The 288358-nt window shown below is 40.3% G+C and overlaps 2 pseudogenes; both read right to left on the bottom strand.

The window, feature by feature from the left end:
- Window positions 1-199775: 199775 nt before the first annotated feature.
- On the bottom strand, window positions 199776-199875 carry LOC120009983 (annotated as a pseudogene).
- Window positions 199876-282346: 82471 nt separating this feature from the next.
- Window positions 282347-282446, bottom strand: LOC120009982 (annotated as a pseudogene).
- Window positions 282447-288358: the final 5912 nt, after the last annotated feature.

The following is a 288358-nucleotide window of genomic DNA, read 5'->3' as shown; positions in this document are numbered from 1 at the left end:
TAGATCAAGTTATGTCTCAAATTGCACAAAAACGTGAAAGCTCCTCTATGGAGGGAGTTGAGTAATTCCAAAGCATCAATGTGGGCCGTTGTACTCTATTGAGTGATCTTATAAGTCTAACTTGCTAGTTGAGCCTTCGTACCACGTTTCGTAAGGTAAAGATGCAAATAGATCAAGTTATGTTTGAAATTGCACAAAAACGTGAAAAGCTCCTCTATGGAGAGAGCTGAGCAATTCCAAGGCATCAATCTGCACCGTTGTACTCTATTTAATGTTCTTAGAAGTCTAACTTGCTAGTTGAGCCTTCGTGCCACGTTTCATAATGTAAAGACGCAAATAGACCAAGTTATGTCTCAAATTGCACAAAAATGAGAAAAGCTCCTCTATGGAGAGAGTTGAGCAATTCCAAGGCATCAATATCGACCGTTGTACTTTATTTAGTGCTCTTGAGAGTCTAACTTGCTAGTTGAGCCTTCGTGCCACGTTTTGTAAGGTAAAGACGCGAATAAACCAAGTTACATCTGAAATTGCTCAAAAACTTGAAAAGCTTCTCTACGGAGAGAGTTGAGCAATTCCAAAGCATCGATGTAGACCGTTGTACTCTATTTAGTGCTCTGAAAAGTCTAACTTGCTTGTTGAGGCATCGTGCCACGTTTCGTAAGGTAAAGAGGCGAATAGATCAAGTTATGTCTCAAATTGCACAAAAACGTGAAAAGCTCCTCTATGGAGAGAGTTGAGCAATTCCAAAGCATCAATGTGTCCCTTTGCAATCTATTTAGTGCTCTTAAAAGTCTAACTTGCTAGTTGAGCCTTCGTGCCATGTTTTGTAAGGTAAAGACGCGAATAAACCAAGTTACATCTCAAATTGCTCAAAAACTTGAAAAGCTCCTCTACGGAGAGAGTTGAGCAATTCCAAAGCATCGATGTAGACCGTTGTACTCTATTTAGTGCTCTTAAAAGTCTAACTTGCTAGTTGAGCCTTCGTGCCACGTTTCGTAAGGTAAAGACGCAAATAGACCAAGTTATGTCTCAAATTGCTCAAAAACTTGAAAAGCTCCTCTATGGAGAGAGTTGCACAATTCCAAAGCGTCGATGTGGACCGTTGTACTCTATTTAGTGCTCTTAAAAGTCTAACTTGCTAGTTGAGCCTTCGTGCCACGTTTTGTAAGGTAAAGACGCGAATAAACCAAGTTACATCTCAAATTGCTCAAAAACTTGAAAAGCTCCTCTACGGAGAGAGTTGAGCAATTCCAAAGCATCGATATAGACCGTTGTACTCTATTTACTGCTCTGAAAAGTCTAACTTGCTTGTTGAGGCATCGTGCCACGTTTCGTAAGGTAAAGAGGCGAATAGATCAAGTTATGTCTCAAATTGCACAAAAACGTGAAAAGCTCCTCTATGGAGAGAGTTGAGCAATTCCAAAGCATCAATGTGGCCCTTTGCAATCTATTTAGTGCTCTTAAAAGTCTAACTTGCAAGTTGAGCCTTCGTGCCACGTTTCGTCAGGAAAAGACACGAATAGACCACGTTATGTCTCAAATTGCTCAAAAACTTGAAAAGCTCCTCTATGGAGAGAGTTGAGCAATTCTAAAGCATCAATATCGGCCGTTCTACTCTATTTAGTGCTTTTAAAAGTCTAACTTGCTAGTTGAGCCTTCGTGCCACGTTTTGTAGGGTAAAGAAGCGAATGGACCAAGTTCTGTGTGAAATTGCACAAAAACGTGAAAAGCTCCTCTATGGAGAGAGCTGAGCAATTCCAAAACATCAATCTGAACCGTTGTACTCTATTTAATGTTCTTAGAAATCTAACTTGCTAGTTCAGCCTTCGTGCCACGTTTCATAAGGTAAAGATGCAAATAGACCAAGTTATGTCTCAAATTGCACAAAAACGTAAACAGCTCCTCTATGGAGTGAGTTGAGCAATTCTAAGGCATCAATATCGGCCATTGAACTCTATTTAGTGCTTTTAAAAGTCTAAGTTACTAGTTGAGCCTTCGTGCCACATTTTGTAGGGTAAAGACGTGAATGGACCAAGTTCTGTGTGAAATTGCACAAAAAAGTGAAAAGCTCCTCTATGGAGAGAGTTGAGCAATTCCAAGGCATCAATATCGACCGTTGTACTTTATTTAGTGCTCTTAACAGTCTAACTTGCTAGTTGAGCCTTCGTGCCACGTTTCGTAAGGTAAAGACGCGAATAGACCAAGTTATGTTTGGAATTGCACAAAAACTTGAAAAGCTCCTCTATGGAGAGAGTTGAGCAATTCCAAAGCATCAATGTGGACCGTTGTACTCTATTTAGTGCTCTTAACAGTTTAACTTGCTAGTTGAGCCTTCGTGCCACGTTTCGTAAGGTAAAGACGCGAATAGACCAAGTTATGTTTGGAATTGCACAAAAACGTGAAAAGCTCCTCTATGGAGGGAGTTGAGTAATTCCAAAGCATCAATGTGGACCGTTGTACTCTATTGAGTGCTCTTATAAGTCTAACTTGCTAGTTGAGCCTTCGTACCACGTTTCGTAAGGTAAAGATGCAAATAGACCAAGTTATGTTTGAAATTGCACAAAAACGTGAAAAGCTCCTCTATGGAGAGAGCTGAGCAATTCCAAAACATCAATCTGGACCGTTGTACTCTATTTAATGTTCTTAGAAATCTAACTTGCTAGTTCAGCCTTCGTGCCACGTTTCATAAGGTAAAGACGCAAATAGACCGAGTTATGTCTCAAATTGCACAAAAACGTAAACAGCTCCTCTATGGAGTGAGTTGAGCAATTCTAAGGCATCAATATCGGCCATTGAACTCTATTTAGTGCTTTTAAAAGTCTAAGTTGCTAGTTGAGCCTTCGTGCCACATTTTGTAGGGTAAAGACGTGAATGGACCAAGTTCTGTGTGAAATTGCACAAAAAAGTGAAAAGCTCCTCTATGGAGAGAGTTGAGCAATTCCAAGGCATCAATATCGACCGTTGTACTTTATTTAGTGCTCTTAACAGTCTAACTTGCTAGTTGAGCCTTCGTGCCACGTTTCGTAAGGTAAAGACGCGAATAGACCAAGTTATGTTTGGAATTGCACAAAAACGTGAAAAGCTCCTCTATGGAGAGAGTTGAGCAATTCCAAAGCATCAATGTGGACCGTTGTACTCTATTTAGTGCTCTTAAAAGTATAACTTGCTAGTTGAGCCATCGTGCCATGTTTCGCAAGGTAAAGACGCGAATAGACCAAGTTATGTCTCAAATTGCTCGAAAACGTGTAAAGCTCCTCTATGGAGAGAGTTGCGCAATTCCAAAGAATCGATGTGGACCGTTGTACTCTATTTAGTGCTCTTAAAAGTCTAACTTGCTAGTTGAGCCTTTATGCCACGTTTCGTAAGGTAAACACGCGAATAAACCAAGTTACGTCTCAAATTGCTCAAAAACTTGAAAAGCTCCTCTATGGAGAGAGTTGAGCAATTCCAAAGCATCAATGTGGACGTTTGGAATCTATTTAGTGCTCTCAAAAGTCTAACTTGCAAGTTGAGCCTTCGTGCCATGTTTCGTAAGGAAAAGACGCGAATAGAGCAAGTTATGTCTCAAATTGAACAAAAACAAGATAAGCTCATCTATGGAGAGAGTTGAGCAATTCCAAAGCATCAATGTGGACCGTTGTACTCTATTTAGTGCTCTTAAAAGTCTAACTTGCTAGTCGAGCCTTCGTGCCACGTTTCGTAAGGTAAAGAGAAAAATAGATCAAGTTATGTCTCAAATTGCACAAAAACGTGAAAAGCTCCTCTATGGAGGGAGTTGAGTAATTCCAAAGCATCAATGTGGACCGTTGTACTCTATTGAGTGCTCTTATAAGTCTAACTTGCTAGTTGAGCCTTCGTACCACGTTTCGTAAGGTAAAGATGCAAATAGACCAAGTTATGTTTGAAATTGCACAAAAACGTGAAAAGCTCCTCTATGGAGAGAGCTGAGCAATTCCAAAGCATCAATCTGGACCGTTGTACTCTATTTAATGTTCTTAGAAGTCTAACTTGCTAGTTCAGCCTTCGTGCCACGTTTCATAAGGTAAAGACGCAAATAGACCAAGTTATGTCTCAAATTGCACAAAAACATGAACAGCTCCTCTATGGAGTGAGTTGAGCAATTCTAAGGCATCAATATCGGCCATTGAACTCTATTTAGTGCTTTTAAAAGTCTAACTTGCTAGTTGAGCCTTCGTGCCACGTTTTGTAGGGTAAAGACGCGAATAGACCAAGTTCTGTGTGAAATTGCACAAAAACGTGAAAAGCTCCTCTATGGAGAGAGTTGAGCAATTCCAAAGCATTAATATGGACCGTTGTACTCTATTTAGTGTTCTTGGAAGTCTAACTTGCTAGTTGAGCCTTCGTGCCACGTTTCATAAGGTAAAGACGCAAATAGACCAAGTTATGTCTCAAATTGCACAAAAACGTGAAAAGCTCCTCTATGGAGAGAGTTGAGCAATTCTAAAGCATCAATATCGGCCGTTGTACTCTATTTAGTGCTCCTGACAGTCTAACTTGCTAGTTGAGCCTTCGTGCCACGTTTCGTAAGGTAGAGACGCGAATAGACCAAGTTATGTTTGGAATTGCACAAAAACGTGAAAAGCTCCTCTATGGAGAGAGTTGAGCAATTCCAAAGCATCAACGTGGACCGTTGTACTCTATTTAGTGCTCTTAAAAGTCTAATTTGCTAGTTGAGCCATCGTACCACGTTTCGCAAGGTAAAGACGCGAATAGACCAAGTTATGTCTCAAATTGCTCAAAAACTTGAAAAGCTCCTCTATGGAGAGAGTTGAGCAATTCTAAAGCATCAATCTCGGCCGTTCTAATCTATTTAGTGCTTTTAAAAGTCTAACATGCTAGTTGAGCCTTCGTGCCACGTTTTGTAGGGTGAAGACGCAAATGGACCAAGTTCTGTGTGAAATTGCACAAAAACGTGAAAAGCTCCTCTATGGAGAGAGTTGAGCAATTCCAAAGCATCAATATGGACCGTTGTACTCTATTTAGTGTTCTTAGAAGTCTAACTTTCTATTTGAGCCTTTGTGCAACGTTTCGTAAGGTAAAGACGCGAATAGACCAAGTTATGTCGCAAATTGCACAAAAACCTGAAAAGCTCCTCTATGGAGAGAGTTGAGCAATTCCAAAGCATCAATGTGGACCGTTGTACTCTATTTAGTGCTCTTAAAAGTATAACTTGCTAGTTGAGCCATCGTGCCATGTTTCGCAAGGTAAAGACGCGAATAGACCAAGTTATGTCTCAAATTGCTCAAAAACGTGAAAAGCTCCTCCATGGAGAGAGTTGCGCAATTCCAAAGCGTCGATGTGGACCGTTGTACTCTATTTAGTGCTCTTGAAAGTCTAACTTGCTAGTTGAGCCTTCGTGCCACGTTTCGTATGGTAAAGACGCGAATAGACCAAGTTATGTCTCAAATTGGTCAAAAACTTGAAAAGCTCCTCTATGGAGAGAGTTGAGCAATTCCAAAGCATCAATGTGGACCTTTGCAATCTATTTAGTGCTCTTGAAAGTCTAACTTGCAAGTTGAGCCTTCATGCCACGTTTCGTAAGGAAAAGACGCGAATAGACCAAATTATGTCTCAAATTGCTCAAAAACTTGAAAAACTCCTCTACGGAGAGAGTTGAGCAATTCCAAAGCATCAATGTGGACCTTTGCAATCTATTTAGTGCTCTTAAAAGTCTAACTTGCAAGTTGAGCCTTCGTGCCACGTTTCGTAAGGAAAAGACGCGAATAGACCAAGTTATGTCTCAAATTGCTCAAAAACTTGAAAAGCTCCTCTATGGAGAGAGTTGAGTCATTCCAAAGCATCAATATGGACCGTTGTACTCTATTGAGTGCTCTTATAAGTCTAACTTGACAGTTGAGCCTTCGTACCACATTTCGTAAGGTAAACATGCAAATAGACCAAGTTATGTGTGAAATTGCACAAAAACGTGAAAAGCTCCTCTATGGAGAGAGCTGAGCAATTCCAAAGCATCAATCTGGACCGTTGTACTCTATTTAATGTTCTTAGAAGTCTAACTTGCTAGTTGAGCCTTCGTGCCACGTTTCATAATGTAAAGACGCGAATAAACCAAGTTACCTCTCAAATTGCTCAAAAACTTGAAAAGCTCCTCTATGGAGAGAGTTGAGCAATTCCAAAGCATCACTGTGGACCTTTGCAATCTATTTAGTGCTCTTAAAAGTCTAACTTGCAAGTTGAGCCTTCGTGCCACGTTTCGTAAGGAAAAGACGTGAATACACCAAGTTATGTCTCAAATTGCTCAAAAACTTGAAAAGCTCCTCTACGGAGAGAGTTGAGGAATTCCAAAGCATCGATGTAGACCGTTGTACTGTATTTAGTGCTCCTAAAAGTCTAACTTGCTAGTTGAGCCTTCGTGCCACGTTTCGTAAGGTCAAGACGCAAATAGACCAAGTTATGTCTCAAATTGCACAAAAGCGTGACAAGCTCCTCTATGGAGAGAGTTGAGTAATTCCAAAGTATCAATGATAACAGATATGAAATTGTGTCACAAATGAGTAATACATGAGTATATAGACAAGAGAATGAAGAGAAGACCATACTACCCTTCTATACTAAAAATATACAAAATACACATCTCTAACACCCCCCCTCAAACTCAAGGTGGGTCAAACACCGAGAGTTTGCCAATAAGAAGCTGATGACGAGAAACAGTGTGAGACTTCGTGAAGAAATCCGGCAACTGTGCAACAGAATAAGTGAAAGGCAAGGAGAGAACATCCGATAGAAACTGCTCACGAACAAAGTGACAATCAATCTCAATGTGTTTCGTCCTCTCGTGAAAAACAGGGTTGCTGGCAATATGGATAGCACTCCTGTTGTCACAATGCATCGGTGTGGGTCCAGAAATATGGACACCCAAGTGACTAAGGAGACGACGTAGATGAACAATCTCCTTAGCCGTAGTGGCCATGGCACGATATTCCGCCTCCGTGCTAGAAAGAGAGACTACATTCTGTTTCTTGCTGCGCCAAGAGATGAGAGAGTCACCAAGAAACACACAGTAGCCTGTAATAGAGCAACGAGAAGTAGGATCACCTGCCCAATCAGCATCTGAGTATGCCTGAAGAGTGAGAGGCGAGGATGATGATAAGTACAAGGACCTAGTCATAGTCCCACTGAGATACCTAAGAATCCGAAGGAGAGCACCATAGTGAACTGAGCTGGGAGCAGACATAAACTGACTCACAATACTCACAGCATGAGCAATATCCGGACGAGTGATGCATAGGTACACAAGCTGACCAACAATCTGCCTGTAGCGAGTCGGATCAGGAAGAGGCTGACCATCAGTCGGACGGAGCTTCACATTAAGCTCAAGAGGAGTGTCAACACTGCGAGTATCTGAGAGAGCAGCCCGACTGAGGATGTCAGAGAGATACTTCTGTTGGGACAGCAGAATGCCATGATCAGAACGAGTAATCTCAATACCAAGAAAATACCTGAGAGAACCAAGATCTTTCATCCGAAACTGAGACTGAAGGTGTCGCTGAAGATACTGTATGGCAGCGGTATCATCACCTGTAATGATCATATCATCCACATACAACAGCAGAATCGCCCGCCTCTGAGGGGATGACCGAACAAATAGAGAGTGATCCTGAGAACTCTCAGTAAATCCAGCCTGAGTCACCACCTGACGAAAACGCTCAAACCAAGCCCGAGGGGCTTGTTTGAGACCATTGATAGCCCGACGAAGGCGACAAACATGCTGAGGAGGAGTCCGAAGTCCAGGAGGGGGTTGCATGTAAACAATTTCTGAGAGATCACCATTGAGAAAGGCATTCTTCACATCCATCTGAAGAAGAGGCCATTTACTAACTGCCGCAACTGCCAATAAAGTGCGAACTGTAGTCATCTGAGCAACTGGAGCAAAGGTCTCATCATAATCAATACCATGCACCTGAGAAAAACCTCTAGCTACAAGACGCGCCTTATAGCGCTCAATGGACCCATCAGGTCGACGCTTGACCCGGTAAATCCATTTGCAGCCAATAGGCCTAACACCAACAGGAAGAGGAACCACATCCCAAGTCCGAGTCTCCCTAAAAGCCTCAAACTCCTCAGCCATAGCCTGCTTCCACTGAACGGACTGAGATGCCTCACTGTATGTACTAGGCTCAGACTCCGAATGAAGAGCAGTAAGAAAAGCAGTAAACTGTGGAGCATAAGTGGAAACAGAACTATAACCATACCTCTCCACAGGACGTCGCTCGCGCTGAGGATAGCGAGGTGCAGGAGGATCCGTACTAGCAGATGATGGACAAGTGATCGAGGAGGATGAGGTAGTATCAAAACTAGAAGATGGGACATAGTCAAGATCACGGGTGTAGTGAAGAGGATAAGGAGTAATACCAGATGAAGGAGGAGGAGGAACAATATCAGTCGAGGACGATGATGAAGATGGAGATGGAGGATCAGGTACAGGGGGAACGTGATCAGGGCCAACAGAGGACGAGGAAGATGGAGGATTAGGCTCAGTAGGAGTAGAATCCGAGGGAGTGGAAGAGATTGAAATATCTAGAATGGAGGTAGAAGAAATAGGAGGAGAGAGAGTAGAAATTTCAGGAGTGGGTAAAGGCGGAAGCGTAAGAAAGGTAAGATCCTGAGATGTCGAGAAGAAATAAGGAACATCCTCAAGAAAGGAGACATGACGAGAGATACGGACGCGCCGAGTCAAGGGATCGTAGCAACGATAACCCTTGTGTTCAGCACTGATACCGAGGAGAACACATTTGACAGAAACAGGAGACAATTTGGAACGCTCAGGAGGAGGTAATAGGACAAAACAAGTGCAGCCAAATGTGCGAAGACGAGAGTAGTCAGGTGGGGAGCGGAAGAGCCGCTCATGAGGAGAGATACGATCAGGGAGAACTGAAGAGGGAGTAATGTTGATAAGATTGACTGAAGTGAGAACAGCCTCAGCCCAGTAAGAACGAGGCACAGAAGCCGAAAGTAGAAGTGCCCGAGTAGTCTCTAGAATGTGTCGATGCTTCCTTTCAGCAACACCATTCTGCTCATGTGTGTGAGGACATGAGTGTTGAAAAATGGTACCGTGAGAGGAGAGCAATGACCGCATACTAGAAGACAAGTACTCAAGAGCACAATCAGAGCGAAGCGTCTTGATGCGACGACCGAACTGGGTGAAAATCATAGTGGTAAAGTGCTCATACACAGAGAGAATCTCAGAGCGATGTTGTAAGAGATAGACCCAAGTATAGCGAGTAAAGTCATCAATAAAGGAAACATAATAACGATAACCACAAATAGAAGGGAGAGGTGCAGGGCCCCAAATATCTGAATGTAATAGATCAAAAACACTAGAAGTTTGGGATACACTGGGGGAAAAGGGGAGTGCTGTAGCTTTAGCAAGCTTACAACCAAGACAAGGACTCAAAGCAGAAAAAGGACCACGACCGAGAGCTCCAGACAGGGAGAGACTCTTCAGTCGCGATTCAGAAATATGACCTAATCGTCTATGCCAGATATCAGGAGTATGAGAGGCAAGACCACAAAAACTGGGACGCGAGGAGGGAATGTGGAGGGACTGGAGATGATAGAGGCCACCCACTCTACGACCACTGCCAATCACCTGGCTGGTAGACGGATCCTGCACACGACAAGAAGAGGGTGTGAATAAAACATCATAGCCAAAATCACATATACCACCAACAGAAATAAGGTTCATGCTCAATTGAGGAGCATGAAGAACAGAGGGTAGAGAGAGATGGCCTGAGGGCTCTGAGGTAGTAGTAATAGAGCCAGCCTGAGAAACTCTCAATGGAGAACCATCAGCAGTGTAAATAGAGGGAATAGGAGGTGAGGGACTACAATCAGTCAACAGTGAGGCATCAGAGGTCATATGATGAGAGGCCCCAGAGTCAAAAATCCAAGTACTAGACATACCAGTGGCTGAGAAAGCAGAGGGTGCAGGAGTGCTACCAGTGCTAGAAGAAGTAGTCATCTGCTCAAGACGCTGTTGATACTGCTGGAACTGCTGGAACTGCTGAAATTGCTGAATATCAATCTGAGGCAAAGAAAGAGCAGGAGCAGGAGCAGGAGAAGGAAGTGCATGAGTAACAGCCGCAACAGTGGAAGTGGAGGCACGGCGGCCGCGGCCACGAGGTCCAACACGACGCTCGGGGTGGAGCTTCCAACAGTCATCTATAGTATGACCTGGCCGCATGCAATGAGGGCAAGTAGGACGACCAGAGGGAGCTGTGGAAACACTAGAGGGAGCTGCAGCAAGAACACCGGAGAAACTAGAGGGTGCAGGAGTAGACTTGACCCCACCTAGTAGGCGAAGACGAGTCTCCTCGGCGACTAACTCAGCAACTGCAGTCTCGAGGCTGGGAGGGGGGTCACGATGTATAAGCCGACCAACCAGAGGACCAAACTCGGGGCGGAGAGCCATCAGAAACTCGTACATGTGACGCATATCCCAAAAAATCACATCAGCAGCAATATGACTGCCAGCAGGGAGAAAAACCTCCAACTCACGCCAAAAACCACGCATGTGGTGATAGAACTGCTGAATAGACCGATCATCCTGACGAGCAGTAGCAGCCTGAGTGAGAAGTGAATACTGACGAGCCCCACTGCGTTCAACAAAACGAGAGGTAAGAGATCTCCAAACAACATGGGCAGCTTGAGTAACTAGATCAGGACGGAGAGCCGGGTCGAGAGACTCAATCAGATAACTGGAGACTCGGTTAGTTCGAAGAGTCCAAGCAGTTAAAACATCATCAGAACCATCAACAGGTGGACCATCTGTGAGATAAGATAAGAGCCCTCGGCCAAACAAGGCATTACGAACCGTGGCACTCCAAGTAGGCCAGTCACCGGCTGAAGTGAGCCGAAAATCAGTCGAAGTGGGAAGAAAATCCCGAGGAAGGTCAAGGGTGGTCAAACCAACGGTCGTCGATGATGTAGCCGAGGTCGACAAAGACCGAGTGGCAGAGGAACCAGTCCTCGTCAAAGGTGGAAAATCAGCACCAAGAGTTGCCATCAATACAAACTACAATTTAAAAAAAATCTGTAGGGACTAAACTGTAAGTTCAGAAAGCTGGAGGGACCAAACTGCAATGTCACAAAGCTGGAGGGACCAAACTGCAATTTCAGAAATATGGAGGGCCAAACTGCAATGTCAGAAAGCTGGAGGGATCAAACTGCAATGTCAGAAAGATGGAGGGACCAAATTGCAATTTCAGAAATATGGAGGGCCAAACTGCAATGTCAGAAGATAAAAAAAAACAGATCTGGCTGGGTTGGCAGAGTGGACCAAACAAGGCAGAGAGCACCGATCTGGACAGTGCTGGTCGGCAGAGAACTGGGCCGAGAGAGATGAGAGTAGAGGCACACTAGAAGAAGCTCGCCGGCAGCTGAGAGATCGGAGCTGGGAGCTGGCAGCTGGGTTGGCAGAGTGAACCAAAGCTGGTCGGTAGAGAACTGGGCAGTGCTGGTCGGCAGCAGAGATCTCGCCGGAGCTGGACTGAGAGAGCTGAGAACAATGGCGCACTGGGAGGAGCTCGTCGGAGAAGAGTGCCGCACGAAAAAAAAAATTGTAGAGAAAAAAAACTTAGCTCGATACCATGACAACAGATATGAAATTGTGTCACAAATGAGTAATACATGAGTATATAGACAAGAGAATGAAGAGAAGACCATACTACCCTTCTATACTAAAAATATACAAAATACACATCTCTAACAATCAATACGGACTGTTGTACTCTATTGAGTGCTCTTATAAGTCTAACTTGACAGTTGAGCCTTCGTACCACGTTTCGTAAGGTAAACATGCAAATAGACCAAGTTATGTGTGAAATTGCACAAAAACGTGAAAAGCTCCTCTCGAGAGAGAGCTGAGCAATTTCAAAGCATCAATCTGGTCCGTTGTACTCCATTTAATGTTCTTAGAAGTCTAACTTGCTAGTTGAGCTTTCGTGCGACGTTTCATAATGTAAAGACGCAAATGGACCAAGTTATGTCTCGAATTGCACAAAAACGTGAAAAGCTCCTCTATGGAGAGAGTTGAGCAATTCCAAAACATCAATGTGGACCGTTGTACTCTATTTACTGCTCTTAAAAGTCTAACTTGCCAGTTGAGTCTTTGTGCCATGTTTCGTAAGGCAAAGACGCGAATAGACCAAGTTATGTCTCAAATTGCACAAAAACGTGAAAAGCTCGTCTATGGAGAGAGTTGAGCAATTCCAAAGCATCAATGTGAACCGTTGTACTCTATTTAGTGCTCTGAAAAGTCTAACTTGCTTGTTGAGGTATCGTGCCACGTTTCGTAAGGTAAAGAGGCGAATAGATCAAGTTATGTCTCAAATTGCACAAAAACGTGAAAAGCTCCTCTATGGAGAGAGTTGAGCAATTCCAAAGCATCAATGTGGACCGTTGTACTTTATTTAGTGCTCTTAAAAGTCTAACTTGCTAGTTGACCCTTCGTGCCACGTTTCGTAAGGTAAGGACGCGAATAGACCAAGTTATGTCTCAAATTGTACAAAAACGAGAAAAGCTCCTCTATGGAGAGAGTTGAGCAATTCCAAAGCATCAATGTGGACCGTTGTACTCTATTTAGTGCTCTTAAAAGTCTAACTTCCTAGTTCAGCCTTCGTGCCACGTTTCGTAAGGTAGAGACGCGAATAGACCAAGTTATGTCTCAAATTGTACAAAAACGAGAAAAGCTCCTCTATGGAGAGAGTTGAGCAATTCCAAAGCATCAATGTGGACCGTTGTACTCTATTTAGTGCTCTTAAAAGTCTAACTTGCCAGTTGAGTCTTTGTGCCATGTTTCGTAAGGCAAAGACGCGAATAGACCAAGTTATGTCTCAAATTGCACAAAAACGTGAAAAGCTCGTCTATGGAGAGAAATGAGCAATTCCAAAGCATCAATGTGAACCGTTGTACTCTATTTAGTGCTCTGAAAAGTCTAACTTGCTTGTTGAGGTATCGTGCCACGTTTCGTAAGGTAAAGAGGCGAATAGATCAAGTTATGTCTCAAATTGCACAAAAACGTGAAAAGCTCCTCTATGGAGAGAGTTGAGCAATTCCAAAGCATCAATGTGGACCGTTGTACTTTATTTAGTGCTCTTAAAAGTCTAACTTGCTAGTTGAGCAGTCGTGCCACGTTTCGTAAGGTAAAGACGCGAATAGACCAAGTTATGTCTCAAATTGCTAAAAAACGTGAAAAGCTCCTCCATGGAGAGAGTTGCGCAATTCCAAAGCATCGATGTGGACCGTTATACTCTATTTGGTGCTCTTAAAAGTCTAACTTGCTAGTTGAGCCTTCGTGCCACGTTTCGTAAGGTAAAGGCGCGAATAGACCAAGTTATGTCTCAAAATGCTTAAAAACGGGAAACGCTCCTCTATGGAGAGAGTTGAGCAATTCCAAAGCATCAATGTGGACCATTGTACTGTATGTAGTGCTCTTAAAAGTCCAACTTTCTAGCTGAGCCTTCGTGCCACGTTTCTTAAGGTAAAGATGCGAATATACCAAGTTATGTTTGAAATTGCACAAAAATGTGAAAAGCTCCTCTATGGAGAGAGTTGAGCAATTCCAAAGCATCAATCTGGACCGTTGTACTCTATTTAGTGTTCTTAGAAGTCTAACTTGCTAGTTGAGCCTTCGTGCCACGTTTCGTAAGGTAAAGATGCGAATAGATCAAGTTATGTCTCAAATTGCACAAAAACGTGAAAAGCTCCTCTATGGAGAGAGTTGAGCAATTTCAAAGCATCAATGTGGACCGTTGTACTCTATTTAGTGCTCTTAAAAGTCTAACTTGCTAATTGAGCCTTCGTGCCACGTTTCATAATGTAAAGAGGCGAATAGATCAAGTTATGTCTCAAATTGCACAAAAACGTGAAAAGCTCCTCTATGGAGAGATTTGAGTAATTCCAAAGCATCAATGTGGACCGTTGTACTCTATTGAGTTGTCTTAAAAGTCTAACTTGCTAGTTGAGCCTTCGTGCCACGTTTCGTATGGTAAAGATGCGAATAGACCAAGTTATGTTTGAAATTGCATAAAAATGTGAAAAGCTCCTCTATGGAGAGAGTTGAGCAACTCCAAAGCATCAATCTGTACCGTTGTACTCTATTTAGTGTTCTTAGAAGCCTAACTTGCTAGTTGAGCCTTCGTGCCACTTTTCATAAGGTAAAGACGCAAATAGACCAAGTTATGTCTCAAATTGCACAAAAACGTGAAAAGCTCCTCTATGGAGAGAGTTGAGCAATTCCAAAGCATCAATGTGGACCGTTGTACTTTATTTAGTGCTCTTAAAAATCTAACTTGCTAGTTGAGCCGTCGTGCCACGTTTCGTAAGGTAAAGACGCGAATAGACCAAGTTATGTCTCAAATTGCTAAAAAACGTGAAAAGCTCCTCCATGGAGAGAGTTGCGCAATTCCAAAGCATCGATGTGGACCGTTATACTCTATTTAGTGCTCTTAAAAGTTTAACTTGCTAGTTGAGCCTTCGTGCCACGTTTCGTAAGGTAAAGCCGCGAATAGACCAAGTTATGTCTCAAAATGCTTAAAAACGGGAAACGCTCCTGTATGGAGAGAGTTGAGCAATTCCAAAGCATCAATGTGGACTGTTGTACTGTATGTAGTGCTCTTAAAAGTCCAACTTTCTAGTTGAGCCTTCGTGCCACGTTTCTTAAGGTAAAGATGCGAATATACCAAGTTATGTTTGAAATTGCACAAAAATGTGAAAAGCTCCTCTATGGAGAGAGTTGAACAATTCCAAAGCATCAATCTGGACCGTTGTACTCTATTTAGTGCTCTTAAAAGTCTAACTTGCCAGTTGAGTCTTTGTGCCATGTTTCGTAAGGCAAAGACGCGAATAGACCAAGTTATGTCTCAAATTGCACAAAAACATGAAAAGCTCGTCTATGGAGAGAGTTGAGCAATTCCAAAGCATCAATGTGGACTGTTGTACTTTATTTAGTGCTCTTAAAAGTCTAACTTGCTAGTTGAGCCGTCGTGCCACGTTTCGTAAGGTAAAGACGCGAATAGACCAAGTTATGTCTCAAATTGCTAAAAAACGTGAAAAGCTCCTCCATGGAGAGAGTTGCGCAATTCCAAAGCATCGATGTGGACCGTTATACTCTATTTAGTGCTCTTAAAAGTCTAACTTGCTAGTTGAGCCTTCGTGCCACGTTTCTTAAGGTAAAGATGCGAATATACCAAGTTATGTTTGAAATTGCACAAAAATGTGAAAAGCTCCTCTATGGAGAGAGTTGAACAATTCCAAAGCATCAATCTGGACCGTTGTACTCTATTTAGTGCTCTTAAAAGTCTAACTTGCCAGTTGAGTCTTTGTGCCATGTTTCGTAAGGCAAAGACGCGAATAGACCAAGTTATGTCTCAAATTGCACAAAAACGTGAAAAGCTCGTCTATGGAGAGAGTTGAGCAATTCCAAAGCATCAATGTGGACTGTTGTACTTTATTTAGTGCTCTTAAAAGTCTAACTTGCTAGTTGAGCCGTCGTGCCACGTTTCGTAAGGTAAAGACGCGAATAGACCAAGTTATGTCTCAAATTGCTAAAAAACGTGAAAAGCTCCTCCATGGAGAGAGTTGCGCAATTCCAAAGCATCGATGTGGACCGTTATACTCTATTTAGTGCTCTTAAAAGTCTAACTTGCTAGTTGAGCCTTCGTGCCACGTTTCTTAAGGTAAAGATGCGAATATACCAAGTTATGTTTGAAATTGCACAAAAATGTGAAAAGCTCCTCTATGGAGAGAGTTGAGCAATTCCAAAGCATCAATGTGGACCGTTGTACTGTATGTAGTGCTCTTAAAAGTCCAACTTTCTAGTTGAGCCTTCGTGCCACGTTTCTTAAGGTAAAGATGCGAATATACCAAGTTATGTTTGAAATTGCACAAAAATGTGAAAAGCTCCTCTATGGAGAGAGTTGAACAATTCCAAAGCATCAATCTGGACCGTTGTACTCTATTTAGTGCTCTTAAAAGTCTAACTTGCCAGTTGAGTCTTTGTGCCATGTTTCGTAAGGCAAAGACGCGAATAGACCAAGTTATGTCTCAAATTGCACAAAAACGTGAAAAGCTCGTCTATGGAGAGATTTGAGCAATTCCAAAGCATCAATGTGGACTGTTGTACTTTATTTAGTGCTCTTAAAAGTCTAACTTGCTAGTTGAGCCGTCGTGCCACGTTTCGTAAGGTAAAGGCGCGAATAGACCAAGTTATGTCTCAAAATGCTTAAAAAGGGGAAACGCTCCTCTATGGAGAGAGTTGAGCAATTCCAAAGCATCAATGTGGACCGTTGTACTGTATGTAGTGCTCTTAAAAGTCCAACTTTCTAGTTGAGCCTTCGTGCCACGTTTCTTAAGGTAAAGATGCGAATAGATCAAGTTATGTCTCAAATTGCACAAAAACGTGAAAAGCTCCTCTATGGAGAGAGTTGAGCAATTTCAAAGCATCAATGTGGACCGTTGTACTCTATTTAGTGCTCTTAAAAGTCTAACTTGCTAATTGAGCCTTCGTGCCACGTTTCATAATGTAAAGAGGCGAATAGATCAAGTTATGTCTCAAATTGCACAAAAACGTGAAAAGCTCCTCTATGGAGAGATTTGAGTAATTCCAAAGCATCAATGTGGACCGTTGTACTCTATTGAGTTGTCTTAAAAGTCTAACTTGCTAGTTGAGCCTTCGTGCCACGTTTCGTATGGTAAAGATGCGAATAGACCAAGTTACGTTTGAAATTGCACAAAAATGTGAAAAGCTGCTCTATGGAGAGAGTTGAGCAATTCCAAAGCATCAATCTTGACCGTTGTACTCTATTTAGTGTTCTTAGAAGTCTAACTTGCTAGTTGAGCCTTCGTGCCACGTTTCATAAGGTAAAGACGCAAATAGACCAAGTTATGTCTCAAATTGCACAAAAACGTGAAAAGCTCCTCTATGGAGAGAGTTGAGCAATTCCAAAGCATCAATATCAGCCGTTGTACTCTATTTAGTGCTCTTGAAAGTCTAACTTGCTAGTTGAGCCTTCGTGCCACGTTTTGTAGGGTAAAACCGAGAATTTACCAAGTTATCTTTGAAATTGCACAAAAACGTGAAAAGCTCCTCTATGGAGTGAGTTGAGCAAGTCCAAAGCATCAATATGGACGTTGTACTCTATTTAGTGTTCTTAGAAGTCTAACTTGCTAGTTGAGCCTTTGTGCCACGTTCCATAAGGTAAAGACGCAAATAGACCAAGTTATGTCTCAAATTGCAGAAAAACATGAAAAGCTCCTCTATGGAGAGAGTGGAGCAATTCCAAAGCGTCAATATCGGACGTTGTACTCTATTTAGTGCTCTTAAAAGTCTGACTTGCTAGTTGAGCCTTCGTGCCACATTTTGTAGGGTAAAGACGTGAATAGACCAAGTTATGTTTGAAATTGCACAAGAACGTGAAAAGCTCCTCTATGGAGAGACTTGAGCAATTCCAAAGCATCAATATGGACTGTTGTACTCTATTTAGTGTTCTTAGAAGTCTAACTTGCTAATTGAGCCTTCGTGCCACGTTTCATAAGGTAAAGACGCAAATAGACCAAGTTATGTCTCAAATTGCACAAAAACGAGAAAAGCTCCTCTATGGAGAGAGTTGAGCAATTCCAAAGCGTCAATATCGGCCGTTGTACTTTATTTAGTGATCTTAACAGTCTAACTTGCTAGTTGAGCCTTCGTGCCACGTTTCGTAAGGTAAAGACTCGGATAGACCAAGTTATGTTTGAAATTGCACAAAAACGTAAAAAGCTCCTCTATGGAGAGAGTTGAGCAATTCCAAAGCATCAATGTGGACCATTGAACTCTATGTACTGCTCTTAAAGGTCTAACTTGCTAGTTGAGCCTTCGTGCCACGTTTCGTAAGGTAAAGACGCGAATAGATCAAGTTATGTCTCAAATTGCACAAATACGTGAAAAGCTTCTCTATGGAGAGAGTTGAGCAATTTCAAAGCATCAATGTGGACCATTGTACTCTATTTAGTGCTCTTCAAAGTCTAACTTGCTAATTGAGCCTTCGTGCCACGTTTCGTAATGTAAAGAGGCGAATAGATCAAGTTATGTCTCAAATTGCACAAAAACGTGAAAAGCTCCTCTATGGAGAGATTTGAGTATTTCCAAAGCATCAATGTGGACCGTTGTACTGTAATAAGTGCTCTTAAAAGTCTAACTTTCTAGTTGATCCTTCGTTGAACGTTTCGTAAGGTAAAGACGCGACTAGACCAAGTTATGTCTCAAATTGCTCAAAAACGTCAAAAGCTCCTCCATGGAGAGAGTTGAGCAATTCGAAAGCATCATTGTGGACCGTTCTACTATATTTAGTGCTTTTAAAAGTCTAACTTGCTAGTTGAGCCTTCGTGGCACGTTTCGTATGGTAAAGACGCGAATACAACAAGATATGTCTCAAATTGCTTAAAAACGTGAAACGATCCCCTATGGAGAGAGTTGAGCAATTCCAAAGCATTAATGTGGACCGTTGTACTCTATTTAGTGCTCTTAAAAGTCTAACTTGCTAGTTGAGCCATCGTGCCATGTTTCGTAAGATAAACAGGCGAATAGATCAAGTTATGTCTCAAATTGCACAAAAACATGAAAAGCTCCTCTATGGAGAGAGTTGAGTAATTCCAAAGCGTCAATGTGGACCGTTGTACTCTAATAAGTGCTCTTAAAAGTCTAACTTTCTAGTTGATCCTTCGTGCAACGTTTCGTAAGGTAAAGACGCGACTAGACCAAGTTATGTCTCAAATTGCTCAAAAACGTCAAAAGCTCCTCCATGGAGAGAGTTGAGCAATTCGAAAGCATCATTGTGGACCGTTCTACTATATTTAGTACTTTTAAAAGTCTAACTTGCTAGTTGAGCCTTCGTGGCACGTTTCGTATGGTAAAGACGCGAATACACCAAGATATGTCTCAAATTGCTTAAAAACGTGAAACGATCCCCTATGGAGAGAGTTGAGCAATTCCAAAGCATTAATGTGGACCGTTGTACTCTATTTAGTGCTCTTAAAAGTCTAACTTGCTAGTTGAGCCATCGTGCCACGTTTCGTAAGATAAAGAGGCGAATAGATCAAGTTATGTCTCAAATTGCACAAAAACGTGAAAAGCTCCTCTATGAGAGATTTGAGTATTTCCAAAGCATCAATGTGGACCGTTGTACTCTAATAAGTGCTCTTAAAAGTCTAACTTTCTAGTTGATCCTTCGTGCAACGTTTCGTAAGGTAAAGACGCGACTAGACCAAGTTATGTCTCAAATTGCTCAAAAACGTCAAAAGCTCCTCCATGGAGAGAGTTGAGCAATTCGAAAGCATCATTGTGGACCGTTCTACTATATTTAGTGCTTTTAAAAGTCTAACTTGCTAGTTGAGCCTTCGTGGCACGTTTCGTATGGTAAAGACGTGAATACACCAAGATATGTCTCAAATTGCTTAAAAACGTGAAACGATCCCCTATGGAGAGAGTTGAGCAATTCCAAAGCATTAATGTGGACCGTTGTACTCTATTTAGTGCTCTTAAAAGTCTAACTTGCTAGTTGAGCCATCGTGCCACGTTTCGTAAGATAAAGAGGCGAATAGATCAAGTTATGTCTCAAATTGCACAAAAACGTGAAAAGCTCCTCTATGGTGAGATTTGAGTATTTCCAAAGCATCAATGTGGACCGTTGTACTCTAATAAGTGCTCTTAAAAGTCTAACTTTCTAGTTGATCCTTCGTGCAACGTTTCGTAAGGTAAAGACGCGACTAGACCAAGTTATGTCTCAAATTGCTCAAAAACGTCAAAAGCTCCTCCATGGAGAGAGTTGAGCAATTCGAAAGCATCATTGTGGACCGTTCTACTATATTTAGTGCTTTTAAAAGTCTAACTTGCTAGTTGAGCCTTCGTGGCACGTTTCGTATGGCAAAGACGCGAATACACCAAGATATGTCTCAAATTGCTTAAAAACGTGAAACGATCCCCTATGGAGAGAGTTGAGCAATTCCAAAGCATTAATGTGGACCGTTGTACTCTATTTAGTGCTCTTAAAAGTCTAACTTGCTAGTTGAGCCATCGTGCCACGTTTCGGAAGATAAACAGGCGAATAGATCAAGTTATGTCTCAAATTGCACAAAAACATGAAAAGCTCCTCTATGGAGAGAGTTGAGTAATTCCAAAGCGTCAATGTGGACCGTTGTACTCTAATAAGTGCTCTTAAAAGTCTAACTTTCTAGTTGATCCTTCGTGCAACGTTTCGTAAGGTAAAGACGCGACTAGACCAAGTTATGTCTCAAATTGCTCAAAAACGTCAAAAGCTCCTCCATGGAGAGAGTTGAGCAATTCGAAAGCATCATTGTGGACCGTTCTACTATATTTAGTGCTTTTAAAAGTCTAACTTGCTAGTTGAGCCTTCGTGGCACGTTTCGTATGGTAAAGACGCGAATACAACAAGATATGTCTCAAATTGCTTAAAAACGTGAAACGATCCCCTATGGAGAGAGTTGAGCAATTCCAAAGCATTAATGTGGACCGTTGTACTCTATTTAGTGCTCTTAAAAGTCTAACTTGCTAGTTGAGCCATCGTGCCATGTTTCGTAAGATAAACAGGCGAATAGATCAAGTTATGTCTCAAATTGCACAAAAACATGAAAAGCTCCTCTATGGAGAGAGTTGAGTAATTCCAAAGCGTCAATGTGGACCGTTGTACTCTAATAAGTGCTCTTAAAAGTCTAACTTTCTAGTTGATCCTTCGTGCAACGTTTCGTAAGGTAAAGACGCGACTAGACCAAGTTATGTCTCAAATTGCTCAAAAACGTCAAAAGCTCCTCCATGGAGAGAGTTGAGCAATTCGAAAGCATCATTGTGGACCGTTCTACTATATTTAGTACTTTTAAAAGTCTAACTTGCTAGTTGAGCCTTCGTGGCACGTTTCGTATGGTAAAGACGCGAATACACCAAGATATGTCTCAAATTGCTTAAAAACGTGAAACGATCCCCTATGGAGAGAGTTGAGCAATTCCAAAGCATTAATGTGGACCGTTGTACTCTATTTAGTGCTCTTAAAAGTCTAACTTGCTAGTTGAGCCATCGTGCCACGTTTCGTAAGATAAAGAGGCGAATAGATCAAGTTATGTCTCAAATTGCACAAAAACGTGAAAAGCTCCTCTATGAGAGATTTGAGTATTTCCAAAGCATCAATGTGGACCGTTGTACTCTAATAAGTGCTCTTAAAAGTCTAACTTTCTAGTTGATCCTTCGTGCAACGTTTCGTAAGGTAAAGACGCGACTAGACCAAGTTATGTCTCAAATTGCTCAAAAACGTCAAAAGCTCCTCCATGGAGAGAGTTGAGCAATTCGAAAGCATCATTGTGGACCGTTCTACTATATTTAGTGCTTTTAAAAGTCTAACTTGCTAGTTGAGCCTTCGTGGCACGTTTCGTATGGTAAAGACGTGAATACACCAAGATATGTCTCAAATTGCTTAAAAACGTGAAACGATCCCCTATGGAGAGAGTTGAGCAATTCCAAAGCATTAATGTGGACCGTTGTACTCTATTTAGTGCTCTTAAAAGTCTAACTTGCTAGTTGAGCCATCGTGCCACGTTTCGTAAGATAAAGAGGCGAATAGATCAAGTTATGTCTCAAATTGCACAAAAACGTGAAAAGCTCCTCTATGGTGAGATTTGAGTATTTCCAAAGCATCAATGTGGACCGTTGTACTCTAATAAGTGCTCTTAAAAGTCTAACTTTCTAGTTGATCCTTCGTGCAACGTTTCGTAAGGTAAAGACGCGACTAGACCAAGTTATGTCTCAAATTGCTCAAAAACGTCAAAAGCTCCTCCATGGAGAGAGTTGAGCAATTCGAAAGCATCATTGTGGACCGTTCTACTATATTTAGTGCTTTTAAAAGTCTAACTTGCTAGTTGAGCCTTCGTGGCACGTTTCGTATGGCAAAGACGCGAATACACCAAGATATGTCTCAAATTGCTTAAAAACGTGAAACGATCCCCTATGGAGAGAGTTGAGCAATTCCAAAGCATTAATGTGGACCGTTGTACTCTATTTAGTGCTCTTAAAAGTCTAACTTGCTAGTTGAGCCATCGTGCCACGTTTCGGAAGATAAACAGGCGAATAGATCAAGTTATGTCTCAAATTGCACAAAAACATGAAAAGCTCCTCTATGGAGAGAGTTGAGTAATTCCAAAGCGTCAATGTGGACCGTTGTACTCTAATAAGTGCTCTTAAAAGTCTAACTTTCTAGTTGATCCTTCGTGCAACGTTTCGTAAGGTAAAGACGCGACTAGACCAAGTTATGTCTCAAATTGCTCAAAAACGTCAAAAGCTCCTCCATGGAGAGAGTTGAGCAATTCGAAAGCATCATTGTGGACCGTTCTACTATATTTAGTGCTTTTAAAAGTCTAACTTGCTAGTTGAGCCTTCGTGGCACGTTTTGTATGGTAAAGACGCGAATACACCAAGATATGTCTCAAATTGCTTAAAAACGTGAAACGATCCCCTATGGAGAGAGTTGAGCAATTCCAAAGCATTAATGTGGACCGTTGTACTCTATTTAGTGCTCTTAAAAGTCTAACTTGCTAGTTGAGCCATCGTGCCACGTTTCGTAAGATAAAGAGGCGAATAGATCAAGTTATGTCTCAAATTGCACAAAAACGTGAAAAGCTCCTCTATGGAGAGATTTGAGTATTTCCAAAGCATCAATGTGGACCGTTGTACTCTAATAAGTGCTCTTAAAAGTCTAACTTTCTAGTTGATCCTTCGTGCAACGTTTCGTAAGGTAAAGACGCGACTAGACCAAGTTATGTCTCAAATTGCTCAAAAACGTCAAAAGCTCCTCCATGGAGAGAGTTGAGCAATTCGAAAGCATCATTGTGGACCGTTCTACTATATTTAGTACTTTTAAAAGTCTAACTTGCTAGTTGAGCCTTCGTGGCACGTTTCGTATGGTAAAGACGCGAATACACCAAGATATGTCTCAAATTGCTTAAAAACGTGAAACGATCCCCTATGGAGAGAGTTGAGCAATTTCAAAGCATTAATGTGGACCGTTGTACTCTATTTAGTGCTCTTAAAAGTCTAACTTGCTAGTTGAGCCATCGTGCCACGTTTCGTAAGATAAAGAGGCGAATAGATCAAGTTATGTCTCAAATTGCACAAAAACGTGAAAAGCTCCTCTATGGAGAGATTTGAGTATTTCCAAAGTATCAATGTGGACCGTTGTACTCTAATAAGTGCTCTTAAAAGTCTAACTTTCTAGTTGATCCTTCGTGCAACGTTTCGTAAGGTAAAGACGCGACTAGACCAAGTTATGTCTCAAATTGCTCAAAAACGTCAAAAGCTCCTCCATGGAGAGAGTTGAGCAATTCGAAAGCATCATTGTGGACCGTTCTACTATATTTAGTGCTTTTAAAAGTCTAACTTGCTAGTTGAGCCTTCGTGGCACGTTTCGTATGGTAAAGACGCGAATACACCAAGATATGTCTCAAATTGCTTAAAAACGTGAAACTATCCCCTATGGAGAGAGTTGAGCAATTCCAAAGCATTAATGTGGACCGTTGTACTCTATTTAGTGCTCTTAAAAGTCTAACTTGCTAGTTGAGCCATCGTGCCACGTTTCGTAAGATAAAGAGGCGAATAGATCAAGTTATGTCTCAAATTGCACAAAAACGTGAAAAGCTCCTCTATGGTGAGATTTGAGTATTTCCAAAGCATCAATGTGGACCGTTGTACTCTAATAAGTGCTCTTAATAGTCTAACTTTCTAGTTGATCCTTCGTGCAACGTTTCGTAAGGTAAAGACGCGACTAGACCAAGTTATGTCTCAAATTGCTCAAAAACGTCAAAAGCTCTTCCATGGAGAGAGTTGAGCAATTCGAAAGCATCATTGTGGACCGTTCTACTATATTTAGTGCTTTTAAAAGTCTAACTTGCTAGTTGAGCCTTCGTGGCACGTTTCGTATGGCAAAGACGCGAATACACCAAGATATGTCTCAAATTGCTTAAAAACGTGAAATGATCCCCTATGGAGAGAGTTGAGCAATTCCAAAGCATTAATGTGGACCGTTGTACTCTATTTAGTGCTCTTAAAAGTCTAACTTGCTAGTTGAGCCATCGTGCCACGTTTCGTAAGATAAACAGGCGAATAGATCAAGTTATGTCTCAAATTGCACAAAAACATGAAAAGCTCCTCTATGGAGAGAGTTGAGTAATTCCAAAGCGTCAATGTGGACCGTTGTACTCTAATAAGTGCTCTTAAAAGTCTAACTTTCTAGTTGATCCTTCGTGCAACGTTTCGTAAGGTAAAGACGCGACTAGACCAAGTTATGTCTCAAATTGCTCAAAAACGTCAAAAGCTCCTCCATGGAGAGAGTTGAGCAATTCGAAAGCATCATTGTGGACCGTTCTACTATATTTAGTGCTTTTAAAAGTCTAACTTGCTAGTTGAGCCTTCGTGGCACGTTTCGTATGGCAAAGACGCGAATACACCAAGATATGTCTCAAATTGCTTAAAAACGTGAAACGATCCCCTATGGAGAGAGTTGAGCAATTCCAAAGCATTAATGTGGACCGTTGTACTCTATTTAGTGCTCTTAAAAGTCTAACTTGCTAGTTGAGCCATCGTGCCACGTTTCGTAAGATAAACAGGCGAATAGATCAAGTTATGTCTCAAATTGCACAAAAACATGAAAAGCTCCTCTATGGAGAGAGTTGAGTAATTCCAAAGCGTCAATGTGGACCGTTGTACTCTAATAAGTGCTCTTAAAAGTCTAACTTTCTAGTTGATCCTTCGTGCAACGTTTCGTAAGGTAAAGACGCGACTAGACCAAGTTATGTCTCAAATTGCTCAAAAACGTCAAAAGCTCCTCCATGGAGAGAGTTGAGCAATTCGAAAGCATCATTGTGGACCGTTCTACTATATTTAGTACTTTTAAAAGTCTAACTTGCTAGTTGAGCCTTCGTGGCACGTTTCGTATGGTAAAGACGCGAATACACCAAGATATGTCTCAAATTGCTTAAAAACGTGAAACGATCCCCTATGGAGAGAGTTGAGCAATTTCAAAGCATTAATGTGGACCGTTGTACTCTATTTAGTGCTCTTAAAAGTCTAACTTGCTAGTTGAGCCATCGTGCCACGTTTCGTAAGATAAAGAGGCGAATAGATCAAGTTATGTCTCAAATTGCACAAAAACGTGAAAAGCTCCTCTATGGAGAGATTTGAGTATTTCCAAAGCATCAATGTGGACCGTTGTACTCTAATAAGTGCTCTTAAAAGTCTAACTTTCTAGTTGATCCTTCGTGCAACGTTTCGTAAGGTAAAGACGCGACTAGACCAAGTTATGTCTCAAATTGCTCAAAAACGTCAAAAGCTCCTCCATGGAGAGAGTTGAGCAATTCGAAAGCATCATTGTGGACCGTTCTACTATATTTAGTGCTTTTAAAAGTCTAACTTGCTAGTTGAGCCTTCGTGGCACGTTTCGTATGGTAAAGACGCGAATACACCAAGATATGTCTCAAATTGCTTAAAAACGTGAAACTATCCCCTATGGAGAGAGTTGAGCAATTCCAAAGCATTAATGTGGACCGTTGTACTCTATTTAGTGCTCTTAAAAGTCTAACTTGCTAGTTGAGCCATCGTGCCACGTTTCGTAAGATAAAGAGGCGAATAGATCAAGTTATGTCTCAAATTGCACAAAAACGTGAAAAGCTCCTCTATGGTGAGATTTGAGTATTTCCAAAGCATCAATGTGGACCGTTGTACTCTAATAAGTGCTCTTAAAAGTCTAACTTTCTAGTTGATCCTTCGTGCAACGTTTCGTAAGGTAAAGACGCGACTAGACCAAGTTATGTCTCAAATTGCTCAAAAACGTCAAAAGCTCCTCCATGGAGAGAGTTGAGCAATTCGAAAGCATCATTGTGGACCGTTCTACTATATTTAGTGCTTTTAAAAGTCTAACTTGCTAGTTGAGCCTTCGTGGCACGTTTCGTATGGCAAAGACGCGAATACACCAAGATATGTCTCAAATTGCTTAAAAACGTGAAATGATCCCCTATGGAGAGAGTTGAGCAATTCCAAAGCATTAATGTGGACCGTTGTACTCTATTTAGTGCTCTTAAAAGTCTAACTTGCTAGTTGAGCCATCGTGCCACGTTTCGTAAGATAAACAGGCGAATAGATCAAGTTATGTCTCAAATTGCACAAAAACATGAAAAGCTCCTCTATGGAGAGAGTTGAGTAATTCCAAAGCGTCAATATGGACCGTTGTACTCTAATAAGTGCTCTTAAAAGTCTAACTTTCTAGTTGATCCTTCGTGCAACGTTTCGTAAGGTAAAGACGCGACTAGACCAAGTTATGTCTCAAATTGCTCAAAAACGTCAAAAGCTCCTCCATGGAGAGAGTTGAGCAATTCGAAAGCATCATTGTGGACCGTTCTACTATATTTAGTGCTTTTAAAAGTCTAACTTGCTAGTTGAGCCTTCGTGGCACGTTTCGTATGGCAAAGACGCGAATACACCAAGATATGTCTCAAATTGCTTAAAAACGTGAAACGATCCCCTATGGAGAGAGTTGAGCAATTCCAAAGCATTAATGTGGACCGTTGTACTCTATTTAGTGCTCTTAAAAGTCTAACTTGCTAGTTGAGCCATCGTGCCACGTTTCGTAAGATAAACAGGCGAATAGATCAAGTTATGTCTCAAATTGCACAAAAACATGAAAAGCTCCTCTATGGAGAGAGTTGAGTAATTCCAAAGCGTCAATGTGGACCGTTGTACTCTAATAAGTGCTCTTAAAAGTCTAACTTTCTAGTTGATCCTTCGTGCAACGTTTCGTAAGGTAAAGACGCGACTAGACCAAGTTATGTCTCAAATTGCTCAAAAACGTCAAAAGCTCCTCCATGGAGAGAGTTGAGCAATTCGAAAGCATCATTGTGGACCGTTCTACTATATTTAGTGCTTTTAAAAGTCTAACTTGCTAGTTGAGCCTTCGTGGCACGTTTTGTATGGTAAAGACGCGAATACACCAAGATATGTCTCAAATTGCTTAAAAACGTGAAACGATCCCCTATGGAGAGAGTTGAGCAATTCCAAAGCATTAATGTGGACCGTTGTACTCTATTTAGTGCTCTTAAAAGTCTAACTTGCTAGTTGAGCCATCGTGCCACGTTTCGTAAGATAAAGAGGCGAATAGATCAAGTTATGTCTCAAATTGCACAAAAACGTGAAAAGCTCCTCTATGGAGAGATTTGAGTATTTCCAAAGCATCAATGTGGACCGTTGTACTCTAATAAGTGCTCTTAAAAGTCTAACTTTCTAGTTGATCCTTCGTGCAACGTTTCGTAAGGTAAAGACGCGACTAGACCAAGTTATGTCTCAAATTGCTCAAAAACGTCAAAAGCTCCTCCATGGAGAGAGTTGAGCAATTCGAAAGCATCATTGTGGACCGTTCTACTATATTTAGTGCTTTTAAAAGTCTAACTTGCTAGTTGAGCCTTCGTGGCATGTTTTGTATGGTAAAGACGCGAATACACCAAGATATGTCTCAAATTGCTTAAAAACGTGAAACGATCCCCTATGGAGAGAGTTGAGCAATTCCAAAGCATTAATGTGGACCGTTGTACTCTATTTAGTGCTCTTAAAAGTCTAACTTGCTAGTTGAGCCATCGTGCCACGTTTCGTAAGATAAAGAGGCGAATAGATCAAGTTATGTCTCAAATTGCACAAAAACGTGAAAAGCTCCTCTATGGAGAGATTTGAGTATTTCCAAAGCATCAATGTGGACCGTTGTACTCTAATAAGTGCTCTTAAAAGTCTAACTTTCTAGTTGATCCTTCGTGCAACGTTTCGTAAGGTAAAGACGCGACTAGACCAAGTTATGTCTCAAATTGCTCAAAAACGTCAAAAGCTCCTCCATGGAGAGAGTTGAGCAATTCGAAAGCATCATTGTGGACCGTTCTACTATATTTAGTGCTTTTAAAAGTCTAACTTGCTAGTTGAGCCTTCGTGGCACGTTTCGTATGGTAAAGACGCGAATACACCAAGATATGTCTCAAATTGCTTAAAAACGTGAAACGATCCCCTATGGAGAGAGTTGAGCAATTCCAAAGCATTAATGTGGACCGTTGTACTCTATTTAGTGCTCTTAAAAGTCTAACTTGCTAGTTGAGCCATCGTGCCACGATTCCTAAGATAAAGAGGCGAATAGATCAAGTTATGTCTCAAATTGCACAAAAACGTGAAAAGCTCCTCTATGGAGAGATTTGAGTATTTCCAAAGCATCAATGTGGACCGTTGTACTCTAATAAGTGCTCTTAAAAGTCTAACTTTCTAGTTGATCCTTCGTGCAACGTTTCGTAAGGTAAAGACGCGACTAGACCAAGTTATGTCTCAAATTGCTCAAAAACGTCAAAAGCTCCTCCATGGAGAGAGTTGAGCAATTCGAAAGCATCATTGTGGACCGTTCTACTATATTTAGTGCTTTTAAAAGTCTAACTTGCTAGTTGAGCCTTCGTGGCACGTTTCGTATGGTAAAGACGCGAATACACCAAGATATGTCTCAAATTGCTTAAAAACGTGAAACGATCCCCTATGGAGAGAGTTGAGCAATTCCAAAGCATTAATGTGGACCGTTGTACTCTATTTAGTGCTCTTAAAAGTCTAACTTGCTATTTGAGCCTTCGTGCAACGTTTCGTAAGCTAAAGACGTGAATAGACCAAGTTATGTCTCAAATTGCTTAAAAACGTGACAAGCTCCTCTATGGAGAGAGTTTAGCAATTCCAAAGCATCAATGTGGACCGTTGTACTCTATTTAGTGCTCTTAAAAGTCTAACTTGCTAGTTGAGCCTTCGTGCCACGTTTCGTAAATTAAAGACGCGAATAGACCAAGTCATGTCTCAAATTGCTCAAAAACGTGAAAAGCTCCTCTATGGAGAGATTTGAGCAATTCCAAAGCATCAATGTGGACCGTTCTACTGTATCTAGTGCACTTGAAAGTCCAACTTTCTATTTGAGCCTTCGTGCCACGTTTCTTAAAGTAAAGATGCGAATATACCAAGTTATGTTTGAAATTGCACAAAAACGTGAAAAGCTCCTCTATGGAGAGAGTTGAGCAATTCCAAAGCATCAATGTGGACCGTTGTACTCTATTTAGTGCTCTTAAAAGTCCAACTTGCTTGTTGAGCCTTCGTGCCACGTTTCGTAAGGTAAAGACGCGAATAGACCAAGTTATGTCTCAAATTGCTTAAAAACGTGAAAAGCTCCTCTATGGACAGAGTTGAGCAATTCCAAAGCATCAATGTGGACGTTGTACTCTATTTAGTGCTCTTAAAAGTTTAACTTGCAAGTTGAGCCTTCGTGCCACCTTTTGAAAGGTAAAGACGCCAATGGACCAAGTTATGTCTCAAATTGCTCAAAAACGTGAAAAGCTCCTCTATGGAGAGAGTTGAGCAATTCCAAAGCATCATTGTGGACCGTTGTACTCTATTTAGTGCTCTTAAAAGTCTAACTTGCTAGTTCAGCCTTCGTGCCACGTTTCGTACGGTAAAGACGCGAATAGACCAAGTTATGTCTCAAATTGCACAAAAACGTGAAAAGCTCCTCCATGGAGAGAGTTGAGAAATTCCAAAGCATCCATGTGGACCGTTGTATGCTATTTAGTGCTCTTAAAAGTCTAACTTGCTAGTTGAGCCTTCGTGCCACGTTTCGTAAAGTAAAGACGCCAATAGACCATGTTATGTCTCAAATTGCTCAAAAACGTGAAAAGCTTCTCAATGGAGAGAGTTGAGTAATTCCAAAGCATTAATGTGGACCGTTACACTCTATTGAGTGCTCTTAAAAGTCTAATTTGCTTGTTGAGCCTTCTTGCCACGTTTCGTAAGGTAAAGATGTGAATAGACCAAGTTATGTCTCAAATTGCTCAAAAACGTGAAAAGCTCCTCTATGGAGAGAGTTGAGCAATTCCAAGGCATCGATGTGGACCGTTGTACTCTATTTAGTGCTCTTAAAAGTCTAACTTGCTAGTTGAGCCTTCCTGCCACGTTTCGTAAGGTAAAGACGCGAATAGACCAAGTTATGTCTCAAATTGCTTAAAAACGTGAAAAGCTCCTCTATGGAGAGAGTTGAGGAATTCCAAAGCATCGATGTGGACCGTTGTACTCTATTTAGTGCTCTTAAAAGTCTAACTTGCTAGTTGAACCTTCGTGCCACGTTTCGTAAGGTAAAGACGCGAATAGACCAAGTTATGTCCCAAATTGCTTAAAAACGTGAAAAGCTCCTCTATGGAGAGAGTTGGGCAATTCCAAAGCATCAATGTGGACCTTTGTACTCTATTTAGTGGTCTAAAAAGTCTAACTTTCTAGTTGAGCCTTTCTGCCACGTTTCGTAAGGTAAAGACGCGAATAGACCAAGTTATGTCTCAAATTGCTTAAAAACGTGAAAAGCTCCTCTATGGAGAGAGTCGAGCAATTCCAAAGCATCAATGTGGACCGTTGTACTCTATTTAGTGCTCTTAAAACTCTAACTTGCTAGTTGAGCCTTCGTGCCATGTTTCGTAAGCTAAAGACGTGAATAGGCAAAGTTATGTCTCAAATTGCTTAAAAACGTGATAAGCTCCTCTATGGAGAGAGTTGAGCAATTCGAAAGCATCAATGTGGACCGTTGTACTCTATTTAGTGCTCTTAAAAGTCTAACTTGCTATTTGAGCCTTCGTGCCACGTTTCGTAAGCTAAAGACGTGAATAGACCAAGTTATGTCTCAAATTGCTTAAAAACGTCATAAGCTCCTCTATGGAGAGAGTTGAGCAATTCCAAAGCATCCATGTGGACCGTTGTATGCTATTTAGTGCTCTTAAAAGTCTAACTTGCTAGTTGAGCCTTCGTGCCACGTTTCGTAAAGTAAAGACGCCGATAGACCATGTTATGTCTCAAATTGCTCAAAAACGTGAAAAGCTTCTCAATGGAGAGAGTTGAGTAATTCCAAAGCATTAATGTGGACCGTTACACTCTATTGAGTGCTCTTAAAAGTCTAATTTGCTTGTTGAGCCTTCTTGCCACGTTTCGTAAGGTAAAGATGTGAATAGACCAAGTTATGTCTCAAATTGCTCAAAAACGTGAAAAGCTCCTCTATGGAGAGAGTTGAGCAATTCCAAGGCATCGATGTGGACCGTTGTACTCTATTTAGTGCTCTTAAAAGTCTAACTTGCTAGTTGAGCCTTCCTGCCACGTTTCGTAAGGTAAAGACGCGAATAGACCAAGTTATGTCTCAAATTGCTTAAAAACGTGAAAAGCTCCTCTATGGAGAGAGTTGAGGAATTCCAAAGCATCGATGTGGACCGTTGTACTCTATTTAGTGCTCTTAAAAGTCTAACTTGCTAGTTGAACCTTCGTGCCACGTTTCGTAAGGTAAAGACGCGAATAGACCAAGTTATGTCCCAAATTGCTTAAAAACGTGAAAAGCTCCTCTATGGAGAGAGTTGGGCAATTCCAAAGCATCAATGTGGACCTTTGTACTCTATTTAGTGGTCTAAAAAGTCTAACTTTCTAGTTGAGCCTTTCTGCCACGTTTCGTAAGGTAAAGACGCGAATAGACCAAGTTATGTCTCAAATTGCTTAAAAACGTGAAAAGCTCCTCTATGGAGAGAGTCGAGCAATTCCAAAGCATCAATGTGGACCGTTGTACTCTATTTAGTGCTCTTAAAACTCTAACTTGCTAGTTGAGCCTTCGTGCCATGTTTCGTAAGCTAAAGACGTGAATAGACAAAGTTATGTCTCAAATTGCTTAAAAACGTGATAAGCTCCTCTATGGAGAGAGTTGAGCAATTCGAAAGCATCAATGTGGACCGTTGTACTCTATTTAGTGCTCTTAAAAGTCTAACTTGCTATTTGAGCCTTCGTGCCACGTTTCGTAAGCTAAAGACGTGAATAGACCAAGTTATGTCTCAAATTGCTTAAAAACGTCATAAGCTCCTCTATGGAGAGAGTTGAGCAATTCCAAAGCATCAATGTGGACCATCGTACTCTATTTAGTGCTCTTAAAAGTCTAACTTGCTAGTTGAGCCATCGTGCCACGTTTCGTAAGGTAAAGACGCGAATAGACCTAGTTATGTCTCAAATTGCTTAAAAACGTGAAAAGCTCCTTTACGGAGAGAGTTGAGCAATTCCAAAGCATCAATGTGGACCGTTGTACTGTATCTAGTGCACTTAAAAGTCCAACTTTCTATTTGAGCCTTCGTGCCACGTTTCTTAAGGTAAAGATGCGAATATACCAAGTTATGTTTGAAATGGCACAAAAACATGAAAAGCTCCTCTATGGAGAGAGTTGAGCAATTCCAAAGCATCAATGTGGACCGTTGTACTCTATTTAGTGCTCTTAAAAGTCTAACTTGCTAGTTGAGCCTTCGTGCCACCTTTCGAAAGGTAAAGACGCCAATAGACCAAGTTATGTCTCAAATTGCTCAAAAACGTGAAAAGCTCCTATATGGAGAGAGTTGAGCAATTCCAAAGCATCATTATGGACCGTTGTACTCTATTTAGTGCTCTTCAAAGTATAACTTGGTAGTTGAGCCTTCGTGCCACGTTTCCTACAGTAAAGACGCCAATAGAGCAAGTTATGTCTCAAATTGCACAAAAACGTGAAATGCTCCTCTATGGAGAGAGTTGAGAAATTCCAAAGCATCAATGTGGACCGTTGTACGCTATTTAGTGCTCTTGAAATTCAAACTTGATAGTTGAGCCTTCGTGCCATGTTTCGTAAAGTAAAGACGCCAATAGGTCAAGTTATGTCTCAAATTGCTCAAAAACGTGAAAAGCTCCTCAACGGAGAGAGTTGAGTAATTCCAAAGCATTAATGTCGACCGTTACATTCTATTGAGTGCTCTTAAAAGTCCAACTTGCTTGTTGAGCCTTCTTGCCACGTTTTGTAAGGTAAAGATGCGAATAGACCAAGTTATGTTTGAAATTGCATAAAAACGTGAAAAGCTCCTCTATGGAGAGAGTTGAGCAATTCCAAAGCATCATTCTGGACCATTGTACTCTATTTAGTTCTCCTAAAAGTCTAACTTGCTATTTAAGCCTTCGTGCCACGTTTCGTAAGGTAAAGACGCGAATAGACCAAGTTATGTCTCAAATTGCTAAAAAACGTGAAAAGCTCCTCCATGGAGAAAGTTGAGCAATTCCAATACATCAATGTGGACCGTTGTACTCTATTTAGTGCTCCTAAAAGTCTAACTTGCTAGTTGAGCCTTCCTGCCACGTTTCGTAAGGTAAAGACGCGAATAGACCAAGTTATGTCTCAAATTGCTTAAAAACGTGAAAAGCTCCTCTATGGAGAGAGTTGAGCAATTCCAAATCATCAATGTGGACCGTTGTACTCTATTTAGTGCTCTTAAAAGTCTAACTTGCTAGTTGAGCCTTCGTGCCACGTTTCGTGAGGTAAAGACGCGAATAGACCAAGTTGTGTCTCAAATTGCTTTAAAACGTGAAAAGCTCCTCTATGGAGAGAGTCGAGCAATTCCAAAGCATCAATTTGGACCGTTGCACTCCATTTAGTGCTCTTAAAAGTCTAACTTGCTAGTTGAGCCTTCTTGCCACGTTTCGTAAGGTAAAGACGCGAGTAGACCAAGTTGTGTCTCAAATTGCTTAAAAACGTGAAAATCTCCTCTATGGAGAGAGTTGAGCAATTCCAAATCATCAATTTGGACCGTTGTACTCTATTTAGTGCTCTTAAAAGTCTAACTTGCTAGTTGAGCCTTCGTGCCACGTTTCGTGAGGTAAAGACGCGAACAGACCAAGTTGTGTCTCAAATTGCTTTAAAACGTGAAAATCTCCTCTATGGAGAGAGTCGAGCAATTCCAAAGCATCAATGTGGACCGTTGCACTCCATTTAGTGCTCTTAAAAGTCTAACTTGCTAGTTGAGCCTTCGTGCCACGTTTCGTAAGATAAAGACGCGAGTAGACCAAGTTGTGTCTCAAATTGCTTAAAAACGTGAAAATCTCCTCTATGGAGAGAGTCGAGCAATTCCAAAGCATCAATGTGGACCGTTGTACTCTACTTAGTGCTCTTAAAAGTCTAACTTGCTAGTTGAGCCTTCGTGCCACGTTTCGTGACGTAAAGACGCGAATAGACCAAGTTGTGTCTCAAATTGCTTTAAAACGTGAAAATCTCCTCTATGGAGAGAGTCGAGCAATTCCAAAGCATCAATGTGGACCGTTGCACTCCATTTAGTGCTCTTAAAAGTCTAACTTGCTAGTTGAGCCTTCGTGCCACGTTTCGTGAGGTAAAGACGCGAACAGACCAAGTTGTGTCTCAAATTGCTTTAAAACGTGAAAATCTCCTCTATGGAGAGAGTTGAGCAATTCCAAAGCATCAATGTGGACCGTTGCACTCCATTTAGTGCTCTTAAAAGTCTAACTTGCTAGTTGAGCCTTCGTGCCACGTTTCGTAAGGTAAAGACGCGAGTAGACCAAGTTGTGTCTCAAATTGCCTAAAAACGTGAAAATCTCCTCTATGGAGAGAGTCGAGCAATTCCAAAGCATCAATGTGGACCGTTGTACTCTATTTAGTGCTCTTAAAAGTCTAACTTGCTAGTTGAGCCTTCGTGCCACGTTTCGTGACGTAAAGACGCGAATAGACCAAGTTGTGTCTCAAATTGCTTTAAAACGTGAAAATCTCCTCTATGGAGAGAGTCGAGCAATTCCAAAGCATCAATGTGGACCGTTGCACTCCATTTAGTGCTCTTAAAAGTCTAACTTGCTAGTTGAGCCTTCGTGCCACGTTTCGTAAGGTAAAGACGCGAGTAGACCAAGTTGTGTCTCAAATTGCTTAAAAACATGAAAATCTCCTCTATGGAGAGAGTCGAGCAATTCCAAAGCATCAATGTGGACCATTGTACTCTATTTCATGCTCTTAAAAGTCTAACTTGCTATTTGAGCCTTCGTGCCACGTTTCGTAAACTAAAGACGTGAATAGACAAAGTTATGTGTCATATTGCTTAAAAACGTGATAAGCTCCTCTATGGAGAGAGTTGAGCAATTCGAAAGCATCAATGTGGACCGTTGTACTCTATTTAGTGCTCTTAAAAGTGTAACTTGCGATTTGAGCCTTTGTGCCACGTTTCGTAAGGTAAAGACGCGGATAGACCAAGTTATGTCTCAAATTGCTAAAAAACGTGAAAAGCTCCTCCATGGAGAAAGTTGAGCAATTCCAATACATCAATGTGGACCGTTGTACTCTATTTAGTGCTCCTAAAAGTCTAACTTGCTAGTTGAGCCTTCCTGCCACGTTTCGTAAGGTAAAGACGCGAATAGACCAAGTTATGTCTCGAATTGCTTAAAAACGTGAAAAGCTCCTCTATGGAGAGAGTTGAGCAATTCCAAATCATCAATGTGGACCGTTGTACTCTATTTAGTGCTCGTAAAAGTCTAACTTGCTAGTTAAGCCTTCGTGCCACGTTTCGTGAGGTAAAGACGCGAATAGACCAAGTTGTGTCTCAAATTGCTTTAAAACGTGAAAATCTCCTCTATGGAGAGAGTCGAGCAATTCCAAAGCATCAATGTGGACCGTTGCACTCCATTTAGTGCTCTTAAACGTCTAACTTGCTAGTTGAGCCTTCGTGCCACGTTTCGTAAGGTAAAGACGCGAGTAGACCAAGTTGTGTCTCAAATTGCTTAAAAACGTGAAAATCTCCTCTATGGAGAGAGTCGAGCAATTCCAAAGCATCAATGTGGACCGTTGTACTCTATTTAGTGCTCTTAAAAGTCTAACTTGCTATTTGAGCCTTCGTGCCACGTTTCGTAAGCTAAAAACGTGAATAGACAAAGTTATGTGTCATATTGCTTAAAAACGTGATAAGCTCCTCTATGGAGAGAGTTGAGCAATTCGAAAGCATCAATGTGGACCGTTGTACTCTATTTAGTGCTCTTAAAAGTGTAACTTGCAATTTGAGCCTTCGTGCCACGTTTCGTAAGGTAAAGACGCGAATAGACCAAGTTATGTCTCAAATTGCTCAAAAACGTGAAAAGCTCCTCTATGGAGAGAGTTGAGCAATTCCAAGGCATCGATGTGGACCGTTGTACTCTATTTAGTGCTCTTAAAAGTCTAACTTGCTAGTTGAGCCTTCCTGCCACGTTTCGTAAGGTAAAGACGCGAATAGACCAAGTTATGTCTCAAATTGCTTAAAAACGTGAAAAGCTCCTCTATGGAGAGAGTTGAGGAATTCCAAAGCATAGATGTGGACCGTTGTACTCTATTTAGTGCTCTTAAAAGTCTAACTTGCTAGTTGAACCTTCGTGCCACGTTTCGTAAGCTAAAGACACGAATAGACCAAGTTATGTCCCAAATTGCTTAAAAACGTGAAAAGCTCCTCTATGGAGAGAGTTGGGCAATTCCAAAGCATCAATGTGGACCCTTGTACTCGATTTAGTTCTCTTAAAAGTCTAACTTGCTAGTTGAGCTATCGTGCCACGTTTCGTAAGCTAAAGACGTGAATAGACAAAGTTATGTCTCAAATTGTTTAAAAACGTGATAAGCTCCTCTATGGAGAGAGTTGAGCAATTCGAAAGCATCAATGTGGACCGTTGTACTCTATTTAGTGCTTTTAAAAGTCTAACTTGCTATTTGAGCCTTCGTGCCACGTTTCGTAAGCTAAAGACGTGAATAGACCAAGTTATGTCTCAAATTGCTTAAAAACGTGATAAGCTCCTCTATGAAGAGAGTTGAGCAATTCCAAAGTATCAATGTGCACCGTCGTACTCTATTTAGTGCTCTTAAAAGTCTAACTTGCTAGTTGAGCCATCGTGCCACGTTTTGTAAGGTAAAGACGCGAATAGACCAAGTTATGTCTCAAATTACTTAAAAACGTGAAAACTCCTCTATGGAGAGAGTTGAGCAATTCCAAAGCATCAATGTGGACCGTTGTACTGTATCTAGTGCACTTAAAAGTCCAACTTTCTATTTGAGCCTTCGTGCCACGTTTCTTAAGGTAAAGATGCGAATATACCAAGTTATGTTTGAAATGGCACAAAAACGTGAAAAGCTCCTCTATGGAGAGAGTTGAGCAATTCCAAAGCATCAATGTGGACCGTTGTACTCTATTTAGTGCTCTTAGAAGTCTAACTTGCTAGTTGAGCCTTCGTGCCACCTTTCGAAAGGTAAAGACGCCAATAGACCAAGTTATGTCTCAAATTGCTCAAAAACGTGAAAAGCTCCTCTATGGAGAGAGTTGAGCAATTCCAAAGTATCATTATGGACCGCTGTACTCTATTTAGTGCTCTTCAAAGTATAACTTGGTAGTTGAGCCTTCGTGCCACGTTTCGTACGGTAAAGACGCGAATAGAGCAAGTTATGTCTCAAATTGCACAAAAACGTGAAAAGCTCCTCTATGGAGAGAGTTGAGAAATTCCAAAGCATCATTGTGGACCGTTGTACGCTATTTAGTGCTCTTAAAAGTCTAACTTGATAGTTGAGCCTTCGTGCCACGTTTCGTAAAGTAAAGACGCCAATAGACCAAGTTATGTCTCAAATTGCTCAAAAACGTGAAAAGCTCCTCAATGGAGAGAGTTGAGTAATTCCAAAGCATTAATGTCGTCCGTTACACTCTATTGAGTGCTCTTAAAAGTCCAACTTTCTTGTTGAGCCTTCTTGCCACGTTTTGCAAGGTAAAGATGCGAATAGACCAAGTTATGTTTGAAATTGAACAAAAACGTGAAAAGCTCCTCTATGGAGAGAGTTGAGCAATTCCAAAGCATCATTGTGGACCATTGTACTCTATTTAGTGCTCTTAAAAGTCTAACTTGCTATTTAAGCCTTCGTGCCACGTTTCGTAAGGTAAAGACGCGAATAGACCAAGTTATGTCTCAAATTGCTAAAAAACGTGAAAAGCTCCTCTATGGAGAGAGTTGAGCAATTCCAAATCATCAATGTGGACCGTTGTACTCTATTTAGTGCTCTTAAAAGTCTAACTTGCTAGTTGAGCCTTCCTGCCACGTTTCGTAAGGTAAAGACGCGAATAGACCAAGTTATGTCTCAAATTGCTTAAAAACGTGAAAAGCTCCTCCATGGAGAGAGTTGAGCAATTCCAAATCATCAATGTGGACCGTTGTACTCTATTTAGTGCTCTTAAAAGTCTAACTTGCTAGTTGAGCCTTCGTGCCACGTTTCGTGAGGAAAAAACGCGAATAGACCAAGTTGTGTCTCAAATTGCTTAAAAACGTGAAAATCTCCTCTATGGAGAGAGTCGAGCAATTCCAAAGCATCAATGTGGACCGTTGTACTCTATTTAGTGATCTTAAAAGTCTAACTTGCTAGTTGAGCCTTCGTGCCACGTTTCGTAAGGTAATGACGCGAGTAGACCAAGTTGTGTCTCAAATTGCTTAAAAACGTGAAAATCTCCTCTTAGGAGAGAGTTGAGCAATTCCAAAGCATCAATGTGGACCGTTGTACTCTATTTAGTGCTCTTAGAAGTCTAACTTGCTAGTTGAGCCTTCGTGCCACCTTTCGAAAGGTAAAGACGCCAATAGACCAAGTTATGTCTCAAATTGCTCAAAAACGTGAAAAGCTCCTCTATGGAGAGAGTTGAGCAATTCCAAAGTATCATTATGGACCGCTGTACTCTATTTAGTGCTCTTCAAAGTATAACTTGGTAGTTGAGCCTTCGTGCCACGTTTCGTACGGTAAAGACGCGAATAGAGCAAGTTATGTCTCAAATTGCACAAAAACGTGAAAAGCTCCTCTATGGAGAGAGTTGAGAAATTCCAAAGCATCATTGTGGACCGTTGTACGCTATTTAGTGCTCTTAAAAGTCTAACTTGATAGTTGAGCCTTCGTGCCACGTTTCGTAAAGTAAAGACGCCAATAGACCAAGTTATGTCTCAAATTGCTCAAAAACGTGAAAAGCTCCTCAATGGAGAGAGTTGAGTAATTCCAAAGCATTAATGTCGTCCGTTACACTCTATTGAGTGCTCTTAAAAGTCCAACTTTCTTGTTGAGCCTTCTTGCCACGTTTTGCAAGGTAAAGATGCGAATAGACCAAGTTATGTTTGAAATTGAACAAAAACGTGAAAAGCTCCTCTATGGAGAGAGTTGAGCAATTCCAAAGCATCATTGTGGACCATTGTACTCTATTTAGTGCTCTTAAAAGTCTAACTTGCTATTTAAGCCTTCGTGCCACGTTTCGTAAGGTAAAGACGCGAATAGACCAAGTTATGTCTCAAATTGCTAAAAAACGTGAAAAGCTCCTCTATGGAGAGAGTTGAGCAATTCCAAATCATCAATGTGGACCGTTGTACTCTATTTAGTGCTCTTAAAAGTCTAACTTGCTAGTTGAGCCTTCCTGCCACGTTTCGTAAGGTAAAGACGCGAATAGACCAAGTTATGTCTCAAATTGCTTAAAAACGTGAAAAGCTCCTCCATGGAGAGAGTTGAGCAATTCCAAATCATCAATGTGGACCGTTGTACTCTATTTAGTGCTCTTAAAAGTCTAACTTGCTAGTTGAGCCTTCGTGCCACGTTTCGTGAGGAAAAAACGCGAATAGACCAAGTTGTGTCTCAAATTGCTTAAAAACGTGAAAATCTCCTCTATGGAGAGAGTCGAGCAATTCCAAAGCATCAATGTGGACCGTTGTACTCTATTTAGTGATCTTAAAAGTCTAACTTGCTAGTTGAGCCTTCGTGCCACGTTTCGTAAGGTAAAGACGCGAGTAGACCAAGTTGTGTCTCAAATTGCTTAAAAACGTGAAAATCTCCTCTTAGGAGAGAGTTGAGCAATTCCAAAGCATCAATGTGGACCGTTGTACTCTATTTAGTGCTCTTAAAAGTCTAACTTGCTATTTGAGCCTTCGTGCCACGTTTCGTAAGCTAAAGACGTGAATAGACAAAGTTATGTCTCTAATTGCATAAAAACGTGATAAACTCCTCTATGGAGAGAGTTGAGCAATTCGAAAGCATCAATGTGGACCGTTGTACTCTATTTAGTGCTCTTAAAAGCGTAACTTGCAATTTGAGCCTTCGTGCTACGTTTCGAAAGGTAAAGACGCGAATAGACCAAGTTATGTCTCAAATTGCTAAAAAACGTGAAAAGCTCCTCTATGGAGAGAGTTGAGGAATTCCAAAGCATCGATGTGGACCGTTGTACTCTATTTAGTGCTCTTAAAAGTCTAACTTGCTAGTTGAGCCTTCGTGCCACGTTTCGTAAGGTAAAGACGCGAATAGACCAAGTTATGTCCCAAATTGCCTAAAAACGTGAAAAGCACCTCTATGGAGAGAGTTGGGCAATTCCAAAGCATCAATGTGGACCCTTGTACTCGATTTAGTTCTCTTAAAAGTCTAACTTGCTCCTTGAGCTTGCGTGCAACGTTTCGTAAGCTAAAGAAGCTAATAGACCAAGTTATGTCTCAAATTGCTCAAAAACGTCAAAAGCACCTCTATGGAGAGAGTTGAGCAATTCCAAAGCATCAACGTGGACTGTTGTACTCTATTTAGTGCTCTTAAAAGTCTAACTTGCTAGTTGAGCCATCGTGCTACGTTTCGTAAGGTAAAGACGCGAAGAGACCAAGTTATGTCTCAAATTGCTTAAAAACGTGATAAGCTCCTCTATGAAGAGAGTTGAGCAATTCCAAAGCATCAATGTGCACCGTCGTACTCTATTTAGTGCTCTTAAAAGTCTTACTTGCTACTTGAGCCATTGCCCACGTTTCGTAAGGTAAAGACGCGAATAGACCAAGTTATGTCCCAAATTGCTTAAAAACGTGAAAAGCTCCTCTATGGAGAGAGTTTAGCAATTCCAAAGCATCAATGTGGACTGTTGTACTCTATTTAGTTCTCTTAAAAGTCTAACTTGCTAGTTGAGCCTTCGTGCCACGTTTCGTAAGGTAAAGACGCGAATAGACCAAGTTATGTCTCAAATTGCTAAAAAACGTGAAAAGCTCCTCTATGGAGAGAGTTGAGGAATTCCAAAGCATCGATGTGGACCGTTGTACTCTATTTAGTGCTCTTAAAAGTCTAACTTGCTAGTTGAGCCATCGTGCCACGTTTCGTAAGGTAAAGACGCGAATAGACCAAGTTATGTCCCAAATTGCCTAAAAACGTGAAAAGCTCCTCTATGGAGAGAGTTGGGCAATGCCAAAGCATCAATGTGGACCCTCGTACTCGATTTAGTTCTCTTAAAAGTCTAACTTGCTAGTTGAGCTTTCGTGCCATGTTTCGTAAGCTAAAGACGCTAATAGACCAAGTTATGTCTCAAATTGCTCAAAAACGTCAAAAGCACCTCTATGGAGAGAGTTGAGCAATTCCAAAGCATCAACGTGGACTGTTGTACTCTATTTAGTGCTCTTAAAAGTCTAACTTGCTAGTTGAGCCATCGTGCCACGTTTCGTAAGGTAAAGACGCGAAGAGACCAAGTTATGTCTCAAATTGCTTAAAAACGTGATAAGCTCCTCTATGAAGAGAGTTGAGCAATTCCAAAGCATCAATGTGCACCGTCGTACTCTATTTAGTGCTCTTAAAAGTCTTACTTGCTACTTGAGCCATTGCCCACGTTTCATAAGGTAAAGACGCGAATAGACCAAGTTATGTCCCAAATTGCTTAAAAACGTGAAAAGCTCCTCTATGGAGAGATTTTAGCAATTCCAAAGCATCAATGTGGACTGTTGTACTCTATTTAGTTCTCTTAAAAGTCTAACTTGCTAGTTGAGCCTTCGTGCCACGTTTCGTAAGGTAAAGACGCGAATAGACCAAGTTATGTCTCAAATTGCTAAAAAACGTGAAAAGCTCCTCTATGGAGAGAGTTGAGGAATTCCAAAGCATCGATGTGGACCGTTGTACTCTATTTAGTGCTCTTAAAAGTCTAACTTGCTAGTTGAGCCATCGTGCCACGTTTCGTAAGGTAAAGACGCGAATAGACCAAGTTATGTCCCAAATTGCCTAAAAACGTGAAAAGCTCCTCTATGGAGAGAGTTGGGCAATGCCAAAGCATCAATGTGGACCCTCGTACTCGATTTAGTTCTCTTAAAAGTCTAACTTGCTAGTTGAGCTTTCGTGCCACGTTTCGTAAGCTAAAGACGCTAATAGACCAAGTTATGTCTCAAATTGCTCAAAAACGTCAAAAGCTCCTCTATGGAGAGAGTTGAGCAATTCCAAAGCATCAACATGGACTGTTGTACTCTATTTAGTGCTCTTAAAAGTCTAACTTGCTAGTTGAGCCTTCCTGCCACGTTTCGTAAGGTAAAGACACGAATAGACCAGGTTATGTCTCAAATTGCTTAAAAACGTGAAAAGCTCCTCTATGGAGAGAGTTGAGCAATTCCAAAGCATCAATGTGGACCGTTGTACTCTATTTAGTGCTCTTAAAAGTCTAACTTGCTAGTTGAGCCTTCGTGCCACGTTTCAAAAGGTAAAGACGCGAATAGACCAAGTTATGTCCCAAATTGCTTAAAAACGTGAAAAGCTCCTCTATGGAGAGAGTTTAGCAATTCCAAAGCATCAATGTGGACCGTTGTGCTCTATTTAGTGCTCTTAAAAGTCTAACTTGTTAGTTGAGCCTTCGTGCCACGTTTCGTAAGGTAAAGACGCTAATAGACCAAGTTATGTCTCAAATTGCTCAAAAACGTCAAAAGCTCCTCTATGGAGAGAGTTTAGCAATTCCAAAGGATCAACGTGGACTGTTGTACTCTATTTAGTGCTCTTAAAAGTCAAACTTGCTAGTTGAGCCTTCGTGCCACGTTTCGTGAGGTAAAGACGCGAATAGACCAAGTTGTGTCTCAAATTGCTTAAAAACGTGAAAAGCTCCTCTATGGAGAGAGTTGAGCAATTCCAAATCATCAATGTGGACCGTTGTACTCTATTTAGTGCTCTTAAAAGTCTAACTTGCTAGTTGAGCCTTCGTGCCACGTTTCGTGAGGAAAAAACGCGAATAGACCAAGTTGTGTCTCAAATTGCTTAAAAACGTGAAAATCTCCTCTATGGAGAGAGTTGAGCAATTCCAAAGCATCAATGTGGACCGTTGTACTCTATTTAGTGCTCTTAAAAGTCTAACTTGCTAGTTGAGCCTTCGTGCCACGTTTCGTAAGGTAAAGACGCGAATAGACCAAGTTATGTCCCAAATTGCTTAAAAACGTGAAAAGCTCCTCTATGGAGAGAGTTTAGCAATTCCAAAGCATCAATGTGGACCGTTGTGCTCTATTTAGTGCTCTTAAAAGTCTAACTTGTTAGTTGAGCCTTCGTGCCACGTTTCGTAAGGTAAAGACGCTAATAGACCAAGTTATGTCTCAAATTGCTCAAAAACGTCAAAAGCTCCTCTATGGAGAGAGTTGAGCAATTCCAAAGGATCAACGTGGACTGTTGTACTTTATTTAGTGCTCTTAAAAGTCAAACTTGCTAGTTGAGCCTTCGTGCCACGTTTCGTGAGGTAAAGACGCGAATAGACCAAGTTGTGTCTCAAATTGCTTAAAAACGTGAAAAGCTCCTCTATGGAGAGAGTTGAGCAATTCCAAATCATCAATGTGGACCGTTGTACTCTATTTAGTGCTCTTAAAAGTCTAACTTGCTAGTTGAGCCTTCCTGCCACGTTTCGTAAGGTAAAGACGCGAATAGACCAAGTTATGTCTCAAATTGCTTAAAAACGTGAAAAGCTCCTCCATGGAGAGAGTTGAGCAATTCCAAATCATCAATGTGGACTGTTGTACTCTATTTAGTGCACTTAAAAGTCTAACTTGCTAGTTGAGCCTTCCTGCCACGTTTCGTAAGGTAAAGACACGAATAGACCAAGTTATGTCTCAAATTGCTTAAAAACGTGAAAAGCTCCTCTATGGAGAGAGTTGAGCAATTCCAAAGCATCAATGTGGACCGTTGTACTCTATTTAGTGCTCTTAAAAGTCTAACTTGCTAGTTGAGCCTTCGTGCCACGTTTCGTAAGGTAAAGACGCGAATAGACCAAGTTATGTCCCAAATTGCTTAAAAACGTGAAAAGCTCCTCTATGGAGAGAGTTGAGCAATTCCAAATCATCAATGTGGACCGTTGTACTCTATTTAGTGCTCTTAAAAGTCTAACTTGCTAGTTGAGCCTTCGTGCCACGTTTCGTGAGGTAAAAACGCGAATAGACCAAGTTAGTGTCTCAAATTGCTTAAAAACGTGAAAATCTCCTCTATGGAGAGAGTTGAGCAATTCCAAAGCATCAATGTGGACCGTTGTACTCTATTTAGTTCTCTTAAAAGTCTAACTTGCTAGTTGAGCCTTTCGTGCCACGTTTCGTAAGCTAAAGACGCTAATAGACCAAGTTATGTCTCAAATTGCTCAAAAACGTCAAAAGCTCCTCTATGGAGAGAGTTGAGCAATTCCAAAGCATCAACATGTGACTGTTGTACTCTATTTAGTGCTCTTAAAAGTCTAACTTGCTAGTTGAGCCTTCCTGCCACGTTTCGTAAGGTAAAGACACGAATAGACCAAGTTATGTCTCAAATTGCTTAAAAACGTGAAAAGCTCCTCTATGGAGAGAGTTGAGCAATTCCAAAGCATCAATGTGGACCGTTGTACTCTATTTAGTGCTCTTAAAAGTCTAACTTGCTAGTTGAGCCTTCGTGCCACGTTTCGTAAGGTAAAGACGCGAATAGACCAAGTTATGTCCCAAATTGCTTAAAAACGTGAAAAGCTCCTCTATGGAGAGAGTTTAGCAATTCCAAAGCATCAATGTGGACCGTTGTGCTCTATTTAGTGCTCTTAAAAGTCTAACTTGTTAGTTGAGCCTTCGTGCCACGTTTCGTAAGGTAAAGACGCTAATAGACCAAGTTATGTCTCAAATTGCTCAAAAACGTCAACAGCTCCTCTATGGAGAGAGTTGAGCAATTCCAAAGGATCAACGTGGACTGTTGTACTCTATTTAGTGCTCTTAAAAGTCAAACTTGCTAGTTGAGCCTTCGTGCCACGTTTCGTGAGGTAAAGACGCGAATAGACCAAGTTGTGTCTCAAATTGCTTAAAAACGTGAAAAGCTCCTCTATGGAGAGAGTTGAGCAATTCCAAATCATCAATGTGGACCGTTGTACTCTATTTAGTGCTCTTAAAAGTCTAACTTGCTAGTTGAGCCTTCGTGCCACGTTTCGTGAGGAAAAAACGCGAATAGACCAAGTTGTGTCTCAAATTGCTTAAAAACGTGAAAATCTCCTCTATGGAGAGAGTCGAGCAATTCCAAAGCATCAATGTGGACCGTTGTACTCTATTTAGTGCTCTAAAAAGTCTAACTTGCTAGTTGAGCCATCGTGCCACGTTTCGTAAGGTAAAGACGCGAATAGACCAAGTTATGTCCCAAATTGCCTAAAAACGTGAAAAGCTCCTCTATGGAAAGAGTTGGGCAATTCCAAAGCATCAATGTGGACCCTCGTACTCGATTTAGTTCTCTTAAAAGTCTAACTTGCTAGTTGAGCTTTCGTGCCACGTTTCGTAAGCTAAAGACGCTAATAGACCAAGTTATGTCTCAAATTGCTCAAAAACGTCAAAAGCTCCTCTATGGAGAGAGTTGAGCAATTCCAAAGCATCAACATGGACTGTTGTACTCTATTTAGTGCTCTTAAAAGTCTAACTTGCTAGTTGAGCCTTCCTGCCACGTTTCGTAAGGTAAAGACACGAATAGACCAAGTTATGTCTCAAATTGCTTAAAAACGTGAAAAGCTCCTCTATGGAGAGAGTTGAGCAATTCCAAAGCATCAATGTGGACCGTTGTACTCTATTTAGTGCTCTTAAAAGTCTAACTTGCTAGTTGAGCCTTCGTGCCACGTTTCGTGAGGAAAAAACGCGAATAGACCAAGTTGTGTCTCAAATTGCTTAAAAACGTGAAAATCTCCTCTATGGAGAGAGTCGAGCAATTCCAAAGCATCAATGTGGACCGTTGTACTCTATTTAGTGCTCTAAAAAGTCTAACTTGCTAGTTGAGCCATCGTGCCACGTTTCGTAAGGTAAAGACGCGAATAGACCAAGTTATGTCCCAAATTGCCTAAAAACGTGAAAAGCTCCTCTATGGAAAGAGTTGGGCAATTCCAAAGCATCAATGTGGACCCTCGTACTCGATTTAGTTCTCTTAAAAGTCTAACTTGCTAGTTGAGCTTTCGTGCCACGTTTCGTAAGCTAAAGACGCTAATAGACCAAGTTATGTCTCAAATTGCTCAAAAACGTCAAAAGCTCCTCTATGGAGAGAGTTGAGCAATTCCAAAGCATCAACATGGACTGTTGTACTCTATTTAGTGCTCTTAAAAGTCTAACTTGCTAGTTGAGCCTTCCTGCCACGTTTCGTAAGGTAAAGACACGAATAGACCAAGTTATGTCTCAAATTGCTTAAAAACGTGAAAAGCTCCTCTATGGAGAGAGTTGAGCAATTCCAAAGCATCAATGTGGACCGTTGTACTCTATTTAGTGCTCTTAAAAGTCTAACTTGCTAGTTGAGCCTTCGTGCCACGTTTCGTAAGGTAAAGACGCGAATAGACCAAGTTATGTCCCAAATTGCTTAAAAACGTGAAAAGCTCCTCTATGGAGAGAGTTTAGCAATTCCAAAGCATCAATGTGGACCGTTGTGCTCTATTTAGTGCTCTTAAAAGTCTAACTTGTTAGTTGAGCCTTCGTGCCACGTTTCGTAAGGTAAAGACGCTAATAGACCAAGTTATGTCTCAAATTGCTCAAAAACGTCAAAAGCTCCTCTATGGAGAGAGTTGAGCAATTCCAAAGGATCAACGTGGACTGTTGTACTCTATTTAGTGCTCTTAAAAGTCAAACTTGCTAGTTGAGCCTTCGTGCCACGTTTCGTGAGGTAAAGACGCGAATAGACCAAGTTGTGTCTCAAATTGCTTAAAAACGTGAAAAGCTCCTCTATGGAGAGAGTTGAGCAATTCCAAATCATCAATGTGGACCGTTGTACTCTATTTAGTGCTCTTAAAAGTCTAACTTGCTAGTTGAGCCTTCCTGCCACGTTTCGTAAGGTAAAGACGCGAATAGACCAAGTTATGTCTCAAATTGCTTAAAAACGTGAAAAGCTCCTCCATGGAGAGAGTTGAGCAATTCCAAATCATCAATGTGGACCGTTGTACTCTATTTAGTGCTCTTAAAAGTCTAACTTGCTAGTTGAGCCTTCGTGCCACGTTTCGTGAGGAAAAAACGCGAATAGACCAAGTTGTGTCTCAAATTGCTTAAAAACGTGAAAATCTCCTCTATGGAGAGAGTCGAGCAATTCCAAAGCATCAATGTGGACCGTTGTACTCTATTTAGTTCTCTTAAAAGTCTAACTTGCTAGTTGAGCTTTCGTGCCACGTTTCGTAAGCTAAAGACGCTAATAGACCAAGTTATGTCTCAAATTGCTCAAAAACGTCAAAAGCTCCTCTATGGAGAGAGTTGAGCAACTCCAAAGCATCAACATGGACTGTTGTACTCTATTTAGTGCTCTTAAAAGTCTAACTTGCTAGTTGAGCCTTCCTGCCACGTTTCGTAAGGTAAAGACACGAATAGACCAAGTTATGTCTCAAATTGCTTAAAAACGTGAAAAGCTCCTCTATGGAGAGAGTTGAGCAATTCCAAAGCATCAATGTGGACCGTTGTACTCTATTTAGTGCTCTTAAAAGTCTAACTTGCTAGTTGAGCCTTCGTGCCACGTTTCGTAAGGTAAAGACGCGAATAGACCAAGTTATGTCCCAAATTGCTTAAAAACGTGAAAAGCTCCTCTATGGAGAGAGTTTAGCAATTCCAAAGCATCAATGTGGACCGTTGTGCTCTATTTAGTGCTCTTAAAAGTCTAACTTGTTAGTTGAGCCTTCGTGCCACGTTTCGTAAGGTAAAGACGCTAATAGACCAAGTTATGTCTCAAATTGCTCAAAAACGTCAACAGCTCCTCTATGGAGAGAGTTGAGCAATTCCAAAGGCATCAACTGTGGACCTGTTGTACTCTATTTAGTGCTCTAAAAAGTCTAACTTGCTAGTTGAGCCTTCGTGCCACGTTTCGTGAGGTAAAGACGCGAATAGACCAAGTTGTGTCTCAAATTGCTTAAAAACGTGAAAAGCTCCTCTATGGAGAGAGTTGAGCAATTCCAAATCATCAATGTGGACCGTTGTACTCTATTTAGTGCTCTTAAAAGTCTAACTTGCTAGTTGAGCCTTCGTGCCACGTTTCGTGAGGTAAAAGACGCGAATAGACCAAGTTATGTCTCAAATTGCTTAAAAACGTGAAAATCTCCTCTATGGAGAGAGTTGAGCAATTCCAAAGCATCAATGTGGACCGTTGTACTCTATTTAGTGCTCTTAAAAGTCTAACTTGCTAGTTGAGCCATTCGTGCCACGTTTCGTAAGGTAAAGACGCGAATAGACCAAGTTATGTCTCAAATTGCCTAAAAACGTGAAAAGCTCCTCTATGGAGAGAGTTGAGGCAATTCCAAAGCATCAATGTGGACCTGTTGTACTCGATTTAGTTCTCTTAAAAGTCTAACTTGCTAGTTGAGCCTTCGTGCCACGTTTCGTAAGGTAAAGACGCTAATAGACCAAGTTATGTCTCAAATTGCTTCAAAAACGTCAAAAGCTCCTCTATGGAGAGAGTTGAGCAATTCCAAAGCATCAACATGTGACCGTTGTACTCTATTTAGTGCTCTTAAAAGTCTAACTTGCTAGTTGAGCCTTCCTGCCACGTTTCGTAAGGTAAAGACACGAATAGACCAAGTTATGTCTCAAATTGCTTAAAAACGTGAAAAGCTCCTCTATGGAGAGAGTTGAGCAATTCCAAAGCATCAATGTGGACCGTTGTACTCTATTTAGTGCTCTTAAAAGTCTAACTTGCTAGTTGAGCCTTCGTGCCACGTTTCGTGAGGTAAAAGACGCGAATAGACCAAGTTGTGTCTCAAATTGCTTAAAAACGTGAAAATCTCCTCTATGGAGAGAGTTGAGCAATTCCAAAGCATCAATGTGGACCCTTGTACTCTATTTAGTGCTCTTAAAAGTCTAACTTGCTAGTTGAGCATTCGTGCCACGTTTCGTAAGGCTAAAGACGCGAATAGACCAAGTTATGTCCTCAAATTGCTCAAAAACGTGCAAAAGCTCCTCTATGGAAGAGTTGAGGCAATTCCAAAGCATCACATGTGGACCTGTTGTACTCTATTTAGTTCTCTTAAAAGTCTAACTTGCTAGTTGAGCCTTCGTGCCACGTTTCGTAAGGTAAAGACAGCTAATAGACCAAGTTATGTCTCAAATTGCTTAAAAACGTGAAAAGCCCCTCTATGGAGAGAGTTGAGCAATTCCAAAGCATCAATGTGGACCGTTGTACTCTATTTAGTGTTCTTAGAAGTCTACCTTGCAAGTTGAGCGTTCGTGCCACGTTTCGTAAGGTAAAGACGCGAATAGACCAAGTTATGTCTCAAATTGCTTAAAAACGTGAAAAGCTCCTCTATGGAGAGAGTTGAGCAATTCCAAAGCATCAATGTGGACCGTTGTACTCTATTTAGTGCTCTTAAAAGTCTAACTTGCTAGTTGAGCCTTCGTGCCACGTTTCGTAAGGTAAAGACGCGAATAGACCAAGTTATGTCCCAAATTGCTTAAAAACGTGAAAAGCTCCTCTATGGAGAGAGTTTAGCAATTCCAAACCATCAATGTGGACCGTTGTGCTCTATTTAGTGCTCTTAAAAGTCTAACTTGCTAGTTGAGCCTTCGTGCCACGTTTCGTAAGGTAAAGACGCTAATAGACCAAGTTATGTCTCAAATTGCTCAAAAACGTCAAAAGCTCCTCTATGGAGAGAGTTGAGCAATTCCAAAGGCATCAACTGTGGACTGTTGTACTCTATTTAGTGCTCTTAAAAGTCTAACTTGCTAGTTGAGCCTTCGTGCCACGTTTCGTGAGGTAAAGACGCGAATAGACCAAGTTGTGTCTCAAATTGCTTAAAAACGTGAAAAGCTCCTCTATGGAGAGAGTTGAGCAATTCCAAATCATCAATGTGGACCGTTGTACTCTATTTAGTGCTCTTAAAAGTCTAACTTGCTAGTTGAGCCTTCGTGCCACGTTTCGTGAGGAAAAAACGCGAATAGACCAAGTTGTGTCTCAAATTGCTTAAAAACGTGAAAATCTCCTCTATGGAGAGAGTCGAGCAATTCCAAAGCATCAATGTGGACCGTTGTACTCTATTTAGTGCTCTTAAAAGTCTAACTTGCTAGTTGAGCCTTCGTGCCACGTTTCGTAAGGTAAAGACGCGAGTAGACCAAGTTGTGTCTCAAATTGCTTAAAAACGTGAAAATCTCCTCTTAGGAGAGAGTTGAGCAATTCCAAAGCATCAATGTGGACCGTTGTACTCTATTTAGTGCTCTTAAAAGTCTAACTTGCTATTTGAGCCTTCGTGCCACGTTTCGTAAGCTAAAGACGTGAATAGACAAAGTTATGTCTCAAATTGCATAAAAACGTGATAAGCTCCTCTATGGAGAGAGTTGAGCAATTCGAAAGCATCAATGTGGACCGTTGTACTCTATTTAGTGCTCTTAAAAGCGTAACTTGCAATTTGAGCCTTCGTGCTACGTTTCGAAAGGTAAAGACGCGAATAGACCAAGTTATGTCTCAAATTGCTAAAAAACGTGAAAAGCTCCTCTATGGAGAGAGTTGAGGAATTCCAAAGCATCGATGTGGACCGTTGTACTCTATTTAGTGCTCTTAAAAGTCTAATTTGCTAGTTGAGCCTTCGTGCCACGTTTCGTAAGGTAAAGACGCGAATAGACCAAGTTATGTCCCAAATTGCCTAAAAACGTGAAAAGCTCCTCTATGGAGAGAGTTAAGCAATTCCAAAGCAACAATGTGGACCCTTGTACTCGATTTAGTTCTCTTAAAAGTCTAACTTGCTCCTTGAGCTTGCGTGCAACGTTTCGTAAGCTAAAGAAGCTAATAGACCAAGTTATGTCTCAAATTGCTCAAAAACGTCAAAAGCACCTCTATGGAGAGAGTTGAGCAATTCCAAAGCATCAACGTGGACTGTTGTACTCTATTTAGTGCTCTTAAAAGTCTAACTTGCTAGTTGAGCCATCGTGCCACGTTTCGTAAGGTAAAGACGCGAAGAGACCAAGTTATGTCTCAAATTGCTTAAAAACGTGATAAGCTCCTCTATGAAGAGAGTTGAGCAATTCCAAAGCATCAATGTGCACCGTCGTACTCTATTTAGTGCTCTTAAAAGTCTTACTTGCTACTTGAGCCATCGCCCACGTTTCGTAAGGTAAAGACGCGAATAGACCAAGTTATGTCCCAAATTGCTTAAAAACGTGAAAAGCTCCTCTATGGAGAGAGTTTAGCAATTCCAAAGCATCAATGTGGACTGTTGTACTCTATTTAGTTCTCTTAAAAGTCTAACTTGCTAGTTGAGCCTTCGTGCCACGTTTCGTAAGGTAAAGACGCGAATAGACCAAGTTATGTCTCAAATTGCTAAAAAACGTGAAAAGCTCCTCTATGGAGAGAGTTGAGGAATTCCGAAGCATCGATGTGGACCGTTGTACTCTATTTAGTGCTCTTAAAAGTCTAACTTGCTAGTTGAGCCATCGTGCCACGTTTCGTAAGGTAAAGACGCGAATAGACCAAGTTATGTCCCAAATTGCCTAAAAACGTGAAAAGCTCCTCTATGGAGAGAGTTGGGCAATTCCAAAGCATCAATGTGGACCCTCGTACTCGATTTAGTTCTCTTAAAAGTCTAACTTGCTAGTTGAGCTTTCGTGCCACGTTTCGTAAGCTAAAGACGCTAATAGACCAAGTTATGTCTCAAATTGCTCAAAAACGTCAAAAGCTCCTCTATGGAGAGAGTTGAGCAATTCCAAAGCATCAACATGGACTGTTGTACTCTATTTAGTGCTCTTAAAAGTCTAACTTGCTAGTTGAGCCTTCCTGCCACGTTTCGTAAGGTAAAGACACGAATAGACCAAGTTATGTCTCAAATTGCTTAAAAACGTGAAAAGCTCCTCTATGGAGAGAGTTGAGCAATTCCAAAGCATCAATGTGGACCGTTGTACTCTATTTAGTGCTCTTAAAAGTCTAACTTGCTAGTTGAGCCTTCGTGCCACGTTTCGTAAGGTAAAGACGCGAATAGACCAAGTTATGTCCCAAATTGCTTAAAAACGTGAAAAGCTCCTCTATGGAGAGAGTTTAGCAATTCCAAAACATCAATGTGGACCGTTGTGCTCTATTTAGTGCTCTTAAAAGTCTAACTTGTTAGTTGAGCCTTCGTGCCACGTTTCGTAAGGTAAAGACGCTAATAGACCAAGTTATGTCTCAAATTGCTCAAAAACGTCAAAAGCTCCTCTATGGAGAGAGTTGAGCAATTCCAAAGGATCAACGTGGACTGTTGTACTCTATTTAGTGCTCTTAAAAGTCAAACTTGCTAGTTGAGCCTTCGTGCCACGTTTCGTGAGGTAAAGACGCGAATAGACCAAGTTGTGTCTCAAATTGCTTAAAAACGTGAAAAGCTCCTCTATGGAGAGAGTTGAGCAATTCCAAATCATCAATGTGGACCGTTGTACTCTATTTAGTGCTCTTAAAAGTCTAACTTGCTAGTTGAGCCTTCGTGCCACGTTTCGTGAGGAAAAAACGCGAATAGACCAAGTTGTGTCTCAAATTGCTTAAAAACGTGAAAATCTCCTCTATGGAGAGAGTCGAGCAATTCCAAAGCATCAATGTGGACCGTTGTACTCTATTTAGTGCTCTTAAAAGTCTAACTTGCTAGTTGAGCCTTCGTGCCACGTTTCGTAAGGTAAAGACGCGAGTAGACCAAGTTGTGTCTCAAATTGCTTAAAAACGTGAAAATCTCCTCTTAGGAGAGAGTTGAGCAATTCCAAAGCATCAATGTGGACCGTTGTACTCTATTTAGTGCTCTTAAAAGTCTAACTTGCTATTTGAGCCTTCGTGCCACGTTTCGTAAGCTAAAGACGTGAATAGACAAAGTTATGTCTCAAATTGCATAAAAACGTGATAAGCTCCTCTATGGAGAGAGTTGAGCAATTCGAAAGCATCAATGTGGACCGTTGTACTCTATTTAGTGCTCTTAAAAGCGTAACTTGCAATTTGAGCCTTCGTGCTACGTTTCGAAAGGTAAAGACGCGAATAGACCAAGTTATGTCTCAAATTGCTAAAAAACGTGAAAAGCTCCTCTATGGAGAGAGTTGAGGAATTCCAAAGCATCGATGTGGACCGTTGTACTCTATTTAGTGCTCTTAAAAGTCTAATTTGCTAGTTGAGCCTTCGTGCCACGTTTCGTAAGGTAAAGACGCGAATAGACCAAGTTATGTCCCAAATTGCCTAAAAACGTGAAAAGCTCCTCTATGGAGAGAGTTAAGCAATTCCAAAGCATCAATGTGGACCCTTGTACTCGATTTAGTTCTCTTAAAAGTCTAACTTGCTCCTTGAGCTTGCGTGCAACGTTTCGTAAGCTAAAGAAGCTAATAGACCAAGTTATGTCTCAAATTGCTCAAAAACGTCAAAAGCACCTCTATGGAGAGAGTTGAGCAATTCCAAAGCATCAACGTGGACTGTTGTACTCTATTTAGTGCTCTTAAAAGTCTAACTTGCTAGTTGAGCCATCGTGCCACGTTTCGTAAGGTAAAGACGCGAAGAGACCAAGTTATGTCTCAAATTGCTTAAAAACATGATAAGCTCCTCTATGAAGAGAGTTGAGCAATTCCAAAGCATCAATGTGCACCGTCGTACTCTATTTAGTGCTCTTAAAAGTCTTACTTGCTACTTGAGCCATCGCCCACGTTTCGTAAGGTAAAGACGCGAATAGACCAAGTTATGTCCCAAATTGCTTAAAAACGTGAAAAGCTCCTCTATGGAGAGAGTTTAGCAATTCCAAAGCATCAATGTGGACTGTTGTACTCTATTTAGTTCTCTTAAAAGTCTAACTTGCTAGTTGAGCCTTCGTGCCACGTTTCGTAAGGTAAAGACGCGAATAGACCAAGTTATGTCTCAAATTGCTAAAAAACGTGAAAAGCTCCTCTATGGAGAGAGTTGAGGAATTCCGAAGCATCGATGTGGACCGTTGTACTCTATTTAGTGCTCTTAAAAGTCTAACTTGCTAGTTGAGCCATCGTGCCACGTTTCGTAAGGTAAAGACGCGAATAGACCAAGTTATGTCCCAAATTGCCTAAAAACGTGAAAAGCTCCTCTATGGAGAGAGTTGGGCAATTCCAAAGCATCAATGTGGACCCTCGTACTCGATTTAGTTCTCTTAAAAGTCTAACTTGCTAGTTGAGCTTTCGTGCCACGTTTCGTAAGCTAAAGACGCTAATAGACCAAGTTATGTCTCAAATTGCTAAAAAACGTCAAAAGCTCCTCTATGGAGAGAGTTGAGCAATTCCAAAGCATCAACATGGACTGTTGTACTCTATTTAGTGCTCTTAAAAGTCTAACTTGCTAGTTGAGCCTTCCTGCCACGTTTCGTAAGGTAAAGACACGAATAGACCAAGTTATGTCTCAAATTGCTTAAAAACGTGAAAAGCTCCTCTATGGAGAGAGTTGAGCAATTCCAAAGCATCAATGTGGACCGTTGTACTCTATTTAGTGCTCTTAAAAGTCTAACTTGCTAGTTGAGCCTTCGTGCCACGTTTCGTAAGGTAAAGACGCGAATAGACCAAGTTATGTCCCAAATTGCTTAAAAACGTGAAAAGCTCCTGTATGGAGAGAGTTTTGCAATTCCAAAGCATCAATGTGGACCGTTGTGCTCTATTTAGTGCTCTTAAAAGTCTAACTTGTTAGTTGAGCCTTCGTGCCACGTTTCGTAAGGTAAAGTCGCTAATAGACCAAGTTATGTCTCAAATTGCTCAAAAACGTCAAAAGCTCCTCTATGGAGAGAGTTGAGCAATTCCAAAGCATCAACGTGGACTGTTGTACTCTATTTAGTGCTCTTAAAAGTCAAACTTGCTAGTTGAGCCTTCGTGCCACGTTTCGTGAGGTAAAGACGCGAATAGACCAAGTTGTGTCTCAAATTGCTTAAAAACGTGAAAAGCTCCTCTATGGAGAGAGTTGAGGAATTCCAAAGCATCGATGTGGACCGTTGTACTCTATTTAGTGCTCTTAAAAGTCTAACTTGCTAGTTGAGCCTTCGTGCCACGTTTCGTAAGGTAAAGACGCGAATAGACCAAGTTATGTCCCAAATTGCTTAAAAACGTGAAAAGCTCCTCTATGGAGAGAGTTGGGCAATTCCAAAGCATCAATGTGGACCCTTGTACTCGATTTAGTTCTCTTAAAAGTCTAACTTGCTAGTTGAGCTTTCGTGCCACGTTTCATAAGCTAAAGGCGCTAATAGACCAAGTTATGTCTCAAATTGCTCAAAAACGTCAAAAGCTCCTCTATGGAGAGAGTTGAGCAATTCCAAAGCATCAACGTGGACTGTTGTACTCTATTTAGTGCTCTTAAAAGTCAAACTTGCTAGTTGAGCCTTCGTGCCACGTTTCGTGAGGTAAAGACGCGAATAGACCAAGTTGTGTCTCAAATTGCTTAAAAACGTGAAAAGCTCCTCTATGGAGAGAGTTGAGGAATTCCAAAGCATCGATGTGGACCGTTGTACTCTATTTAGTGCTCTTAAAAGTCTAACTTGCTAGTTGAGCCTTCGTGCCACGTTTCGTAAGGTAAAGACGCGAATAGACCAAGTTATGTCCCAAATTGCTTAAAAACGTGAAAAGCTCCTGTATGGAGAGAGTTTTGCAATTCCAAAGCATCAATGTGGACCGTTGTGCTCTATTTAGTGCTCTTAAAAGTCTAACTTGTTAGTTGAGCCTTCGTGCCACGTTTCGTAAGGTAAAGTCGCTAATAGACCAAGTTATGTCTCAAATTGCTCAAAAACGTCAAAAGCTCCTCTATGGAGAGAGTTGAGCAATTCCAAAGCATCAACGTGGACTGTTGTACTCTATTTAGTGCTCTTAAAAGTCAAACTTGCTAGTTGAGCCTTCGTGCCACGTTTCGTGAGGTAAAGACGCGAATAGACCAAGTTGTGTCTCAAATTGCTTAAAAACGTGAAAAGCTCCTCTATGGAGAGAGTTGAGGAATTCCAAAGCATCGATGTGGACCGTTGTACTCTATTTAGTGCTCTTAAAAGTCTAACTTGCTAGTTGAGCCTTCGTGCCACGTTTCGTAAGGTAAAGACGCGAATAGACCAAGTTATGTCCCAAATTGCTTAAAAACGTGAAAAGCTCCTCTATGGAGAGAGTTGGGCAATTCCAAAGCATCAATGTGGACCCTTGTACTCGATTTAGTTCTCTTAAAAGTCTAACTTGCTAGTTGAGCTTTCGTGCCACGTTTCATAAGCTAAAGGCGCTAATAGACCAAGTTATGTCTCAAATTGCTCAAAAACGTCAAAAGCTCCTCTATGGAGAGAGTTGAGCAATTCCAAAGCATCAACGTGGACTGTTGTACTCTATTTAGTGCTCTTAAAAGTCAAACTTGCTAGTTGAGCCTTCGTGCCACGTTTCGTGAGGTAAAGACGCGAATAGACCAAGTTGTGTCTCAAATTACTTAAAAACGTGAAAATCTCCTCTATGGAGAGAGTCGAGCAATTCCAAAGCATCAATGTGGACCGTTGTACTCTATTTAGTGCTCTTAAAAGTCTAACTTGCTAGTTGAGCCTTCGTGCCACGTTTCGTAAGGTAAAGACGCGAGTAGACCAAGTTGTGTCTCAAATTGCTTAAAAACGTGAAAATCTCCTCTATGGAGAGAGTCGAGCAAATCCAAAGCATCGATGTGGACCGTTGTACTCTATTTAGTGCTCTTAAAAGTCTAACTTGCTAGTTGAGCCTTCGTGCCACGTTTCGTAAGGTAAAGACGCGAATAGACCAAGTTATGTCCCAAATTGCTTAACAACGTGAAAAGCTCCTCTATCGAGAGAGTTGGGCAATTCCAAAGCATCCATGTGGACCCTTGTACTCGATTTAGTTCTTTTAAAAGTCTAACTTGCTAGTTGAGCTTTCGTGCCACGTTTCGTAAGCTAAAGACGCGAATAGACCAAGTTATGTCTCAAATTGCTCAAAAACGTGAAAAGCTCCTCTATCGAGAGAGTTGAGCAATTCCAAAGCATCATCGTGGACTGTTGTACTCTATTTAGTGCTCCTAAAAGTCTAACTTGCTTGTTGAGCCTTCCTGCCACGTTACGTATGGTAAAGACGCGAATAGACCAAGTTATGTCCCAAATTGCTTAAAAACGTGAAAAGCTCCTCTATCGAGAGATTTGAGCAATTCCACAGCATCAATATGGACCGTTGTACTCTATTTAGTGCTCTTAAAAGTCGAACTTGCTAGTTGAGCCTTCGTGCCACCTTTCAAAAGGTAAAGACGCCAATAGACCAAGTGATGTCTCAAATTGCTCAAAAACGTGAAAAGCTCCTCTATGGAGAGAGTTGAGCAATTCCAAAACATCATTATGGACCGTTGTACTATATTTAGTGCTCTTCAAAGTCTAACTTGGTAGTTGAGCCTTCGTGCCACGTTTCGTACCGTAAAGACGCGAATAGAGCAAGTTATGTCTCAAATTGCACAAAAACGTGAAAAGCTCCTCTATGGAGAGAGTTGAGTAATTCCAAAGCATCAATCTGGACCGTTGTACTCTATTCAGTGCTCTTAAAAGTCTAACTTGCTAGTTGAGCCTTCGTGCGACGTTTCGTAAGGTAAAGACGCGAATAGACCAAGTTATGTCCCAAATTGCTTAAAAACGTGAAAAGCTCCTCCATGGAGAGAGTTGAGCAATTCCAAGGCATCGATGTAGACCGTTGTACTCTATTTAGTGCTCTTAAAAGTCTAACTTGCTAGTTGAGCCTTCCTGCCACGTTTTGTAAGGTAAAGACGCGAATAGACCAAGTTATGTCTCAAATTGCTTAAAAACGTGAAAAGCTCCTCTATGGAGAGAGTTGAGGAATTCCAAAGCATCGATGTGGACCGTTGTACTCTATTTAGTGCTCTTAAAAGTCTAACTTGCTAGTTGAGCCTTCGTGCCACGTTTCGTAACGTAAAGACGCGAATAGACCAAGTTATGTCCCAAATTGCCTAAAAACGTGAAAAGCTCCTCTATGGAGAGAGTTGGGCAATTCCAAAGCATCAATGTGGACCCTTGTACTCGATTTAGTTCTCTTAAAAGTCTAACTTGCTAGTTGAGCTTTCGTGCCACGTTTCGTAAGCTAAAGACGCTAATAGACCAAGTTATGTCTCAAATTGCTCAAAAACGTCAAAAGCTCCTCTATGGAGAGAGTTGAGCAATTCCAAAGCATCAACGTGGACTGTTGTACTCTATTTAGTGCTCTTAAAAGTCAAACTTGCTAGTTGAGCCTTCGTGCCACGTTTCGTGAGGTAAAGACGCGAATAGACCAAGTTGTGTCTCAAATTGCTTAAAAACGTGAAAATCTCCTCTATGGAGAGAGTCGAGCAATTCCAAAGCATCAATGTGGACCGTTGTACTCTATTTAGTGCTCTTAAAAGTCTAACTTGCTAGTTGAGCCTTCGTGCCACGTTTCGTAAGGTAAAGACGCGAGTAGACCAAGTTGTGTCTCAAATTGCTTAAAAACGTGAAAATCTCCTCTATGGAGAGAGTCGAGCAATTCCAAAGCATCAATGTGGACCGTTGTACTCTATTTAGTGCTCTTAACAGTCTAACTTGCTATTTGAGCCTTCGTGCCACGTTTCGTAAGCTAAAGGAGTGAATAGACAAAGTTATGTCTCAAATTGCTTAAAAACGTGATAAGCTCCTCTATGGAGAGAGTTGAGCAATTCGAAAGCATCAATGTGGACCGTTGTACTCTATTTAGTGCTCTTAAAAGTGTAACTTGCAATTTGAGCCTTCGTGCCACGTTTCGTAAGGTAAAGACGCGAATAGACCTAGTTATGTCTCAAATTGCTCAAAAACGTGAAAAGCTCCTCTATGGAGAGAGTTGAGCAATTCCAAGGCATCGATGTGGACCGTTGTACTCTATTTAGTGCTCTTAAAAGTCTAACTTGCTAGTTGAGCCTTCCTGCCACGTTTCGTAAGGTAAAGACGCGAATAGACCAAGTTATGTCTCAAATTGCTTAAAAACGTCAAAAGCTCCTCTATGGAGAGAGTTGAGGAATTCCAAAGCATCGATGTGGACCGTTGTACTCTATTTAGTGCTCTTAAAAGTCTAACTTGCTAGTTGAGCCTTCGTGCCATGTTTCGTAAGGTAAAGACGCGAATAGACCAAGTTATGTCCCAAATTGCTTAAAAACGTGAAAAGCTCCTCTATGGAGAGAGTTGAGCAATTCCAAAGTATGAATGTGGACCGTTGTACTCTATTTAGTCCTCTTAAAAGTCTAACTTGCTAGTTGAGCCTTCGTGCCACGTTTCGTAAGGTAAAGACGCGAATAGACCAAGTTATGTCTCAAATTGCTTAAAAACGTGAAAAGCTCCTCTATGGAGAGAGTTGAGCAATTCCAAAGCATGAATGTGGACCGTTGTACTCTATTTAGTCCTCTTAAAAGTCTAACTTGCTAGTTGAGCCTTCGTGCCACGTTTCGTAAGGTAAAGACGCGAATAGACCAAGTTATGTCCCAAATTGCTTAAAAACGTGAAAAGCTCCTCTATGGAGAGAGTTGGGCAATTCCAAAGCATCAATGTGGACCCTTGTACTCGATTTAGTTCTCTTAAAAGTCTAACTTGCTAGTTGAGCTTTCGTGCCACGTTTCGTAAGCTAAAGACGTTAATAGACCAAGTTATGTCTCAAATTGCTCAAAAACGTCAAAAGCTCCTCTATGGAGAGAGTTGAGGAATTCCAAAGCATCGATGTGGACCGTTGTACTCTATTTAGTGCTCTTAAAAGTCTAACTTGCTAGTTGAGCCTTCGTGCCACGTTTCGTAAGGTAAAGACGCGAATAGACCAAGTTATGTCTCAAATTGCTTAAAAACGTGAAAAGCTCCTCTATGGAGAGAGTTGAGCAATTCCAAAGCATGAATGTGGACCGTTGTACTCTATTTAGTCCTCTTAAAAGTCTAACTTGCTAGTTGAGCCTTCGTGCCACGTTTCGTAAGGTAAAGACGCGAATAGACCAAGTTATGTCCCAAATTGCTTAAAAACGTGAAAAGCTCCTCTATGGAGAGAGTTTCGCAATTCCAAAGCAACAATGTGGACCGTTGTGCTCTATTTAGTGCTCTTAAAAGTCTAACTTGCTAGTTGAGCCTTCGTGCAACGTTTCGTAAGGTAAAGACGCGAACAGACCAAGTTATGTCCCAAATTGCTTAAAACGTGAAAAGCTCCTCTATGGAGAGAGTTGAGTAATTCCAAAGCATCAATGTGGACCGTTGTCCTCTATTCAGTGCTCTTAAAAGTCTAACTTGCTAGTTGAGCCTTCGTGCTACGTTTCGTAAGGTAAAGACGTGAATAGACCAAGTTATGTCCCAAATAGCTTAAAAACGTGAAAAGCTCCTCTATGGAGAGAGTTGAGCAATTCCAAAGCATCGATGTGGACCGTTGTACTCTATTTAGTGCTCTTAAAAGTCTAACTTGCTAGTTGAGCCTTCGTGCCACGTTTCGTAAGGTAAAGACGCGAATAGACCAAGTTATGTCCCAAATTGCTTAAAAACGTGAAAAGCTCCTCTATGGAGAGAGTTGGGCAATTCCAAAGCATCCATGTGGACCCTTGTACTCGATTTAGTTCTCTTAAAAGTCTAACTTGCTAGTTGAGCTTTCGTGCCACGTTTCGTAAACTAAAGACGCGAATAGACCAAGTTATGTCTCAAATTGCTCAAAAACGTGAAAAGCTCCTCTATCGAGAGAGTTGAGCAATTCCAAAGCATCATCGTGGACTGTTGTACTCTATTTAGTGCTCTTAAAAGTCTAAATTGCTAGTTGAGCCTTCGTGCCACGTTTCGTATGGTAAAGACGCGAATAGACCAAGTTATGTCTCAAATTGCTTAAAAACGTGAAAAGCTCCTCTATGGAGAGAGTTGAGCAATTCCAAAGCATCAATGTGGACCGTTGTACTCTATTTAGTGCTCTTAAAAGTCTAACTTGCTAGTTGAGCCTTCGTGCCACGTTTCATAAGGTAAAGACGCGAATAGACCAAGTTATGTCCCAAACTGCTTACAAACGTGAAAAGCTCCTCTATGGAGAGAGTTGAGCAATTCCAAAGCATCATTGTGGACCGTTGTGTTCTATTTGGTGCTCTTAAAAGTCTAACTTGCTAGTTGAGCCTTCGTGCCTTGTTTCGTAAGGTAAAGACGCGAATAGACCAAGTTGTGTCTCAAATTGCTTAAAAACGTGAAAATATCCTCTATGGAGAGAGTCGAGCAATTCCAAAGCATTAATGAGGACCGTTGTACTCTATTTAGTGCTCTTAAAAGTCTAACTTGCTAGTTGAGCCTTCCTGCCACGTTTCGTATGGTAAAGACGCGAATAGACCAAGTTATGTCTCAAATTGCTCAAAAACGTCAAAAGCTCCTCTATGGAGAGAGTTGAGCAATTTCAAAGCATCAACGTGGACTGTTGTACTCTATTTAGTGCTCTTAAAAGTCTAACTTGCTAGTTGAGCCTTCCGGCCACGTTTCGTAAGGTAAAGACGCTAATAGACCAAGTTATGTCTCAAATTGCTTAAAAACGTGAAAAGCTCCTCTATGGAGAGAGTTGAGCAATTCCAAAGCATCAATGTGGACCGTTGTACTCTATTTAGTGCTCTTAAAAGTCTAACTTGCTAGTTGAGCCTTCGTGCCACGTTTCGTAAGGTAAAGACGCGAATAGACCAAGTTATGTCCCAAATTGCTTAAAAACGTGAAAAGCTCCTCTATGGAGAGAGTTTCGCAATTCCAAAGAATCAATGTGGACCGCTGTGCTCTCTTTAGTGCTATTAAAAGTCCAACTTGCTAGTTGAGCCTTCGTGCCACGTTTCGTAAGGTAGAGACTCGAATAGACCAAGTTATGTCCCAAATTGCTTAAAACGTGAAAAGCTCCTCTATGGAGAGAGTTGAGTAATTCCAAAGCATCAATGTGGTCCGTTGTACTCTATTCAGTGCTCTTAAAAGTCTAACATGCTAGTTGAGCCTTCGTGCTACATTTCGTAAGGTAAAGACGCGAATAGACCAAGTTATGTCCCAAATTGCTTAAAAACGTGAAAAGCTCCTTTATGCAGAGAGTTGAGCAATTCCAAAGCATCGATGTGGACCGTTGTACTCTATTTAGTGCTCTTAAAAGTCTAACTTGCTAGTTGAGCCTTCGCGCCACGTTTCGTAAGGTAAAGACGCGAATAGACCAAGTTATGTCCCAAATTGCTTAAAAACGTGAAAAGCTCCTCCATGGAGAGAGTTGAGCAATTCCAAAGCATCAATGTGGACCGTTGTACTCTATTTAGTGCTCTTAAAAGTCTAACTTGCTAGTTGAGCCTTCGTGCCTTGTTTCGTAAGGTAAAGACGCGAATAGACCAAGTTGTGTCGCAAATTGCTTAAAAACGTGAAAATATCCTCTATGGAGAAAGTTGAGCAATTCCAAAACATCAATGTGGACCGTTGTACTCTATTTAGTGCTCTTAAAAGTCTAACTTGCTAGTTGAGCCTTCGTGCCACGTTTCGTAAGGTAAAGACGCGAATAGACCAAGTTATGTCCCAAATTGCTTAAAAACGTGAAAAGCTCCTCTATGGAGAGAGTTGAGCAATTCCAAAGCATCATTGTGGACTGTTGTGTTCTATTTGGTGCTCTTAAAAGTCTAACTTGCTAGTTGGACCTTCGTGCCTTGTTTCGTAAGGTAAAGACGCGAATAGACCAAGTTGTGTCTCAAATTGCTTAAAAACGTGAAAATATCCTCTATGGAGAAAGTTGAGCAATTCCAAAGCATCAATGTGGATCGTTGTACTATATTTAGTGCTCTTAAAAGTCTAACTTGCTAGTTGAGCCTTCCTGCCACGTTTCGTATGGTAAAGACGCGAATAGACCAAGTTATGTCTCAAATTGCTCAAAAACGTGAAAAGCTCCTCTATCGAGAGAGTTGAGCAATTCCAAAGCATCAATGTGGACCGTTGTACTCTATTTAGTGCTCTTAAAAGTCTAACTTGCTATTTGAGCCTTCGTGCCACGTTTCGTAAGCCAAAGACGTGAATAGACCAAGTTATGTCTCAAGTTGTTTAAAAACGTGATAAGCTCCTCTATGGAGAGAGTTGAGCAATTCGAAAGCATCAATGTGGACCGTTGTACTCTATTTAGTGCTCTTAAAAGTGTAACTTGCTATTTGAGCCTTCGTGCCACGCTTCGTAAGGTAAAGACGCGAATAGACCAAGTTATGTCTTAAATTGCTCAAAAACGTGAAAAGCTCCTCTATGGAGAGAGTTGAGCAATTCCAAGGCATCAATGTGGACCGTTGTACTCTATTTAGTGCTCTTAAAAGTCTAACTTGCTAGTTGAGCCTTCGTGCCACGTTTCGTAAGCCAAAGACGTGAATAGACCAAGTTATGTCTCAAGTTGTTTAAAAACGTGATAAGCTCCTCTATGGAGAGAGTTGAGCAATTCGAAAGCATCAATGTGGACCGTTGTACTCTATTTAGTGCTCTTAAAAGTCTAACTTGCTAGTTGAGCCTTCCGGCCACGTTTCGTAAGGTAAAGACGCTAATAGACCAAGTTATGTCTCAAATTGCTTAAAAACGTGAAAAGCTCCTCTATGGAGAGAGTTGAGCAATTCCAAAGCATCAATGTGGACCGTTGTACTCTATTTAGTGCTCTTAAAAGTCTAACTTGCTAGTTGAGCCTTCGTGCCACGTTTCGTAAGGTAAAGACGCGAATAGACCAAGTTATGTCCCAAATTGCTTAAAAACGTGAAAAGCTCCTCTATGGAGAGAGTTTCGCAATTCCAAAGAATCAATGTGGACCGCTGTGCTCTCTTTAGTGCTATTAAAAGTCCAACTTGCTAGTTGAGCCTTCGTGCCACGTTTCGTAAGGTAGAGACTCGAATAGACCAAGTTATGTCCCAAATTGCTTAAAACGTGAAAAGCTCCTCTATGGAGAGAGTTGAGTAATTCCAAAGCATCAATGTGGTCCGTTGTACTCTATTCAGTGCTCTTAAAAGTCTAACATGCTAGTTGAGCCTTCGTGCTACATTTCGTAAGGTAAAGACGCGAATAGACCAAGTTATGTCCCAAATTGCTTAAAAACGTGAAAAGCTCCTTTATGCAGAGAGTTGAGCAATTCCAAAGCATCGATGTGGACCGTTGTACTCTATTTAGTGCTCTTAAAAGTCTAACTTGCTAGTTGAGCCTTCGCGCCACGTTTCGTAAGGTAAAGACGCGAATAGACCAAGTTATGTCCCAAATTGCTTAAAAACGTGAAAAGCTCCTCCATGGAGAGAGTTGAGCAATTCCAAAGCATCAATGTGGACCGTTGTACTCTATTTAGTGCTCTTAAAAGTCTAACTTGCTAGTTGAGCCTTCGTGCCTTGTTTCGTAAGGTAAAGACGCGAATAGACCAAGTTGTGTCGCAAATTGCTTAAAAACGTGAAAATATCCTCTATGGAGAAAGTTGAGCAATTCCAAAACATCAATGTGGACCGTTGTACTCTATTTAGTGCTCTTAAAAGTCTAACTTGCTAGTTGAGCCTTCGTGCCACGTTTCGTAAGGTAAAGACGCGAATAGACCAAGTTATGTCCCAAATTGCTTAAAAACGTGAAAAGCTCCTCTATGGAGAGAGTTGAGCAATTCCAAAGCATCATTGTGGACTGTTGTGTTCTATTTGGTGCTCTTAAAAGTCTAACTTGCTAGTTGGACCTTCGTGCCTTGTTTCGTAAGGTAAAGACGCGAATAGACCAAGTTGTGTCTCAAATTGCTTAAAAACGTGAAAATATCCTCTATGGAGAAAGTTGAGCAATTCCAAAGCATCAATGTGGATCGTTGTACTATATTTAGTGCTCTTAAAAGTCTAACTTGCTAGTTGAGCCTTCCTGCCACGTTTCGTATGGTAAAGACGCGAATAGACCAAGTTATGTCTCAAATTGCTCAAAAACGTGAAAAGCTCCTCTATCGAGAGAGTTGAGCAATTCCAAAGCATCAATGTGGACCGTTGTACTCTATTTAGTGCTCTTAAAAGTCTAACTTGCTATTTGAGCCTTCGTGCCACGTTTCGTAAGCCAAAGACGTGAATAGACCAAGTTATGTCTCAAGTTGTTTAAAAACGTGATAAGCTCCTCTATGGAGAGAGTTGAGCAATTCGAAAGCATCAATGTGGACCGTTGTACTCTATTTAGTGCTCTTAAAAGTGTAACTTGCTATTTGAGCCTTCGTGCCACGCTTCGTAAGGTAAAGACGCGAATAGACCAAGTTATGTCTTAAATGACGGATCGAGTTTAACACAAGAGGGGGGGGTGAATTGTGTCCCCAAATTCCAATTGGAATCCCTTTTTCAATTTAAACAAATTAATGGCAATTAACAAGTAGCACACAAATTTGGACTCTAATGATTTTCCTAATCAATATTCAATCCAATGCAAGATGTGATACAATATAGTGAATGAACAAATATCAAATAATCAAGAATTGCACAAAACAGATTTTCAAGCAACACACTGCACACAGATTTTTCAACTCAGATTTTACCTATCAAATGATGTCAAAATGCAACGAAATTTTATATGCAATGTCACAACACCTTAATAAACACTATATCAAAATTTCAGATCAAAATTCAAAGTTTAAGGCAGCCTGCTAATCTCGGACAGATTAGGGTTTTGAAAATCCTGCAGTTTGAAACAAGTAGTAAATATAAACAAGTAAACAAAGAAATCAACACAGCGATTTATAGTAGTTCGGAGACCCTTCTCCTACGTCTACTACCTAGATTCACCAACCTAGGATTTTCCCAACTCCACTAAGGTGTGGTTTTAAGAGACCCACAAAACTCCTTACACCAAGGGTTTCTAAGAACTCCCTCAAACTTCAATGTTTACAATTTCCCTTAACAAAGGGAATTTTTCAATGGGATTTTCAACCAAGGTTCTCACAGGTTACCTCAAAGGTATTTGGTGTGGAACTCTCAAGATTACAGCAACACTCTCAAAGATAGGATTTTAAGAACAAGAGAGGTTTAGATTGTAAGTAAACAAAGCCTAAAGGATATAGGAACTTCCCTTTTGCAAAAGCAAGAGTAGTGAGAAGTCCTTGATTGTAGAGGCTTGTATTGGAGAAGATTGTTGTAGCAAATAGCAAGAAGGCTTGATGATTGATGAACTTGATAGCAAGAGGTTTCTCTCAAGGATAATTTTTCAATTTGCTTCTCCAAGTTGTATGAAAGGGAAGATCCTCTTTTAAAGGCAATTCTCTCCTATGCTTGTAGCCATTGGATCAAACTTCAAGAGTTGATCTCTACCATCCATTGCAGCTCCTAATCTTGGTCATTGATGATTTGAGCAAACAAATCTCCACCATAGAGCATATAGACGTTGCACATGCTCCCTTTTTTTAAGTCAAAAATTACAAGCAAGAAAGTTGTCTTATGCACAACCATTTGATCAATGTATGTCTTCAAATCTTGACCATTCAAACTCTATTTAATTCTCAGCCATGGATGTAGATTGTACTATGCCATCTTGTCCCTTCATTTTGAATCAAAGACTTCAAAAGTGATCCCTTAGTCAATGATCTTGTTTGATTGCACCAACATAACTTTCTTGGTAGCACATGTCTTGAGTGAAAATGTCAAGGATCTTGTTTGATTTCACCAACCTAACTTTCTTGGTAGCACATGTCTTGAGTGAAAATGTCAAACAAGAATATATCACTAATGATAGAGAGGACAAGGTTTGTCTCATATGATTGAAAAGAGTTGTATCTCCATGAAGACCACAACCAATAGCCTCAATGTTTGATTCATTCAACTTGATAAAGTGCCTTAGTGGAAAGTTGGCAAATATAGGATTTTTCATAGTTTCCTAGAGCTCCAAGCTCATTCTTAGAAACTGGACTTCGACCACTCTTGAACATACTGAATTCTGAGCCATATGAGACCACAATGATGATTAACCTACAAGGAAATAGGAGGTAGAACTCCCCAATTGCATGTAAGCTCAAAGAGCTTCATATAGAGCGCATAGGTTAATTATATTAGAAAAACAACCCAGAAAATTCATATTACTGCATGATAAATCATTTTATATGTATTAGAATGTCCATGTAAAATTTCATAACAATCGGAAATCGTTTGGTCACTCAACCAAGCAATTTGATCACTAATAGTGAAACCGATAAATTCTAAGTGTAAATTCAAAGTCATTTTGCTAACTCAGTGTAAATGACCTTTTCTCTTGAACTTTACTAAATCAAATATGTTCATAGTGATGAAACTAAGATGCACACGAAATTTCATTTAAATCGGAGTTCATTTGGTTCACCACGTTCACAAAGAACACATATGCACAAAATTAGGTAAAACCTAGTTTTGGCGGAATTTAAGCATATGACCAAATATATATGTGATGCACTTAATTTCTCATGATTATAGTCCTAGAACATATATTAAACCTTCATGTATATGTGATTCAAGTTTCAAGTCATTTGGACCTAAGTTGGTTAAGATATGATAATTGGAAAATTGATGCTCTAACTTAGTCCATGTATGTTTGTTTTCAAAACTTAATTTCCAGCACTATCTAAAAAATATATAGTCATTTAAATTCAATTCATATAAATCAAATATTGCTTTAATGTTTCATTATGATTTATAAATGATTTAATATCATCAAAATTAGACATATAGGACCATAGGTCCAACAATCTCCCCCTTTTTGATGATTACAAAACATGCATGATATAAATGTCTATTTGATTGTAATTGAATTTAATATCAATTCAAAGTGCATTAAAAAGTTTAATGATATCAATTTAAAACACTTTTGAAACTCATATACAACTTTAGTTAAGTAAGCTTAGCTCCCCCTTACTTTAACATCTATTCTCTCCCAATCATGGCATATAAACTCCCCCTTAAGTTATGCCTATATATGCATTTTGGCAAATGATTTTAATGCAATTTATCATCATGTCTCTCCCCCTTTTTGTAATAAATCAAAAAGTGGAGAACTAAGGGGTTGATGCAAGTTTTGAAAAAGATTTATAAGCATTTTTGAGATTTTATCACAAAAGTGATTTAAGACCATAAACATACTTCAAATAATATCAAAACTAGTTCTCATCAACAAATAGTCATGGCAACACACCAATTGAACTAATAGAACCTAAGTGACCTAATTTGGAGCCTATCACACTAAGTGACCCATGGCCTCCTAATGACACTAGGTTACTCCCCCTTCAATCATGCATACCAATTTATACATTTAGCTTATAAGCACATATCACCAAGAAAATATAATAAGCATTCAAGTTCAATCTTGGGATATCAATCAAACAAGGATATGCATTCAAGAAATATGCTCTCAAGGTGCTTCACACAAACCCAATGCATTTCTTAGTTTTATGAATCTATCCTTAGCTAAAGGTTTAGTGAACAAATCGGCAATATTATGTTCCCCTTCTACATGTTCAAGCACAATGTTCTTTTTAGCAACATGATCTCTAATGAAATGATGTCTAATGTCTATATGCTTAGCTTTACCATGATATCTAGGATTCTTAGACAAATGTATGGCACTTATGTTATCACAAAGAATTGGAATGTTTGAAAATTCCATATTAAAATCAAGCATTTGTTGTTTAATCCAAAGCAATTGGCAAGTACAACTACCAATAGCCATATATTCGGCTTCGGTAGTGCTCAAAGCAACACATGTTTGCTTCTTGGAGAACCAAGATATGAGCATATTTCCTAGGTATTGACAAGTACCACTAGTACTTTTCCTATTTATTTTGCAACCCGCAAAGTCGGCATCTACAAATGAATGCAAGTCAAATGAAGATTTCTTATCATACCACAACCCTAGGGACGGTGTGTCTTTTAAGTACCTAAGAATCTTCTTTATGGCCATGAGATGTGTTTGCTTAGGATTAGATTGAAATCTTGCACACATGCAAACACTAAACATAATATCGGGCCTAGATGCGGTCAAGTAAAGTAAACTACCAATCATTGACCTATATCTCTTTTGATCAACATCATTACCATCTAGGTCGGGTTCTAATTTGGTTCCCACTCCCATAGGTGTGGATGAACCTTTAGAAATATCCATGCCAAACCTTTTTAATATCTCATTTGTATACTTAGTTTGACTAATGTGAGTGCCAAGTGGGGTTTGTTTAATTTGTAAACCTAGAAAGTAAGTCAACTCACCCATCATACTCATTTCAAATTCATTCTTCATGCATAATGCAAAATCTTCACACATAGATTCTAATGTAGCACCAAACACAATATCATCAACATATATTTGCACAATTAGCATATCAAGACCTTTGTATTTAATAAACAAAGTATCATCAATACTACCACATTGAAAACCATTTTCAAGCAAGAACTTAGACAATCTTTCATACCAAGCTCTAGGAGCTTGTTTTAAACCATATAAAGCCTTGTCTAGTTTGTAAACATGGTTTGGAAATTTCTTACTTTCAAATCCGGGAGGTTGTTTAACATAAACTTCCTCATTTATCACACCATTTAAAAATGCACTTTTCACATCCATTTGAAAAAGTTTGATATTTTTGTAACATGCAAATGCAAGCAATAATCTAATAGCCTCTAACCTTGCAACCGGTGCAAAGGTTTCATCAAAGTCAATGCCCTCTTCTTGGCAATATCCTTGGGCCACTAATCTAGCTTTGTTCCTAGTTACATTACCATTTTCATCCATCTTATTCCTATAGACCCATTTTGTTCCTATAATGGTGTGGTCTTTAGGTTTAGGACAAAGAGTCCAAACCTTACTTCTCTCAAATTGTTCTAACTCCTCTTGCATGGCATACACCCAATCATCATCATGCAAAGCATCACGTACATTTTTAGGCTCTACTAAAGAAAGCATGGCAAAAGAGTTTAAAGGATTAGAATTGACCGTAGAGTCCCTTTTGGCTCTTAGTTGCCTTCCTTGATGCAAGTCTCCAATAATTAGTTCTTTTGGATGAGACTTCATCACCTTGTATTTGTGAACACCCGGTTGTTCCATAGCATTTTCAGCTTCTTTTGGTTCTTCATTTCCCTCGGGTTCACCTTCACTTTCTTCATTTGGTGGTGTTTCTTCATTTGAGATATTTATCTCCCTTAAGTTCTCCACCAAAGGGACATCATCTTCATTTTCTTCTAGCAATTGTACTCCATGTGTACCTTCATTTTTGTGCTTCAAAGGATGTTCCAAATCTGAAAAATCATTTTCTACACGCACATTTGGAGCAAGTGTGGTCATATCATCGAATTTAACATTTACACTTTCTTCCACAATTTTAGTTCTAGAGTTAAATACTCTATATGCTTTAGATGATGATGAATATCCTAAAAATATTCCAATGTCACTCTTTGCATCAAATTTATCCAAATTGTCTTTGGTATTTAAAATAAAACATTTAGCACCAAAAACCTTAAAGTAATCTACTTTAGGTTTCTTGCCATACAAGAGTTCATAAGGAGTTTTCTTTAATCCTTTTCTAATGCTAAGTCTATTACTCACATAACATGCATTACTAGTAGCTTCGGCCCAAAAATATTTAGGAAGATTATATTCTAAAAGCATGGTTCTTCCTAGTTCTTGTAAAGTTCTATTCTTTCTTTCTACAACCCCATTTTGTTGAGGTGTCCTAGGAGCACTAAACTCGTGTTTAATACCAAAAGAAGCACACAAAGAATCAAAATTAGCATTTTCAAATTCACCTCCATGGTCACTTCTAATCTTTGAAACTTTTAAGTTATGCTCATTTTGCAATCTTCTAAGTAAGTTTTCAAAAGCATGCAATGCATCACTTTTATGCACAAGAAGCAAACACCATGTAAATCTAGTATAATCATCCACAATAACAAATGCATAGTATTTTCCACCTAGACTCCTAACTCTACTAGGACCAAATAAATCCATATGTAACAATTCTAGAGGCCTAGAAGTACTAATATCAAGTTTAGGCTTAAAAGACTCTTTAGTTTGTTTACCCCTAACACAAACATCACAAACATGCTCAACATTGAAATTTAACTTAGGCAATCCTCTAATAAGTTCATTGGCACACAACTTTTTCAATGTAGACATTCCGATATGACCTAATCTTCTATGCCAATGCAAAGCATCATCATTCTTAGCAAGCAAGCAAGATATTTTAGAATTTTTCATAGCATCAAAATGCATTACATACATATCACCACTTCTACTTCCTAATTTCACAACATTACCATAAACATCAAACACATAACATTTATCATTTTTGAAAAGAATATCAAAGCCTTTATCGGCTAAATGACTAACACTCAATAAATTAAAAGATAAATTTTCAACCAATCTTACTTCACTAAGGGAGAAAGAAGAGTTACCTATGGATCCCAAGCCTAGGATCTTACCTTTGACCTTGTCTCCAAAGGTCACAAATCCTCCATTCTTATTTGCTTCAAAGGATGTGAATAATGAAGCATCTCCCGTCATGTGTCTAGAACAACCACTATCCAAATACCATTTGCATGATTCGGATTTGGATTTTAAGCACACCATCTCATCCGAATTTGATGAGGACACTTCCTCTTCCTCATTTGCCATGAGACACAAGTTGGCTTGGAGTTCCTCTTCACTATCACTTGAAGATGATGATGAAGAATCATCCCAAGTGGCCTTGAATGCCTTCTTCTCCTTCTTGCCTTTGTCCTTCTTCTTCTCTTTCTCTCTATATTCCTTATGCTTCTTCTTTTGAAGCTTAGGGCAATCGGCCATAAAGTGACCTACTTTGCCACACTTAAAGCAAGTACTCTTTTCTTTCTCTTTCTCCTCTCTCTTTTCTTTAAAAGCCTTTCTATTCTTGAATCCTCCACGTTTGTTCATCTTCAAGAACTTCTTGAAATGCTTAGCTAATAGGGCTGCCCCTATTTCACTATCATCATCACTAGAATCCGAACTAGTGTCACTATTGATCCTAAGAGCTAAGCCATTTTTCTTAGGTGGTGCATCTTCCTCATCTAATCTTGACATCTCCAACTCATGTGTCATTAGACTTCCTATTAATTCCTCTATCTTAAGCTTCCTAAGATCTTTAGCCTCTTTAATGGCTACTACCTTATCTTTCCAAATCCTAGGTAAACTCCTAAGGATCTTTTGGACCTTATCAACTTCCTCATATGGTTTGTTTAAGGCTTCTAATTCATTACATATGCAAGTAAGTCTAGAAAACATCTCCCTAATGCTCTCACCCTTCTTCATTCTAAAGGTCTCAAACTCGGTGACTAGCATGTTTATCTTAGAGTCCTTCACTTGACTTGTTCCTTCATGCTTCAACTCTAACATATCCCAAATCTCCTTTGCACTCTTACATTGAGCTATGTAATCAAATTCACTCCTAATAAGTGCAATGTGCAAAGTGTTGATTGCCTTATTATTTAGGCTAAGTAATCTCTTATCTTCCTTAGTAAACTCACTCTTTTCCTTATCTACCATCTCATCACCCAAAAGTTTCTTAGGAACATAAGGACCATTCTCTACAACTTCCCACAAATCATAATCAATGGAATTTATAAAAATTTTCATCCTATTTTTCCAAAAACCATATTGCAAGCCATTGAAAAATGGTGGTCTATTCATGGATAGGCCTTCGGCCTCACCATAAGAATTTATATTTGCCATAAATATGCCAAATAGGATATAACTCCTAGTTTTAGCTAACCTGGCTCCGATACCAATTGACGGATCGAGTTTAACACAAGAGGGGGGGGGGGTGAATTGTGTCCCCAAATTCCAATTGGAATCCCTTTTTCAATTTAAACAAATTAATGGCAATTAACAAGTAGCACACAAATTTGGACTCTAATGATTTTCCTAATCAATATTCAATCCAATGCAAGATGTGATACAATATAGTGAATGAACAAATATCAAATAATCAAGAATTGCACAAAACAGATTTTCAAGCAACACACTGCACACAGATTTTTCAACTCAGATTTTACCTATCAAATGATGTCAAAATGCAACGAAATTTTATATGCAATGTCACAACACCTTAATAAACACTATATCAAAATTTCAGATCAAAATTCAAAGTTTAAGGCAGCCTGCTAATCTCGGACAGATTAGGGTTTTGAAAATCCTGCAGTTTGAAACAAGTAGTAAATATAAACAAGTAAACAAAGAAATCAACACAGCGATTTATAGTAGTTCGGAGACCCTTCTCCTACGTCTACTACCTAGATTCACCAACCTAGGATTTTCCCAACTCCACTAAGGTGTGGTTTTAAGAGACCCACAAAACTCCTTACACCAAGGGTTTCTAAGAACTCCCTCAAACTTCAATGTTTACAATTTCCCTTAACAAAGGGAATTTTTCAATGGGATTTTCAACCAAGGTTCTCACAGGTTACCTCAAAGGTATTTGGTGTGGAACTCTCAAGATTACAGCAACACTCTCAAAGATAGGATTTTAAGAACAAGAGAGGTTTAGATTGTAAGTAAACAAAGCCTAAAGGATATAGGAACTTCCCTTTTGCAAAAGCAAGAGTAGTGAGAAGTCCTTGATTGTAGAGGCTTGTATTGGAGAAGATTGTTGTAGCAAATAGCAAGAAGGCTTGATGATTGATGAACTTGATAGCAAGAGGTTTCTCTCAAGGATAATTTTTCAATTTGCTTCTCCAAGTTGTATGAAAGGGAAGATCCTCTTTTAAAGGCAATTCTCTCCTATGCTTGTAGCCATTGGATCAAACTTCAAGAGTTGATCTCTACCATCCATTGCAGCTCCTAATCTTGGTCATTGATGATTTGAGCAAACAAATCTCCACCATAGAGCATATAGACGTTGCACATGCTCCCTTTTTTTAAGTCAAAAATTACAAGCAAGAAAGTTGTCTTATGCACAACCATTTGATCAATGTATGTCTTCAAATCTTGACCATTCAAACTCTATTTAATTCTCAGCCATGGATGTAGATTGTACTATGCCATCTTGTCCCTTCATTTTGAATCAAAGACTTCAAAAGTGATCCCTTAGTCAATGATCTTGTTTGATTGCACCAACATAACTTTCTTGGTAGCACATGTCTTGAGTGAAAATGTCAAGGATCTTGTTTGATTTCACCAACCTAACTTTCTTGGTAGCACATGTCTTGAGTGAAAATGTCAAACAAGAATATATCACTAATGATAGAGAGGACAAGGTTTGTCTCATATGATTGAAAAGAGTTGTATCTCCATGAAGACCACAACCAATAGCCTCAATGTTTGATTCATTCAACTTGATAAAGTGCCTTAGTGGAAAGTTGGCAAATATAGGATTTTTCATAGTTTCCTAGAGCTCCAAGCTCATTCTTAGAAACTGGACTTCGACCACTCTTGAACATACTGAATTCTGAGCCATATGAGACCACAATGATGATTAACCTACAAGGAAATAGGAGGTAGAACTCCCCAATTGCATGTAAGCTCAAAGAGCTTCATATAGAGCGCATAGGTTAATTATATTAGAAAAACAACCCAGAAAATTCATATTACTGCATGATAAATCATTTTATATGTATTAGAATGTCCATGTAAAATTTCATAACAATCGGAAATCGTTTGGTCACTCAACCAAGCAATTTGATCACTAATAGTGAAACCGATAAATTCTAAGTGTAAATTCAAAGTCATTTTGCTAACTCAGTGTAAATGACCTTTTCTCTTGAACTTTACTAAATCAAATATGTTCATAGTGATGAAACTAAGATGCACACGAAATTGCATTTAAATCGGAGTTCATTTGGTTCACCACGTTCACAAAGAACACATATGCACAAAATTAGGTAAAACCTAGTTTTGGCGGAATTTAAGCATATGACCAAATATATATGTGATGCACTTAATTTCTCATGATTATAGTCCTAGAACATATATTAAACCTTCATGTATATGTGATTCAAGTTTCAAGTCATTTGGACCTAAGTTGGTTAAGATATGATAATTGGAAAATTGATGCTCTAACTTAGTCCATGTATGTTTGTTTTCAAAACTTAATTTCCAGCACTATCTAAAAAATATATAGTCATTTAAATTCAATTCATATAAATCAAATATTGCTTTAATGTTTCATTATGATTTATAAATGATTTAATATCATCAAAATTAGACATATAGGACCATAGGTCCAACATTAAATTGCTCAAAAACGTGAAAAGCTCCTCTATGGAGAGAGTTGAGCAATTCCAAGGCATCAATGTGGACCGTTGTACTCTATTTAGTGCTCTTAAAAGTCTAACTTGCTAGTTGAGCCTTCGTGCCACGTTTCGTAAGCCAAAGACGTGAATAGACCAAGTTATGTCTCAAGTTGTTTAAAAACGTGATAAGCTCCTCTATGGAGAGAGTTGAGCAATTCGAAAGCATCAATGTGGACCGTTGTACTCTATTTAGTGCTCTTAAAAGTCTAACTTGCTAGTTGAGCCTTCCGGCCACGTTTCGTAAGGTAAAGACGCTAATAGACCAAGTTATGTCTCAAATTGCTTAAAAACGTGAAAAGCTCCTCTATGGAGAGAGTTGAGCAATTCCAAAGCATCAATGTGGACCGTTGTACTCTATTTAGTGCTCTTAAAAGTCTAACTTGCTAGTTGAGCCTTCGTGCCACGTTTCGTAAGGTAAAGACGCGAATAGACCAAGTTATGTCCCAAATTGCTTAAAAACGTGAAAAGCTCCTCTATGGAGAGAGTTTCGCAATTCCAAAGAATCAATGTGGACCGCTGTGCTCTCTTTAGTGCTATTAAAAGTCCAACTTGCTAGTTGAGCCTTCGTGCCACGTTTCGTAAGGTAGAGACTCGAATAGACCAAGTTATGTCCCAAATTGCTTAAAACGTGAAAAGCTCCTCTATGGAGAGAGTTGAGTAATTCCAAAGCATCAATGTGGTCCGTTGTACTCTATTCAGTGCTCTTAAAAGTCTAACATGCTAGTTGAGCCTTCGTGCTACATTTCGTAAGGTAAAGACGCGAATAGACCAAGTTATGTCCCAAATTGCTTAAAAACGTGAAAAGCTCCTTTATGCAGAGAGTTGAGCAATTCCAAAGCATCGATGTGGACCGTTGTACTCTATTTAGTGCTCTTAAAAGTCTAACTTGCTAGTTGAGCCTTCGCGCCACGTTTCGTAAGGTAAAGACGCGAATAGACCAAGTTATGTCCCAAATTGCTTAAAAACGTGAAAAGCTCCTCCATGGAGAGAGTTGAGCAATTCCAAAGCATCAATGTGGACCGTTGTACTCTATTTAGTGCTCTTAAAAGTCTAACTTGCTAGTTGAGCCTTCGTGCCTTGTTTCGTAAGGTAAAGACGCGAATAGACCAAGTTGTGTCGCAAATTGCTTAAAAACGTGAAAATATCCTCTATGGAGAAAGTTGAGCAATTCCAAAACATCAATGTGGACCGTTGTACTCTATTTAGTGCTCTTAAAAGTCTAACTTGCTAGTTGAGCCTTCGTGCCACGTTTCGTAAGGTAAAGACGCGAATAGACCAAGTTATGTCCCAAATTGCTTAAAAACGTGAAAAGCTCCTCCATGGAGAGAGTTGAGCAATTCCAAAGCATCATTGTGGACTGTTGTGTTCTATTTGGTGCTCTTAAAAGTCTAACTTGCTAGTTGGACCTTCGTGCCTTGTTTCGTAAGGTAAAGACGCGAATAGACCAAGTTGTGTCTCAAATTGCTTAAAAACGTGAAAATATCCTCTATGGAGAAAGTTGAGCAATTCCAAAGCATCAATGTGGATCGTTGTACTATATTTAGTGCTCTTAAAAGTCTAACTTGCTAGTTGAGCCTTCCTGCCACGTTTCGTATGGTAAAGACGCGAATAGACCAAGTTATGTCTCAAATTGCTCAAAAACGTGAAAAGCTCCTCTATCGAGAGAGTTGAGCAATTCCAAAGCATCAATGTGGACCGTTGTACTCTATTTAGTGCTCTTAAAAGTCTAACTTGCTATTTGAGCCTTCGTGCCACGTTTCGTAAGCCAAAGACGTGAATAGACCAAGTTATGTCTCAAGTTGTTTAAAAACGTGATAAGCTCCTCTATGGAGAGAGTTGAGCAATTCGAAAGCATCAATGTGGACCGTTGTACTCTATTTAGTGCTCTTAAAAGTGTAACTTGCTATTTGAGCCTTCGTGCCACGCTTCGTAAGGTAAAGACGCGAATAGACCAAGTTATGTCTTAAATTGCTCAAAAACGTGAAAAGCTCCTCTATGGAGAGAGTTGAGCAATTCCAAGGCATCAATGTGGACCGTTGTACTCTATTTAGTGCTCTTAAAAGTCTAACTTGCTAGTTGAGCCTTCCTGCCACGTTTCGTAAGGTAAAGACGCAAATAGACCAAGTTATGTCTCAAATTGCTTAAAAACGTGAAAAGCTCCTCAATGGAGAGAGTTGAGCAATTCCAAAGCATCGAGGTGGACTGTTGTACTCTATTTAGTGCTCTTAAAAGTCTAACTTGCTAGTTGAGCCTTCGTGCCACGTTTCGTAAGGTAAAGACGCGAATAGACCAAGTTATGTCCCAAATTGCCTAAAAACGTGAAAAGCTCCTCTATGGAGAGAGTTGAGCAATTCCAAAGCATCAATGTGGACCCTTGTACTCGATTTAGTTCTCTTAAAAGTCTAACTTGCTAGTTGAGCTTTCGTGCCATGTTTCGTAAGCTAAAGACGCGAATAGACCAAGTTATGTCTCAAATAGCTCAAAAACATGAAAAGCTCCTCTATGGAGAGAGTTGAGCAATTCCAAAGCATCAACGTGGACTGTTGTACTCTATTTAGTGCTCTTAAAAGTCTAACTTGCTAGTTGTGCCTTCCTGCCACGTTTCGTAAGGTAAAGACGTGAATAGACCAAGTTATGTCTCAAATTCCTTAAAAACGTGAAAAGCTCCTCTATGGAGAGAGTTGAGCAATTCCAAAGCAGTAATGTGGATCGTTGTACTCTATTTAGTGCTCTTTAAAGTCTAACTTGCTAGTTGAGCCTTCGTGCCACCTTTCGAAAGGTAAAGACGCCAATAGACCAAGTTATGTTTTAAATTGCACAAAAACGTGAAAAGCTCTTCTATGGAGAGAGTTGAGAAATTCCAAAGCATCAATGTGGACCGTTGTACGCTATTTAGTGCTCTTAATAGTCTAACTTGCTAGTTGAGCCTTCGTGCCACGTTTCGTAAAGTAAAGACGCCAATAGACCAAGTTATGTCTCAAATTGCTCAAAAACGTGAAAAGCTCCTCTATGGAGAGAGTTGAGCAATTTCAAAGCAGTAATGTGGATCGTTGTACTCTATTTAGTGCTCTTTAAAGTCTAACTTGCTAGTTGAGCCTTCGTGCAACGTTTCGTATGGTAAAGACGCGAATAGACCAAGTTATGTCTCAAATTGCACGAAAAAGTGAAAAGCTCCTCTATGGAGAGTGTTGAGCAATTCCAAGGCATCAACGTGGACCGTTGTACTCTACTTAGTACTCTTAAAAGTCTGACTTGCTAGTTGAGCCCTCGTGCTACGTTTCGTAAAGTAACGACGTGAATAGACCAAGTCATGTCTCAAATTGCTAAAAAACGTGAAAAGCTTTTCTATGGAGAGAGTTGAGCAATTTCAAAGCATCAATGTGGACCGTTGTACTCTATTTAGTGGTCTTAAAAGTCCAACTTGTTACTTGAGCCTTCTTGCCACATTTCGTAAGTTAAAGACGCGAATAGACCAAGTTATGTCTCAAATTGCTTAAAAACGTGAAAAGCTCCTCTATGGAGAGAGTTGAGCAATTCCTAAAAATCAATGTGGACCGTTGTACTCTATTTAGTTCTCTTAAAATTCTAACTTGCTAGTTGAGCCTTCTTGCCACGTTTCGTACGGTAAAGACGTGAATAGACCAAGTTATGTCTCAAATTGCACAAAAAGGTGAAAATTTCCTCTGTGGAGAGAGTTGAGCAATTCCAAAGCATCAATGTGGACCGTTGTACTCTATTTAGTGCTCTTAAAAGTCTAACTTGCTAGTTGAGCCTTCGTGCCACGTTTCGTACGGTGAAGACGCGAATAGACCAAGTTATGTCTCAAATTGCACAAAAACGTGAGAAGCTCCTCTATGGAGAGAGTTGAGCAATTCGAAAGCATGAATGTGGACCGTTGTACTCTATTTAGTGCTCTTAAAAATCTAAGTTGGTAGTTGAGCCTTCGTGCCTTGTTTCGTACGATAAAGACGCGAATAGACCAAGTTATGTCTCAAATTGCACAAAAAGGTGAAAAGTTCCTCTATGGAGAGAGTTGAGCAATTCCAAAGCATTAATGTGGACCGTTGTACTCTATTTAGTGCTCTTAAAAGTCTAACTTGCTAGTTGAGCCCTCATGCCACGTTTCGTAAAGTGAAGACGCGAATAGACCAAGTTATGTCTCAAATTGCACAAAAACGAGAAAAGCTTCTCTATGGAGAGAGTTGAGCAATTCCAAAGCATCAATATGGACCGTTGTACTCTATTTTGTGCTCTTCAAAGTCTAACATGCTAGTTGTGTCTTCGTGCCACATTTCGTACGGTAAAGACGCGAATAGACCAAGTTATGTCTCAAATTGCAGAAAAACGTGAAAAGCTCCTCTATGGAGAGAGTTGAGCAATTCCAAAGCATCAATGTGAACCGTGGTACTCTATTTAGTGCTCTTAAAAGTCTAACTTGCTAATTGAGCCATCGTCCCTCGTTTCATATGGTAGAGACGCGAATAGACCAAGTTATGTCTCAAATTGCTCAAAAACGTGAAAAGCACATCTATGGAGAGAGTTGAGCAATTCCAAAGCATCAATGTGGACCGTTGCACTCCTTTTAGGGCTCCTAAAAGTCTAACTTGCTAGTTGAGCCTCCGTGCCACGTTTCGTAAGGTAAACATGCGAATATACCAAGTTATGTTTGAAATTGCAAAAAAACGTGAAAAGCTCCTCTATGGAGAGAGTTGAGCAATTCCAGAGCATCAATGTGGACCGTTGTACTCTATTTAGTGCTCTTAAAATTCTAACTTGCTAGATGAGCCTTCATGTCACGTTTCGTAAAGTAAGGACGCGAATAGACCAAGTTATGTCTCAAATTGCACAAAAACGTGAAAGACTCCTTTAAGGAGAGCGTTGAGCAATTCCAAAGCATCAATGTGGACCTTTGTACTCTATCTAGTGCTCTTAAAAGTATAACTTGCTAGTTGAGCCTTCGTGCCACGTTTCGTAAGGTAAAAATATGAATAGACCAAGTTATGTTTGAAATTGCACAAAACATGAAAAGCTCCTATATGGAGAGAGTTGAGCAATTCAAAAGCATCAATGTTCACTGTTGTACTCTATTTAGTGCTCTTAAAAGTCTAACTTGCTAGTTCAGCCTTCGTGCCACGTTTCGTAAAGTAAAGACGCGAATAGACCAAGTCATGTCTCACATTGCTCACAAACGTGAAAAGCTCCTCTATGGAGAGAGTTGAGTAATTTCAAAGCATCAATGTTGACCGTTGTACTCTATTTAGTGCTCTTAAAAGTCTAACTTGCTAGTTGAGCCTTCGTGCCACGTTTCGTAAAGTAAAGACGCGAATGGACCAAGTTATGTCTCAAATTGCTCAAAAACGTGAAAAGCTCCTCTATGGAGAGAGTTGAGCAATTTCAAAGCATCAATGTGGACCGTTGTACTCTTATTAGTGCTATTAAAAGTCTCACTTGCTATTTGAGCCTTCGTGGCACGTTTCGTAACGTAAAGACGTGAATAGACCAAGTTCGGTCTCAAATTGTTCAAAAACGCGAAAAGCTCCTCAATGGAGAGAGTTGAGTAATTCCAAATCATCAATGTGGACCATTGCGCTCTATTGAGTGCTCTTAATAGTCTAACTTGCTAGTTGAGCCTTCGTGCCACGTTTCGTAAGGTAAAGATGCGAATAGACCAAGTTATGTTTGAAATTGCAGAAAAACGTGAAAAGCTCCTCTATGGAGAGAGTTGAGTAATTCCAAAGCATCAATGTGGACCGATGTACTCTATTTAGTGCTCTTAAAAGTCTAACATGCTATTTGAGCCTTCATGCCACGTTTCGTATCGTAAAGATGCGAATAGACCAAGTTATGTCTAAAATTGCTCAAAAACGTGAAAAGCTCCTCTATTGAGAGAGTTGAGCAATTCCAAAGCATCAATGTGGACCGTTGTACTCTATTTAGAGCTCTTAAAAGTCTAACTTGCAAGTTAAGCCTTCGTGCTACGTTTCGTAAAGTAAAGACGCGAATAGACCATGTTATGTCTCAAATTGCACAAAAACGTGAAAAGCTCCTCTATGGAGAGAGTCGAGCAATTTCAAAGCATCAATGTGGACCGTTGTACTCTATTAAGTGTTCTTAGAAGTCTAACTTGCTAGTTAAGCCTTCCTGCCACGTTTCGTAAGGCAAAGACGCGAACAGACCAAGTTATGTCTCAAATTGCACAAAAACGTGAAAAGCTCCTCTATGGAGAGAGTTGAGCAATTCCAAAGCATCAATGTGGTCCATTGTACTCTATTTAGAGCTCTTAAAAGTCTAACTTGCTAGCTAAGCCTTCGTGCCACGTTTCGTAAAGTAAAGACGCGAATAGACCAAGTTATGTCACAAATTGCATAAAAACGTGAAAAGCTCCTCTATGGAGAGAGTTGAGCAATTTCAAAGCATCAATGTGGACTGTTGTACTCTATTTACTGCTCTTAAAAGTCTAACTTGCTAGTTGAGCCTTCCTGCCACGTTTCATAAGGTAAAGACGCGAATAGACCAAGTTATGTCTCAAATTGCACGAAAACGTGAAAAGTTCCTCTATGGAGAGAGTTGAGCAATTCCAAAGCATCAATGTGGACCGTTGTACTCTATTCAGAGCTCTTAAAAATCTAACTTGCTAGTTGAGCCTTCGTACCACGTTTCGTAAAGTAAATACTCGAATAGACCAAGTTATGTCTCAAATTGCTCAAAAACGTGAAAAGCTCCTCTATGGAGAGAGTTGAGCAATTCAAAAGCATCAATGTGGACCGTTGTACTCTATTTAGTTCTCTTAAAAGTCTAACTTGCTACTTGAGCCTTCGTGCCACCTTTCGTAAGGTAAAAATGCGAATAGACCAAGTTATGTCTCAAATTGCTCACAAACGTGAAAAGCTCCTCTATGGAGAGAGTTGAGAAATTCCAAAGCATCAATGTGGACCGTTGTACTCTATTTAGTGTTCTTAGAATTCTAACTTGCTAGTTGGGCCTTCCTGCCACGTTTCGTAAGGTAAAAATGTGAATAGACCAAGTTATGTTTGAAATTGTACAAAAACATGAAAAGCTCTTCTATGGAGAGAGTTGAGCAATTTCAAAGCATCAATGTGGACCGTTGTAATCTATTTAGTGTTCTTAGAAGTCTAACTTTCTAGTTGAGCCTTCCTGCCACGTTTCGTAAGGTAAAAACGCGAATAGACCAAGTTATGTCTCAAATTGCACAAAAACGTGAAAAGCTCCTCTATGTAGAGAGTTGAGCAATTCCAAAGCATCAATGAGGACCATTGTACACTATTTAGTGCTCTTAAAAGTCTAACTTGCTACTTAAGCCTTCGTGCCACGTTTCGTAAAGTAAAGACGCGAATAGACCAAGTTATGCCTCAAATTGCAGAAAAACGTGAAAAGCCTCTCTATGGAGATAGTTGAGCAATTCCAAAGCATCAATGTGGACCGTTGTGTTCTATTTAGTGCTCTTAAAAGTCTAACTTGCTAGTTGAGCCTTCGTGTCACGTTTCGTAAGGTAAAAATGCGAATAGACCAAGTTATGTTTGAAATTGCACAAAAACGTGAAAAGCTCCTCTGTGGAGAGAGTTGAGCAATTTCATAGCATCAATGTGGACCGTTGTACTCTATTTAGTGTTCTTAGAAGTCTAACTTGCTAGTTGAGCCTTCCTGCCATGTTTCGTAAGGTAAAGACGCGAATAGACCAAGTTATGTCTCAAATTGCTTAAAAACGTGAAAAGCTCCTCTATGGAGAGAGTTGAGTAATTCCAAAGCATCCATATGGACTGTTGTACTCTATTTAGTGCTCTTCAAAGTCTAACTTGCTAGTTGAGCCTTCGTGCCACGTTTCGTAACGTAAAGACGCGAATAGACCAAGTTATGTCTCAAATTGGTTAAAAACGTGAAAAGCTCCACAATGGAGAGAGTTGAGCAATTTCAAAGCATCAACGTGGACCGTTGTACTCTATTTAGTGCTCTTAGAAGTCTTACTTGCTAGTTGAGCCTTCCTACCATGTTTCGTAAGGTAAAGACGCGAATAGACCAAGTTATGTCTCAAATTGCTTAAAAACGTGAAAAGCTCCTCCATGGAGAGAGTTGAGTAATTACAAAGCATCAATGTGGACCGGCGTACTCTATTTAGACCTCTTAAAAGTCTAACTTGCTAGTTGAGCCTTCGTGCCACGTTTTGTAAAGTAAAGACGCGAATAGACCAAGTTATGCCTCAAATTGCTCAAAAACGTGAAAAGCTCCTTTATAGAGAGAGTTGAGCAATTCCAAAGCATCAGTGTGGACCGTTGTACTCTATTTAGTGTTCTTAGAAGCCTAACTTGCTAGTTGAGCCTTCCTGCCACGTTTCGTAATGTAAAAATGCGAATAGACCAAGTTAAGTTTGAAATTGCACAAAAACGTGAACAGCTCCTCTATGGAGAGAGTTGAGCAATTTCAAAGCATCAATGTGGACCGTTGTTTTCTATTTAGTGTTCTTAGAAGTCTAACTTGCTAGTTGAACCTCCCTGCCCCGTTTCGTAAGGTAAAAACGCGAATAGACCAAGTTATGTCTCAAATTGCACAAAAACGTGAAAAGGTCCTCTATGGAGAGAGTTGAGCAATTCCAAAGCATCAATGTGGACCATTGTACTCTATTTAGAGCTCTTTAAAGTCTAACTTTCTAGTTAAGCCTTCGTGCCACGTTTCGTAAAGTATAGACGCGAATAGATCAAGTTATGTCTGAAATTGCACAAAAACATGAAAAGCTCCTCTATGGAGAGAGTTGACCAATTCCAAAGCATTAATGTGGACCGTTGTACTATATTTAGTGCTCTTAAAAGTCTAACTTGCTACTTGAGCCTTCGTGCCACCTTTCGTAAGGTAAAAATGCGAATAGACCAAGTTATGTCTCAAATTGCTCACAAACGTGAAAAGCTCCTCTATGGAGAGAGTTGAGAAATTCCAAAGCATCAATGTGGACCGTTGTACTCTATTTAGTGTTCTTAGAATTCTAACTTGCTAGTTGGGCCTTCCTGCCACGTTTCGTAAGGTAAAAATGTGAATAGACCAAGTTATGTTTGAAATTGTACAAAAACGTGAAAAGCTCTTCTATGGAGAGAGTTGAGCAATTTCAAAGCATCAATGTGGACCGTTGTACTCTATTTAGTGTTCTTAGAAGTCTAACTTGCTAGTTAAGCCTTCCTGCCACGTTTCGTAAGGCAAAGACGCGAACAAACCAAGTTATGTCTCAAATTGCACAAAAACGTGAAAAGGTCCTCTATGGAGAGAGTTGAGCAATTCCAAAGCATCAATGTGGTCCATTGTACTCTATTTAGAGCTCTTAAAAGTCTAACTTGCTAGCTAAGCCTTCGTGCCACGTTTCGTAAAGTAAAGACGCGAATAGACCAAGTTATGTCACAAATTGCATAAAAACGTGAAAAGCTCCTCTATGGAGAGAGTTGAGCAATTTCAAAGCATCAATGTGGACCGTTGTACTCTATTTACTGCTCTTAAAAGTCTAACTTGCTAGTTGAGCCTTCCTGCCACGTTTCATAAGGTAAAGACGCGAATAGACCAAGTTATGTCTCAAATTGCACAAAAACGTGAAAAGTTCCTCTATGGAGAGAGTTGAGCAATTCCAAAGCATCAATGTGGACCGTTGTACTCTATTCAGAGCTCTTAAAAATCTAACTTGCTAGTTGAGCCTTCGTACCACGTTTCGTAAAGTAAATACGCGAATAGACCAAGTTATGTCTCAAATTGCTCAAAAACGTGAAAAGCTCCTCTATGGAGAGAGTTGAGCAATTCAAAAGCATCAATGTGGACCGTTGTACTCTATTTAGTTCTCTTAAAAGTCTAACTTGCTACTTGAGCCTTCGTGCCACCTTTCGTAAGGTAAAAATGCGAATAGACCATGTTATGTCTCAAATTGCTCACAAACGTGAAAAGCTCCTCTATGGAGAGAGTTGAGAAATTCCAAAGCATCAATGTGGACCGTTGTACTCTATTTAGTGTTCTTAGAATTCTAACTTGCTAGTTGGGCCTTCCTGCCACGTTTCGTAAGGTAAAAATGTGAATAGACCAAGTTATGTTTGAAATTGTACAAAAACGTGAAAAGCTCTTCTATGAAGAGAGTTGAGCAATTTCAAAGCATCAATGTGGACCGTTGTACTCTATTTAGTGTTCTTAGAAGTCTAACTTTCTAGTTGAGCCTTCCTGCCACGTTTCGTAAGGTAAAAACGCGAATAGACCAAGTTATGTCTCAAATTGCACAAAAACTTGAAAAGCTCCTCTATGTAGAGAGTTGAGCAATTCCAAAGCATCAATGAGGACCGTTGTACACTATTTAGTGCTCTTAAAAGTCTAACTTGCTACTTAAGCCTTCGTGCCACGTTTCGTAAAGTAAAGACGCGAATAGACCAAGTTATGCCTCAAATTGCACAAAAACGTGAAAAGCCTCTCTATGGAGATAGTTGAGCAATTCCAAAGCATCAATGTGGACCGTTGTATTCTATTTAGTGCTCTTAAAAGTCTAACTTGCTAGTTGAGCCTTCGTGTCACGTTTCGTAAGGTAAAAATGCGAATAGACCAAGTTATGTTTGAAATTGCACAAAAACGTGAAAAGCTCCTCTGTGGAGAGAGTTGAGCAATTTCATAGCATCAATGTGGACCGTTGTACTCTATTTAGTGTTCTTAGAAGTCTAACTTGCTAGTTGAGCCTTCCTGCCATGTTTCGTAAGGTAAAGACGCGAATAGACCAAGTTATGTCTCAAATTGCTTAAAAACATGAAAAGCTCCTCTATGGAGAGAGTTGAGTAATTCCAAAGCATCCATATGGACTGTTGTACTCTATTTAGTGCTCTTCAAAGTCTAACTTGCTAGTTGAGCCTTCGTGCCACGTTTCGTAACGTAAAGACGCGAATAGACCAAGTTATGTCTCAAATTGGTTAAAAACGTGAAAAGCTCCACAATGGAGAGAGTTGAGCAATTTCAAAGCATCAACGTGGACCGTTGTACTCTATTTAGTGCTCTTAGAAGTCTAACTTGCTAGTTGAGCCTTCCTACCATGTTTCGTAAGGTAAAGACGCGAATAGACCAAGTTATGTCTCAAATTGCTTAAAAACGTGAAAAGCTCCTCCATGGAGAGAGTTGAGTAATTACAAAGCATCAATGTGGACCGGCGTACTCTATTTAGACCTCTTAAAAGTCTAACTTGCTAGTTGAGCCTTCGTGCCACGTTTTGTAAAGTAAAGACGCGAATAGACCAAGTTATGCCTCAAATTGCTCAAAAACGTGAAAAGCTCCTCTATGGAGAGAGTTGAGCAATTCCAAAGCATCAGTGTGGACCGTTGTACTCTATTTAGTGTTCTTAGAAGCCTAACTTGCTAGTTGAGCCTTCCTGCCACGTTTCGTAAGGTAAAAATGCGAATAGACCAAGTTAAGTTTGAAATTGCACAAAAACGTGAACAGCTCCTCTATGGAGAGAGTTGAGCAATTTCAAAGCATCAATGTGGACCGTTGTTTTCTATTTAGTGTTCTTAGAAGTCTAACTTGCTAGTTGAACCTCTCTGCCCCGTTTCGTAAGGTAAAAACGCGAATAGACCAAGTTATGTCTCAAATTGCACAAAAACGTGAAAAGGTCCTCTATGGAGAGAGTTGAGCAATTCCAAAGCATCAATGTGGACCATTGTACGCTATTTAGAGCTCTTTAAAGTCTAACTTTCTAGTTAAGCCTTCGTGCCACGTTTCGTAAAGTATAGACGCGAATAGATCAAGTTATGTCTGAAATTGCATAAAAACATGAAAAGCTCCTCTATGGAGAGAGTTGACCAATTCCAAAGCATTAATGTGGACCGTTGTACTATATTTAGTGCTCTTAAAAGTCTAACTTTCTAGTTGAGCCTTCGTGCCACATTTCGTAAGGTAAAAATGCGAATAGACAAAGTTATGTTTGAAATTGCACAAATACCTGAAAAGCTCCTCTATGGAGAGAGTTGAGCAATTTCAAAGCATCAATGTGGACCGTTGTACTCTCTTTAGTGTTCTTAGAAGTCTAACTTGCTGGTTGAGCCTTCCTGCCATGTTTTGCAAGGTAAAGACACGAATAGACCAAGTTATGTCTCAAATTGATCAAAAACGTGAAAAGCTCCTGTATGGAGAGACTTCAGCAATTCCAAAGCATCAATGTGGATCGTTGTACTCTATTGAGTGCTCTTACAAGTCTAACTTACTCGTTGAGCCTTCGTGCCATGTTTCGTAAGGTAAAAATGCGAATAGACAAAGTTATGTTTGAAATTGCACAAAAACGTGAAAAGCTCTTCTATGGAGAGATTTGAGCAATTTCAAAGCATCAATGTGGACCGTTGTACTCTGTTTAGTGTTCTTAGAAGTCTAACTTGCTAGTTGAGCCTTCCTGCCCTATTTCGTAAGGTAAAGACGCGAATAGAGCAAGTTATGTCTCAAATTGCACAAAAACGTGAAAAGCTCCTCAATGGAGAGAGTTGAGCAATTCCAAAGCATCAATGTGGACCGTTGTACTCTATTTAGTGTTCTTAGAATTCTAACTTGCTAGTTGAGCCTTCCTGCCACGTTTCGTATCGTAAAGAAGCGAATAGACCAAGTTATGTCTCAAATTGCTCAAAAACGTGAAAAGCTCCTCTATGGAGAGAGTTGAGTAATTCCAAAGCATCAATGTGGACCGTTGTACTCTATTTAGAGCTCTTAAAAGTCTAACTTGCAAGTTAAGCCTTCGTGCCACGTTTCGTAAAGTAAAGACGCGAATAGACCATGTTATGTCTCAAATTGCACAAAAACGTGAAAAGCTCCTCTATGGAGAGAGTCGAGCAATTTCAAAGCATCAATGTGTACCGTTGCACTCTATTTAGTCTTCTTAGAAGTCTAACTTGCTAGTTAAGGCTTCCTGCAACGTTTCGTAAGGTAAAGACGCGAACAGACCAAGTTATGTCTCAAATTGCACAAAAACGTGAAAAGCTCCTCTATGGAGAGAGTTGAGCAATTCCAAAGCATCAATGTGGACCATTGTACTCTATTTAGAGCTCTTAAAAGTCTAACTTGCTAGCTAAGCTTTCCTGCCACGTTTCGTAAAGTAAAGACGCGAATAGACCAAGTTATGTCACAAATTGCATAAAAACGTGAAAAGCTCCTCTATGGAGAGAGTTGAGCAATTTCAAAGCATCAATGTGGACCGTTGTACTCTATTTACTGCTCTTAAAAGTCTAACTTGCTAGTTGAGCCTTCCTGCCACGTTTCATAAGGTAAAGACGAAAATAGACCAAGTTATGTCTCAAATTGCACAAAAACGTGAAAAGTTCCTCTATGGAGAGAGTTGAGCAATTCCAAAGCATCAATGTGGACCGTTGTACTCTATTTAGTTCTCCTAAAAGTCTAACTTGCTACTTGAGCCTTCGTGCCACGTTTCGTAAGGTAAAAATGCGAATAGAACAAGTTATGTCTCAAATTGCTCACAAACGTGAAAAGCTCCTTTATGGAGAGAGTTGAGAAATTCCAAAGCATCAATGTGGACCGTTGTACTCTATTTAGTGTTCTTAGAATTCTAACTTGCTAGTTGAGCCTTCCTGCCACGTTTCGTAAGGTAAAAATGTGAATAGACCAAGTTATGTTTGAAATTGTACAAAAACGTGAAAAGCTCTTCTATGGAGAGAGTTGAGCAATTTCAAAGCATCAATGTGGACCGTTGTACTCTATTTAGTGTTCTTAGAAGTCTAACTTTCTAGTTGAGCCTTCCTGCCACGTTTCGTAAGGTAAAGACGCGAATAGACCAAGTTATGTCTCAAATTGCACAAAAACGTGAAAAGCTCCTCTATGTAGAGAGTTGAGCAATTCCAAAGCATCAATGTGGACCATTGTACTCTATTTAGTGCTCTTAAAAGTCTAACTTGCTACTTAAGCCTTCGTGCCACGTTTCGTAAAGTAAAGACGCGAATAGACCAAGTTATGCCTCAAATTGCACAAAAACGTGAAAAGCCTCTCTATGGAGATAGTTGAGCAATTCCAAAGCATCAATGTGGACCATTGTACTCTATTTAGTGCTCTTAAAAGTCTAACTTGCTACTTAAGCCTTCGTGCCACGTTTCGTAAAGTAAAGACGCGAATAGACCAAGTTATGCCTCAAATTGCACAAAAACGTGAAAAGCCTCTCTATGGAGATAGTTGAGCAATTTCATAGCATCAATGTGGAGCGTTGTACTCTATTTAGTGTTCTTAGAAGTCTAACTTGCTAGTTGAGCCTTCCTGTCATGTTTCGTAAGGTAAAGACGCGAATAGACCAAGTTATGTCTCAAATTGCTTAAAAACGTGAAAAGCTCCTCTTTGGAGAGAGTTGAGTAATTCCAAAGCATCCATATGGACTGTTGTACTCTATTTAGTGCTCTTAAAATTCTAACTTGCTAGTTGAGCCTTCGTGCCACGTTTCGTAACGTAAAGACGCGAATAGACCAAGTTATGTCTGAAATTGCTTAAAAACGTGAAAAGCTCCACAATGGATAGAGTTGAGCAATTTCAAAGCATCAATGTGGACCGTTGTATTCTATTTAGTGCTCTTAAAAGTCTAACTTGCTAGTTGAACCTCCCTGCCCCGTTTCGTAAGGTAAAAACGCGAATAGACCAAGTTATGTCTCAAATTGCACAAAAACGTGAAAAGGTCCTCTATGGAGAGAGTTGAGCAATTACAAAGCATCAATGTGGACCATTGTACTCTATTTAGATCTCTTAAAAGTCTAACTTGCTAGTTAAGCCTTCGTGCCACGTTTCGTAAAGTAAAAATGCGAATAGACAAAGTTATGTTTGAAATTGCACAAAAACCTGAAAAGCTCCTCTATGGAGAGAGTTGAGCAATTTCAAAGCATCAATGTGGACCGTTGTACTCTCTTTAGTGTTCTTAGAAGTCTAACTTGCTGGTTGAGCCTTCGTGCCATGTTTTGTAAGGTAAAGACACGAATAGAGCAAGTTATGTCTCAAATTGATCAAAAACGTGAAAAGCTCCTCTATGGAGAGACTTCACCAATTCCAAAGCATCAATGTGGATCGTTGTACTCTATTGAGTGCTCTTAAAAGTCTAACTTACTCGTTGAGCCTTCGTGTCAGGTTTCGTAAGGTAAAAATGCAAATAGACCAAGTTATGTTTGAAATTGCACAAAAACGTGAAAAGCTCTTCTATGGAGAGATTTGAGCAATTTCAAAGCATCAATGTGGACTGTTGTACTCTATTTAGTGTTCTTAGAAGTCTAACTTGCTAGTTGAGCCTTCCTGCCCTATTTCGTAAGGTAAAGACGCGAATAGACCAAGTTATGTCTCAAATTGCTTAAAAACGTGAAAAGCTCCTCTATAGAGAGAGTTGAGCAATTCCAAAGTATCAATGTTGACAGTTGTACTCCATGTAGTGTTCCTAGTAGTCTAACTTGCTAGTGGAGCCTTTCTGCCACGTTTCCTAAGGTAGAGAAGCGAATAGACCAAGTTATGTCTCAAATTGCACAAAAACGTGAAAAGCTCCTCTATGGAGAGAGTTGAGCAATTCCAAAGCATCAATCTGGACCGTTGTAGTCTATTTAGTGTCCTTAGAAGTCTAACTTGCTGGTAGAGCCTTTCTGCCACGTTTCGTAAGGTAAAAATGCGAATAGACCAAGTTATGTCTCAAATTGCACAAAAACCTGAAAAGCTCCTCTATGGAGAGAGTTGAGCAACTCCAAAGCATCAATGTGGACCGTTGTACTCTATTTAGTGCTCTTAAAAGTCTAACTTGCTAGTTGAGCCTTCGCGCCACGTTTCGTAAGGTAAAGACACGAATAGACCAAGTTATGTCCCAAATTGCTTAAAAACGTGAAAAGCTCCTCCATGGAGAGAGTTGAGCAATTCCAAAGCATCAATGTGGACCGTTGTACTCTATTTAGTGCTTTAAAAGTCTAACTTGCTAGTTGAGCCTTCGTGCCTTGTTTCGTAAGGTAAAGACGCGAATAGACCAAGTTGTGTCGCAAATTGCTTAAAAACGTGAAAATATCCTCTATGGAGAAAGTTGAGCAATTCCAAAACATCAATGTGGACCGTTGTACTCTATTTAGTGCTCTTAAAAGTCTAACTTGCTAGTTGAGCCTTCGTGACACGTTTCGTAAGGTAAAGACGCGAATAGACCAACTTATGTCCCAAATTGCTTAAAAACGTGAAAAGCTCCTCTATGGAGAGAGTTGAGCAATTCCAAAGCATCATTGTGGACCGTTGTGTTCTATTTGGTGCTCTAAAAAGTCTAACTTGCTAGTTGGACCTTCGTGCCTTGTTTCGTAAGGTAAAGACGCGAATAGACCAAGTTGTGTCTCAAATTGCTTAAAAACGTGAAAATATCCTCTATGGAGAAAGTTGAGCAATTCCAAAGCATCAATGTGGACCGTTGTACTATATTTAGTGCTCTTAAAAGTCTAACTTGCTAGTTGAGCCTTCCTGCCACGTTTCGTATGGTAAAGACGCGAATAGACCAAGTTATGTCTCAAATTGCACAAAAACGTGAAAAGCTCCTCTATGGAGAGAGTTGAGCAATTTCAAAGCATCAATGTGGACCTGTTGTACTCTAATTAGTGTGCTTAGAAGTCTAACTTGTTAGTTGAGCCTTCCTGCCCTATTTCGTAAGGTAAAGACGCGAATAGACCAAGTTATGTCTCAAATTGCTTAAAAACGCGAAAAGCTCTTCTATGGAGAGAGTTGAGCAATTCCAAAGCATCAATGTGGACCGTTGTAGTCTATTTAGTGTTCTTGGAAGTCTAACTTTCTAGTTGAGCCTTCGTGCCACGTTTCGTAAGGTAAAGACGCGAATAGGCCAAGTTATGTCTCAAATTGCACAAAAACGTGAAAAGCTGCTCTATGGAGAGAGTTGAGCAATTCCAAAGCATCAATGTGGACCGTTGTACTCTATTTAGAGCTCTTAAAAGTCTAACTTGCTAGTTGAGCCTTCGTGCCACGTTTCGTAAAGTAAAGACGCGAATAGACCATGTTATGTCTCAAATTGCTCAAAAACGTGAAAACCTCCTTGATGGAGAGAGTTGAGCAATTTCAAAGCATCAATGTGGACTTGTTGTACTCTAATTAGTGTGCTTAGAAGTCTAACTTGTTAGTTGAGCCTTCCTGCCCTGTTTCGTAAGGTAAAGACGCGAAAAGACCAAGTTATGTCTCAAATTGCTTAAAAACTCGAAAAGCTCTTCTATGGAGAGAGTTGAGCAATTCCAAAGCATCAATGTGGACCGTTGTAGTCTATTTTGTGTTCTTAGAAGTCTAACTTTCTAGTTGAGCCTTCGGTGCCACGTTTCGTAAGGTAAAGAGACGAATAGACCAAGTTATGTCTAAAATTGCCTAAAAACAAGAAAAGATCCTCTATGGAGAGAGTTGAACAAGTCGAAAGCATCAATGTGGACCGTTGTACTCTATTTAGTGTTCTTAGAAGTCTAACTTGCTAGTTGAGCCTTCCTGCCATGTTTCGTAAGGTAAAGACGCGAATAGACCAAGTTATGTCTTACATTGCACAAAAACATGAAAAGCTCCTCCATGGAGAGAGTTGAGCTATTCCAAAGAATCAATGTGGACCATTGTACTCTATTTAGAGCTCTTAAAAGTCTAACTTGCTAGTTGAGCCTTCGTGCCACGTTTCGTAAAGTAAAGACGCGAATAGACCATGTTATGTCTCAAATTGCTCAAAAATGTGAAAAGCTCCTCTATCGAGAGAGTTGAGCAATTCCAAAGCATCAATGTGGACCGTTGTACTCTATTTAGTGCTCCTAAATGTCAAACTTGCTATTTGAGCCTTCGGGCCACGTTTCGTAAGGTAAAGACGCGAATAGACCAAGTTATGTCTCAAATTGCTCAAAAACGTGAAAAGCTCCTCTACGGAGAGAGTTCAGCAATTCCAAAGCATCAATGTGGATCGTTGTACTCTATTTAGTGCTCCTAAAAGTCTAACTTGCTAGTTGAGCCTTCGTGCCACGTTTCGTCAGGTAAAAATGCGAATAGACCAAGTTATGTTTGAAATTGCACGAAAAGGTGAAAAGCTCCTCTATGGAGAGAGTTGAGCAATTTCAAAGCATCAATGTGGACCGTTGTACTCTATTTAGAGCTCTTAAAAGTCTAACTTGCTAGTTGAGCCTTCGTGCCACGTTTCGTAAAGTAAAGACGCGAATAGACCATGTTATGTCTCAAATTGCTCAAAAACGTGAAAAGCTCCTGTATGGAGAGAGTTGAGCAATTTCAAAGCATCAATGTGGACCTGTTGTACTCTAATTAGTGTGCTTAGAAGTCTAACTTGTTAGTTGAGCCTTCCTGCCCTGTTTCGTAAGGTAAAGACGCGAATAGACCAAGTTATGTCTCAAATTGCTTAAAAACGCGAAAAGCTCTTCTATGGAGAGAGTTGAGCAATTCCAAAGCATCAATGTGGACCGTTGTAGTCTATTTAGTGTTCTTGGAAGTCTAACTTTCTAGTTGAGCCTTCGTGCCACGTTTCGTAAGGTAAAGACGCGAATAGGCCAAGTTATGTCTCAAATTGCACAAAAACGTGAAAAGCTGCTCTATGGAGAGAGTTGAGCAATTCCAAAGCATCAATGTGGACCGTTGTACTCTATTTAGAGCTCTTAAAAGTCTAACTTGCTAGTTGCCTTCGTGCCACGTTTCGTAAAGTAAAGACGCGAATAGACCATGTTATGTCTCAAATTGCTCAAAAACGTGAAAACCTCCTCTATGGAGAGAGTTGAGCAATTTCAAAGCATCAATGTGGACCTGTTGTACTCTAATTAGTGTGCTTAGAAGTCTAACTTGTTAGTTGAGCCTTCCTGCCCTGTTTCGTAAGGTAAAGACGCGAATAGACCAAGTTATGTCTCAAATTGCTTAAAAACTCGAAAAGCTCTTCTATGGAGAGAGTTGAGCAATTCCAAAGCATCAATGTGGACCGTTGTAGTCTATTTTGTGTTCTTAGAAGTCTAACTTTCTAGTTGAGCCTTCGGTGCCACGTTTCGTAAGGTAAAGAGACGAATAGACCAAGTTATGTCTAAAATTGCCTAAAAACAAGAAAAGATCCTCTATGGAGAGAGTTGAACAAGTCGAAAGCATCAATGTGGACCGTTGTACTCTATTTAGTGTTCTTAGAAGTCTAACTTGCTAGTTGAGCCTTCCTGCCATGTTTCGTAAGGTAAAGACGTGAATAGACCAAGTTATGTCTTACATTGCACAAAAACATGAAAAGCTCCTCCATGGAGAGAGTTGAGCTATTCCAAAGAATCAATGTGGACCATTGTACTCTATTTAGAGCTCTTAAAAGTCTAACTTGCTAGTTGAGCCTTCGTGCCACGTTTCATAAAGTAAAGACGCGAATAGACCATGTTATGTCTCAAATTGCTCAAAAATGTGAAAAGCTCCTCTATCGAGAGAGTTGAGCAATTCCAAAGCATCAATGTGGACCGTTGTACTCTATTTAGTGCTCCTAAATGTCAAACTTGCTATTTGAGCCTTCGGGCCACGTTTCGTAAGGTAAAGACGCGAATAGACCAAGTTATGTCTCAAATTGCTCAAAAACGTGAAAAGCTCCTCTACGGAGAGAGTTCAGCAATTCCAAAGCATCAATGTGGATCGTTGTACTCTATTTAGTGCTCCTAAAAGTCTAACTTGCTAGTTGAGCCTTCGTGCCACGTTTCGTCAGGTAAAAATGCGAATAGACCAAGTTATGTTTGAAATTGCACGAAAAGGTGAAAAGCTCCTCTATGGAGAGAGTTGAGCAATTTCAAAGCATCAATGTGGACCGTTGTACTCTATTTAGAGCTCTTAAAAGTCTAACTTGCTAGTTGAGCCTTCGTGCCACGTTTCGTAAAGTAAAGACGCGAATAGACCAAGTTATGTCTCAAATTGCACAAAAACGTGAAAAGCTCCTCTATGGAGAGAGTTGAGCAATTCCAAAGCATCAATGTGGACCGTTGTACTCTATTTAGAGCTCTTAAAAGTCTAACTTGCTAGTTGAGCCTTCGTGCCACGTTTCGTAAAGTAAAGACGCGAATAGACCATGTTATGTCTCAAATTGCTCAAAAACGTGAAAAGCTCCTATATGGAGAGAGTTGAGCAATTTCAAAGCATCAATGTGGACCTGTTGTACTCTAATTAGTGTGCTTAGAAGTCTAACTTGTTAGTTGAGCCTTCCTGCCCTGTTTCGTAAGGTAAAGACGCGAATAGACCAAGTTATGTCTCGAATTGCTTAAAAACTCGAAAAGCTCTTCTATGGAGAGAGTTGAGCAATTCCAAAGCATCAATGTGGACCGTTGTAGTCTATTTTGTGTTCTTAGAAGTCTAACTTTCTAGTTGAGCCTTCGGTGCCACGTTTCGTAAGGTAAAGACACGAATAGACCAAGTTATGTCTCAAATTGCTTAAAAACAAGAAAAGATCCTCTATGGAGAGAGTTGAACAAGTCGAAAGCATCAATGTGGACCGTTGTACTCTATTTAGTGTTCTTAGAAGTCTAACTTGCTAGTTGAGCCTTCCTGCCACGTTTCGTAAGGTAAAGACGCGAATAGACCAAGTTATGTCTTAAATTGCACAAAAACATGAAAAGCTCCTCCATGGAGAGAGTTGAGCTATTCCAAAGAATCAATGTGGACCATTGTACTCTATTTAGAGCTCTTAAAAGTCTAACTTGCTAGTTGAGCCTTCGTGCCACGTTTCGTAAAGTAAAGACGCGAATAGACCATGTTATGTCTCAAATTGCTCAAAAATGTGAAAAGCTCCTCTATCGAGAGAGTTGAGCAATTCCAAAGCATCAATGTGGACCGTTGTACTCTATTTAGTGCTCCTAAATGTCAAACTTGCTATTTGAGCCTTCGGGCGACGTTTCGTAAGGTAAAGACGCGAATAGACCAAGTTATGTCTCAAATTGCTCAAAAACGTGAAAAGCTCCTCTACGGAGAGAGTTCAGCAATTCCAAAGCATCAATGTGGATCGTTGTACTCTATTTAGTGCTCCTAAAAGTCTAACTTGCTAGTTGAGCCTTCGTGCCACGTTTCGTCAGGTAAAAATGCGAATAGACCAAGTTATGTTTGAAATTGCACGAAAAGGTGAAAAGCTCCTCTATGGAGAGAGTTGAGCAATTTCAAAGCATCAATGTGGACCGTTGTACTCTATAAAGTGTTCTTAGAAGTCTGACTTGCTAGTTGAGCCTTCCTGCCACGTTTCGTAAGGTAAAGACGCGAATAGACCAAGTTATGTCTCAAATTGCACAAAAACGTGAAAAGCTCCTCTATGGAGAGAGTTGAGCAATTCCAAAGCATCAATGTGGACCGTTGTACTCTATTTAGAGCTCTTAAAAGTCTAACTTGCTAGTTGAGCCTTCGTGCCACGTTTCGTAAAGTAAAGACGCGAATAGACCATGTTATGTCTCAAATTGCTCAAAAACGTGAAAAGCTCCTCTATGGAGAGAGTTGAGCAATTTCAAAGCATCAATGTGGACCTGTTGTACTCTGATTAGTGTGCTTAGAAGTCTAACTTGTTAGTTGAGCCTTCCTGCCCTGTTTTGTAAGGTAAAGACGCGAATAGACCAAGTTATGTCTCAAATTGCTTAAAAACTCGAAAAGCTCTTCTATGGAGAGAGTTGAGCAATTCCAAAGCATCAATGTGGACCGTTGTAGTCTATTTTGTGTTCTTAGAAGTCTAACTTTCTAGTTGAGCCTTCAGTGCCACGTTTCGTAAGGTAAAGACACGAATAGACCAAGTTATGTCTCAAATTGCTTAAAAACAAGAAAAGATCCTCTATGGAGAGAGTTGAACAAGTCGAAAGCATCAATGTGGACCGTTGTACTCTATTTAGTGTTCTTAGAAGTCTAACTTGCTAGTTGAGCCTTCCTGCCACGTTTCGTAAGGTAAAGACGCGAACAGACCAAGTTATGTCTTAAATTGCACAAAAACATGAAAAGCTCCTCCATGGAGAGAGTTGAGCTATTCCAAAGAATCAATGTGGACCATTGTACTCTATTTAGAGCTCTTAAAAGTCTAACTTGCTAGTTGAGTCTTCGTGCCACGTTTCGTAAAGTAAAGACGCGAATAGACCATGTTATGTCTCAAATTGCTCAAAAATGTGAAAAGCTCCTCTATCGAGAGAGTTGAGCAATTCCAAAGCATCAATGTGGACCGTTGTACTCTATTTAGTGCTCCTAAATGTCAAACTTGCTATTTGAGCCTTCGTGCCACGTTTCGTAAGGTAAAGACGCGAATAGACCAAGTTATGTCTCAAATTGCTCAAAAACGTGAAAAGCTCCTCTACGGAGAGAGTTCAGCAACTCCAAAGCATCAATGTGGATCGTTGTACTCTATTTAGTGCTCCTAAAAGTCTAACTTGCTAGTTGAGCCTTCGTGCCACGTTTCGTCAGGTAAAAATGCGAATAGACCAAGTTATGTTTGAAATTGCACGAAAAGGTGAAAAGCTCCTCTATGGAGAGAGTTGAGCAATTTCAAAGCATCAATGTGGACCGTTGTACTCTATAAAGTGTTCTTAGAAGTCTGACTTGCTAGTTGAGCCTTCCTGCCACGTTTCGTAAGGTAAAGATGCGAATAGACCAAGTTATGTCTCAAATTGCACAAAAACGTGAAAAGCTCCTCTATGGAGAGAGTTGAGCAATTCCAAAGCATCAATGTGGACCGTTGTACTATGTTTAGAGCTCTTAAAAGTCTAACTTGCTAGTTGAGCCTTCGTGCCACGTTTCGAAAAGTAAAGACGCGAATAGACCAAGTTATGTCTCAAATTGCTTAAAAACGCGAAAAGCTCTTCTATGGAGAGAGTTGAGCAATTCCGAAGCATCAATGTGGACCGTGGTAGTCTATTTTGTGTTCTTAGAAGTCTAACTTTCTAGTTGAGCCTTCGGTGCCACGTTTCTTAAGGTAAAGACACGAATAGACCAAGTTATGTCTCAAATTGCTTAAAAACAAGAAAAGATCTTCTATAGAGAGAGTTGAACAAGTCGAAAGCGTCAATGTGGACCGTTGTACTCTATTTAGTGTTCTTAGAAGTCTAACTTGCTAGTTGAGCCTTCCTGCCACGTTTCGTAAGGTAAAGACGCGAATAGACCAAGTTATGTCTTAAATTGCACAAAAACATGAAAAGCTCCTCCATGGAGAGAGTTGAGCTATTCGAAAGAATCAATGTGGACCATTGTACTCTATTTAGAGCTCTAAAAAGTCTAACTTGCTAGTTGAGCCTTCGTGCCACGTTTCGTAAAGTAAAGACGCGAATAGACCATGTTATGTCTCAAATTGCTCAAAAACGTGAAAAGCTCCTCTATCGAGAGAGTTGAGCAATTCCAAAGCATCAATGTGGACCGTTGTACTCTATTTAGTGCTCCTAAAAGTCTAACTTGCCAGTTGAGCCTTCGTGCCACGTTTCGTCAGGTAAAAATGCGAATAGACCAAGTTATGTTTGAAATTGCACGAAAAGGTGAAAAGCTCCTCTATGGAGAGAGTTGAGCAATTTCAAAGCATCAATGTGGACCGTTGTACTCTATAAAGTGTTCTTAGAAGTCTGACTTGCTAGTTGAGCCTTCCTGCCACGTTTCGTAAGGTAAAGACGCGAATAGACCAAGTTATGTCTCAAATTGCACAAAAACGTGAAAAGCTCCTCTATGGAGAGAGTTGAGCAATTCCAAATCATCAATGTGGACCGTTGTACTCTATTTAGAGCTCTTAAAAGTCTGACTTGCTAGTTGAGCCTTCGTGCCACTTTTCGAAAAGTAAAGACGCGAATAGACCAAGTTATGTCTCAAATTGCACAAAAACGTGAAAAGCTCCTCTATGGAGAGAGTTGAGCAACTCCAAAGCATCAATGTGGACCGTTGTACTCTATTCAGTGCTCTTAAAATTATAACTTGCTAGTTGAGCCTTCGTGCCACGTTTCGTAAGGTAAAAATGCGAATAGACCAAGTTATGTTTGAAATTGCACAAAAACGTGAAAAGCTCCTCTATGGAGAGAGTTGAGCAATTTCAAAGCATCAATGTGGACCTTTTGTACTCTATTTAGTGTTGTTAGAAGTCTAACGTGTTAGTTGAGCCTTCCTGCCTTGTTTCGTAAGGTAAAGACGCTAATAGACCAAGTTATGTCTCAAATTGCTTAAAAACGCGAAAAGCTCCTCTATGGAGAGAGTTGAGCAATTCCAAAGCATCAATGTGGACCGTTGTAGTCTATTTAGTGTTCTTAGAAGTCTAACTTTCTAGTTGAGCCTTCGTGCCACGTTTCTTAAGGTAAAGACACGAATAGACCAAGTTATCTCTCAAATTGCTCAAAAACGTGAAAAGCTCCTCTATGGAGAGAGTTGAGCAAATCAAAAGCATCAATGTGGACCTGTTGTACTCTATTTAGTGTGCTTAGAAGTCTAACTTGTTAGCTGAGCCTTCCTGCCCTGTTTCGTAAGGTAAAGACGCGAATAGACCAAGTTATGTCTCAAATTGCTTAAAAACACGAAAAGCTCCTCTATGGAGAGAGTTGAGCAATTCCGAAGCATCAATGTGGACCGTTGTAGTCTATTTGGTGTTCTTAGAAGTCTAACTTTCTAGTTGAGCCTTCGTGCCACGTTTCGTAAGGTAAAGACACGAATAGACCAAGTTATGTCTCAAATTGCTTAAAAACAAGAAAAGATCCTCTATGGAGAGAGTTGAACAATTCGAAAGCATCAATGTGGACCGTTGTACTCTATTTAGTGTTCTTAGAAGTCTAACTTGGTAGTTGAGCCTTCCTGCCACATTTCGTAAGGTAAAGACGCGAATAGACCAAGTTATGTCTTAAATTGCACAAAAACATGAAAAGCTCCTCCATGGAGAGAGTTGAGCTATTCCAAAGCATCAATGTGGGCCGTTGTACTCTATTTAGAGCTCTTAAAAGTCTAACTTGCTAGTTGAGCCTTCGTGCCACGTTTCGTAAAGTAAAGACGCGAATAGACCAAGTTATGTCTCAAATTGCTCAAAAACGTGAAAACTCCTCTATGGAGAGAGTTGAGCAATTCCAAAGCATCAATGTGGACCGTTGTACTCTATTTAGTGCTCCTAAATGTCAAACTTGCTATTTGAGCCTTCGTGCCACGTTTCGTAAGGTAAAGACGCGAATAAACCAAGTTATGTCTCAAATTGCTCAAAAACGTGAAAAGCTCCTCTACGGAGAGAGTTGAGCAATTCCAAAGCATCAATGTGGATCGTTGTACTCTATTTAGTGCTCCTAAAAGTCTAACTTGCTAGTTGAGCCTTCGTACCACGTTTTGTCAGGTAAAAATGTGAATAGACCAAGTTACGTTTGAAATTGCACAAAAACGTGAAAAGCTCCTCTATGGAGAGAGTTGAGCAATTTCAAAGCATCAATGTGGACCTTTGTACTCTATATAGTGTTCTTAGAAGTCTAACTTGCTAGTTGAGCCTTCCTGCCACGTTTCGTAAGGTAAAGATGCGAATAAACCAAGTTATGTCTCAAATTGCACAAAAACGTGAAAAGCTCCTCTATGGAGAGAGTTGAGCAATTCCAAAGCATCAATGTGGACCGTTGTACTCTATTTAGAACTCTTAAAAGTCTAACTTGCTAGCTAAGCCTTCGTGCCACGTTTCGTAAAGTAAAGACGCGAAAAGACCAAGTTATGTTTCAAATAGCTCAAAAACGTGAAAACTCCTCTATGGAGAGACTTGAGCAATTCCAAAGCATCAATGTGGACCGTTGTACTCTATTTAGTGCTCTTAAAAGTCTAACTTGCTAGTTGACCCTTCGTGCCGCGTTTCGGACGGTAAAGACGCGAATAGACCAAGTTATGTCTGAAATTGCACAAAAACGTGAAAAGCTCCTCTATGGAGAGAGTTGAGCAATTCCAAAGCATCAATGTGGACCGTTGTACTCTATTTAGTGCTCTTAAAAGTCTAACTTGCTAGATGAGCCTTCGTACCACGTTTCGTAAGGTAAAGACGCGAATAGACCAAGTTATGTCTCAAATAGCTCAAAAACGTGAAAAGCTCCTCTATGGAGAGAGTTGAGCAATTCCAAAGCACCAATGTGGACTGTTGTACTCTATTTAGTGCTCTTAAAAGTCTAACTTGCTAGTTGAGCCTTCGTGCCACGTTTCGTAAAGTAAAGACGCGAATAGACCAAGTTATGTCTCCAATTGCTCAAAAACATGAAAAGCTCTTCAATGGAAAGGCTTGAGTAATTCCAAAGCATCAATGTGGACCGTTGCACTCTATTGAGTGCTCTTAAAAGTGTAACTTGCTAGTTGAGCCTTCGCGCCACGTTTCGTAAGGTAAAGATGCGAATAGACCAAGTTATGTTTGAAATTGCACAAAAATGTGAAAAGCTCCTCTATGGAGAGAGTTGAGCAATTCCAAAGCATCATTGTGGACCGTTGTAGTCTATTTAGTGTTCTTAGAAGTCTAACTTTCTAGTTGAGCCTTCGTGCCACGTTTCGTAAGGTAAAGACACGAATAGACCAAGTTATGTCTCAAATTGCTCAAAAACGCGAAAAGCTCCTCTTAGGAGAGAGTTGAGCAATTTCAAAGCATCAATGTGGACCGTTGTACTCTATTTAGTGCTCTTAAAATTCTAACTTTCTAGTTGAGTCTTCGTGCCTCGTTTCGTAAGGTAAAGACATGAATAGACTAAGTTATGTCTCAAATTGCTTAAAACCGTGAGAAGCTCCTCTATGGAGAGAGTTGAGCAATTGCAAAGCATCAATGTGGGCCGTTGTACTCTATTTAGTTCTCCTAAAAGTCTAACTTGCTAGCTAAGCCTTCGTGCCACGTTTCGTAAAGTAAAGACGCGAATAGACCAAGTTATGTCTCAAATAGCTCAAAAACGTGAAAACTCCTCTATGGAGAGACTTGAGCAATTCCAAAGCATCAATGTGGACCGTTGTACTCTATTTAGTGCTCTTAAAAGTCTAACTTGCTAGTTGACCCTTCGTGCCGCGTTTCGGACGGTAAAGACGCGAATAGACCAAGTTATGTCTGAAATTGCACAAAAACGTGAAAAGCTCCTCTATGGAGAGAGTTGAGCAATTCCAAAGCATCAATGTGGACCGTTGTACTCTATTTAGTGCTCTTAAAAGTCTAACTTGCTAGATGAGCCTTCGTACCACGTTTCGTAAGGTAAAGACGCGAATAGACCAAGTTATGTCTCAAATAGCTCAAAAACGTGAAAAGCTCCTCTATGGAGAGAGTTGAGCAATTCCAAAGCACCAATGTGGACTGTTGTACTCTATTTAGTGCTCTTAAAAGTCTAACTTGCTAGTTGAGCCTTCGTGCCACGTTTCGTAAAGTAAAGACGCGAATAGACCAAGTTATGTCTCCAATTGCTCAAAAACATGAAAAGCTCTTCAATGGAAAGGCTTGAGTAATTCCAAAGCATCAATGTGGACCGTTGCACTCTATTGAGTGCTCTTAAAAGTGTAACTTGCTAGTGGAGCCTTCGCGCCACGTTTCGTAAGGTAAAGATGCGAATAGACCAAGTTATGTTTGAAATTGCACAAAAATGTGAAAAGCTCCTCTATGGAGAGAGTTGAGCAATTCCAAAGCATCATTGTGGACCGTTGTAGTCTATTTAGTGTTCTTAGAAGTCTAACTTTCTAGTTGAGCCTTCGTGCCACGTTTCGTAAGGTAAAGACACGAATAGACCAAGTTATGTCTCAAATTGCTCAAAAACGCGAAAAGCTCCTCTATGGAGAGAGTTGAGCAATTTCAAAGCATCAATGTGGACCGTTGTACTCTATTTAGTGCTCTTAAAATTCTAACTTTCTAGTTGAGTCTTCGTGCCTCGTTTCGTAAGGTAAAGACATGAATAGACTAAGTTATGTCTCAAATTGCTTAAAACCGTGAGAAGCTCCTCTATGGAGAGAGTTGAGCAATTTCAAAGCATCAATGTGGACCGTTGTACTCTATTTAGTGTTCTTAAAATTCTAACTTTCTTGTTGAGCCTTCGTGCCACGTTTCGTAAGGTAAAGACGAGAATAGACCAAGTTATGTCTCAAATTGCTTAAAACCGTGAAAAGCTCCTCTATGGACAGAGTTGAGCAATTGCAAAGCATCAATGTGGGCCGTTGTACTCTATTTAGTTCTCCTAAAAGTCTAACTTGCTAGTTGAGCCTTCGTGCCACGTTACGTAAGGTAAAGACGCGAATAGATCAAGTTATGTCTCAAATTGCAGAAAAAATGTGACAAGCGCCTCAATGGAGAAAGTTGAGCAATTCCAAAGCATCAATGCGGACCGTTGCACTCTATCAGTGCTCTTAAAAGTCTAACTTACTAGTTGAGCCTTCGTGCCACGTTTCGTAAAGTAAAGACGCGAATAGACCAAGTTATGTCTCAAATTGCTCAAAAACGTGAAAAGCTCCTCTATGGAGAGAGTTGAGCAATTGCAAAGCATCAATGTGGAGCGTTGTGCTCTATTTAGTGCTCTTGAAAGTCTAACTTGCTAGTTGAGCCTTCATGCCACGTTTGGTAAGGTAAAGATGCGAATAAACCAAGTTATGTCTCAAATTGCACAAAAACGTGAAAAGCTCCTCTATGGAGAGAGTTGAGCAATTCCAAAGCATCAATGTGGACCGTTGTACTCTATTTAGAACTCTTAAAAGTCTAACTTGCTAGCTAAGCCTTCGTGCCACGTTTCGTAAAGTAAAGACGCGAATAGACCAAGTTATGTCTCAAATTGCTCAAAAACGTGAAAAGCTCCTCTATGGAGAGAGTTGAGCAATTCCAAAGCATCAATGTCGACCGTTGTACTCTATTCAGTGCTCAAAAAAGTCTAACTTGCTAGTTGAGCCTTCGTTCCACGTTTCGTAAGGTAAAGACGCGAATAGACCAAGTTATGTCTCAAATTGCTCAAAAACGTGAAAAGCTCCTCTATGGAGAGAGTTGAGCAATTCCAATGCACCAATGTGGACTGTTGTACTCTATTTAGTGCTCTTAAAAGTCTAACTTGCTAGTTGAGCCTTCGTGCCACGTTTCGTAAAGTAAAGGCGCGAATAGACCAAGTTATGTCTCCAATTGCTCAAAAACATGAAAAGCTCTTCAATGGAAAGACTTGAGTAATTCCAAAGCATCAATGTGGACCGTTGCACTCTATTGAGTGCTCTTAAAAGTGTAACTTGCTAGTTGAGCCTTCACGCCACGTTTCTTAAGGTAAAGATGCGAATAGACCAGGTTATGTCTCAAATTGCACAAAAATGTGAAAAGCTGCTCTATGGAGAGAGTTGAGCAATTCCAAAGCGTCAATGTGGACCGTTGTACACTATTTATTGCTCTTAAAAATCCAACTTGCTAGTTGAGCCTTCATGCCACGTTTCGTAAAGTAAAGACGCGAATAGACCAAGTTATGTCTCAAATTGCACAAAAACGTGAAAAGCTCCTCTATGGAGAGAGTTGAGCAATTTCAAAGCATCAATGTGGACCATTGTACTCTATTTAGTGCTCTTAAAATTCTAACTTTCTAGTTGAGCCTTCGTGCCACGTTTCGTAAGGTAAAGACGTGAATAGACTAAGTTATGTCTCAAATTGCTTAAAAACGTGAGAAGCTCCTCTATGGAGAGAGTTGAGCAATTCCAAAGCATCAATGTGGATCGTTGTACACTATTTAGTGCTCTTAAAAATCTAACTTGCTAGTTGAGCCTTCATGCCACGTTTCGTATAGTAAAGACGCGAATAGACCAAGTTATGTCTCAAATTGCTTAAAACCGTGAAAAGCTTTTCTATGGACAGAGTTGAGCAATTGCAAAGCAACAATGTGGGCCGTTGTACTCTATTTAGTTCACTTAAAAGTCTAACTTTCTAGTTGAGCCTTCGTGCCACGTTTCGTAATGTAAAGACGAGAATAGACCAAGTTATGTCTCAAATTGCTCAAAAACGTGAAAAGCTCCTCTATGGAGAGAGTTGAGCAATTGCAAAGCATCAATGTGGGGCGTTGTGCTCTATTTAGTGCTCTTGAAAGTCTAACTTGCTAGTTGAGCCTTCATGCCACGTTTGGTAAGGTAAAGATGCGAATAAACCAAGTTATGTCTCAAATTGCACAAAAACGTGAAAAGCTCCTCTATGGAGAGAGTTGAGCAATTCCAAAGCATCAATGTGGACCGTTGTACTCTATTTAGAACTCTTAAAAGTCTAACTTGCTAGCTAAGCCTTCGTGCCACGTTTCGTAAAGTAAAGACGCGAATAGACCAAGTTATGTCTCAAATTGCTCAAAAACGTGAAAAGCTCCTCTATGGAGAGAGTTGAGCAATTCCAAAGCATCAATGTCGACCGTTGTACTCTATTCAGTGCTCTTAAAAGTCTAACTTCCTAGTTGAGCCTTCGTTCCACGTTTCGTAAGGTAAAGACGCGAATAGACCAAGTTATGTCTCAAATTGCTCAAAAACGTGAAAAGCTCCTCTATGGAGAGAGTTGAGCAATTCCAATGCACCAATGTGGACTGTTGTACTCTATTTAGTGCTCTTAAAAGTCTAACTTGCTAGTTGAGCCTTCGTGCCACGTTTCATAAAGTAAAGGCGCGAATAGACCAAGTTATGTCTCCAATTGCTCAATAACATGAAAAGCTCTTCAATGGAAAGACTTGAGTAATTCCAAAGCATCAATGTGGACCGTTGCACTCTATTGAGTGCTCTTAAAAGTGTAACTTGCTAGTTGAGCCTTCACGCCACGTTTCTTAAGGTAAAGATGCGAATAGACCAGGTTATGTCTCAAATTGCACAAAAATGTGAAAAGCTGCTCTATGGAGAGAGTTGAGCAATTCCAAAGCGTCAATGTGGACCGTTGTACACTATTTATTGCTCTTAAAAATCCAACTTGCTAGTTGAGCCTTCATGCCACGTTTCGTAAAGTAAAGACGCGAATAGACCAAGTTATGTCTCAAATTGCACAAAAACGTGAAAAGCTCCTCTATGGAGAGAGTTGAGCAATTTCAAAGCATCAATGTGGACCATTGTACTCTATTTAGTGCTCTTAAAATTCTAACTTTCTAGTTGAGCCTTCGTGCCACGTTTCGTAAGGTAAAGACGTGAATAGACTAAGTTATGTCTCAAATTGCTTAAAAACGTGAGAAGCTCCTCTATGGAGAGAGTTGAGCAATTCCAAAGCATCAATGTGGATCGTTGTACACTATTTAGTGCTCTTAAAAATCTAACTTGCTAGTTGAGCCTTCATGCCACGTTTCGTATAGTAAAGACGCGAATAGACCAAGTTATGTCTCAAATTGCTTAAAACCGTGAAAAGCTTTTCTATGGACAGAGTTGAGCAATTGCAAAGCAACAATGTGGGCCGTTGTACTCTATTTAGTTCACTTAAAAGTCTAACTTTCTAGTTGAGCCTTCGTGCCACGTTTCGTATTGTAAAGACGAGAATAGACCAAGTTATGTCTCAAATTGCTTAAAACCGTGAAAAGCTCCTCTATGGACAGAGTTGAGCAATTGCAAAGCATCAATGTGGAGCGTTGTGCTCTATTTAGTGCTCTTGAAAGTATAACTTGCTAGTTGAGCCTTCGAGCCACGTTTCGTAAGGTAAAGACGCAAATAGAGTATGTTATGTCACAAATTGCTCAAAAACGTGAGAAGCACCTTTATGGAGAGAGTTGAGCAATTCCAAAGCATCAATGTGGACCATTGTACTCTATTTCGTGCTCTACAAAGTTTAACTCGCTAGTTGAGCCTTCGTGCCACGTTTCGTAAGGTAAAGATGAGAATAGACCAAGTTATGTCTCAAATTGCTTAAAACCGTGAAAAGCTCCTCTATGGACAGAGTTGAGCAATTGCAAAGCATCAATGTGGGCCGTTGTACTCTATTTAGTTCTCTTAAAAGTCTAACTTGCTAGTTGAGCCTTCGTGCCACGTTTCGTAAGGTAAAGACGCGAATAGACCAAGTTATGTCTCAAAATGCACAAAAACGTGACAAGCTCCTCTATGGAGAAAGTTGAGCAATTCCAAAGCATCAATGTGGACCATTGCACTCTATTCAGTACTCTTAAAAGTCTAACTTACTAGTTGACCCTTCGTGCCACGTTTCGTAAAGTAAAGACGCGAATAGACCAAGTTATGTCTCAAATTGCTCAAAAACGTGAAAAGCTCCTCTATGGAGAGAGTTGAGCAATTGCAAAGCATCAATGTGGAGCGTTGTGCTCTATTTAGTGCTCTTGAAAGTCTAACTTGCTAGTTGAGCCTTCGTGCCACGTTTCGTAAGGTAAAGACGCGAATAGACTATGTTATGTCACAAATTGCTCAAAAACGTGAGAAGCACCTCTATGGAGAGAGTTGAGCAATTCCAAAGCTTCAATGTGGACCGTTGTACTCTATTCAGTGCTCTTAAAAGTCTAACTTGCTAGTTGAGCCTTCGTACCACGTTTCGTAAGGTAAAGACGCGAATAGACCAAGTTATGTGTGAAATTGCACAAAAATGTGAAAAGCTCCTCTATGGAGAGAGTTGAGCAATTCCAAAGCATCAATGTGGACCGTTGTACACTATTTAGTGCTCTTAAAAGTCTAACTTGCTAGTTGAGCCTTCATGCCACGTTTCGTAAAGTAAAGACGCGAATAGAACAGGTTATGTCTCAAATTGCACAAAAACGTGAAAAGCTCCTATTTGGAGAGAGTTGAGCAATTCCAAAGCATCAATGTGGACCGTTGTACTCTATTTAGTGCTCCTAAAAGTCTAACTTGCTAGTTGAGCCTTCGTGCCTTGTTTCGTAAAGAAAAGACGCGAATAGACCAAGTTATGTCTCAAATTGCTCAAAAACGTGAAAAGCTCCTCTATGAAGAGAATTGAGCAATTTCAAAGCATCAATGTGGACCGTTGTACTCTATTTAGTGCTCTTAAAATTCTAACTTTCTAGTTGAGCCTTCGTGCCATGTTTCGTAAGGTAAAGACGTGAATAGACTAAGTTATGTCTCAAATTGCTTAAAAACGTGAGAAGCTCCTCTATGGAGAGAGTTGAGCAATTTCAAAGCATCAATGTGGACCGTTGTACTCTTTTTAGTGCTCTTAAAATTCTAACTTTCTTGTTGAGCCTTCGTGCCACGTTTCGTAAGGTAAAGACGCCAATAGACCAAGTTACGTTTGAAATTGCACAAAAAGGTGAAAAGCTCCTCTATGGAGAGAGTTGAGCAATTCCAAAGCATCAATGTGGACCAATGTTCTCTATTTAGCGCTCCTAAAAGTCTAACTTGCTAGTTCAGCCTTCGTGCCACGTCTCGTATAGTAAAGACGCGGATAGACCAAGTGATGTCTCAAATTGCACAAAAACGTGAAAAGCTCCTCTATGGAGAGAGTTGAGCAATTCCAAAGCATCAATGTGGACCGTTGTACACTATTTACTGCTCTTAAAAATCTAACTTGCTAGTTGAGCCTTCATGCCACGTTTCGTATAGTAAAGACGCGAATAGACCAAGTTATGTCTCAAATTGCACAAAAACGTGAAAAGCTCCTCTATGGACAGAGTTGAGCAATTCCAAAGCATCAATGTGGACCGTTGTACACTATTTAGTGCTGTTAAAAATCTAACTTGCTAGTTGAGCCTTCATGCCACGTTTCGTACAGTAAAGATGAGAATAGACCAAGTTATGTCTCAATTTACACAAAAACGTGAAAAGCTCATCTTTGGAGAGAGTTGAGCAATTCCAAGCATCAATGTCGACTGTTGTACTCTATTTAGTGCTCTTAAAAGTCTAACTTCCTTGTTGAGCCTTCGTGCCACGTTTCGTAATGTAAAGATGAGAATAGACCAAGTTATGTCTCAAATTGCTTAAAACCGTGAAAAGCTCCTCTATGGACAGAGTTGAGCAATTGCAAAGCATCAATGAGGGCCGTTGTACTCTATTTAGTCCTCTTAAAAGTCTAACTTGCTAGTTGAGCCTTCGTGCCACGTTTCGTAAGGTAAAGACGCGAATAGACCAAGTTATGTCTCAAATTGCACAAAAACGTGACAAGCTCCTCTATGGAGAAACTTGAGCAATTCCGAAGCGTCAATGTGGACCATTGCACTCTATTCAGTACTCTTAAAAGTCTAACTTACTAGTTGAGCCTTCGTGCCACGTTTCGTAAAGTAAAGACGCGAATAGACCAAGTTATGTCTCAAATTGCTCAAAAACGTGAAAAGCTCCTCTATGGAGAGAGTTGAGCATTTGCAAAGCATCAATGTGGAGCGTTGTGCTCTATTTAGTGCTCTTGAAAGTCTAACTTGCTAGTTGAGCCTTCGTGCCACGTTTCGTAAGGTAAAGACGCGAATAGACTATGTTATGTCACAAATTGCTCAAATACGTGAGAAGCACCTCTATGGAGAGAGTTGAGCAATTCCAAAGCATCAATGTGGACCGTTGTACTCTATTTAGTGCTCTTCAAAGTCTAACTTGTTAGTTGAGCCTTCGTGCCACGTTTCGTAAGGTAAAGATGAGAATAGACCAAGTTATGTCTCAAATTGCTTAAAACCGTGAAAAGCTCCTCTATGGACAGAGTTGAGCAATTGCAAAGCATCAATGTGGGCCGTTGTACTCTATTTAGTTCTCTTAAAAGTCTAACTTGCTAGTTGAGCCTTCGTGCCACGTTTCGTAAGGTAAAGACGCGAATAGACCAAGTTATGTCTCAAATTGCACAAAAACGTGACAAGCTTCTATATGGAGAAAGTTGAGCAATTCCAAAGCATCAATGTGGACCATTGCACTCTATTCAGTACTCTTAAAAGTCTAACTTACTAGTTGAGCCTTCGTGCCATGTTTCGTAAAGTAAAGACGCGAATAGACCAAGTTATGTCTCAAATTGCTCAAAAATGTGAAAAGCTCCTCTATGGAGAGAGTTGAGCAATTGCAAAGCATCAATGTGGAGCGTTGTGCTCTATTTAGTGCTCCTGAAAGTCTAACTTGCTAGTTGAGCCTTCGTGCCACGTTTCGTAAGGTAAAGACGCGAATAGACTATATTATGTCACAAATTGCTCAAAAACGTGAGAAGCACCTCTATGGAGAGAGTTGAGCAATTGCAAAGCATCAATGTGGAGCGTTGTGCTCTATTTAGTGCTCTTGAAAGTCTAACTTGCTAGTTGAGCCTTCGTGCCACGTTTCGTAAGGTAAAGACGCGAATAGACTATGTTATGTCACAAATTGCTCAAATACGTGAGAAGCACCTCTATGGAGAGAGTTGAGCAATTCCAAAGCATCAATGTGGACCGTTGTACTCTATTTAGTGCTCTTCAAAGTCTAACTTGTTAGTTGAGCCTTCGTGCCACGTTTCGTAAGGTAAAGATGAGAATAGACCAAGTTATGTCTCAAATTGCTTAAAACCGTGAAAAGCTCCTCTATGGACAGAGTTGAGCAATTGCAAAGCATCAATGAGGGCCGTTGTACTCTATTTAGTCCTCTTAAAAGTCTAACTTGCTAGTTGAGCCTTCGTGCCACGTTTCGTAAGGTAAAGACGCGAATAGACCAAGTTATGTCTCAAATTGCACAAAAACGTGACAAGCTCCTCTATGGAGAAACTTGAGCAATTCCGAAGCGTCAATGTGGACCATTGCACTCTATTCAGTACTCTTAAAAGTCTAACTTACTAGTTGAGCCTTCGTGCCACGTTTCGTAAAGTAAAGACGCGAATAGACCAAGTTATGTCTCAAATTGCTCAAAAACGTGAAAAGCTCCTCTATGGAGAGAGTTGAGCAATTGCAAAGCATCAATGTGGAGCGTTGTGATCTATTTAGTGCTCTTGAAAGTCTAACTTGCTAGTTGAGCCTTCGTGCCACGTTTCGTAAGGTAAAGACGCGAATAGACTATGTTATGTCACAAATTGCTCAAATACGTGAGAAGCACCTCTATGGAGAGAGTTGAGCAATTCCAAAGCATCAATGTGGACCGTTGTACTCTATTTAGTGCTCTTCAAAGTCTAACTTGTTAGTTGAGCCTTCGTGCCACGTTTCGTAAGGTAAAGATGAGAATAGACCAAGTTATGTCTCAAATTGCTTAAAACCGTGAAAAGCTCCTCTATGGACAGAGTTGAGCAATTGCAAAGCATCAATGTGGGCCGTTGTACTCTATTTAGTTCTCTTAAAAGTCTAACTTGCTAGTTGAGCCTTCGTGCCACGTTTCGTAAGGTAAAGACGCGAATAGACCAAGTTATGTCTCAAATTGCACAAAAACGTGACAAGCTTCTATATGGAGAAAGTTGAGCAATTCCAAAGCATCAATGTGGACCATTGCACTCTATTCAGTACTCTTAAAAGTCTAACTTACTAGTTGAGCCTTCGTGCCATGTTTCGTAAAGTAAAGACGCGAATAGACCAAGTTATGTCTCAAATTGCTCAAAAATGTGAAAAGCTCCTCTATGGAGAGAGTTGAGCAATTGCAAAGCATCAATGTGGAGCGTTGTGCTCTATTTAGTGCTCCTGAAAGTCTAACTTGCTAGTTGAGCCTTCGTGCCACGTTTCGTAAGGTAAAGACGCGAATAGACTATATTATGTCACAAATTGCTCAAAAACGTGAGAAGCACCTCTATGGAGAGAGTTGAGCAATTCCAAAGCATCAATGTGGACCGTTGTACTCTATTTAGTGCTCTTAAAAGTCCAACTCGCTAGTTGAGCCTTCGTGCCACGTTTCGGACGGTAAAGACGCGAATAGACCAAGTTATGTCTCAAATTGCACAAAAACGTGAAAAGCACCTCTATGGAGAGAGTTGAGCAATTCCAAAGCTTCAATGTGGACCGTTGTACTCTATTCAGTGCTCTTAAAAGTCTAACTTGCTAGTTGAGCCTTCGTACCACGTTTCGTAAGGTAAAGACGCGAATAGACCAAGTTATGTCTCAAATTGCACAAAAACGTGAAAAGCACCTCTATGGAGAAAGTTGAGCAATTCCAAAGCTTCAATGTGGACCGTTGTACTCTATTCAGTGCTCTTAAAAGTCTAACTTGCTAGTTGAGCCTTCGTACCACGTTTCGTAAGGTAAAGACGCGAATAGACCAAGTTATGTCTCAAATTGCTCAAAAACGGGAAAAGCTCCTCTATGGACAGAGTTGAGCAATTGCAAAGCATCAATGTGGACCGTTGTACTCTATTTAGTGCTCTTAAAAGTCTAACTTTCTTGTTGAGCCTTCGTACCTTGTTTCGTAAAGTAAAGACGCGAATAGACCAAGTTATGTCTCATATTGCTCAAAAACGTGAAAAGCTCCTCTATGAAGAGAGTTGAGCAATTTCAAAGCATCAATGTGGACCGTTGTACTCTATTTAGTGCTCTTAAAATTCTAACTTTCTAGTTGAGCCTTCGTGCCACGTTTCGTAAGGTAAAGACGCGAATAGACCAAGTTATGTCTCAAATTGCACAAAAACGTGACAAGCTTCTATATGGAGAAAGTTGAGCAATTCCAAAGCATCAATGTGGACCATTGCACTCTATTCAGTACTCTTAAAAGTCTAACTTACTAGTTGAGCCTTCGTGCCATGTTTCGTAAAGTAAAGACGCGAATAGACCAAGTTATGTCTCAAATTGCTCAAAAATGTGAAAAGCTCCTCTATGGAGAGAGTTGAGCAATTGCAAAGCATCAATGTGGAGCGTTGTGCTCTATTTAGTGCTCTTGAAAGTCTAACTTGCTAGTTGAGCCTTCGTGCCACGTTTCGTAAGGTAAAGACGCGAATAGACTATGTTATGTCACAAATTGCTCAAAAACGTGAGAAGCACCTCTATGGAGAGAGTTGAGCAATTCCAAAGCATCAATGTGGACCGTTGTACTCTATTTAGTGCTCTTAAAAGTCCAACTCGCTAGTTGAGCCTTCGTGCCACGTTTCGGACGGTAAAGACGCGAGTAGACCAAGTTATGTCTCAAATTGCACAAAAACGTGAAAAGCACCTCTATGGAGATAGTTGAGCAATTCCAAAGCTTCAATGTGGACCGTTGTACTCTATTCAGTGCTCTTAAAAGTCTAACTTGCTAGTTGAGCCTTCGTACCACGTTTCGTAAGGTAAAGACGCGAATAGACCAAGTTATGTCTCAAATTGCTCAAAAACGTGAAAAGCTCCTCTATGGAGAGAGTTGAGCAATTTCAAAGCATCACTGTGGACTGTTGTACTCTATTTAGTGCTCTTAAAAGTCTAACTTGCTAGTTGAGTCTTCGTGCCACGTTTCGTAAAGTAAAGACGCGAATAGACCAAGTTATGTCTCCAATTGCTCAAAAACATGAAAACCCCTTCAATGAAAAGACTTGAGTGATTCCAAAGCATCAATGTGGACCGTTGCACTCTATTGAGTGCTCTTAAAAGTGTAACTTGCTAGTTGAGCCTTCGCGCCACGTTTCGTAAAGTAAAGATGCGAATAGACCAAGTTATGTTTGAAATTGCACAAAAATGTGAAAAGCTCCTCTATGGAGAGAGTTGAGCAATTCCAAAGCATCAATGTGGACCGTTGTACACTATTTAGTGCTCTTAAAAATCTAACTTGCTAGTTGAGCCTTCATGCCACGTTTTGTAAAGTAAAGACGCGAATAGACCAGGTTATGTCTCAAATTGCACGAAATCGTGAAAAGCTCCTCTTTGGAGAGAGTTGAGCAATTCCAAAGCATCAATGTGGACCGTTGTACTCTATTTAGTGCTCTTAAAAGTCTAACTTTCTTGTTGAGTCTTCGTACCTTGTTTCGTAAAGTAAAGACGCGAATAGACCAAGTTATGTCTCATATTGCTCAAAAACGTGAAAAGCTCCTCTATGAAGAGAGTTGAGCAATTTCAAAGCATCAATGTGGACCGTTGTACTCTATTTAGTGCTCTTAAAATTCTAACTTTCTAGTTGAGCCTTCGTGCCACGTTTCGTAAGGTAAACACGTGAATAGACTAAGTTATGTCTCAAATTGCTTAAAAACGTGAGAAGCTCCTCTATGGAGAGAGTTGAGCAATTTTAAAGCATCAATGTGGGCCATTGTACTCTATTTAGTTCTCTTAAAATTCTAACTTGCTAGTTGAGCCTTCGTGCCATGTTTCGTAAAGTAAAGACGAGAATAGACCAAGTTATGTCTCAAATTGCTCAAAAACGTGAAAATCTCCTCTATGGAGAGAGTTGAGCAAATTCAAAGCATCAATGTGGACCAATGTACTCTATTTAGTGCTCTTAAAATTCTAACTTTCTAGTTGAGCCTTCGTGCCACGTTTCGTAAGGTAAAGACGCCAATAGACCAAGTTATGTTTGAAATTGCACAAAAAGGTGAAAAGCTCCTCTATGGAGAGAGTTGAGCAATTCCAAAGCATCAATGTGGACCGTTGTACTCTATTTAGTGCTCTTAAAATTCTAACTTTCTAGTTGAGCCTTCGTGCCACTTTTCGTAAGGTAAAGACGCCAATAGACCAAGTTATGTTTGAAATTGCACAAAAACGTGAAAAGCTCCTCTATGGAGAGAGTTGAGCAATTCCAAAGCATCAATGTGGACCGTTGTACACTATTTAGTGCTCTTAAAAATCTAACTTGCTAGTTGAGCCTTCATGCCACGTTTCGTAAAGTAAAGATGCAAATAGACCAAGTTATGTCCCAAATTGAACAAAAACGTGAAAAGCTCCTCTATGGAGAGAGTTGAGCAATTCCAAAGCATCAATGTGGACTGTTGTACTCTATTTAGTGCTCTTAAAAGTCTAACTTGCTAGTTGAGCCTTCGTGCCATGTTTCGTAAAGTGAAGACGCGAATAGACCAAGTTATGTCTCGAATTGCTCAAAAACATGAAAAGCTCTTCAATGGAAAGACTTGAGTAATTCCAAAGCATCAATGTGGACCGTTGCACTCTATTGAGTGCTCTTAAAAGTGTAACTTGCTAGTTGAGCCTTCGTGCCACGTTTCGTAAGGTAAAGATGCGAATAGACCAAGTTATGTTTGAAATTGCACAAAAATGTGAAAAGCTCTTCTATGGAGAGAGTTGAGCAATTCCAAAGCATCAATGTGGACCGTTGTACACTATTTAGAGCTCTTAAAAATATAACTTGCTAGTTGAGCCTTCATGCCACGTTTCGTAAAGTAAAGACGCGAATAGACCAAGTTATGTCTCAAATTGCACAAAAACGTGAAAAGCTCCTCTTTAGAGAGAGTTGAGCAATTCCAAATCATCAATGTGGACCGTTGTACTCTATTTAGTGCTCTTAAAAGTATAACTTGCTAGTTGAGGCTTCGTGCCAGGTTTCGTAAAGTAAAGACGCGAATAGACCAAGTTATGTCTCAAATTGCTAAAAAACGTGAAAAGCTCCTCTATGGAGAGAGTTGAGCAATTTCAAAGCATCAATGTGGACCGTTGTACTCTATTTAGTGCTCTTAAAATTATAACTTTCTAGTTGAGCCTTCGTGCCACGTTTCGTAAGGTAAAGACGTGAATAGACTAAGTTCTGTCTCAAATTGCTTAAAAACGTGAGAAGCTCCTCTATGGAGAGAGTTGAGCAATTTCAAAGCATCAATGTGGACCGTTGTACTCTATTTAGTGCTCTTAAAATTTTGACTTTCTAGTTGAGCCTTCGTGCCACATTTCGTAAGGTAAAGACGCCAATAGACCAAGTTATGTTTGAAACTGCATAAAAAGGTGAAAAGCTCTTCTATGGAGAGAGTTGAGCAATTCCAAAGCATCAATGTAGACCGTTGTTCTCTAGTTAGTGCTCTTAAAAGTCTAACTTGCTAGTTGAGCCTTCGTGCCACGTTTCGCATAGTAAAGACGCGAATAGACCAAGTTATGTCTCAAATTGCACAAAAACGTGAAAAGCTCCTCTATGGAGAGAGTTGAGAAATTCCAAAGCATCAATGTGGACCGTTGTACACTATTTAGTGCTTTTAAAAGTATAACTTGCTAGTTGAGCCTTCATGCCACGTTTCGTAAAGTAAAGACGCGAATAGACCAAGTTATGTCTCAAATTGCACAAAAACGCGAAAAGCTCTTCTTTGGAGAGAGTTGAGCAATTCCAAAGCATCAATGTGGACCGTTGTAGTCTATTTAGTGCTCTTAAAAGTCTAACTTGCTAGTTGAGCCTTCATGTCATGTTTCGTAAAGTAAAGACGCGAATAGACCAAGTTATGTCTCAAATTGCTAAAAAACGTGAAAAGCTCCTCTATGGAGAGAGTTGAGCAATTTCATAGCACCAATGTGGAACGTTGTACTCTATTTAGTGCTCTTAAAATTCTAACTTTCTAGTTGAGCCTTCGTGCCACGTTTCGTAAAGTAAAGACGCGAATAGACCAAGTTATGTCTAAAATTGCTCAAAAACGTGAGAAGCTCTTCAATGGAAAGACTTGAGTAATTCCAAAGCATCAATGTGGACCGTTGCACTCTATTGAGTGCTCTTAAAAGTGTAACTTGCTAGTTGAGCCTTCGTGCCACGTTTCGTAAGGTAAAGATGCGAATAGACCAAGTTATGTTTGAAATTGCACAAAAATGTGAAAAGCTCTTCTATGGAGAGAGTTGAGCAATTCCAAAGCATCAATGTGGACCGTTGTACACTATTTAGAGCTCTTAAAAATATAACTTGCTAGTTGAGCCTTCATGCCACGTTTCGTAAAGTAAAGACGCGAATAGACCAAGTTATGTCTCAAATTGCACAAAAACGTGAAAAGCTCCTCTTTTGAGAGAGTTGAGCAATTCCAAATCATCAATGTGGACCGTTGTACTCTATTTAGTGCTCTTAAAAGTATAACTTGCTAGTTGAGGCTTCGTGCCAGGTTTCGTAAAGTAAAGTCGCGAATAGACCAAGTTATGTCTCAAATTGCTCAAAAACGTGAAACGCTCCCCTATGGAGAGAGTTGAGCAATTTCAAAGCATCAATGTGGACCGTTGTACTCTATTTAGTGCTCTTAAAATTCTAACTTTCTAGTTGAGTCTTCGTGCCACGTTTCGTAAGGTAAAGACGTGAATAGACTAAGTTCTGTCTCAAATTGCTTAAAAACGTGAAAAGGTCCTCTATGGAGAGACTTGAGCAATTCCAAAGCATCAATGTGGATCGTTGCCCTCTATTGAGTGCTCTTAAAAGTCTAACTTATTGGTTCAGCCTTCGTGCCACGTTTCGTAAAGTAAAGACGCGAATAGACCAAGTTATGTCTCAAATTGCTAAAAAATGTAAAAAGTTCCTCTATGGAGAGAGTTGAGCAATTGCAAAGCATCAATGTGGAGCTTTGTATTCTATTTAGTGCTCTTCAAAGTCTAACTTGCTAGTTGAGCCTTCATGCCACGTTTCGTGCGGTAAAGACGCGAATAGACCAAGTTCTGTCTCAAATTGCACAAAAACGTGAAAAGCTCCTCTATGGAGAGAGTTGAGCAATTTCAAAGCATCAATGTGGACCGTTGTACTCTATTTAGTGCTCTTAAAAGTCTAACTTGCTAGTTGAGCCATCGTGCCACGTTTCGTAAGGTAAAGAACTGAATAGACCAAGTTATGTCTCAAATTGCTTAAAAACGTGAAAAGCTCCTCCATAGAGAGAGTTCAGCAATTGTAAAGCATCTATGTGGACCGTTGTAATCTATTTAGTTCTCTTAAATGTCTAACTTGCTAGTTGAGCCTTCGTGCCACGTTTCGTAAGGTAAAGACGCGAATAGACCAAGTTATGTCTCAAATTGCACAAAAACGTGAAAAGCTCCTCTATGGAGAGAGTTGAGCAATTGCAAAGCATCAATGTGGACCGTTGTGCTCTATTTAGTGCTCTTAAAAGTCTAACTTGCTACTTGAGCCTTCGTGCCACGTTTCGTAATGTAAATACGCGAATAGACCAAGTTACGTCTCAAATTGCACAAAAACGTGAAAAGGTCCTCTATGGAGAGAGTTGAGCAATTCCAAAGCATCAATGTGGACTATTGTACTCTATTTAGGGCTCTTCAAAGTCTAACTTGCTAGTTGAGCCTTCGTGCCACGTTTCGTAAAGTAAAGACGCGAATAGACCAAGCTATGTCTCAAATTGAACAAAAACGTGAGAAGCTCCTCTATGGAGAGAGTTGCGCAATTTCAAAGCATCAATGTGGACCGTTGTACTCTATTTAGTGCTCTTAAAAGTCTAACTTGCTAGTTGAGCCTTCGTGCCACGTTTCGTAAGGTAAAGATGCGAATAGACCATGTTATGTCTCAAATTGCTCAAAAACGTCAAAAGCTCCTTTATGGAGAGAGTTCAACAATTCCAAAGCATCAATGTGGACCGTTGTACTCTATTTAGTGCTCTGAAAAGTCTAACTTTCTGGTTGGGCCTTCGTGCTATGTTTCAGACGGTAAAGACGTGAATAGACCAAGTTATGTCTCAAATTGTACAAAAACGTGAAAAACTCCTCTATGGAGAGAGTTGAGCAATTCCAAAGCACCAATGTGGACCGTTGTACTCTATTTAGTGCTCTTAAAAGTCTAACTTGCTAGTTGAGCCTTCGTGCCACGTTTCGTAAAGTAAAGACGCGAATAGACCAAGTTATGTCTCAAATTCCACAAAAACGTGAAAAGCTCCTCTATGGAGAGAGTTGAGCAATTCCAAAGTATCAATGTGGACTGTTGTACTCTATTTAAGGCTCTTAAAAGTCTAACTTGCTAGTTGAGCCTTCGTGTCACGTTTCGTAAAGTAAAGACGCGAATAGACCAAGTTATGTCTCAAATTGCACAAAAACGTGAAAAGCTCCTCTATGGAGAGAGTTGCGCAATTTCAAAGCATCAATGTGGACCGTTGTACTCTATTTAGTGCTCTTAAAAGTCTAACTTGCTAGTTGAGCCTTCGTGCCACGTTTCGTAAGGTAAAGACGCGAATAGACCAAGTTATGTCTCAAATTGCTCAAAAACGTGAAAATCTTTTTTATGGAGAGAGTTCCGCAATTCCAAAGCATCAATGTGGACCGTTGTACTCTATTTAGTGCTCTTAAAAGTCTAACTTGCTGGTTGAGCCATCGTGCTACGTTTCGGACGGTAAAGACGCGAATAGACCAAGTTATGTCTCATATTGCACAAAAACGTGAAAAACTCTTCTATGGAGAGAGTTGAGCAATTCCAAAGCACCAATGTGGACCGTTGTACTCTATTTAGTGCTCTTAAAAGTCTAACTTGCTAGTTGAGCCTTCGTGCCACGTTTCGTAAGGTAAAGATGCGAATAGACCAAGTTCTGTCTCAAATTGATCAAAAACGTGAAAAGCTCCTCTATGGAGAGAGTTGAGCAATTCCAAAGCATCAATGGAGACGGTTGTACTCCATTGAATGCTCTTAAAAATCTAACTTGCTAGTTGAGCCTTCATGCCACGTTTCGTAAGGTAAAGACGCGAATAGACCAAGTTATTTCTCAAATTGCACAAAAACGTGAAAAGCTCCTCTATGGAGAGAGTTGAGCAATTTCAAAGCATCAATGTGGACCGTTGTACTCTATTTAGTTCTCTTAAAAGTCTAACTTGCTAGTTGAGCCTTCGTGCCACGTTTCGGACGGTAAAGACGCGAACAGACCAAGTTATGTCTCAAATTGCACAAAAACGTGAAAAGCTCCTCCATAGAGAGAGTTGAGCAATTCCAAAGCATCAATGTGGACCATTGTACTCTATTTAGTGCTCTTAAAAGTCTAATTGCTACTTGAGCCTTCGTGCCACGTTTCGTAAAGTAAATACGTGAATAGACCAAGTTATGTCTCAAATTGCACAAAAACGTGAAAAGCTCCTCTATGGAGAGAGTTGAGCAATTCCAAAGCATCAATGTGGACTGTTGTACTCTATTTAGTGCTCTTAAAAGTCTAACTTGCTAGTTGAGCCTTCGTGCCACGTTTCGTAAGGTAAAGATACGAATAGACCATGTTATGTCTCAAATTGCTCAAAACGTGAAAAGCTCCTTTATTGAGAGTGTTCAGCAATTCCAAAGCATCAATGTGGACCGTTGTACTCTATTTAGTGCTCTTAAAAGTCTAACTTTCTGGTTGGGCCTTCGTGCTACGTTTCAGACGGTAAAGACGCGTATAGACCAAGTTATGTCTTAAATTGCACAAAAACGTGAAAAACTCCTCTATGGAGAGAGTTGAGCAATTCCAAAGCACCAATGTGGACCGTTGTACTCTATTTAGTGCTCTTAAAAGTCTAACTTGCTAGTTGAGCCTTCGTGCCACGTTTCGTAAAGTAAAGACGCGAATAGACCTAGTTATGTCTCAAATTGCACAAAAACGTGAAAAGCTCCTCTATGGAGAGAGTTGAGCAATTCCAAAGCATCAATGTAGACTGTTGTACTCTATTTAGGGCTCTTAAAAGTCTAACTTGCTAGTTGAGCCTTCGTGTCACGTTTCGTAAAGTTAAGACGCGAATAGACCAAGTTATGTCTCAAATTGCACAAAAACGTGAAAAGCTCCTCAATGGAGAGAGTTGCGCAATTTCAAAGCATCAATGTGGATCGTTGTACTCTATTTAGTGCTCTTAAAAGTCTAACTTGCTAGTTGAGCCTTCGTGCCACGTTTCGTAAGGTAAAGACGCGAATAGTCCAAGTTATGTCTCAAATTGCTCAAAAACATGAAAAGCTTTTTTATGGAGAGAGTTCAGCAATTCCAAAGCATCAATGTGGACCGTTGTACTCTATTTAGTGCTCTTGAAGGTCTAACTTGCTTGTTGAGCCCTCGTGCTACGTTTCGGACGGTAAAGACGCGAATAGTCCAAGTTATGTCTCAAATTGCTCAAAAACATGAAAAGCTTTTTTATGGAGAGAGTTCAGCAATTCCAAAGCACCAATGTGGACCGTTGTACTCTATTTAGTGCTCTTAAAAGTCTAACTTGCTAGTTGAGCCTTCGTGCCACGTTTCGTAAGGTAAAGACGCGAATAGACCAAGTTCTGTCATCAAAAACGTGAAAAGCTCCTCTATGGAGAGAGTTGAGCAATTCTAAAGCATCAATGGAGACGGTTGTACTCCATTGAATACTCTTAAAAATCTAACTTGCTAGTTGAGCCTTCATGCCACGTTTCGTAAGGTAAAGACGCGAATAGACCAAGTTATGTCTCAAATTGCACAAAAACGTGAAAAGCTCCTCTATGGAGAGAGTTGAGCAATTTCAAAGCGTCAATGTGGACAGTTGTACTCTATTTAGTTCTCTTAAAAGTCTAACTTGCTAGTTGAGCCTTCGTGCCACGTTTCGGACGGTAAAGACGCGAATAGACCAAGTTATGTCTCAAATTGCACAAAAACATGAAAAGCTCCTCCATAGAGAGAGTTGAGCAATTCCAAAGCATCAATGTGGACCATTGTACTCTATTTAGTGCTCTTAAAAGTCTAATTGCTACTTGAGCCTTCATGCCACGTTTCGTAAAGTAAATACGTGAATAGACCAAGTTATGTCTCAAATTGCACAAAAACGTGAAAAGCTCCTCAATGGAGAGAGTTGCGCAATTTCAAAGCATCAATGTGGATCGTTGTACTCTATTTAGTGCTCTTAAAAGTCTAACTTGCTAGTTGAGCCTTCGTGCCACGTTTCGTAAGGTAAAGACGCGAATAGTCCAAGTTATGTCTCAAATTGCTCAAAAACATGAAAAGCTTTTTTATGGAGAGAGTTCAGCAATTCCAAAGCATCAATGTGGACCGTTGTACTCTATTTAGTGCTCTTGAAGGTCTAACTTGCTGGTTGAGCCCTCGTGCTACGTTTCGGACGGTAAAAACGCGAATAGGCCAAGTTATGTCTCATATTGCACAAAAACGTGAAAAAACTCTTCTATGGAGAGAGTTGAGCAATTCCAAAGCACCAATGTGGACCGTTGTACTCTATTTAGTGCTCTTAAAAGTCTAACTTGCTAGTTGAGCCTTCGTGCCACGTTTCGTAAGGTAAAGACGCGAATAGACCAAGTTCTGTCATCAAAAACGTGAAAAGCTCCTCTATGGAGAGAGTTGAGCAATTCTAAAGCATCAATGGAGACGGTTGTACTCCATTGAATACTCTTAAAAATCTAACTTGCTAGTTGAGCCTTCATGCCACGTTTCGTAAGGTAAAGACGCGAATAGACCAAGTTATGTCTCAAATTGCACAAAAACGTGAAAAGCTCCTCTATGGAGAGAGTTGAGCAATTTCAAAGCGTCAATGTGGACCGTTGTACTCTATTTAGTTCTCTTAAAAGTCTAACTTGCTAGTTGAGCCTTCGTGCCACGTTTCGGACGGTAAAGACGCGAATAGACCAAGTTATGTCTCAAATTGCACAAAAACATGAAAAGCTCCTCCATAGAGAGAGTTGAGCAATTCCAAAGCATCAATGTGGACCATTGTACTCTATTTAGTGCTCTTAAAAGTCTAATTGCTACTTGAGCCTTCATGCCACGTTTCGTAAAGTAAATACGTGAATAGACCAAGTTATGTCTCAAATTGCACAAAAACGTGAAAAGCTCCTCAATGGAGAGAGTTGCGCAATTTCAAAGCATCAATGTGGATCGTTGTACTCTATTTAGTGCTCTTAAAAGTCTAACTTGCTAGTTGAGCCTTCGTGCCACGTTTCGTAAGGTAAAGACGCGAATAGTCCAAGTTATGTCTCAAATTGCTCAAAAACATGAAAAGCTTTTTTATGGAGAGAGTTCAGCAATTCCAAAGCATCAATGTGGACCGTTGTACTCTATTTAGTGCTCTTGAAGGTCTAACTTGCTGGTTGAGCCCTCGTGCTACGTTTCGGACGGTAAAAACGCGAATAGGCCAAGTTATGTCTCATATTGCACAAAAACGTGAAAAAACTCTTCTATGGAGAGAGTTGAGCAATTCCAAAGCACCAATGTGGACCGTTGTACTCTATTTAGTGCTCTTAAAAGTCTAACTTGCTAGTTGAGCCTTCGTGCCACGTTTCGTAAGGTAAAGACGCGAATAGACCAAGTTCTGTCATCAAAAACGTGAAAAGCTCCTCTATGGAGAGAGTTGAGCAATTCTAAAGCATCAATGGAGACGGTTGTACTCCATTGAATACTCTTAAAAATCTAACTATCTAGTTGAGCCTTCATGCCACGTTTCGTAAGGTAAAGACGCGAATAGACCAAGTTATGTCTCAAATTGCACAAAAACGTGAAAAGCTCCTCTATGGAGAGAGTTGAGCAATTTCAAAGCATCAATGTGGACCGTTGTACTCTATTTAGTTCTCTTAAAAGTCTAACTTGCTAGTTGAGCCTTCGTGCCACGTTTCGGACGGTAAAGACGCGAACAGACCAAGTTATGTCTCAAATTGCACAAAAACGTGAAAAGCTCCTCCATAGAGAGAGTTGAGCAATTCCAAAGCATCAATGTGGACCATTGTACTCTATTTAGTGCTCTTAAAAGTCTAATTGCTACTTGAGCCTTCATGCCACGTTTCGTAAAGTAAATACGTGAATAGACCAAGTTATGTCTCAAATTGCACAAAAACGTGAAAAGCTCCTCTATGGAGAGAGTTGAGCAATTCCAAAGCATCAATGTGGACTGTTGTACTCTATTTAGTGCTCTTAAAAGTCTAACTTGCTAGTTGAGCCTTCGTGCCACGTTTCGTAAGGTAAAGATACGAATAGACCATGTTATGTCTCAAATTGCTCAAAACGTGAAAAGCTCCTTTATGGAGAGTGTTCAGCAATTCCAAAGCATCAATGTGGACCGTTGTACTCTATTTAGTGCTTTTAAAAGTCTAACTTTCTGGTTGGGCCTTCGTGCTACGTTTTAGACGGTAAAGACGCGAATAGACCAAGTTATGTTTTAAATTGCACAAAAACGTGAAAAACTCCTCTATGGAGAGAGTTGAGCAATTCCAAAGCACCAATGTGGACCGTTGTACTCTATTTAGTGCTCTTAAAAGTCTAACTTGCTAGTTGAGCCTTCGTGCCACGTTTCGTAAAGTAAAGACGCGAATAGACCTAGTTATGTCTCAAATTGCACAAAAACGTGAAAAGCTCCTCAATGAAGAGAGTTGCGCAATTTCAAAGCATCAATGTGGATCGTTGTACTCTATTTAGTGCTCTTAAAAGTCTAACTTGCTAGTTGAGCCTTCGTGCCACGTTCCGTAAGGTAAAGACGCGAATAGTCCAAGTTATGTCTCAAATTGCTCAAAAACATGAAAAGCTTTTTTATGGAGAGAGTTCAGCAATTCCAAAGCATCAATGTGGACCGTTGTACTCTATTTAGTGCTCTTAAAAGTCTACCTTGCTGGTTGAGCCCTCGTGCTACGTTTCGGACGGTAAAGACGCGAATAGACCAAGTTATGTCTCATATTACACAAAAAAGTGAAAAAACTCTTCTATGGAGAGAGTTGAGCAATTCCAAAGCACCAATGTGGACCGTTGTACTCTATTTAGTGCTCTTAAAAGTCTAACTTGCTAGTTGAGCCTTCGTGCCACGTTTCGTAAGGTAAAGACGCGAATAGACCAAGTTCTGTCATCAAAAACGTGAAAAGCTCCTCTATGGAGAGAGTTGAGCAATTCCAAAGCATCAATGGAGACGGTTGTACTCCATTGAATGCTCTTAAAAATCTAACTTGCTCGTTGAGCCTTCATGCCACGTTTCGTAAGGTAAAGACGTGAATAGACCAAGTTATGTCTCAAATTGCACAAAAATGTGAAAAGCTCCTCTATGGAGAGAGTTGAGCAATTTCAAAGCATCAATGTGGACCGTTGTACTCTATTTAGTTCTCTTAAAAGTCTAACTTGCTAGATGAGCCTTCGTGCCACGTTTCGGACGGCAAAGACGCGAACAGACCAAGTTATGTCTCAAATTGCACAAAAACGTGAAAAGCTCCTCCATAGAGAGAGTTGAGCAATTCCAAAGCATCAATGTGGTCCATTGTACTCTATTTAGTGCTCTTAAAAGTCTAATTGCTACTTGAGCCTTCGTGCCACGTTTCGTAAAGTAAATACGTGAATAGACCAAGTTATGTCTCAAAATGCACAAAAACGTGAAAAGCTCCTCTATGGAGAGAGTTGAGCAATTCCAAAGCATCAATGTGGACTGTTGTACTCTATTTAGTGCTCTTAAAAGTCTAACTTGCTAGTTGAGCCTTCGTGCCACGTTTCGTAAGGTAAAGATACGAATAGACCATGTTATGTCTCAAATTGCTCAAAACGTGAAAAGCTCCTTTATGGAGAGTGTTCAGCAATTCCAAAGCATCAATGTGGACCGTTGTACTCTATTTAGTGCTCTTAAAAGTCTAACTTTCTGGTTGGGCCTTCGTGCTACGTTTTAGACGGTAAAGACGCGAATAGACCAAGTTATGTCTTAAATTGCACAAAAACGTGAAAAACTCCTCTATGGAGAGAGTTGAGCAATTCCAAAGCACCAATGTGGACCGTTGTACTCTATTTAGTGCTCTTAAAAGTCTAACTTGCTAGTTGAGCCTTCGTGCCACGTTTCGTAAAGTAAAGACGCGAATAGACCTAGTTATGTCTCAAATTGCACAAAAACGTGAAAAGCTCCTCAATGGAGAGAGTTGCGCAATTTCAAAGCATCAATGTGGATCGTTGTACTCTATTTAGTGCTCTTAAAAGTCTAACTTGCTAGTTGAGCCTTCGTGCCACGTTTCGTAAGGTAAAGACGCGAATAGTCCAAGTTATGTCTCAAATTGCTCAAAAACATGAAAAGCTTTTTTATGGAGAGAGTTCAGCAATTCCAAAGCATCAATGTGGACCGTTGTACTCTATTTAGTGCTCTTAAAGGTCTAACTTGCTGGTTGAGCCCTCGTGCTACGTTTCGGACGGTAAAGACGCGAATAGACCAAGTTATGTCTCATATTGCACAAAAACGTGAAAAAAACTCTTCTATGGAGAGTTTTGAGCAATTCCAAAGCACCAATGTGGACCATTGTACTCTATTTAGTGCTCTTAAAAGTCTAACTTGCTAGTTGAGCCTTCGTGCCACGTTTCGTAAGGTAAAGACGCGAATAGACCAAGTTCTGTCATCAAAAACGTGAAAAGCTCCTCTATGGAGAGAGTTGAGCAATTCCAAAGCATCAATGGAGACGGTTGTACTCCATTGAATGCTCTTAAAAATCTAACTTGCTAGTTGAGCCTTCATGCCACGTTTCGTAAGGTAAAGACGCGAATAGACCAAGTTATGTTTGAAATTGCACAAAAATGTGAAAAGCTCCTCTATGGAGAGAGTTGAGCAATTTCAAAGCATCAATGTGGACCTTTGTACTCTATTTAGTTCTCTTAAAAGTCTAACTTGCTAGTTGAGCCTTCGTGCCACGTTTCGGACGGTAAAGACGCGAACAGACCAAGTTATGTCTCAAATTGCACAAAAACGTGAAAAGCTCCTCCATAGAGAGAGTTGAGCAATTCCAAAGCATCAATGTGGTCCATTGTACTCTATTTAGTGCTCTTAAAAGTCTAATTGCTACTTGAGCCTTCGTGCCACGTTTCGTAAAGTAAATACGTGAATAGACCAAGTTATGTCTCAAAATGCACAAAAACGTGAAAAGCTCCTCTATGGAGAGAGTTGAGCAATTCCAAAGCATCAATGTGGACTGTTGTACTCTATTTAGTGCTCTTAAAAGTCTAACTTGCTAGTTGAGCCTTCGTGCCACGTTTCGTAAGGTAAAGATACGAATAGACCATGTTATGTCTCAAATTGCTCAAAACGTGAAAAGCTCCTTTATGGAGAGTGTTCAGCAATTCCAAAGCATCAATGTGGACCGTTGTACTCTATTTAGTGCTCTTAAAAGTCTAACTTTCTGGTTGGGCCTTCGTGCTACGTTTTAGACGGTAAAGACGCGAATAGACCAAGTTATGTCTTAAATTGCACAAAAACGTGAAAAACTCCTCTATGGAGAGAGTTGAGCAATTCCAAAGCACCAATGTGGACCGTTGTACTCTATTTAGTGCTCTTAAAAGTCTAACTTGCTAGTTGAGCCTTCGTGCCACGTTTCGTAAAGTAAAGACGCGAATAGACCTAGTTATGTCTCAAATTGCACAAAAACGTGAAAAGCTCCTCAATGGAGAGAGTTGCGCAATTTCAAAGCATCAATGTGGATCGTTGTACTCTATTTAGTGCTCTTAAAAGTCTAACTTGCTAGTTGAGCCTTCGTGCCACGTTTCGTAAGGTAAAGACGCGAATAGTCCAAGTTATGTCTCAAATTGCTCAAAAACATGAAAAGCTTTTTTATGGAGAGAGTTCAGCAATTCCAAAGCATCAATGTGGACCGTTGTACTCTATTTAGTGCTCTTAAAGGTCTAACTTGCTGGTTGAGCCCTCGTGCTACGTTTCGGACGGTAAAGACGCGAATAGACCAAGTTATGTCTCATATTGCACAAAAACGTGAAAAAACTCTTCTATGGAGAGTTTTGAGCAATTCCAAAGCACCAATGTGGACCATTGTACTCTATTTAGTGCTCTTAAAAGTCTAACTTGCTAGTTGAGCCTTCGTGCCACGTTTCGTAAGGTAAAGACGCGAATAGACCAAGTTCTGTCATCAAAAACGTGAAAAGCTCCTCTATGGAGAGAGTTGAGCAATTCCAAAGCATCAATGGAGACGGTTGTACTCCATTGAATGCTCTTAAAAATCTAACTTGCTAGTTGAGCCTTCATGCCACGTTTCGTAAGGTAAAGACGCGAATAGACCAAGTTATGTTTGAAATTGCACAAAAATGTGAAAAGCTCCTCTATGGAGAGAGTTGAGCAATTTCAAAGCATCAATGTGGACCTTTGTACTCTATTTAGTTCTCTTAAAAGTCTAACTTGCTAGTTGAGCCTTCGTGCCACGTTTCGGACGGTAAAGACGCGAACAGACCAAGTTATGTCTCAAATTGCACAAAAACGTGAAAAGCTCCTCCATAGAGAGAGTTGAGCAATTCCAAAGCATCAATGTGGTCCATTGTACTCTATTTAGTGCTCTTAAAAGTCTAATTGCTACTTGAGCCTTCGTGCCACGTTTCGTAAAGTAAATACGTGAATAGACCAAGTTATGTCTCAAATTGCACAAAAACGTGAAAAGCTCCTCTATGGAGAGAGTTGAGCAATTCCAAAGCATCAATGTGGACTGTTGTACTCTATTTAGTGCTCTTAAAAGTCTAACTTGCTAGTTGAGCCTTCGTGCCACGTTTCGTAAGGTAAAGATACGAATAGACCATGTTATGTCTCAAATTGCTCAAAACGTGAAAAGCTCCTTTATGGAGAGTGTTCAGCAATTCCAAAGCATCAATGTGGACCGTTGTACTCTATTTAGTGCTCTTAAAAGTCTAACTTTCTGGTTGGGCCTTCGTGCTACGTTTTAGACGGTAAAGACGCGAATAGACCAAGTTATGTCTTAAATTGCACAAAAACGTGAAAAACTCCTCTATGGAGAGAGTTGAGCAATTCCAAAGCACCAATGTGGACCGTTGTACTCTATTTAGTGCTCTTAAAAGTCTAACTTGCTAGTTGAGCCTTCGTGCCACGTTTCGTAAAGTAAAGACGCGAATAGACCTAGTTATGTCTCAAATTGCACAAAAACGTGAAAAGCTCCTCAATGGAGAGAGTTGCGCAATTTCAAAGCATCAATGTGGATCGTTGTACTCTATTTAGTGCTCTTAAAAGTCTAACTTGCTAGTTGAGCCTTCGTGCCACGTTTCGTAAGGTAAAGACGCGAATAGTCCAAGTTATGTCTCAAATTGCTCAAAAACATGAAAAGCTTTTTTATGGAGAGAGTTCAGCAATTCCAAAGCATCAATGTGGACCGTTGTACTCTATTTAGTGCTCTTAAAGGTCTAACTTGCTGGTTGAGCCCTCGTGCTACGTTTCGGACGGTAAAGACGCGAATAGACCAAGTTATGTCTCATATTGCACAAAAACTTGAAAAAACTCTTCTATGGAGAGAGTTGAGCAATTCCAAAGCACCAATGTGGACCGTTGTACTCTATTTAGTGCTCTTAAAGGTCTAACTTGCTGGTTGAGCCCTCGTGCTACGTTTCGGACGGTAAAGACGCGAATAGAACAAGTTATGTCCCATATTGCACAAAAACGTGAAAAACTCCTCTTTGGAGAGAGTTGAGCAATTCCAAAGCACCAATGTGGACCGTTGTACTCTATTTAGTGCTCTTAAAAGTCTAACTTGCTAGTTGAGCCTTCGTGCCATGTTTCGTAAGGTAAAGACGCGAATAGACCAAGTTCTGTCTCAAATTGCGAAAAAACATGAAAAGCTCCTCTATGGAGAGAGTTGAGCAATTCCAAAGCATCAATGGTGACCGTTGTACTCTATTGAATGCTCTTAAAAATCTAACTTGCTAGTTGAGCCTTCATGCCACGTTTCGTAAGGTAAAGACACGAATAGACCAAGTTATGTCTCAAATTGCACAAAAACGTGAAAAGCTCCTCTATGAAGAGAGTTGAGCAATTTCAAAGCATCAATGTGGACCGTTGTACTCTATTTAGTTCTCTTAAAAGTCTAACTTGCTAGTTAAGCCTTCGTGCCACGTTTCGGACGGTAAAGACGCGAATAGACCAAGTTATGTCTCAAATTGCACGAAAACGTGAAATGCTCCTCTATGGAGAGAGTTGAGCAATTCCAAAGCATCATTGTGGACCGTTGTACTCTATTTAGTGCTCTTAAAAGTCTAACTTGCTAGTTGAGCCTTCGTGCCACGTTTCGTAAGGTAAAGACGCGAATAGACCAATTTATGTCTCAAATTGCACAACAACGTGAAAAGGTCCTCTATGGAGAAACTTGAGCAATTCCAAAGCATCAACGTGGATCGTTGCTCTCTATTGAGTGCTCTTAAAAGTCTAACTTATTGGTTCAGCTTTCGAGCCACGTTTCGTAAAGTAAAGACCCGAATAGACCAACTTATCTCTCAAATTGCTAAAAAATGTGAAAAGCTCCTCTATGGAGAGAGTTGAGCAATTGCAAAGCATCAATGTGGAGCGTTGTATTCTATTTAGTGCTCTTAAAAGTCTAACTTGCTAGTTGAGCCTTCGTGCCACGTTTCGTAAGGTAAAGACGCGAATAGACCAAGTTATGTCTCAAATTGCTAAAAAATGTGAAAAGCTCCTCTATGGAGAGAGTTGAGCAATTGCAAAGCATCAATGTGGAGCGTTGTATTCTATTTAGTGCTCTTGAAAGTCTAACTTGCTAGTCGAGCCTTCATGCCACGTTTCGTAAGGTAAAGACGCGAATAGTCCAAGTTATGTCTCAACTTGCTCAAAAACGTGAAAAGCTCCTCCATGGAGAGAGTTGAGCAATTCCAAAGCATCAAAGTGGACCGTTGTACCCTATTTATTGCTCTTAAACGTCTAACTTGCTAGTTGAGCCTTCGTGCCACGTTTCAGACGGTAAAGACGCGAATAGACCAAATTATGTCTCAAATTGCACAAAAACGTGAAAAGCTCCTCTATGGAGAGACTTGAGCAATTCCAAAGCATCAATGTGGAGCGTTGTATTCTATTTAGTGCTCTTGAAAGTCTAACTTGCTAGTCGAGCCTTCATGCCACGTTTCGTAAGGTAAAGACGCGAATAGTCCAAGTTATGTCTCAACTTGCTCAAAAACGTGAAAAGCTCCTCCATGGAGAGAGTTGAGCAATTCCAAAGCATCAAAGTGGACCGTTGTACCCTATTTATTGCTCTTAAACGTCTAACTTGCTAGTTGAGCCTTCGTGCCACGTTTCAGACGGTAAAGACGCAAATAGACCAAATTATGTCTCAAATTGCACAAAAACGTGAAAAGCTCCTCTATGGAGAGAGTTGAGCAATTGCAAAGCATCAATGTGGAGCGTTGTATTCTATTTAGTGCTCTTGAAAGTCTAACTTGCTAGTCGAGCCTTCATGCCACGTTTCGTAAGGTAAAGACGCGAATAGTCCAAGTTATGTCTCAACTTGCTCAAAAACGTGAAAAGCTCCTCCATGGAGAGAGTTGAGCAATTCCAAAGCATCAAAGTGGACCGTTGTACCCTATTTATTGCTCTTAAACGTCTAACTTGCTAGTTGAGCCTTCGTGCCACGTTTCAGACGGTAAAGACGCGAATAGACCAAATTATGTCTCAAATTGCACAAAAACGTGAAAAGCTCCTCTATGGAGAGACTTGAGCAATTCCAAAGCATCAATGTGGACCGTTGCCCTCAATTGAGTGCTCTTAAAACTCTAACTTACTTTTTAAGCCTTCGTGCCACGTTTCGTAAACTAAAGACGCGAATAGACCAAGTTATGTCTCAAATTGCTCAAAAACGTGAAAAGCTCCTCTATGGAGAGAGTTGAGCAATTGCAAAGCATCAATGTGGAGCGTTGTATTCTATTTAGTGCTCTTGAAAGTCTAACTTGCTAGTTGAGCCTTCGTGCCGCGTTTCGTAAGGTAAAGACTCGAATAGACCAAGTTATGTCTCAAATTGCTGAAAAACATGAAAAGCTGCTCTATGGAGAGAGTTGAGCAATTCCAAAGCATCAATGTGGACCATTGCACTCTATTTAGTGCTCTTAAAAGTCTAACTTGCTACTTGAGCCTTCGTGCCACGTTTCGTACGGTAAAGACGCGAATAGACCAAGTTATGTCTCAAATTGCACAAAAACGTGAAAAGCTCCTCTATGGAGAGAGTTGAGCAATTCCAAAGCATCAATGTGGACCGTTGTACTCTATTTAGTGCTCTTAAAAGTCTAACTTGCTAGTTGACCCTTCCTCCCACGTTTCGTAAGATAAAGATGCGAATAAACCGAGTTATGTCTCAAATTGCTCGAAAAGGTGAAAAGCTCCTCTATAGAGAGAGTTAAGCAATTCCAAAGCATCAATGTGGTCCGTTGTACTCTATTTAGTGCTCTTAAAAGTCTAACTTGCTAGTTGAGCCTTCGTGCAACGTTTCGGACGGTAAAGACGGGAATAGACCAAATTATGTCTCATATTGAACAAAAACGTGAAAAACTCCTCCATGGAGAGAGTTGAGCAATTCCAAAGCACCAATGTGGACCGTTGTACTCTATTTAGTGCTCTTAAAAGTCTAACTTGCTAGTCGAGCCTTCGTGCCACGTTTCGTAAGGTAAAGACGCGAATAGACCAAGTTCTGTCTCAAATTGCTCAAAAACGTGAAAAGCTCTTCTATGGAGAGAGTTGAGCAATTCCAAAGCATCAATGGGGACCGTTGTACTCTATTGAATGCTCTTAAAGATCTAACTTGCTAGTTGAGCCTTCATGCCACGTTTCCTAAGGTAAAGACGCGAATAGACCAAGTTATGTCTCAAATTTAACAAAAACGTGAAAAGTTCCTCTATGGAGAGAGTTGAGCAATTTCAAAGCATTAATGTGGACCGTTGTACTCTATTTAGTTCTCTTAAAAGTCTAACTTGCTAGTCGAGCCTTCGTGCCACGTTTCGAACGGTAAAGACGCGAATAGACCAAGTTATGTCTCAAATTGCACAAAAACGTGAAAAGCTCCTCTATGGAGAGAGTTGAGCAATTCCAAAGCATCATTGTGGACCGTTGTACTCTATTTAGTGCTCTTAAAAGTCTAACTTGCTAGTTGAGCCTTCGTGCCACGTTTGGTAAGGTAAAGATGCGAATAGACCAAGTTATGTTTGACATTGCACAAAAACGTGAAAACCTCTTCTATGGAGAGAGTTGAGCAATTCCAAAGCATCAATGTGGACTGTTGTACTCTATTTAGTGCTCTTAGAAGTCTAACTTGCTAGTTGAGCCTTCGTGCCACGTTTCGGACGGTAAAGACGCGAATGCACCAAGTTATGTCTCAAATTGCACAAAAACGTGAAAAGCTCCTCTATGAAGAGAGTTGAGCAATTCCAAAGCATCAATGTGGACCGTTGTACTCTATTTAGTGCTCTTAAAAATCTAACTTTCTAGTTGAGCCTTCGTGCCACGTTTCGTAAGGTAAAGACGCGAATAGTCCAAGTTATGTCTCAAATTGCTCAAAAACGTGAAAAGCTCCTCTATGGAGAGAGTTGAGCAATTCCAAAGCATCAATGGGGACCGTCGTACTTTATTGAATGCTCTTAAAGATCTAACTTGCTAGTTGAGCCTTCATGCCACGTTTTGTAAGGTAAAGACGCGAATAGACCAAGTTATGTCTCAAATTGCACAAAAACGTGAAAAGCTCCTCTATGGAGAGAGTCGAGCAATTTCAAAGCATCAATGTGGACCGTTGTGCTCTATTTAGTTCTCTTAAAAGTCTAACTTTCTTGTTGAGCCTTCGTGCCACGTTTCGTAAGGTAAAGACGCGAATAGTCCATGTTATGTCTCAACTTGCTCAAAAACGTGAAAAGCTCCTCTATGGAGAGAGTTGAGCAATTCCAAAGCATCAAAGTGGACCGTTGTACCCTATTTATTGCTCTTAAACGTCTAACTTGCTAGTTGAGCCTTCGTGCCACGTTTCAGACGGTAAAGACGCGAATAGACCAAGTTATGTCTCAAATTGCACAAAAACGTGAAAAGCTCCTCTATGGAGAGAGTTGAGCAATTTCAAAGCATCAATGTGGACCGTTGAGCTCTATTTAGTTCTCTTAAAAGTCTAACTTTCTAGTTGAGCCTTCGTGCCACGTTTCGAAAGGTAAAGACGCGAATAGTCCAAGTTATGTCTCAAATTGCTCAAAAACGTGAAAAGCTCCTCTATGGAGAGAGTTGAGCGATTCCAAAGCATCAATGGGGACCGTTGTACTCTATTGAATGCTCTTAAAAATCTAACTTGCTAGTTGAGCCTTCATGGCACGTTTCGTAAGGTAAAGACGCGAATAGACCAAGTTATGTCTCAAATTGCACAAAAACGTGAAAAGCTCCTCTATGGAGGGAGTTGAGCAATTCCAAAGCATCAATGTGGACCGTTGTACTCTATTGAATGCTCTTAAAAATCTAACTTGCTAGTTGAGCATTCATGCCACGTTTCGTAAGGTAAAGACGCGAATAGACCAAGTTATCTCTCAAATTGCACAAAAACATGAAAAGCTCCTCTATGGAGGGAGTTGAGCAATTCCAAAGCATCAATGTGGACCGTTGTACTCTATTGAATGCTCTTAAAAATCTAACTTGCTTGTTGAGCCTTCATGCCACGTTTCGTAAGGTAAAGACGCGAATAGACCAAGTTATGTCTCAAATTGCACAAAAACGTGAAAAGCTCCTCTATGGAGAGAGTTGAGCAATTCCAAAGCATCAATGTGGACCGTTGTACTCTATTTAGTGCTCTTCAAAATCTATCTTTCTAGTTGAGCCTTCGTGCCACGTTTGGTAAGGTAAAGATGCGAATAGACCAAGTTATGTTTGAAATTGCACAAAAACGTGAAAACCTCTTCTATGGAGAGAGTTGAGCAATTCCAAAGCATCAATGTGGACCGTTGTACTCTATTTAGTTCTCTTAAAAGTCTAACTTGCTAGTCGAGCCTTCGTGCCACGTTTCGAACGGTAAAGACGCGAATAGACCAAGTTATGTCTCAAATTGCACAAAAACGTGAAAAGCTCCTCTATGGAGAGAGTTGAGCAATTCCAAAGCATCATTGTGGACCGTTGTACTCTATTTAGTGCTCTTAAAAATCTAACTTGCTAGTTGAGCCTTCGTGCCACGTTTGGTAAGGTAAAGATGCGAATAGACCAAGTTATGTTTGAAATTGCACAAAAACGTGAAAACCTCTTCTATGGAGAGAGTTGAGCAATTCCAAAGCATCAATGTGGACCGTTGTACTCTATTTAGTGCTCTTAAAAGTCTAACTTGCTAGTTGAGCCTTCGTGCCACGTTTCGGACGGTAAAGACGCGAATGCACCAAGTTATGTCTCAAATTGCACAAAAACGTGAAAAGCTCCTCTATGAAGAGAGTTGAGCAATTCCAAAGCATCAATGTGGACGTTTGTACTCTATTTAGTGCTCTTAAAAATCTAACTTTCTAGTTGAGCCTTCGTGCCACGTTTCGTAAGGTAAAGACGCGAATAGTCCAAGTTATGTCTCAAATTGCTCAAAAACGTGAAAAGCTCCTCTATGGAGAGAGTTGAGCAATTCCAAAGCAGCAATGGGGACCGTCGTACTTTATTGAATGCTCTTAAAGATCTAACTTGCTAGTTGAGCCTTCATGCCACGTTTTGTAAGGTAAAGACGCGAATAGACCAAGTTATGTCTCAAATTGCACAAAAACGTGAAAAGCTCCTCTATGGAGAGAGTCGAGCAATTTCAAAGCATCAATGTGGACCGTTGTGCTCTATTTAGTTCTCTTAAAAGTCTAACTTTCTAGTTGAGCCTTCGTGCCACGTTTCGTAAGGTAAAGACGCGAATAGTCCAAGTTATGTCTCAAATTGCTCAAAAACGTGAAAAGCTCCTCTATGGAGAGAGTTGAGCAATTCCAAAGCATCAATGGGGACCGTCGTACTTTATTGAATGCTCTTAAAGATCTAACTTGCTAGTTGAGCCTTCATGCCACGTTTTGTAAGGTAAAGACGCGAATAGACCAAGTTATGTCTCAAATTGCACAAAAACGTGAAAAGCTCCTCTATGGAGAGAGTTGAGCAATTTCAAAGCATCAATGTGGACCGTTGTGCTCTATTTAGTTCTGTTAAAAGTCTAACTTTCTAGTTGAGCCTTCGTGCCACGTTTCGTAAGGTAAAGACGCGAATAGTCCAAGTTATGTCTCAACTTGCTCAAAAACGTTAACAGCTCCTCTATGGAGAGAGTTGAGCAATTCCAAAGCATCAAAGTGGACCGTTGTACCCTATTTATTGCTCTTAAACGTCTAACTTGCTAGTTGAGCCTTCGTGCCACGTTTCAGACGGTAAAGACGCGAATAGACCAAGTTATGTCTCAAATTGCACAAAAACGTGAAAAGCTCCTCTATGGAGAGAGTTGAGCAATTTCAAAGCATCAATGTGGACCGTTGAGCTCTATTTAGTTCTCTTAAAAGTCTAACTTTCTAGTTGAGCCTTCGTGCCACGTTTCGAAAGGTAAAGACGCGAATAGTCCAAGTTATGTCTCAAGTTGCTCAAAAACGTGAAAAGCTCCTCTATGGAGAGAGTTGAGCAATTCCAAAGCATCAATGGGGACCGTTGTACTCTATTGAATGCTCTTAAAAATCTAACTTGCTAGTTGAGCCTTCATGGCACGTTTCGTAAGGTAAAGACGCGAATAGACCAAGTTATGTCTCAAATTGCACAAAAACGTGAAAAGCTCCTCTATGGAGGGAGTTGAGCAATTCCAAAGCATCAATGTGGACCATTGTACTCTATTGAATGCTCTTAAAAATCTAACTTGCTAGTTGAGCATTCATGCCACGTTTCGTAAGGTAAAGACGCGAATAGACCAAGTTATGTCTCAAATTGCACAAAAACATGAAAAGCTCCTCTATGGAGGGAGTTGAGCAATTCCAAAGCATCAATGTGGACCGTTGTACTCTATTGAATGCTCTTAAAAATCTAACTTGCTAATTGAGCCTTCATGCCATGTTTCGTAAGGTAAAGACGCGAATAGACCAAGTTATGTCTCAAATTGCACAAAAACGTGAAAAGCTCCTCTATGGAGAGAGTTGAGCAATTCCAAAGCATCAATGGGGACCGTTGTACTCTATTGAATGCTCTTAAAAATCTAACTTGCTAGTTGAGCCTTCATGGCACGTTTCGTAAGGTAAAGACGCGAATAGACCAAGTTATGTCTCAAATTGCACAAAAACATGAAAAGCTTCTCTATGGAGGGAGTTGAGCAATTCCAAAGCATCAATGTGGACTGTTGTACTCTATTGAATGCTCTTAAAAATCTAACTTGCTAGTTGAGCCTTCATGCCACGTTTCGTAAGATAAAGACGCGAATAGACCAAGTTATGTCTCAAATTGCACAAAAACGTGAAAAGCTCCTCTATGGAGAGAGTTGAGCAATTCCAAAGCATCAATGTGGACCGTTGTACTCTATTTAGTGCTCTTCAAAATCTAACTTTCTAGTTGAGCCTTCGTGCCACGTTTCGTAAGGTAAAGACGTGAATAGTCCAAGTTATGTCTCAAATTGCTCAAAAACGTGAAAAGCTCCTCTATGGAGAGAGTTGAGCAATTCCAAAGCATCAATGGGGACCGTTGTACTCTATTGAATGCTCTTAAAGATCTAACTTGCTAGTTGAGCCTTCATGCCATGTTTCGTAAGGTAAAGACGCGAATAGACCAAGTTATGTCTCAAATTTAACAAAAACGTGAAAAGCTCCTCTATGGAGAGAGTTGAGCAATTTCAAAGCATCAATGTGGACCGTTGTGCTCTATTTAGTTCTCTTAAAAGTCTAAGTTGCTAGTTGAGCCTTCGTACCACGTTTCGGACGGTAAAGACGCGAATAGACCAAGTTATGTCTCAAATTGCACAAAAACGTGAAAAGCTCCTCTATGGAGAGAGTTGAGCAATTCCAAAGCATCATTGTGGACCGTTGTACTCTATTTAGTGCTCTTAAAAGTCTAACTTGCTAGTTGAGCCTTCGTGCCACGTTTGGTAAGGTAAAGATGCGAATAGACCAAGTTATGTTTGAAATTGCACAAAAACGTGAAAACTTCTTCTATGGAGAGAGTTGAGCAATTCCAAAGCATCAAAGTGGACCGCTGTACTCTATTTAGTGCTCTTAAAAGTCTAACTTGCTAGTTGAGCCTTCGTGCCACGTTTCGGACGGTAAAGACGCGAATGCACCAAGTTATGTCTCAAATTGCACAAAAACGTGAAAAGCTCCTCTATGGAGAGAGTTGAGCAATTCCAAAGCATCAATGTGGACCGTTGTACTCTATTTAGTGCTCTTAAAAATCTAACTTTCTAGTTGAGCCTTCGTGCCCCGTTTCGTAAGGTAAAGACGCGAATAGTCCAAGTTATGTCTCAAATTGCTCAAAAACGTGAAAAGCTCCTCTATGGAGAGAGTTGAGCAATTCCAAAGCATCAAAGGGGACCGTTGTACTCTATTGAATGCTCTTAAAGATCTAACTTTCTAGTTGAGCCTTCATGCCACGTTTCGTAAGGTAAAGACGCGAATAGACCAAGTTATGTCTCAAATTTAACAAAAACGTGAAAAGCTCCTCTATGGAGAGAGTTGAGCAATTTCAAAGCATCAATGTGGACCGTTGTGCTCTATTTAGTTCTCTTAAAAGTCTAACTTGCTAGTTGAGCCTTCGTGCCACGTTTCGGACGGTAAAGACGCGAATAGACCAAGTTATGTCTCAAATTGCAAAAAAACGTGAAAAGCTCCTCTATGGAGAGAGTTGAGCAATTCCAAAGCATCATTGTGGACCGTTGTACTCTATTTAGTGCTCTTAAAAGTCTAACTTGCTAGTTGACCCTTCCTCCCACGTTTCGTAAGATAAAGATGCGAATAAACCGAGTTATGTCTCAAATTGCTCGAAAAGGTGAAAAGCTCCTCTATAGAGAGAGTTAAGCAATTCCAAAGCATCAATGTGGTCCGTTGTACTCTATTTAGTGCTCTTAAAAGTCTAACTTGCTAGTTGAGCCTTCGTGCAACGTTTCGGACGGTAAAGACGGGAATAGACCAAATTATGTCTCATATTGAACAAAAACGTGAAAAACTCCTCCATGGAGAGAGTTGAGCAATTCCAAAGCACCAATGTGGACCGTTGTACTCTATTTAGTGCTCTTAAAAGTCTAACTTGCTAGTCGAGCCTTCGTGCCACGTTTCGTAAGGTAAAGACGCGAATAGACCAAGTTCTGTCTCAAATTGCTCAAAAACGTGAAAAGCTCTTCTATGGAGAGAGTTGAGCAATTCCAAAGCATCAATGGGGACCGTTGTACTCTATTGAATGCTCTTAAAGATCTAACTTGCTAGTTGAGCCTTCATGCCACGTTTCCTAAGGTAAAGACGCGAATAGACCAAGTTATGTCTCAAATTTAACAAAAACGTGAAAAGCTCCTCTATGGAGAGAGTTGAGCAATTTCAAAGCATTAATGTGGACCGTTGTACTCTATTTAGTTCTCTTAAAAGTCTAACTTGCTAGTCGAGCCTTCGTGCCACGTTTCGAACGGTAAAGACGCGAATAGACCAAGTTATGTCTCAAATTGCACAAAAACGTGAAAAGCTCCTCTATGGAGAGAGTTGAGCAATTCCAAAGCATCATTGTGGACCGTTGTACTCTATTTAGTGCTCTTAAAAGTCTAACTTGCTAGTTGAGCCTTCGTGCCACGTTTGGTAAGGTAAAGATGCGAATAGACCAAGTTATGTTTGAAATTGCACAAAAACGTGAAAACCTCTTCTATGGAGAGAGTTGAGCAATTCCAAAGCATCAATGTGGACCGTTGTACTCTATTTAGTGCTCTTAAAAGTCTAACTTGCTAGTTGAGCCTTCGTGCCACGTTTCGGACGGTAAAGACGCGAATGCACCAAGTTATGTCTCAAATTGCACAAAAACGTGAAAAGCTCCTCTATGAAGAGAGTTGAGCAATTCCAAAGCATCAATGTGGACCGTTGTACTCTATTTAGTGCTCTTAAAAATCTAACTTTCTAGTTGAGCCTTCGTGCCACGTTTCGTAAGGTAAAGACGCGAATAGTCCAAGTTATGTCTCAAATTGCTCAAAAACGTGAAAAGCTCCTCTATGGAGAGAGTTGAGCAATTCCAAAGCATCAATGGGGACCGTCGTACTTTATTGAATGCTCTTAAAGATCTAACTTGCTAGTTGAGCCTTCATGCCACGTTTTGTAAGGTAAAGACGCGAATAGACCAAGTTATGTCTCAAATTGCACAAAAACGTGAAAAGCTCCTCTATGGAGAGAGTCGAGCAATTTCAAAGCATCAATGTGGACCGTTGTGCTCTATTTAGTTCTCTTAAAAGTCTAACTTTCTAGTTGAGCCTTCGTGCCACGTTTCGTAAGGTAAAGACGCGAATAGTCCAAGTTATGTCTCAAATTGCTCAAAAACGTGAAAAGCTCCTCTATGGAGAGAGTTGAGCAATTCCAAAGCATCAATGGGGACCGTCGTACTTTATTGAATGCTCTTAAAGATCTAACTTGCTAGTTGAGCCTTCATGCCACGTTTTGTAAGGTAAAGACGCGAATAGACCAAGTTATGTCTCAAATTGCACAAAAACGTGAAAAGCTCCTCTATGGAGAGAGTTGAGCAATTTCAAAGCATCAATGTGGACCGTTGTGCTCTATTTAGTTCTGTTAAAAGTCTAACTTTCTTGTTGAGCCTTCGTGCCACGTTTCGTAAGGTAAAGACGCGAATAGTCCATGTTATGTCTCAACTTGCTCAAAAACGTGAAAAGCTCCTCTATGGAGAGAGTTGAGCAATTCCAAAGCATCAAAGTGGACCGTTGTACCCTATTTATTGCTCTTAAACGTCTAACTTGCTAGTTGAGCCTTCGTGCCACGTTTCAGACGGTAAAGACGCGAATAGACCAAGTTATGTCTCAAATTGCACAAAAACGTGAAAAGCTCCTCTATGGAGAGAGTTGAGCAATTTCAAAGCATCAATGTGGACCGTTGAGCTCTATTTAGTTCTCTTAAAAGTCTAACTTTCTAGTTGAGCCTTCGTGCCACGTTTCGAAAGGTAAAGACGCGAATAGTCCAAGTTATGTCTCAACTTGCTCAAAAACGTGAAAAGCTCCTCTATGGAGAGAGTTGAGCGATTCCAAAGCATCAATGGGGACCGTTGTACTCTATTGAATGCTCTTAAAAATCTAACTTGCTAGTTGAGCCTTCATGGCACGTTTCGTAAGGTAAAGACGCGAATAGACCAAGTTATGTCTCAAATTGCACAAAAACGTGAAAAGCTCCTCTATGGAGGGAGTTGAGCAATTCCAAAGCATCAATGTGGACCGTTGTACTCTATTGAATGCTCTTAAAAATCTAACTTGCTAGTTGAGCATTCATGCCACGTTTCGTAAGGTAAAGACGCGAATAGACCAAGTTATCTCTCAAATTGCACAAAAACATGAAAAGCTCCTCTATGGAGGGAGTTGAGCAATTCCAAAGCATCAATGTGGACCGTTGTACTCTATTGAATGCTCTTAAAAATCTAACTTGCTAGTTGAGCCTTCATGCCACGTTTTGTAAGGTAAAGACGCGAATAGACCAAGTTATGTCTCAAATTGCACAAAAACGTGAAAAGCTCCTCTATGGAGAGAGTTGAGCAATTCCAAAGCATCAATGTGGACCGTTGTACTCTATTTAGTGCTCTTCAAAATCTATCTTTCTAGTTGAGCCTTCGTGCCACGTTTGGTAGGGTAAAGATGCGAATAGACCAAGTTATGTTTGAAATTGCACAAAAACGTGAAAACCTCTTCTATGGAGAGAGTTGAGCAATTCCAAAGCATCAATGTGGACCGTTGTACTCTATTTAGTTCTCTTAAAAGTCTAACTTGCTAGTCGAGCCTTCGTGCCACGTTTCGAACGGTAAAGACGCGAATAGACCAAGTTATGTCTCAAATTGCACAAAAACGTGAAAAGCTCCTCTATGGAGAGAGTTGAGCAATTCCAAAGCATCATTGTGGACCGTTGTACTCTATTTAGTGCTCTTAAAAATCTAACTTGCTAATTGAGCCTTCGTGCCACGTTTGGTAAGGTAAAGATGCGAATAGACCAAGTTATGTTTGAAATTGCACAAAAACGTGAAAACCTCTTCTATGGAGAGAGTTGAGCAATTCCAAAGCATCAATGTGGACCGTTGTACTCTATTTAGTGCTCTTAAAAGTCTAACTTGCTAGTTGAGCCTTCGTGCCACGTTTCGGACGGTAAAGACGCGAATGCACCAAGTTATGTCTCAAATTGCACAAAAACGTGAAAAGCTCCTCTATGAAGAGAGTTGAGCAATTCCAAAGCATCAATGTGGACCGTTGTACTCTATTTAGTGCTCTTAAAAATCTAACTTTCTAGTTGAGCCTTCGTGCCACGTTTCGTAAGGTAAAGACGCGAATAGTCCAAGTTATGTCTCAAATTGCTCAAAAACGTGAAAAGCTCCTCTATGGAGAGAGTTGAGCAATTCCAAAGCAGCAATGGGGACCGTCGTACTTTATTGAATGCTCTTAAAGATCTAACTTGCTAGTTGAGCCTTCATGCCACGTTTTGTAAGGTAAAGACGCGAATAGACCAAGTTATGTCTCAAATTGCACAAAAACGTGAAAAGCTCCTCTATGGAGAGAGTCGAGCAATTTCAAAGCATCAATGTGGACCGTTGTGCTCTATTTCGTTCTCTTAAAAGTCTAACTTTCTAGTTGAGCCTTCGTGCCACGTTTCGTAAGGTAAAGACGCGAATAGTCCAAGTTATGTCTCAAATTGCTCAAAAACGTGAAAAGCTCCTCTATGGAGAGAGTTGAGCAATTCCAAAGCATCAATGGGGACCGTCATACTTTATTGAATGCTCTTAAAAATCTAACTTGCTAGTTGAGCCTTCATGCCACGTTTTGTAAGGTAAAGACGCGAATAGACCAAGTTATGTCTCAAATTACACAAAAACGTGAAAAGCTCCTCTATGGAGAGAGTTGAGCAATTTCAAAGCATCAATGTGGACCGTTGTGCTTTATTTAGTTCTGTTAAAAGTCTAACTTTCTAGTTGAGCCTTCGTGCCACGTTTCGTAAGGTAAAGACGCGAATAGTCCAAGTTATGTCTCAACTTGCTCAAAAACGTTAACAGCTCCTCTATGGAGAGAGTTGAGCAATTCCAAAGCATCAAAGTGGACCGTTGTACCCTATTTATTGCTCTTAAACGTCTAACTTGCTAGTTGAGCCTTCGTGCCACGTTTCAGACGGTAAAGACGCGAATAGACCAAGTTATGTCTCAAATTGCACAAAAACGTGAAAAGCTCCTCTATGGAGAGAGTTGAGCAATTTCAAAGCATCAATGTGGACCGTTGAGCTCTATTTAGTTCTCTTAAAAGTCTAACTTTCTAGTTGAGCCTTCGTGCCACGTTTCGAAAGGTAAAGACGCGAATAGTCCAAGTTATGTCTCAAGTTGCTCAAAAACGTGAAAAGCTCCTCTATGGAGAGAGTTGAGCAATTCCAAAGCATCAATGGGGACCGTTGTACTCTATTGAATGCTCTTAAAAATCTAACTTGCTAGTTGAGCCTTCATGGCACGTTTCGTAAGGTAAAGACGCGAATAGACCAAGTTATGTCTCAAATTGCACAAAAACGTGAAAAGCTCCTCTATGGAGGGAGTTGAGCAATTCCAAAGCATCAATGTGGACCGTTGTACTCTATTGAATGCTCTTAAAAATCTAACTTGCTAGTTGAGCATTCATGCCACGTTTCGTAAGGTAAAGACGCGAATAGACCAAGTTATGTCTCAAATTGCACAAAAACATGAAAAGCTCCTCTATGGAGGGAGTTGAGCAATTCCAAACATCAATGTGGACCGTTGTACTCTATTGAATGCTCTTAAAAATCTAACTTGCTAGTTGAGCCTTCATGCCACGTTTCGTAAGGTAAAGACGCGAATAGACCAAGTTATGTCTCAAATTGCACAAAAACGTGAAAAGCTCCTCTATGGAGAGAGTTGAGCAATTCCAAAGCATCAATGGGGACCGTTGTACTCTATTGAATGCTCTTAAAAATCTAACTTGCTAGTTGAGCCTTCATGGCACGTTTCGTAAGGTAAAGACGCGAATAGACCAAGTTATGTCTCAAATTGCACAAAAACGTGAAAAGCTCCTCTATGGAGAGAGTTGAGCAATTCCAAAGCATCAATGGGGACCGTTGTACTCTATTGAATGCTCTTAAAAATCTAACTTGCTAGTTGAGCCTTCATGCCACGTTTCGTAAGATAAAGACGCGAATAAACCAAGTTATGTCTCAAATTGCACAAAAACGTGAAAAGCTCCTCTATGGAGAGAGTTGAGCAATTCCAAAGCATCAATGTGGACCGTTGTACTCTATTTAGTGCTCTTCAAAATCTAACTTTCTAGTTGAGCCTTCGTGCCACGTTTCGTAAGGTAAAGACGTGAATAGTCCAAGTTATGTCTCAAATTGCTCAAAAACGTGAAAAGCTCCTCTATGGAGAGAGTTGAGCAATTCCAAAGCATCAATGGGGACCGTTGTACTCTATTGAATGCTCTTAAAGATCTAACTTGCTAGTTGAGCCTTCATGCCATGTTTCGTAAGGTAAAGACGCGAATAGACCAAGTTATGTCTCAAATTTAACAAAAACGTGAAAAGCTCCTCTATGGAGAGAGTTGAGCAATTTCAAAGCATCAATGTGGACCGTTGTGCTCTATTTAGTTCTCTTAAAAGTCTAAGTTGCTAGTTGAGCCTTCGTACCACGTTTCGGACGGTAAAGACGCGAATAGACCAAGTTATGTCTCAAATTGCACAAAAACGTGAAAAGCTCCTCTATGGAGAGAGTTGAGCAATTCCAAAGCATCATTGTGGACCGTTGTACTCTATTTAGTGCTCTTAAAAGTCTAACTTGCTAGTTGAGCCTTCGTGCCACGTTTGGTAAGGTAAAGATGCGAATAGACCAAGTTATGTTTGAAATTGCACAAAAACGTGAAAACCTATTCTATGGAGAGAGTTGAGCAATTCCAAAGCATCAAAGTGGACCGCTGTACTCTATTTAGTGATCTTAAAAGTCTAACTTGCTAGTTGAGCCTTCGTGCCACGTTTCGGACGGTAAAGACGCGAATGCACCAAGTTATGTCTCAAATTGCACAAAAACGTGAAAAGCTCCTCTATGGAGAGAGTTGAGCAATTCCAAAGCATCAATGTGGACCGTTGTACTCTATTTAGTGCTCTTAAAAATCTAACTTTCTAGTTGAGCCTTCGTGCCCCGTTTCGTAAGGTAAAGACGCGAATAGTCCAAGTTATGTCTCAAATTGCTCAAAAACGTGAAAAGCTCCTCTATGGAGAGAGTTGAGCAATTCCAAAGCATCAAAGGGGACCGTTGTACTCTATTGAATGCTCTTAAAGATCTAACTTGCTAGTTGAGCCTTCATGCCACGTTTCGTAAGGTAAAGACGCGAATAGACCAAGTTATGTCTCAAATTTAACAAAAACGTGAAAAGCTCCTCTATGGAGAGAGTTGAGCAATTTCAAAGCATCAATGTGGACCGTTGTGCTCTATTTAGTTCTCTTAAAAGTCTAACTTGCTAGTTGAGCCTTCGTGCCACGTTTCGGACGGTAAAGACGCGAATAGACCAAGTTATGTCTCAAATTGCAAAAAAACGTGAAAAGCTCCTCTATGGAGAGAGTTGAGCAATTCCAAAGCATCATTGTGGACCGTTGTACTCTATTTACTGCTCTTAAAAGTCTAACTTGCTAGTTGAGCCTTCGTGCCACGTTTGGTAAGGTAAAGATGCGAATAGACCAAGTTATGTTTGAAATTGCCCAAAAACGTGAAAACCTCTTCCATGGAGAGAGTTGAGCAATTCCAAAGCATCAATGTGGACCGTTGTACTCTATTTAGTGCTCTTAAAAGTCTAACTTGCTAGTTGAGCCTTCGTGCCACGTTTCGGACGGTAAAGACGCGAATGCACCAAGTTATGTCTCAAATTGCACAAAAACGTGAAAAGCTCCTCTATGGAGAGAGTTGAGCAATTCCAAAGCATCAATGTAGACCGTTGTACTCTATTTTGTGCTCTTAAAAATCTAACTTTCTAGTTGGGCCTTCGTGCCCCGTTTCGTAAGGTAAAGACGCGAATAGTCCAAGTTATGTCTCAAATTGCTCAAAAACGTGAAAAGCACCTCTATGGAGAGAGTTGAGCAATTCCAAAGCATCAATGGGGACCGTTGTACTCTATTGAATGCTCTTAAAGATCTAACTTGCTAGTTGAGCCTTCATGCCACGTTTCGTAAGGTAAAGACGCGAATAGACCAAGTTATGTCTCAAATTGCACAAAAACGTGAAAAGCTCCTCTATGGAGAGAGTTGAGCAATTTCAAAGCATCAATGTGGACCGTTGTACTCTATTTAGTTCTCTTAAAAGTCTAACTTTCTAGTTGAGCCTTCGTGCCACGTTTCGTAAGGTAAAGACGCGAATAGTCCAAGTTATGTCTCAAATTGCTCAAAAACGTGAAAAGCTCCTCTATGGAGAGAGTTGAGCAATTCCAAAGCATCAATGGGGACTGTTGTACTCTATTGAATGCTCTTAAAAATCTAACTTGCTATTTGAGCCTTCATGCCACGTTTCGTAAGGTAATGACGCGAATAGACCAAGTTATATCTCAAATTGCACAAAAACGTGAAAAGCTCCTCTATGGAGAGAGTTGAGCAATTCCAAAGCATCAATGTGGACCGTTGTACTCTATTGAATGCTCTTTAAAATATAACTTGCTAGTTGAGCCATCATGCCACGTTTCGTAAGGTAAAGACGCGAATAGACCAAGTTATGTCTCAAATTGCACAAAAACGTGAAAAGCTCCTCTATGGAGAGAGTTGAGCAATTCCAAAGCATCATTGTGGACCGTTGTACTCTATTGAATGCTCTTAAAAATCTAACTTTCTAGTTGAGCCTTCGTGCCACGTTTCGTAAGGTAAAGACGCGAATAGTCCAAGTTATGTCTCAAATTGCTCAAAAACGTGAAAAGCTCCTCTATGGAGAGAGTTAAGCAATTCCAAAGCATCAATGTTGTCCGTTGTACTCTATTTAGTGCTCTTAAAAGTCTAACTTGCTAGTTGACCCTTCGTGCCACGTTTCGGACGGTAAAGACGCGAATAGACCAAATTATGTCTCATATTGAACCAAAACGTGAAAAACTCCTCCATGGAGAGTGTTGAGCAATTCCAAAGCACCAATGTGGACCGTTGTACTCTATTTAGTGCTCTTAAAAGTCTAACTTGCTACTTGAGCCTTCGTGCCACGTTTCGTAAGGTAAAGACGCGAATAGTCCAAGTTATGTCTCAAATTGCTCAAAAACGTGAAAAGCTCCTCTATGGAGAGAAATGAGCAATTCCAAAGCATCAATGGGGACCGTTGTACTCTATTGAATGCTCTTAAAAATCTAACTTGCTAGTTGAGCCTTCGTGCCACGTTTCGTACGGTAAAGACGCGAATAGACCAAGTTATGTCTCAAATTGCACAAAAACGTGAAAAGCTCTTCTATGGAGAGAGTTGAGCAATTCCAAAGCATCAATGTGGACCCTTGTACTCTATTTAGTGCTCTTAAAAGTCTAACTTGCTAGTTGATCCTTCCTCCCACGTTTCGTAAGGTAAAGACGCGAATAGACCAAGTTCTGTCTCAAATTGCTCAAAAACGTGAAAAGCTCCTCTATGGAGAGAGTTGAGCAATTCCAAAGCATCAATGGGGACCGTTGTACTCTATTGAATGCTCTTAAAGATCTAACTTGCTAGTTGAGGCTTCATGCCACGTTTCGTAAGGTAAAGACGCGAATAGACCAAGTTATGTCTCAAATTTAACAAAAACGTGAAAAGCTCCTCTATGGAGAGAGTTGAGCAATTTCAAAGCATCAATGTGGACCGTTGTACTCTATTTAGTTCTCTTAAAAGTCTAACTTGCTAGTTGAGCCTTCGTGCCACGTTTCAGACGGTAAAGACGCGAATAGACCAAGTTATGTCTCAAATTGCACAAAAACGTGAAAAGCTCCTCTATGGAGTGAGTTGAGCAATTCCAAAGCATCATTGTGGACCGTTGTACTCTATTTAGTGCTCTTAAAATTCTAACTTGCTAGTTGAGCCTTCGTGCCACGTTTCGGACAATAAAGACGCGAATGCACCAAGTTATGTCTCAAATTGCACAAAAACGTGAAAAGCTCCTCTACGGAGAGAGTTGAGCAATTTCAAAGCATCAATCTGGACCGTTGTACTCTATTTAGCGCTCTTAAAATTCTACCTTTCTGGTTGAGCCTTCGTGCCACGTTTCGTAAGGTAAAGACGCGAATAGACCAAGTTATGTTTGAAATTGCGCAAAAAGGTGAAAAGCTCCTCTATGGAGAGAGTTGAGCAATTCCAAAGCATCAATGTGGACCGTTGTACTCTATTTAGTGCTCTTAAAATTCTAACTTGCTAGTTGAGCCTTCGTGCCACGTTTCGGACAATAAAGACGCGAATGCACCAAGTTATGTCTCAAATTGCACAAAAACGTGAAAAGCTCCTCTATGGAGAGAGTTGAGCAATTCCAAAGCATCAATGTGGACCGTTGTACTCTATTTAGTGCTCTTAAAAATCTAACTTTCTAGTTGAGCCTTCGTGCCACGTTTCGTAAGTTAAAGACGCGAATAGTCCAAGTTATGTCTCAAATTGCTCAAAAACGTGAAAAGCTCCTCTATGGAGAGAGTTGAGCAATTCCAAAACATCAATGGGGACCGTTGCACTCTATTGAATGCTCTTAAAAATCCAACTTGCTAGTTGAGCCTTCTTGCCACGTTTCGTAAGGTAAAGAACTGAATAGACCAAGTTATGTCTCAAATTGCTTAAAAACGTGAAAAGCTCCTCTATGGGGAGAGTTGAGCAATTGCAAAGCATCTATGTGGACCGTTGTACTCCTTTTATTTCTCTTAAAAGTCTAACTTTCTAGTTGAGCCTTCGTGCCACGTTTCGTAAGGTAAAGACGCGAATAGACCAAGTTATGTCTCAAATTGCACAAAAACGTGAAAAGGTCCTCTATGGAGAGACTTGAGCAATTCCAAAGCATCAACGTGGATCGTTGCTCTCTATTGAGTGCTCTTAAAAGTCTAACTTACTGGTTCAGCCTTCGTGCCACGTTTCGTAAAGTAAAGACGCGAATAGACCAAGTTATGTCTCAAATTGCTAAAAAATGTGAAAAGCTCCTCTATGGAGAGAGTTGAGCAATTGCAAAGCATCAAAGTGGACCATTGTACCCTATTTAGTACTCTTAATTGTCTAACTTGCTAGTTGAGCCTTCGTGCCACGTTTCGGACGGTAAAGACGCGACTAGACCAAGTTATGTCTCAAATTGCACAAAAACGTGAAAAGCTCCTCTATGGAGAGACTTGAGCAATTCCAAAGCATCAATGTGGACCGTTGCCCTCTATTGAGTGCTCTTAAAACTCTAACTTACTTTTTGAGCCTTTGTGCCACGTTTCGTAAACTAAAGACGCGAATAGACCAAGTTATGTCTCAAATTGCTCAAAAACGTGAAAAGCTCCTCTATGGAGAGAGTTGAGCAATTGCAAAGCATCAATGTGGAGCGTTGTATTATATTTAGTGCTCTTGAAAGTCTAACTTGCTAGTTGAGCCTTCGTGCCACGTTTCGTAAGGGAAAGACGCGAATACACCATGTTATGTCTCAAATTGCTCAAAAACGTGAAAAGCTCCTCTATGGAGAGAGTTGAGCAATTCCAAAGCATTAATGTGGACCGTTGTACTCTATTTAGTGCTCTTAAAAGTCTAACTTGCTACTTGAGCCTTCGTGCCACGTTTCGTACGGTAAAGACGCGAATAGACCAAGTTATGTCTGAAATTGCACAAAAACGTGAAAAGCTCCTCGATGGAGAGAGTTGAGAAATTCCAAAGCATCAATGTGGACCGTTGTACTCTATTTAGTGCTCTTAAAAGTCTAACTTTCTAGTTGAGCCTTCCTCCCACGTTTCGTAAGGTAAAGACGCGAATAGACCGAGTTATGTCTCAAATTGCTCGAAAACGTGAAAAGCTCCTCTATGGAGAGAGTTAAGCAATTCCAAAGCATCAATGTGGTCCGTTGTACTCTATTTAGTGCTCTTAAAAGTCTATCTGGCTAGTTGAGCCTTCGTGCCACGTTTCGTAAAGTAAATAAGCGAATAGACCAAGTTATGTGTCAAATTGCAAAAAAACGTGAAAAGCTCCTCTATGGGGAGAGTTGAGCAATTCCAAAGCATCAATGTGGACTGTTGTACTCTATTTAGGGCTCTTAAAAGTCTAACTTGCTAGTTGAGCCTTCGTGCCACGTTTCGTAAAGTAAAGACGCGAATAGACCAAGTTATGTCTCAAATTGAATAAAAACGTGAGAAGCTCCTCTATGGAGAGAGATGCGCAATTTCAAAGCATCAATGTGGACCGTTGTACTCTATTTAGTGCTGTTAAAAGTCTAACTTGCTAGTTGAGCCTTCGTGCCACGTTTCGTAAGGTAAAGACGTGAATAGACCAACTTATGTATCAAATTGCTCAAAAACGTGAAAAGCTCCTCTATGGGGAGAGTTGAGCAATTCCAAAGCATCAATGTGGACTGTTGTACTCTATTTAGGGCTCTTAAAAGTCTAACTTGCTAGTTGAGCCTTCGTGCCACGTTTCGTAAAGTAAAGACGCGAATAGACCAAGTTATGTCTCAAATTGAATAAAAACGTGAGAAGCTCCTCTATGGAGAGAGATGCGCAATTTCAAAGCATCAATGTGGACCGTTGTACTCTATTTAGTGCTGTTAAAAGTCTAACTTGCTAGTTGAGCCTTCGTGCCACGTTTCGTAAGGTAAAGACGTGAATAGACCAACTTATGTATCAAATTGCTCAAAAACGTGAAAAGCTCCTTTATGGAGAGAGTTCAGCAATTCCAAAGCATCAATGTGGACCGTTGTACTCTATTTAGTGTTCTGAAATGTCTAACTTGCTGGTTGGGCCTTCGTGCTACGTTTCAGACGGTAAAGACGCGAATAGACCAAGTTATGTCTCAAATTGCACAAAAACGTGAAAAACTCTTCTATGGAGAGAGTTGAGCAATTCCAAAGCACCAGTGTGGACCGTTGTACTCTATTTAGTGCTCTTAAAAGTCTAACTTGCTAGTTGAGCCTTCGTGCCACGTTTCGTAACGTAAAGACGCGAATAGACCAAGTTATGTCTCAAATTGCACAAAAACGTGAAAAGCTCCTCTATGAAGAGAGTTGAGCAATTCCAAAGCACCATTGTGGACCGTTGTACTCTATTTAGTGCTCTTAAAAGTCTAACTTGCTAGTTGAGCCTTCGTGCCACGTTTGGTAAGGTAAAGATGCGAATAGACCAAGTTATGTTTGAAATTGCACAAAAACGTGAAAAGCTCTTCTATGGAGAGAGTTGAGCAATTCCAAAGCATCAATGTGGACCGTTGTACTCTATTTAGTGCTCTTAAAAATCTAACTTTCTAGTTGAGCCTTCGTGCCACGTTTCGTAAGTTAAAGACGCGAATAGTCCAAGTTATGTCTCAAATTGCTCAAAAACGTGAAAAGCTCCTCTATGGAGAGAGTTGAGCAATTCCAAAACATCAATGGGGACCGTTGTACTCTATTGAATGCTCTTAAAAATCCAACTTGCTAGTTGAGCCTTCTTGCCACGTTTCGTAAGGTAAAGAACTGAATAGACCAAGTTATGTCTCAAATTGCTTAAAAACGTGAAAGGCTCCTCTATGGGGAGAGTTGAGCAATTGCAAAGCATCTATGTGGACCGTTGTACTCCTTTTATTTCTCTTAAAAGTCTAACTTTCTAGTTGAGCCTTCGTGCCACGTTTCGTAAGGTAAAGACGCGAATAGACCAAGTTATGTCTCAAATTGCACAAAAACGTGAAAAGGTCCTCTATGGAGAGATTTGAGCAATTCCAAAGCATCAACGTGGATCGTTGCTCTCTATTGAGTGCTCTTAAAAGTCTAACTTACTGGTTCAGCCTTCGTGCCACGTTTCGTAAAGTAAAGACGCGAATAGACCAAGTTATGTCTCAAATTGCTAAAAAACGTGAAAAACTCTTCTATGGAGAGAGTTGAGCAATTCCAAAGCACCAGTGTGGACCGTTGTACTCTATTTAGTGCTCTTAAAAGTCTAACTTGCTAGTTGAGCCTTCGTGCCACGTTTCGTAAAGTAAAGACGCGAATAGACCAAGTTATGTCTCAAATTGCACAAAAACGTGAAAAGCTCCTCTATGAAGAGAGTTGAGCAATTCCAAAGCATCAATGTGGACCGTTGTCCTCTATTTAGTGCTCTTAAAAGTCTAACTTGCTGGTTGAGCCTTCGTGCTACGTTTCGGACGGCAAAGACGCGAATAGACCAAGTTATGTCTCAAATTGCACAAAAACGTGAAAAGCTCCTCTATGGAGTGAGTTGAGCAATTCCAAAGCACCATTGTGGACCGTTGTACTCTATTTAGTGCTCTTAAAAGTCTAACTTGCTAGTTGAGCCTTCGTGCCACGTTTGGTAAGGTAAAGATGCGAATAGACCAAGTTATGTTTGAAATTGCACAAAAACGTGAAAAGCTCTTCTATGGAGAGAGTTGAGCAATTCCAAAGCATCAATGTGGACCGTTGTACTCTATTTAGTGCTCTTAAAAATCTAGCTTTCTAGTTGAGCCTTCGTGCCACGTTTCGTAAGTTAAAGACGCGAATAGTCCAAGTTATGTCTCAAATTGCTCAAAAACGTGAAAAGCTCCTCTATGGAGAGAGTTGAGCAATTCCAAAACATCAATGGGGACCGTTGTACTCTATTGAATGCTCTTAAAAATCCAACTTGCTAGTTGAGCCTTCTTGCCACGTTTCGTAAGGTAAAGAACTGAATAGACCAAGTTATGTCTCAAATTGCTTAAAAACGTGAAAGGCTCCTCTATGGGGAGAGTTGAGCAATTGCAAAGCATCTATGTGGACCGTTGTACTCCTTTTATTTCTCTTAAAAGTCTAACTTTCTAGTTGAGCCTTCGTGCCACGTTTCGTAAGGTAAAGACGCGAATAGACCAAGTTATGTCTCAAATTGCACAAAAACGTGAAAAGCTCCTCTATGGAGAGAGTCGAGCAATTTCAAAGCATCAATGTGGACCGTTGTGCTCTATTTAGTTCTCTTAAAAGTCTAACTTTCTAGTTGAGCCTTCGTGCCACGTTTCGTAAGGTAAAGACGCGAATAGTCCAAGTTATGTCTCAAATTGCTCAAAAACGTGAAAAGCTCCTCTATGGAGAGAGTTGAGCAATTGCAAAGCATCAAAGTGGACCATTGTACCCTATTTAGTACTCTTAAATGTCTAACTTGCTAGTTGAGCCTTCGTGCCACGTTTCGGACGGTAAAGACGCGACTAGACCAAGTTATGTCTCAAATTGCACAAAAACGTGAAAAGCTCCTCTATGGAGAGACTTGAGCAATTCCAAAGCATCAATGTGGACCGTTGCCCTCTATTGAGTGCTCTTAAAACTCTAACTTACTTTTTGAGCCTTTGTGCCACGTTTCGTAAACTAAAGACGCGAATAGACCAAGTTATGTTTCAAATTGCTCAAAAACGTGAAAAGCTCCTCTATGGAGAGAGTTGAGCAATTGCAAAGCATCAATGTGGAGCGTTGTATTCTATTTAGTGCTCTTGAAAGTCTAACTTGCTAGTTGAGCCTTCGTGCCACGTTTCGTAAGGGAAAGACGCGAATACACCAAGTTATGTCTCAAATTGCTCAAAAACGTGAAAAGCTCCTCTATGGAGAGAGTCGAGCAATTCCAAAGCATTAATGTGGACCGTTGTACTCTATTTAGTGCTCTTAAAAGTCTAACTTGCTACTTGAGCCTTCGTGCCACGTTTCGTACGGTAAAGACGCGAATAGACCAAGTTATGTCTGAAATTGCACAAAAACGTGAAAAGCTCCTCGATGGAGAGAGTTGAGCAATTCCAAAGCATCAATGTGGACCGTTGTACTCTATTTAGTGCTCTTAAAAGTCTAACTTTCTAGTTGAGCCTTCCTCCCACGTTTCGTAAGGTAAAGACGCGAATAGACCGAGTTATGTCTCAAATTGCTCGAAAACGTGAAAAGCTCCTCTATGGAGAGAGTTAAGCAATTCCAAAGCATCAATGTGGTCCGTTGTACTCTATTTAGTGCTCTTAAAAGTCTAACTGGCTAGTTGAGCCTTCGTGCCACGTTTCGTAAAGTAAATAAGCGAATAGACCAAGTTATGTGTCAAATTGCACAAAAACGTGAAAAGCTCCTCTATGGGGAGAGTTGAGCAATTCCAAAGCATCAATGTGGACTGTTGTACTCTATTTAGGGGTCTTAAAAGTCTAACTTGCTAGTTGAGCCTTCGTGCCACGTTTCGTAAAGTAAAGACGCGAATAGACCAAGTTATGTCTCAAATTGAATAAAAACGTGAGAAGCTCCTCTATGGAGAGAGATGCGCAATTTCAAAGCATCAATGTGGACCGTTGTACTCTATTTAGTGCTCTTAAAAGTCTAACTTGCTAGTTGAGCCTTCGTGCCACGTTTCGTAAGGTAAAGACGCGAATAGACCAACTTATGTATCAAATTGCTCAAAAACGTGAAAAGCTCCTTTATGGAGAGAGTTCAGCAATTCCAAAGCATCAATGTGGACCGTTGTACTCTATTTAGTGTTCTGAAATGTCTAACTTGCTGGTTGGGCCTTCGTGCTACGTTTCAGACGGTAAAGACGCGAATAGACCAAGTTATGTCTCAAATTGCACAAAAACGTGAAAAGCTCCTCTATGGAGAGAGTTGAGCAATTTCAAAGCATCAATGTGGACCGTTGTACTCTATTTAGTTCTCTTAAAAGTCTAACTTTCTAGTTGAGCCTTCGTGCCACGTTTCGTAAGGTAAAGACGCGAATAGTCCAAGTTATGTCTCAAATTGCTCAAAAACGTGAAAAGCTCCTCTATGGAGAGAGTTGAGCAATTCCAAAGCATCAATGGGGACTGTTGTACTCTATTGAATGCTCTTAAAAATCTAACTTGCTATTTGAGCCTTCATGCCACGTTTCGTAAGGTAATGACGCGAATAGACCAAGTTATATCTCAAATTGCACAAAAACGTGAAAAGCTCCTCTATGAAGAGAGTTGAGCAATTCCAAAGCATCAATGTGGACCGTTGTCCTCTATTTAGTGCTCTTAAAAGTCTAACTTGCTGGTTGAGCCTTCGTGCTACGTTTCGGACGGCAAAGACGCGAATAGACCAAGTTATGTCTCAAATTGCACAAAAACGTGAAAAACTCCTCTATGGAGAGAGTTGAGCAATTTCAAAGCATCAATGTGGACCGTTGTACTCTATTTAGTTCTCTTAAAAGTCTAACTTGCTAGTTGAGCCTTCGTGCCACGTTTCAGACGGTAAAGACGCGAATAGACCAAGTTATGTCTCAAATTGCACAAAAACGTGAAAAGCTCCTCTATGGAGTGAGTTGAGCAATTCCAAAGCATCATTGTGGACCGTTGTACTCTATTTAGTGCTTTTAAAAGTCTAACTTGCTAGTTGTGCCTTCGTGCCACGTTTGGTAAGGTAAAGATGCGAATAGACCAAGTTATGTTTGAAATTGCACAAAAACGTGAAAAGCTCTTCTATGGAGAGAGTTGAGCAATTCCAAAGCATCAATGTGGACCGTTGTACTCTATTTAGTGCTCTTAAAATTCTAACTTGCTAGTTGAGCCTTTGTGTCACGTTTCGGACAATAAAGACGCGAATGCACCAAGTTATGTCTCAAATTGCACAAAAACGTGAAAAGCTCCTCTATGGAGAGAGTTGAGCAATTCCAAAGCATCAATGTGGACCGTTGTACTCTATTTAGTGCTCTTAAAAATCTAACTTTCTAGTTGAGCCTTCGTGCCACGTTTCGTAAGTTAAAGACGCGAATAGTCCAATTTATGTCTCAAATTGCTCAAAAACGTGAAAAGCTCCTCTATGGAGAGAGTTGAGCAATTCCAAAACATCAATGGGGACCGTTGTACTCTATTGAATGCTCTTAAAAATCCAACTTGCTAGTTGAGCCTTCTTGCCACGTTTCGTAAGGTAAAGAACTGAATAGACCAAGTTATGTCTCAAATTGCTTAAAAACGTGAAAAGCTCCTCTATGGGGAGAGTTGAGCAATTGCAAAGCATCTATGTGGACCGTTGTACTCCTTTTATTTCTCTTAAAAGTCTAACTTTCTAGTTGAGCCTTCGTGCCACGTTTCGTAAGGTAAAGACGCGAATAGACCAAGTTATGTCTCAAATTGCACAAAAACGTGAAAAGGTCCTCTATGGAGAGACTTGAGCAATTCCAAAGCATCAACGTGGATCGTTGCTCTCTATTGAGTGCTCTTAAAAGCCTAACTTACTGGTTCAGCCTTCGTGCCACGTTTCGTAAAGTAAAGACGCGAATAGACCAAGTTATGTCTCAAATTGCTAAAAAATGTGAAAAGCTCCTCTATGGAGAGAGTTGAGCAATTGCAAAGCATCAAAGTGGACCATTGTACCCTATTTAGTACTCTTAAATGTCTAACTTGGTAGTTGAGCCTTCGTGCGACGTTTCGGACGGTAAAGACGCGACTAGACCAAGTTATGTCTCAAATTGCACAAAAACGTGAAAAGCTCCTCTATGGACAGACTTGAGCAATTCCAAAGCATCAATGTGGACCGTTGCCCTCTATTGAGTGCTCTTAAAACTCTAACTTACTTTTTGAGCCTTTGTGCCACGTTTCGCAAACTAAAGACGCGAATAGACCAAGTTATGTCTCAAATTGCTCAAAAACGTGAAAAGCTCCTCTATGGAGAGAGTTGAGCAATTGCAAAGCATCAATGTGGAGCGTTGTATTCTATTTAGTGCTCTTGAAAGTGTAACTTGCTAGTTGAGCCTTCGTGCCACGTTTCGTAAGGGAAAGACGCGAATACACCAAGTTATGTCTCAAATTGCTCAAAAACGTGAAAAGCTACTCTATGGAGAGAGTTGAGCAATTCCAAAGCATTAATGTGGACCGTTGTACTCTATTTAGTGCTCTTAAAAGTCTAACTTGCTACTTGAGCCTTCGTGCCACGTTTCGTACGGTAAAGACGCGAATAGACCAAGTTATGTCTGAAATTGCACAAAAACGTGAAAAGCTCCTCGATGGAGAGAGTTGAGCAATTCCAAAGCATCAATGTGGACCGTTGTACTCTATTTAGTGCTCTTAAAAGTCTAACTTTCTAGTTGAGCCTTCCTCCCACGTTTCGTAAGGTAAAGACGCGAATAGACCGAGTTATGTCTCAAATTGCTCGAAAACGTGAAAAGCTCCTCTATGGAGAGAGTTAAGCAATTCCAAAGCATCAATGTGGTCCGTTGTACTCTATTTAGTGCTCTTAAAAGTCTAACTGGCTAGTTGAGCCTTCGTGCCACGTTTCGTAAAGTAAATAAGCGAATAGACCAAGTTATGTGTCAAATTGCACAAAAACGTGAAAAGCTCCTCTATGGGGAGAGTTGAGCAATTCCAAAGCATCAATGTGGACTGTTGTACTCTATTTAGGTGTCTTAAAAGTCTAACTTGCTAGTTGAGCCTTCGTGCCACGTTTCGTAAAGTAAAGACGCGAATAGACCAAGTTATGTCTCAAATTGAATAAAAACGTGAGAAGCTCCTCTATGGAGAGAGATGCGCAATTTCAAAGCATCAATGTGGACCGTTGTACTCTATTTAGTGCTCTTAAAAGTCTAACTTGCTGGTTGAGCCTTCGTGCTACGTTTCGGACGGCAAAGACGCGAATAGACCAAGTTATGTCTCAAATTGCACAAAAACGTGAAAAACTCCTCTATGGAGAGAGTTGAGCAATTTCAAAGCATCAATGTGGACCGTTGTACTCTATTTAGTTCTCTTAAAAGTCTAACTTGCTAGTTGAGCCTTCGTGCCACGTTTCAGACGGTAAAGACGCGAATAGACCAAGTTATGTCTCAAATTGCACAAAAACGTGAAAAGCTCCTCTATGGAGTGAGTTGAGCAATTCCAAAGCATCATTGTGGACCGTTGTACTCTATTTAGTGCTCTTAAAAGTCTAACTTGCTAGTTGAGCCTTCGTGCCACGTTTGTAAGGTAAAGATGCGAATAGACCAAGTTATGTTTGAAATTGCACAAAAACGTGAAAAGCTCTTCTATGGAGAGAGTTGAGCAATTCCAAAGCATCAATGTGGACCGTTGTACTCTATTTAGTGCTCTTAAAATTCTAACTTGCTAGTTGAGCCTTTGTGTCACGTTTCGGACAATAAAGACGCGAATAGCACCAAGTTATGTCTCAAATTGCACAAAAACGTGAAAAGCTCCTCTATGGAGAGAGTTGAGCAATTCCAAAGCATCAATGTGGACCGTTGTACTCTATTTAGTGCTCTTAAAAATCTAACTTTCTAGTTGAGCCTTCGTGCCACGTTTCGTAAGTTAAAGACGCGAATAGTCCAATTTATGTCTCAAATTGCTCAAAAACGTGAAAAGCTCCTCTATGGAGAGAGTTGAGCAATTCCAAAACATCAATGGGGACCGTTGTACTCTATTGAATGCTCTTAAAAATCCAACTTGCTAGTTGAGCCTTCTTGCCACGTTTCGTAAGGTAAAGAACTGAATAGACCAAGTTATGTCTCAAATTGCTTAAAAACGTGAAAAGCTCCTCTATGGGGAGAGTTGAGCAATTGCAAAGCATCTATGTGGACCGTTGTACTCCTTTTATTTCTCTTAAAAGTCTAACTTTCTAGTTGAGCCTTCGTGCCACGTTTCGTAAGGTAAAGACGCGAATAGACCAAGTTATGTCTCAAATTGCACAAAAACGTGAAAAGGTCCTCTATGGAGAGACTTGAGCAATTCCAAAGCATCAACGTGGATCGTTGCTCTCTATTGAGTGCTCTTAAAAGCCTAACTTACTGGTTCAGCCTTCGTGCCACGTTTCGTAAAGTAAAGACGCGAATAGACCAAGTTATGTCTCAAATTGCTAAAAAATGTGAAAAGCTCCTCTATGGAGAGAGTTGAGCAATTGCAAAGCATCAAAGTGGACCATTGTACCCTATTTAGTACTCTTAAATGTCTAACTTGGTAGTTGAGCCTTCGTGCGACGTTTCGGACGGTAAAGACGCGACTAGACCAAGTTATGTCTCAAATTGCACAAAAACGTGAAAAGCTCCTCTATGGACAGACTTGAGCAATTCCAAAGCATCAATGTGGACCGTTGCCCTCTATTGAGTGCTCTTAAAACTCTAACTTACTTTTTGAGCCTTTGTGCCACGTTTCGCAAACTAAAGACGCGAATAGACCAAGTTATGTCTCAAATTGCTCAAAAACGTGAAAAGCTCCTCTATGGAGAGAGTTGAGCAATTGCAAAGCATCAATGTGGAGCGTTGTATTCTATTTAGTGCTCTTGAAAGTGTAACTTGCTAGTTGAGCCTTCGTGCCACGTTTCGTAAGGGAAAGACGCGAATACACCAAGTTATGTCTCAAATTGCTCAAAAACGTGAAAAGCTACTCTATGGAGAGAGTTGAGCAATTCCAAAGCATTAATGTGGACCGTTGTACTCTATTTAGTGCTCTTAAAAGTCTAACTTGCTACTTGAGCCTTCGTGCCACGTTTCGTACGGTAAAGACGCGAATAGACCAAGTTATGTCTGAAATTGCACAAAAACGTGAAAAGCTCCTCGATGGAGAGAGTTGAGCAATTCCAAAGCATCAATGTGGACCGTTGTACTCTATTTAGTGCTCTTAAAAGTCTAACTTTCTAGTTGAGCCTTCCTCCCACGTTTCGTAAGGTAAAGACGCGAATAGACCGAGTTATGTCTCAAATTGCTCGAAAAACGTGAAAAGCTCCTCTATGGAGAGAGTTAAGCAATTCCAAAGCATCAATGTGGATCCGTTGTACTCTATTTAGTGCTCTTAAAAGTCTAACTGGCTAGTTGAGCCTTCGTGCCACGTTTCGTAAAGTAAATAAGCGAATAGACCAAGTTATGTGTCAAATTGCACAAAAACGTGAAAAGCTCCTCTATGGGGAGAGTTGAGCAATTCCAAAGCATCAATGTGGACTGTTGTACTCTATTTAGGTGTCTTAAAAGTCTAACTTGCTAGTTGAGCCTTCGTGCCACGTTTCGTAAAGTAAAGACGCGAATAGACCAAGTTATGTCTCAAATTGAATAAAAACGTGAGAAGCTCCTCTATGGAGAGAGATGCGCAATTTCAAAGCATCAATGTGGACCGTTGTACTCTATTTAGTGCTCTTAAAAGTCTAACTTGCTGGTTGAGCCTTCGTGCTACGTTTCGGACGGCAAAGACGCGAATAGACCAAGTTATGTCTCAAATTGCACAAAAACGTGAAAAACTCCTCTATGGAGAGAGTTGAGCAATTTCAAAGCATCAATGTGGACCGTTGTACTCTATTTAGTTCTCTTAAAAGTCTAACTTGCTAGTTGAGCCTTCGTGCCACGTTTCAGACGGTAAAGACGCGAATAGACCAAGTTATGTCTCAAATTGCACAAAAACGTGAAAAGCTCCTCTATGGAGTGAGTTGAGCAATTCCAAAGCATCATTGTGGACCGTTGTACTCTATTTAGTGCTCTTAAAAGTCTAACTTGCTAGTTGAGCCTTCGTGCCACGTTTGGTAAGGTAAAGATGCGAATAGACCAAGTTATGTTTGAAATTGCACAAAAACGTGAAAAGCTCTTCTATGGAGAGAGTTGAGCAATTCCAAAGCATCAATGTGGACCGTTGTACTCTATTTAGTGCTCTTAAAATTCTAACTTGCTAGTTGAGCCTTTGTGTCACGTTTCGGACAAGTAAAGACGCGAATAGCACCAAGTTATGTCTCAAATTGCACAAAAACGTGAAAGGCTCCTCTATGGAGAGAGTTGAGCAATTCCAAAGCATCAATGTGGACCGTTGTACTCTATTTAGTGCTCTAAAAAGTCTAACTTTCTAGTTGAGCCTTCGTGCCACGTTTCGTAAGTTAAAGACGCGAATAGTCCAAGTTATGTCTCAAATTGCTCAAAAACGTGAAAAGCTCCTCTATGGAGAGAGTTGAGCAATTCCAAAAGCATCAATGGGGACCGTTGTACTCTATTGAGTGCTCTTAAAAAGTCCTAACTTGCTAGTTGAGCCTTCTTGCCACGTTTCGTAAGGTAAAGACGCGAATAGACCAAGTTATGTCTCAAATTGCTAAAAAACGTGAAAAGCTCCTCTATGGAGGAGAGTTGAGCAATTGCAAAGCATCTAATGTGGACCGTTGTACTCCTATTTAGTGCTCTTAAAAGTCTAACTTGCTAGTTGAGCCTTCGTGCCACGTTTCGTAAGGTAAAGACGCGAATAGACCAAGTTATGTCTCAAATTGCACAAAAACGTGAAAAGCTCCTCTATGGAGAGAGCTTGAGCAATTCCAAAGCATCAACTGTGGATCGTTGCTACTCTATTGAGTGCTCTTAAAAGTCTAACTTACTGGTTCAGCCTTCGTGCCACGTTTCGTAAAGTAAAGACGCGAATAGACCAAGTTATGTCTCAAATTGCTAAAAAATGTGAAAAGCTCCTCTATGGAGAGAGTTGAGCAATTGCAAAGCATCAATGTGGACCAGTTGTACTCTATTTAGTGCTCTTAAATGTCTAACTTGCTAGTTGAGCCTTCGTGCCACGTTTCGTACGGTAAAGACGCGAATAGACCAAGTTATGTCTCAAATTGCACAAAAACGTGAAAAGCTCCTCTATGGACAGACTTGAGCAATTCCAAAGCATCAATGTGGACCGTTGCCCTCTATTGAGTGCTCTTAAAAGTCTAACTTAGCTAGTTGAGCCTTCGTGCCACGTTTCGTAAACGTAAAGACGCGAATAGACCAAGTTATGTCTCAAATTGCTCAAAAACGTGAAAAGCTCCTCTATGGAGAGAGTTGAGCAATTCCAAAGCATCAATGTGGACCGTTGTACTTCTATTTAGTGCTCTTGAAAGTGTAACTTGCTAGTTGAGCCTTCGTGCCACGTTTCGTAAGGGAAAGACGCGAATAGCACCAAGTTATGTCTCAAATTGCTCAAAAACGTGAAAAGCTACTCTATGGAGAGAGTTGAGCAATTCCAAAGCATTCAATGTGGACCGTTGTACTCTATTTAGTGCTCTTAAAAGTCTAACTTGCTACTTGAGCCTTCGTGCCACGTTTCGTACGGTAAAGACGCGAATAGACCAAGTTATGTCTCGAAATTGCACAAAAACGTGAAAAGCTCCTCTATGGAGAGAGTTGAGCAATTCCAAAGCATCAATGTGGACCGTTGTACTCTATTTAGTGCTCTTAAAAGTCTAACTTTCTAGTTGAGCCTTCCTGCCACGTTTCGTAAGGTAAAGACGCGAATAGACCGAGTTATGTCTCAAATTGCTCGAAAACGTGAAAAGCTCCTCTATGGAGAGAGTTGAGCAATTCCAAAGCATCAATGTGGACCGTTGTACTCTATTTAGTGCTCTTAAAAGTCTAACTTGCTAGTTGAGCCTTCGTGCCACGTTTCGTAAAGGTAAATAAGCGAATAGACCAAGTTATGTGTCAAATTGCACAAAAACGTGAAAAGCTCCTCTATGGGGAGAGTTGAGCAATTCCAAAGCATCAATGTGGACTGTTGTACTCTATTTAGGTGTCTTAAAAGTCTAACTTGCTAGTTGAGCCTTCGTGCCACGTTTCGTAAGGTAAAGACGCGAATAGACCAAGTTATGTCTCAAATTGAATAAAAACGTGAGAAAGCTCCTCTATGGAGAGAGATTGCGCAATTTCCAAAGCATCAATGTGGACCGTTGTACTCTATTTAGTGCTCTTAAAAGTCTAACTTGCTAGTTGAGCCTTCGTGCCACGTTTCGTAAGGTAAAGACGCGAATAGACCAACTTATGTATCAAATTGCTCAAAAACGTGAAAAGCTCCTTTATGGAGAGAGTTGCAGCAATTCCAAAGCATCAATGTGGACCGTTGTACTCTATTTAGTGTTCTTAAATGTCTAACTTGCTGGTTGAGCCTTCGTGCTACGTTTCAGTAAGGTAAAGACGCGAATAGACCAAGTTATGTCTCAAATTGCACAAAAACGTGAAAAAGCTCTTCTATGGAGAGAGTTGAGCAATTCCAAAGCATCAAGTGTGGACCGTTGTACTCTATTTAGTGCTCTTAAAAGTCTAACTTGCTAGTTGAGCCTTCGTGCCACGTTTCGTAAGGTAAAGACGCGAATAGACCAAGTTATGTCTCAAATTGCACAAAAACGTGAAAAGCTCCTCTATGGAGAGAGTTGAGCAATTCCAAAGCATCAATGTGGACCGTTGTACTCTATTTAGTGCTCTTAAAAGTCTAACTTGCTAGTTGAGCCTTCGTGCCACGTTTCGTAAGGTAAAGACTGCGAATAGACCAAGTTATGTCTCAAATTGCACAAAAACAGTGAAAAGCTCCTCTATCGAGAGAGTTGAGCAATTCCAAAGCATCAATGTGGACCGTTGTACTCTATTTAGTGCTCTTAAAAGTCTAACTTGCTAGTTGAGCCTTCGTGCCACAGTTTCGTAAGGTAAAGACGCGAATAGACCAAGTTATGTCTCAAATTGCACAAAAACGTGAAAAGCTCCTCTATTGGAGAGAGTCTGAGCAATTCCAAAGCATCAATGTGGACCGTTGTACTCTATTTAGTGCTCTTAAAAGTCTAACTTGCTAGTTGAGCCTTCGTGCCACTGTTTCGTAAGGTAAAGACGCGAATAGACCAAGTTATGTCTCAAATTGCTACAAAAACGTGAAAAGCTCCTCTATGGAGAGAGTTGAGCAATTTCAAAGCATCAATGTGGACCGTTGTACTCTATTTAGTGCTCTTAAAATTCTAACCTTGCTAGTTGAGCCTTCGTGCCACGTTTCGTAAGGTAAAGACGCGAATAGACCAAGTTATGTTTGAAATTGCACAAAAAGGTGAAAAGCTCCTCTATGGAGAGAGTTGAGCAATTCCAAAGCATCAATGTGGACCGTTGTACTCTATTGAATGCTCTTAAAAATCTCACTTGCTAGTTGAGCTTTCGTGCCACGTTTCGTAAGGTAAAGACGCGAATAGACCAAGTTGTGTCTCAAATTGCACAAAAACGTGAAAAGCTCCTCTACGGAGAGAGTTGAGCAATTTCAAAGCATCAATCTGGACCGTTGTACTCTATTTAGTCGCTCTTAAAATTCTAACCTTTCTAGGTTGAGCCTTCGTGCCACGTTTCGTAAGGTAAAGACGCGAATAGACCAAGTTATGTTTGAAATTGCACAAAAACGGTGAAAAGCTCCTCTATGGAGAGAGTTGAGCAATTCCAAAGCATCAATGTGGACCGTTGTACTCTATTTAGTGCTCTTAAAAGTCTAACTTGCTAGTTGAGCCTTCGTGCCACGTTTCGTAAGGTAAAGACGCGAATAGACCAAGTTATGTCTCAAATTGCACAAAAACGTGAAAAGCTCCTCTATGGAGAGAGTTGAGCAATTCCAAAGCATCAATGTGGACCGTTGTACTCTATTTAGTGCTCTTAAAAAGTCTAACTTTCTAGTTGAGCCTTCGTGCCACGTTTCGTAAGGTAAAGACGCGAATAGACCAAGTTATGTCTCAAATTGCACAAAAACGTGAAAAGCTCCTCTATGGAGAGAGTTGAGCAATTCCAAAGCATCAATGTGGACCGTTGTACTCTATTTAGTGCTCTTAAAATTCTAACTTGCTAGTTGAGCCTTCGTGCCACGTTTCGTAAGGTAAAGACGCGAATAGACCAAGTTATGTCTCAAATTGCTACAAAAACGTGAAAAGCTCCTCTATGGAGAGAGTTGAGCAATTCCAAAGCATCAATGTGGACCGTTGTACTCTATTTAGTGCTCTTAAAAAGTCTAACTTTCTAGTTGAGCCTTCGTGCCACGTTTCGTAAGGTAAAGACGCGAATAGACCAAGTTATGTCTCAAATTGCATCAAAAACGTGAAAAGCTCCTCTATGGAGAGAGTTGAGCAATTCCAAAGCATCAATGTGGACCGTTGTACTCTATTGAGTGCTCTTAAAAGTCTAACTTGCTAGTTGAGCCTTCGTGCCACGTTTCGTAAGGTAAAGACACGAATAGACCAAGTTATGTCTCAAATTGCTAAAAAACGTGAAAAGCTCCTCTATGGAGAGAGTTGAGCAATTGCAAAGCATCAATGTGGACCGTTGTACTCCTATTTAGTTCTCTTAAAAGTCTAACTTGCTAGTTGAGCCTTCGTGCCACGTTTCGTAAGGTAAAGACGCGAATAGACCAAGTTATGTCTCAAATTGCACAAAAACGTGAAAAGCTCCTCTATGGAGAGACTTGAGCAATTCCAAAGCATCAATGTGGACCGTTGCTACTCTATTGAGTGCTCTTAAAAGTCTAACTTACTGGTTGAGCCTTCGTGCCACGTTTCGTAAAGTAAAGACGCGAATAGACCAAGTTATGTCTCAAATTGCTACAAAAACGTGAAAAGCTCCTCTATGGAGAGAGTTGAGCAATTGCAAAGCATCAATGTGGACCAGTTGTACTCTATTTAGTGCTCTTAAAAGTCTAACTTGCTAGTTGAGCCTTCGTGCCACGTTTCGTAAGGTAAAGACGCGAATAGACCAAGTTATGTCTCAAATTGCACAAAAACGTGAAAAGCTCCTCTATGGAGAGAGTTGAGCAATTCCAAAGCATCAATGTGGACCGTTGTACTCTATTTAGTGCTCTTAAAAGTCTAACTTGCTAGTTGAGCCTTCGTGCCACGTTTCGTAAGGTAAAGACGCGAATAGACCAAGTTATGTCTCAAATTGCATCAAAAACGTGAAAAGCTCCTCTATGGAGAGAGTTGAGCAATTCCAAAGCATCAATGTGGACCGTTGTACTCTATTTAGTGCTCTTAAAAGTCTAACTTGCTAGTTGAGCCTTCGTGCCACGTTTCGTAAGGTAAAGACGCGAATAGACCAAGTTATGTCTCAAATTGCTCAAAAACGTGAAAAGCTCCTCTATGGAGAGAGTTGAGCAATTCCAAAGCATCAATGTGGACCGTTGTACTCTATTTAGTGCTCTTAAAAGTCTAACTTGCTAGTTGAGCCTTCGTGCCACGTTTCGTAAGGTAAAGACGCGAATAGACCAAGTTATGTCTCAAATTGCACAAAAACGTGAAAAGCTCCTCTATGGAGAGAGTTGAGCAATTCCAAAGCATCAATGTGGACCGTTGTACTCTATTTAGTGCTCTTAAAAGTCTAACTTGCTAGTTGAGCCTTCGTGCCACGTTTCGTAAGGTAAAGACGCGAATAGACCAAGTTATGTCTCAAATTGCATCAAAAACGTGAAAAGCTCCTCTATGGAGAGAGTTGAGCAATTCCAAAGCATCAATGTGGACCGTTGTACTCTATTTAGTGCTCTTAAAAGTCTAACTTGCTAGTTGAGCCTTCGTGCCACGTTTCGTAAGGTAAAGACGCGAATAGACCAAGTTATGTATCAAATTGCACAAAAACGTGAAAAGCTCCTCTATGGAGAGAGTTGAGCAATTCCAAAGCATCAATGTGGACCGTTGTACTCTATTTAGTGTCTTAAAAGTCTAACTTGCTAGTTGAGCCTTCGTGCCTACGTTTCGTAAGGTAAAGACGCGAATAGACCAAGTTATGTCTCAAATTGCACAAAAACGTGAAAAGCTCCTCTATGGAGAGAGTTGAGCAATTCCAAAGCATCAATGTGGACCGTTGTACTCTATTTAGTGCTCTTAAAAGTCTAACTTGCTAGTTGAGCCTTCGTGCCACGTTTCGTAAGGTAAAGACGCGAATAGACCAAGTTATGTCTCAAATTGCATCAAAAACGCGAAAAGCTCCTCTATGGAGAGAGTTGAGCAATTCCAAAGCATCAATGTGGACCGTTGTACTCTATTTAGTGCTCTTAAAAGTCTAACTTGCTGGTTGAGCCTTCGTGCCACGTTTCGTAAGGTAAAGACGCGAATAGACCAAGTTATGTCTCAAATTGCACAAAAACGTGAAAAAGCTCTTCTATGGAGAGAGTTGAGCAATTCCAAAGCATCAATGTGGACCGTTGTACTCTATTTAGTGCTCTTAAAAGTCTAACTTGCTAGTTGAGCCTTCGTGCCACGTTTCGTAAGGTAAAGACGCGAATAGACCAAGTTATGTCTCAAATTGCACAAAAACGTGAAAAGCTCCTCTATGGAGAGAGTTGAGCAATTCCAAAGCATCAATGTGGACCGTTGTACTCTATTTAGTGCTCTTAAAAGTCTAACTTGCTAGTTGAGCCTTCGTGCCACGTTTCGTAAGGTAAAGACTGCGAATAGACCAAGTTATGTCTCAAATTGCACAAAAACGTGAAAAGCTCCTCTATGGAGAGAGTTGAGCAATTCCAAAGCATCAATGTGGACCGTTGTACTCTATTTAGTGCTCTTAAAAGTCTAACTTGCTAGTTGAGCCTTCGTGCCACGTTTCGTAAGGTAAAGACGCGAATAGACCAAGTTATGTCTCAAATTGCACAAAAACGTGAAAAGCTCCTCTATGGAGAGAGTTGAGCAATTCCAAAGCATCAATGTGGACCGTTGTACTCTATTTAGTGCTCTTAAAAGTCTAACTTGCTAGTTGAGCCTTCGTGCCACGTTTCGTAAGGTAAAGACGCGAATAGACCAAGTTATGTCTCAAATTGCATCAAAAACGTGAAAAGCTCCTCTATGGAGAGAGTTGAGCAATTCCAAAGCATCAATGTGGACCGTTGTACTCTATTTAGTGCTCTTAAAAGTCTAACTTGCTAGTTGAGCCTTCGTGCCACGTTTCGTAAGGTAAAGACGCGAATAGACCAAGTTATGTCTCGAAATTGCACAAAAACGGTGAAAAGCTCCTCTATGGAGAGAGTTGAGCAATTCCAAAGCATCAATGTGGACCGTTGTACTCTATTTAGTGCTCTTAAAAGTCTAACTTGCTAGTTGAGCCTTCGTGCCACGTTTCGTAAGGTAAAGACGCGAATAGACCAAGTTATGTCTCAAATTTCACAAAAACGTGAAAAGCTCCCCTATGGAGAGAATTGAGCAATTCCAAAGCATCAATGTGGACCGTTGTACTCTATTTAGTGCTCTTAAAATTCTACCTTTCTAGGTTGAGCCTTCGTGCCACGTTTCGTAAGGTAAAAACGCGAATAGACCAAGTTATGTTTGAAATTGCACAAAAAGGTGAAAAGCTCCTCTATGGAGAGAGTTGAGCAATTCCAAAGCATCAATGTGGACCGTTGTACTCTATTTAGTGCTCTTAAAATTCTAACTTGCTAGTTGAGCCTTCGTGTCACGTTTCGGACAATAAAGACGCGAATGCACCAAGTTATGTCTCAAATTGCACAAAAACGTGAAAAGCTCCTCTATGGAGAGAGTTGAGCAATTCCAAAGCATCAATGTGGACCGTTGTACTCTATTTAGTGCTCTTAAAAATCTAACTTTCTAGTTGAGCCTTCGTGCCACGTTTCGTAAGTTAAAGACGCGAATAGTCCAAGTTATGTCTCAAATTGCTCAAAAACGTGAAAAGCTCCTCTATGGAGAGAGTTGAGCAATTCCAAAACATCAATGGGGACCGTTGTACTCTATTGAATGCTCTTAAAAATCCAACTTGCTAGTTGAGCCTTCTTGCCACGTTTCGTAAGGTAAAGAACTGAATAGACCAAGTTATGTCTCAAATTGCTTAAAAACGTGAAAAGCTCCTCTATGGGGAGAGTTGAGCAATTGCAAAGCATCTATGTGGACCGTTGTACTCCTTTTATTTCTCTTAAAAGTCTAACTTTCTAGTTGAGCCTTCGTGCCACGTTTCGTAAGGTAAAGACGCGAATAGACCAAGTTATGTCTCAAATTGCACAAAAACGTGAAAAGGTCCTCTATGGAGAGACTTGAGCAATTCCAAAGCATCAACGTGGATCGTTGCTCTCTATTGAGTGCTCTTAAAAGTCTAACTTACTGGTTCAGCCTTCGTGCCACGTTTCGTAAAGTAAAGACGCGAATAGACCAAGTTATGTCTCAAATTGCTAAAAAATGTGAAAAGCTCCTCTATGGAGAGAGTTGAGCAATTGCAAAGCATCAAAGTGGACCATTGTACCCTATTTAGTACTCTTAAATGTCTAACTTGCTAGTTGTGCCTTCGTGCCACGTTTCGGACGGTAAAGACGCGACTAGACCAAGTTATGTCTCAAATTGCACAAAAACGTGAAAAGCTCCTCTATGGAGAGACTTGAGCAATTCCAAAGCATCAATGTGGACCGTTGCCCTCTATTGAGTGCTCTTAAAACTCTAACTTACTTTTTGAGCCTTTGTGCCACGTTTCGTAAACTAAAGACGCGAATAGACCAAGTTATGTCTCAAATTGCTCAAAAACGTGAAAAGCTCCTCTATGGAGAGAGTTGAGCAATTGCAAAGCATCAATGTGGAGCGTTGTATTCTATTTAGTGCTCTTGAAAGTCTAACTTGCTAGTTGAGCCTTCGTGCCACGTTTCGTATGGGAAAGACGCGAATACACCAAGTTATGTCTCAAATTGCTCAAAAACGTGAAAAGCTCCTCTATGGAGAGAGTTGAGCAATTCCAAAGCATTAATGTGGACCGTTGTACTCTATTTAGTGCTCTTAAAAGTCTAACTTGCTACTTGAGCCTTCGTGCCACGTTTCGTACGGTAAAGACGCGAATAGACCAAGTTATGTCTGAAATTGCACAAAAACGTGAAAAGCTCCTCGATGGAGAGAGTTGAGCAATTCCAAAGCATCAATGTGGACCGTTGTACTCTATTTAGTGCTCTTAAAAGTCTAACTTTCTAGTTAAGCCTTCCTCCCACGTTTCGTAAGGTAAAGACGCGAATAGACCGAGTTATGTCTCAAATTGCTCGAAAACGTGAAAAGCTCCTCTATGGAGAGCGTTAAGCAATTCCAAAGCATCAATGTGGTCCGTTGTACTCTATTTAGTGCTCTTAAAAGTCTAACTGGCTAGTTGAGCCTTCGTGCCACGTTTCGTAAAGTAAATAAGCGAATAGACCAAGTTATGTGTCAAATTGCACAAAAACGTGAAAAGCTCCTCTATGGGGAGAGCTGAGCAATTCCAAAGCATCAATGTGGACTGTTGTACTCTATTTAGGTGTCTTAAAAGTCTAACTTGCTAGTTGAGCCTTCGTGCCACGTTTCGTAAAGTAAAGACGCGAATAGACCAAGTTATGTCTCAAATTGAATAAAAACGTGAGAAGCTCCTCTATGGAGAGAGATGCGCAATTTCAAAGCATCAATGTGGACCGTTGTACTCTATTTAGTGCTCTTAAAAGTCTAACTTGCTAGTTGAGCCTTCGTGCCACGTTTCGTAAGGTAAAGACGCGAATAGACCAACTTATGTATCAAATTGCTCAAAAACGTGAAAAGCTCCTTTATGGAGAGAGTTCAGCAATTCCAAAGCATCAATGTGGACCGTTGTACTCTATTTAGTGTTCTGAAATGTCTAACTTGCTGGTTGGGCCTTCGTGCTACGTTTCAGACGGTAAAGACGCGAATAGACCAAGTTATGTCTCAAATTGCACAAAAACGTGAAAAACTCTTCTATGGAGAGAGTTGAGCAATTCCAAAGCACCAGTGTGGACCGTCGTACTCTATTTAGTGCTCTTAAAAGTCTAACTTGCTAGTTGAGCCTTCGTGCCACGTTTCGTAAAGTAAAGACGCGAATAGACCAAGTTATGTCTCAAATTGCACAAAAACGTGAAAAGCTCCTCTATGAAGAGAGTTGAGCAATTCCAAAGCATCAATGTGGACCGTTGTCCTCTATTTAGTGCTCTTAAAAGTCTAACTTGCTGGTTGAGCCTTCGTGCCACGTTTCGTAAGGTAAAAATGCGAATAGACCAAGTTATGTTTGAAATTGCACAAAAACATGAAAATCTCTTCTATCGAGACAGTTGCGCAATTCCAAAGCATCAATGTGGACCGTTGTACACTATTTAGAGCTGTTAAAAATCTAACTTGCTAGTTGAGCCTTCATGCCACATTTCGTACAATAAAGACGCGAATAGACCGAGTTATATCTCAAATTGCACAAAAACGTGAAAAGCTTCTCTTTGGAGAGATCTGAGTAATTCCAAAGCATCAATGTGGACCGTTGTACTCTATTTAGTGCTCTTAAAAGTCTAACTTTCTAGTTGAGCCTTCATGCCATGTTTCGTAAAGTAAAGACGCGAATAGACCAAGTTATCTCTCAAATTGCTCAAAAACGTGAAAAGCTCCTATATGGAGAGAGTTGAGCAATTTCAAAGCATCAATGTGGACCGTTGTACTCTATTTAGTGCTCTGAAAATTCTATCCTTCTAGTTGAGCATTCGTGCCACGTTTCGTAAGGTAAAGACGCGAATAGACCAAGTTATGTTTGAAATTGCACAAAAAGGTGAAAAGCTCCTCTATGGAGAGAGTTGAGCAATTCCAAAGCATCAATGTGGACCGTTGTACTCTATTGAATGCTCTTAAAAATCTCACTTGCTAGTTGAGCTTTCGTGCCACGTTTCGTAAGGTAAAGACGCGAATAGACCAAGTTGTGTCTCAAATTGCACAAAAACGTGAAAAGCTCCTCTACGGAGAGAGTTGAGCAATTTCAAAGCATCAATCTGGACCGTTGTACTCTATTTAGCGCTCTTAAAATTCTACCTTTCTGGTTGAGCCTTCGTGCCACGTTTCGTAAGGTAAAGACGCGAATAGACCAAGTTATGTTTGAAATTGCACAAAAAGGTGAAAAGCTCCTCTATGGAGAGAGTTGAGCAATTCCAAAGCATCAATGTGGACCGTTGTACTCTATTTAGTGCTCTTAAAATTCTAACTTGCTAGTTGAGCCTTCGTGTCACGTTTCGGACAATAAAGACGCGAATGCACCAAGTTATGTCTCAAATTGCACAAAAACGTGAAAAGCTCCTCTACGGAGAGAGTTGAGCAATTCCAAAGCATCAATGTGGACCGTTGTACTCTATTTAGTGCTCTTAAAAATCTAACTTTCTAGTTGAGCCTTCGTGCCACGTTTCGTAAGTTAAAGACGCGAATAGTCCAAGTTATGTCTCAAATTGCTCAAAAACGTGAAAAGCTCCTCTATGGAGAGAGTTGAGCAATTCCAAAACATCAATGGGGACCGTTGTACTCTATTGAATGCTCTTAAAAATCCAACTTGCTAGTTGAGCCTTCTTGCCACGTTTCGTAAGGTAAAGAACTGAATAGACCAAGTTATGTCTCAAATTGCTTAAAAACGTGAAAAGCTCCTCCATGGGGAGAGTTGAGCAATTGCAAAGCATCTATGTGGACCGTTGTACTCCTTTTATTTCTCTTAAAAGTCTAACTTTCTAGTTGAGCCTTCGTGCCACGTTTCGTAAGGTAAAGACGCGAATAGACCAAGTTATGTCTCAAATTGCACAAAAACGTGAAAAGGTCCTCTATGGAGAGACTTGAGCAATTCCAAAGCATCAACGTGGATCGTTGCTCTCTATTGAGTGCTCTTAAAAGTCTAACTTACTGGTTCAGCCTTCGTGCCACGTTTCGTAAAGTAAAGACGCGAATAGACCAAGTTATGTCTCAAATTGCTAAAAAATGTGAAAAGCTCCTCTATGGAGAGAGTTGAGCAATTGCAAAGCATCAAAGTGGACCATTGTACCCTATTTAGTACTCTTAAATGTCTAACTTGCTAGTTGAGCCTTCGTGCCACGTTTCGGACGGTAAAGACGCGACTAGACCAAGTTATGTCTCAAATTGCACAAAAACGTGAAAAGCTCCTCTATGGAGAGACTTGAGCAATTCCAAAGCATCAATGTGGACCGTTGCCCTCTATTGAGTGCTCTTAAAACTCTAACTTACTTTTTGAGCCTTTGTGCCACGTTTCGTAAACTAAAGACGCGAATCGACCAAGTTATGTCTCAAATTGCTCAAAAACGTGAAAAGCTCCTCTATGGAGAGAGTTGAGCAATTGCAAAGCATCAATGTGGAGCGTTGTATTCTATTTAGTGCTCTTGAAAGTCTAACTTGCTAGTTGAGCCTTCGTGCCACGTTTCGTAAGGGAAAGACGCGAATACACCAAGTTATGTCTCAAATTGCTCAAAAACGTGAAAAGCTCCTCTATGGAGAGAGTTGAGCAATTCCAAAGCATTAATGTGGACCGTTGTACTCTATTTAATGCTCGTAAAAGTCTAACTTGCTACTTGAGCCTTCGTGCCACGTTTCGTACGGTAAAGACGCGAATAGACCAAGTTATGTCTGAAATTGCACAAAAACGTGAAAAGCTCCTCGATGGAGAGAGTTGAGCAATTCCAAAGCATCAATGTGGACCGTTGTACTCTATTTAGTGCTCTTAAAAGTCTAACTTTCTAGTTGAGCCTTCCTCCCACGTTTCGTAAGGTAAAGACGCGAATAGACCGAGTTATGTCTCAAATTGCTCGAAAACGTGAAAAGCTCCTCTATGGAGAGAGTTAAGCAATTCCAAAGCATCAATGTGGTCCGTTGTACTCTATTTAGTGCTCTTAAAAGTCTAACTGGCTAGTTGAGCCTTCGTGCCACGTTTCGTAAAGTAAATAAGCGAATAGACCAAGTTATGTGTCAAATTGCACAAAAACGTGAAAAGCTCCTCTATGGGGAGAGTTGAGCAATTCCAAAGCATTAATGTGGACTGTTGTACTCTATTTAGGGCTCTTAAAAGTCTAACTTGCTAGTTGAGCCTTCGTGCCACGTTTCGTAAAGTAAAGACGCGAATAGACCAAGTTATGTCTCAAATTGAATAAAAACGTGAGAAGCTCCTCTATGGAGAGAGATGCGCAATTTCAAAGCATCAATGTGGACCGTTGTACTCTATTTAGTGCTCTTAAAAGTCTAACTTGCTAGTTGAGCCTTCGTGCCACGTTTCGTAAGGTAAAGACGCGAATAGACCAACTTATGTATCAAATTGCTCAAAAACGTGAAAAGCTCCTTTATGGAGAGAGTTCAGCAATTCCAAAGCATCAATGTGGACCGTTGTACTCTATTTAGTGTTCTGAAATGTCTAACTTGCTGGTTGGGCCTTCGTGCTACGTTTCAGACGGTAAAGACGCGAATAGACCAAGTTATGTCTCAAATTGCACAAAAACGTGAAAAACTCTTCTATGGAGAGAGTTGAGCAATTCCAAAGCACCAGTGTGGACCGTTGTACTCTATTTAGTGCTCTTAAAAGTCTAACTTGCTAGTTGAGCCTTCGTGCCACGTTTCGTAAAGTAAAGACGCGAATAGACCAAGTTATGTCTCAAATTGAATAAAAACGTGAGAAGCTCCTCTATGGAGAGAGATGCGCAATTTCAAAGCATCAATGTGGACCGTTGTACTCTATTTAGTGCTCTTAAAAGTCCAACTTGCTAGTTGAGCCTTCGTGCCACGTTTCGTAAGGTAAAGACACGAATAGACCAACTTATGTATCAAATTGCTCAAAAACGTGAAAAGCTCCTTTATGGAGAGAGTTCAGCAATTCCAAAGCATCAATGTGGACCGTTGTACTCTATTTAGTGTTCTGAAATGTCTAACTTGCTGGTTGGGCCTTCGTGCTACGTTTCAGACGGTAAAGACGCGAATAGACCAAGTTATGTCTCAAATTGCACAAAAACGTGAAAAACTCTTCTATGGAGAGAGTTGAGCAATTCCAAAGCACCAGTGTGGACCGTTGTACTCTATTTAGTGCTCTTAAAAGTCTAACTTGCTAGTTGAGCCTTCGTGCCACGTTTCGTAAAGTAAAGACGCGAATAGACCAAGTTATGTCTCAAATTGCACAAAAACGTGAAAAGCTCCTCTATGAAGAGAGTTGAGCAATTCCGAAGCATCAATGTGGACCGTTGTCCTCTATTTAGTGCTCTTAAAAGTCTAACTTGCTGGTTGAGCCTTCGTGCCACGTTTCGTAAGGTAAAAATGCGAATAGACCAAGTTATGTTTGAAATTGCACAAAAACATGAAAATCTCTTCTATCGAGACAGTTGCGCAATTCCAAAGCATCAATGTGGACCGTTGTACACTATTTAGAGCTGTTAAAAATCTAACTTGCTAGTTGAGCCTTCATGCCACATTTGGTACAGTAAAGACGCGAATAGACCGAGTTATGTCTCAAATTGCACAAAAACGTGAAAAGCTTCTCTTTGGAGAGATCTGAGTAATTCCAAAGCATCAATGTGGACCGTTGTACTCTATTTAGTGCTCTTAAAAGTCTAACTTTCTAGTTGAGCCTTCATGCCATGTTTCGTAAAGTAAAGACGCGAATAGACCAAGTTATCTCTCAAATTGCTCAAAAACGTGAAAAGCTCCTCTATGGAGAGAGTTGAGCAATTTCAAAGCATCAATGTGGACCGTTGTACTCTATTTAGTGCTCTGAAAATTCTATCCTTCTAGTTGAGCATTCGTGCCACGTTTCGTAAGGTAAAGACGCGAATAGACCAAGTTATGTTTGAAATTGCACAAAAAGGTGAAAAGCTCCTCTATGGAGAGAGTTGAGCAATTCCAAAGCATCAATGTGGACCGTTGTACTCTATTGAATGCTCTTAAAAATCTCACTTGCTAGTTGAGCCTTCGTGCTACGTTTCGTAAGGTAAAGACGCGAATAGACCAAGTTGTGTCTCAAATTGCACAAAAACGTGAAAAGCTCCTCTACGGAGAGAGTTGAGCAATTTCAAAGCATCAATCTGGACCGTTGTACTCTATTTAGCGCTCTTAAAATTCTACCTTTCTGGTTGAGCCTTCGTGCCACGTTTCGTAAGGTAAAGACGCGAATAGACCAAGTTATGTTTGAAATTGCACAAAAAGGTGAAAAGCTCCTCTATGGAGAGAGTTGAGCAATTCCAAAGCATCAATGTGGACCGTTGTACTCTATCTAGTGCTCTTAAAAGTCTAACTTGCTAGTTGAGCCTTCGTGCCATGTTTCGTAAAGTAAAGACGCGAATAGACCAAGTTATGTCTCAAATTGCTAAAAAACATGAAAAGCTCGTCTATGGAGAGAGTTGAGCAATTCCAAAGCATCAATGTGGACCGTTGTACACTATTTAGTGCTCTTAAAAATCTAACTTGCTAGTTGAGCCTTCATGCCACATTTCATAAAGTAAAGACGCGAATAGACCAAGTTATGTCTCAAATTGCACAAAAACGTTAAAAGCTCCTCTATGGAGAGATTTGAGCAATTCCAAAGCATCAATGTGGACCGTTGCACTCTATTGAGTGCTCTTAAAAGTCGAACTTACTAGCTGAGCCTTCGTGCCACGTTTCGTAAAGTAAAGACGCGAATAGACCAAGTTATGTCTCAAATTGCTTAAAAACATGAAAAGCTCGTCTATGGGGAGAGTTGAGCAATTGCAAAGCATCAATGTGGACCGTTGTACTCTATTTAGTTCTCCTAAAAGTCTAACTTGCTAGTTGAGCCTTCGTGCCACGTTTCGTAAGGTAAAGGCGCGAATAGACCAAGTTATGTCTCCAATTGCACAAAAACGTTAAAAGCTCGTCTATTGAGGGAGTTGAGCAATTCCAAAGCATCAATGTGGACCATTGTACTCTATTTAGTTCTCCTAAAAGTCTAACTTGCTAGTTGAGCCTTCGTGCCACGTTTCGTAAGGTAAAGACGCGAATAGACCAAGTTATGTCTCAAATTGCACAAAAACGTTAAAAGCTCCTCTATGGAGAGAGTTGAGCAATTCCAAAGCATCAATGTGGACTGTTGCACTCTATTGAGTGCTCTTAAAAATCTAACTTTCTAGTTGAGCCTTCGTGCCACGTTTCGTAAGGTAAAGGCGCGAATAGACCAAGTTATGTCTCAAATTGCACAAAAACGTTAAAAGCTCCTCTATTGAGGGAGTTGAGCAATTCCAAAGCATCAATGGGGACCATTGTACTCTATTTAGTTCTCCTAAAAGTCTAACTTGCTAGTTGAGCCTTCGTGCTACGTTTCAGACGGTAAAGACGCGAATAGACCAAGTTATGTCTCAAATTGCACAAAAATGTGAAAAGCTCCTCTATGGAGAGAGTTGAGAAATTTCAAAGCATCAATGTGGACCGTTGTACTCTATTTAGTTCTCTTAAAAGTCTAACTTGCTAGTTGAGCTTTCGTGCCACGTTTCGGACGGTAAAGACGCGAATAGACCAAGTTATGTCTCAAATTGCACAAAAACGGGAAAAGCTCCTCTATGGAGAGAGTTGAGCAATTCCAAAGCATCATTGTGGACCGTTGTACTCTATTTAGTGCTCTTAAAAGTCTAACTTGCTAGTTGAGCCTTCATGCAACGTTTCATAAGGTAAAGATGCGAACAGACCAAGTTATGTTTGAAATTGCACAAAAACGTGAAAAGCTCTACTATGGAGAGAGTTGAGCAATTCCAAAGCATCAATGTGGATTGTTGTACTCTATTTAGTGCTCTTAAAAGTTTAACTTGGTAGTTGAGCCTTCGTGCCACGTTTCGGACGGTAAAGACGCGAATGCACCAAGTTCTGTCTCAAATTGCACAAAAACGTGAGAAGCTCCTCTATGGAGAGAGTTGAGCAATTCCAAATCATCAATGTGGACCGTTGTACTCTATTTAGTGCTCTTAAAAGTCTAACTTGCTAGTTGAGCCTTCGTGCCACGTTTCATAAGGTAAAGATGCGAACAGACCAAGTTATGTTTGAAATTGCACAAAAACGTGAAAAGCTCTACTATGGAGAGAGTTGAGCAATTCCAAAGCATCAATGAGGACCGTTGTACTCTATTTAGTGCTCTTAAAAGTTTAACTTGGTAGTTGAGCCTTCGTGCCACGTTTCGGACGGTAAAGACGCGAATGCACCAAGTTATGTCTCAAATTGCACAAAAACGTGAAAAGCTCCTCTATGGAGAGAATTGAGCAATTCCAAAGCATCAATGTGGAATGTTGTACTCTATTTAGGGATCTTAAAAGTCTAACTTGCTAGTTGAGCCTTCGTGCCACGTTTCGTAAAGTAAAGACGCGAATAGACCAAGTTATGTCTCAAATTGCTCAAAAACGTGAAAAGCTCCTCAATGGAAAGACTTGAGTAATTCCAAAGCATCAATGTGGACCGTTGCACTCTGTTTAGTGCTCCTAAAAGTCTAACTTGCTAGTTGAGCCTTCGTGCCACGTTTCGTAAGGTAAAAATGCGAATAGACCAAGTTATGTTTGAAATTGCACAAAAACATGAAAATCTCTTCTATCGAGACAGTTGCGCAATTCCAAAGCATCAATGTGGACCGTTGTACACTATTTAGAGCTGTTAAAAATCTAACTTGCTAGTTGAGCCTTCATGCCACATTTGGTACAGTAAAGACGCGAATAGACCGAGTTATGTCTCAAATTGCACAAAAACGTGAAAAGCTTCTCTTTGGAGAGATCTGAGTAATTCCAAAGCATCAATGTGGACCGTTGTACTCTATTTAGTGCTCTTAAAAGTCTAACTTTCTAGTTGAGCCTTCATGCCATGTTTCGTAAAGTAAAGACGCGAATAGACCAAGTTATCTCTCAAATTGCTCAAAAACGTGAAAAGCTCCTCTATGGAGAGAGTTGAGCAATTTCAAAGCATCAATGTGGACCGTTGTACTCTATTTAGTGCTCTGAAAATTCTATCCTTCTAGTTGAGCATTCGTGCCACGTTTCGTAAGGTAAAGACGCGAATAGACCAAGTTATGTTTGAAATTGCACAAAAAGGTGAAAAGCTCCTCTATGGAGAGAGTTGAGCAATTCCAAAGCATCAATGTGGACCGTTGTACTCTATTGAATGCTCTTAAAAATCTCACTTGCTAGTTGAGCCTTCGTGCTACGTTTCGTAAGGTAAAGACGCGAATAGACCAAGTTGTGTCTCAAATTGCACAAAAACGTGAAAAGCTCCTCTACGGAGAGAGTTGAGCAATTTCAAAGCATCAATCTGGACCGTTGTACTCTATTTAGCGCTCTTAAAATTCTACCTTTCTGGTTGAGCCTTCGTGCCACGTTTCGTAAGGTAAAGACGCGAATAGACCAAGTTATGTTTGAAATTGCACAAAAAGGTGAAAAGCTCCTCTATGGAGAGAGTTGAGCAATTCCAAAGCATCAATGTGGACCGTTGTACTCTATCTAGTGCTCTTAAAAGTCTAACTTGCTAGTTGAGCCTTCGTGCCATGTTTCGTAAAGTAAAGACGCGAATAGACCAAGTTATGTCTCAAATTGCTAAAAAACATGAAAAGCTCGTCTATGGAGAGAGTTGAGCAATTCCAAAGCATCAATGTGGACCGTTGTACACTATTTAGTGCTCTTAAAAATCTAACTTGCTAGTTGAGCCTTCATGCCACATTTCATAAAGTAAAGACGCGAATAGACCAAGTTATGTCTCAAATTGCACAAAAACGTTAAAAGCTCCTCTATGGAGAGATTTGAGCAATTCCAAAGCATCAATGTGGACCGTTGCACTCTATTGAGTGCTCTTAAAAGTCGAACTTACTAGCTGAGCCTTCGTGCCACGTTTCGTAAAGTAAAGACGCGAATAGACCAAGTTATGTCTCAAATTGCTTAAAAACATGAAAAGCTCGTCTATGGGGAGAGTTGAGCAATTGCAAAGCATCAATGTGGACCGTTGTACTCTATTTAGTTCTCCTAAAAGTCTAACTTGCTAGTTGAGCCTTCGTGCCACGTTTCGTAAGGTAAAGGCGCGAATAGACCAAGTTATGTCTCAAATTGCACAAAAACGTTAAAAGCTCCTCTATTGAGGGAGTTGAGCAATTTCAAAGCATCAATGTGGACCATTGTACTCTATTTAGTTCTCCTAAAAGTCTAACTTGCTAGTTGAGCCTTCGTGCCACGTTTCGTAAGGTAAAGACGCGAATAGACCAAGTTATGTCTCAAATTGCACAAAAACGTTAAAAGCTCCTCTATGGAGAGAGTTGAGCAATTCCAAAGCATCAATGTGGACTGTTGCACTCTATTGAGTGCTCTTAAAAATCTAACTTTCTAGTTGAGCCTTCGTGCCACGTTTCGTAAAGTAAAGACGCGAATAGACGAAGTTATGTCTCAAATTGCACAAAAACGTGAAAAGCTCCTCTATGGAGAGTGTTCAGCAATTCCAAAGCATCAATGTGGACCGTTGTACTCTATTTAGTGCTTTTAAAAGTCTAACTTTCTGGTTGGGCCTTCGTGCTACGTTTTAGACGGTAAAGACGCGAATAGACCAAGTTATGTTTTAAATTGCACAAAAACGTGAAAAACTCCTCTATGGAGAGAGTTGAGCAATTCCAAAGCATCAATGTGGACTGTTGTACTCTATTTAGGGCTCTTAAAAGTCTAACTTGCTAGTTGAGCCTTCGTGCTACGTTTCGTAAGGTAAAGATGCGAATAGACCAAGTTATGTTTGAAATTGCACAAAAACGTGAAAAGCTCTTCTACGGAGAGAGTTGAGCAATTCCAAAGCATCAATGTGGACCATTGTACTCTATTTAGTTCTCCTAAAAGTCTAACTTGCTAGTTGAGCCTTCGTGCCACGTTTCGTAAGGTAAAGACGCGAATAGACGAAGTTATGTCTCAAATTGCACAAAAACGTGAAAAGCTCCTCTATGGAGAGAATTGAGCAATTCCAAAGCATCAATGTGGACTGTTGTACTCTACTTAGGGCTCTTAAAAGTCTAACTTGCTAGTTGAGCCTTCGTGCCACGTTTCGTAAAGTAAAGACGCGAATAGACCAAGTTATGTGTCAAATTGCTCAAAAACGTGAAAAGTTCCTCTATGGAGAGAGTTGAGCAATTTCAAAGCATCAATGTGGACCGTTGTACTCTATTTAGTGCTCTGAAAATTCTATCCTTCTAGTTGAGCCTTCGTGCCACGTTTTGTAAGGTAAAGACGCGAATAGACCAAGGTATGTTTGAAATTGCACAAAAAGGTGAAAAGCTCCTCTATGGAGAGAGTTGAGCAATTCCAAATCATCAATGTGGACCTTTGTACTCTATTGAATGCTCTTAAAAATCTCACTTGCTAGTTGAGCTTTCATGCAACGTTTCGTAAGGTAAAGACGCGAATAGACCAAGTTATGTCTCAAATTGCTTAAAAACATGAAAAGCTCCTCTATCGGGAGAGTTGAGCAATTGCAAGGCATCAATGTGGACCGTTGTAATCTATTTAGTTCTCCTAAAAGTCTAACTTGCTAGTTGAGCCTTTGTGCCACGTTTCGTAAGGTAAAGACGCGAATAGACCAAGTTATGTCTCAAATTGCACAAAAACGTTAAAAGCTCCTCTATGGAGAGAGTTGAGCAATTCCAAAGCATCAATGTGGACCGTTGTAGTCTATTTAGTGCTCTTAAAAATCTAACTTTCTAGTTGAGTTTTCGTGCCACGTTTCGTAAAGTAAAGACGCGAATAGACGAAGTTATGTCTCAAATTCCACAAAAACGTGAAAAGCTCCTCTATGGAGAGAATTGAGCAATTCCAAAGCATCGATGTGGACTGTTGTACTCTATTTAGGGCTCTTAAAAGTCTAACTTCCTAGTTGAGCCTTCGTGCCACGTTTCGTAAAGTAAAGACGCGAATAGACCAAGTTATGTCTCAAATTGCTCAAAAACGTGAAAAGCTCCTCACTGGAAAGACTTGAGTAATTCCAAAGCATCAATGTGGAGCGCTGCACTCTGTTGAGTGCTCCTAAAAGTCTAACTTGCTAGTTGAGCGTTCGTGTCACGTTTCGTAAGGTAAAAATGCGAATAGACCAGGTTATGTTTGAAATTGCACAAAAACATGAAAAGCTCTTCTATCGAGACAGTTGCGCAATTCCAAAGCATCAATGTGGACCGTTGTACACTATTTAGAGCTCTTAAAAATCTAACTTGCTAGTTGAGCCTTCATGCCACATTTCGTACAGTAAAGACGCGAATAGACCGAGTTATGTCTCAAATTGCACAAAAACGTGAAAAGCTCCTCTTTGGAGAGATCTGAGTAATTCCAAAGCATCAATGTGGACCGTTGTACTCTATTTAGTGCTCTTAAAAGTCTAACTTCCTAGTTGAGCCTTCGTGCCATGTTTCGTAAAGTAAAGACGCGAATAGACCAAGTTATGTCTAAAATTGCTCAAAAACGTGAGAAGCTCCTCTATGGAGAGAGTTGAGCAATTTCAAAGCATCAATGTGGACCGTTGTACTCTATTTAGTGCTCTGAAAATTCTATCCTTCTAGTTGAGCCTTCGTGCCACGTTTCGTAAGGTAAAGACGCGAATAGACCAAGTTATGTTTGAAATTGCACAAAATGGTGAAAAGCTCCTCTATGGAGAGAGTTTAGCAATTCCAAAGCATCAATGTGGACCGTTGTACTCTATTGAATGCTCTTAAAAATCTCACTCGCTAGTTGAGCTTTCATGCCACGTTTCGTAAGGTAAAGACGCGAATAGACCAAGTTGTGTCTCAAATTGCAAAAAAACGTGAAAAGCTCCTCTATGGAGAGAGTTGAGCAATTTCAAAGCATCAATGTGGACCGTTGTACTCTATTTAGTGCTCTTAAAAGTCTAACTTGCTAGTTGAGCCTTCGTGCCACTTTTCGTAAGGTAAAGACGCGAATAGACCAAGTTATGTCTCAAATTGCTTAAAAACATGAAAAGCTCCTCTATGGGGAGAGTTGAGCAATTGCAAAGCATCAATGTGGACCGTTGTACTCTATTTAGTTCTCCTAAAAGTCTAACTTGCTAGTTGAGCCTTCGTGCCAGTTTCGTAAGGTAAAGACGCGAATAGACCAAGTTATGTCTCAAATTGCTTAAAAACATGAAAAGCTCCTCTATGGAGAGAGTTGAGCAATTGCAAAGCGTCAATGTGGAGTGTTGTATTCTATTTAGTGCTCTTGAAAGTCTAAATTGCTAATTGAGCCTTCGTGCCACGTTTCGTAAGGTAAAGAAGCGAATAGACAAAGTTATGTCTCAAATTGCTCGAAAACGTGAAAAGCTCCTCTATGGAGAGAGTTAAGCAATTCCAAAGCATCAATGTGGTCCGTTGTAATCTATTTAGTGCTCTTAAAAGTCTAACTTGCTACTTGAGCCTTCGTGCCACGTTTCGTACGGTAAAGACGCGAATAGACCAAGTTATGTCTCAAATTGCACAAAAACGTGAAAAGCTCCTCTATGGAGAGAGTTGAGCAATTCCAAAGCATCAATGTGGACCGTTGTACTCTATTTAGTGCTCTTAAAAGTCTAACTTGCTAGTTGAGCCTTCCTCCCACGTTTCGTAAGGTAAAGATGCGAATAGACCGAGTTATGTCTCAAATTGCTCGAAAACGTGAAAAGCTCCTCTATGGAGAGAGTTAAGCAATTCCAAAGCATCAATGTGGTCTGTTGTACTCTATTTAGTGCTCTTAAAAGTCTAACTGGCTAGTTGAGCTTTCGCGCCACGTTTCGGACGGTAAAGACGCGAATAGACCAAGTTATGTCTCAAATTGCAAAAAAAACGTGAAAAACTCCTCTATGGAGAGAGTTGAGCAATTCCAAAGCATCAATGTGGACCATTGTACTCTATTTAGTGCTCTTAAAAGTCTAACTTGCTACTTGAGCCTTCGTGCCACGTTTGGTAAAGTAAATACGCGAATAGACCAAGTTATGTCTCAAATTGCACAAAAACGTGAAAAGCTCCTCTATGGAGAGAGTTGAGCAATTCCAAAGCGTCAATGTGGACTGTTGTACTCTATTTAGGGCTCTTAAAAGTCTAACTTGCTAGTTGAGCCTTCGTGCCACGTTTCGTAAAGTAAAGACGCGAATAGACCAAGTTATGTCTCAAATTGAACAAAAACGTGAGAAGCTTATCTATGGAGAGAGATGCGCAATTTCAAATCATCAATGTGGACCGTTGTACTCTATTTAGTGCTCTTAAAATTCTAACTTGCTAGTTGAGCCTTCGTGCCACGGTTGTAAGGTAAAGATGCGAATAGACCAAGTTATGTCTCAAATTGCTCAAAAACGTGAAAAGCTCCTTTATGGAGAGAGTTCAGCAATTCCAAAGCATCAATGTGGACCGTTGTACTAAATTTAGTGCTCTGAAAAGTCTAACTTGCTGGTTGGGCCTTCGTGCTACGTTTCAGACGGTAAAGACGCGAATAGACCAAGTTAAGTCTCAAATTGCACAAAAACGTGAAAAACTCCTCTATGGAGAGAGTTGAGCAATTCCAAAGCGCCAATGTGGACCGATGTACTCTATTTAGTGCTCTTAAAAGTCTAACTTGCTAGTTGAGCCTTCGTGCCACGTTTCGTAAAGTAAAGACACGAATAGACCAAGTTATGTCTCAAATTGCACAAAAACGTGAAAAGCTCCTCTATGAAGAGAGTTGAGCAATTCCAAAGCATCAATGTGGACTGTTGTACTCTATTTAGGGGTCTTAAAAGTCTAACTTGCTAGTTGAGCCTTCGTGTCACGTTTCGTAAAGTAAAGACGCGAATAGACCAAGTTATGTCTCAAATTGCACAAAAACGTGAAAAGCTCCTTTATGGAGAGAGTTGCGCAATTTCAAAGCATCAATGTGGACCGTTGTACTCTATTTAGTGCTCTTAAAAGTCTAACTTGCTAGTTGAGCCTTCGTGCCACATTTCGTAAGGTAAAGACGCGAATAGACCAAGTTATGTCTCAAATTGCTCAAAAACGTGAAAAGCTCCTCAATGGAAAGACTTGTGTAATTCCAAAGCATCAATGTGGACCGTTGCACTCCGTTGAGTGCTCCTAAAAGTCTAACTTGCTAGTTGAGCCTTCGTGCCACGTTTCGTAAGGTGAAAATACGAATAGACCAAGTTATGTTTGAAATTGCACAAAAACATGAAAAGCTCTTCTATCGAGACAGTTGCGCAATTCCAAAGCATCAATGTGGACCGTTGTACACTATTTAGAGCTCTTAAAAATCTAACTTGCTAGTTGAGCCTTCATGCCACATTTCGTACAGTAAAGACGCGAATAGACCGAGTTATGTCTCAAATTGCACAAAAACGTGAAAAGCTCCTCTTTGGAGAGATCTGAGTAATTCCAAAGCATCAATGTGGACCGTTGTACTCTATTTAGTGCTCTTAAAAGTCTAACTTTCTAGTTGAGCCTTCGTGCCATGTTTCGTAAAGTAAAGACGCGAATAGACCAAGTTATGTCTCAAATTGCTCAAAAACGTGAAAAGCTCCTCTATGGAGAGAGTTGAGCAATTTCAAAGCATCAATGTGGACCGTTGTACTCTATTTAGTGCTCTTAAAAGTCTAACGTGCTAGTTGAGCCTTCGTGCCACGTTTCGTAAGGTAAAGACGCGAATAGACCAAGTTATGTCTCAAATTGCTTAAAAACTTGACAAGCTCCTCTATGGGGAGAGTTGAGCACATGCAAAGCATCAAAGTGGACCGTTGTACTCTATTTAGTTCTCCTAAAAGTCTAACTTGCTAGTTGAGCCTTCGTGCCACATTTCGTAAGGTAAAGACGCGAATAGACCAAGTTATGTCTCAAATTGCACAAAAACGTTAAAAGCTCCTCTATGGAGAGAGTTAAGCAATTCCAAAGCATCAATGTGGACCGTTGTACTCTATTTAGTGCTCTTAAAAATCTAACTTTCTAGTTGAGCCTTCGTGCTACGTTTCGTAAAGTAAAGACGCGAATAGACGAAGTTATGTCTCAAATTGCACAAAAACGTGAAAAGCTCCTCTATGGAGAGAATTGAGCATTCCAAAGCATCAATGTGGACTGTTGTACTCTATTTAGGGCTCTTAAAAGTCTAACTTGCTAGTTGAGCCTTCGTGCCACGTTTCGTAAAGTAAAGACGCGAATAGACCAAGTTATGTCTCAAATTGCTCAAAAACGTGAAAAGCTCCTCAATGGAAAGACTTGAGTAATTCCAAAGCATCAATGTGGAGCGCTGCACTCTGTTGAGTGCTCCTAAAAGTCTAACTTGCTAGTTGAGCGTTCGTGTCACGTTTCGTAAGGTAAAAATGCGAATAGACCAGGTTATGTTTGAAATTGCACAAAAACATGAAAAGCTCTTCTATCGAGACAGTTGCGCAATTCCAAAGCATCAATGTGGACCGTTGTACACTATTTAGAGCTCTTAAAAATCTAACTTGCTAGTTGAGCCTTCATGCCACATTTCGTACAGTAAAGACGCGAATAGACCGAGTTATGTCTCAAATTGCACAAAAACGTGAAAAGCTCCTCTTTGGAGAGATCTCAGTAATTCCAAAGCATCAATGTGGACCGTTGTACTCTATTTAGTTCTCTTAAAAGTCTAACTTCCTAGTTGAGCCTTCGTGCCATGTTTCGTAAAGTAAAGACGCGAATAGACCAAGTTATGTCTAAAATTGCTCAAAAACGTGAGAAGCTCCTCTATGGAGAGAGTTGAGCAATTTCAAAGCATCAATGTGGACCGTTGTACTCTATTTAGTGCTCTGAAAATTCTATCCTTCTAGTTGAGCCTTCGTGCCACGTTTCGTAAGGTAAAGACGCGAATAGACCAAGTTATGTTTGAAATTGCACAAAATGGTGAAAAGCTCCTCTACGGAGAGAGTTTAGCAATTCCAAAGAATCAATGTGGACCGTTGTACTCTATTGAATGCTCTTAAAAATCTCACTCGCTAGTTGAGCTTTCATGCCACGTTTCGTAAGGTAAAGACGCGAATAGACCAAGTTGTGTCTCAAATTGCAAAAAAACGTGAAAAGCTCCTCTATGAAGAGAGTTGAGCAATTTCAAAGCATCAATGTGGACCGTTGTACTCTATTTAGTGCTCTTAAAAGTCTAACTTGCTAGTTGAGCCTTCGTGCCACGTTTCGTAAGGTAAAGACGCGAATAGACCAAGTTATGTATCAAATTGCTTAAAAACATGAAAAGCTCCTCTATGGGGAGAGTTGAGCAATTGCAAAGCATCAATGTGGACCGTTGTACTCTATTTAGTTCTCCTAAAAGTCTAACTTGCTAGTTGAGCCTTCGTGCCACGTTTCGTAAGGTAAAGACGCGAATAGACCAAGTTGTGTCTCAAATTGCAAAAAAACGTGAAAAGCTCCTCTATGGAGAGAGTTGAGCAATTTCAAAGCATCAATGTGGACCGTTGTACTCTATTTAGTGCTCTTAAAAGTCTAACTTGCTAGTTGAGCCTTCGTGCCACGTTTCGTAAGGTAAAGACGCGAATAGACCAAGTAATGTCTCAAATTGCTTAAAAACATGAAAAGCTCCTCTATGGGGAGAGTTGAGCAATTGCAAAGCATCAATGTGGACCGTTGTACTCTATTTAGTTCTCCTAAAAGTCTAACTTGCTAGTTGAGCCTTCGTGCCAGTTTCGTAAGGTAAAGACGCGAATAGACCAAGTTATGTCTCAAATTGCTTAAAAACATGAAAAGCTCCTCTATGGAGAGAGTTGAGCAATTGCAAAGCGTCAATGTGGAGTGTTGTATTCTATTTAGTGCTCTTGAAAGTCTAAATTGCTAGTTGAGCCTTCGTGCCACGTTTCGTAAGGTAAAGAAGCGAATAGACAAAGTTATGTCTCAAATTGCTCGAAAACGTGAAAAGCTCCTCTATGGAGAGAGTTAAGCAATTCCAAAGCATCAATGTGGTCCGTTGTAATCTATTTAGTGCTCTTAAAAGTCTAACTTGCTACTTGAGCCTTCGTGCCACGTTTCGTACGGTAAAGACGCGAATAGACCAAGTTATGTCTCAAATTGCACAAAAACGTGAAAAGCTCCTCTATGGAGAGAGTTGAGCAATTCCAAAGCATCAATGTGGACCGTTGTACTCTATTTAGTGCTCTTAAAAGTCTAACTTGCTAGTTGAGCCTTCCTCCCACGTTTCGTAAGGTAAAGACGCGAATAGACCGAGTTATGTCTCAAATTGCTCGAAAACGTGAAAAGCTCCTCTATGGAGAGAGTTAAGCAATTCCAAAGCATCAATGTGGTCTGTTGTACTCTATTTAGTGCTCTTAAAAGTCTAACTGGCTAGTTGAGCTTTCGCGCCACGTTTCGGACGGTAAAGACGCGAATAGACCAAGTTATATCTCAAATTGCAAAAAAAACGTGAAAAACTCCTCTATGGAGAGAGTTGAGCAATTCCAAAGCATCAATGTGGACCATTGTACTCTATTTAGTGCTCTTAAAAGTCTAACTTGCTACTTGAGCCTTCGTGCCACGTTTGGTAAAGTAAATACGCGAATAGACCAAGTTATGTCTCAAATTGCACAAAAACGTGAAAAGCTCCTCTATGGAGAGAGTTGAGCAATTCCAAAGCGTCAATGTGGACTGTTGTACTCTATTTAGGGCTCTTAAAAGTCTAACTTGCTAGTTGAGCCTTCGTGCCACGTTTCGTAAAGTAAAGACGCGAATAGACCAAGTTATGTCTCAAATTGAACAAAAACGTGAGAAGCTTATCTATGGAGAGAGATGCGCAATTTCAAATCATCAATGTGGACCGTTGTACTCTATTTAGTGCTCTGAAAATTCTAACTTGCTAGTTGAGCCTTCGTGCCACGGTTGTAAGGTAAAGATGCGAATAGACCAAGTTATGTCTCAAATTGCTCAAAAACGTGAAAAGCTCCTTTATGGAGAGAGTTCAGCAATTCCAAAGCATCAATGTGGACCGTTGTACTAAATTTAGTGCTCTGAAAAGCCTAACTTGCTGGTTGGGCCTTCGTGCTACGTTTGAGACGGTAAAGACGCGAACAGACCAAGTTAAGTCTCAAATTGCACAAAAACGTGAAAAACTCCTCTATGGAGAGAGTTGAGCAATTCCAAAGCGCCAATGTGGACCGATGTACTCTATTTAGTGCTCTTAAAAGTCTAACTTGCTAGTTGAGCCTTCGTGCCACGTTTCGTAAAGTAAAGACACGAATAGACCAAGTTATGTCTCAAATTGCACAAAAACGTGAAAAGCTCCTCTATGAAGAGAGTTGAGCAATTCCAAAGCATCAATGTGGACTGTTGTACTCTATTTAGGGGTCTTAAAAGTCAAACTTGCTAGTTGAGCCTTCGTGTCACGTTTCGTAAAGTAAAGACGCGAATAGACCAAGTTATGTCTCAAATTGCACAAAAACGTGAAAAGCTCCTTTATGGAGAGAGTTGCGCAATTTCAAAGTATCAATGTGGACCGTTGTACTCTATTTAGTGCTCTTAAAAGTCTAACTTGCTAGTTGAGCCTTCGTGCCACGTTTCGTAAGGTAAAGACGCGAATAGACCAAGTTATGTCTCAAATTGCTCAAAAACGTGAAAAGCTCCTTTATGGAGAGAGTTCAGCAATTCCAAAGCATCAATGTGGACCGTTGTACTCTATTTAGTGCTCTTAAAAGTCTAACTTGCTGGTTGAGCCTTCGTGCTACGTTTCGGACGGTAAAGACGCGAATACACCAAGTTATGTCTCAAATTGCACAAAAACGTGAAAAACTCTTCTATGGAGAGAGTTGAGCAATTCCAAAGCACCAATGTGGACCGTTGTACTCTATTTAGTGCTCTTAAAAGTCTAACTTGCTAGTTGAGCCTTCGTGCCACGTTTCGTAAGGTAAAGACGCGAATAGACCAAGTTCTGTCTCAAATTGCTCAAAAACGTGAAAAGCTCTTCTATGGAGAGAGTTGAGCAATTCCAAAGCATCAATGGGGACCGTTGTACTCTATTGAATGCTCTTAAAAATCTAACTTGCTAGTTGAGCCTTCATGCCACGTTTCGTAGGGTAAATACGCGAATAGACCAAGTTATGTCTCAAATTGGACAAAAACGTGAAAAGCTCCTCTATGGAGAGAGTTCAGCAATTTCAAAGCATCAATGTGGACCGTTGTACTCTATTTAGTTCTCTTAAAAGTCTAACTTGCTAGTTGAGCCTTCGTGCCAAGTTTCGGACGGTAAAGACACGAATAGACCAAGTTATGTCTCAAATTGCACATAAACGGGAAAAACTCCTCTATGGAGAGAGTTGAGCAATTCCAATGCATCATTGTGGACAGTTGTACTCTATTTAGTGCTCGTAAAAGTCTAACTTGCTAGTTGAGCCTTCGTGCCACGTTTCGTAAGGTAAAGATGCGAATAGACCAAGTTATGATTGAAATTGCACAAAAATGTGAAAAGCTCTTCTATGGAGAGAGTTGAGCAATTCCAAAGCATCAATGTGGACCGTTGTACTCTATTTAGTGCACTTAAAAGTCTAACTTGCTAGTTGAGCCTTCGTGCCACGTTTCGGACGGTAAAGACGCGAATGCACCAAGTTATGTCTCAAATTGCACAAAAACGTGAAAAGCTCCTCTATGGAGAGAGTTGAGCAATTCCAAAGCATCAATATGGACCGTTGTACTCTATTTAGTGCTCTTAAAAATCTAACTTTCAAGTTGAGCCTTCGTGCCACGTTTCGTAAAGTAAAGACGCGAATAGACCAAGTTATGTACCAAATTGGACAAAAATGTGAAAAGCTCCTCTATGGAGAGAGTTGAGCAATTCCAAAGCATCAATGTGGACTGTTGTACTCTATTTAGGGCTCCTAAAAGTCTAACTTGCTAGTTGAGCCTTCGTGCCACGTTTCGTAAAGTAAAGACGCGAATAGACCAAGTTATGTCTCAAATTGCTCAAAAACGTGAAATGCTCCTCAATGGAAAGACTTGAGTAATTCCAAAGCATCAATGTGGACCGTTTCACTCTGTTGAGTGTTCCTAAAAGTCTAACTTGCTAGTTGAGCCTTCGTGCCACGTTTCGTAAGGTAAAAATACGAAGAGACCAAGTTATGTTTGAAATTGCACAAAAACATGAAAAGCTCTTCTATCGAGAGAGTTAAGCAATTCCAAAGCATCAATGCGGACCGTTGTACACTATTTAGTGCTCTTAAAAATCTAACTTGCAAGTTGAGCCTTCATGCCACATTTCGTAAAGTAAAGACGCGAATAGACCGAGTTATGTCTCAAATTGCACAAAAACGTGAAAAGCTCCTCTATGGAGAGAGTTGAGCAATTCCAAAGCATTAATGGGGACCGTTGTACTCTATTGAATGCTCTTAAAAATCTAACTTGCTAGTTGAGCCTTCATGCCACGTTTCGTAGGGTAAAGACGCGAATAGACCAAGTTATGTCTCAAATTGGACAAAAACGTGAAAAGCTCCTCTATGGAGAGAGTTGAGCAATTTCAAAGAATCAATGTGGACCGTTGTACTCTATTTAGTTCTCTTAAAAGTCTAACTTGCTAGTTGAGCCTTCGTGCCAAGTTTCGGACGGTAAAGACACGAATAGACCAAGTTATGTCTCAAATTGCACATAAACGGGAAAAACTCCTCTATGGAGAGAGTTGAGCAATTCCAATGCATCATTGTGGACAGTTGTACTCTATTTAGTGCTCGTAAAAGTCTAACTTGCTAGTTGAGCCTTCGTGCCACGTTTCGTAAGGTAAAGATGCGAATAGACCAAGTTATGATTGAAATTGCACAAAAATGTGAAAAGCTCTTCTATGGAGAGAGTTGAGCAATTCCAAAGCATCAATGTGGACCGTTGTACTCTATTTAGTGCACTTAAAAGTCTAACTTGCTAGTTGAGCCTTCGTGCCACGTTTCGGACGGTAAAGACGCGAATGCACCAAGTTATGTCTCAAATTGCACAAAAACGTGAAAAGCTCCTCTATGGAGAGAGTTGAGCAATTCCAAAGCATCAATATGGACCGTTGTACTCTATTTAGTGCTCTTAAAAATCTAACTTTCAAGTTGAGCCTTCGTGCCACGTTTCGTAAAGTAAAGACGCGAATAGACCAAGTTATGTATCAAATTGCACAAAAATGTGAAAAGCTCCTCTATGGAGAGAGTTGAGCAATTCCAAAGCATCAATGTGGACTGTTGTACTCTATTTAGGGCTCCTAAAAGTCTAACTTGCTAGTTGAGCCTTCGTGCCACGTTTCGTAAAGTAAAGACGCGAATAGACCAAGTTATGTCTCAAATTGCTCAAAAACGTGAAATGCTCCTCAATGGAAAGACTTGAGTAATTTCAAAGCATCAATGTGGACCGTTTCACTCTGTTGAGTGTTCCTAAAAGTCTAACTTGCTAGTTGAGCCTTCGTGCCACGTTTCGTAAGGTAAAAATACGAAGAGACCAAGTTATGTTTGAAATTGCACAAAAACATGAAAAGCTCTTCTATCGAGAGAGTTAAGCAATTCCAAAGCATCAATGCGGACCGTTGTACACTATTTAGTGCTCTTAAAAATCTAACTTGCTAGTTGAGCCTTCATGCCACATTTCGTAAAGTAAAGACGCGAATAGACCGAGTTATGTCTCAAATTGCACAAAAACGTGAAAAGCTCCTCTATGGAGAGAGTTGAGCAATTCCAAAGCATCAATGGGGACCGTTGTACTCTATTGAATGCTCTTAAAAATCTAACTTGCTAGTTGAGCCTTCATGCCACGTTTCGTAGGGTAAAGACGCGAATAGACCAAGTTATGTCTCAAATTGGACAAAAACGTGAAAAGCTCCTCTATGGAGAGAGTTGAGCAATTTCAAAGCATCAATGTGGACCGTTGTACTCTATTTAGTTCTCTTAAAAGTCTAACTTGCTAGTTGAGCCTTCGTGCCAAGTTTCGGACGGTAAAGACACGAATAGACCAAGTTATGTCTCAAATTGCACATAAACGGGAAAAACTCCTCTATGGAGAGAGTTGAGCAATTCCAATGCATCATTGTGGACAGTTGTACTCTATTTAGTGCTCGTAAAAGTCTAACTTGCTAGTTGAGCCTTCGTGCCACGTTTCGTAAGGTAAAGATGCGAATAGACCAAGTTATGATTGAAATTGCACAAAAATGTGAAAAGCTCTTCTATGGAGAGAGTTGAGCAATTCCAAAGCATCAATGTGGACCGTTGTACTCTATTTAGTGCACTTAAAAGTCTAACTTGCTAGTTGAGCCTTCGTGCCACGTTTCGGACGGTAAAGACGCGAATGCACCAAGTTATGTCTCAAATTGCACAAAAACGTGAAAAGCTCCTCTATGGAGAGAGTTGAGCAATTCCAAAGCATCAATATGGACCGTTGTACTCTATTTAGTGCTCTTAAAAATCTAACTTTCAAGTTGAGCCTTCGTGCCACGTTTCGTAAAGTAAAGACGCGAATAGACCAAGTTATGTATCAAATTGCACAAAAATGTGAAAAGCTCCTCTATGGAGAGAGTTGAGCAATTCCAAAGCATCAATGTGGACTGTTGTACTCTATTTAGGGCTCCTAAAAGTCTAACTTGCTAGTTGAGCCTTCGTGCCACGTTTCGTAAAGTAAAGACGCGAATAGACCAAGTTATGTCTCAAATTGCTCAAAAACGTGAAATGCTCCTCAATGGAAAGACTTGAGTAATTCCAAAGCATCAATGTGGACCGTTTCACTCTGTTGAGTGTTCCTAAAAGTCTAACTTGCTAGTTGAGCCTTCGTGCCACGTTTCGTAAGGTAAAAATACGAAGAGACCAAGTTATGTTTGAAATTGCACAAAAACATGAAAAGCTCTTCTATCGAGAGAGTTAAGCAATTCCAAAGCATCAATGCGGACCGTTGTACACTATTTAGTGCTCTTAAAAATCTAACTTGCTAGTTGAGCCTTCATGCCACATTTCGTAAAGTAAAGACGCGAATAGACCGAGTTATGTCTCAAATTGCACAAAAACGTGAAAAGCTTCTCTTTGGAGACATCTGAGTAATTCCAAAGCGTCAATGTGGACCGTTGTAATCTATTTAGTGCTCTTAAAAGTCTAACTTTGTAGTTGAGCCTTCGTGCTATGTTTCGTAAAGTAAAGACGCGAATAGACCAAGTTATGTCTCAAATTGCTCAAAAACGTGAAATGCTCCTCAATGGAAAGACTTGAGTAATTCCAAAGCATCAATGTGGACCGTTTCACTCTGTTGAGTGTTCCTAAAAGTCTAACTTGCTAGTTGAGCCTTCGTGCCACGTTTCGTAAGGTAAAGACGCGAATAGACCAAGTTATGTCTCAAATTGCACAAAAACGTTAAAAGCTCCTCTATGGAGAGAGTTGAGAAATTCCAAAGCATCAATGTGGACCGTTGCACTCTATTGAGTGCGCTTAAAAGTCGAACTTACTAGCTGAGCCTTCGTGCCACGTTTCGTAAAGTAAAGACGCGAATAGACCAAGTTATGTCTCAAATTGCTCAAAAACAAGAAAAGCTCTTCTATGGAGAGAGTTGAGCAATTGCAAAGCGTCAATGTGGAGTGTTGTATTCTATTTAGTGCTCTTGAAAGTCTAAATTGCTAGTTGAGCCTTCGTGCCACGTTTCGTAAGGTAAAGAAGCGAATAGACAAAGTTATGTCTCAATTTGCTCGAAAACGTGAAAAGCTCCTCTTTAGAGAGAGTTAAGCAATTCCAAAGCATCAATGTGGACCGTTGTACTCTATTTAGCGCTCTTAAAAGTCTAACTTGCTACTTGAGCCTTCGTGCGACGTTTCATAAAGTAAATACGCGAATAGACCAAGTTATGTCCCAAATTGCACAAAAACGTGAAAAGCTCCTCTATGGAGAGAGTTGAGCAATTCCAAAGCATCAATGTGGACTGTTGTACTCTATTTAGGGCTCTTAAAAGTCTAACTTGCTAGTTGAGCCTTCGTGCCACGTTTCGTAAAGTAAAGACGCGAATAGACCAAGTTATGTCTCAAATTACACAAAAACGTGAAAAGCTCCTCTTTGGAGAGAGTTGAGTAATTCCAAAGCATCAATGTGGACCGTTGTACTCTATTTAGTGCTCCTAAAAGTCTAACTTGCTAGTTGAGCCTTCGTGCCATGTTTCGTAAAGTAAAGACGCGAATAGACCAAGTGATTGGACCTCTATTTTGAGGTTCCAATGTCCTTTAATTAGGATGTTCTAGCAGTTAGCTAATGTATTTGATTGCATTTTGGCTTAGTTTTACACTTACAAATGTTTCCCCTTGGTTTTGTAGGAATCGGACCTTGTTCGGGCAAGTTGGAACACTTTTTGGGCACTTTTTGTTGTGAGGCGTCGGGACACCTTGAGAGGTGTCCGGACACTTACTGTCCGGACACCCACATTAGGTGTCCGGACACTTCCTTTGAAAAATGAGACAGAGTCTATAACGAAGACTTAATGAAGCCCAGGTGTCCGGACACCTTCCGAAGCCGTCCGGACACCTTCCGAAGCCGTCCGGACACCTACCGCGTATCTGCAATTTTCTGCACCCAAATTTCAAGGGCATTTGGGGTAAATAATGTATGTAACCAATGGGGAACGATTTTATAAGGGTAGTTAGGTATTTTCTATTGTAAAAAGAGGGGAAAACCCTAAGATTGGGGCTTCTTCATAATTCATCTCCTCCAACTTCTTGCCTCCATTGTTTTTCTCTCTCTTTCTCTCTCTAGGGTTTTACTTAGTTCTTGTGATCTTGATTGTAAACATTGGTTTTTATCTATAAAATTGATGTTTATTCTCATTATAATGAGTGGCTAAGTTCCCTCTCAAGTTTCTAGTCCCGAACGGTGGGTGCAAGGTTTCGATTATTCAAGGTATGCTCAAAGAATCGTAGCTTCGATTTCTCTCTTTTAATTTCGTGATAGTTGTGTGATTGGATCTATGGGAATGACATATTTGATTGTATTCTTGGATTGTCTAGTCTAGGGATTGCATCTAATGTGTTTGATTGAGAATTGTTAAACCCATTGCATGATTTCCTTAATTAATTGAGTTTTTCATTGCATAGCTATTAATTATGTGTATTGATGATGGGGTTTTGGGTTAATTTAGGAATGTGCATGGGAGAGTTATGGTTAATTGATCTTTGAGTGTGAAACTAGGGTGTTAGCCAAGCCGAGCCCCAAGGGGGAACATTAATCCATAATATTAGGTGCTTATCCCTTTGCGTTCATCGTAGATTAAGAGACCCGATAGCCTACATGTATGAATTGAAGTCTTATATCCCAATTCTCTTTGCATATGCATGATTGATAGTATCACACAATGCATTGTGTATGGTTGTGTGTGTTTGCAATGATACCTTGAGTATGAGAACCGAGTAGCCACCGGGACGGACTAGAGACTAGGTTTTTAATTAATTGTTTTAAATCTAATTTGTGCTTACTTTGATTACAAAATCGCTCATGCTACCGAGTCATTCAGCCCATTTCTTTTACTTGCTTTTATTTGATATTCATTGTGTTTATTAGTGTTAGCTAGTCAGTTGCATATCATTCACTTCAAATTTGCATTGCTTCCTCGTGGATCGATACCGGACTCACCGGTTTATTACTTGACGATACCCTACACTTGGGGTAAGTACACACACACACTTTGGTGTCGGTCAAGTTTTTGGCGCCGTTGCCGGGGAAGCGAGTGTCAAAGAAGGAGCTGGGTGGCTTGTAGACGCTAGCTTTATGCTATTAAACACCATCAAATAAGGAAGGAGCACGGTCCCGCTTCAAGGGTAACTTCGTTCCTCCCTGTTACTTGCTTTCTAGTGTAGTTGCTGAAAAGAGCGAAAAAAAAAATTTGTGAGGAGAACTTGGCGGATGGGGCTAACTTAGATTCCTGTGGGCGATGGATGCCACCTTGTTTGCTGCTTGGTAGTGATACGTTGTTTGAGAGAGCTTTGCGCATTTTTCTTTCTATCACTACTTGCTACATCTTGGTGTGTTATTGTTCCTAAGGTTGATCGTTGTTCTATTCCTCTCCTTGCTCTTGTTCTTGCTTAATATTGTTCTTGGTTGTTCATTGAAGCAACCGGCTTGAAAAACAATGAAGTCGCCACCAATTGATTTTTAGGATGCAATTGGACATCCATTTTGGTCTACGAGAAAAATGGGAAAGGGGGTCTATTGAGCGTGGGGAAGGTGTTAGGCACCCCACAACTCCCGAAAATGGTTACCTTCAAAAAAAAAAATTTCCTATTTGGCTCTACTTTGATTTGAGGAATGATTGTATGTCCCAAATGTTTTAATGAGTTTTCCATATGCCCGGAAAATCATGTATTATCAAATGGGTGGAAATGTTCCATTAATGTTAGACCAAGATTTGATTTTAAAAATCTTATTTTTATGGGTTTTGATAAAAAAAGAAGGAAAAAAGGGTGCACGGGATCACTACGGCCATTCCCGGCTTGGCCGAAAAAAAACTCCACTTGAAGTGGTCTTTGGTAAAAAAGGGGTGCACGAGATCACTATGGCCATTCCCGGCTTGGCCAAAAATGTTAAATAAAAGACTCCACTTGAAGTGGTTGTTGACAAAAAAAAGGTGCACGGGATCACTACAGCCATTCCCGGCTTGGCCGAAAACATTTAATAAAAAATTCCACTTGAAGTGGTTCTAGATAAAAAGATGCACGGGATCACTACGGCCATTCCCGGCTTGGCCGAAAACATTTTACTTGGTCTTCGATGAGAAAAGTCCATATCGGAGTGGGTTTTGATGTTTTGGATGATTTGGAAAAAAGGCTATTTGGATAGAAACATGGGAATGGGTTTTGATGGTTTTGGAGAAGAGATTTTTGGGAACTTGGTTGATGCGCCAAAAAGGCCCACGATCGATGAAAAAATATTCAATTCAAGCCTTACTCACAATTATATTCTTTATGAGAAAAGAAAGAATCCATTTAAGGCCCATCGGACGGGCCAAATATCTTTAAACCCCCCTTTGGGTCCTTAAATAAATTCTCCTAATCCCTAAAAACATATTTGCTTTCTGGGTCCACGAAATCCAAATGTTTTGGATGAATGCCAATGGAACCCCAATATCTTGAAGGCTCCTTGGTATTCAAAGAAAACATAATGGTTCCGTAAATTAATCTTGGTGTGTTTATTAAAGTGAGACGGCTTAGATTAATTCTAATGACTAACGCGTTGCATTTATTTTCATGGCATTCAAACAATCCTAGCATACATCTAAACATCATGGCATAGTGTGAGAAATCAAAGTCCTAAGCATGCATTCTAATGCCATCATCATTCACGAAATCAATTCCTCATTTCTATATGCTTCTAACATCCTAGAATATCATGTATGCATTTTCTATTTTACATCCACTATTTTTGCTACACTATTACAAGACTTACATTTTACAAGAATACATGACAAATAATAAAATTAAAAAATGAAATTTATACAAATGTACAAAAACCCAATATTGCCCGCGAGGCCCATTGCTCCAACCCGATCCAAATCCTCTAAGTATGCCCTCCGACCCAAGTAGGGTCAAACCCGATCCAAACCCAACAAATCAAACATAAGAATGGGTAGAATTGAATACTCAAATGTAGACCTAAACTCAAATCAACATCAAACTTACATTGGGAGATTAACCCACATGAACCAAAATTTCACATTATGTAACAAATCAAACATACGAATTTAACAAATCTGACTCCCCATTTTCCACATTTTAAATCAAGTAAAAACATTGAACCTAGTCTCACCTTGAGCCTAGCCTCACTTTGACAAAATTTCCTCGAACCGAATACCAATTCCAAAATTCAATCATTAAAATCACAAACATAAACTACAATCCACAAACCACATATATATGGCAAACTATCAACAACAAACACTTAAAATCAACCAGAACATCATAATACTTTATAATCAGCTAGAATCCACACAGCTCAACCAGTGATAATAACAACCACACTACTCAGAACATCAACTAGAACATCAGCCAGTAATAGTAATTTATAATCAGCTAGAATCTATACAACTCAGAACATCAACCAACTAAGACTAGCACAAGTCATTACTCAATGCATAATTTCAGTTCAGATTTATTAATACAAGCAGCCTCATATTTGTAAATCTAAGCAAATACAAACCGATTACAACTCAGAAAGGTAACCAGAGCAACAACAAGGAGATAGAACCAAAAAGGGTGTCGATTACCTTCTGTTGATCCTTTGTGGCTTCTTTTCTTCTAGTTCTTCTCTTGTCTTTGACTTGTGCGGCCATTCCCTCTCCTCTCCGATTCTTTTTCTATCAAACCTTCTTCTCCTCTTTTATGGTGCCGTCCCCAAAAGAAACCCTTCCTTTTCCCTTGTTTTTTTTCTTTTTTCCCCCAATTCTCCGGCTGCTACCTCTCTCTCTCAATCCAAAACCCCTTCTTTTATACTATATCCTTATAAAACCCTATTTCATCCTTTTACCAAAATGTCCCCCCAAACCCTATTTATTTTCTCCTAAGAAATTGATATTTTGGTCTTTTCCAATGTTTGTGCAAAAAACCTTAAAGGTGTCACCTTTCCTTTTTAAAGGTTTTATTTATTATTTATTTAATTCTCCTATTTTTTAGATATTTTCTAGAGTTTTGTTGTATTGGGTTTGGATTTGAATTTTTATGGGCTTATGACCCAAGAAATGGGCTTTAGGATTTTTGCATGTTTGTGGGTCCAAGAAATAGGCTTTGATTTTTTTGTAAACTTACGGGCTCCAGAACGGGCTTTTGAATTATTATTATTATTATATTTTTAATTTTTCTATTTTTCTATTTTTTTTGGGCCGGACGAAAACCGGGTACTACATTCATTAATTGAAAAAAAATCTTGTGTTACTTGACGTGGTTGGTTGTCATCTTTTGAGCTACTTGCTATTGTTCCTTGCCATCATGTCTCAACCTAGAGATAATGTTAGTGGGCATGGGTCTAATAGAGATGGGATAGGTGGTGATATAAATGTGAGTGATGCGGGGAGTATACGTGGGGGTGATATGAATCTTGATGCATTGCGTCGTCTTTTGCAACTTGTGAACATTGATGAATTGATGAATCCAGTGCAAGGGCAAGATGTCCAAATTGGCAATGCCCAAAATGCACCAAATGCCCAAAATTTGCAAAATGTTCAAGTTGAGCATGCTTTGCAAAATGCACCTCAACCACTTCAACACGACAATGCGGCGCAATTTGCCCCACAAAATGTCTACCCCCCTCCCAATATGCCTCCCGCATACCATATGCCTCCCCCATATAATTATATGCATCCCATGTATTACCAAATGCCACAAGTGCCACAATATGCTCCTTTTGGGCAAAACTTTCATGCACCTCCTCCTATGGAGTACCTTCATGCCCAAGCCCAAGCGCATCGCACTTTGAGGGAGCTTACACATCCCGCAAGGCAAACCCAACCTTCTTGCATCATCATGCCACCGAACCAACAAAACGTGAGCCTTAAACCGTCAATGTTCCAAATGATTCCCAAATTCCATGGAATGGAATCGGAACGACCATATTCACATGTGTGTGATTTTGAATCGGTGTGTACTACTTTTGGTGATGTCACATGCTCACAAGAAATTTTGAGACTCAAACTTTTTCCATTCTCTTTGAAGGATCATGCAAAACAATGGTTTGAGAACTTGCGCCCCCAATCCATTGCGACTTGGGCGGCAATGCAAGAAGAATTTCTCAACAAATATTTTCCTTTCCACCGTACCATCTCTTACCAAACACAAATCATGAATTTTCATTGCAAAGAACATGAAACCTTCTTCCAAGCTTGGGAGAGGTTTAAGGATTTGTTGTTTATGTGCCCTCATCATGGATTTCAAAAATTTCAAATTGTGAATTTCTTCCACAAATCTTTGACTCCATCTTTGAAGAAATTGGTGTCCACTATGACTCAAGGTGATTTTCTGAATAGGGATGCCAATGAAGCATTCACTTTCTTTGATGGGTTGGCGGAGGAATCCCGATCTTGGGAAGCTCCTCCACTAACCCGACATGATGTTGTGCCAAACTCTAGTGGCAAGTTTGTTTTGAATGAAAATGATGATGTGCATGCTAAACTTGCTTTGTTGTCCAAGAAATTGGAGTCCCTAGAGTCACTAAAGGCCCATTCTTAACAACTTCCAATGCCTTAATCAATTGTAGGAGTGGGGTGCTACAACTTTCTTTTGGGAATATGACCATGGAAATGAATATCTTTAGTGTGACTAAGGTTATGGGTGAGTGTGAGGATATAAGGGATGTAGATTTTATCCATGCCCATGTTGAGGATAATTTGGAGTTAACCCTTGCAAAGGATTCTGTTGAAGGTGTGCTAGCATTGGGTGTGAAACTTAGTCAACCTTTGTGTAAGAAAGATGACATTGAGGAATTAGAGCCTCCTACACTTAGAGTTGAATCATCCCAAGTGCATCCACCAAGACTGGAAAGAAAACCTTTAGTAAGTGGAGTGAAAAAGTCTCCAAAACGCCACTTTATTCCAAAAGTCCTTGAAAAAGTTAGGAGGGTGTGGCGGCCCAAATCTCGGGTACAATTTTTTCCCGAAGATTTGAGGACCAAGGAGAATGGACCTTTAGATGTTCGTCATGTTCCTCAACATGGAAGTAGTGATTTTGAGGACACTAGGGGAGGAAAAGTGTTTAAGGTGAATGACCAATGTTTGATACCATTCATGGAGAACTTTGATGCTTTGGTTGTTCCCCGGGATTTAAAGGATCCCACCCTCACCTAGTTGTGGGAGACTCCACCCTTGTACCATAGTATGGTTGTGATTAGTTTTGGTTTGATTTCAATTTTTGTGTGTGTTTTGTATGCTCACAATCCATTTCATAATTTCCGCGCCTTGTGCACTCATTGACGTTGGGGGGTGAGAATTGTGAAATGGTTGTGTGTTATGCTGTGATTTTCTTACCCTTAATTTTGGTGTGTTTTTGTATGTTCACAATGCATTTCACAATTTGTTCTTGCCTTGTTTTCCATTCTTGACATTGGGGACAATGTCTCATTTAAGTTGGGGGGTGAGGGAATTGTGAATCCATTGTGAAACTTGCTTTATTTTGGTGTGCTTTTGTGAATATCAAAAATTTGAAAATTTTGAAAAAAAAAAAAAGTCTTGTTGTGTCATGCTTGGATAGTGTGGTTGGTATTAACTTTTTCAGGACATGCTTCGTTTCTCATGATTCCAACCACTTTTGAAGAGTATGGTATGACTTCCTACCCTTTATCCTATTGTGTTGTGCTTTGTTGTTCATACATGCTAGATGGACTTTAGGAGGGGACGGGTAGGTGCTTTTAGGGATTCACTACCAATTTGACTGTTAATTTTTTATTCTTGTTCACATGTGCAAGTGTATAGTAGGTTCCTTGGTTTCTTTTGCGAAATCGATGCATGTGATTGAGTGGGATGACCATAATCAATTTCTCTTGGAATGATTGAGACCTAGTTTGATATAGAATTGTGTAATTGAGCAGACATCTTGGCATTGAAGCATTTGTATGACTGCGTTTTTGGATCCTTTTGTCTGAAAATTACCTTTTTACCCTTCTCATTCCTTTGAGCCATTCTTCATTGATATGCATTGGGTTTTGGGTGATTCTCTTCATTGATATTCATTTGACATCTTAGCGCGTGTTTTTCAATAGCTTTGTAAACATTACATTTGATTATTGAGAAGTGTGATTTTTGTATTTTGCCACTTGCTTGTGAATTTAGGATTGAAGGATTCATTAGGTTGAGAGATTTGAGCCTAACCTATTCATTTGTGAGTGATAATAAGCCCTAAATTTCTTTAAGCTTCTTCATTTCACTTACAAGCCTTGTGTGAGCTATTTTCCCAAATATTTCCCACCTTTGGTTGCAAGGTTGAGTAGGAGCTTGAAAAATAAATCGGTAGTGATATTACCCCTCCTTATTATGAGAAAAAAATTATGAGGGTTGTTGTATAAATGATGTTATATTCAAAAAAAAAACAAAAGAAAAGGAAAAAAAAATGCATAGAAAAGAGAAGAAAAATATCAAAAAAAAAAAAGAAAAAAAAAGAAAAAAGAAAAAGAAGGTGTATGCAATAAAGTTAATCCTTTGTGTGTAAAGGATGAGAAGTGTTTGAAATTGTGGTACAATGGAAGGGGTGACAAAAATGAGAATTTAGCTCACATGTTTGAACTTAACCTTGCAACTTGTTACCTAGATCCAAATTCTTCCTACCTTGTCCCATGACCACATTACAACCCATTTAACCTTTTGATGAATTTGATCCAAGGTAAGCAAGTGAGTTGGTGAATGCATTAATTGCTCTTGTAGGTGATTTCTTTCTCAAAGCTATGCCCATCCAAATTATCTTTTTATAAGCACATACATTTAATTCAATTGTGTAAGTCATTCACTTAGCACAATGCTTTTATGTTTTTGTGTACATTCGGTATTGGGGATTTATGAACACCAAAAGGTTCCATAACAAGGTTTTACTTGTGTGAATGTGTTGAGTTGCCTTGGTGATTGCACATATATTTTACATAGTATAAAATGTTCTTAGTCATCTTTGAGGAGATTGAGATTGGTTGTCCAAAGATTTTGCATGTTTTCGACTAGCGGGGGAATTAGGAGATTAGCTCTATTTCTTGCATGTGAGAATTTAAGAATCATTATGGTACTTTCAAAGTAATAGTGGATCCCTTGGCAAGTGTTTGTGGGTATCGCTCTGATAAGCCCTCACGAGAATACAACTCGTCCACTAGGGTGACCTAGGGGTTTAAAGGCTTGTTGCATGCGCTAAATGCAACCGTGATGCCTACGTCAGTGAGTTAAGATTTTATTTAGTAGATTTTAGTTTTAGGTAGTGGTTGCATTGCTAGGGACTAGCAATGTCTAAGTTGGGGGGTGTGATTGGACCTCTATTTTGAGGTTCCAATGTCCTTAATTAGGATGTTCTAGCACTTAGCTAATGTATTTGATTGCATTTTAGCTTAGTTTTACACTTACAAATGTTTCCCCTTGTTTTGTAGGAATCGGACCTTGTTCGGGCAAGTTGGAACACTTTTTGGGCACTTTTTGTTGTGAGGCGTCGGGACACCTCTCAAGGTGTCCGGACACTTACTGTCCGGACACCCACATTAGGTGTCCGGACACTTCCTTTGAAAAATGAGACAGAGTCTATAACGAAGACTTAATGAAGCCCAGGTGTCCGGACACCTTCCGAAGCCGTCCGGACACCTTCCGAAGCCGTCCGGACACCTACCGCGTATCTGCAATTTTCTGCACCCAAATTTCAAGGGCATTTGGGGTAAATAATGTATGTAACCAATGGGGAACGATTTTATAAGGGTAGTTAGGTATTTTCTATTGTAAAAAGAGGGGAAAACCCTAAGATTGGGGCTTCTTCTATGGAGAGAGTTGAGCAATTCCAAAGCACCAATGTGGACCGTTGTACTCTATTTAGTGCTCTTAAAAGTCTAACTTGCTAGTTGAGCCTTCGTGCCACGTTTCGTAAGGTAAAGACGCGAATAGACCAAGTTCTGTCATCAAAAACGTGAAAAGCTCCTCTATGGAGAGAGTTGAGCAATTCCAAAGCATCAATGGAGACGGTTGTACTCCATTGAATGCTCTTAAAAATCTAACTTGCTAGTTGAGCCTTCATGCCACGTTTCGTAAGGTAAAGACGCGAATAGAACAAGTTATGTCTCAAATTGCACAAAAACGTGAAAAGCTCCTCTATGGAGAGAGTTGAGCAATTTCAAAGCATCAATGTGGACCGTTGTACTCTATTTAGTTCTCTTAAAAGTCTAACTTGCTAGTTGAGCCTTCGTGCCACGTTTCGGACGGTAAAGACGCGAACAGACCAAGTTATGTCTCAAATTGCACAAAAACGTGAAAAGCTCCTCCATAGAGAGAGTTGAGCAATTCCAAAGCATCAATGTGGACCATTGTACTCTATTTAGTGCTCTTAAAAGTCTAATTGCTACTTGAGCCTTCATGCCACGTTTCGTAAAGTAAATACGTGAATAGACCAAGTTATGTCTCAAATTGCACAAAAACGTGAAAAGCTCCTCTATGGAGAGAGTTGAGCAATTCCAAAGCATCAATGTGGATTGTTGTACTCTATTTAGTGCTCTTAAAAGTCTAACTTGCTAGTTGAGCCTTCGTGCCACGTTTCGTAAGGTAAAGATACGAATAGACCATGTTATGTCTCAAATTGCTCAAAACGTGAAAAGCTCCTTTATGGAGAGTGTTCAGCAATTCCAAAGCATCAATGTGGACCGTTGTACTCTATTTAGTGCTCTTAAAAGTCTAACTTTCTGGTTGGGCCTTCGTGCTACGTTTCAGACGGTAAAGACGCGAATAGACCAAGTTATGTCTTAAATTGCACAAAAACGTGAAAAACTCCTCTATGGAGAGAGTTGAGCAATTCCAAAGCACCAATGTGGACCGTTGTACTCTATTTAGTGCTCTTAAAAGTCTAACTTGCTAGTTGAGCCTTCGTGCCACGTTTCGTAAAGTAAAGACGCGAATAGACCTAGTTATGTCTCAAATTGCACAAAAACGTGAAAAGCTCCTCAATGGAGAGAGTTGCGCAATTTCAAAGCATCAATGTGGATCGTTGTACTCTATTTAGTGCTCTTAAAAGTCTAACTTGCTAGTTGAGCCTTCGTGCCACGTTCCGTAAGGTAAAGACGCGAATAGTCCAAGTTATGTCTCAAATTGCTCAAAAACATGAAAAGCTTTTTTATGGAGAGAGTTCAGCAATTCCAAAGCATCAATGTGGACCGTTGTACTCTATTTAGTGCTCTTAAAAGTCTAACTTGCTGGTTGAGCCCTCGTGCTACGTTTCGGACGGTAAAGACGCGAATAGACCAAGTTATGTCTCATATTGCACAAAAACGTGAAAAAACTCTTCTATGGAGAGAGTTGAGCAATTCCAAAGCATCAATGTGGACCGTTGTACTCTATCTAGTGCTCTTAAAAGTCTAACTTGCTAGTTGAGCCTTCGTGCCATGTTTCGTAAAGTAAAGACGCGAATAGACCAAGTTATGTATCAAATTGCTAAAAAACGTGAAAAGCTCGTCTATGGAGAGAGTTGAGCAATTCCAAAGCATCAATGTGGACCGTTGTACACTATTTAGTGCTCTTAAAAATCTAACTTGCTAGTTGAGCCTTCATGCCACATTTCGTAAAATAAAGACGCGAATAGACCAAGTTGTGTCTCAAATTGCACAAAAACGTGAAAAGCTCCTCTTTGGAGAGAGTTGAGTAATTCCAAAGCATCAATGTGGACCGTTGTACTCTATTTAGTGCTCCGAAAAGTCTAACTTGCTAGTTCAGCCTTCGTGCCATGTTTCGTAAAGTAAAGATGCGAATAGACCAAGTTATGTCTCATATTGCACAAAAACGTGAAAAAACTCTTCTATGGAGAGAGTTGAGCAATTCCAAAGCACCAATGTGGACCGTTGTACTCTATTTAGTGCTCTTAAAAGTCTAACTTGCTAGTTGAGCCTTCGTGCCACGTTTCGTAAGGTAAAGACGCGAATAGACCAAGTTCTGTCATCAAAAACGTGAAAAGCTCCTCTATGGAGAGAGTTGAGCAATTCCAAAGCATCAATGGAGACGGTTGTACTCCATTGAATGCTCTTAAAAATCTAACTTGCTAGTTGAGCCTTCATGCCACGTTTCGTAAGGTAAAGACGCGAATAGAACAAGTTATGTCTCAAATTGCACAAAAACGTGAAAAGCTCCTCTATGGAGAGAGTTGAGCAATTTCAAAGCATCAATGTGGACCGTTGTACTCTATTTAGTTCTCTTAAAAGTCTAACTTGCTAGTTGAGCCTTCGTGCCACGTTTCGGACGGTAAAGACGCGAACAGACCAAGTTATGTCTCAAATTGCACAAAAACGTGAAAAGCTCCTCCATAGAGAGAGTTGAGCAATTCCAAAGCATCAATGTGGACCATTGTACTCTATTTAGTGCTCTTAAAAGTCTAATTGCTACTTGAGCCTTCATGCCACGTTTCGTAAAGTAAATACGTGAATAGACCAAGTTATGTCTCAAATTGCACAAAAACGTGAAAAGCTCCTCTATGGAGAGAGTTGAGCAATTCCAAAGCATCAATGTGGATTGTTGTACTCTATTTAGTGCTCTTAAAAGTCTAACTTGCTAGTTGAGCCTTCGTGCCACGTTTCGTAAGGTAAAGATACGAATAGACCATGTTATGTCTCAAATTGCTCAAAACGTGAAAAGCTCCTTTATGGAGAGTGTTCAGCAATTCCAAAGCATCAATGTGGACCGTTGTACTCTATTTAGTGCTCTTAAAAGTCTAACTTTCTGGTTGGGCCTTCGTGCTACGTTTCAGACGGTAAAGACGCGAATAGACCAAGTTATGTCTTAAATTGCACAAAAACGTGAAAAACTCCTCTATGGAGAGAGTTGAGCAATTCCAAAGCACCAATGTGGACCGTTGTACTCTATTTAGTGCTCTTAAAAGTCTAACTTGCTAGTTGAGCCTTCGTGCCACGTTTCGTAAAGTAAAGACGCGAATAGACCTAGTTATGTCTCAAATTGCACAAAAACGTGAAAAGCTCCTCAATGGAGAGAGTTGCGCAATTTCAAAGCATCAATGTGGATCGTTGTACTCTATTTAGTGCTCTTAAAAGTCTAACTTGCTAGTTGAGCCTTCGTGCCACGTTCCGTAAGGTAAAGACGCGAATAGTCCAAGTTATGTCTCAAATTGCTCAAAAACATGAAAAGCTTTTTTATGGAGAGAGTTCAGCAATTCCAAAGCATCAATGTGGACCGTTGTACTCTATTTAGTGCTCTTAAAAGTCTAACTTGCTGGTTGAGCCCTCGTGCTACGTTTCGGACGGTAAAGACGCGAATAGACCAAGTTATGTCTCATATTGCACAAAAACGTGAAAAAACTCTTCTATGGAGAGAGTTGAGCAATTCCAAAGCATCAATGTGGACCGTTGTACTCTATCTAGTGCTCTTAAAAGTCTAACTTGCTAGTTGAGCCTTCGTGCCATGTTTCGTAAAGTAAAGACGCGAATAGACCAAGTTATGTATCAAATTGCTAAAAAACGTGAAAAGCTCGTCTATGGAGAGAGTTGAGCAATTCCAAAGCATCAATGTGGACCGTTGTACACTATTTAGTGCTCTTAAAAATCTAACTTGCTAGTTGAGCCTTCATGCCACATTTCGTAAAATAAAGACGCGAATAGACCAAGTTGTGTCTCAAATTGCACAAAAACGTGAAAAGCTCCTCTTTGGAGAGAGTTGAGTAATTCCAAAGCATCAATGTGGACCGTTGTACTCTATTTAGTGCTCCGAAAAGTCTAACTTGCTAGTTCAGCCTTCGTGCCATGTTTCGTAAAGTAAAGATGCGAATAGACCAAGTTATGTCTCATATTGCACAAAAACGTGAAAAAACTCTTCTATGGAGAGAGTTGAGCAATTCCAAAGCACCAATGTGGACCGTTGTACTCTATTTAGTGCTCTTAAAAGTCTAACTTGCTAGTTGAGCCTTCGTGCCACGTTTCGTAAGGTAAAGACGCGAATAGACCAAGTTCTGTCATCAAAAACGTGAAAAGCTCCTCTATGGAGAGAGTTGAGCAATTCCAAAGCATCAATGGAGACGGTTGTACTCCATTGAATGCTCTTAAAAATCTAACTTGCTAGTTGAGCCTTCATGCCACGTTTCGTAAGGTAAAGACGCGAATAGAACAAGTTATGTCTCAAATTGCACAAAAACGTGAAAAGCTCCTCTATGGAGAGAGTTGAGCAATTTCAAAGCATCAATGTGGACCGTTGTACTCTATTTAGTTCTCTTAAAAGTCTAACTTGCTAGTTGAGCCTTCGTGCCACGTTTCGGACGGTAAAGACGCGAACAGACCAAGTTATGTCTCAAATTGCACAAAAACGTGAAAAGCTCCTCCATAGAGAGAGTTGAGCAATTCCAAAGCATCAATGTGGACCATTGTACTCTATTTAGTGCTCTTAAAAGTCTAATTGCTACTTGAGCCTTCATGCCACGTTTCGTAAAGTAAATACGTGAATAGACCAAGTTATGTCTCAAATTGCACAAAAACGTGAAAAGCTCCTCTATGGAGAGAGTTGAGCAATTCCAAAGCATCAATGTGGATTGTTGTACTCTATTTAGTGCTCTTAAAAGTCTAACTTGCTAGTTGAGCCTTCGTGCCACGTTTCGTAAGGTAAAGATACGAATACACCATGTTATGTCTCAAATTGCTCAAAACGTGAAAAGCTCCTTTATGGAGAGTGTTCAGCAATTCCAAAGCATCAATGTGGACCGTTGTACTCTATTTAGTGCTCTTAAAAGTCTAACTTTCTGGTTGGGCCTTCGTGCTACGTTTCAGACGGTAAAGACGCGAATAGACCAAGTTATGTCTTAAATTGCACAAAAACGTGAAAAACTCCTCTATGGAGAGAGTTGAGCAATTCCAAAGCACCAATGTGGACCGTTGTACTCTATTTAGTGCTCTTAAAAGTCTAACTTGCTAGTTGAGCCTTCGTGCCACGTTTCGTAAAGTAAAGACGCGAATAGACCTAGTTATGTCTCAAATTGCACAAAAACGTGAAAAGCTCCTCAATGGAGAGAGTTGCGCAATTTCAAAGCATCAATGTGGATCGTTGTACTCTATTTAGTGCTCTTAAAAGTCTAACTTGCTAGTTGAGCCTTCGTGCCACGTTCCGTAAGGTAAAGACGCGAATAGTCCAAGTTATGTCTCAAATTGCTCAAAAACATGAAAAGCTTTTTTATGGAGAGAGTTCAGCAATTCCAAAGCATCAATGTGGACCGTTGTACTCTATTTAGTGCTCTTAAAAGTCTAACTTGCTGGTTGAGCCCTCGTGCTACGTTTCGGACGGTAAAGACGCGAATAGACCAAGTTATGTCTCATATTGCACAAAAACGTGAAAAAACTCTTCTATCGAGAGAGTTGAGCAATTCCAAAGCACCAATGTGGACCGTTGTACTCTATTTAGTGCTCTTAAAAGTCTAACTTGCTAGTTGAGCCTTCGTGCCACGTTTCGTAAGGTAAAGACGCGAATAGACCAAGTTCTGTCATCAAAAACGTGAAAAGCTCCTCTATGGAGAGAGTTGAGCAATTCCAAAGCATCAATGGAGACGGTTGTACTCCATTGAATGCTCTTAAAAATCTAACTTGCTCGTTGAGCCTTCATGCCACGTTTCGTAAGGTAAAGACGCGAATAGACCAAGTTTTGTCTCAAATTGCAGAAAAACGTGAAAAGCTCCTCTATGGAGAGAGTTGAGCAATTTCAAAGCATCAATGTGGACCGTTGTACTCTATTTAGTTCTCTTAAAAGTCTAACTTGCTAGTTGAGCCTTCGTGCCACGTTTCGGACGGTAAAGACGCGAACAGACCAAGTTATGTCTCAAATTGCACAAAAACGTGAAAAGCTCCTCCATAGAGAGAGTTGAGCAATTCCAAAGCATCAATGTGGTCCATTGTACTCTATTTAGTGCTCTTAAAAGTCTAATTGCTACTTGAGCCTTCGTGCCACGTTTCGTAAAGTAAATACGTGAATAGACCAAGTTATGTCTCAAATTGCACAAAAACGTGAAAAGCTCCTCTATGGAGAGAGTTGAGCAATTCCAAAGCATCAATGTGGACTGTTGTACTCTATTTAGTGCTCTTAAAAGTCTAACTTGCTAGTTGAGCCTTCGTGCCACGTTTCGTAAGGTAAAGATACGAATAGACCATGTTATGTCTCAAATTGCTCAAAACGTGAAAAGCTCCTTTATGGAGAGTGTTCAGCAATTCCAAAGCATCAATGTGGAGCGTTGTACTCTATTTAGTGCTCTTAAAAGTCTAACTTTCTGGTTGGGCCTTCGTGCTACGTTTTAGACGGTAAAGACGCGAATAGACCAAGTTATGTCTTAAATTGCACAAAAACGTGAAAAACTCCTCTATGGAGAGAGTTGAGCAATTCCAAAGCACCAATGTGGACCGTTGTACTCTATTTAGTGCTCTTAAAAGTCTAACTTGCTAGTTGAGCCTTCGTGCCACGTTTCGTAAAGTAAAGACGCGAATAGACCTAGTTATGTCTCAAATTGCACAAAAACGTGAAAAGCTCCTCAATGGAGAGAGTTGCGCAATTTCAAAGCATCAATGTGGATCGTTGTACTCTATTTAGTGCTCTTAAAAGTCTAACTTGCTAGTTGAGCCTTCGTGCCACGTTTCGTAAGGTAAAGACGCGAATAGTCCAAGTTATGTCTCAAATTGCTCAAAAACATGAAAAGCTTTTTTATGGAGAGAGTTCAGCAATTCCAAAGCATCAATGTGGACCGTTGTACTCTATTTAGTGCTCTTAAAGGTCTAACTTGCTGGTTGAGCCCTCGTGTTACGTTTCGGACGGTAAAGACGCGAATAGACCAAGTTATGTCTCATATTGCACAAAAACGTGAAAAAACTCTTCTATGGAGAGAGTTGAGCAATTCCAAAGCACCAATGTGGACCGTTGTACTCTATTTAGTGCTCTTAAAAGTCTAACTTGCTAGTTGAGCCTTCGTGCCACGTTTCGTAAGGTAAAGACGCGAATAGACCAAGTTCTGTCATCAAAAACGTGAAAAGCTCCTCTATGGAGAGAGTTGAGCAATTCCAAAGCATCAATGGAGACGGTTGTACTCCATTGAATGCTCTTAAAAATCTAACTTGCTCGTTGAGCCTTCATGCCACGTTTCGTAAGGTAAAGACGCGAATAGACCAAGTTTTGTCTCAAATTGTAGAAAAACGTGAAAAGCTCCTCTATGGAGAGAGTTGAGCAATTTCAAAGCATCAATGTGGACCGTTGTACTCTATTTAGTTCTCTTAAAAGTCTAACTTGCTAGTTGAGCCTTCGTGCCACGTTTCGGACGGTAAAGACGCGAACAGACCAAGTTATGTCTCAAATTGCACAAAAACGTGAAAAGCTCCTCCATAGAGAGAGTTGAGCAATTCCAAAGCATCAATGTGGTCCATTGTACTCTATTTAGTGCTCTTAAAAGTCTAATTGCTACTTGAGCCTTCGTGCCACGTTTCGTAAAGTAAATACGTGAATAGACCAAGTTATGTCTCAAATTGCACAAAAACGTGAAAAGCTCCTCTATGGAGAGAGTTGAGCAATTCCAAAGCATCAATGTGGACTGTTGTACTCTATTTAGTGCTCTTAAAAGTCTAACTTGCTAGTTGAGCCTTCGTGCCACGTTTCGTAAGGTAAAGATACGAATAGACCATGTTATGTCTCAAATTGCTCAAAACGTGAAAAGCTCCTTTATGGAGAGTGTTCAGCAATTCCAAAGCATCAATGTGGAGCGTTGTACTCTATTTAGTGCTCTTAAAAGTCTAACTTTCTGGTTGGGCCTTCGTGCTACGTTTTAGACGGTAAAGACGCGAATAGACCAAGTTATGTCTTAAATTGCACAAAAACGTGAAAAACTCCTCTATGGAGAGAGTTGAGCAATTCCAAAGCACCAATGTGGACCGTTGTACTCTATTTAGTGCTCTTAAAAGTCTAACTTGCTAGTTGAGCCTTCGTGCCACGTTTCGTAAAGTAAAGACGCGAATAGACCTAGTTATGTCTCAAATTGCACAAAAACGTGAAAAGCTCCTCAATGGAGAGAGTTGCGCAATTTCAAAGCATCAATGTGGATCGTTGTACTCTATTTAGTGCTCTTAAAAGTCTAACTTGCTAGTTGAGCCTTCGTGCCACGTTTCGTAAGGTAAAGACGCGAATAGTCCAAGTTATGTCTCAAATTGCTCAAAAACATGAAAAGCTTTTTTATGGAGAGAGTTCAGCAATTCCAAAGCATCAATGTGGACCGTTGTACTCTATTTAGTGCTCTTAAAGGTCTAACTTGCTGGTTGAGCCCTCGTGTTACGTTTCGGACGGTAAAGACGCGAATAGACCAAGTTATGTCTCATATTGCACAAAAACGTGAAAAAACTCTTCTATGGAGAGAGTTGAGCAATTCCAAAGCACCAATGTGGACCGTTGTACTCTATTTAGTGCTCTTAAAAGTCTAACTTGCTAGTTGAGCCTTCGTGCCACGTTTCGTAAGGTAAAGACGCGAATAGACCAAGTTCTGTCATCAAAAACGTGAAAAGCTCCTCTATGGAGAGAGTTGAGCAATTCCAAAGCATCAATGGAGACGGTTGTACTCCATTGAATGCTCTTAAAAATCTAACTTGCTCGTTGAGCCTTCATGCCACGTTTCGTAAGGTAAAGACGCGAATAGACCAAGTTTTGTCTCAAATTGCAGAAAAACGTGAAAAGCTCCTCTATGGAGAGAGTTGAGCAATTTCAAAGCATCAATGTGGACCGTTGTACTCTATTTAGTTCTCTTAAAAGTCTAACTTGCTAGTTGAGCCTTCGTGCCACGTTTCGGACGGTAAAGACGCGAACAGACCAAGTTATGTCTCAAATTGCACAAAAACGTGAAAAGCTCCTCCATAGAGAGAGTTGAGCAATTCCAAAGCATCAATGTGGTCCATTGTACTCTATTTAGTGCTCTTAAAAGTCTAATTGCTACTTGAGCCTTCGTGCCACGTTTCGTAAAGTAAATACGTGAATAGACCAAGTTATGTCTCAAATTGCACAAAAACGTGAAAAGCTCCTCTATGGAGAGAGTTGAGCAATTCCAAAGCATCAATGTGGACTGTTGTACTCTATTTAGTGCTCTTAAAAGTCTAACTTGCTAGTTGAGCCTTCGTGCCACGTTTCGTAAGGTAAAGATACGAATAGACCATGTTATGTCTCAAATTGCTCAAAACGTGAAAAGCTCCTTTATGGAGAGTGTTCAGCAATTCCAAAGCATCAATGTGGAGCGTTGTACTCTATTTAGTGCTCTTAAAAGTCTAACTTTCTGGTTGGGCCTTCGTGCTACGTTTTAGACGGTAAAGACGCGAATAGACCAAGTTATGTCTTAAATTGCACAAAAACGTGAAAAACTCCTCTATGGAGAGAGTTGAGCAATTCCAAAGCACCAATGTGGACCGTTGTACTCTATTTAGTGCTCTTAAAAGTCTAACTTGCTAGTTGAGCCTTCGTGCCACGTTTCGTAAAGTAAAGACGCGAATAGACCTAGTTATGTCTCAAATTGCACAAAAACGTGAAAAGCTCCTCAATGGAGAGAGTTGCGCAATTTCAAAGCATCAATGTGGATCGTTGTACTCTATTTAGTGCTCTTAAAAGTCTAACTTGCTAGTTGAGCCTTCGTGCCACGTTTCATAAGGTAAAGACGCGAATAGTCCAAGTTATGTCTCAAATTGCTCAAAAACATGAAAAGCTTTTTTATGGAGAGAGTTCAGCAATTCCAAAGCATCAATGTGGACCGTTGTACTCTATTTAGTGCTCTTAAAGGTCTAACTTGCTGGTTGAGCCCTCGTGTTACGTTTCGGACGGTAAAGACGCGAATAGACCAAGTTATGTCTCATATTGCACAAAAACGTGAAAAAACTCTTCTATGGAGAGAGTTGAGCAATTCCAAAGCACCAATGTGGACCGTTGTACTCTATTTAGTGCTCTTAAAAGTCTAACTTGCTAGTTGAGCCTTCGTGCCACGTTTCGTAAGGTAAAGACGCGAATAGACAAAGTTCTGTCATCAAAAACGTGAAAAGCTCCTCTATGGAGAGAGTTGAGCAATTCCAAAGCATCAATGGAGACGGTTGTACTTCATTGAATGCTCTTAAAAATCTAACTTGCTAGTTGAGCCTTCATGCCACGTTTCGTAAGGTAAAGACGCGAATAGACCAAGTTATGTCTCAAATTGCACAAAAACGTGAAAAGCTCCTCTATGGAGAGAGTTGAGCAATTTCAAAGCATCAATGTGGACCATTGTACTCTATTTAGTGCTCTTAAAAGTCTAACTTGCTAGTTGAGCCTTCGTGCCACGTTTCGTAAGGTAAAGACGCGAATAGTCCAAGTTATGTCTCAAATTGCTCAAAAACATGAAAAGCTTTTTTATGGAGAGAGTTCAGCAATTCCAAAGCATCAATGTGGACCGTTGTACTCTATTTAGTGCTCTTAAAGGTCTAACTTGCTGGTTGAGCCCTCGTGTTACGTTTCGGACGGTAAAGACGCGAATAGACCAAGTTATGTCTCATATTGCACAAAAACGTGAAAAAACTCTTCCATGGAGAGAGTTGAGCAATTCCAAAGCACCAATGTGGACCGTTGTACTCTATTTAGTGCTCTTAAAAGTCTAACTTGCTAGTTGAGCCTTCGTGCCACGTTTCGTAAGGTAAAGACGCGAATAGACCAAGTTCTGTCATCAAAAACGTGAAAAGCTCCTCTATGGAGAGAGTTGAGCAATTCCAAAGCATCAATGGAGACGGTTGTACTTCATTGAATGCTCTTAAAAATCTAACTTGCTATTTGAGCCTTCATGCCATGTTTCGTAAAGTAAAGACGCGAATAGACCAAGTTATGTCTCAAATTGCACAAAAACGTGAAAAGCTCCTCTTCGGAGAGAGTTGAGTAATTCCAAAGCATCAATGTGGACCGTTGTACTCTATTTAGTGCTCTTAAAAGTCTAACTTGCTAGTTGACCCTTCGTGCCAAGTTTCGTAAAGTAAAGACGCGAATAGACCAAGTTATGTCTCAAATTGCTCAAAAACGCGAAAAGCTCCTCTATGGAGAGAGTTGAGCAATTTCAAAGCATCAATGTGGACCATTGTACTCTATTGAGTGCTCTTAAAAGTCTAACTTGCTAGTTGAGCCTTCGTGCCACGTTTCGTAAGGTAAAGATGCGAATAGACCAAGTTATGTTTGAAACTGCACAAAAACGTGAAAAGCTCTTCTATGGAGAGAGTTGAGCAATTCCAAAGAATCAATGTGGACCGTTGTACACTATTTAGTGCTCTTAAAAATCTAACTTGCTAGTTGAGCCTTCATGCCACGTTTCGTAAAGTAAAGATGCGAACAGACCAACTTATGTCTCAAATTGCACAAAAACGCGAAAACCTCCTCTTTGGAGAGAGTTGAGTAATTTCAAAGCATCAATGTGGACCGTTGTACTCTATTTAGTGCTCTTAAAAGTCTAACTTTCCGATTGAGCCTTCGTGCCATGTTTCGTAAAGTAAAGACGCGAATAGACCAAGTTATGTCTCAAATTGCACAAAAACGTGAAAAGCTCCTCTACGGAGAGAGTTGAGCAATTTCAAAGCATCAATCTGGACCGTTGTACTCTATTTAGCGCTCTTAAAATTCTACCTTTCTGGTTGAGCCTTCGTGCCACGTTTCGTAAGGTAAAGACGCGAATAGACCAAGTTATGTTTGAAATTGCACAAAAAGGTGAAAAGCTCCTCTATGGAGAGAGTTGAGCAATTCCAAAGCATCAATGTGGACCGTTGTACTCTATCTAGTGCTCTTAAAAGTCTAACTTGCTAGTTAAGCCTTCGTGCCACGTTTCGGACGGTAAAGACGCGAATAGACCAAGTTATGTCTCAAATTGCACGAAAACGTGAAAAGCTCCTCTATGGAGAGAGTTGAGCAATTCCAAAGCATCATTGTGGACCGTTGTACTCTATTTAGTGCTCTTAAAAGTCTAACTTGCTAGTTGAGCCTTCGTGCCACGTTTCGTAAGGTAAAGACGCGAATAGACCAATTTATGTCTCAAATTGCACAACAACGTGAAAAGGTCCTCTATGGAGAAACTTGAGCAATTCCAAAGCATCAACGTGGATCGTTGCTCTCTATTGAGTGCTCTTAAAAGTCTAACTTATTGGTTCAGCTTTCGAGCCACGTTTCGTAAAGTAAAGACCCGAATAGACCAAGTTATCTCTCAAATTGCTAAAAAATGTGAAAAGCTCCTCTATGGAGAGAGTTGAGCAATTCCAAAGCATCAATGTGGAGCGTTGTATTCTATTTAGTGCTCTTAAAAGTCTAACTTGCTAGTTGAGCCTTCGTGCCACGTTTCGTAAGGTAAAGACGCGAATAGACCAAGTTCTGTCTCAAATTGCTCAAAAACGTGAAAAGCTCCTCTATGGAGAGAGTTGAGCAATTCCAAAGCATCAATGGGGACCGTTGTACTCTATTGAATGCTCTTAAAAATCTAACTTGCTAGTTGAGCCTTCATGCCACGTTTCGTAAGGTAAAGACGCGAATAGACCAAGTTATGTCTCAAATTGCTAAAAAATGTGAAAAGCTCCTCTATGGAGAGAGTTGAGCAATTGCAAAGCATCAATGTGGAGCGTTGTATTCTATTTAGTGCTCTTGAAAGTCTAACTTGCTAGTCGAGCCTTCATGCCACGTTTCGTAAGGTAAAGACGCGAATAGTCCAAGTTATGTCTCAACTTGCTCAAAAACGTGAAAAGCTCCTCTATGGAGAGAGTTGAGCAATTCCAAAGCATCAAAGTGGACCGTTGTACCCTATTTATTGCTCTTAAACGTCTAACTTGCTAGTTGAGCCTTCGTGCCACGTTTCAGACGGTAAAGACGCGAATAGACCAAGTTATGTCTCAAATTGCACAAAAACGTGAAAAGCTCCTCTATGGAGAGACTTGAGCAATTCCAAAGCATCAATGTGGACCGTTGCCCTCTATTGAGTGCTCTTAAAACTCTAACTTACTTTTTAAGCCTTCGTGCCACGTTTCGTAAACTAAAGACGCGAATAGACCAAGTTATGTCTCAAATTGCTCAAAAACGTGAAAAGCTCCTCTATAGAGAGAGTTGAGCAATTGCAAAGCATCAATGTGGAGCGTTGTATTCTATTTAGTGCTCTTGAAAGTCTAACTTGCTAGTTGAGCCTTCGTGCCGCGTTTCGTAAGGTAAAGACTCGAATAGACCAAGTTATGTCTCAAATTGCTGAAAAACATGAAAAGCTGCTCTATGGAGAGAGTTGAGCAATTCCAAAGCATCAATGTGGACCATTGCACTCTATTTAGTGCTCTTAAAAGTCTAACTTGCTACTTGAGCCTTCGTGCCACGTTTCGTACGGTAAAGACGCGAATAGACCAAGTTATGTCTCAAATTGCACAAAAACGTGAAAAGCTCCTCTATGGAGAGAGTTGAGCAATTCCAAAGCATCAATGTGGACCGTTGTACTCTATTTAGTGCTCTTAAAAGTCTAACTTGCTAGTTGACCCTTCCTCCCACGTTTCGTAAGATAAAGACGCGAATAGACCAAGTTATGTTTGAAATTGCACAAAAAGGTGAAAAGCTCCTCTATGGAGAGAGTTGAGCAATTCCAAAGCATCAATGTGGACCGTTGTACTCTATCTAGTGCTCTTAAAAGTCTAACTTGCTAGTTAAGCCTTCGTGCCACGTTTTGGATGGTAAAGACGCGAATAGACCAAGTTATGTCTCAAATTGCACGAAAACGTGAAAAGCTCCTCTATGGAGAGAGTTGAGCAATTCCAAAGCATCATTGTGGACCGTTGTACTCTATTTAGTGCTCTTAAAAGTCTAACTTGCTAGTTGAGCCTTCGTGCCACGTTTCGTAAGGTAAAGACGCGAATAGACCAATTTATGTCTCAAATTGCACAACAACGTGAAAAGGTCCTCTATGGAGAAACTTGAGCAATTCCAAAGCATCAACGTGGATCGTTGCTCTCTATTGAGTGCTCTTAAAAGTCTAACTTATTGGTTCAGCTTTCGAGCCACGTTTCGTAAAGTAAAGACCCGAATAGACCAAGTTATCTCTCAAATTGCTAAAAAATGTGAAAAGCTCCTCTATGGAGAGAGTTGAGCAATTGCAAAGCATCAATGTGGAGCGTTGTATTCTATTTAGTGCTCTTAAAAGTCTAACTTGCTAGTTGAGCCTTCGTGCCACGTTTCGTAAGGTAAAGACGCGAATAGACCAAGTTCTGTCTCAAATTGCTCAAAAACGTGAAAAGCTCCTCTATGGAGAGAGTTGAGCAATTCCAAAGCATCAATGGGGACCGTTGTACTCTATTGAATGCTCTTAAAAATCTAACTTGCTAGTTGAGCCTTCATGCCACGTTTCGTAAGGTAAAGACGCGAATAGACCAAGTTATGTCTCAAATTGCTAAAAAATGTGAAAAGCTCCTCTATGGAGAGAGTTGAGCAATTGCAAAGCATCAATGTGGAGCGTTGTATTCTATTTAGTGCTCTTGAAAGTCTAACTTGCTAGTCGAGCCTTCATGCCACGTTTCGTAAGGTAAAGACGCGAATAGACCAACTTATGTTTGAAATTGCACAAAAAGGTGAAAAGCTCCTCTATGGAGAGAGTTGAGCAATTCCAAAGCATCAATGTGGACCGTTGTACTCTATCTAGTGCTCTTAAAAGTCTAACTTGCTAGTTAAGCCTTCGTGCCACGTTTCGGACGGTAAAGACGCGAATAGACCAAGTTATGTCTCAAATTGCACGAAAACGTGAAAAGCTCCTCTATGGAGAGAGTTGAGCAATTCCAAAGCATCATTGTGGACCGTTGTACTCTATTTAGTGCTCTTAAAAGTCTAACTTGCTAGTTGAGCCTTCGTGCCACGTTTCGTAAGGTAAAGACGCGAATAGACCAATTTATGTCTCAAATTGCACAACAACGTGAAAAGGTCCTCTATGGAGAAACTTGAGCAATTCCAAAGCATCAACGTGGATCGTTGCTCTCTATTGAGTGCTCTTAAAAGTCTAACTTATTGGTTCAGCTTTCGAGCCACGTTTCGTAAAGTAAAGACCCGAATAGACCAAGTTATCTCTCAAATTGCTAAAAAATGTGAAAAGCTCCTCTATGGAGAGAGTTGAGCAATTGCAAAGCATCAATGTGGAGCGTTGTATTCTATTTAGTGCTCTTAAAAGTCTAACTTGCTAGTTGAGCCTTCGTGCCACGTTTCGTAAGGTAAAGACGCGAATAGACCAAGTTCTGTCTCAAATTGCTCAAAAACGTGAAAAGCTCCTCTATGGAGAGAGTTGAGCAATTCCAAAGCATCAATGGGGACCGTTGTACTCTATTGAATGCTCTTAAAAATCTAACTTGCTAGTTGAGCCTTCATGCCACGTTTCGTAAGGTAAAGACGCGAATAGACCAAGTTATGTCTCAAATTGCTAAAAAATGTGAAAAGCTCCTCTATGGAGAGAGTTGAGCAATTGCAAAGCATCAATGTGGAGCGTTGTAATCTATTTAGTGCTCTTGAAAGTCTAACTTGCTAGTCGAGCCTTCATGCCACGTTTCGTAAGGTAAAGACGCGAATAGACCAAGTTATGTTTGAAATTGCACAAAAAGGTGAAAAGCTCCTCTATGGAGAGAGTTGAGCAATTCCAAAGCATCAATGTGGACCGTTGTACTCTATCTAGTGCTCTTAAAAGTCTAACTTGCTAGTTAAGCCTTCGTGCCACGTTTCCGACGGTAAAGACGCGAATAGACCAAGTTATGTCTCAAATTGCACGAAAACGTGAAAAGCTCCTCTATGGAGAGAGTTGAGCAATTCCAAAGCATCATTGTGGACCGTTGTACTCTATTTAGTGCTCTTAAAAGTCTAACTTGCTAGTTGAGCCTTCGTGCCACGTTTCGTAAGGTAAAGACGCGAATAGACCAATTTATGTCTCAAATTGCACAACAACGTGAAAAGGTCCTCTATGGAGAAACTTGAGCAATTCCAAAGCATCAACGTGGATCGTTGCTCTCTATTGAGTGCTCTTAAAAGTCTAACTTATTGGTTCAGCTTTCGAGCCACGTTTCGTAAAGTAAAGACCCGAATAGACCAAGTTATCTCTCAAATTGCTAAAAAATGTGAAAAGCTCCTCTATGGAGAGAGTTGAGCAATTGCAAAGCATCAATGTGGAGCGTTGTATTCTATTTAGTGCTCTTAAAAGTCTAACTTGCTAGTTGAGCCTTCGTGCCACGTTTCGTAAGGTAAAGACGCGAATAGACCAAGTTCTGTCTCAAATTGCTCAAAAACGTGAAAAGCTTCTCTATGGAGAGAGTTGAGCAATTCCAAAGCATCAATGGGGACCGTTGTACTCTATTGAATGCTCTTAAAAATCTAACTTGCTAGTTGAGCCTTCATGCCACGTTTCGTAAGGTAAAGACGCGAATAGACCAAGTTATGTCTCAAATTGCTAAAAAATGTGAAAAGCTCCTCTATGGAGAGAGTTGAGCAATTGCAAAGCATCAATGTGGAGCGTTGTATTCTATTTAGTGCTCTTGAAAGTCTAACTTGCTAGTCGAGCCTTCATGCCACGTTTCGTAAGGTAAAGACGCGAATAGTCCAAGTTATGTCTCAACTTGCTCAAAAACGTGAAAAGCTCCTCTATGGAGAGAGTTGAGCAATTCCAAAGCATCAAAGTGGACCGTTGTACCCTATTTATTGCTCTTAAACGTCTAACTTGCTAGTTGAGCCTTCGTGCCACGTTTCAGACGGTAAAGACGCGAATAGACCAAGTTATGTCTCAAATTGCACAAAAACGTGAAAAGCTCCTCTATGGAGAGACTTGAGCAATTCCAAAGCATCAATGTGGACCGTTGCCCTCTATTGAGTGCTCTTAAAACTCTAACTTACTTTTTAAGCCTCCGTGCCACGTTTCGTAAACTAAAGACGCGAATAGACCAAGTTATGTCTCAAATTGCTCAAAAACGTGAAAAGCTCCTCTATGGAGAGAGTTGAGCAATTGCAAAGCATCAATGTGGAGCGTTGTATTCTATTTAGTGCTCTTGAAAGTCTAACTTGCTAGTTGAGCCTTCGTGCCGCGTTTCGTAAGGTAAAGACTCGAATAGACCAAGTTATGTCTCAAATTGCTGAAAAACATGAAAAGCTGCTCTATGGAGAGAGTTGAGCAATTCCAAAGCATCAATGTGGACCATTGCACTCTATTTAGTGCTCTTAAAAGTCGAACTTGCTACTTGAGCCTTCGTGCCACGTTTCGTACGGTAAAGACGCGAATAGACCAAGTTATGTCTCAAATTGCACAAAAACGTGAAAAGCTCCTCTATGGAGAGAGTTGAGCAATTCCAAAGCATCAATGGGGACCGTTGTACTCTATTGAATGCTCTTAAAGATCTAACTTGCTAGTTGAGCCTTCATGCCACGTTTCCTAAGGTAAAGACGCGAATAGACCAAGTTATGTCTCAAATTTAACAAAAACGTGAAAAGCTCCTCTATGGAGAGAGTTGAGCAATTTCAAAGCATTAATGTGGACCGTTGTACTCTATTTAGTTCTCTTAAAAGTCTAACTTGCTAGTCGAGCCTTCGTGCCACGTTTCGAACGGTAAAGACGCGAATAGACCAAGTTATGTCTCAAATTGCACAAAAACGTGAAAAGCTCCTCTATGGAGAGAGTTGAGCAATTCCAAAGCATCAATGGGGACCGTTGTACTCTATTGAATGCTCTTAAAGATCTAACTTGCTAGTTGAGCCTTCATGCCACGTTTCCTAAGGTAAAGACGCGAATAGACCAAGTTATGTCTCAAATTTAACAAAAACGTGAAAAGCTCCTCTATGGAGAGAGTTGAGCAATTTCAAAGCATTAATGTGGACCGTTGTACTCTATTTAGTTCTCTTAAAAGTCTAACTTGCTAGTCGAGCCTTCGTGCCACGTTTCGAACGGTAAAGACGCGAATAGACCAAGTTATGTCTCAAATTGCACAAAAACGTGAAAAGCTCCTCTATGGAGAGAGTTGAGCAATTCCAAAGCATCATTGTGGACCGTTGTACTCTATTTAGTGCTCTTAAAAGTCTAACTTGCTAGTTGAGCCTTCGTGCCACGTTTGGTAAGGTAAAGATGCGAATAGACCAAGTTATGTTTGAAATTGCACAAAAACGTGAAAACCTCTTCTATGGAGAGAGTTGAGCAATTCCAAAGCGTCAATGTGGACCGTTGTACTCTATTTAGTGCTCTTAAAAGTCTAACTTGCTAGTTGAGCCTTCGTGCCACGTTTCGGACGGTAAAGACGCGAATGCACCAAGTTATGTCTCAAATTGCACAAAAACGTGAAAAGCTCCTCTATGGAGAGAGTTGAGCAATTCCAAAGCATCAATGGGGACCGTCGTACTTTATTGAATGCTCTTAAAGATCTAACTTGCTAGTTGAGCCTTCATGCCACGTTTTGTAAGGTAAAGACGCGAATAGACCAAGTTATGTCTCAAATTGCACAAAAACGTGAAAAGCTCCTCTATGGAGAGAGTTGAGAAATTTCAAAGCATCAATGTGGACCGTTGTGCTCTATTTAGTTCTGTTAAAAGTCTAACTTTCTTGTTGAGCCTTCGTGCCACGTTTCGTAAGGTAAAGACGCGAAAAGTCCAAGTTATGTCTCAACTTGCTAAAAAACGTGAAAAGCTCCTCTATGGAGAGAGTTGAGCAATTCCAAAGCATCAAAGTGGACCGTTGTACCCTATTTATTGCTCTTAAACGTCTAACTTGCTAGTTGAGCCTTCGTGCCACGTTTCAGACGGTAAAGACGCGAATAGACCAAGTTATGTCTCAAATTGCACAAAAACGTGAAAAGCTCCTCTATGGAGAGAGTTGAGCAATTTCAAAGCATCAATGTAGACCGTTGAGCTCTATTTAGTTCTCTTAAAAGTCTAACTTTCTAGTTGAGCCTTCGTGCCACGTTTCGAAAGGTAAAGACGCGAATAGTCCAAGTTATGTCTCAAATTGCTCAAAAACGTGAAAAGCTCCTCTATGGAGAGAGTTGAGCAATTCCAAAGCATCAATGGGGACCGTTGTACTCTATTGAATGCTCTTAAAAATCTAACTTGCTAGTTGAGCCTTCATGGCACGTTTCGTAAGGTAAAGACGCGAATAGACCAAGTTATGTCTCAAATTGCACAAAAACGTGAAAAGCTCCTCTATGGAGGGAGTTGAGCAATTTCAAAGCATCAATGTGGACCGTTGTACTCTATTGAATGCTCTTAAAAATCTAACTTGCTAGTTGAGCATTCCTGCCACGTTTCGTAAGGTAAAGACGCGAATAGACCAAGTTATGTCTCAAATTGCACAAAAACATGAAAAGCTCCTCTATGGAGGGAGTTGAGCAATTCCAAAGCATCAATGTGGACCGTTGTACTCTATTGAATGCTCTTAAAAATCTAACTTGCTAGTTGAGCCTTCATGCCACGTTTCGTAAGGTAAAGACGCGAATAGACCAAGTTATGTCTCAAATTGCACAAAAACGTGAAAAGCTCCTTTATGGAGAGAGTTGAGCAATTCCAAAGCATCAATGTGGACCGTTGTACTCTATTTAGTGCTCTTCAAAATCTAACTTTCTAGTTGAGCCTTCGTGCCACGTTTGGTAAGGTAAAGATGCGAATAGACCAAGTTATGTTTGAAATTGCACAAAAACGTGAAAACCTCTTCTATGGAGAGAGTTGAGCAATTCCAAAGCATCAATGTGGACCGTTGTACTCTATTTAGTTCTCTTAAAAGTCTAACTTGCTAGTCGAGCCTTCGTGCTACGTTTCGAACGGTAAAGACGCGAATAGACCAAGTTATGTCTCAAATTGCACAAAAACGTGAAAAGCTCCTCTATGGAGAGAGTTGAGCAATTCCAAAGCATCATTGTGGACCGTTGTACTCTATTTAGTGCTCTTAAAAATCTAACTTGCTAGTTGAGCCTTCGTGCCACGTTTGGTAAGGTAAAGATGCGAATAGACCAAGTTATGTTTGAAATTGCACAAAAACGTGAAAACCTCTTCTATGGAGAGAGTTGAGCAATTCCAAAGCATCAATGTGGACCGTTGTATTCTATTTAGTGCTCTTAAAAGTCTAACTTGCTAGTTGAGCCTTCATACCACGTTTCGGACGGTAAAGACGCGAATGCACCAAGTTATGTCTCAAATTGCACAAAAACGTGAAAAGCTCCTCTATGAAGAGAGTTGAGCAATTCCAAAGCATCAATGTGGACCGTTGTACTCTATTTAGTGCTCTTAAAAATCTAACTTTCTAGTTGAGCCTTCGTGCCACGTTTCGTAAGGTAAAGACGCGAATAGTCCAAGTTATGTCTCAAATTGCTCAAAAACGTGAAAAGCTCCTCTATGGAGAGAGTTGAGCAATTCCAAAGCATCAATGGGGACCGTCGTACTTTATTGAATGCTCTTAAAGATCTAACTTGCTAGTTGAGCCTTCATGCCACGTTTTGTAAGGTAAAGACGCGAATAGACCAAGTTATGTCTCAAATTGCACAAAAACGTGAAAAGCTCCTCAATGGAGAGAGTCGAGCAATTTCAAAGCATCAATGTGGACCGTTGTGCTCTATTTAGTTCTCTTAAAAGTCTAACTTTCTAGTTGAGCCTTCGTGCCACGTTTCGTAAGGTAAAGACGCGAATAGTCCAAGTTATGTCTCAAATTGCTCAAAAACGTGAAAAGCTCCTCTATGGAGAGAGTTGAGCAATTCCAAAGCATCAATGGGGACCGTCGTACTTTATTGAATGCTCTTAAAGATCTAACTTGCTAGTTGAGCCTTCATGCCACGTTTTGTAAGGTAAAGACGCGAATAGACCAAGTTATGTCTCAAATTGCACAAAAACGTGAAAAGCTCCTCTATGGAGAGAGTTGAGCAATTTCAAAGCATCAATGTGGAACGTTGTGCTCTATTTAGTTCTGTTAAAAGTCTAACTTTCTAGTTGAGCCTTCGTGCCACGTTTCGTAAGGTAAAGACGCGAATAGTCCAAGTTATGTCTCAACTTGCTCAAAAACGTGAAAAGCTCCTCTATGGAGAGAGTTGAGCAATTCCAAAGCATCAAAGTGGACCGTTGTACCCTATTTATTGCTCTTAAACGTCTAACTTGCTAGTTGAGCCTTCGTGCCACGTTTCAGACGGTAAAGACGCGAATAGACCAAGTTATGTCTCAAATTGCACAAAAACGTGAAAAGCTCCTCTATGGAGAGAGTTGAGCAATTTCAAAGTATCAATGTGGACCGTTGAGCTCTATTTAGTTCTCTTAAAAGTCTAACTTTCTAGTTGAGCCTTCATGCCACGTTTTGAAAGGTAAAGACGCGAATAGTCCAAGTTATGTCTCAAATTGCTCAAAAACGTGAAAAGCTCCTCTATGGAGAGAGGTGAGCAATTCCAAAGCATCAATGGGGACCGTTGTACTCTATTGAATGCTCTTAAAAATCTAACTTGCTAGTTGAGCCTTCATGGCACGTTTCGTAAGGTAAAGACGCGAATAGACCAAGTTATGTCTCAAATTGCACAAAAACGTGAAAAGCTCCTCTATGGAGGGAGTTGAGCAATTCCAAAGCATCAATGTGGACCGTTGTACTCTATTGAATGCTCTTAAAAATCTAACTTGCTAGTTGAGCATTCATGCCACGTTTCGTAAGGTAAAGACGCGAATAGACCAAGTTATGTCTCAAATTGCACAAAAACATGAAAAGCTCCTCTATGGAGGGAGTTGAGCAATTCCAAAGCATCAATGTGGACCGTTGTACTCTATTGAATGCTCTTAAAAATCTAACTTGCTAGTTGAGCCTTCATGGCACGTTTCGTAAGGTAAAGACGCGAATAGACCAAGTTATGTCTCAAATTGCACAAAAACATGAAAAGCTCCTCTATGGAGAGAGTTGAGCAATTCCAAAGCATCAATGGGGACCGTTGTACTCTATTGAATGCTCTTAAAAATCTAACTTGCTAGTTGAGCCTTCATGGCACGTTTCGTAAGGTAAAGACGCGAATAGACCAAGTTATGTCTCAAATTGCACAAAAACATGAAAAGCTCCTCTATGGAGGGAGTTGAGCAATTCCAAAGCATCAATGTGGACCGTTGTACTCTATTGAATGCTCTTAAAAATCTAACTTGCTAGTTGAGCCTTCATGCCACGTTTCGTAAGGTAAAGACGCGAATAGACCAAGTTATGTCTCAAATTGCACAAAAACGTGAAAAGCTCCTCTATGGAGAGAGTTGAGCAATTCCAAAGCATCAATGTGGACCGTTGTACTCTATTTAGTGCTCTTCAAAATCTAACTTTCTAGTTGAGCCTTCGTGCCACGTTTCGTAAGGTAAAGACGCGAATAGTCCAAGTTATGTCTCAAATTGCTCAAAAACGTGAAAAGCTCCTCTATGGAGAGAGTTGAGCAATTCCAAAGCATCAATGGGGACCGTTGTACTCTATTGAATGCTCTTAAAGATCTAACTTGCTAGTTGAGCCTTCATGCCATGTTTCGTAAGGTAAAGACGCGAATAGACCAAGTTATGTCTCAAATTTAACAAAAACGTGAAAAGCTCCTCTATGGAGAGAGTTGAGCAATTTCAAAGCATCAATGTGGACCGTTGTGCTCTATTTAGTTCTCTTAAAAGTCTAACTTGCTAGTTGAGCCTTCGTACCACGTTTCGGAAGGTAAAGACGCGAATAGACCAAGTTATGTCTCAAATTGCACAAAAACGTGAAAAGCTCCTCTATGGAGAGAGTTGAGCAATTCCAAAGCATCATTGTGGACCGTTGTACTCTATTTAGTGCTCTTAAAAGTCTAACTTGCTAGTTGAGCCTTCGTGCCACGTTTCGTAAGGTAAAGACGCGAAAAGTCCAAGTTATGTCTCAACTTGCTCAAAAACGTGAAAAGCTCCTCTATGGAGAGAGTTGAGCAATTCCAAAGCATCAAAGTGGACCGTTGTACCCTATTTATTGCTCTTAAACGTCTAACTTGCTAGTTGAGCCTTCGTGCCACGTTTCAGACGGTAAAGACGCGAATAGACCAAGTTATGTCTCAAATTGCACAAAAACGTGAAAAGCTCCTCTATGGAGAGAGTTGAGCAATTTCAAAGCATCAATGTAGACCGTTGAGCTCTATTTAGTTCTCTTAGAAGTCTAACTTTCTAGTTGAGCCTTCGTGCCACGTTTCGAAAGGTAAAGACGCGAATAGTCCAAGTTATGTCTCAAATTGCTCAAAAACGTGAAAAGCTCCTCTATGGAGAGACTTGAGCAAAGCATCAATGGGGACCGTTGTGCTCTATTGAATGCTCTTAAGGATCTAACTTGCTAGTTGAGCCTTCATGCCACGTTTCGTAAGGTAAAGACGCGAATAGTCCAAGTTATGTCTCAAATTGCTCAAAAACGTGAAAAGCTCCTCTATGGAGAGAGTTGAGCAATTCCAAAGCATCAATGGGGACCGTTGTACTCTATTGAATGCTCTTAAAGATCTAACTTGCTAGTTGAGCCTTCGTGCCACGTTTCGGACGGTAAAGACGCGAATGCACCAAGTTATGTCTCAAATTGCACAAAAACGTGAAAAGCTCCTCTATGAAGAGAGTTGAGCAATTCCAAAGCATCAATGTGGACCGTTGTACTCTATTTAGTGCTCTTAAAAATCTAACTTTCTAGTTGAGCCTTCATGCCACGTTTCGTAAGGTAAAGACGCGAATAGTCCAAGTTATGTCTCAAATTGCTCAAAAACGTGAAAAGCTCCTCTATGGAGAGAGTTGAGCAATTCCAAAGCATCAATGGGGACCGTCGTACTCTATTGAATGCTCTTAAAGATCTAACTTGCTAGTTGAGCCTTCATGCCACGTTTTGTAAGGTAAGACGCGAATAGACCAAGTTATGTCTCAAATTGCACAAAAACGTGAAAAGCTCCTCTATGGAGAAAGTTGAGCAATTTCAAAGCATCAATGTGGACCGTTGTACTCTATTTAGTTCTCTTAAAAGTCTAACTTTCTAGTTGAGCCTTCGTGCCACGTTTCGTAAGGTAAAGACGCGAATAGTCCAAGTTATGTCTCAAATTGCTCAAAAACGTGAAAAGCTCCTCTATGGAGAGAGTTGAGCAATTCCAAAGCATCAATGGGGACCGTTGTACTCTATTGAATGCTCTTAAAGATCTAACTTGCTAGTTGAGCCTTCATGCCATGTTTCGTAAGGTAAAGACGCGAATAGACCAAGTTATGTCTCAAATTTAACAAAAACGTGAAAAGCTCCTCTATGGAGAGAGTTGAGCAATTTCAAAGCATCAATGTGGACCGTTGTGCTCTATTTAGTTCTCTTAAAAGTCTAACTTGCTAGTTGAGCCTTCGTACCACGTTTCGGAAGGTAAAGACGCGAATAGACCAAGTTATGTCTCAAATTGCACAAAAACGTGAAAAGCTCCTCTATGGAGAGAGTTGAGCAATTCCAAAGCATCATTGTGGACCGTTGTACTCTATTTAGTGCTCTTAAAAGTCTAACTTGCTAGTTGAGCCTTCGTGCCACGTTTCGTAAGGTAAAGACGCGAAAAGTCCAAGTTATGTCTCAACTTGCTCAAAAACGTGAAAAGCTCCTCTATGGAGAGAGTTGAGCAATTCCAAAGCATCAAAGTGGACCGTTGTACCCTATTTATTGCTCTTAAACGTCTAACTTGCTAGTTGAGCCTTCGTGCCACGTTTCAGACGGTAAAGACGCGAATAGACCAAGTTATGTCTCAAATTGCACAAAAACGTGAAAAGCTCCTCTATGGAGAGAGTTGAGCAATTTCAAAGCATCAATGTAGACCGTTGAGCTCTATTTAGTTCTCTTAGAAGTCTAACTTTCTAGTTGAGCCTTCGTGCCACGTTTCGAAAGGTAAAGACGCGAATAGTCCAAGTTATGTCTCAAATTGCTCAAAAACGTGAAAAGCTCCTCTATGGAGAGACTTGAGCAAAGCATCAATGGGGACCGTTGTGCTCTATTGAATGCTCTTAAGGATCTAACTTGCTAGTTGAGCCTTCATGCCACGTTTCGTAAGGTAAAGACGCGAATAGTCCAAGTTATGTCTCAAATTGCTCAAAAACGTGAAAAGCTCCTCTATGGAGAGAGTTGAGCAATTCCAAAGCATCAATGGGGACCGTTGTACTCTATTGAATGCTCTTAAAGATCTAACTTGCTAGTTGAGCCTTCGTGCCACGTTTCGGACGGTAAAGACGCGAATGCACCAAGTTATGTCTCAAATTGCACAAAAACGTGAAAAGCTCCTCTATGAAGAGAGTTGAGCAATTCCAAAGCATCAATGTGGACCGTTGTACTCTATTTAGTGCTCTTAAAAATCTAACTTTCTAGTTGAGCCTTCATGCCACGTTTCGTAAGGTAAAGACGCGAATAGTCCAAGTTATGTCTCAAATTGCTCAAAAACGTGAAAAGCTCCTCTATGGAGAGAGTTGAGCAATTCCAAAGCATCAATGGGGACCGTCGTACTCTATTGAATGCTCTTAAAGATCTAACTTGCTAGTTGAGCCTTCATGCCACGTTTTGTAAGGTAAGACGCGAATAGACCAAGTTATGTCTCAAATTGCACAAAAACGTGAAAAGCTCCTCTATGGAGAAAGTTGAGCAATTTCAAAGCATCAATGTGGACCGTTGTACTCTATTTAGTTCTCTTAAAAGTCTAACTTTCTAGTTGAGCCTTCGTGCCACGTTTCGTAAGCTAAAGACGCGAATAGTCCAAGTTATGTCTCAACTTGCTCAAAAACGTGAAAAGCTCCTCTATGGAGAGAGTTGAGCAATTCCAAAGCATCAAAGTGGACCGTTGTACCCTATTTATTGCTCTTAAACGTCTAACTTGCTAGTTGAGCCTTCGTGCCACGTTTCAGACGGTAAAGACGCAAATAGACCAAGTTATGTCTCAAATTGCACAAAAACGTGAAAAGCTCCTCTATGGAGAGAGTTGAGCAATTTCAAAGCATCAATGTGGACCGTTGAGCTCTATTTAGTTCTCTTAAAAGTCTAACTTTCTAGTTGAGCCTTCGTGCCACGTTTCGAAAGGTAAAGACGCGAATAGTCCAAGTTATGTCTCAAATTGCTCAAAAACGTGAAAAGCTCCTCTATGGAGAGAGTTGAGCAATTCCAAAGCATCAATGGGGATTGTTGTACTCTATTGAATGCTCTTAAAAATCTAACTTGCTAGTTGAGCCTTCATGGCACGTTTCGTAAGGTAAAGACACGAATAGACCAAGTTATGTCTCAAATTGCACAAAAACGTGAAAAGCTCCTCTATGGAGGGAGTTGAGCAATTCCAAAGCATCAATGTGGACCGTTGTACTCTATTGAATGCTCTTAAAAATCTAACTTGCTAGTTGAGCATTGATGCCACGTTTCGTAAGGTAAAGACGCGAATAGACCAAGTTATGTCTCAAATTGCACAAAAACGTGAAAAGCTCCTCTATGGAGAGAGTTGAGCAATTCCAAAGCATCAATGTGGACCGTTGTACTCTATTTAGTGCTCTTCAAAATCTAACTTTCTAGTTGAGCCTTCGTGCCACGTTTCGTAAGGTAAAGACGTGAATAGTCCAAATATGTCTCAAATTGCTCAAAAACGTGAAAAGCTCCTCTATGGAGAGAGTTGAGCAATTCCAAAGCATCAATGGGGACCGTTGTACTCTATTGAATGCTCTTAAAGATCTAACTTGCTAGTTGAGCCTTCATGCCACGTTTCGTAAGGTAAAGACGCGAATAGACCAAGTTATGTCTCAAATTTAACAAAAACGTGAAAAGCTCCTCTATGGAGAGAGTTGAGCAATTTCAAAGCATCAATGTGGACCGTTGTGCTCTATTTAGTTCTCTTAAAAGTCTAACTTGCTAGTTGAGCCTTCGTACCACGTTTCGGACGGTAAAGACGCGAATAGACCAAGTTATGTCTCAAATTGCACAAAAACGTGAAAAGCTCCTCTATGGAGAGAGTTGAGCAATTCCAAAGCATCATTGTGGACCGTTGTACTCTATTTAGTGCTCTTAAAAAGTCTAACTTGCTAGTTGAGCCTTCGTGCCACGTTTGGTAAGGTAAAGATGCGAATAGACCAAGTTATGTTGAAATTGCACAAAAACGTGAAAACCTCTTCTATGGAGAGAGTTGAGCCAATTCCAAAGCATCAATGTGGACCGTTGTACTCTATTTAGTGCTCTTAAAAAGTCTAACTTGCTAGTTGAGCCTTCGTGCCACGTTTCGGACGGTAAAGACGCGAATGCACCAAGTTATGTCTCAAATTGCACAAAAACGTGAAAAGCTCCTCTATGGAGAGAGTTGAGCCATTCCAAAAGCATCAATGTGGACCGTTGTACTCTATTTAGTGCTCTTAAAAATCTAACTTTCTAATTGAGCCTTCGTGCCCCGTTTCGTAAGGTAAAGACGCGAATAGTCCAAGTTATGTCTCAAATTGCTCAAAAACGTGAAAAGCTCCTCTATGGAGAGAGTTGAGCAATTCCAAAGCATCAATGGGGACCGTTGTACTCTATTGAATGCTCTTAAAGATCTAACTTCCTAGTTGAGCCTTCATGCCACGTTTCGTAAGGTAAAGACGCGAATAGACCAAGTTATGTCTCAAATTGCACAAAAACGTGAAAAGCTCCTCTATAGAGAGAGTTGAGCAATTTCAAAGCATCAATGTGGACCGTTGTACTCTATTTAGTTCTTTTAAAAGTCTAACTTGCTAGTCGAGCCTTAGTGCCACGTTTCGAACGGTAAAGACGCGAATAGACCAAGTTATGTCTCAAATTGCACAAAAACGTGAAAAGCTCCTCTATGGAGAGAGTTGAGCAATTCCAAAGCATCAATTGTGGACCGTTGTACTCTATTTAGTGCTCTTAAAAGTCTAACTTGCTAGTTGAGCCTTCGTGCCACGTTTCGGTAAGGTAAAGATGCGAATAGACCAAGTTATGTTCAAATTGCACAAAAACGTGAAAAGCTCTTCTATGGAGAGAGTTGAGCAATTCCAAAGCATCAATGTGGACCGTTGTACTCTATTTAGTGCTCTTAAATAGTCTAACTTGCTAGTTGAGCCTTCGTGCCACGTTTCGTACGGTAAAGACGCGAATAGCACCAAGTTATGTCTCAAATTGCACAAAAACGTGAAAAGCTCCTCTATGGAGAGAGTTGAGCAATTCCAAAGCATCAATGTGGACCGTTGTACTCTATTGAAGTGCTCTTAAAGATCTAACTTGCTAGTTGAGCCTTCGTGCCACGTTTCGTAAGGTAAAGACGCGAATAGCACCAAGTTATGTCTCAAATTGCACAAAAACGTGAAAAGCTCCTCTATGGAGAGAGTTGAGCAATTCCAAAGCATCAATGTGGACCGTTGTACTCTATTGAGTGCTCTTAAAATCTAACTTTCTAGTTGAGCCTTCGTGCCACGTTTCGTAAGGTAAAGACGCGAATAGTCACCAAGTTATGTCTCAAATTGCTCAAAAACGTGAAAAGCTCCTCTATGGAGAGAGTTGAGCAATTCCAAAGCATCAATGGGACCGTTGTACTCTATTGAATGCTCTTAAAGATCTAACTTGCTAGTTGAGCCTTCAGTGCCACGTTTCGTAAGGTAAAGACGCGAATAGTCCAACATATGTCTCAAATTGCTCAAAAACGTGAAAAGCTCCTCTATGGAGAGAGTTGAGCAATTCCAAAGCATCAATGGGGACCGTTGTACTCTATTGAATGCTCTTAAAGATCTAACTTGCTAGTTGAGCCTTCGTGCCACGTTTCGGACGGTAAAGACGCGAATGCACCAAGTTATGTCTCAAATTGCACAAAAACGTGAAAAGCTCCTCTATGAAGAGAGTTGAGCAATTCCAAAGCATCAATGTGGACCGTTGTACTCTATTGAGTGCTCTTAAAAATCTAACTTTCTAGTTGAGCCTTCATGCCACGTTTCGTAAGGTAAAGACGCGAATAGTCCAAGTTATGTCTCAAATTGGTCAAAAACGTGAAAAGCTCCTCTATGGAGAGAGTTGAGCAATTCCAAAGCATCAATGGGGACCGTCGTACTCTATTGAATGCTCTTAAAGATCTAACTTGCTAGTTGAGCCTTCATGCCACGTTTGTAAGGTAAAGACGCGAATAGACCAAGTTATGTCTCAAATTGCACAAAAACGTGAAAAGCTCCTCTATGGAGAGAGTTGAGCAATTTCAAAGCATCAATGTGGACCGTTGTACTCTATTTAGTGCTCTTAAAAAGTCTAACTTTCTAGTTGAGCCTTCGTGCCACGTTTCGTAAGGCTAAAGACGCGAATAGTCCAAGTTATGTCTCAAATTGCTCAAAAACGTGAAAAAGCTCCTCTATGGAGAGAGTTGAGCAATTCCAAAGCATCAATGGGGACCGTTGTACTCTATTGAATGCTCTTAAAGATCTAACTTGCTAGTTGAGCCTTCGTGCCACGTTTCGTAAGGTAAAGACGCGAATGCACCAAGTTATGTCTCAAATTGCACAAAAACGTGAAAAGCTCCTCTATGAGAAGAGTTGAGCAATTCCAAAGCATCAATGTGGACCGTTGTACTCTATTTAGTGCTCTTAAATAGTCTAACTTGCTAGTTGAGCCTTCGTGCCACGTTTCGACGGTAAAGACGCGAATAGCACCAAGTTATGTCTCAAATTGCACAAAAACGTGAAAAGCTCCTCTATGGAGAGAGTTGAGCAATTCCAAAGCATCAATGTGGACCGTTGTACTCTATTTAGTGCTCTTAAAAGATCTAACTTGCTAGTTGAGCCTTCGTGCCACGTTTCGTAAGGTAAAGACGCGAATAGCACCAAGTTATGTCTCAAATTGCTACAAAAACGTGAAAAAGCTCCTCTATGGAGAGAGTTGAGCAATTCCAAAGCATCAATGTGGACCGTTGTACTCTATTGAGTGCTCTTAAAGATCTAACTTGCTAGTTGAGCCTTCGTGCCACGTTTCGGACGGTAAAGACGCGAATGCACCAAGTTATGTCTCAAATTGCACAAAAACGTGAAAAGCTCCTCTATGAAGAGAGTTGAGCAATTCCAAAGCATCAATGTGGACCGTTGTACTCTATTTAGTGCTCTTAAAAATCTAACTTTCTAGTTGAGCCTTCGTGCCACGTTTCGTAAGGTAAAGACGCGAATAGTCCAAGTTATGTCTCAAATTGCTCAAAAACGTGAAAAGCTCCTCTATGGAGAGAGTTGAGCAATTCCAAAGCATCAATGGGGACCGTTGTACTCTATTGAATGCTCTTAAAGATCTAACTTGCTAGTTGAGCCTTCGTGCCACGTTTCGGACGGTAAAGACGCGAATGCACCAAGTTATGTCTCAAATTGCACAAAAACGTGAAAAGCTCCTCTATGAAGAGAGTTGAGCAATTCCAAAGCATCAATGTGGACCGTTGTACTCTATTTAGTGCTCTTAATAGTCTAACTTGCTAGTTGAGCCTTCGTGCCACGTTTCCTAAGGTAAAGACGCGAATAGTCCAAGTTATGTCTCAAATTGCTCAAAAACGTGAAAAGCTCCTCTATGGAGAGAGTTGAGCAATTCCAAAGCATCAATGGGGGACCGTTGTACTCTATTGAATGCTCTTAAAGATCTAACTTGCTAGTTGAGCCTTCATGCCACGTTTCGTAAGGTAAAGACGCGAATAGTCCAAGTTATGTCTCAAATTGCTCAAAACGTGAAAAGCTCCTCTATGGAGAGAGTTGAGCAATTCCAAAGCATCAATGGGGACCGTTGTACTCTATTGAATGCTCTTAAAGATCTAACTTGCTAGTTGAGCCTTCGGCCACGTTTCGGAAGGTAAAGACGCGAATAGCACCAAGTTATGTCTCAAATTGCACAAAACGTGAAAAGCTCCTCTATGAAGAGAGTTGAGCAATTCAAAGCATCAATGTGGACCGTTGTACTCTATTTAGTGCTCTTAAAAAGTCTAACTTTCTAGTTGAGCCTTCATGCCACGTTTCGTAAGGTAAAGACGCGAATAGTCCAAGTTATGTCTCAAATTGCTCAAAAACGTGAAAAGCTCCTCTATGGAGAGAGGTTGAGCAATTCCAAAGCATCAATGTGGACCGTTGTACTCTATTGAATGCTCTTAAAGATCTAACTTGCTAGTTGAGCCTTCGATGCCACGTTTTCGTAAGGTAAAGACGCGAATAGACCAAGTTATGTCTCAAATTGCACAAAAACGTGAAAAGCTCCTCTATGGAGAGAGTTGAGCAATTCCAAAGCATCAATGTGGACCGTTGTACTCTATTGAAGTGCTCTTAAAAAGTCTAACTTGCTAGTTGAGCTTCGTGCCACGTTTCGTAAGGTAAAGACGCGAATAGTACCAAGTTATGTCTCAAATTGCATCAAAAACGTGAAAAGCTCCTCTATGGAGAGAGTTGAGCAATTCCAAAGCATCAATGTGGACCGTTGTACTCTATTGAATGCTCTTAAAAATCTAACTTGCTAGTTGAGCCTTCGTGCCACGTTTCAGTAAGGTAAAGACGCGAATAGACCAAGTTATGTCTCAAATTGCACAAAAACGTGAAAAGCTCCTCTATGGAGAGAGTTGAGCAATTCCAAAGCATCAATGTGGACCGTTGTACTCTATTTAAGTGCTCTTAAAGATCTAACTTGCTAGTTGAGCCTTCGTGCCACGTTTCGTAAGGTAAAGACGCGAATAGACCAAGTTATGTCTCAAATTGCACAAAAACGTGAAAAGCTCCTCTATGGAGAGAGTTGAGCAATTCCAAAGCATCAATGTGGACCGTTGTACTCTATTTAGTGCTCTTAAAAGATCTAACTTGCTAGTTGAGCCTTCAGTGCCACGTTTCGTAAGGTAAAGACGCGAATAGACCAAGTTATGTCTCAAATTGCTACAAAAACGTGAAAAAGCTCCTCTATGGAGAGAGTTGAGCAATTCCAAAGCATCAATGTGGACCGTTGTAGCTCTATTTAGTGCTCTTAAAAGTCTAACTTGCTAGTTGAGCCTTCGTGCCACGTTTCGTACAGGTAAAGACGCGAATAGACCAAGTTATGTCTCAAATTGCACAAAAAACGTGAAAAGCTCCTCTATGGAGGAGAGTTGAGCAATTCCAAAGCATCAATTGTGGACCGTTGTACTCTATTTAGTGCTCTTAAAAGTCTAACTTGCTAGTTGAGCCTTCGTGCCACGTTTCGGTAAGGTAAAGACGCGAATAGACCAAGTTATGTTCAAATTGCACAAAACGTGAAAAGCTCTCTATGGAGAGAGTTGAGCAATTCCAAAGCATCAATGTGGACCGTTGTACTCTATTTAGTGCTCTTAAAAGATCTAACTTTCTAGTTGAGGCCTTCGTGCCACGTTTCGTAAGGTAAGACGCGAATAGGCCCAAGTTATGTCTCAAATTGCACAAAAACGTGAAAAGCTCCTCTATGGAGAGAGTTGAGCAATTCCAAAGCATCAATGGTGGACCGTTGTACTCTATTTAGTGCTCTTAAAAGATCTAACTTGCTAGTTGAGCCTTCATGCCACGTTTCGTAAGGTAAAGACGCGAATAGTACCAAGTTATGTCTCAAATTGCACAAAAACGTGAAAAGCTCCTCTATGGAGAGAGTTGAGCAATTCAAAGCATCAATGTGGACCGTTGTACTCTATTTATGTCTCTTAAAAGATCTAACTTCTAGTTGAGCCTTCGTGCCACGTTTCGTAAGGTAAAAGACGCGAAATAGACCAAGTTATGTCTCAAATTGCACAAAAACGTGAAAGCTCCTCTATGGAGAGAGTTGAGCAATTCCAAAGCAATCAATGTGGACCGTGTACTCTATTTAGTGCTCTTAAAAGTCTAACTTGCTAGTTGAGCCTTCGTGCCCAACGTTTCAGACGGTAAGACGCGAATAGACCAAGTTATGTCTCAAATTGCACAAAAACGTGAGAAAGCTCCTCTATGGAGAGAGTTGAGCAATTCCAAAGCATCAATGTGGACCGTTGTAGCTCTATTTAGTGCTCTTAAAAAGTCTAACTTTCTAGTTGAGCCTTCGTGCCACGTTTCGTAAGGTAAAGACGCGAATAGATCCAAGTTATGTCTGAAATTGCTCAAAACGTGAAAAGCTCTCTCTATGGAGAGAGTTGAGCAATTCCAAAGCATCAATGGGGACCGTTGTACTCTATTGAATGCTCTTAATAGTCTAACTTTGCTAGTTGAGCCTCCGTGGCCACGTTCGTACGGTAAAGACGCGAAATGCACCAAGTTATGTCTCAAATTGCACAAAAACGTGAAAAGCTCCTCTATGGAGAGAGTTGAGCAATTCCAAAGCATCAATGTGGACCGTTGTACTCTATTTAGTGCTCTTAAAAATCTAACTTGCTAGTTGAGCCTTCGTGCCACGTTTGGTAAGGTAAAGATGCGAATAGACCAAGTTATGTTTGACAATTGCACAAAAAACGTGAAAAGCTCTCTATGGAGAGAGTTGAGCAATTCCAAAGCATCAATGTGGACCGTTGTACTCTATTTAGTGCTCTTAAAGTCTAACTTGCTAGTTGAGCCTTCGTGCCACGTTTCGACGGTAAAGACGCGAATGCACCAAGTTATGTCTCAAATTGCACAAAAACGTGGAAAAGCTCCTCTATGAGAGAGTTGAGCAATTCCAAGCATCAATGTGGACCGTTGTACTCTATTTAGTGCTACTTAAAAATCTAACTTTCTAGTTGAGCCTTCGTGCCACGTTTCGGTAAGGTAAAGACGCGAATAGTTCCAGTTATGTCTCAAATTGCTCAAAAAACGTGAAAAGCTCCTCTATGGAGAGAGTTGAGCAATTCCAAAGCATCAATGGGGACCGTCGTACTCTATTGATGCTCTTAAAGATCTAACTTGCTAGTTGAGCCTTCATGCCACGTTTTGTAAGGTAAGACGCGAATAGACCAAGTTATGTCTCAAATTGCACAAAAACGTGAAAAGCTCCTCTATGGAGAAAGTTGAGCAATTTCAAAGCATCAATGTGGACCGTTGTACTCTATTTAGTTCTCTTAAAAGTCTAACTTTCTAGTTGAGGCCTTCGTGCCACGTTTCGTAAGCTAAAGACGCGAATAGTCCAAGTTAGTGTCTCAACTTGCTCAAAAACGTGAAAAGCTCCTCTAGTGGAGAGAGTTGAGCAATTCCAAAGCATCAAAGTGGACCGTTGTACCCTATTTATTGCTCTTAAACGTCTAACTTGCTAGTTGAGCCTTCGTGCCACGTTTCAGACGGTAAAGAACGCGAATAGACCAAGTTATGTCTCAAATTGCACAAAAACGTGAAAAGCTCCTCTATGGAGAGAGTTGAGCAATTCCAAAGCATCATTGTGGACCGTTGTACTCTATTTAGTGCTCTTAAAAGGTCTAACTTGCTAGTTGAGCCTTCGTGCCACGTTTCGGTAAGGTAAAGATGCGAATAGACCAAGTTATGTTGAAATTGCACAAAAACGTGAAAACCTCTTCTATGGAGAGAGTTGAGCAATTCCAAAGCATCAATGTGGACCGTTGTACTCTATTTAGTGCTCTTAATAGTCTAACCTTGCTAGTTGAGCCATTCGTGCCACGTTTCCGATGGTAAAGACGCGAATAGCACCAAGTTATGTCTCAAATTGCACAAAAACGTGAAAAAGCTCCTCTATGGAGAGAGTTGAGCAATTCCAAAGCATCAATGTGGACGCGTTGTACTCTATTTAGTGCTCCTTAAAAAGTCTAACTTGCTAGTTGAGCCTTCGTGCCACGTTTCGTCAGGTAAAGACGCGAATAGTCCAAGTTATGTCTCAAATTGCTCAAAAACGTGAAAAGCTCCTCTATGGAGAGAGTTGAGCAATTCCAAAGCATCAATTGGGGACCGTTGTACTCTATTGAGTGCTCTTAAAGTCTAACTTGCTAGTTGAGCCTTCGTGCCACGTTTCGGACGGTAAAGACGCGAATGCACCAAGTTATGTCTGCAAATTGCACAAAAACGTGAAAAGCTCCTCTATGGAGAGAGTTGAGCAATTCCAAAGCATCAATGTGGACCGTTGTACTCTATTTAGTGCTCTTAAAAATCTAACTTTCTAGTTGAGCCTTCGTGCCACGTTTCGTAAGGTAAAGACGCGAATAGTCCAAGTTATGTCTCAAATTGCTCAAAACGTGAAAAGCTCCTCTATGGAGAGAGTTGAGCAATTCCAAAGCATCAATGGGGACCGTTGTACTCTATTGAAGTGCTCTAAAGATCTAACTTGCTAGTTGAGCCTTCGTGCCACGTTTCGTAAGGTAAAGACGCGAATAGACCAAGTTATGTCTCAAATTGCACAAAAACGTGAAAAGCTCCTCTATGGAGAGAAGTTGAGCAATTCCAAAGCATCAATGTGGACCGTTGTACTCTATTTAGTGCTCTTAAAAAGTCTAACTTGCTAGTTGAGCCTTCGTGCCACGTTTCGTAAGCTAAAGACGCGAATAGTCCAAGTTATGTCTCAAATTGCATCAAAAACGTGAAAAGCTCCTCTATGGAGAGAGTTGAGCAATTCCAAAGCATCAAAGTGGACCGTTGTACTCTATTTAGTGCTCTTAAAAGTCTAACTTGCTAGTTGAGCCTTCGTGCCACGTTTCGGACGGTAAAGACGCGAATAGACCAAGTTATGTCTCAAATTGCAGCAAAACGTGAAAAGCTCCTCTATGGAGAGAGTTGAGCAATTTCAAAGCATCAATGTGGACCGTTGTAGCTCTATTTAGTTCTCTTAAAAGTCTAACTTTCTAGTTGAGCCTTCGTGCCACGTTTCGAAGGTAAAGACGCGAATAGTCCAAGTTATGTCTCAAATTGCTCAAAAAACGTGAAAAGCTCCTCTATGGAGAGAGTTGAGCAATTCCAAAGCATCAATTGGGACCTGTTGTACTCTATTGAGTGCTCTTAAAAAGTCTAACTTGCTAGTTGAGCTTTCGTGCACGTTTCGTAAGGTAAAGACGCGAATAGACCAAGTTATGTCTCAAATTGCACAAAAACGTGAAAAGCTCCTCTATGGAGGGAGTTGAGCAATTCCAAAGCATCAATGTGGACCGTTGTACTCTATTTGAATGCTCTTAAAAATCTAACTTGCTAGTTGAGCCTTGATGCCACGTTTCGTAAGGTAAGACGCGAATAGACCAAGTTATGTCTCAAATTGCACAAAAACGTGAAAAAGCTCCTCTATGGAGAGAGTTGAGCAATTCCAAGCATCAATGTGGACCGTTGTACTCTATTTAGTGCTCTTAAAAATCTAACTTTCTAGTTGAGCCTTCGTGCCACGTTTCGTAAGGTAAAGACGCGGAATAGTCCAAGTTATGTCTCAAATTGCTCAAAAACGTGAAAAGCTCCTCTATGGAGAGAGTTGAGCAATTCCAAAGCATCAATGGGGACCGTTGTACTCTATTGAATGCTCTTAAAGAATCTAACTTGCTAGTTGAGCCTTCGTGCCACGTTTCGTAAGGTAAAGACGCGAATAGACCAAGTTATGTCTCAAATTGCTAACAAAAACGTGAAAAGCTCCTCTATGGAGAGAGTTGAGCAATTTCAAAGCATCATGTGGACCGTTGTACTCTATTTAGTTCTCTTAAAAGTCTAACTTGCTAGTTGAGCCTTCGTGCCACGTTTCGGTAAGGTAAAGACGCGAATAGACCAAGTTATGTCTCAAAATTGCACAAAAACGTGAAAAGCTTCCTCTATGGAGAGAGTTGAGCAATTCCAAAGCATCAATTGTGGACCGTTGTACTCTATTGAGTGCTCTTAAAAGTCTAACTTGCTAGTTGAGCCTTCGTGCCACGTTTCGGTAAAGGTAAAGACGCGAATAGACCAAGTTATGTCTCAAATTGACAAAAACGTGAAAAGCTCCTTCTATGGAGAGAGTTGAGCAATTCCAAAAGCATCAATGTGGACCGTTGTACTCTATTTAGTGCTCTTAAAAGTCTAACTTGCTAGTTGAGCCTTCGTGCCACGTTTTCGGACGGTAAAGACGCGAATAGACCAAGTTATGTCTCAAATTGCACAAAAAACGTGAAAAGCTCCTCTATGGAGAGAGTTTGAGCAATTCCAAAAGCATCAATGTGGACCGTTGTACTCTATTGAGTGCTCTTAAAAATCTAACTTTCAATTGAGCCTTCGTGCCACGTTTCGTAAGGTAAAAGACGCGAATAGCACCAAGTTATGTCTCAAAATTGCTCAAAAACGTGAAAAGCTCCTCTATGGAGAGAGTTGAGCAATTCCAAAGCATCAATGGGGACCGTTGTACTCTATTTAATGCTCTTAAAGATCTAACTTGCTAGTTGAGCCTTCAGTGCCACGTTTCGTAAGGTAAAGACGCGAATAGACCAAGTTTATGTCTCAAATTGCTACAAAAACGTGAAAAGCTCCTCTATGGAGAGAGTTGAGCAATTCCAAAGCATCAATGTGGACCGTTGTACTCTATTTAGTGCTCTTAAAAGTCTAACTTGCTAGTCGAGCCTTCGTGCCACGTTTCGTAAGGTAAAGACGCGAATAGACCAAGTTATGTCTCAAATTGCACAAAAACGTGAAAAGCTCCTCTATGGAGAGAGTTGAGCAATTCCAAAGCATCAATGTGGACCGTTGTACTCTATTTAGTGCTCTTAAAAGTCTAACTTGCTAGTTGAGCCTTCGTGCCACGTTTCGTAAGGTAAAGACGCGAATAGACCAAGTTATGTCTCAAATTGCACAAAAACGTGAAAAGCTCCTCTATGGAGAGAGTTGAGCAATTCCAAAGCATCAATGTGGACCGTTGTACTCTATTTAGTGCTCTTAAAAGTCTAACTTGCTAGTTGAGCCTTCGTGCCACGTTTCGTAAGGTAAAGACGCGAATAGACCAAGTTATGTCTCAAATTGCACAAAAACGTGAAAAGCTCCTCTATGGAGAGAGTTGAGCAATTCCAAAGCATCAATGTGGACCGTTGTACTCTATTTAGTGCTCTTAAAAGTCTAACTTGCTAGTTGAGCCTTCGTGCCACGTTTCGTAAAGTAAAGACGCGAATAGACCAAGTTATGTCTCAAATTGCACAAAAACGTGAAAAGCTCCTCTATGGAGAGAGTTGAGCAATTTCAAAGCATCAATGTGGACCGTTGTACTCTATTTAGTGCTCTTAAAAGTCTAACTTGCTAGTTGAGCCTTCGTGCCACGTTTCGACGGTAAAGACGCGAATAGACCAAGTTATGTCTCAAATTGCACAAAAACGTGAAAAGCTCCTCTATGGAGAGAGTTGAGCAATTCCAAAGCATCAATGTGGACCGTTGTACTCTATTTAGTGCTCTTAAAAGTCTAACTTGCTAGTTGAGCCTTCGTGCCACGTTTCGAGGTAAAGACGCGAATAGACCAAGTTATGTCTCAAATTGCACAAAAACGTGAAAAGCTCCTCTATGGAGAGAGTTGAGCAATTCCAAAGCATCAATGTGGACCGTTGTACTCTATTTAGTGCTCTTAAAAGTCTAACTTGCTAGTTGAGCCTTCGTGCCACGTTTGGTAAGGTAAAGACGCGAATAGACCAAGTTATGTCTCAAATTGCACAAAAACGTGAAAAGCTCCTCTATGGAGAGAGTTGAGCAATTCCAAAGCATCAATGTGGACCGTTGTACTCTATTTAGTGCTCTTAAAATCTAACTTGCTAGTTGAGCCTTCGTGCCACGTTTCGTAAGGTAAAGACGCGAATGACCAAGTTATGTCTCAAATTGCACAAAAACGTGAAAAGCTCCTCTATGGAGAGAGTTGAGCAATTCCAAAGCATCAATGTGGACCGTTGTACTCTATTTAGTGCTCTTAAAATCTAACTTGCTAGTTGAGCCTTCGTGCCACGTTTCGTAAGTAAAGACGCGAATAGACCAAGTTATGTCTCAAATTGCTCAAAAACGTGAAAAGCTCCTCTATGGAGAGAGTTGAGCAATTCCAAAGCATCAATGTGGACCGTTGTACTCTTATGCTCTTAAAATCTAACTTGCTAGTTGAGCCTTCGTGCCACGTTTCGTAAGGTAAAGACGCGAATAGACCAAGTTATGTCTCAAATTGCAAAAACGTGAAAAGCTCCTCTATGGAGAGAGTTGAGCAATTCCAAAGCATCAATGTGGACCGTTGTACCTTTTATTTGCTCTTAAAAGTCTAACTTGCTAGTTGAGCCTTCGTGCCACGTTTCGTAAGGTAAAGACGCGAATAGACCAAGTTATGTCTCAAATTGCACAAAAACGTGAAAAGCTCCTCTATGGAGAGATTGAGCAATTCCAAAGCATCAAGTGGACCGTTGTACTCTATTAGTGCTCTTAAAAGTCTAACTAGTTGAGCCTTCGTGCCACGTTTCGTAAGTAAAGACGCGAATAGACCAAGTTATGTCTCAAATTGCAAAAAACGTGAAAAGCTCCTCTATGGAGAGAGTTGAGCAATTCCAAAGCATCAAGTGGACCGTTGTACTCTATTTAGTGCTCTTAAAAGTCTAACTTGCTAGTTGAGCCTTCGACGTTTCGAGGTAAAGACGCGAATAGACCAAGTTATGTCTCAAATTGCACAAAAACGTGAAAAGCTCCTCTATGGAGAGAGTTGAGCAATTCCAAAGCATCAATGTGGACCGTTGCTCTATTAGTGCTCTTAAAATCTAACTTGCTAGTTGAGCCTTCGTGCCACGTTTCGTAAGGTAAAGACGCGAATAGACCAAGTTATGTCTCAAATTGCTCAAAAACGTGAAAAGCTCCTCTATGGAGAGAGTTGAGCAATTCCAAAGCATCAATGTGGACCGTTGTACTCTATTTAGTGCTCTTAAAAGTCTAACTTGCTAGTTGAGCCTTCGTGCCACGTTTCGTAAGGTAAAGACGCGAATAGACCAAGTTATGTCTCAAATTGCTCAAAAACGTGAAAAGCCTCTATGGAGAGAGTTGAGCAATTCCAAAGCATCAATGTGGACCGTTGTACTCTATTTAGTGCTCTTAAAAGTCTAACTTGCTAGTTGAGCCTTCGTGCCACGTTTCGTAAGGTAAAGACGCGAATAGACCAAGTTATGTCTCAAATTGCACAAAAACGTGAAAAGCTCCTCTATGGAGAGAGTTGAGCAATTCCAAAGCATCAATGTGGACCGTTGTACTCTATTTAGTGCTCTTAAAAGTCTAACTTGCTAGTTGAGCCTTCGTGCCACGTTTCGTAAGGTAAAGACGCGAATAGACCAAGTTATGTCTCAAATTGCACAAAAACGTGAAAAGCTCCTCTATGGAGAGAGTTGAGCAATTCCAAAGCATCAATGTGGACCGTTGTACTCTATTTAGTGCTCTTAAAAGTCTAACTTGCTAGTTGAGCCTTCGTGCCACGTTTCGTAAGTAAAGACGCGAATAGACCAAGTTATGTCTCAAATTGCACAAAAACGTGAAAAGCTCCTCTATGGAGAGATTGAGCAATTCCAAAGCATCAATGTGGACGTTGTACTCTATTTAGTGCTCTTAAAAGTCTAACTTGCTAGTTGAGCCTTCGTGCCACGTTTCGTAAGTAAAGACGCGAATAGACCAAGTTATGTCTCAAATTGCAAAAACGTGAAAAGCTCCTCTATGGAGAGAGTTGAGCAATTCCAAAGCATCAATGTGGACCGTTGTACTCTATTTAGTGCTCTTAAAAGTCTAACTTGCTAGTTGAGCCTTCGTGCCACGTTTCGTAAGGTAAAGACGCGAATAGACCAAGTTATGTCTCAAATTGCTCAAAAACGTGAAAAGCTCCTCTATGGAGAGAGTTGAGCAATTCCAAAGCATCAATGTGGACCGTTGTACTCTATTTAGTGCTCTTAAAAGTCTAACTTGCTAGTTGAGCCTTCGTGCCACGTTTCAGACGGTAAAGACGCGAATAGACCAAGTTATGTCTCAAATTGCACAAAAACGTGAAAAGCTCCTCTAGGGAGAGAGTTGAGCAATTCCAAAGCATCAATGTGGACCGTTGTACTCTATTTAGTGCTCTTAAAAGTCTAACTTGCTAGTTGAGCCTTCGTGCCACGTTTCGTAAGTAAAGACGCGAATAGACCAAGTTATGTCTCAAATTGCACAAAAACGTGAAAAGCTCCTCTATGGAGAGAGTTGAGCAATTCCAAAGCATCAATGTGGACCGTTGTACTCTATTTAGTGCTCTTAAAAGTCTAACTTGCTAGTTGAGCCTTCGTGCCACGTTTCGTAAGGTAAAGACGCGAATAGACCAAGTTATGTCTCAAATTGCACAAAAACGTGAAAAGCTCTCTATGGAGAAGTTGAGCAATTCCAAAGCATCAATGTGGACCGTTGTACTCTATTTAGAGCTCTTAAAATCTAACTTGCTAGTTGAGCCTTCATGCCACGTTTCGTAAGTAAAGACGCGAATAGACCAAGTTATGTCTCAAATTGCACAAAAACGTGAAAAGCTCCTCTATGGAGAGATTGAGCAATTCCAAAGCATCAATGTGGACCGTTGTACTCTATTTAGTGCTCTTAAAAGTCTAACTTCTAGTTGAGCCTTCGTGCCACGTTTCGTAAGTAAAGACGCGAATAGACCAAGTTATGTCTCAAATTGCTCAAAAACGTGAAAAGCTCCTCTATGGAGAGAGTTGAGCAATTCCAAAGCATCAATGTGGACCGTTGTACTCTATTTAGTGCTTAAAATCTAACTTCTAGTTGAGCCTTCGTGCCACGTTTCGTAAGGTAAAGACGCGAATAGACCAAGTTATGTCTCAAATTGCACAAAAACGTGAAAAGCTCCTCTATGGAGAGAGTTGAGCAATTCCAAAGCATCAATGTGGACCGTTGTACTCTATTATGCTCTTAAAATCTAACTTGCTAGTTGAGCCTTCGTGCCACGTTTCGTAAGGTAAAGACGCGAATAGACCAAGTTATGTCTCAAATTGCACAAAAACGTGAAAAGCTCCTCTATGGAGAGAGTTGAGCAATTCCAAAGCATCAATGTGGACCGTTGTACTCTATTTATGCTCTTAAAATTCACTTCTAGTTGAGCCTTCGTGCCACGTTTCGTAAGGTAAAGACGCGAATAGACCAAGTTATGTCTCAAATTGCACAAAAACGTGAAAAGCTCCTCTATGGAGAGAGTTGAGCAATTCCAAAGCATCAATGTGGACCGTTGTACTCTATTATGCTCTTAAAATTCACTTGCTAGTTGAGCCTTCGTGCCACGTTTCGTAAGGTAAAGACGCGAATAGACCAAGTTATGTCTCAAATTGCACAAAAACGTGAAAAGCTCCTCTATGGAGAGAGTTGAGCAATTCCAAAGCATCAATGTGGACCGTTGTACTCTATTTAGGCTCTTAAAATCTAACTTGCTAGTTGAGCCTTCGTGCCACGTTTCGTAAGGTAAAGACGCGAATAGACCAAGTTATGTCTCAAATTGCACAAAAACGTGAAAAGCTCCTCTATGGAGAGAGTTGAGCAATTCCAAAGCATCAATGTGGACCGTTGTACTCTATTTAGTGCTCTTAAAATCTAACTTGCTAGTTGAGCCTTCGTGCCACGTTTCGAATAAAGACGCGAATAGACCAAGTTATGTCTCAAATTGCACAAAAACGTGAAAAGCTCCTCTATGGAGAGAGTTGAGCAATTCCAAAGCATCAATGTGGACCGTTGTACTCTATTTAGTGCTCTTAAAATCTAACTTCTAGTTGAGCCTTCGTGCCACGTTTCGTAAGTAAAGACGCGAATCCAAGTTATGTCTCAAATTGCTCAAAAACGTGAAAAGCTCCTCTATGGAGAGAGTTGAGCAATTCCAAAGCATCAATGGGACCGTTGTACTCTATTATGCTCTTAAAATCTAACTTGCTAGTTGAGCCTTCGTGCCACGTTTCGTAAGGTAAAGACGAATAGACCAAGTTATGTCTCAAATTGCAAAAACGTGAAAAGCTCCTCTATGGGAGAGTTGAGCAATTCCAAAGCATCAATGTGGACCGTTGTACTCTTTTATTTGCTCTTAAAAGTCTAACTTCTAGTTGAGCCTTCGTGCCACGTTTCGTAAGGTAAAGACGCGAATAGACCAAGTTATGTCTCAAATTGCACAAAAACGTGAAAAGCTCCTCTATGGAGAGATTGAGCAATTCCAAAGCATCAATGTGGACCGTTGTCTCTATTAGTGCTCTTAAAAGTCTAACTTACTGGTTGAGCCTTCGTGCCACGTTTCGTAAGTAAAGACGCGAATAGACCAAGTTATGTCTCAAATTGCAAAAAACGTGAAAAGCTCCTCTATGGAGAGAGTTGAGCAATTCCAAAGCATCAAGTGGACCTTGTACTCTATTTAGTGCTCTTAAAGTCTAACTTGCTAGTTGAGCCTTCGTGCCACGTTTCGACGGTAAAGACGCGAATAGACCAAGTTATGTCTCAAATTGCACAAAAACGTGAAAAGCTCCTCTATGGAGAGAGTTGAGCAATTCCAAAGCATCAATGTGGACCGTTGCTCTATTTAGTGCTCTTAAAAGTCTAACTTGCTTTGAGCCTTCGTGCCACGTTTCGAACTAAAGACGCGAATAGACCAAGTTATGTCTCAAATTGCTCAAAAACGTGAAAAGCTCCTCTATGGAGAGAGTTGAGCAATTCCAAAGCATCAATGTGGACCGTTGTACTCTATTTAGTGCTCTTAAAAGTCTAACTTGCTAGTTGAGCCTTCGTGCCACGTTTCGTAGGAAAGACGCGAATAGACCAAGTTATGTCTCAAATTGCTCAAAAACGTGAAAAGCTCCTCTATGGAGAGAGTTGAGCAATTCCAAAGCATCAATGTGGACCGTTGTACTCTATTTAGTGCTCTTAAAAGTCTAACTTGCTAGTTGAGCCTTCGTGCCACGTTTCGTAACGGTAAAGACGCGAATAGACCAAGTTATGTCTCAAATTGCACAAAAACGTGAAAAGCTCCTCTATGGAGAGAGTTGAGCAATTCCAAAGCATCAATGTGGACCGTTGTACTCTATTTAGTGCTCTTAAAAGTCTAACTTCTAGTTGAGCCTTCTGCCACGTTTCGTAAGGTAAAGACGCGAATAGACCAAGTTATGTCTCAAATTGCTCAAAAACGTGAAAAGCTCCTCTATGGAGAGAGTTGAGCAATTCCAAAGCATCAATGTGGACCGTTGTACTCTATTTAGTGCTCTTAAAAGTCTAACTTGCTAGTTGAGCCTTCGTGCCACGTTTCGTAAAGTAAAAAGCGAATAGACCAAGTTATGTCTCAAATTGCACAAAAACGTGAAAAGCTCCTCTATGGAGAGAGTTGAGCAATTCCAAAGCATCAATGTGGACGTTGTACTCTATTTAGTGCTCTTAAAAGTCTAACTTGCTAGTTGAGCCTTCGTGCCACGTTTCGTAAGTAAAGACGCGAATAGACCAAGTTATGTCTCAAATTGAACAAAAACGTGAAAAGCTCCTCTATGGAGAGAGAGCGCAATTCAAAGCATCAATGTGGACCGTTGTACTCTATTTAGTGCTCTTAAAAGTCTAACTTGCTAGTTGAGCCTTCGTGCCACGTTTCGTAAGGTAAAGACGCGAATAGACCAAGTTATGTCTCAAATTGCTCAAAAACGTGAAAAGCTCCTCTATGGAGAGAGTTGAGCAATTCCAAAGCATCAATGTGGACCGTTGTACTCTATTTAGTGCTCTTAAAAGTCTAACTTGCTAGTTGAGCCTTCGTGCACGTTTCGGTAAAGACGCGAATAGACCAAGTTATGTCTCAAATTGCACAAAAACGTGAAAAGCTTCTATGGAGAGAGTTGAGCAATTCCAAAGCATCAATGTGGACCGTTGTACTCTATTTAGTGCTCTTAAAAGTCTAACTTGCTAGTTGAGCCTTCGTGCCACGTTTCGTAAGTAAAGACGCGAATAGACCAAGTTATGTCTCAAATTGCACAAAAACGTGAAAAGCTCTCTATGAGAGAGTTGAGCAATTCCAAAGCATCAATGTGGACCGTTGTACTCTATTTAGTGCTCTTAAAAGTCTAACTTGCTAGTTGAGCCTTCGTGCCACGTTTCGTAAGGTAAAGACGCGAATAGACCAAGTTATGTCTCAAATTGCACAAAAACGTGAAAAGCTCTCTATGAGAGAGTTGAGCAATTCCAAAGCATCAATGTGGACCGTTGTACTCTATTTAGAGCTCTTAAAAGTCTAACTTGCTAGTTGAGCCTTCATGCCACGTTTCGTAAAGTAAAGACGCGAATAGACCAAGTTATGTCTCAAATTGCACAAAAACGTGAAAAGCTCCTCTATGGAGAGAGTTGAGCAATTCCAAAGCATCAATGTGGACCGTTGTACTCTATTTAGTGCTCTTAAAATCTAACTTCTAGTTGAGCCTTCATGCCACGTTTCGTAAGGTAAAGACGCGAATAGACCAAGTTATGTCTCAAATTGCAAAAAACGTGAAAAGCTCCTCTATGGAGAGAGTTGAGCAATTCAAAGCATCAATGTGGACCGTTGTACTCTATTAGTGCTCTTAAAATCTACTTCTAGTTGAGCTTCGTGCCACGTTTCGTAAGGTAAAGACGCGAATAGACCAAGTTATGTCTCAAATTGCACAAAAACGTGAAAAGCTCCTCTATGGAGAGAGTTGAGCAATTCCAAAGCATCAATGTGGACCGTTGTACTCTATTATGCTCTTAAAATCTACTTGCTAGTTGAGCTTCGTGCCACGTTTCGTAAGGTAAAGACGCGAATAGACCAAGTTGTGTCTCAAATTGCACAAAAACGTGAAAAGCTCCTCTATGGAGAGAGTTGAGCAATTCCAAAGCATCAATGTGGACCGTTGTACTCTATTTAGTGCTCTTAAAATTCTAACTTGGTTGAGCCTTCGTGCCACGTTTCGTAAGGTAAAGACGCGAATAGACCAAGTTATGTCTCAAATTGCACAAAAACGTGAAAAGCTCCTCTATGGAGAGAGTTGAGCAATTCCAAAGCATCAATGTGGACCGTTGTACTCTATTTAGTGCTCTTAAAATCTAACTTGCTAGTTGAGCCTTCGTGCCACGTTTCGTAATAAAGACGCGAATGACCAAGTTATGTCTCAAATTGCACAAAAACGTGAAAAGCTCCTCTATGGAGAGAGTTGAGCAATTCCAAAGCATCAATGTGGACCGTTGTACTCTATTTAGTGCTCTTAAAAATCTAACTTGCTAGTTGAGCCTTCGTGCCACGTTTCGTAAGTAAAGACGCGAATAGACCAAGTTATGTCTCAAATTGCTCAAAAACGTGAAAAGCTCCTCTATGGAGAGAGTTGAGCAATTCCAAAGCATCAATGGGACCGTTGTACTCTATTATGCTCTTAAAATCTAACTTGCTAGTTGAGCCTTCGTGCCACGTTTCGTAAGGTAAAGACGCGAATAGACCAAGTTATGTCTCAAATTGCAAAAACGTGAAAAGCTCCTCTATGGAGAGAGTTGAGCAATTCCAAAGCATCAATGTGGACCGTTGTACTCTATTTGCTCTTAAAAGTCTAACTTCTAGTTGAGCCTTCGTGCCACGTTTCGTAAGGTAAAGACGCGAATAGACCAAGTTATGTCTCAAATTGCACAAAAACGTGAAAAGCTCCTCTATGGAGAGATTGAGCAATTCCAAAGCATCAATGTGGACCGTTGTCTCTATTAGTGCTCTTAAAAGTCTAACTTCTAGTTGAGCCTTCGTGCCACGTTTCGTAAAGTAAAGACGCGAATAGACCAAGTTATGTCTCAAATTGCAAAAAACGTGAAAAGCTCCTCTATGGAGAGAGTTGAGCAATTCCAAAGCATCAATGTGGACCGTTGTACCTCTATTTAGTGCTCTTAAAAGTCTAACTTGCTAGTTGCCTTCGTGCCACGTTTCGACGGTAAAGACGCGAATAGACCAAGTTATGTCTCAAATTGCACAAAAACGTGAAAAGCTCCTCTATGGAGAGATTGAGCAATTCCAAAGCATCAATGTGGACCGTTGCCTCTATTAGTGCTCTTAAAAGTCTAACTTGCTAGTTGAGCCTTCGTGCCACGTTTCGTACTAAAGACGCGAATAGACCAAGTTATGTCTCAAATTGCTCAAAAACGTGAAAAGCTCCTCTATGGAGAGAGTTGAGCAATTCCAAAGCATCAATGTGGACCGTTGTACTCTATTTAGTGCTCTTAAAAGTCTAACTTGCTAGTTGAGCCTTCGTGCCACGTTTCGTGGGTAAAGACGCGAATAGACCAAGTTATGTCTCAAATTGCTCAAAAACGTGAAAAGCTCCTCTATGGAGAGAGTTGAGCAATTCCAAAGCATCAATGTGGACCGTTGTACTCTATTTAGTGCTCTTAAAAGTCTAACTTGCTAGTTGAGCCTTCGTGCCACGTTTCGTAGGTAAAGACGCGAATAGACCAAGTTATGTCTCAAATTGCACAAAAACGTGAAAAGCTCCTCTATGGAGAGAGTTGAGCAATTCCAAAGCATCAATGTGGACCGTTGTACTCTATTTAGTGCTCTTAAAAGTCTAACTTCTAGTTGAGCCTTCGTGCCACGTTTCGTAAGGTAAAGACGCGAATAGACCAAGTTATGTCTCAAATTGCACAAAAACGTGAAAAGCTCCTCTATGGAGAGCGTTGAGCAATTCCAAAGCATCAATGTGGACCGTTGTACTCTATTTAGTGCTCTTAAAAGTCTAACTTGCTAGTTGAGCCTTCGTGCCACGTTTCGTAAAGTAAAAGCGAATAGACCAAGTTATGTCTCAAATTGCAAAAACGTGAAAAGCTCCTCTATGGGAGAGCTGAGCAATTCCAAAGCATCAATGTGGACGTTGTACTCTATTTAGTGCTCTTAAAAGTCTAACTTGCTAGTTGAGCCTTCGTGCCACGTTTCGTAAGTAAAGACGCGAATAGACCAAGTTATGTCTCAAATTGAATCAAAAACGTGAAAGCTCCTCTATGGAGAGAGTTGCGCAATTCCAAAGCATCAATGTGGACCGTTGTACTCTATTTAGTGCTCTTAAAAGTCTAACTTGCTAGTTGAGCCTTCGTGCCACGTTTCGTAAGGTAAAGACGCGAATAGACCAAGTTATGTCTCAAATTGCAAAAAACGTGAAAAGCTCCTTCTATGGAGAGAGTTGAGCAATTCCAAAGCATCAATGTGGACCGTTGTACTCTATTTAGTGCTCTTAAAAGTCTAACTTGCTAGTTGAGCCTTCGTGCCACGTTTAAAGGTAAAGACGCGAATAGACCAAGTTATGTCTCAAATTGCAAAAACGTGAAAAGCTCCTCTATGGAGAGAGTTGAGCAATTCCAAAGCATCATGTGGACCGTTGTACTCTATTTAGTGCTCTTAAAAGTCTAACTTGCTAGTTGAGCCTTCGTGCCACGTTTCGTAAGGTAAAGACGCGAATAGACCAAGTTATGTCTCAAATTGCACAAAAACGTGAAAAGCTCCTCTATGAGAGAGTTGAGCAATTCCAAAGCATCAATGTGGACCGTTGTACTCTATTTAGTGCTCTTAAAAGTCTAACTTGCTAGTTGAGCCTTCGTGCCACGTTTCGTAAGGTAAAAGACGCGAATAGACCAAGTTATGTCTCAAATTGCACAAAAACGTGAAAAGCTCTTCTATGGAGACAGTTGAGCAATTCCAAAGCATCAATGTGGACCGTTGTACTCTATTTAGTGCTCTTAAAATCTAACTTGCTAGTTGAGCCTTCATGCCACATTTCGTAAATAAAGACGCGAATAGACCAAGTTATCTCAAATTGCACAAAAACGTGAAAAGCTCTCTATGGAGAGATTGAGCAATTCCAAAGCATCAATGTGGACCGTTGTACTCTATTTAGTGCTCTTAAAAGTCTAACTTTCTAGTTGAGCCTTCGTGCCACGTTTCGTAAGGTAAAGACGCGAATAGACCAAGTTATTCTCAAATTGCAAAAACGTGAAAAGCTCCTCTATGGAGAGAGTTGAGCAATTCCAAAGCATCAATGTGGACCGTTGTACTCTATTTAGTGCTCTTAAAATCTATCCTTCTAGTTGAGCTTCGTGCCACGTTTCGTAAGGTAAAGACGCGAATAGACCAAGTTATGTTCTCAAATTGCACAAAAACGTGAAAAGCTCCTCTATGGAGAGAGTTGAGCAATTCCAAAGCATCAATGTGGACCGTTGTACTCTATTATGCTCTTAAAATCTCACTTGCTAGTTGCCTTCGTGCCACGTTTCGTAAGGTAAAGACGCGAATAGACCAAGTTATGTGCTCAAATTGCACAAAAACGTGAAAAGCTCCTCTATGGAGAGAGTTGAGCAATTCCAAAGCATCAATGTGGACCGTTGTACTCTATTTAGTGCTCTTAAAATTCTAACTTCTAGTTGAGCCTTCGTGCCACGTTTCGTAAGGTAAAGACGCGAATAGACCAAGTTATGTCTCAAATTGCACAAAAACGTGAAAAGCTCCTCTATGGAGAGAGTTGAGCAATTCCAAAGCATCAATGTGGACCGTTGTACTCTATTTAGTGCTCTTAAAATCTAACTTGCTAGTTGAGCCTTCGTGCCACGTTTCGTAATAAAGACGCGAATGACCAAGTTATGTCTCAAATTGCACAAAAACGTGAAAAGCTCCTCTATGGAGAGAGTTGAGCAATTCCAAAGCATCAATGTGGACCGTTGTACTCTATTTAGTGCTCTTAAAATCTAACTTCTAGTTGAGCCTTCGTGCCACGTTTCGTAAGTAAAGACGCGAATAGACCAAGTTATGTCTCAAATTGCTCAAAAACGTGAAAAGCTCCTCTATGGAGAGAGTTGAGCAATTCCAAAGCATCAATGGGACCGTTGTACTCTATTATGCTCTTAAAAGTCTAACTTGCTAGTTGAGCCTTCGTGCCACGTTTCGTAAGGTAAAGACGAATAGACCAAGTTATGTCTCAAATTGCAAAAACGTGAAAAGCTCCTCTATGGGAGAGTTGAGCAATTCCAAAGCATATGTGGACCGTTGTACTCTTTTATTTCTCTTAAAAGTCTAACTTCTAGTTGAGCCTTCGTGCCACGTTTCGTAAGGTAAAGACGCGAATAGACCAAGTTATGTCTCAAATTGCACAAAAACGTGAAAAGCTCTCTATGGAGAGACTTGAGCAATTCCAAAGCATCAAGTGGATCGTTGCTCTATTAGTGCTCTTAAAAGTCTAACTTGGTTGAGCCTTCGTGCCACGTTTCGTAAGTAAAGACGCGAATAGACCAAGTTATGTCTCAAATTGCACAAAAAAGAAAAGCTCCTCTATGGAGAGAGTTGAGCAATTCAAAGCATCAAGTGGACCTGTACCTCTATTTAGCTCTTAAAAGTCTAACTTGCTAGTTGAGCCTTCGTGCCACGTTTCGACGGTAAAGACGCGAATAGACCAAGTTATGTCTCAAATTGCAAAAACGTGAAAAGCTCCTCTATGGAGAGACTTGAGCAATTCCAAAGCATCAATGTGGACCGTTGCTCTATTTAGTGCTCTTAAAAGTCTAACTTGCTTTGAGCCTTGTGCCACGTTTCGTAACTAAAGACGCGAATCGACCAAGTTATGTCTCAAATTGCTCAAAAACGTGAAAAGCTCCTCTATGGAGAGAGTTGAGCAATTCCAAAGCATCAATGTGGACCGTTGTATTCTATTTAGTGCTCTTAAAAGTCTAACTTGCTAGTTGAGCCTTCGTGCCACGTTTCGTCGGTAAAGACGCGAATAGACCAAGTTATGTCTCAAATTGCTCAAAAACGTGAAAAGCTCCTCTATGGAGAGAGTTGAGCAATTCCAAAGCATCAATGTGGACCGTTGTACTCTATTTAGTGCTCTTAAAAGTCTAACTTGCTAGTTGAGCCTTCGTGCCACGTTTCGTAAGGTAAAGACGCGAATAGACCAAGTTATGTCTCAAATTGCACAAAAACGTGAAAAGCTCCTCTATGGAGAGAGTTGAGCAATTCCAAAGCATCAATGTGGACCGTTGTACTCTATTTAGTGCTCTTAAAAGTCTAACTTCTAGTTGAGCCTTCGTGCCACGTTTCGTAAGTAAAGACGCGAATAGACCAAGTTATGTCTCAAATTGCACAAAAACGTGAAAAGCTCCTCTATGGAGAGAGTTGAGCAATTCCAAAGCATCAATGTGGACCGTTGTACTCTATTTAGTGCTCTCAAAAGTCTAACTTGCTAGTTGAGCCTTCGTGCCACGTTTCGTAAAGTAAAGACGCGAATAGACCAAGTTATGTCTCAAATTGCACAAAAACGTGAAAAGCTCCTCTATGGAGAGAGTTGAGCAATTCCAAAGCATCAATGTGGACGTTGTACTCTATTTAGTGCTCTTAAAAGTCTAACTTGCTAGTTGAGCCTTCGTGCCACGTTTCGTAAGTAAAGACGCGAATAGACCAAGTTATGTCTCAAATTGAATAAAAACGTGAAAAGCTCCTCTATGGAGAGAGTTGCGCAATTCAAAGCATCAATGTGGACCGTTGTACTCTATTTAGTGCTCTTAAAAGTCTAACTTGCTAGTTGAGCCTTCGTGGCACGTTTCGTAAGGTAAAGACGCGAATAGACCAAGTTATGTCTCAAATTGCTCAAAAACGTGAAAAGCTCCTTCTATGGAGAGAGTTGAGCAATTCCAAAGCATCAATGTGGACCGTTGTACTCTATTTAGTGCTCTAAAAGTCTAACTTGCTAGTTGAGCCTTCGTGCCACGTTTCGAGTAAAGACGCGAATAGACCAAGTTATGTCTCAAATTGCACAAAAACGTGAAAAGCTCCTCTATGGAGAGAGTTGAGCAATTCAAAGCATCATGTGGACCGTTGTACTCTATTTAGTGCTCTTAAAAGTCTAACTTGCTAGTTGAGCCTTCGTGCCACGTTTCGTAAGTAAAGACGCGAATAGACCAAGTTATGTCTCAAATTGCTAAAAACGTGAAAGCTCCTCTATGGAGAGAGTTGCGCAATTCAAAGCATCAATGTGGACCGTTGTACTCTATTTAGTGCTCTTAAAAGTCTAACTTGCTAGTTGAGCCTTCGTGCCACGTTTCGTAAGGTAAAGACGCGAATAGACCAAGTTATGTCTCAAATTGCTCAAAAACGTGAAAAGCTCCTTCTATGGAGAGAGTTGAGCAATTCCAAAGCATCAATGTGGACCGTTGTACTCTATTTAGTGCTCTAAAAGTCTAACTTGCTAGTTGAGCCTTCGTGCCACGTTTCGAGTAAAGACGCGAATAGACCAAGTTATGTCTCAAATTGCACAAAAACGTGAAAAGCTCTCTATGGAGAGAGTTGAGCAATTCCAAAGCATCAATGTGGACCGTTGTACTCTATTTAGTGCTCTTAAAAGTCTAACTTGCTAGTTGAGCCTTCGTGCCACGTTTCGTAAGTAAAGACGCGAATAGACCAAGTTATGTCTCAAATTGCACAAAAACGTGAAAAGCTCCTCTATGAGAGAGTTGAGCAATTCCAAAGCATCAATGTGGACCGTTGTACTCTATTTAGTGCTCTTAAAAGTCTAACTTGCTAGTTGAGCCTTCGTGCCACGTTTCGTAAGTAAAAGCGAATAGACCAAGTTATGTCTCAAATTGCACAAAAACGTGAAAAGCTTCTATGGAGACAGTTGAGCAATTCCAAAGCATCAATGTGGACCGTTGTACTCTATTTAGAGCTCTTAAAATCTAACTTGCTAGTTGAGCCTTCATGCCACATTTCGTAAGTAAAGACGCGAATAGACCAAGTTATGTCTCAAATTGCACAAAAACGTGAAAAGCTCCTCTATGGAGAGATTGAGCAATTCCAAAGCATCAATGTGGACCGTTGTACTCTATTTAGTGCTCTTAAAAGTCTAACTTCTAGTTGAGCCTTCGTGCCACGTTTCGTAAGTAAAGACGCGAATAGACCAAGTTATGTCTTCAAATTGCAAAAACGTGAAAAGCTCCTCTATGGAGAGAGTTGAGCAATTCCAAAGCATCAATGTGGACCGTTGTACTCTATTTAGTGCTTAAAAATCTACTTCTAGTTGAGCCTTCGTGCCACGTTTCGTAAGGTAAAGACGCGAATAGACCAAGTTATGTTTCAAATTGCACAAAACGTGAAAAGCTCCTCTATGGAGAGAGTTGAGCAATTCCAAAGCATCAATGTGGACCGTTGTACTCTATTAATGCTCTTAAAATCTAACTTGCTAGTTGAGCCTTCGTGCCACGTTTCGTAAGGTAAAGACGCGAATAGACCAAGTTGTGTCTCAAATTGCACAAAAACGTGAAAAGCTCCTCTATGGAGAGAGTTGAGCAATTCCAAAGCATCAATGTGGACCGTTGTACTCTATTTAGTGCTCTTAAAAGTCTAACTTGGTTGAGCCTTCGTGCCACGTTTCGTAAGGTAAAGACGCGAATAGACCAAGTTATGTCTCAAATTGCACAAAAACGTGAAAAGCTCCTCTATGGAGAGAGTTGAGCAATTCCAAAGCATCAATGTGGACCGTTGTACTCTATTTAGTGCTCTTAAAAGTCTAACTTGCTAGTTGAGCCTTCGTGCCACGTTTCGTAAAGTAAAGACGCGAATAGACCAAGTTATGTCTCAAATTGCAAAAAACATGAAAAGCTCTCTATGGAGAGAGTTGAGCAATTCCAAAGCATCAATGTGGACCGTTGTACTTTAGTGCTCTTAAAATCTAACTTGCTAGTTGAGCCTTCGTGCCACGTTTCGTAAAGTAAAGACGCGAATAGACCAAGTTATGTCTCAAATTGCAAAAACGTTAAAAGCTCTCTATGGAGAGAGTTGAGCAATTCCAAAGCATCAATGTGGACCGTTGTACTCTATTAGTGCTCTTAAAAGTAACTTGCTAGTTGAGCCTTCGTGCCACGTTTCGTAAGTAAAGCGCGAATAGACCAAGTTATGTCTCAAATTGCACAAAAACGAAAAGCTCGTCTATGGGAGAGTTGAGCAATTCCAAAGCATCAATGTGGACCGTTGTACTCTATTTAGTTCTCCTAAAAGTCTAACTTGCTAGTTGAGCCTTCGTGCCACGTTTCGTAAGGTAAAGACGCGAATAGACCAAGTTATGTCTCAAATTGCACAAAAACGTTAAAAGCTCTCTATGGAGGAGTTGAGCAATTCCAAAGCATCAATGTGGACCGTTGTACTCTATTTAGTTCTCTAAAAGTCTAACTTGCTAGTTGAGCCTTCGTGCCACGTTTCGTAAGGTAAAGACGCGAATAGACCAAGTTATGTCTCAAATTGCACAAAAACGTTAAAAGCTCCTCTATGGAGAGAGTTGAGCAATTCCAAAGCATCAATGTGGACCTGTTGTACTCTATTTAGTGCTCTTAAAAGTCTAACTTGCTAGTTGAGCCTTCGTGCCACGTTTCGTAAGGTAAAGACGCGAATAGACCAAGTTATGTCTCAAATTGCACAAAAACGTGAAAAGCTCCTCTTGGAGAGAGTTGAGCAATTCCAAAGCATCAATGTGGACCGTTGTACTCTATTTAGTTCTCTTAAAAGTCTAACTTGCTAGTTGAGCTTCGTGCACGTTTCGACGGTAAAGACGCGAATAGACCAAGTTATGTCTCAAATTGCACAAAAACGTGAAAAGCTCCTCTATGGAGAGAGTTGAGCAATTCCAAAGCATCAATGTGGACCGTTGTACTCTATTTAGTGCTCTTAAAAGTCTAACTTGCTAGTTGAGCCTTCGTGCCACGTTTCCGGTAAAGACGCGAATAGACCAAGTTATGTCTCAAATTGCACAAAAACGTGAAAAGCTCCTCTATGGAGAGAGTTGAGCAATTCCAAAGCATCAATGTGGACCGTTGTACTCTATTTAGTGCTCTTAAAAGTCTAACTTGCTAGTTGAGCCTTCGTGCCACGTTTCGGAGGTAAAGACGCGAAAGACCAAGTTATGTCTCAAATTGCACAAAAACGTGAAAAGCTCCTCTATGGAGAGAGTTGAGCAATTCCAAAGCATCAATGTGGACCGTTGTACTCTATTTAGTGCTCTTAAAAGTCTAACTTGCTAGTTGAGCCTTCGTGCCACGTTTCGAGGTAAAGACGCGAATGACCAAGTTATGTCTCAAATTGCACAAAAACGTGAAAAGCTCCTCTATGGAGAGAGTTGAGCAATTCCAAAGCATCAATGTGGACCGTTGTACTCTATTTAGTGCTCTTAAAAGTCTAACTTGCTAGTTGAGCCTTCGTGCCACGTTTCAAGGTAAAGACGCGAAAGACCAAGTTATGTCTCAAATTGCACAAAAACGTGAAAAGCTCCTCTATGGAGAGAGTTGAGCAATTCCAAAGCATCAATGTGGACCGTTGTACTCTATTTAGGCTCTTAAAAGTCTAACTTGCTAGTTGAGCCTTCGTGCCACGTTTCGAGGTAAAGACGCGAATAGACCAAGTTATGTCTCAAATTGCACAAAAACGTGAAAAGCTCCTATGGAGAATTGAGCAATTCCAAAGCATCAATGTGGACCGTTGTACTCTATTTAGGTCTTAAAAGTCTAACTTGCTAGTTGAGCCTTCGTGCCACGTTTCGTAAGGTAAAGACGCGAATAGACCAAGTTATGTCTCAAATTGCACAAAAACGTGAAAAGCTCCTCTAGAGACTTGAGCAATTCCAAAGCATCAATGTGGACCGTTGCACTCTATTTAGAGCTTAAAAGTCTAACTTGCTAGTTGAGCCTTCGTGCCACGTTTCGTAAGTAAAGACGCGAATAGACCAAGTTATGTCTCAAATTGCACAAAAACGTGAAAAGCTCTTCTATGGAGAAGTTGAGCAATTCCAAAGCATCAATGTGGACCGTTGTACTCTATTTAGTGCTCTTAAAAGTCTAACTTGCTAGTTGAGCCTTCATGCCACATTTCGTAAGTAAAGACGCGAATAGACCAAGTTATGTCTCAAATTGCACAAAAACGTGAAAAGCTCTCTATGGAGAGATTGAGCAATTCCAAAGCATCAATGTGGACCGTTGTACTCTATTTAGTGCTCTTAAAAGTCTAACTTCTAGTTGAGCCTTCGTGCCACGTTTCGTAAGTAAAGACGCGAATAGACCAAGTTGTTCTCAAATTGCACAAAACGTGAAAAGCTCCTCTATGGAGAGAGTTGAGCAATTCCAAAGCATCAATGTGGACCGTTGTACTCTATTAGTGCTCTTAAAATCTCCTTGCTAGTTGAGCCTTCGTGCACGTTTCGTAAGGTAAAGACGCGAATAGACCAAGTATGTTCTCAAATTGCACAAAAACGTGAAAAGCTCCTCTATGGAGAGAGTTGAGCAATTCCAAAGCATCAATGTGGACCGTTGTACTCTATTAATGCTCTTAAAATCACTTGCTAGTTGAGCCTTCGTGCCACGTTTCGTAAGGTAAAGACGCGAATAGACCAAGTTGTGTTCAAATTGCACAAAAAGGTGAAAAGCCTCTATGGAGAGAGTTGAGCAATTCCAAAGCATCAATGTGGACCGTTGTACTCTATTTAGTGCTCTTAAAAGTCTAACTTGGTTGAGCCTTCGTGCCACGTTTCGTAAGTAAAGACGCGAATAGACCAAGTTATGTCTCAAATTGCAAAAAATGAAAAGCTCCTCTATGGAGAGAGTTGAGCAATTCCAAAGCATCAATGTGGACCGTTGTACTCTATTAGTGCTCTTAAAAGTCTAACTTGCTAGTTGAGCCTTCGTGCCATGTTTCGTAAAGTAAAGACGCGAATAGACCAAGTTATGTCTCAAATTGCTAAAAAACATGAAAAGCTCTCTATGGAGAGAGTTGAGCAATTCCAAAGCATCAATGTGGACCGTTGTACACTATTTAGTGCTCTTAAAAATCTAACTTGCTAGTTGAGCCTTCATGCCACATTTCATAAAGTAAAGACGCGAATAGACCAAGTTATGTCTCAAATTGCACAAAAACGTTAAAAGCTCCTCTATGGAGAGATTTGAGCAATTCCAAAGCATCAATGTGGACCGTTGCACTCTATTGAGTGCTCTTAAAAGTCGACTTACTAGCTGAGCCTTCGTGCCACGTTTCGTAAAGTAAAGACGCGAATAGACCAAGTTATGTCTCAAATTGCTTAAAAACATGAAAAGCTCGTCTATGGGAGAGTTGAGCAATTGCAAAGCATCAATGTGGACCGTTGTACTCTATTTAGTTCTCCTAAAAGTCTAACTTGCTAGTTGAGCCTTCGTGCCACGTTTCGTAAGGTAAAGGCGCGAATAGACCAAGTTATGTCTCAAATTGCACAAAAACGTTAAAAGCTCCTCTATTGAGGGAGTTGAGCAATTCAAAGCATCAATGTGGACCATTGTACTCTATTTAGTTTCCTAAAAGTCTAACTTGCTAGTTGAGCCTTCGTGCCACGTTTCGTAAGGTAAAGACGCGAATAGACCAAGTTATGTCTCAAATTGCACAAAAACGTTAAAAGCTCCTCTATGGAGAGAGTTGAGCAATTCCAAAGCATCAATGTGGACTGTTGCACTCTATTGAGTGCTCTTAAAAATCTAACTTTCTAGTTGAGCCTTCGTGCCACGTTTCGTAAAGTAAAGACGCGAATAGACGAAGTTATGTCTCAAATTGCACAAAAACGTGAAAAGCTCCTCTATGGAGAGTGTTCAGCAATTCCAAAGCATCAATGTGGACCGTTGTACTCTATTTAGTGCTTTTAAAAGTCTAACTTTCTGTTGAGCCTTCGTGCTACGTTTTAGACGTAAAGACGCGAATAGACCAAGTTATGTTTTAAATTGCACAAAAACGTGAAAAACTCCTCTATGGAGAGAGTTGAGCAATTCCAAAGCATCAATGTGGACTGTTGTACTCTATTTAGGGCTCTTAAAAGTCTAACTTGCTAGTTGAGCCTTCGTGCTACGTTTCGTAAGGTAAAGATGCGAATAGACCAAGTTATGTTTGAAATTGCACAAAAACGTGAAAAGCTCTTCTACGGAGAGAGTTGAGCAATTCCAAAGCATCAATGTGGACCATTGTACTCTATTTAGTTCTCCTAAAAGTCTAACTTGCTAGTTGAGCCTTCGTGCCACGTTTCGTAAGGTAAAGACGCGAATAGACGAAGTTATGTCTCAAATTGCACAAAAACGTGAAAAGCTCCTCTATGGAGAGAGTTGAGCAATTCCAAAGCATCAATGTGGACTGTTGTACTCTATTAGGGCTCTTAAAAGTCTAACTTGCTAGTTGAGCCTTCGTGCCACGTTTCGTAAAGTAAAGACGCGAATAGACCAAGTTATGTGTCAAATTGCTCAAAAACGTGAAAAGTCCTCTATGGAGAGAGTTGAGCAATTTCAAAGCATCAATGTGGACCGTTGTACTCTATTTAGTGCTCTGAAAATCTATCTTCTAGTTGAGCCTTCGTGCCACGTTTTGTAAGGTAAAGACGCGAATAGACCAAGTTATGTTCAAATTGCACAAAAAGTGAAAAGCTCCTCTATGGAGAGAGTTGAGCAATTCCAAATCATCAATGTGGACCTTTGTACTCTATTGAATGCTCTTAAAAATCTAACTTGCTAGTTGAGCTTTCATGCAACGTTTCGTAAGGTAAAGACGCGAATAGACCAAGTTATGTCTCAAATTGCTTAAAAACATGAAAAGCTCCTCTATCGGGAGAGTTGAGCAATTGCAAAGCATCAATGTGGACCGTTGTAATCTATTTAGTTCTCTAAAAGTCTAACTTGCTAGTTGAGCCTTTGTGCCACGTTTCGTAAGGTAAAGACGCGAATAGACCAAGTTATGTCTCAAATTGCACAAAAACGTTAAAAGCTCCTCTATGGAGAGAGTTGAGCAATTCCAAAGCATCAATGTGGACCGTTGTAGTCTATTTAGTGCTCTTAAAAATCTAACTTTCTAGTTGAGTTTTCGTGCCACGTTTCGTAAAGTAAAGACGCGAATAGACGAAGTTATGTCTCAAATTCCACAAAAACGTGAAAAGCTCCTCTATGGAGAGATTGAGCAATTCCAAAGCATCGATGTGGACTGTTGTACTCTATTTAGGGCTCTTAAAAGTCTAACTTCCTAGTTTGAGCCTTCGTGCCACGTTTCGTAAAGTAAAGACGCGAATAGACCAAGTTATGTCTCAAATTGCTCAAAACGTGAAAAGCTCCTCACTGGAAAGACTTGAGTAATTCCAAAGCATCAATGTGGAGCGCCTGCACTCTGTTGAGTGCTCCTAAAAGTCTAACTTGCTAGTTGAGCGTTCGTGTCACGTTTCGTAAGGTAAAAATGCGAATAGACCAGGTTATGTTTGAAATTGCACAAAAACATGAAAAGCTCTTCTATCGAGACAGTTGCGCAATTCCAAAGCATCAATGTGGACCGTTGTACACTATTTAGAGCTCTTAAAAATCTAACTTGCTAGTTGAGCCTTCATGCCACATTTCGTACAGTAAAGACGCGAATAGACCGAGTTATGTCTCAAATTGCACAAAAACGTGAAAAGCTCCTCTTTGGAGAGATCTGAGTAATTCCAAAGCATCAATGTGGAACCGTTGTACTCTATTTAGTGCTCTTAAAAGTCTAACTTCCTAGTTGAGCCTTCGTGCCATGTTTCGTAAAGTAAAGACGCGAATAGACCAAGTTATGTCTAAAATTGCTCAAAAACGTGAGAAGCTCCTCTATGGAGAGAGTTGAGCAATTTCAAAGCATCAATGTGGACCGTTGTACTCTATTTAGTGCTCTGAAAATTCTATCCTTCTAGTTGAGCCTTCGTGCCACGTTTCGTAAGGTAAAGACGCGAATAGACCAAGTTATGTTTGAAATTGCACAAAATGGTGAAAAGCTCCTCTATGGAGAGAGTTTAGCAATTCCAAAGCATCAATGTGGACCGTTGTACTCTATTGAATGCTCTTAAAAATCTCACTCGCTAGTTGAGCTTTCATGCCACGTTTCGTAAGGTAAAGACGCGAATAGACCAAGTTGTGTCTCAAATTGCAAAAAAACGTGAAAAGCTCCTCTATGGAGAGAGTTGAGCAATTTCAAAGCATCAATGTGGACCGTTGTACTCTATTTAGTGCTCTTAAAAGTCTAACTTGCTAGTTGAGCCTTCGTGCCACTTTTCGTAAGGTAAAGACGCGAATAGACCAAGTTATGTCTCAAATTGCTTAAAAACATGAAAAGCTCCTCTATGGGGAGAGTTGAGCAATTGCAAAGCATCAATGTGGACCGTTGTACTCTATTTAGTTCTCCTAAAAGTCTAACTTGCTAGTTGAGCCTTCGTGCCAGTTTCGTAAGGTAAAGACGCGAATAGACCAAGTTATGTCTCAAATTGCTTAAAAACATGAAAAGCTCCTCTATGGAGAGAGTTGAGCAATTGCAAAGCGTCAATGTGGAGTGTTGTATTCTATTTAGTGCTCTTGAAAGTCTAAATTGCTAATTGAGCCTTCGTGCCACGTTTCGTAAGGTAAAGAAGCGAATAGACAAAGTTATGTCTCAAATTGCTCGAAAAACGTGAAAAGCTCCTCTATGGAGAGAGTTAAGCAATTCCAAAGCATCAATGTGGTCCGTTGTAATCTATTTAGTGCTCTTAAAAGTCTAACTTGCTGACTTGAGCCTTCGTGCCACGTTTCGTACGGTAAAGACGCGAATAAGACCAAGGTTATGTCTCAAATTGCACAAAAACGTGAAAAGCTCCTCTATGGAGAGAGTTGAGCAATTCCAAAGCATCACTGTGGACCGTTGTACTCTATTTAGTGCTCTTAAAAGTCTAACTTGCTAGTTGAGCCTTCCTCCCACGTTTCGTAAGGTAAAGATGCGAATAGACCGAGTTATGTCTCAAATTGCTCGAAAACGTGAAAAAGCTCCTCTATGGAGAGAGTTAAGCAATTCCAAAGCATCAATGTGGTCTGTTGTACTCTATTTAGTGCTCTTAAAAGTCTAACTGGCTAGTTGAGCTTTCGCGCCATACGTTCGGACGGTAAAGAACGCGAATAGACCAAGTTATGTCTCAAAATTGGCAAAAAAAAACGTGAAAAACTCCTCTATGGGAGAGAGTTGAGCAATTCCAAAGCATACAATGTGGACCATTGTACTCTATTTAGTGCTCTTAAAAGTCTAACTTGCTACTTGAGCCTTCGTGCCACGTTTGGTAAAGTAAATACGCGAATAGACCAAGTTATGTCTCAAATTGCACAAAAACGTGAAAAGCTCCTCTATGGAGAGAGTTGAGCAATTCCAAAGCGTCAATGTGGACTGTTGTACTCTATTTAGGGCTCTTAAAAGTCTAACTTGCTAGTTGAGCCTTCGTGCCACGTTTCGTAAAGTAAAGACGCGAATAGACCAAGTTATGTCTCAAATTGAACAAAAACGTGAGAAGCTTATCTATGGAGAGAGATGCGCAATTTCAAATCATCAATGTGGACCGTTGTACTCTATTTAGTGCTCTTAAAATTCTAACTTGCTAGTTGAGCCTTCGTGCCACGGTTGTAAGGTAAAGATGCGAATAGACCAAGTTATGTCTCAAATTGCTCAAAAACGTGAAAAGCTCCTTTATGGAGAGAGTTCAGCAATTCCAAAGCATCAATGTGGACCGTTGTACTAAATTTAGTGCTCTGAAAAGTCTAACTTGCTGGTTGGGCCTTCGTGCTACGTTTCAGACGGTAAAGACGCGAATAGACCAAGTTAAGTCTCAAATTGCACAAAAACGTGAAAAACTCCTCTATGGAGAGAGTTGAGCAATTCCAAAGCGCCAATGTGGACCGATGTACTCTATTTAGTGCTCTTAAAAGTCTAACTTGCTAGTTGAGCCTTCGTGCCACGTTTCGTAAAGTAAAGACACGAATAGACCAAGTTATGTCTCAAATTGCACAAAAACGTGAAAAGCTCCTCTATGAAGAGAGTTGAGCAATTCCAAAGCATCAATGTGGACTGTTGTACTCTATTTAGGGGTCTTAAAAGTCTAACTTGCTAGTTGAGCCTTCGTGTCACGTTTCGTAAAGTAAAGACGCGAATAGACCAAGTTATGTCTCAAATTGCACAAAAACGTGAAAAGCTCCTTTATGGAGAGAGTTGCGCAATTTCAAAGCATCAATGTGGACCGTTGTACTCTATTTAGTGCTCTTAAAAGTCTAACTTGCTAGTTGAGCCTTCGTGCCACATTTCGTAAGGTAAAGACGCGAATAGACCAAGTTATGTCTCAAATTGCTCAAAAACGTGAAAAGCTCCTCAATGGAAAGACTTGTGTAATTCCAAAGCATCAATGTGGACCGTTGCACTCCGTTGAGTGCTCCTAAAAGTCTAACTTGCTAGTTGAGCCTTCGTGCCACGTTTCGTAAGGTGAAAATACGAATAGACCAAGTTATGTTTGAAATTGCACAAAAAACATGAAAAGCTCTTCTATCGAGACAGTTGCGCAATTCCAAAGCATCAATGTGGACCGTTGTACACTATTTAGAGCTCTTAAAAATCTAACTTGCTAGTTGAGCCTTCATGCCACATTTCGTACAGTAAAGACGCGAATAGACCGAGTTATGTCTCAAATTGCACAAAAACGTGAAAAGCTCCTCTTTGGAGAGATCTGAGTAATTCCAAAGCATCAATGTGGACCGTTGTACTCTATTTAGTGCTCTTAAAGTCTAACTTTCTAGTTGAGCCTTCGTGCCATGTTTCGTAAAGTAAAGACGCGAATAGACCAAGTTATGTCTCAAATTGCTCAAAAACGTGAAAAGCTCCTCTATGGAGAGAGTTGAGCAATTTTCAAAGCATCAATGTGGGACCGTTGTACTCTATTTAGTGCTCTTAAAAGTCTAACGTGCTAGTTGAGCCTTCGTGCCACGTTTCGTAAGGTAAAGACGCGAATAGACCAAGTTATGTCTCAAATTGCTTAAAAACTTGACAAGCTCCTCTATGGGGAGAGTTGAGCACATGCAAAGCATCAAAGTGGACCGTTGTACTCTATTTAGTTTCTCCTAAAAGTCTAACTTGCTAGTTGAGCCTTCGTGCCACATTTCGTAAGGTAAAGACGCGAATAGACCAAGTTATGTCTCAAATTGCACAAAAACGTTAAAAGCTCCTCTATGGAGAGAGTTAAGCAATTCCAAAGCATCAATGTGGACCGTTGTACTCTATTTAGTGCTCTTAAAAAATCTAACTTTCTAGTTGAGCCTTCGTGCTACGTTCGTAAGTAAAGACGCGAATAGACGAAGTTATGTCTCAAATTGCACAAAACGTGAAAAGCTCCTCTATGGAGAGAATTGAGCATTCCAAAGCATCAATGTGGACTGTTGTACTCTATTTAGGGCTCTTAAAAGTCTAACTTGCTAGTTGAGCCTTCGTGCCACGTTTCGTAAAGTAAGACGCGAATAGACCAAGTTATGTCTCAAATTGCTCAAAAAACGTGAAAGCTCCTCAATGGAAAGACTTGAGTAATTCCAAAGCATCAATGTGGAGCGCTGCACTCTGTTGAGTGCTCCTAAAAGTCTAACTTGCTAGTTGAGCGTTCGTGTCACGTTTCGTAGGTAAAAAATGCGAATAGACCAGTTATGTTTTGAAATTGCACAAAAACATGAAAAGCTCTTCTATCGAGACAGTTGCGCATTCCAAAGCATCAATGTGGACCGTTGTACACTATTTAGAGCTATTAAAAAATCTAACTTGCTAGTTGAAGCCTTCATGCCACATTTCGTACAGTAAAGACGCGAATAGACCGAGTTATGTCTCAAATTGCACAAAAACGTGAAAAGCTCCTCTTTGGAGAGATCTCAGTAATTCCAAAGCATCAATGTGGACCGTTGTACTCTATTTAGTTCTCTTAAAAGTCTAACTTCCATAGTTGAGCCTTCGTGCCATGTTTCGTAAAGTAAGACCGAATAGACCAAGTTTGTCTAAAATTGCTCAAAAAACGTGAGAAGCTCCTCTATGGAGAGAGTTGAGCAATTTCAAGCATCAAATGTGGACCCGTTGTACTCTATTTAGTGCTCTGAAAATTCTTCCTTCCTAGTTGAGCCTTCGTGCCACGTTTCGTAAGGTAAAGACGCGAATAGACCAAAAGTATGGTTTGAAAATTGCACAAAAATGGTGAAAAGCTCCTCTACGGAGAGAGTTTAGGCAATTCAAAGAATCAATGTGGACCGTTGTACTCTATTGAATGCTCTTAAAAATCTCACTCGCTATTTGAGCTTTCATGCCACGTTTCGTAAGGTAAAGACGCGAATAGACCAAGTTGTGTCTCAAATTGCAAAAAAAAAACGTGAAAAGCTCCTCTATGAAGAGAGTTGAGCAATTTCAAAGCATCAATGTGGACCGTTGTACTCTATTTAGTGCTCTTAAAAGTCTACTTGCTAGTTGAGCCTTCGTGCCACGTTTCGTAAGGTAAAGACGCGAATAGACCAAGTTATGTATCAAATTGCTTAAAAACATGAAAAGCTCCTCTATGGGGAGAGTTGAGCATTGCCAAAGCATCAATGTGGACCGTTGTACTCTATTTAGTTCTCCTAAAAGTCCTAACTTGCTAGTTGAGCCTTCGTGCCACGTTTCGTAAGGTAAAGACGCGAAAATAGACCAAGTTGTGTCTCAAATTGCAAAAAAAACGTGAAAAGCTCCTCTATGGAGAAGTTGAGCAATTTCAAAGCATCAATGTGGACCGTTGTACTCTATTTAGTGCTCTTAAAAGTCTAACTTGCTAGTTGAGCCTTCGTGCCAACGTTTCGTAGGTAAAGACGCGAATAGACCAAGTAATGTCTCAAATTGCTTAAAAACATGAAAAGCTCCTCTATGGGGAGAGTTGAGGCAATTGCAAAGCATCAATGTGGACCGTTGTACTCTATTTAGTTCTCCTAAAAGTCTAACTTGCTAGTTGAGCCTTCGTGCCAGTTTCGTAAGGTAAAGACGCGAATAGACCAAGTTATGTCCTCAAATTGCTTAAAAACATGAAAAGCTCCTCTATGGAGAGAGTTGAGCAATTGCAAAGCGTCAATGTGGAGTGTTGTATTCTATTTAGTGCTCTTGAAAGTCTAAATTGCTAGTTGAGCCTTCGTGCCACGTTTCGTAAGGTAAAGAAGCGATAGACAAAGTTATGTCTCAAATTGCTCGAAAACGTGAAAAGCTCCTCTATGGAGAGAGTTAAGCAATTCCAAAGCATCAATGTGGTCCGTTGTAATCTATTTAGTGCTCTTAAAAGTCTAACTTGCTACTTGAGCCTTCGTGCCACGTTTCGTACGGTAAAGACGCGAATAGACCAAGTTATGTCTCAAATTGCACAAAAACGTGAAAAGCTCCTCTATGGAGAGAGTTGAGCAATTCCAAAGCATCATGTGGACCGTTGTACTCTATTTAGTGCTCTTAAAAGTCTAACTTGCTAGTTGAGCCTTCCTCCCACGTTTCGTAAGGTAAAGACGCGAATAGACCGAGTTATGTCTCAAATTGCTCGAAAACGTGAAAAGCTCCTCTATGGAGAGAGTTAAGCATTCCAAAGCATCAATGTGGTCTGTTGTACTCTATTTAGTGCTCTTAAAAGTCTAACTGGCTAGTTGAGCTTTCGCAGCCACGTTTCGGACGGTAAAGACGCGAATAGACCAAGTTATATCTCAAATTGCAAAAAAAAAACGTGAAAAAACTCCTCTATGGAGAGAGTTGAGCAATTCCAAAGCATCAATGTGGACCATTGTACTCTATTTAGTGCTCTTAAAAGTCTAACTTGCTACTTGAGCCTTCGTGCCACGTTTGGTAAAGTAAATACGCGAATAGACCAAGTTATGTCCTCAAATTGCACAAAAACGTGAAAAGCTCCTCTATGGAGAGAGTTGAGCAATTCCAAAGCGTCAATGTGGACTGTTGTACTCTATTAGGGCTCTTAAAAGTCTAACTTGCTAGTTGAGCCTTCGTGCCACGTTTCGTAAAGTAAAGACGCGAATAGACCAAGTTATGTCTCAAATTGAACAAAAACGTGAGAAGCTTATCTATGGAGAGAGATGCGCAATTTCAAATCATCATGTGGACCGTTGTACTCTATTTAGTGCTCTGAAAATTCTAACTTGCTAGTTGAGCCTTCGTGCCACGGTTGTAAGGTAAAGATGCGAATAGACCAAGTTATGTCTCAAATTGCTCAAAAAACGTGAAAAGCTCCTTTATGGAGAGAGTTCAGCAATTCCAAAGCATCAATGTGGACCGTTGTACTAAATTTAGTGCTCTGAAAAGCCTAACTTGCTGGTTGGGCCTTCGTGCTACGTTTGAGACGGTAAAGACGCGAACAGACCAAGTTAAGTCTCAAATTGCACAAAAACGTGAAAAACTCCTCTATGGAGAGAGTTGAGCAATTCCAAAGCGCCAATGTGGACCGATGTACTCTATTTAGTGCTCTTAAAAGTCTAACTTGCTAGTTGAGCCTTCGTGCCACGTTTCGTAAAGTAAAGACACGAATAGACCAAGTTATGTCTCAAATATTGCACAAAAAACGTGAAAAGCTCCTCTATGAAGAGAGTTGAGCAATTCCAAAGCATCAATGTGGACTGTTGTACTCTATTTAGGGGTCTTAAAAGTCAAACTTGCTAGTTGAGCCTTCGTGTCACGTTTCGTAAAGTAAAGACGCGAATAGACCAAGTTATGTCTCAAATTGCACAAAAACGTGAAAAGCTCCTTTATGGAGAGAGTTGCGCAATTTCAAAGTATCAATGTGGACCGTTGTACTCTATTTAGTGCTCTTAAAAGTCTAACTTGCTAGTTGAGCCTTCGTGCCACGTTTCGTAAGGTAAAGACGCGAATAGACCAAGTTATGTCTCAAATTGCTCAAAAAACGTGAAAAGCTCCTTTATGGAGAGAGTTCAGCAATTCCAAAGCATCAATGTGGACCGTTGTACTCTATTTAGTGCTCTTAAAAGTCTAACTTGCTGGTTGAGCCTTCGTGCTACGTTTCGGACGGTAAAGACGCGAATACACCAAGTTATGTCTCAAATTGCACAAAAACGTGAAAAACTCTTCTATGGAGAGAGTTGAGCAATTCCAAAGCACCAATGTGGACCGTTGTACTCTATTTAGTGCTCTTAAAAGTCTAACTTGCTAGTTGAGCCTTCGTGCCACGTTTCGTAAGGTAAAGACGCGAATAGACCAAGTTCTGTCTCAAATTGCTCAAAAACGTGAAAAGCTCTTCTATGGAGAGAGTTGAGGCAATTCCAAAGCATCAATGGGGACCGTTGTACTCTATTGAATGCTCTTAAAAATCTAACTTGCTAGTTGAGCCTTCATGCCACGTTTCGTAGGGTAAATACGCGAATAGACCAAGTTATGTCTCAAATTGGACAAAACGTGAAAAGCTCCTCTATGGAGAGAGTTCAGCAATTTCAAAGCATCAATGTGGACCGTTGTACTCTATTTAGTTCTCTTAAAAGTCTAACTTGCTAGTTGAGCCTTCGTGCCAAGTTTCGGACGGTAAAGACACGAATAGACCAAGTTATGTCTCAAATTGCACATAAACGGGAAAAACTCCTCTAGGGAGAGAGTTGAGCAATTCCAATGCATCATTGTGGACAGTTGTACTCTATTTAGTGCTCGTAAAAGTCTAACTTGCTAGTTGAGCCTTCGTGCCACGTTTCGTAAGGTAAAGATGCGAATAGACCAAGTTATGATTGAAATTGCACAAAAATGTGAAAAGCTCTTCTATGGAGAGAGTTGAGCAATTCCAAAGCATCAATGTGGACCGTTGTACTCTATTTAGTGCACTTAAAAGTCTAACTTGCTAGTTGAGCCTTCGTGCCACGTTTCGGACGGTAAAGACGCGAATGCACCAAGTTATGTCTCAAATTGCACAAAAACGTGAAAAGCTCCTCTATGGAGAGAGTTGAGCAATTCCAAAGCATCAATATGGACCGTTGTACTCTATTTAGTGCTCTTAAAAATCTAACTTTCAAGTTGAGCCTTCGTGCCACGTTTCGTAAAGTAAAGACGCGAATAGACCAAGTTATGTACCAAATTGGACAAAAATGTGAAAAGCTCCTCTATGGAGAGAGTTGAGCAATTCCAAAGCATCAATGTGGACTGTTGTACTCTATTTAGGGGCTCCTAAAAGTCTAACTTGCTAGTTGAGCCTTCGTGCCACGTTTCGTAAAGTAAAGACGCGAATAGACCAAGTTATGTCTCAAATTGCTCAAAAACGTGAAATGCTCCTCAATGGAAAGACTTGAGTAATTCCAAAGCATCAATGTGGACCGTTTCACTCTGTTGAGTGTTCCTAAAAGTCTAACTTGCTAGTTGAGCCTTCGTGCCACGTTTCGTAAGGTAAAAATACGAAGAGACCAAGTTATGTTTGAAATTGCACAAAAACATGAAAAGCTCTTCTATCGAGAGAGTTAAGCAATTCCAAAGCATCAATGCGGACCGTTGTACACTATTTAGTGCTCTTAAAAATCTAACTTGCAAGTTGAGCCTTCATGCCACATTTCGTAAAGTAAAGACGCGAATAGACCGAGTTATGTCTCAAATTGCACAAAAACGTGAAAAGCTCCTCTATGGAGAGAGTTGAGCATTCCAAAGCATTAATGGGGACCGTTGTACTCTATTGAATGCTCTTAAAAATCTAACTTGCTAGTTGAGCCTTCATGCCACGTTTCGTAGGGTAAAGACGCGAATAGACCAAGTTATGTCTCAAATTGGACAAAAACGTGAAAAGCTCCTCTATGGAGAGAGTTGAGCAATTTCAAAGAATCAATGTGGACCGTTGTACTCTATTTAGTTCTCTTAAAAGTCTAACTTGCTAGTTGAGCCTTCGTGCCAAGTTTCGGACGGTAAAGACACGAATAGACCAAGTTATGTCTCAAATTGCACATAAACGGGAAAAACTCCTCTATGGAGAGAGTTGAGCAATTCCAATGCATCATTGTGGACAGTTTGTACTCTATTTAGTGCTCGTAAAAGTCTAACTTGCTAGTTGAGCCTTCGTGCCACGTTTCGTAAGGTAAAGATGCGAATAGACCAAGTTATGATTGAAATTGCACAAAAATGTGAAAAGCTCTTCTATGGAGAGAGTTGAGCAATTCCAAAGCATCAATGTGGACCGTTGTACTCTATTTAGTGCACTTAAAAGTCTAACTTGCTAGTTGAGCCTTCGTGCCACGTTTCGGACGGTAAAGAACGCGAATGCACCAAGTTATGTCTCAAATTGCACAAAAACGTGAAAAGCTCCTCTATGGAGAGAGTTGAGCAATTCCAAAGCATCAATATGGACCGTTGTACTCTATTTAGTGCTCTTAAAATCTAACTTTCAAGTTGAGCCTTCGTGCCACGTTTCGTAAAGTAAAGACGCGAATAGACCAAGTTATGTATCAAATTGCACAAAAAATGTGAAAAGCTCCTCTATGGAGAGAGTTGAGCAATTCCAAAAGCATCAATGTGGACTGTTGTACTCTATTTAGGGCTCCTAAAAGTCTAACTTGCTAGTTGAGCCTTCGTGCCACGTTTCGTAAAGTAAAGACGCGAATAGACCAAGTTATGTCTCAAATTGCTCAAAAACGTGAAATGCTCCTCAATGGAAAGACTTGAGTAATTTCAAAGCATCAATGTGGACCGTTTCACTCTGTTGAGTGTTCCTAAAAGTCTAACTTGCTAGTTGAGCCTTCGTGCCACGTTTCGTAAGGTAAAAATACGAAGAGACCAAGTTATGTTGAAATTGCACAAAAACATGAAAGCTCTTCTATCGAGAGAGTTAAGCAATTCCAAAGCATCAATGCGGACCGTTGTACACTATTTAGTGCTCTTAAAAAATCTAACTTGCTAGTTGAGCCTTCATGCCACATTTCGTAAAGTAAAGACGCGAATAGACCGAGTTATGTCTCAAATTGCACAAAAACGTGAAAAGCTCCTCTATGGAGAGAGTTGAGCAATTCCAAAGCATCAATGGGGACCGTTGTACTCTATTGAATGCTCTTAAAAATCTAACTTGCTAGTTGAGCCTTCATGCCACGTTTCGTAGGGTAAAGACGCGAATAGACCAAGTTATGTCTCAAATTGGACAAAAACGTGAAAAGCTCCTCTATGGAGAGAGTTGAGCAATTTCAAAGCATCAATGTGGACCGTTGTACTCTATTTAGTTCTCTTAAAAGTCTAACTTGCTAGTTGAGCCTTCGTGCCAAGTTTCGGACGGTAAAGACACGAATAGACCAAGTTTATGTCTCAAATTGCACATAAACGGGAAAAACTCCTCTATGGAGAGAGTTGAGCAATTCCAATGCATCATTGTGGACAGTTGTACTCTATTTAGTGCTCGTAAAAGTCTAACTTGCTAGTTGAGCCTTCGTGCCACGTTTCGTAAGGTAAAGATGCGAATAGACCAAGTTATGATTGAAATTGCACAAAAATGTGAAAAGCTCTTCTATGGAGAGAGTTGAGCAATTCCAAAGCATCAATGTGGACCGTTGTACTCTATTTAGTGCACTTAAAAGTCTAACTTGCTAGTTGAGCCTTCGTGCCACGTTTCGGACGGTAAAGACGCGAATGCACCAAGTTATGTCTCAAATTGCACAAAAAACGTGAAAAGCTCCTCTATGGAGAGAGTTGAGCAATTCCAAAGCATCAATATGGACCGTTGTACTCTATTTAGTGCTCTTAAAAATCTAACTTTCAAGTTGAGCCTTCGTGCCACGTTTCGTAAAGTAAAGACGCGAATAGACCAAGTTATGTATCAAATTGCACAAAAATGTGAAAAGCTCCTCTATGGAGAGAGTTTGAGCAATTCCAAAGCATCAATGTGGACTGTTGTACTCTATTTAGGGCTCCTAAAAGTCTAACTTGCTAGTTGAGCCTTCGTGCCACGTTTCGTAAAGTAAAGACGCGAATAGACCAAGTTATGTCTCAAAATTGCTCAAAAACGTGAAATGCTCCTCAATGGAAAGACTTGAGTAATTCCAAAGCATCAATGTGGACCGTTTCACTCTGTTGAGTGTTCCTAAAAGTCTAACTTGCTAGTTGAGCCTTCGTGCCACGTTTCGTAAGGTAAAAATACGAAGAGACCAAGTTATGTTTGAAATTGCACAAAAACATGAAAAGCTCTTCTATCGAGAGAGTTAAGCAATTCCAAAGCATCAATGCGGACCGTTGTACACTATTTAGTGCTCTTAAAAATCTAACTTGCTAGTTGAGCCTTCATGCCACATTTCGTAAAGTAAAGACGCGAATAGACCGAGTTATGTCTCAAATTGCACAAAAACGTGAAAAGCTTCTCTTTGGAGACATCTGAGTAATTCCAAAGCGTCAATGTGGACCGTTGTAATCTATTTAGTGCTCTTAAAAGTCTAACTTTGTAGTTGAGCCTTCGTGCTATGTTTCGTAAAGTAAAGACGCGAATAGACCAAGTTATGTCTCAAATTGCTCAAAAACGTGAAGAGCTCCTCTATGGAGAGAGTTGAGCAATTTCAAAGCATCAATGTGGACCGTTGTACTCTAGTTAGTGCTCTGAAAATTCTATCTTCCTAGTTGAGCCTTCGTGCCACCTTTCGTAAGGTAAAGACGCGAATAGACCAAGTTATGTTTGAAATTACACAAAAAGGTGAAAAGCTCCTCTATGGAGAGAGTTGAGCAATTCCAAAGCATCAATGTGGACCGTTGTACTCTATTGAATGCTCTTAAAAATCTAACTTGCTAGTTGAGCTTTCATGCCACGTTTCGTAAGGTAAAGACGCGAATAGACCAAGTTGTGTCTCAAATTGCACAAAAACGTGAAAAGCTCCTCTATGGAGAGAGTTGAGCAATTTCAAAGCATCAATGTGGACCGTTGTACTCTATTTAGTGCTCTTAAAAGTCTAACTTTGTAGTTGAGCCTTCGTGCCACGTTTCGTAATGTAAAGACGCGAATAGACCAAGTTATGTCTCAAATTGCGTAAAAACATGAAAAGCTCCTCTATGGGGAGAGTTGAGCAGTTGCAAAGCATGAATGTGGACCGTTGTACTCTATTTAGATCTCCTAAAAGTCTAACTTGCTAGTTGAGCCTTCGTGCCACGTTTCGTAAGGTAAAGACGCGAATAGACCAAGTTATGTCTCAAATTGCACAAAAACGTTAAAAGCTCCTCTATGGAGAGAGTTGAGAAATTCCAAAGCATCAATGTGGACCGTTGCACTCTATTGAGTGCGCTTAAAAGTCGAACTTACTAGCTGAGCCTTCGTGCCACGTTTCGTAAAGTAAAGACGCGAATAGACCAAGTTATGTCTCAAATTGCTCAAAAACAAGAAAAGCTCTTCTATGGAGAGAGTTGAGCAATTGCAAAGCGTCAATGTGGAGTGTTGTATTCTATTTAGTGCTCTTGAAAGTCTAAATTGCTAGTTGAGCCTTCGTGCCACGTTTCGTAAGGTAAAGAAGCGAATAGACAAAGTTATGTCTCAATTTGCTCGAAAACGTGAAAAGCTCCTCTTTAGAGAGAGTTAAGCAATTCCAAAGCATCAATGTGGACCGTTGTACTCTATTAGCGCTCTTAAAAGTCTAACTTGCTACTTGAGCCTTCGTGCGACGTTTCATAAAGTAAATACGCGAATAGACCAAGTTATGTCCCAAATTGCACAAAAACGTGAAAAGCTCCTCTATGGAGAGAGTTGAGCAATTCCAAAGCATCAATGTGGACTGTTGTACTCTATTTAGGGCTCTTAAAAGTCTAACTTGCTAGTTGAGCCTTCGTGCCACGTTTCGTAAAGTAAAGACGCGAATAGACCAAGTTATGTCTCAAATTACACAAAAACGTGAAAAGCTCCTCTTTGGAGAGAGTTGAGTAATTCCAAAGCATCAATGTGGACCGTTGTACTCTATTTAGTGCTCTTAAAAGTCTAACTTGCTAGTTGAGCCTTCGTGCCATGTTTCGTAAAGTAAAGACGTGAATAGACCAAGTTATGTCCCAAATTGCTCAAAAACGTGAAAAGCTCGTCTATAGAGAGAGTTGAGCAATTTCAAAGCATCAATGTGGACCGTTGTACTCTATTGAGTGCTCTTAAAAGTCTAACTTTCTTGTTGAGCCTTCGTGCCACGTTTCATAAGGTAAAGATGCGAATAGACCAAGTTATGTTTGAAATTGCACAAAAACGTGAAAAGCTCTTCTATGGAGAGAGTTGAGCAATTCCAGAGCATCAATGTGGACCGTTGTACACTATTTAGTGCTCTTAAAAATCTAAGTTGCTAGTTGAGCCTTCATGCCACATTTCGTAAAGTAAAGACGCGAATAGACCAAGTTGTGTCTCAAATTGCACAAAAACGTGAAAAGCTCCTCTTTGGAGAGAGTTGAGTAATTCCAAAGCATCAATGTGGACCGTTGTACTCTATTTAGTGCTCCTAAAAGTCTAACTTGCTAGTTGAGCCTTCGTGCCATGTTTCGTAAAGTAAAGACGCGAATAGACCAAGTGATTGGACCTCTATTTTGAGGTTCCAATGTCCTTTAATTAGGATGTTCTAGCAGTTAGCTAATGTATTTGATTGCATTTTGGCTTAGTTTTACACTTACAAATGTTTCCCCTTGGTTTTGTAGGAATCGGACCTTGTTCGGGCAAGTTGGAACACTTTTTGGGCACTTTTTGTTGTGAGGCGTCGGGACACCTTGAGAGGTGTCCGGACACTTACTGTCCGGACACCCACATTAGGTGTCCGGACACTTCCTTTGAAAAATGAGACAGAGTCTATAACGAAGACTTAATGAAGCCCCAGGTGTCCGGACACCTTCCGAAGCCGTCCGGACACCTTCCGAAGCCGTCCGGACACCTACCGCGTATCTGCAATTTTCTGCACCCAAATTTCAAGGGCATTTGGGGTAAATAATGTATGTAACCAATGGGGAACGATTTTATAAGGGTAGTTAGGTATTTTCTATTGTAAAAAGAGGGGAAAACCCTAAGATTGGGGCTTCTTCATAATTCATCTCCTCCAACTTCTTGCCTCCATTGTTTTTCTCTCTCTTTCTCTCTCTAGGGTTTTACTTAGTTCTTGTGATCTTGATTGTAAACATTGGTTTTTATCTATAAAATTGATGTTTATTCTCATTATAATGAGTGGCTAAGTTCCCTCTCAAGTTTCTAGTCCCGAACGGTGGGTGCAAGGTTTCGATTATTCAAGGTATGCTCAAAGAATCGTAGCTTCGATTTCTCTCTTTTAATTTCGTGATAGTTGTGTGATTGGATCTATGGGAATGACATATTTGATTGTATTCTTGGATTGTCTAGTCTAGGGATTGCATCTAATGTGTTTGATTGAGAATTGTTAAACCCATTGCATGATTCCTTAATTAATTGAGTTTTTCATTGCATAGCTATTAATTATGTGTATTGATGATGGGGTTTTGGTTAATTTAGGAATGTGCATGGGAGAGTTATGGTTAATTGATCTTTGAGTGTGAAACTAGGGTGTTAGCCAAGCCGAGCCCCAAGGGGGAACATTAATCCATAATATTAGGTGCTTATCCCTTTGCGTTCATCGTAGATTAAGAGACCCGATAGCCTACATGTATGAATTGAAGTCTTATATCCCAATTCTCTTTGCATATGCATGATTGATAGTATCACACAATGCATTGTGTATGGTTGTGTGTGTTTGCAATGATACCTTGAGTATGAGAACCGAGTAGCCACCGGGACGGACTAGAGACTAGGTTTTTAATTAATTGTTTTAAATCTAATTTGTGCTTACTTTGATTACAAAATCGCTCATGCTACCGAGTCATTCAGCCCATTTCTTTTACTTGCTTTTATTTGATATTCATTGTGTTTATTAGTGTTAGCTAGTCAGTTGCATATCATTCACTTCAAATTTGCATTGCTTCCCTCGTGGATCGATACCGGACTCACCGGTTTATTACTTGACGATACCCTACACTTGGGGTAAGTACACACACACACTTTGGTGTCGGTCAAGTTTTTGGCGCCGTTGCCGGGGAAGCGAGTGTCAAAGAAGGAGCTGGGTGGCTTGTAGACGCTAGCTTTATGCTATTAAACACCATCAAATAAGGAAGGAGCACGGTCCCGCTTCAAGGGTAACTTCGTTCCTCCCTGTTACTTGCTTTCTAGTGTAGTTGCTGAAAAGAGCGAAAAAAAAAATTTGTGAGGAGAACTTGGCGGATGGGGCTAACTTAGATTCCTGTGGGCGATGGATGCCACCTTGTTTGCTGCTTGGTAGTGATACGTTGTTGAGAGAGCTTTGCGCATTTTTCTTTCTATCACTACTTGCTACATCTTGGTGTGTTATTGTTCCTAAGGTTGATCGTTGTTCTATTCCTCTCCTTGCTCTTGTTCTTGCTTAATATTGTTCTTGGTTGTTCATTGAAGCAACCGGCTTGAAAAACAATGAAGTCGCCACCAATTGATTTTTAGGATGCAATTGGACATCCATTTTGGTCTACGAGAAAAATGGGAAAGGGGGTCTATTGAGCGTGGGGAAGGTGTTAGGCACCCCACAACTCCCGAAAATGGTTACCTTCAAAAAAAAAAAATTTCCTATTTGGCTCTACTTTGATTTGAGGAATGATTGTATGTCCCAAATGTTTTAATGAGTTTTCCATATGCCCGGAAAATCATGTATTATCAAATGGGTGGAAATGTTCCATTAATGTTAGACCAAGATTTGATTTTAAAAATCTTATTTTTATGGGTTTTGATAAAAAAAGAAGGAAAAAAGGGTGCACGGGATCACTACGGCCATTCCCGGCTTGGCCGAAAAAAAACTCCACTTGAAGTGGTCTTTGGTAAAAAAGGGGTGCACGAGATCACTATGGCCATTCCGGCTTGGCCAAAAATGTTAAATAAAAGACTCCACTTGAAGTGGTTGTTGACAAAAAAAAAGGTGCACGGGATCACTACAGCCATTCCCGGCTTGGCCGAAAAACATTTAATAAAAAATTCCACTTGAAGTGGTTCTAGATAAAAAGATGCACGGGATCACTACGGCCATTCCCGGCTTGGCCGAAAACATTTACTTGGTCTTCGATGAGAAAAGTCCATATCGGAGTGGGTTTTGATGTTTTGGATGATTTGGAAAAAAGGCTATTTGGATAGAAACATGGGAATGGGTTTTGATGGTTTTGGAGAAGAGATTTTTGGGAACTTGGTTGATGCGCCAAAAAGGCCCACGATCGATGAAAAAATATTCAATTCAAGCCTTACTCACAATTATATTCTTTATGAGAAAAGAAAGAATCCATTTAAGGCCCATCGGACGGGCCAAATATCTTTAAACCCCCCTTTGGGTCCTTAAATAAATTCTCCTAATCCCTAAAAACATATTTGCTTTCTGGGTCCAACGAAATCCAAATGTTTTGGATGAATGCCAATGGAACCCCAATATCTTGAAGGCTCCTTGGTATTCAAAGAAAACATAATGGTTTCCGTAAATTAATCTTGGTGTGTTTATTAAAGTGAGGACGGCTTAGATTAATTCTAATGACTAACGCGTTGCATTTATTTTCATGGCATTCAAACAATCCTAGCATACATCTAAACATCATGGCATAGTGTGAGAAATCAAAGTCCTAAGCATGCATTCTAATGCCATCATCATTCACGAAATCAATTCCTCATTTCTATATGCTTCTAACATCCTAGAATATCATGTATGCATTTTCTATTTTACATCCACTATTTTTGCTACACTATTACAAGACTTACATTTTACAAGAATACATGACAAATAATAAAATTAAAAAATGAAATTTATACAAATGTACAAAAACCCAATATTGCCCGCGAGGCCCATTGCTCCAACCCGATCCAAATCCTCTAAGTATGCCCTCCGACCCAAGTAGGGTCAAACCCGATCCAAACCCAACAAATCAAACATAAGAATGGGTAGAATTGAATACTCAAATGTAGACCTAAACTCAAATCAACATCAAACTTACATTGGGAGATTAACCCACATGAACCAAAATTTCACATTATGTAACAAATCAAACATACGAATTTAACAAATCTGACTCCCCATTTTCCACATTTTAAATCAAGTAAAAACATTGAACCTAGTCTCACCTTGAGCCTAGCCTCACTTTGACAAAATTTCCTCGAACCGAATACCAATTCCAAAATTCAATCATTAAAATCACAAACATAAACTACAATCCACAAACCACATATATATGGCAAACTATCAACAACAAACACTTAAAATCAACCAGAACATCATAATACTTTATAATCAGCTAGAATCCACACAGCTCAACCAGTGATAATAACAACCACACTACTCAGAACATCAACTAGAACATCAGCCAGTAATAGTAATTTATAATCAGCTAGAATCTATACAACTCAGAACATCAACCAACTAAGACTAGCACAAGTCATTACTCAATGCATAATTTCAGTTCAGATTTATTAATACAAGCAGCCTCATATTTGTAAATCTAAGCAAATACAAACCGATTACAACTCAGAAAGGTAACCAGAGCAACAACCAAGGAGATAGAACCAAAAAGGGTGTCGATTACCTTCTGTTGATCCTTTGTGGCTTCTTTTCTTCTAGTTCTTCTCTTGTCTTTGACTTGTGCGGCCATTCCCTCTCCTCTCCGATTCTTTTTCTATCAAACCTTCTTCTCCTCTTTTATGGTGCCGTCCCCAAAAGAAACCCTTCCTTTTCCCTTGTTTTTTTTCTTTTTTCCCCAATTCTCCGGCTGCTACCTCTCTCTCTCAATCCAAAACCCTTCTTTATACTATATCCTTATAAAACCCTATTTCATCCTTTTACCAAAATGTCCCCCCAAACCCTATTTATTTTCTCCTAAGAAATTGATATTTGGTCTTTTCCAATGTTTGTGCAAAAAACCTTAAAGGTGTCACCTTTCCTTTTAAAGGTTTTATTTATTATTTATTTAATTCTCCTATTTTTTAGATATTTTCTAGAGTTTTGTTGTATTGGGTTTGGATTTGAATTTTTATGGGCTTATGACCCAAGAAATGGGCTTTAGGATTTTTGCATGTTTGTGGGTCCAAGAAAATAGGCTTTGATTTTTTTGTAAACTTACGGGCTCCAGAACGGGCTTTTGAATTATTATTATTATTATATTTTTAATTTTTCTATTTTTCTATTTTTTTTTAGGGCCGGACGAAAACCGGGGTACTACATTCATTAATTGAAAAAAAATCTTGTGTTACTTGACGTGGTTGGTTGTCATCTTTTGAGCTACTTGCTATTGTTCCTTGCCATCATGTCTCAACCTAGAGATAATGTTAGTGGGCATGGGTCTAATAGAGATGGGATAGGTGGTGATATAAATGTGAGTGATGCGGGGAGTATACGTGGGGGTGATATGAATCTTGATGCATTGCGTCGTCTTTTGCAACTTGTGAACATTGATGAATTGATGAATCCAGTGCAAGGGCAAGATGTCCAAATTGGCAATGCCCAAAATGCACCAATGCCCAAAATTTGCAAATGTTCAAGTTGAGCATGCTTTGCAAAATGCACCTCAACCACTTCAACACGACAATGCGGCGCAATTTGCCCCACAAAATGTCTACCCCCCTCCCAATATGCCTCCCGCATACCATATGCCTCCCCCATATAATTATATGCATCCCATGTATTACCAAATGCCACAAGTGCCACAATATGCTCCTTTTGGGCAAAACTTTCATGCACCTCCTCCTATGGAGTACCTTCATGCCCAAGCCCAAGCGCATCGCACTTTGAGGGAGCTTACACATCCCGCAAGGCAAACCAACCTTCTTGCATCATCATGCCACCGAACCAACAAAACGTGAGCCTTAAACCGTCAATGTTCCAAATGATTCCCAAATTCCATGGAATGGAATCGGAACGACCATATTCACATGTGTGTGATTTTGAATCGGTGTGTACTACTTTTGGTGATGTCACATGCTCACAAGAAATTTTGAGACTCAAACTTTTTCCATCTCTTTGAAGGATCATGCAAAACAATGGTTTGAGAACTTGCGCCCCCAATCCATTGCGACTTGGGCGGCAATGCAAGAAGAATTTCTCAACAAATATTTTCCTTTCCACCGTACCATCTCTTACCAAACACAAATCATGAATTTTCATTGCAAAGAACATGAAACCTTCTTCCAAGCTTGGGAGAGGTTTAAGGATTTGTTGTTTATGTGCCCTCATCATGGATTTCAAAAATTTCAAATTGTGAATTTCTTCCACAAATCTTTGACTCCATCTTTGAAGAAATTGGTGTCCACTATGACTCAAGGTGATTTTCTGAATAGGGATGCCAATGAAGCATTCACTTTCTTTGATGGGTTGGCGGAGGAATCCCGATCTTGGGAAGCTCCTCCACTAACCCGACATGATGTTGTGCCAAAACTCTAGTGGCAAGTTTGTTTTGAATGAAAATGATGATGTGCATGCTAAACTTGCTTTGTTGTCCAAGAAATTGGAGTCCCTAGAGTCACTAAAGGCCCATTCTTAACAACTTCCAATGCCTTAATCAATTGTAGGAGTGGGGTGCTACAACTTTCTTTTGGGAATATGACCATGGAAATGAATATCTTTAGTGTGGACTAAGGTTATGGGTGAGTGTGAGGATATAAGGGATGTAGATTTTATCCATGCCCATGTTGAGGATAATTTGGAGTTAACCCTTGCAAAGGATTCTGTTGAAGGTGTGCTAGCATTGGGTGTGAAAACTTAGTCAACCTTTGTGTAAGAAAGATTGACATTGAGGAATTAGAGCCTCCTACACTTAGAGTTGAATCATCCCAAGTGCATCCACCAAGACTGGAAAGAAAACCTTTAGTAAGTGGAGTGAAAAAGTCTCCAAAACGCCACTTTATTCCAAAAGTCCTTGAAAAAGTTAGGAGGGGTGTGGCGGCCCAAATCTCGGGTACAATTTTTTCCCGAAGATTTGAGGACCAAGGAGAATGGACCTTTAGATGTTCGTCATGTTCCTCAACATGGAAGTAGTGATTTTGAGGACACTAGGGGAGGAAAAGTGTTTAAGGTGAATGACCAATGTTTGATACCATTCATGGAGAACTTTGATGCTTTGGTTGTTCCCCGGGATTTAAGGATCCCACCCTCACCTAGTTGTGGGAGACTCCACCCTTGTACCATAGTATGGTTGTGATTAGTTTTGGTTTGATTTCAATTTTTGTGTGTGTTTTGTATGCTCACAATCCATTTCATAATTTCCGCGCCTTGTGCACTCATTGACGTTGGGGGGTGAGAATTGTGAAATGGTTGTTGTTATGCTGTGATTTTCTTACCCTTAATTTTTGGTGTGTTTTTGTATGTTCACAATGCATTTCACAATTTGTTCTTGCCTTGTTTTTCCATTCTTGGACATTGGGGGACAATCGTCTCATTTAAGTTGGGGGGTGAGGGAATTGTGAATCCATTGTGAACTTGCTTTATTTTGGTGTGCTTTTGTGAATATCAAAAATTTGAAAATTTTGAAAAAAAAAAAGTCTTGTTGTGTCATGCTTGGATAGTGTGGTTGGTATTAACTTTGTTCAGGACATGCTTCGTTTCTCATGATTCCAACCACTTTTGAAGAGTATGGTATGACTTCCTACCCTTTATCCTATTGTGTTGTGCTTTGTTGTTCATACATGCTAGATGGACTTTAGGAGGGGACGGGTAGGTGCTTTTAGGGATTCACTACCAATTTGACTGTTAATTTTTTATTCTTGTTCACATGTGCAAGTGTATAGTAGGTTTCCTGGTTTCTTTTGTCCGAAATCGATGCATGTGATTGAGTGGGATGACCATAATCAATTTCTCTTGGAATGATTGAGACCTAGTTTGATATAGAATTGTGTAATTGAGCAGACATCTTGGCATTGAAGCATTTGTATGACTGCGTTTTTGGATCCTTTTGTCTGAAAATTACCTTTTTACCCTTCTCATTCCTTGAGCCATTCTTCATTGATATGCATTGGGTTTTGGGTGATTCTCTTCATTGATATTCATTTGACATCTTAGCGCGTGTTTTTCAATAGCTTTGTAAACATTACATTTGATTATTGAGAAGTGTGATTTTTGTATTTTGCCACTTGCTTGTGAATTTAGGATTGAAGGATTCATTAGGTTGAGAGATTTGAGCTAACCTATTCATTTGTGAGTGATAATAAGCCCTAAATTTCTTTAAGCTTCTTCATTTCACTTACAAGCCTTGTGTGAGCTATTTTCCCAAATATTTCCCACCTTTGGTTGCAAGGTTGAGTAGGAGCTTGAAAAATAAATCGGTAGTGATATTACCCCTCCTTATTATGAGAAAAAAAAATTATGAGGGTTGTTGTATAAATGATGTTATATTCAAAAAAAAAACAAAAGAAAAGGAAAAAAAAATGCATAGAAAAGAGAAGAAAAATATCAAAAAAAAAAAAGAAAAAAAAAGAAAAAAGAAAAAGAAGGTGTATGCCAATAAAGTTAATCCTTTGTGTGTAAAGGATGAGAAGTGTTTGAAATTGGGGGTACAATGGAAGGGGTGACAAAAATGAGAATTTAGCTCACATGTTTGAACTTACCTTGCAACTTGTTACCTAGATCCAAATTCTTCCTACCTTGTCCCATGACCACATTACAACCCATTTAACCTTTTGATGAATTTGATCCAAGGTAAGCAAGTGAGTTGGTGAATGCATTAATTGCTCTTGTAGGTGATTTCTTTTCAAAGCTATGCCCATCCAAATTATCCTTTTTATAAGCACATACATTTAATTCAAATTGTGTAAGTCATTCACTTAGCACAATGCTTTTATGTTTTTGTGTACATTCGGTATTGGGGATTTATGAACACCAAAGGTTCCATAAACAAGGTTTTACTTGTGTGAATGTGTTGAGTTGCCTTGGTGATTGCACATATATTTTTACATAGTATAAAATGTTCTTAGTCCATCTTTGAGGAGATTGAGATTGGTTGTCCAAAGATTTTGCATGTTTTCGACTAGCGGGGGAATTAGGAGATTAGCTCTATTTCTTGCATGTGAGAATTTAAGAATCATTATGGTACTTTCAAAGTAATAGTGGATCCCTTGGCAAGTGTTTGTGGGTATCGCTCTGATAAGCCCTCACGAGAATACAACTCGTCCACTAGGGTGACCTAGGGGTTTAAAGGCTTGTTGCATGCGCTAAATGCAACCGTGATGCCTACGTCAGTGAGTTAAGATTTTATTTAGTAGATTTTAGTTTTAGGTAGTGGTTGCATTGCTAGGGACTAGCAATGTCTAAGTTGGGGGGTGTGATTGGACCTCTATTTTGAGGTTCCAATGTCCTTAATTAGGATGTTCTAGCACTTAGCTAATGTATTTGATTGCATTTTAGCTTAGTTTTACACTTACAAATGTTTCCCCTTGTTTTGTAGGAATCGGACCTTGTTCGGGCAAGTTGGAACACTTTTTGGGCATTTTTTGTTGTGAGGCGTCGGGACACCTCTCAAGGTGTCCGGACACTTACTGTCCGGACACCCACATTAGGTGTCCGGACACTTCCTTTGAAAAATGAGACAGAGTCTATAACGAAGACTTAATGAAGCCCAGGTGTCCGGACACCTTCCGAAGCCGTCCGGACACCTTCCGAAGCCGTCCGGACACCTACCGCGTATCTGCAATTTTCTGCACCCAAATTTCAAGGGCATTTGGGGTAAATAATGTATGTAACCAATGGGGAACGATTTTATAAGGGTAGTTAGGTATTTTCTATTGTAAAAAGAGGGGAAAACCCTAAGATTGGGGCTTCTTCTATGGAGAGAGTTGAGCAATTCCAAAGCACCAATGTGGACCGTTGTACTCTATTTAGTGCTCTTAAAAGTCTAACTTGCTAGTTGAGCCTTCGTGCCACGTTTCGTAAGGTAAAGACGCGAATAGACCAAGTTCTGTCATCAAAAACGTGAAAAGCTCCTCTATGGAGAGAGTTGAGCAATTCCAAAGCATCAATGGAGACGGTTGTACTCCATTGAATGCTCTTAAAAATCTAACTTGCTAGTTGAGCCTTCATGCCACGTTTCGTAAGGTAAAGACGCGAATAGAACAAGTTATGTCTCAAATTGCACAAAAACGTGAAAAGCTCCTCTATGGAGAGAGTTGAGCAATTTCAAAGCATCAATGTGGACCGTTGTACTCTATTTAGTTCTCTTAAAAGTCTAACTTGCTAGTTGAGCCTTCGTGCCACGTTTCGGACGGTAAAGACGCGAACAGACCAAGTTATGTCTCAAATTGCACAAAAACGTGAAAAGCTCCTCCATAGAGAGAGTTGAGCAATTCCAAAGCATCAATGTGGACCATTGTACTCTATTTAGTGCTCTTAAAAGTCTAATTGCTACTTGAGCCTTCATGCCACGTTTCGTAAAGTAAATACGTGAATAGACCAAGTTATGTCTCAAATTGCACAAAAACGTGAAAAGCTCCTCTATGGAGAGAGTTGAGCAATTCCAAAGCATCAATGTGGATTGTTGTACTCTATTTAGTGCTCTTAAAAGTCTAACTTGCTAGTTGAGCCTTCGTGCCACGTTTCGTAAGGTAAAGATACGAATAGACCATGTTATGTCTCAAATTGCTCAAAACGTGAAAAGCTCCTTTATGGAGAGTGTTCAGCAATTCCAAAGCATCAATGTGGACCGTTGTACTCTATTTAGTGCTCTTAAAAGTCTAACTTTCTGGTTGGGCCTTCGTGCTACGTTTCAGACGGTAAAGACGCGAATAGACCAAGTTATGTCTTAAATTGCACAAAAACGTGAAAAACTCCTCTATGGAGAGAGTTGAGCAATTCCAAAGCACCAATGTGGACCGTTGTACTCTATTTAGTGCTCTTAAAAGTCTAACTTGCTAGTTGAGCCTTCGTGCCACGTTTCGTAAAGTAAAGACGCGAATAGACCTAGTTATGTCTCAAATTGCACAAAAACGTGAAAAGCTCCTCAATGGAGAGAGTTGCGCAATTTCAAAGCATCAATGTGGATCGTTGTACTCTATTTAGTGCTCTTAAAAGTCTAACTTGCTAGTTGAGCCTTCGTGCCACGTTCCGTAAGGTAAAGACGCGAATAGTCCAAGTTATGTCTCAAATTGCTCAAAAACATGAAAAGCTTTTTTATGGAGAGAGTTCAGCAATTCCAAAGCATCAATGTGGACCGTTGTACTCTATTTAGTGCTCTTAAAAGTCTAACTTGCTGGTTGAGCCCTCGTGCTACGTTTCGGACGGTAAAGACGCGAATAGACCAAGTTATGTCTCATATTGCACAAAAACGTGAAAAAACTCTTCTATGGAGAGAGTTGAGCAATTCCAAAGCATCAATGTGGACCGTTGTACTCTATCTAGTGCTCTTAAAAGTCTAACTTGCTAGTTGAGCCTTCGTGCCATGTTTCGTAAAGTAAAGACGCGAATAGACCAAGTTATGTATCAAATTGCTAAAAAAACGTGAAAAGCTCGTCTATGGAGAGAGTTGAGCAATTCCAAAGCATCAATGTGGACCGTTGTACACTATTTAGTGCTCTTAAAAATCTAACTTGCTAGTTGAGCCTTCATGCCACATTTCGTAAAATAAAGACGCGAATAGACCAAGTTGTGTCTCAAATTGCACAAAAACGTGAAAAGCTCCTCTTTGGAGAGAGTTGAGTAATTCCAAAGCATCAATGTGGACCGTTGTACTCTATTTAGTGCTCCGAAAAGTCTAACTTGCTAGTTCAGCCTTCGTGCCATGTTTCGTAAAGTAAAGATGCGAATAGACCAAGTTATGTCTCATATTGCACAAAAACGTGAAAAAACTCTTCTATGGAGAGAGTTGAGCAATTCCAAAGCACCAATGTGGACCGTTGTACTCTATTTAGTGCTCTTAAAAGTCTAACTTGCTAGTTGAGCCTTCGTGCCACGTTTCGTAAGGTAAAGACGCGAATAGACCAAGTTCTGTCATCAAAAACGTGAAAAGCTCCTCTATGGAGAGAGTTGAGCAATTCCAAAGCATCAATGGAGACGGTTGTACTCCATTGAATGCTCTTAAAAATCTAACTTGCTAGTTGAGCCTTCATGCCACGTTTCGTAAGGTAAAGACGCGAATAGAACAAGTTATGTCTCAAATTGCACAAAAACGTGA

This window comes from Tripterygium wilfordii, chromosome 11 (assembly GCF_013401445.1).
Source record: "Tripterygium wilfordii isolate XIE 37 chromosome 11, ASM1340144v1, whole genome shotgun sequence".
In the NCBI taxonomy this organism is placed as follows: domain Eukaryota; kingdom Viridiplantae; phylum Streptophyta; class Magnoliopsida; order Celastrales; family Celastraceae; genus Tripterygium; species Tripterygium wilfordii.
Note: the sequence above shows the minus strand (reverse complement) of the source record. Positions and strands in the feature narration are given on the sequence as shown.